Here is a 288,358-nt window from a genome sequence, read left to right on the forward strand (position 1 = left end):
CACCTATTTCATTTAATATATTTGGGGATGAAACTCCACATAACTGGTACAACACCAACCTTCTGAGGGAAGACAGCAGTCCATCTCAAAACAAAAACAAACAAGTGCACCCGAATTACCGGCCTGGATTTTAAGTGTCTGCGGGAAACTGAGGTACTGTCCTCTAATACTGCGGTCAGATTGGTGCGTAAAGTCTGGTTCAATCGTGAACTTAATTTGTTACGACTTGGATGCGAGGGTGTCCGACAACTAGCCAAAACATTCTGAGATCCAAAAGGATAAAAATGTACTAGAATATATGTGCCCCGCATATAATGAGTTCACAAACTCACTTTAAGATCCGGCTTCAGTCTCCATCGCAGCTGCTCTCCTTACTTCCTTAGTGTCATTTGAAACTCCACCCATCATCTCAACTTGTATCCAGTCCTCCAGTTCCTAGTGAGATGGTAAAAATTCACAATTCAATGCAGAAATTAAAAAAAAACGTGTGCAGTTTATTTTTAACAACAATGAATTCAATTTAATTAAATCTGGGTATATTACACTGCAGATGTATACACAATAAAAGTTTCTGTTTTTGTTTTAATTTAAATGTGTTTTAATTATTTTAATTATTTTTCTTTCCCCAAATGACAGGTAGCCATGTTATAAGTGGTATAAACCACTTCAGGCCGTGCGGTTCTGATGATATATACCACTTCTGGGGTGGTTAAAGACCCTTGGCTGATGCCTCGCCTATATATCATGGGAACTGCACGGCTCATCGTGGTTTATACCTTATATATAATATATATATATATATCTAATCGTGGTTTATACCTTATATATATATATATATATATATAGAACGTCTCTGCCAGTTTTCAGTCATGGTGATCTGCATACCTGTTTCATTTTATACCTCCAGTTTATTTTTAATTAATGAGTCATAAAATAAATTTGAAACAGTATTCACTACTAACGACATGACGCCCCACTAGTGACATTTGAAAAACAATTTGGGCAAGAGCAATAAAACACCAGCCAGGCATGAGGTATTTTGCTTTATTACAGCAGTGTAGATTCACTCGTGTACCAGTTCTCTGCGCATGGAAACCAAGTTTTCACAACATTTCACTAGTGATCTTCAAAAACAGCACAAGTATTTTACGCATAGCTGATTTACATACCAACCCCCACCTTTCCCATTTATTTGCATGACGTCGGGTGAAAAGCCCGGTTTACTTGAGTAAAATAAACTGAGTGAACGGACACCCAAAAAAGCATTTTGCACGAGACATTTTTCTGTGTAAGTGTCTCGAGTTAAAAAAAAAAAAACTTGCATGGAAACTCCCTTCTTCCAAACAAAGGATTTTCCCCTCCTTAAAGACCATGTGGCTGGAGCCAAGTTAACCATGGGTACTCCACGGGTATGTAAAACCAAATTACTAATATTACTTTTTCTTGGGATAAAGGATTTTTTTTTACAGATTTACTACATTATATTTCTTTCAAACTTTCTCTGCAAAGCTAACTTTTTGAAATGTATGTTCTGAAATAAAAATGTTGACCCTTTTTTAATAGTAAGTGTCCAAATTAGTGTTATGGACATGACTGGTAGTAAGCTTGATGGATTGCAAAGAAATCACATGTCTTATCATGCACAAGCACAATATTAATTGTAATCACTAAAGGGCACCATAGAACATTGTCATGCAACTGTATAAACAGATCACATTAAAGTGTTTTCTTTCATTTTGTGTATACTACTCGCGAGGTTTACTTTTAAACGTTCTATAATTTATTGATTTAAGATCAGCCAAATACACCTACCTTTAAACCGAAGTAACATCAGGGTGTTAGTTCAGTTACTTCATTAAAAGCACTTGGATTTCACTTTTCATCACGTTATTTTATAACAATTCAGGAAGCACATTTTTCTATGCCAGTTTACATGTTTTTATTTAATAACAAAGTTGTGTATCCATTTTTTACTACTTGCATGACTTGTCCACTTTGAATTTGTCTGCACAGATGCTAACAGACAATGAAGGGGAAATTGGCACGCTTGTAATCTGATTGACCGCAGTGTAAAAAGAAGAAAAAACTTTCCCTTCTGTTTTTTCTGCTTCATTAGAGGTATATTTAAATGTTATTGTTAATTATTAATATTAAAAAAAATAACATATTACTACATTCATATTTAAATCAGGTGTAATCATAATTTTACTTATATTTGTTGATATATATAAGACAAATGTCCATTTAAAGTATTTAAAAAAAAAACAAAAAACAAGATTGTAATTAATTTCTTGATTACAATTCAGACACCGTCATATCCATAATGCTGTGTCACATTGTGACAGACAGCCAATGAATCCTAGTCAACAACAGCCAGGATCTGGTACAGCACCTTCCTGTGGCAGGAAGCTGTCAAGGAAGCATTGTTAAGAAAGTCTCTCCGATGTTAAGTTCCCAGCCATGCTGCAACAAGAGCTTCAGGAAGTTCAAGCGATGGGGAGCATCCTGTTTTCCAAAGCATTTAACTATACATTGGAAGGAGAGGGTCCCACTGATTGTAGCAGAGAAAAAACAACAAGCACGCATTCATCAGATTTCAATGCAGTATATCTGCAGACAATAAAGTCTGTTCCTACAGTCTGTAACAGTATTATGGTGTGTGGAGAAATTAACTGTTTAAAGCACTTGGCAGACATATTGAAAGTTTAATGATCTCAGTAGTTAAATTCCTCCTCTGCATTGTAACAGGTTTGAATTGCTTTGTGGATAGAAGTTTAGGTAAAAAGTAGTCTCATATAACCAGTTGTTTTCTACACAGGTATAATAGATTAGATATTATTAATATATATTATAGTAATATATATATATATATATATATATATATATCTATATATATATATATATATATATATAATATATATAACATTAAATCTATGATAGTTTGTTTATTTTCTTTAATTCTCCATTGTTACTTATCATTATTAGTAGATCATTATTTACCATTCTTTGAGAGGTGAAGTGGTTTGACAGATGACCACAGGGGTATGCAGCAGTTGTACACCCCTATTGGTAATTTCTAAAAAGAAACAAAAAAAAAAATCACCTTAATTCAGTTTAATTGCAGAAGAGATAGTGGAATAGTTAGTAAGCAGGTGAACAATGATCTAAATAATGAGCTGTAACCCTAAAATTATTTTGGAGAGACCAGGACTGGCAAGTGCAAAGTAAACACATACTGAGTTTTTTTCTTATTTCTTTTTTTTTTTAATTAAAATCTCTATACTTTCCCTTTAAATAAATATTTTTTTATGACAGAGAGGGCAAGAGTACGGCTATATTCAAGGAAACTTCTAGGGCAAAACTTCTGTCTGGCATGAAACAGGAAGTGAAAAAGAAGAGGTGACACCTGTTTCAGTGAATAAATCTGAGCCCTTCAAAGGTGACGTAGATTCTGACTGTTATTGTATCATGCTCTATACTTTATTCATTTTTTCCCCTCAAATATACTGTACTATATATATATATATTTTTACTATTCTTCTCTATACTTCCGTACTTCTCTAATACTTTACTTGTATCTCTGTATTTTATTGATATCTACAAAACATTCAATCGTAAGATATGTAGCAGTACTAAACATGACAAGAATTCCTTGGGCCCAGTTAAAAACCAAATCTAGGCAATAGCCAGTTATTTAAATTAATTATTCATGATAGTATGTATGTTGTTATAAACCATAAAACCTTGGTGACAAAAAATGAAAAAAGTAAATAAGTTTTTTAGGAAATTCTGAAGATCAGGATCTTCATTCCCTTTAGCCTTGTTCGGGCAGTGTATGGAACACTACTGAATACTATACTGGAAACAACATATAATATACAGTAGGTTTTCAGTATCCTTGCTGTATACATTCCTTCAAACGTCTGTGTGTTTGGAATTGGATTAAACCTAACGTCCACAGACTCTTCACTTAAATAAATAATAAATGATAATAATAGCAATAAAATTGCTTTCTCTGTGCTGCTGTTATCCTCAGCATTGCACATTTAAGTAAGTGAATACTCTGGAAAAGTGCCAGACTTAGTCACTGGAAACGAACACCCTTTTCCTTCTTCAACATAATGGAGCTGAAGCTGAGCTAATGCTGTTGTTTACAAGGCAGGAAATATGCTGTGGAGACACCTGCTTAATATGGGCTTACATAGAACTGCATGCTGTTTAAAAATAGCTTATTCAGAAGGAACTAATTGAAAGGATTAATGCTCCATATTTTGAAGTAACTAATAGGCAGGTAAATGTTCTATTATCATTAAAGAGGTTGTAATATATAGGTAGACCTAAATAATAGTACTGTGTGTCATAAAAAAAAAAATAATTATTATATATATATATATATATATATATATTTGTAATACCCCTCAACATAAAGCGATAATACTATCGTTTGCAAGGTGATAAGTAGCAATAATGCACGATTCATTGTGACATACCTCCATATCACCAGGTCCCGGTGCCTTGTAAGTCCACAATTCAAGTGCCATATAGCTGTAATATCAGTTGTTGGGTGTAAGATAGAGTATTTAAAATACCCATTTTATAATATGTATTTTCTCTTTAACCCTATTGTCTTTATGTTCTTACTACACTTACATAGTTAATATACAATCAAGCTAAATTAATATATGACAGCGAAGGCATGCGTGAATGAGTAACAAATTACAATTAGTATTCATAAAAAGCTATGTTCTATACAGTAACGGATAGCAGTTTGAAAATAAAAATAGCAGTGGTCACAAATGTATTGATTTTAAAACATTCTGCCTTTTTCATCTGCCTGCCTACCTTCTGATACATCAAAATGAAAATCAACTCTACAGTCATGACTGTGTGATGCTGTCATGCTGTCATGCTGTCATGCAAATACATTGTGAAACATTGTGAAACAGCAAAAAGACGTCCTTGTGGCAGCGCAACTTTAAAGGCAGGGTCAATTGTTTTCTCACAATAAAAATAGCTGTAAACCAGAGCAGGAATCGCACTTGTGGCTCCTGAGATTTAAGCAGTCAAAACCCCATTCTTCTGACTTAATCTCACCTAATCTTCAACAAAAAGACTGTACAAAACACACACACACAAAATGCACATTTATGGACTACTTCAACACTAGAACTGCCGCGGTTATACTCATATTATACTCCTCACCGCCGATGGCCATCATTATCACAGTACATTTTAAACATCATCAATATTAAAATGAAAGACAGACTATCAGATACAACTCACAAGTTTTATTCAAGAACATCATATCTAACATCTGCACCATCTAAACACTGTATTTAAATTAACAAATAAACAGAAAATTTATTATTTTCTAACTTATCACATAAAGCACTTCTTCAAAAAATGAAAAACTATAATAAAATAAACATTTCAAAAGAAACTAGTGTGCAAACAGGTTTTAGTACATACAAAACTGTAGAAACAAAAGTAGTTTCTAATCTAAAATGAAAGTAACATGATTTCTCTTGCGTGTGTGTCACTCGCAGCACAGAACTTACCGTAACCCTGGTTCCCTGAAAAAGAAATGTCAACCATTGCAAGTTGAGAAATGACCCTCGTGTCACATGACCTGAGCACATATTTAAAAAGCTGCCTGATAGGCCTGTTGTGACCACATGTCTGTTGCATTCTGGAACAAAACACTACGTCACACAGCAACCTTCGCCATTTGATTCTGTGTGGCAATGAAGGCGAGATAGCTACCTTGCAAATTTAATGGTTGACATTTCTTTTTCAGGGAACCAGGGTTACAGTAAGTAACCTAATGTTCCTTTTCAATCTCAAAAATTCAACCATTACGAGTTGGGAAATGTATACCCAAGCTGGCGCAGTGAGCCAAAGCAGCTGGTGCGAGCCTAACTGGAACGTTGCTGCGCAAAAGGGCAAGCTGCATCAAGGACTCTGGACCCCACAGAAGGCGCCGCTGAAGTAGCCACATTCAGTTGGTAAAATCTTACAAACTTGTGCGGTGTGGTCCATGCCGCAGTGTTACATATGTCAGGTAGGGAGGGATGCCCCCTGAACCGCTGCCCAAGACGTTATAGTCCCTCTAGTGGAGTGAGCTGTAACATCACTTGGAGAAGGTAGGTTAGCCGGATCATAAGCCAGCTGGATTGTATCCACTATCCAATGCGACAAACGCTGCTTGGAAAGTGCCTGACCTTGAGAACGCATCCCATAACACACCAATAACTGGGTTGCTTGTCGCCATGATTGAGACCTATCAATGTAACACCTCAGCACCCTGACAGGGTAGAGTGTATTAAGTCTCTGATCTGCTTCAGAGGAGAAGGGAGGAGGGTGGAATGCCTTCAATTCCACTGACTGATTCAGGTGAAACTGTGAACCAACCTTAGGCAGGAAAGCCGGGTTAGTGCGTAAAGTAACGTTATCACTGCTGCTGGCAAAGCGCAAACAGGAACCCTCTATGGAAAGGGCCTGTAACTCACTGACACGTTTGGTGGATATGACGGCAAGGAGAAAGGCTGTCTTAAAAGACAAGTATTTAGGGTCCACTGAATGCAGAGGCTCAAAGGGAGTCTTCGTAAGAGCCTCTAGAACAGTGGTCCTCAAAGTAATTTGGGCACGGGCATAAATTGATCTTTGCGGGCACGCTGACTATTGCATAAGAACATAAGAAAGAACATAAGAATTTAAGAAAGTTTACAAACGAGAGGAGGCCATTTGACCCATCTTGCTCGTTTGGTTGTTAGTAGCTTATTGATCCCAGAATCTCATCAAGCAGCTTCTTGACGGATCCCAGGGTGGCAGCTTCAACAACATTAATGGGTAGTTGATTCCAGACCCTCACGATTCTCTGTGTAAAAAAGTGTCTCCTATTTTCTGTTCTGAATGCCCCTTTGTCTAATCTCCATTTGTGACTCCTGGTCCTTGTTTCTTTTTTCAGGCTGAAAAAGTCCCTTGGGTCGACACTGTCAATACCTTTTAGAATTTTGAATGCTTGAATTAGGTCGCCGCGTAGTCTTCTTTGTTCAAGACTGAACAGATTCAATTCTTTTAGCCTGTCTGCATATGACATGCCTTTTAAGCCCGGAATAATTCTGGTCGCTCTTCTTTGCACTCTTTCTAGAGCAGCAATATCTTTTTTATAGCGAGGTGACCAGAACTGCACACAATATTCAAGATGAGGTCTTACTAGTGCATTGTACAGTTTTAACATTACTTCCCTTGATTTAAATTCAACACTTTTCACAGTGTATCCAAGCATCTTGTTAGCCTTTTTTATAGCTTCCCCACATTGTCTAGATGAAGACATTTCTGAGTCAACAAAAACTCCTAGGTCTTTTTCATAGATTCCTTCTCCAAACCTAGTTTCCATAAGTTTGCATATAATAGAAGTCAGGCTTACTGGTCTGTAGTTACCTGGTTCAGTTTTGTTTCCCTTTTTGTGGATCGGTATTACGTTTGCAATTTTCCAGTCTGTCGGTACCACCCCTGTGTCAAGAGACTGCTGCATGATCTTGGTTAGCGGTTTGTAAATTACTTCTTTCATTTCTTTGAGTACTACTGGGAGGATCTCATCCGGCCCAGGGGATTTGTTTATTTTAAGAGCTCCTAGTCCCTTTAACACTTCTGCCTCAGTTATGCTAAAGTTATTTAAAACTGGATAGGAACTGGATGACATGTGGGGCATGTTGTCAGTATCTTCCTTTGTAAAAACTTGTGAAAAGTAATCATTTAATATATTTGCCATTTTTTTTCTTCCTCTACGATTTTGCCATTTGTATCTCTTAAACATTTCATCTCCTCTTTGAATGTTCTCTTGCTGTTGTAATATTGGAAAAACATTTTGGAATTGGTTTTAGCTCTGTGAGGCGAGAGTGTATTAAATGGAATGTCCAGACAGTAATTTATGTGTACAGAAATAAAATAATTTATTTTTATTATCTATACACAACAAAATAATTAAATAACAAAAGAAAACAAAATGGTGTGAGGGAAGGAGTGCAGGGGTAAAATCCAAAACAGACCGTGAGAACTCGTCTTTAATCGTCTTCGTGGCGAACCATATATAAACAAAAAAAGACAAAAGAAATGTTAGTGTTTTGTTTTTTTTATATCCCGCTGCACCAAACTAGTTTCTCCCTCCACCCGTTACTCCTCCTATTTTACTTTCGGACCAACCCCGAACACAGTAGTACGTTCCCTTTAGTATGTAATGTCCCGCCTCTGTAGTCAGTGGAACACCAATCCCCAACTGACAAGTGTCCTTATCCTTCACTTGACTCCAGTGGCTGGAATTTACATACTCGTACTTCCGCCCCTCACCAAGGTGCCGCCCCTCAAAAAGATGACTTTTGCCATGGTCACGAGATCTTGGTAAGGGAAGTCCCGAGTTGGTTTGATGCCATCTACTGTCGGGAGGCTGAATCACAGACCGAAATCCCTTTGACTCATCACAAGCTCCCTTAGCAATGTTCATTTCTATTTCTCTCTTGGCCTTTCTAACTTCCTTTTTGACTTGCGTTTGCAGTTCCGTGTACTCTTTCTGCGTACTTTCTTTTTGGTCCTTTTTTAATGCTCTATGAAGTGCCTTTTTTCGCTGAATATTTTTTTTTATTGATCTATTAAACCATTTTGGCAATTTAGTTTTACATTTAGATTTGTCTACTTTAGGGATGACATAGTTTTGCGCCTTTAGTACTACATTTTTGAAGAACAACCATCCTTCTTCTGTGGGTGTCTTCTCTATTTTACTCCAATCTACTTCTGTTAGTCTCTGTTTCATACCTTCATAGTTTGCTTTTCTAAAATTGTAAACCTTAGCTTTAGTCTTTACTTTTGGGGTTTTAAAAAACACTTCAAATGAGACCATGTTGTGGTCTGAGTTTGCCAGTGGTTCTCTGACCTCTGTTTTAGTTATTCTGTCTTCGTTATTTGAAAAGACTAAATCAAGGCATGCCTCCCCTCTAGTCGGTGCCTTTGACAAATTGTGTTAGGAAGCAGTCATTTGCCATTTCCACCATTTCAATTTCATCCTTCGTGCTACCCACTGGGTTTTCCCATTTTATATGGGGGAAGTTGAAATCCCCCATTAGTATGGCTTCTCCTTTGCTACACGCATTTCTAATGTCATTGTATAACAGATTATTTTGCTCACCTTCTGAATCTGGCGGTCTATAGCATGCTCCTATTATTATGCCCTTTGAATTTTTGTCCGTTATTCTGACCCATATTGATTCGGCTTTATTTTCTTTGTCCAGGTTTAACACCTGGGCTTCAAGACTGTTTCTTATGTATAGCACTACCCCTCCTCCTCTTCTGTCCTGCCTGTCTTTCCTATACAGTGTATACCCACAAATATTATATTCGTCTCCATCATTCTCAGACAACCAAGTTTCAGTAACACCTATCACATCATAGTTACTTGTTAGTGCAATAGTTTCAAGTTCTAGAATTTTGTTTCTGATACTTCTAGCATTTAGATAAATCCATTTAATGGTTGTCTTACCTGAGTTGTTGTTCTTGTTTTGATGCGGTCTCCCTTCTGTTTTTTTGTTGATTTCTCCCCCCTTCCTTTCTAGTTTAAATGCTTCTGAACCTGCTCGAGGATCTTTGCTCCAAGTAGACTGGTTCCCTTGTTATTTAAGTGCAGTCCGTCCCGTCTATACAGATAGTCCTCGTTGTAGAATGTGGCCCAATGATCAAGACAAGTGAAGCCTTCCCGTGTGCCGGTAGTATACCAGAAAATACCACAGTTTTGGTTTTCTCTTTTAATTTCCTTCCTAGCTCTCTGAATTTGTTTTGCAGGGATTTTGGTCTGTCTCTTCCAATGTTGTTTGTACCGATGTGGACGACTACTACCGGGTCATCTCCTGTTCGTTCTAGGAGCCTGTCCACGTTCTCAGTGATGTGCTTGACCGAGGCTCCCGGAAGGCAGCACACTGTTGTAGTAAGGGGGTCCAAACTGCGAATTGAACTTGCTGTGTTTCTCAATATGGAGTCCCCAACAATCATGACCTCCCTTCTTTTTGCTGTCTGATCACCACTGTCAATAGGGTCCTGGATGTTGTTCCTTTTATTCTCTTGTTGTTGGTTCTGCTCATCAAAATTCTGAAGTGACTCAGATCTGTTGGTTGTTTTGATTTCTGGTGGTTGTGTTTGACGAAGTTTCTTTTTTTTCCCTGCTTCTGCCTACCTGAACCCAGCTGTTCTGACCTTCTATCTCCCTGGTGGCTTTCAGTCTGTTAGGGGTGATGCAGACTTCCATGAATTGTGGGTGTGCCAGTTCCTCAAGATCCTGTTGCTGTCTCACTTCTTCCAACTCCATTTCTAGCATATTTACTAGTTTATGCAAATCCTGGATCGGGCGGCACTTTATGCACACTTGGTTTAACTCTGCTGGGTTTTCTCGGATTTCCCACATCAAGCAGGTGTCACAGATTACTGGCTTGAAGACCATGTTGAGGTGTTTTTTTTTTTTCTTTTTGAAGTTAAGTTTCTTCTGCAGCTGTCAACCTGCTTTCAAACTGCTTTTACACTCTCTGTCGCTTATCAGAGTGAGCCAAGAATAACCCCCTAAACTGTTAAAGAATATATATATATATATATATATATATATATATATATATATATATATATATATGAGAGAGAGAGAGAGAGAGAGAGAGAGAGAGAGAGAGAGAGGGCAGTGTGTTCTTTATCTTACACACTGCCTTCTCTCTCTCTCTCTCTCTCTCTCTCTCTCTCTCTCTCTCTCTCTCTCTCTCTATATATATATATATATATATATATATATATATATATATATATATATATATATATATATATATTCTTTAAGAGTTTTAGGGTTATTCTTGGCTCACTCTGATAAGGCCAAGTCTCAAAGAGTAGTTATTGTGCGTGCTGTGCTTATTCTTAAAATAATTTACATAAAATACGCAATGCGAATATTTGTGAATAGCATGTTTACACAGATACCCTTGAATAAATGTGTAGATAGTGTCTCGCTCTGTTTCAATTTGACAAATTTGACAATATTAATGTTTTAAAGAACACTCATCTCCAGTACAATTATTCAGAGAAAGTAGATTCGTAACTAAATCTACTATTGTGTTCCCCTTGTCTGGTGAAATGTTTTATTTTTCTCAATACCAGTTGGTGAAAATCAGTGCTTACCCAGCATATTAACACCCCGCCTCTGCTCATGAATGATTGGACAGCTGTCAGATCTTTCACTTTCCCATTGGCTACTCACTCGCCTTCAATTTTCATGCAAAATGTCGTGAACGGCCTCTGCTTGCTTATGATTGGACAGCTGCGTAAAACTTGGCAGTTATTTGACTCTTCTATTGGTTAAACTTACAGTCGGTAACTGCACCTGAAACAGACGCAGTTTATGTCCCAAAACGTTTTTAAAGCTTTCTTTATTTTCTCATGCTACGACCCTGCAGAAATGTGTTCACGACCCATAATATAAGAACAGCTATTGCGGGCACGATGGCCTGGCTTCGCGGGCACGAATTTGCCCGCAGGCAGGACTTTGAGGACCACTGCTCTAGAACCAAGTCCAGACGCCAGGAACGAACCATTGTTCTAAGGGGAGGGTGAAGCCGCCTAGCCCCTTTTAAAAACTGCACTACGGAAAAAAGAGCTCCAGGAGACACAGAGTCAATTTTGATGTGGCACACAGATATAGCAGCCAGGTATACCTTCAATGTAGAGGGGGATTTACCCTCCTCTAGGAGTTCCTGTAGAAACTGTAAAACAACCGACATGGGGCAGGAGGTGGGGGTCATGGTCTCTTGCCAAGAACGACTCCTGGAAAATCTTCCTTTTATAAGAATACTGAAAAGGCTCTAGCATTCTGTAGTGTGGCTATAACAGAGTCTGAGACTCCCATCTAGGGGCCAGACCCACAGCTGGACTGACCCAGGGTCCGGGTGCCACAGATGGCCTTTAGCCTGACTGAGAAGGTCCCTGCGTAGCGGGATCCGCCACGACTGTCCCTGAATGAGCTGGCTCAGAGCAGCAAACCATGTCCTCCTGAAGGACAGGATCAGTGCTAGAGGGGGAACGGCGTACAGCAAGCACTGAGGCCAGCTGTGGGCTAGGGCATCGATTCGCAGAGGGCCCCCACCTCTCTGAATCGAGAACCACAGAGGGTAATATGAGAACTCTTCTGAGGCAAACAGGTCGGCTGTCAAGTTGCCGAACCAGAGCCAAATCATGGCTACTACCTAGGGATGCAGGTGCCATTCCCAGCAGGTGGACTGCCCTGAGGGACAGAAAAAGCAGTTGTGCCCAGGAGAGAAACTGGAACGCCGCTTGGTGCAACCCCAGGGACCGTAGCCCCCCTGGCGATTGACATATGCCATGTCTGTGCTCACTAGTACATGCCTGCCCTGCAGCAGTGATTGAAAATGGTCTCAGTTCCACAGCATTGATGTGGGCGGACTGCCACCTGTCAATCCAGACCCAACAGGTCCCCCCGTCATTCCAAACTGCCCCCCAAGCGAGGTCAGCACCTCTCTCCAGTATTTTACACTCATAGTTACTCCTTTGATGAGGTGGTGAGGATTCTTCCACCAGCTGAGGGCACGCCAGCATGACCGAGACACTGTCAGCTAGCAGTGTCTGTCTCAAACTGGGTGAACTACTTGGGCATTGAGCCATGCCTGCAAGGGGCGCATATGGAGGAGACCGAGAGGAAGGACATAGGAGGCTGCGGCCAGCAGACCTAGCAACCGTTGGCACAGCAACACCAGCACAGACTGTCTGAGATGAAAAAGTGACAGACAGGCTTGCAATGCGCTTACCTTGTCCAGCCAGATCCCCAGGAAAACCGTCACTTGTGCCGGCTGCAGGGAGCTGTTCTCCAGATTGAGTGTGAGCCCCAGCCAGGTAAGATGCTCGGTTACTAGGGTCGTGTGAGATACGGCTTGCTCCCACGACTGGCCACAGATGGATGACCCAGTTGTCCAACTAATTGAGGACCCTGACCCCCCACAGCCGCAGGGGTGCCAGAACTGCATCCATGTACTTGGAGAAAGTCCTGGGAGCAAGAGACAGACTGAATGGCAGAACACAGAACTTGTACACGCTGCCCTGAAAGGCAAAGTGGAGGTACTTTCTGTTGCCAGGACGTATCGGGACATGGAAGTACGCGTCCCAGAAGTCCATGGTCGCAAACCAGTCACCTGGCTGGAAGGACTGAAGAATGTGATGGGTAGACAGCATCTTGAACTTCATCTCCTTCTGGAATATGTTCAGACCTCTGAGATCATCCTGCTTTGGTACCAGAAAATACCATGAGTAAAAACCCTCCTGTTGATAAGGGGGTTCTACAAGGCGGATTGCATGCTTTGTGAGTAAAGCATTCAATTTTTGCATGAGGACAGAGGCTTTTGCGGGGTCACGAGCCCCAGGAAGGGAGAAGGATTGGCTCGAAACTGGAGTGAGTAGCCAGAGTGGACGGTTGCAGTCACCCATGTGTTGGTAGTGAATTGCCTCCATGCCAGGTGGTGCTGGCTGAATGGGTGTAGGGCCTGAAACCGGAGCCCATCAGGGTTGCTGCTGCTTTTGCTGAGCCTGCTGGGCTGTGTTCGCCTGCTCCTGCCGAGGGTTGGTTGCGGGGGTACTGCCTGCTTGGCTCAGGTGGAGCAGCCACCGGGACAGTGCACACACTGGTCTATATAGCAGCAGCTCTGGGTCTCCATTGCTGTTACTCCTGATGCAGGGTATGTATGGGTTGCGGAAGCAGCTCTGTGAGCTGCTTTGATGACTCCCTCACACAGTGAGACCACTGCAGCATCTCTGGGCGCATTGAGCAGGTACACTTTGTCTGTGTCCGGGACCACCCTGGACTGGGAGAGCCAAAGCTGGCATTGCACAACCACAAGGGCTCCCAGGTTACGTCCAATAGCTTAGCCACTGTACTGAGCTATGCGGAGCAGCTGGTCATTCACCAGCCTCAGCTCATTAATAATATGAGGAGAAGGCTGGCCAGACAGGTCCTGCAGCAGCTGTGATTGGTACACAGTCATCAGATCAACGATGTTTGCTAGTCTTGCTGCCAGTGCCCCCGTGCTGTATGTCCTTTTTAAGTGAGTCTCAGTGACCCTTTCTGCTACCCTTTATTTGGGCAGCAGAAGTCACAAGACAGCGTTGAAATAGTCGCTGACTACACTAAGGCAGCCACCGCTGAATCAATGGGCGGGAAATGCTGGAGCCCCAGCTTCTCCGTGCCCTGGAGAGCATACAGTGCTTCCACCTGTCTGGAGCAAGTGGGCACTGAAGCTGGGCTGCCCCACGAAGACTGCCACTCCTCCACAAAATCTGGGAGGACCAGTAGGGGCTTACAGCACTGTGTAGTCGACACCGAGGTTTCAAAAACCAATTGGCGGACCTGGGTCTCCTCAGTCCAAGGGATCTGGACCCGGGCAGCAGCATCTGTGCTAACAAGGGGTGCTAGCTCGTCCGCCAGCAGACCGCTAGGAGATATACATCTCAGACGAGGAGCCCTCTAAACAGGAGGGGTCCTCCATTCCTCCTTCGAATTTGCCTTTCTCCATGGAGGCAGCCAGGAGCACCACATCATCCTGCTCCTCCTCAATCAGCTGAGACTGCGAGAGAGCAGGGACCAGTGCTGGATCTGAGGGGATCATCAGTAGTGAGTGCAGGGGGATCTGTCAAATTGACAAGACGCTCCAACAACGACTGCAACTGCTTGCTAACTAGCTCCGGAGAGAGAGACACAGACCGAGCACTGCGGCTTGCAGATGGCTCATGCGAGGGGCTCCTCGAGTGTGTCAAGAAAGGCCATGGAGAGCCAGAGGAGGTGGAACGACCTTCAGCACAGTCTGCCCTCTTAGCCCTGGACTTCTTTTGAAAGCTGGTGCACACCGGGCATGATCGGCACCCAGGCATTGGACGCACAAATTAGTGTTGGTGTGATTTATATGTGGAGATGGGTTTATTGTGTATCGTTTTGGATTTGTGTGATTGAATTATTGTTTAGAGACGGGTGTTCGATTGAGACTTTCTGCCTGCTAGGCTTGGTTGAGGGGAAAGGCAGCAAGTGATTGGGTATGCTGGTCCTCAATCAGCAGGTGGACGTGTTTGACCGAGTGTCCATCAGTTTAAAAAGATCCGTGGAAGATGGCTCGAGGCAATTGCAACGCCATGCTGCAGGGGGGAGCTGCATGTATTAGGGATGAGAGGGTCCGCTCTGCAGGAACGACAGCTACTCAACAATGAAACTGCAAGCAGTGCTCGTGAAGGCAATGCCCAGCCAAGGCAGTATGAAGCAGCAGGAGTCATCGTATGAATACCGGCTCATCAGTAGGTTAGTTTAGGGGATAGTGATCCCATGTAATGTATAGCTAGGGTTACGTAGTGTAGCAGGTTCCTGGAGCGGGACGCCTCGTTTATAAGGCTAGCGCTCACCCTGTGTGCCACCTTTTATTTGTAGTTTTTGTACTGTGTTTTGTTTTTGTTGTATGTGTCCTCTGCATTAAAATAGCTGGTAACGTCACGTGACCACCTTTACTTTCTTTTTATTTGTTACTAAATCCTGTGCATCTGTGTCAGCGTTTCAACCCCACCTCCAGTTGTTTCTCTGTATTGCTTAATCAGCGGTTACTCACACATGTGACACGAGCACCCTGTCACAGATGGATATATGCACCTGTACCGAGCACAGGGTAAGACACTGATGCTATGCACGGGAGTCCTACGTATCGAGGTGTACCGGGCACGGGGACACTGAGGAAGTGCACAGGAGTGTTATGTGTACCAGGGCTATGCACAGAGGAGCTATGCACTGGGTTAATCCAGATGAATGCACGGGGCACCGAGGTACAGCACTACCATGCATGGAGGTGCTGAGTGTACCGGGGCTATGCACAGGAATGCTGTGCAACGGGTAATGCACGGGGCATAAGGTACCGATGGATGTGTGGGGTACTATGGGGTACTAAGGTTTGACACAACACACGAATGCGGACCAGAAATCGAGATACAAAACAATTTGCGGAAGACAAAATCCAAAATGGACGAGGCTGGAAACAGCAGCTGTCGCTTCTTAGCTGCCAAAAAACACACAGCCGTGTGATTCAGACTAAAAAAGAACTACCATCGCATCCAAAAGAAGGGGCAAGCTTTTTTTTTTTTTTTTTTTTTTTTTTTTTTTTTTTACCAAAAATGTAGAGAAAGAGATTCTCATGAAAACGGAGCGAGTGAAGACACGTCTGTTGAGGTTGGAGTGAGGAATCAAATGATGAAGGTTGCTGTGTGACGTAGCGTCTTGTTCCAGAATGCAACAGACACGTGTTCACACCGGGCCTATCAGGCAACTTTTTAAATATGTGCTCAAGTCATGTGACACAAGGGTCATTTCCCAACTTGTAATGGTTGACATTTCGAGATTGAAAGGGAATCCAGATTGAAGCGCTATGTCCAGCTTCAAGATAAAATCTTTATTCAAACAAAAACATGTACTGTACTGTAAAAGGCGGTTCTGGTGTTAATAAAATGTAACTTATAGATGTTCCACAAACACACACATACATACAAATATAAATTGTGAGAAGTAAAACTGCACTTATTTGATATAATTGTCTGTGTGTGTGTGTGTGTGTGTGTGTGTGTGTGTTGCAAAGGTAACCAGACAAACAAGTAGCTAATGCACAGTGTAATTCAGAATGTGCGCAACAACATGTGAATTAATTTCTCTTGTTAAATGTTTTTATCTTCATGGCAGCGCATGAAGCTCTCCTCACGATATTCAGAGTCGTTCTTTTCCTACTTAGTAATCAGACACAGACATATTCCCTCCCCTCAATGACTATGAATTGAGTAATCTGCATTGATGCGGCCAATTTTTTTCCTAAATCAGAACTGCATAGCAACGCATTTCCTGGAAAGTACAGCAAACACGTCGTGAGGAATGCTGTCATGACTTGTGCATGTAAACACTGCCACTGTTGTTTGTTTCGGGGGCAACCATATTCTACCATTTCTGCACATCTTTTACAGGCCGCTTGCTCCATGTATTAACGCTGTTTACTGTCTCAGTAATTCTTTCCCATCCTTGGCGTTTGTACTGGTTTGTGCACTTATTAGACAATGTCCATAACAGTGTTACTTTTTCAACATCATATTCCTCTATCAGTCAGTGCATTCTAAATTACCCAGAATGCACTGTGGTTTTGGCTCATTAGACCGGTCTTAAGTAAGACACCTTTATGCAACAGGCTTAGCCATACTTTAGCAAGACTGCCTTAACATTAGACATAGTCTCAAATGTTAATCTATCTTTATGCAACTGACACCCCACTTGAGTAAAGCCAACAACGTGAAGTAATGGCTCTCTGGAGACTGGAGTTTGTCCAAAAGCAAGAGAATCCAAAGAGAATTGGACATTTGTCTACCTGTCAAAAATTGGTGAGTCACGGGCAATACAATCCATACCCACCACACAGCACACAGTATTATAGCAGACTTTAACTTTCAATTAAAAAAAACAAGACTGCTCTGAATACGAGCCCAGCACAATTAGAGGAATCCTGTGCAGTATAGCCAGACACTTAATAAAAAAACTACTCTGCCTCAATTTTCCAGAGTCCCTCCTCAGTGTTCAAGCAGACCCTAGATACCCTTATACTGCAGCTAAAGTACCTGAAAAAGATTAGCATGGGGAACAGACTTAGGCAAGCAGAGCCACTGTCAGATGAAGACATTCATTTGCTGTACACCAGTGGCACACTCGTAAGACGCATATTTTTCAGAGACTGAAAAAAACATATAATGGCTGGTTCAGTGTGTATAACCAGGGGTAATACCATCTCTACATTCTGGGGACAGGAACCTCTCAAGCTTCACTTTTAATGTTCCACTATCTTCAGAACCGCTCGATGGTATTGTTCCCTGGGAATACACACTGAGCGAGCCATTATTCTATTTATAACCACAATGTTATCCTCTGTTTCATAAAAATAATAGCTCACTGAGCCTAAGTGACACAGCCCTATTAGGTGACCAAACGTCCCTGCCTAGATGGGACAGTCCTGATTTTCCATCAAATGTCCCAGTGTCTCAACGTTTTTCTTAAAATCTTAAAGTCACAGTTTTCAGCAACTTCCTGTAGTGCGATACACTCTAACTGCCCATATAACTTTATAGCACCTGAGATATATATATTTTAAAAAGCCACAAGGGTAATCAAGAACATTATTTTTGATTAACATAAACATACGTGCTTATTCCTCAGTGCACCACGCACTTTCATTTAGTTTATATTCAACATGAATCTAATTATGTGTAATACAGTAATTTTGTAGCTGTTCAGTTCTGGTGGGATTAAGCAAAAGAAAAATGAAAAAAACATAAATGTGTTTTTAACCACAATCTACAGAATTTATTATATTATTATTATTATTATTCTTAGTATTATTAATGTTCTTAATAATAATAATAATAATAATAATAATAATAATAAGTGTAGCGTGCATGGGGAAGACAGCAGGGCTGGTAGGAGATGTAATCACATACGAAGACATAAGCCTGTGTGAAAGGGGTGTGGGTAATTCACTGACCAGGAGACAGACAGGTGTATTCGGGAAACACCACACAGGTGCCCAGTTTTATTTTAGACAAGTTATTATTTTTTTTCTTTCTCTCCGGCAGAGGGCACTGTTGACCGTGGGCTGCCTATCAACGATGATAGACAGCACCACGGAAATACCACAGCTGGTACACGAACCGCAAGCGCACTCGCAGGTGCTCAAAGAAATAATAATGAAAACAGAAGGCGAAAAGAACAAGGGAAAATAAAACAGTAATAAAACTACAAATAAAAGGTGCTGCACTCGGCAGCGTTATCCCGGTCGCCGCTACCCGCACGACCCGGATCACCGTCCTACTCTGTCGGCTATCTAGCCTGCTCTTTTACAATACGCCGGGGTCTGCCCAAGGGTTCCCCGCTCTCTCTCTCTGTCTCGCTGATTCCCGGTCCCGAATCCAAGTGTCCGCACCCTTAGCGCGTCTAAGTGGGCAGACCTGAGGAAACAACAGAGCGTTATTTTATAGGACCGACAATCACCCAAGACCCGCCTCTCGGCCATTCAGAGAGGGGGAAAGTCCACACACACACTTTCCCACCTCCCCGTGTCACTGCCATGACTCACAGGCGGTTGTTGGGCGACTGCCGCCCTCTTCCTGCAGCCCGTGAACACGCCAGCAGAGTCAGCACAGATCTCTCCCTGTTACATATCCTTCCCCTCAGAATGACACCACCGGTTCATTCGAAAATCTTACACCCCCATGCCTTCCCGAGAGAAAAAGTCTGCGTTTTGATGCAGCTTTCCTGCTCGGTGGACTACCCTGAAGGCATAGGGCTGCAAGGCCAAGTACCACCGTGTGATTCTGGCATTGCTATCTTTCATCCGGTGAAGCCATGCTAAGGGGGCATGATCTGTAACCAGGGTGAAGTGTCGCCCCAGGAGGTAGTACCGGAGTGACTCGACTGCCCATTTTACCGCGAGACACTCCTTCTCGATGGTGCTATAATTTTTCTCGCGGGGAAGGAGCTTCCTGCTGATATACAGGACTGGGTGCTCGCTTCCCCGAACCTCCTGCGACAACACTGCCCCGAGACCTGTCTCTGACGCATCCGTCTGCAGGGTGAACCTCTTACCAAAATCCGGGCTGCATAGTACTGGCTTACTACACAGCCTCCGCTTCAAGGCGAGAAAGGCCCTCTGGCACGACTCCGTCCACTGAACCGTATTTGGGGCAGCCTTCCGGGTGAGGTCTGTCAAGGGAGCAGCGAGCGTAGCGAAACTCGGGATGAACTTTCTATAATAGCCCGCTAGTCCCAAGAAAGAGCGCACCTGGGTTTTGGTTGTAGGAACCGGCCAGTCAGCCAAGGCTTTCACCTTAGCAACTAGCGGTCTGATCTGGCCGCCCCCTACTCGATACCCCAAATACTCCGACTCACTCTTCCCAATGGCACACTTCTTTGGGTTAGCAGTGAGCCCCGCCTCCCGCAAGGATTGCAGCACCGCCGCTACCTTACACAGATGACTCGGCCAATCCTCACTGTGGATAACCACGTCATCTATGTAAGCAGCGGCGTACTGCTGATGGGGCCGCAAGATGCGATCCATCATCCGCTGGAAAGTGGCGGGGGCTCCGTGCAACCCAAAGGGCATGGTCCTGAATTGGTACAACCCGAAGGGAGTCGAAAACGCCGTCCTCTCTCTAGATTCCGGAGTCAGGGGTATCTGCCAGTACCCCTTCGTTAAATCCAGTGTCGTCATAAAATGAGCCGTGCCTAGACGCTCCAGCAACTCATCTACCCGGGGCATCGGATAAGCGTCAAATTTCGATTTCTCATTGATTCGTCTGAAATCAATGCAAAATCGAGTTGACCCGTCTGGCTTATCGACTAAAACGATCGGACTGTTCCAGTCACTTTGGGACTCTTCTATTACCCCCAGTCTCAGCATTTCGTCAATTTCCGCTTTTATTACCTGTCTTTTACGCTCAGGTATACGGTACGGCCTCTGGCGAACTAGCGCCCCCGGCTCAATATCAATGTGATGATGGGCTACTCGAGTCTGCCCCGGGACTGAAGAGAACACGTCAGGAAACTCCGCCACCAGACCGCGAGCCTGACATTTCTGCGTTGGTGTCAGATTCTCAGCAATCTGTACCGATCCTTTTCTTGCCAACACAGAAAGATCAGGTCCCAGGTCCGTGACGTCATCTGCATGCGCCACTAACAACGCCTCTGGCTGTAACCAAGGCTTTAAAAGATTGATATGGTAAATGTGTTTCTCTGTCCGTCGCTCCGGCTGGCAGATCTCATAGTCCACCTTCCCAACCTGGCGTGTAACCTCAAAGGGTCCTTGCCACTTAGCCAAGAGTTTCGACTCAGAACTGGGTAATAAAAGAAGTACCTTATCCCCCGGCTGAAATGTGCGCAACCGGGCTCCTCGGTTATATTGTGTCTCCTGTCTGTGCTGCGCCTGCTGCAAATTGTCATGCGCCCATTTCCCAACAGACTCAAGACGTTTGCGCAGGTCCAACACATACCGGACGGTATTGGTCGAATTGTCCTGCTGCTCCTCCCACATCTCTCTGACCAGATCGAGCACGCCCCGGGGTCTCCGCCCATACAGCAGCTCGAATGGTGAAAACCCCGTGGAAGCCTGGGGAACCTCTCTGATCGCAAAGAGAAGGGGAGGAATCAGCTGGTCCCAGTAACGCACATCACTACGAATAAATCTGCGCAACATGTTCTTAAGGGTCTTATTAAAGCGTTCCACCAAACCGTCTGTCTGAGGATGAAACACAGAGGTCCTAATGGTCTTAATTCCCAAAAGCTTACATGTTCCGCGGATTAGCCGGGACATAAAATTGGTGCCTTGATCGGTTAGTATCTCTTTGGGAATCCCCACCCGGGAGAAAACCTTCACAAGCTCGTTGGCAACAGACTTAGCGGACATAGATCGGAGGGGAATTGCCTCTGGATAACGCGTAGCGTAATCCAGAATGACAAGTAGGTGGGTGTATCCTGCCGCACTCCTTTCTAGTGGCCCAACTATGTCCATCCCAATACGCTCAAACGGAGCTTCCACTAGGGGCAAAGGCACCAGAGGGGCTCGTGGAACGGCTCTAGGGCTGGCCTTCTGACATTCCCCACAACGCTCACAAAACCGCTTAACATCGCCATCCAGCCCCAGCCAGAAGAACCGTGACACAAGCCTTGCTTTAGTTTTATCCCTTCCCAAATGACCAGACAGGGGAATAGCGTGAGCCAGCTGCAACAAATCCTCCTTAAAGGGCTGAGGAATGAGCAACTGATGACGCACTTCACCGGTCTGGGGTAATTTATCAACACGGTACAGTAGGTCTCGATCAATTTCAAAGTGGGGGTACGTGGCGGCGCGTCTGGGCTCGACCACCCGACCATTAACCACCGCTGCTTGGTCAAAGAGCCTGCCCAGCACGTCGTCACGCCCTTGCTCGAGTCGGAAGTCACGGGAGCGAGCTAAGAAATCAGCTCCCATGGCTTCCAACTCGGGGTCAGGTCGGTCCCGAGCAGAGGCAGCCGAGCCAGACGCCTGCGCTGGCTCCGCGACCTCCCCCCCGGACTCTTCACCAACCGCCCCCACCTGGAACTTCTCCGACTCCCTCCATTGCCAGCCCTCATTCTTAGCGATCCGACGCTCCCGTTTAGTTTTACGGGGTTTAAATCTATGGCAAAACCATTCTGGATCGCGAAAGGGAAAAATCTCTCCAATTACTTCCTCTTTCTTAGCCAATAAAGAAGACGGGGCTGTCAGAGCAGCCAACCAATCTTTAAACTGCTCACAGTCCCGCCCCAGAACTACTGGTACCGGCAATCGAGGACATAATCCTACCTGCACCTGCGTCACCTGCTGGCCAATAGTCATACACACATTTATCTTGGGATAGGAGCGGACATCCCCATGAATACATTTAATATGCACCCGTCCCAATATACGTTTATGCCCCGGTGAGACTAGGCTCTCCTGTACTAGAGACTGACCACACCCTGAATCCAGGAGAGCCTGGGTTTTTGTACCATCCACTGTCACAGGAATAACAAAACCCGTGTGCTGAAGCGACTGAGGTAATTGAACGTGCTTACCTGGTCGGCTGAGGTCACACTCCATCACGGGGCAGTCCCGGGAGAGGTGGCCCACCTCCCTGCACGTCCAACACCTCGGTGGGCTGGTTTCTCTCCCCGAAGTTTTGGAAAGAGGGGAAAACACTGGAGCCATAAAAGGGGCCCGCCGATAGGGCGTCCGCGCGAGACCGCGGTCCGACACTGCAGCAGCCCGTGGGTATCCCCACCCTGCCCCAGTACCCGGGCCGGGAGCTCCCGCCGACACCCCCCGACCAAATCCTGGACTACCCCTTCCCCCCAGTCCCTTCGCCCTTTCCGGGGCCAGTTGAGGGGACGATCCAGCAGCCACACTCCTCCCGGGCAGTTTCGCAGGCGTTGGCTCCGCTGCCTGGTACTGCTCGGCAAGTTCGACCGCCCGGTCCAGCGTGTCTGGTGCCTGCCGCTGGACCCACAGCCGAGGTCCCGAGGCTAGACACTCCAGGAAGCGCTCCACCACGATCATCTCCACCACCCTGGCTTTGGTGTTCAGGTCAGGATTCAACCAACCCATGGCGTAATCCTTCAGACGGTGGGCGATGGCTCGTGGGTGCTCCCCTGCCGCAAACTGCTCCTCCCGGAATTTCTTCCGGTAGCCCTCCGGTGTGGCCCCCACACGGTTTAGGATGGCTGCCTTCAGCCGAGGGTAATCCAACATGTGCTCCGGGGACAGCGTCCTCGCAGCTGCTTGAGCCTCCCCAGTGAGTTGGGGCAACACATAGCTAGCCCACTGGGCTTGGGGCCATCCGGCCGAGATCGCCATAGCCTCGAACACCTCCAAGTAGGCGTCCGGTCGATCCTCGGCCGTCATTTTGGTGGGTCTCTGGATGGAGTGGTCTGGAGCTGCGGGTCTAGCCGCCCCCTGTACTGCCGCGGTGAGCGTCTGGCGCAGGAGGTCCATCATTGCGGCAAACTGAGTCGCATCCATCGCTAGTCTGCTCCTTCTCTAGCTGCACTGCTTGGGGCAGTGCCAGTGAATCCCACCTCTGACACCACGTGTGAAAGGGGTGTGGGTAATTCACTGACCAGGAGACAGACAGGTGTATTTGGGAAACACCACACAGGTGCCCAGTTTTATTTTAGACAAGACCTTGTTTTTTCTTTTCTCCGGTAGAGGGCACTGTTGACCGTGGGCTGCATATCAACGATGATAGACAGCACCACGGAAATACCACAGCTGGTACACGAACAGCAAACGCACTCGCAGGTGCTCAAAGAAATAATAATGAAAACAGAAGGCGAAAACAACAAGGGAAAATAAAACAGTAATAAAACTACAAATAAAAGGTGCTGCACTCGGCAGCGTTATCCCGGTCGCCGCTACCCGCACGACCCGGATCACCGTCCTACTCTGTCGGCTATCTAGCCTGCTCTTTTACAATACGCCGGGGTCTGCCCAAGGGTTCCCCGCTCTCTCTCTCTGTCTCGCTGATTCCCGGTCCCGAATCCAAGTGTCCGCACCCTTAGCGCGTCTAAGTGGGCAGACCTGAGGAAACAACAGAGCGTTATTTTATAGGACCGACAATCACCCAAGACCCGCCTCTCGGCCATTCAGAGAGGGGGAAAGTCCACACTCACACTTTCCCACCTCCCCGTGTCACTGCCATGACTCACAGGCGGTTGTTGGGCGACTGCCGCCCTCTTCCTGCAGCCCGTGAACACGCCAGCAGAGTCAGCACAGATCTCTCCCTGTTACAGCCTGATATACTCTCCTTCTCCTTCTTCTCTCCACAAAAGAAGATTTTGAAAGTTTTTTTTTCAAAAATGCATCAAGCGGCCATCTTGTTTAACACACAAATGTCATTTTTGAAAATGTAAGTTTTACCGACACAGGCAAGATGATTTTCATGTTTGGAGTTAATCAAGTGAACCATTTTTAAACTGAAGCAGTTTTAAATATAAGAAGAAAATGTAGGAGTGGCAGCCATATTGTTTCACAAAACATAACCATTTTAACATATTTGTATTCCGCTGTCACCGGAACAATGCCTACCAAGTTTGGAGTCTGCTGGTCAGACGGTTTTCAAATAAAAGCAGTCTGCTGTTAAGGGCACGTTTCTGTGAAATTTTCAGCAACCATTTTACTATTGAATTGTATCACAGCAACTTCTGCTTTGCAAGCAGGTTTGGATGCTGATAATATCTGCCAAGTGTCAGATCAATCACTTCAACGGTGGCAAAGAAGAACATTTCCGGAGGTTTCAAGAAGAAATGCGTCACACGGCCATTTCGGTTTAACACCAGTTTCTTAAATGCTTGTGAAGTTTTGAGTTAGTCAAGTAAACCGTTTGTCAACTAAGGCAGTTTTAAATTTCAGACGTAAACATACACCTGGCGGCTATCTTGTTTTATAAAACATAACCACTTTGACATATTTTTATCCCATTGTTACTGGGACAATAACTACCAAGTTTGGAGTTTGTTGGTCAAACGGTTTTCAAATAGCAGCAGTTTGCTGTTAAGGGCGTGTTTCCATAAGATTTGTGGCAGCCATTTTGACATTAAAATTTATCTCAGAAACTTCTGCTTCATAAACTTGATGCAACTTTGGATGTGATTGATATATACCATATGTCAGATCAATCGCTTTACCGGTTCCTAAGAAGATTTCGAAAGGTTTCTAAAAAATGCATCAAACGCCCATTTTCGTTTCTGGTCAACACAATTTTTTAAAAGTCAGTTGTATTGATACAGTTTCAGTGAAGATGCTTGTGAAGTTTAGAGTTAGTCAAATAAATTGTTTGTCAACTGACGCAGGTTTAAATTTCAAATGTAAACGTATAAGTGGCGGCCACTTTGTTTTAGAAAACATCACCATTTTCACACATTTGTATCCCATTGTTACTGGGATAATAACTACCAAGTTTGGAGTTTGTTAGACAAAAGGTTTTCAAACAACAGCAGTTTGCTGTTAAGGGCGCGTTTCAGTAAAATTTGTGGCAGCCATTTTTACATTAAAATTTATCATAGCAACTTCTGTTTCAGAAATTTGATGCGGGTTTGGACGCTGATGATATATGTCAAGTTTCAGATCAATTGCTTCACCGGTTCCCAAGAAGAAGATTTCAAAAGGTTTTATCAAAAAATGCATCACGGCGCCAATTGCAAGGACGCAGCAGCAAATATGTATTCAGCATCTGACAGTCAATGTATCCAGCTTGTTACCTGCCAAGTCAGAACCTGATCAGTCACACAGCTTCAAAGCAGCAGCAGTTTAAAGTTTTGGGAAGAAAAATAATAAAAATAATAATAATAATAATAATAATAATAATAATAATAATAATACAAATCTTAACAATAACAATAGGCTAGGGAAGCCTAATAACTAGAACTGCCAGGCAGTTTTACGGCTCCCAAGCCCCAGTATCAATACCCATCTAAGTTCTCAATGTGCTAAGTTTAAAATCAGCAACTTCAACTGTTCCACAGAAGAAGATTTTGAAAGTTTTTTTTTTCAAAAATGCGCCAGGCAGCCATCTTGTTTTTAACGCAAGTTTCTTAAAAGTCAGTTGTATTGTTACAGTGTCAAGGATGATGCTTTTGAGGTTTCGAATTAGTCAAGTAAACTGTTTGTCAACTGAGGCAGTTTTAAATTTCAGACATAAACATACACCTGGCGGCCATCTTGTTTTATAAAACATAACCATTTTGATATATTTGTATTCCATTGTTACTGAAACAAAAACTACTATATTTGGAGTTTATTGGTGAAACAGTTTTCAAACAGCAGCAGTTTGTTGTTAGGGGCGTGTCGATAACATTTGCGGCAGCCATTTTGACATTCAAATTTATCACAGCAACTTCTGCTTCTGGGTTTGGATGCTGATGATATATGCCAAGTTTCAGATCAATCACTTCACTGGTTCCCAAGAAGAAGATTTCGAAAGGTTTTATCGAAAAATGCGTCATGGTGCCAATTGCAAGGACGCAGCAGCACAATTTTTTCATCATCTGACAGCCAATGTATCCAGCTTGTTACCTGCCAAGTCAGAACCTGATCAGGCACACAGCTTCAAAGCAGCAGCAGTTTAAAGTTTTGGGAAGAAAAAATAAATAAAATAATAATAATCTTAACAATAACAATAAGCTTCCCAGCCTTTGGCTTGGAAGCCTAATAAAGTAGCAATAGGTATAAAACACAATATTGCAAGTTAAACTAATTAGCCACAAATTATACACCCAGAAGTGTAGTGAAATTAGCTAGCTGCTTAAAAAAAAAAAAAGAAAAAACAGAATACCAGGAGAGAGTGAGAGGATGGCTATTTAAATCTCAATTAAATAGCCTATATTTAAATGGTTTAATTAGTCTTATGAATGATTTAACAATGTGTCCCGGTTTTGAGGTTTAAAAATCTGGTCATCCTACCTTTTATTCAAAAGGGTTAAATTGGCACGGAACGGTGTGGAACGGTATTCCGCCTCTTCAGGATTCTCTATTAAAATCCCAATTTAACCACTGCTGCTACCTACTGTAAGCAAACCCCTGCACCCCAATATAGTGTAATCAGCTAGAGGCTGGAATACTATTATTTTGGAAGCATGGCACAGTGATGTATTAGGCTTTTTTTTCAAATTGTACTATCTCCTAATTCTCTCTTCTCAGTGCTATTCAGGGGTAATGCACAATAATAATATTAAAAAAAAAAAAATCTTTGAAGTAACTATTTCACTGTGATTATATAGAGGACAGTTCATGTAAATAATGTATTAAAAGTTGAAATATGTTTATTGTATTGGTTATTACGGGTCTTTAGTTAATATGTGTTACAGATAATGCTATTCCTTACCATGAGCTGAGGTAGAAATATGTGGCATAAGAACTATTAGCTACATGTATGGTTGTAATCGTAAGCACTAGCAGCTACACGCACAAAGGTTTCTCATCATTTCATGGAAATTATTTATTCCAAGCATTTCCTCCTTTCCCTCCTTACAACAAAACGGGACAAACTTCTTGGATTCTTCTGCCACTTCTCTTGCGTTAATTCAAATCACTTTGAGGCTGGGCAGGGGAACTGTTATGCACTCCTGTGCAAATAAGGAAAAATGCCGCTGCACAAACCAAGGCTCTGAAGCTTTTTCAAATACATTTCTGATGCTCTAAATAATAATTCACAATTAGATAAGCAGTTCGCTCTTTATAAAAACTTAAAGATGTAAGCGTAAACTGGAACATCCTCCTAATCATTCAGTTCATTATTCACTATAACTTGATTATATCAACACTGAATTAGAAATGAAATAACACCTGTACTGTAATTACTTTTGGATTCCCACCAACTAATGTTGTGGTGCAATCACTAATAATAATCAAATTGCACAAAGATGACATTGAGAGATGCTGCTGCTGACCTCACATTATGAGTACCAAGGGCATTTTAATTTATATTTTTTCATGGGCCAGCTTAACCAGCTTTTCAACCAGCACCAAGTCTCATGAAAACCAGCAAACCACCAGCTTTACCAACATACGAGGGTTCACCTGGCCTTTTTGGTTGATACACACACTAGATGAAGCTTGATCTTAAACATTTAAAAAATCCTAAACATGGTTTGGCCTTGTAAAATATGGACAGAACTGCAGTTTTCCTTTGTTTACTCATAATTCACATACAGCAGAGCTTGGTGGCACCAAAGTCTACAGTAAGCACAACAGCCAACAGCATCTCCATGCTTCTCCATTCTTCTTAACGGTTAACTGGCCTTATCCCGCCTCCGCGTGTTGAATACATTACCCAAATCCAAACAAGAGCAGGGCATTGGCCGGGATCGTATTTCACTCGCTGAGGCTCAATCACTCAGCTCTCGGGCAGAACAAACAGTGTACACCGTGTCTAATACAGAGGAGCATAAGGATACACAATACCCCTCAACACTGGAACCAAGGAGAGAAAAAGCGAGAGGTACCGTTATACGGCATAGAATAAGGAGTCAGAACAAGGGATTTAACTGAAAATCCACGTCCACCAGACGACAGGAATTAACAAAAAACCCGCATTCTGCAGAAAATAAAAGGACACCTGCGAATTATTTAAAATATTTCCCCTTATGTGTATTTTTTTTCTGGGTACCGGTAGTGGATGGATGTGTATAGAATGTAACCTCGTTATTGTCATTTCCACTCTGCATTTTGTGATTCTTCTACGACAAGGGAATTGCAAAGAAGATCTGCATACAAATAGGATTGGGGGTAATCGAGTAACAGACTCATACACACGGACACAAAAAGAGGCAAAACGCAAAGGAGAAAAGAGGGCAGATGAATGTAAGTAAACAGTCGAGATGATTTCCTTTAGATTGCTAAAATAATACATTTTTTATGTTTTAAAGGATAGGATAATTGTGAAGTGCAGAAACGTCTTTTTACCTCTACGGGTAATTAATGAATGTGTGTGTAGAGGACGGCAGCTCCTTAAGATTTTCAGTTATGCACACGCTTTTCCTCGCTATATCAGGTATCCTTACAAGAAACCCTGCATTGTGTGTCTGTGCGAGTGTTTGAAATGAATATCTATCGCACTCAAAATACGTTAGTGGAAATTGTTTATAATTACAGAGTGGATCTAGAGCCAGAAAATCGACTGGCACCAGCCTTTTGGATTTCCTTATTACCAGTACAAATTATACTGCCAGGCAGTATGAAACACCAAAGACTGCCGCCAGTTGTGCTTCAAATTTACTAATTATTTGCTTAGGTTAGCCATTTCTTTTAAAATAGAAGCTTAAAATTACATGGTGCATACAGTGTAAAAAATAAAAAAGTACAAAAATAAAATTAAAAAAAAAGATGCCTAACTACAAAAATACACATGTAGTCTCAATAATAATAATAATAATAATAATAATAATAATAATAATAATATAATACAAAATGTCTGGTTGAAGATCCATATGTGATTAGATGATACTCGAAGTCAATTTTGGGTGTTCATAAATAGCTTTAAAAGAAATGGCTGGCTTGAGTATAGCAAGGAAGGTTTTCCCGTTCAGGTTAAACATATATGTATTTAATATGAATATTAAACATATATGTTTTTAAAATACATGTTTGATGGTAAAGTTATTCATGTGATATTTAGTTTAATATACAAAGGTAGTCTGATGTAACAATGGTATTGAAGTCACTTATTTACTCTGAGTTAAAAAAAAAAAAAAAAGTACTGCACTGTAGATTATAGGTAACATAGACGACATTTGTAACATATTGGGATATGTTTTTTTAATATGCCCTGTTTAACAAGTTTGTTTTCATCAGTTACCAACAAATCTTGATGATTTTCTTTTTAATTTGTTATGCGGCACACCGTTACTGTACACATCATGAAAGTGAACACTAGCATTCTTCAACAATCGAGCAGTACATATGAACATGAAGTTGCTGACTGCAGTTGTTGGCACTGTATTCGTGTTTAAACTATAAATGGATTGTTTAATTGTTTTTGACCTATTATGTTTGGTGTTTTATGTCTATAGAGTAAAAAGGGAATTATCAATATAAATGTTTTTTTTTTTTTTTTTCTGTTTGTTTAAACAAGCGGTGTAGATGTACCAGTAGTTGTGTGTATGAGTTTGAGTGTTGGGAGGTAAGGTTTAGGGGGATGGGGGGTGGGGGGGTGGTGGAGGCAGATTCAGTTTCTGCTGGTGCTGTGAGGCATGCACTGGTTGAAAATCGACTCGAGTTTTAATAGGAACCATCTGGTGAAATTCTTGCTGAATTAAGGTGTTTCCATAGGCAGCTACTGAATGGGTTTATAAAAAAACAAAAAACATATTCCGAGTGTCGGTGTGGTTGTCACATCCAGAAGGTGTAATTTCCGTTGGCTCTAAAGGCATTTTTATCTTGCAACTTGAGACCAAATGATTTGTTGAGGACCTCTGCGATGTTACAGTCAGACAGAATTTTCAGTACTGTAGTTAGTTGTTTTATAGCCAGCAATATCAAAAATATCATTACTAGGATGTTAAGTCTAGAGCCAGCCAATGCAATAGAGAGGACCCAGAACGAAGGTACCCGAGAGACAGCAAATTCAATATACTGTACAGCAGAGAGCCCATTGTACTGGGAATGATCAACCTCTGCCAGGATTTTCCATAGAGAGCTCAGTTCTAGGAAACTTAAAGCCAGCACAGTCAATACAGAGAACTCAGTACTGACATATTGCTGAAATAATACATACATTGGAGGCAGTGAGAACTTGGGAGGAAGTGAGGCAGAATGGATTAAACTAAGGGGTTTAGAGGCACCATGCCTTACTGTCCACCACTATCTGATATTCTCAGTCTTCTACTGGGAAGCCCCAAAAACGTAATTCAGCCACTCCCATGGCCAGAGTGCAGATTGACTCTTGATCTTCTCCATGTTTGAGCAGTGGTATTAATTCTGTTGTCGTTGCCTCACACAGTTGCTGGAATTTTGTTCTGTGTTCTTTGTAAGATTCCAAATATCTGCTCCACATGGTCCACAAGTTAGAAAATATCCCCATCAATGCTTTTCTAGGAGCAAATACAACCTCAGATGTAAGTGTTGATCCTAATTAGTGGTCTTTTTGTGTTTTAATGTTTTAAGCAAACCTGATGGGCTTCCCTCTTAATGAAGTAATCTCAAGCAGCAATACATACCAGGTGGATGTTATTTCTCAACAAAACGTAAAAATAGGGATCTGTACAGAATTATTATTTTTTTAATTAAAATCATAATAGTACTGACTGGAACTGGATACTTGATATTTGTATCCAGTTCATCGGTTTCAAAGCAGGAACTGGGTACCCGGTTTCAAAGGAACTGGTTCGCACATCTCTAGATTAAACATTTTTATGCCGGTACTCCTGCAGTACCTCACGTAAAACTATATTAATTACTATGTTAATTATCTCTCGCATTCAATTGTTGTGGGAGGTGGGTTTGTCGGCAGTACAATCATCGATATTTATTCAAACGATCGTATTTTGTGTGTCCAATTAATCAATTGGTACTTGGATGCGTGACTGACAGTTAAGAGAAAGTGAGAGGAAGGGAGGAAAGAATTGTATGCCAGAACCATTTTTATTTGAGTCACAGGATTGAAAGACATTTGTGAAGTTTACACAGAAAACAATAGAATAAATGATGTCAAGTTTCTGGACATAGCTGAGCTCTAACTAGAAGGGCTTTATGACATTCCATGGGCTATATCATCAGCCCCACATCCCCATAGACCACTAATGATTTTTTTTTTTTCTAATAGTGCTTGTACACACAGTTTATGTGTGTTAGGGTTTGTTATTCCAGAGATGAATTAAGATGAATTGTAAAAATGAACCATGAAAATTAATAGTCTCAGATCTTTACACTACATACTTAGAGGTTTACTTAAATAGCTGTAAATTTACATATTTTTCACGGGTAGGTTGCGGCATAATATTAGGATTTTGCGGACCTGTTTAAACATTAAATAAACCTAAGTAGACAGTATTTCAGAACACTATAAAGCCTAAAAATAGTGGTACTTGGTTCCTTACTAAAACAGAGTGCTGTCATTTGTTAAAAGAAGGCATGCAGCATCCGCCTGCAGTTGACTTGCCCATACATTGAGACTGCACGTTCTGCATCCACTGAATTGGTTGGAAATGTAAGGCAAAGCTTTGCCAAGTTATACAGATCTGGAAAGAAGGGCATCTGACATACTTTAATAAATGCAATGTATGCAGCACGTTCGTTGTCGTGTTATTTGTCCCATACAATAATTTATTTTATTAGTACCGAGTCAAAACATAGAGAATGTGCCTATTCGGATCTAAAATTCCAACTAAGAAAAAGTAAGCAGCAGGTTGAGGCGGGGTGGCTGTGCTAGATCGTTGTAGTACTGATTTAACTTGCAGACAGGAATACTTTTTGTCTGGGCTGACTTTCCAGTTTGGTTTCTGAAAGCTGTTTATTTTACGTTCTGTTCAGCAGTCTCTGTAGTAGCCTTTTGTTTAATGTGTGATTCTGAAGCTAAATAGCGATCGATCGTATTTTTTCCAAAGACACATTAAGATATGCAAAACAATTATGTCAATCTGGGTGTACAGTTTCTTTGGGAAATATCTTGAAACAATCATTAGCCAAAATATACTTTGCTTTTTCTGTCCTCCATTTCTACTATTTTACCTCCAATGCTGAAAACTCGATTTTAGCACCTAAATGAAAACAGTGCAGCACCAACTTATGTCCCACCCCCTACTGCACAGTAGAGGTCATGGAAATTTCACGATTTCCGAATCGTGATTTAGGTAGACCCCTGTACATGCTGTGTCTTTGGTAGGCGAGTCTGAGAATGGCTTGAGCATTGTTCTTTCTCTATAATAATAATAATAATAATAATAATAATAATAATGAAAAAAATATATTGTTCCTAGAAAAAAACATGTCAGGGCATTTGTCTTGTGCAGTCTTGAAGTATTTTCGATTAGCATGTCTTATATTTCTAGGAATGTAATGTCAAAATATAAAACTATCCCCAGGGACACGTTTGAAAATAAACCCAGTGTTGTTATCTCAGTCAAACATAATGAGTATGCCTAAACCCCCAACCTTTAGGAGCAATCTACAGTTATTATTGCATAGTCCAAGTATCAAATTGCAAGTAAAAGTATCAAATTAATAGAATAGATATTACTTAACTATAATGGAAAATGGGAAAGTTATGGGGTACAACCTGATGGGAATGGATTTCAGCTGTAATTTAAAATCTTGAATCCATCAGTCAGGAATATCCATTCCAGTGCACTACCACATGATAAATGACTGTGAATCTTTCAGATACAATGCCTACAGTAGATAAACTGAAGGGAAGCAAAACATTTAACATGTAAATACACTTAAACATATAACGTGTTTAAAATAACAATAAAGGCACTGTGATCATAATAAAATAACGGTGTTCAGGCATTACCTTGATAGTTGACTTTGTCTCTCCTGTAAAGCCCTCACCTGCACCTTAGACTTTTACCTTCCCTACTTCATTTGGTAATACTCTTTAATCAGGGTTCTATTGCTTAATTAGCCCCTGCCCCCTAAAATCAAGTCAAATAGTACTGCAGACAACAGTAAGACTGAACAGCATGGCATATAGACCAAAACATATTTCAACATAGGTTGCACATGAATGTTCTAATACGTGACACCACAATTTTCATTTATAGAATTAATAATCCAGTTCTCTACTGGATGGTCCATATGTGGCGTGAAGTTTAAAGACCTTGGCTGTCAAATTTGTATACAGCCTGAAATCACAGTAGTGTTACGAAGAAATGGCAAACGGGTAGACCAAGCATCTTTACACCATTATTATACCAAATGAATCGTGATATAGTTTTTGATTTAAAATTTTGGGTGTTCAAATACACTGTACAGAGTCATGCAACTCTCTTTGTATTGCAAGTTTATCAATGTTCCAAAAACTTTAGTCTGTGTTTTACTAAACATGTTTAAACTTAATAAATAAACAATTACAATAACAAACATTATTGTAACACACAGTATATTCCTAATAAAGTGGAGTGCTTACCTGTTAACAACAGGAACACGTTTAAAGTCCGGAACTCACTGTCCGTAGCTTGGCGTTGTTTACATTATCGTATACAGTACACATGCGGTTTGAAACACTTTTAAGTGGCTGGAGCTGAAAGTAATTTTTCAAATCACACTTTTTTGTGCCAATACAGTACTGGTATAAATTTAAAAGCAAAAATGTTTAACGTATATATTTTCCTTTTGGAAAAACCTGCATTTCTAGAAATATAAGGGCAATTCTTATACCTGCCGAGGTGCAGGACCCATGCATCTTGGCGTTGGATTTCCTCCGCTACATGGCAGAACAATTAGACCTGCAGTCCAGGACATTGCATTTAAAGGGGGGCTCGAGCTTGGCCCTTTCGACTCTGGGCGGGTCCACCGTTCCCCTGGGGCATGGGGTCAGGAGCTGGGCACCCCTGTCCAGCAGGTACAGACGCCTCTTCTACCCCTGTTTTCTGATGTAACAGCCCCGGGGACCTCAGGCCTTCCCAGGGCTACCCCCTCACCTGAGCTGGAGTTGGCCAACGTGCCGTGGGAGAACCCCGCCGTCAGCCGCCACTGCCATCACCCGGGGACCTCAGCCTTCCCTGGGAACACCCCTGTCATGGCCACGATATCCATGGTCTAGCGCAAAAACTGTGAGGGTCTTTGCCTGTAGGAGCTGTTGTTCAAGTTTCCACATGGCTTCACCACTACTTCAGAGGATGTGGGGAGGACACACTTGGTGCAACATCAGATTGAGACTGGACAGCAAGTGGTATTTTTGCGTTGATTACAGGCAACTGAACGACTACACTGCTACGGACTCCTACCCTCTTCCCAGCATCGACGAGTTGCTGGACCTGGTCACAGGGTCGAGATGGTTCTCCTTGCTGGATCTCCGCAGCGGATATTGACCGCCAGGCAGAAGACGCAGACCTCCACCCAGTTCTCCAGTGACTGGAGTCACAGAGGAGGCCGCTGTGGGAGGAGGTAGACCCACTGTCACAGGCCAGTCCCAGTGGCCCGGACTGGCCCTCAGAGACGGAATCCTGCATCGTTGATGGCTCAAGCTGGCCACGGGGGAGTGGTTGTGGTTGTCCCAAAGGCTCTGCACCGGAAGTTTTGGCCTCCTGTCATGGGGGTCCAGGCATCGGCACTTTTTGGGTTCATCAAAACCCTGAGACGACTCCGCCAGGCTTTCTATTGGGGACAGTGCCAACGTGACATTGCCGACTTCTGCCTCCGTTGTGACGCCTGCACCGCCCGGAAAGGCCCCCAGGGTAGGCCCACACATTCCTCCAGCAGTACCAGGTTGGGGCGCCTATGGAGAAGGTCACCGTGGATGTATTAGGCCCCTTCCCTCACTTGCCAAAGTTCAACCATTTCATCCTGATGGCCCTCGACTACTTCCTGAAGTGGCCGGAAGCCTATGCACTCCCTGACCAGGAGGCAAAGACAGTTGCCGATGCTTTGCTGGAGGGGTTCTTCAGCCTCTTTGGGGTTCCCCAGGAGCTGCATACAGACCAGGGGCGGAACTTCGAGTCCAGAAGGTTCAGTGAGATGTGCCGGAATCTGGGTAACCAGAAGACACAGACCACTCTCCTGCACCCCCAAAGCGATGGGCTAGTGGAGCGGTTTAACCACACCTTGACCTTCCAACTGGCCCTCACCACCGCTGTGCACCAACGGAACCGGGACGTGTATCTGCCCGTAGCGCTGATGGCCTGCCGCATCGCAGTCCAGGAATCCACCGCCTACACACCTGCTCTCCTCATGTTCGGATGGGAGCTTCGTACTCCGACAGAGCTGATGTTTGGCGAGTCCCCAGACACCCTTGCTGCACCTCCAGGTCCGGAGTACATCCGACGACTGCAGGACCGCATGGAGACGGCTCACAAATTTTCGCGGGAGCAGCTGCAGGCTGCTGGGGTCCGGCAGAGGAGGAGTTACGGCCTCCGGGCACAGGGACACCACTTCATCGCTGAAGAGCAGGTGGGGGTGTACAGCCCCCAACGATAAAAGGGCCATTGCCCGAAGCTGGTGAGCGACTGGTTTGGACCTTGCGACATCCTGGAGCGTCTGGGAGAGTTGGTATATCAGTTCCATCTGCCACCTAGGGAAGAAAAGTGGTTCTGCACCAAGACCAGCTGGCACCAAGACCTACTTGGGGTGCCATTCCAGCCAGCCTGCGCCTGAGGTACCTGCCAGTGGTCCCCTGTTGCCCTTACCTTCCCTGCCCTCGTCCCAGCCTGCCAGTCCTGTCTCCTTGTTCCAGCCCGTATACATGCCCACTCCTGAGGCAGGCGGGAGCCCTCTAGGCCCTCGGGGGCAGCGGCCTGGAAGACAACATAGAGAGCCGGGTCGCTTCCGAGACCTTATGTTCCCTCGGGGATGAAAGAACTAAGGGGGGAAGGGCGGCGGGGCTGTGTAGCGACCCAGCCACCTGTGTGGAACTTGTTGGACTTGTGTATTTGCCCTGTTTGTGTGTCCTGTGCTTAGGTGTTTTGTGTATTGTTAGGGTTCAGATCACGCCACCAAGATATGGTGTGTGTGTGTGTGTGTGTGTGTGCATGCAAGGGGGAGCTGCGATTGGCCGGGCCGGACAAGAACGCGGGAACAGCAGGGGTATAAAGACCTGGGACATGTGAAACCGGGGGGAGAGGGAGTGGGCAAGATAGTGTGAGAGACAGATAATGATATTGTCTGACAGCGCAACAGAGTGAGTCTGAGGTTACATAACCTGTGATGTGGCAAATCAGAGAAGGAGATGCTGAGAGCTGTGTTTAGGTCGGAAACGTGTAAGGAATGGGGGGGAACTACAATTTAGTGAGTGACAGGGGAGTTTGTTATTTTGGTGGCGGGGTCCTGGCCCAAACAGGGACTTGGGACGGTATTGAGTTCTGTTCAAACGATAAATTACTGTCATTTAGCTGTGCACACCTTGTCTCCAGTGGCATCCATCCTGCTGAGAGCTCGTCACAGCATTATACTACACTTGCTCTAGCATTCAGAAAGAGCATGTGAAAATGAGATCTCAAACCTCCACTGGTAAAACGTGAAATATGCCCCTTGTTTTGGGTGATGTTCTTTTTTTTTTTGTTCTTGTTTCATTAAATATTTTTACTAGTACTGGGCCACCATATGTTGCAGTACTTTGCATATCATTGCATATGGAAGGAATTGGTGGTGGTTTATTCACTTTGTTTCATCGGATATTGGCAAAAGTCAAAATCTTCGGTTCCCAAACAAGTCCTGTGGCGCAAACATTCTGCAGCCCTGCTGTTAGCGAGTACCATATCCAAACACACATTTTCATTGCAGGAAATGGATACAGGTTACAGGCGAGAGATATATTCCGCAAATGATAATAAGCAGACTTCACTACAGTTGAAAGGTGATGCTGAAAACTAAGAGTAGAATCAAATAAGACTCCAAGACTTTTCACAGCTTCCGAAGAGCTGATGAGGGACTGCTAAATTTCATTGGTTGTGGGATTTTATTTAATGCTGTTTTAGAGCATATTAGAAGAAATTCTGTTTTATTTGCATTTAACTACAAAAAATGTTTTGACATTCAAGCCCATATTTTGCCAAGGCGAGTTGATAGTCTGGAGTTTAAGTTTACATCATCTGAACTCATTTTAAAATAAATCTGGGTGTCGTCGGCATAAGAGTGGGAATTAAAACCATGTTGTCTGATCACATTACCCAGCGGTAGCATACACAAATTAAAAAGTAAAGGACCAAGAACAGAGCCCTGTGGTACCCAGAAACAAGAGACTTAGCCGATATTGACCCTCCAAAGGACACACATTGATGTCGGGAGGTTAAGCAGGACCGCAGCCAGGAGAGTGCTGTGTCAGTAATGCCAAAAGTTTTCTCAAGGCGATCAAAAAGAATTGTGTGATCAGTGGTGTCAAACACAGCAGATATATGCAAAAGGACAATCCCTGATAACAGCCCCTCATCTGCATTCAGCAGGATGTCATTAACAACATTTGTGAGTGCAGACTCTGTACTATGTTGTTTACGAAAGCCAGATTGAAAATTTTCAAACAGATTATTAGCAGAGAGATGTGCAGACAACTGAGCAACAACAACCTTTTCCGAGACTTTTGCAAGGAAAGCTAAATTACAAATTGGACGATAATTAGACGAGACATCAGGATCCAATATTCAGTTATAAGCCAGTTTTGCATTTGACAAGGAGAAGTCAAAGGTCACAGTCATGGACTTTTTGGATAAATATATAGGTTACTGTTTGTTTTCCATAGAAACCATGACCCTTGGCGATTCTTGTTTATGTTCATGTGACAGAAAAATAATGAGTTCTGGTGATAAATCTCCCTCCCGACCTGTGAGGGCGCTAAAGAATGGAAGAAGAAGTATCTGGAAGGGCTAGCCTGACAGTTCTTTTCCGGGACTGGGAGGTCGGTCAGCCTGGAAAGAAGCGAGACACTGTTGTAAGACCGTATTGACCTGAAAGGTAAACGAGGGGCAGCTGCAAGTAATAAGGCAGCTGCAACCGTTTACCAAGATGTCATGCGGGATTTCATATAGGGGCCAGGGTAACGCTGATCTTTTCCTTCATTTGGGTAAAGCTCGTGGAGAGAAGGCCTGAGAGAGGAGCTCTCAATAACAAAAGGAAGACATGTTACATGTTTTGTGTTGTGTTTGTCTGTATTGTAATTGTCTGTGTTTTTGCATCACCAGACAGTTAAAGCACACATCCGGAGCTGACGCCGAGCATCAGCACTATCCAGCTCACCACTGCACCACCGTCACGAAAAATACCTGTGTTTGCACTCACCACCCACACGACTGCACTCACCCAGGAGTGGTGACCATGTGTTTGTTTTGTTTGGGACTGTGCCCAGTTTTTGTTATCCCCGTGCCTTACACATTGTTGTGTATTGCCAGGGATTTATTATTTTACGGTCACCAGACCTGGAATACAAATAAAGATCTTTTTCACCGGATTACAATTGTCTGCCTGTCACTCCTGCACCGCATCACCACTACACCTGTTCCCCCTTCACCAGCCACTTTGCCACAGTTCATTATAGAAAATGTCTGTTATATATATATATATATATATATATATATATATATATATATATATATATATATATATATATATATATATATATATATATATATATATATATATATATGTTAAACCAAACAAACTCATCATGTTTTTTGCGTGTTGTCTCAATTGGATGAAATGGGTCTTATCCAGACACTTGTAAGATTTTGTGAAAGGCAGTTCTTGATGGCGGCTGCGAAGCAAGTCCTCACACTGCAGTTCAATGAGTTCCAGCTTCAAGTTCTCAGGTGTTTGATCGTATTCACTGTGAAGGGGCAACATAAAATTTGAATGTCCTGTCAATCACTGAAGCATCTTTAAAGTGTTGGTTGATCATAAGAACATAAGAAAATAAGAAAGTTTACAAACGAGAGGAGGCCATTTGGCCCATCTTGCTCGTTTGGTTGTTAGTAGCTTATTGATCCCAGAATCTCATCAAGCAGCTTCTTGAAGGATCCCAGGGTGTCAGCTTCAACAACATTACTGGGGAGTTGATTCCAGACCTTCACGATTCTCTGTGTAAAAAAGTGTCTCCTATTTTCTGTTCTGAATGCCCCTTTGTCTAATCTCCATTTGTGACCCCTGGTCCTTGTTTCTTTTTTCAGGCTGAAAAAGTCCCTTGGGTCGACACTGTCAATACCTTTTAGAATTTTGAATGCTTGAATCAGGTCGCCACGTAGTCTTCTTTGTTCAAGACTGAACAGATTCAATTCTTTTAGCCTGTCTGCATATGACATGCCTTTTAAGCCCAGAATAATTCTGGTCACTCTTCTTTGCACTCTTTCTAGAGCAGCAATATCTTTTTTATAGCGAGGTGACCAGAACTGCACACAATATTCAAGATGAGGTCTTACTAGTGCATTGTACAGTTTTAACATTACTTCCCTTGATTTAAATTCAACACTTTTCACAATGTATCCAAGCATCTTGTTAGCCTTTTTTTGTAGCTTCCCCACATTGTCTAGATGAAGACATATACTCATCAACAAAAACTCGTAGGTCTTTTTCATAGATTCCTTCTCCAATTTCAGTATCTCCCATATGATATTTATAATGTACATTTTTATTTCCTGCTTGCAGTACCTTACACTTTTCTCTATTAAATGTCATTTGCCATGTGTCTGCCCAGTTCTGAATCTTGTCTAGATCATTTTGAATGACCTTTGCTGCTGCAACAGTGTTTGCCACTCCTCCTACTTTTGTGTCGTCTGCAAATTTAACAAGTTTGCTTACTATACCAGAATCTAAATCATTAATGTAGATTAGGAATAGCAGAGGACCTAATACTGATCCCTGTGGTACTCCACTGGTTACCACACTCCATTCTGAGGTTTTTCCTCTAATCAGTACTTTCTGTTTTCTACATGTTAACCACTCCCTAATCCATGTACATGTGTTTCCTTGAATCCCAACTGCGTTCAGTTTGAGAATTAATCTTTTGTGCGGGACTTTGTCAAAAGCTTTCTGGAAATCTAAATAAACCATGTCATATGCTTTGCAATTATCCATTATCGATGTTGCATCCTCAAAAAAATCAAGCAAGTTAGTTAGACACGATCTCCCTTTCCTAAAACCATGTTGACTGTCTCCCAGGACCCTGTTACCATATAGGTAATTTTCCATTTTAGATCTTATTATAGTTTCCATAAGTTTGCATATAATAGAAGTCAGGCTTACTGGTCTGTAGTTACCTGGTTCAGTTTTGTTTCCCTTTTTGTGGATCGGTATTACGTTTGCAATTTTCCAGTCTGTCGGTACCACCCCTGTGTCAAGAGACTGCTGCATGATCTTGGTTAGCGGTTTGTAAATTACTTCTTTCATTTCTTTGAGTACTACTGGGAGGATCTCATCCGGCCCAGGGGATTTGTTTATTTTAAGAGCTCCTAGTCCCTTTAACACTTCTGCCTCAGTTATGCTAAAGTTATTTAAAACTGGATAGGAACTGGATGACATGTGGGGCATGTTGTCAGTATCTTCCTTTGTAAAAACTTGTGAAAAGTAATCATTTAATATATTTGCTATTTTTTTTTCTTCATCTACGATTTTGCCATTTGTATCTCTTAAACATTTAATCTCCTCTTTGAATGTTCTCTTGCTGTTGTAATATTGGAAAAACATTTTGGAATTGGTTTTAGCTCCCTTAGCAATGTTCATTTCTATTTCTCTCTTGGCCTTTCTAACTTCCTTTTTGACTTGCGTTTACAGTTCTGTGTACTCTTTCTGCGTACTTTCTTTTTGGTCCTTTTTTAATGCTCTAGAAAGTGCCTTTTTTCGCTGAATATTTTTTTTTATTCATCTATTAAACCATTTTGGCAATTTAGTTTTACATTTAGATTTGTCTACTTTAGGGATGTAATTGTTTTGCGCCTCTAGTACTACATTTTTGAAGAACAACCATCCTTCTGTGGGTGTTTTCTCTATTTTTCTCCAATCTACTTCTGTTAGTCTCTGTTTCATACCTTCATAGTTTGTTTTCTAAAATTGTAAACCTTAGCATTAGTCTTTACTTTTGGGGTTTTAAAAAACACTTCAAATGAGACCATGTTGTGGTCTGAGTTTGCCAGTGGTTCTCTGACCTCTGTTTTAGTTATTCTGTCTTCGTTATTTGAAAAGACTAAATCAAGGCATGCCTCCCCTCTAGTCGGTGCCGTGACAAATTGTGTTAGGAAGCAGTCATTTGCCATTTCCACCATTTCAATTTCATCCTTCGTGCTACCCACTGGGTTTTCCCATTTTATATGGGGGAAGTTGAAATCCCCCATTAGTATGGCTTCTCCTTTGCTACACGCATTTCTAATGTCATTGTGTAACAGATTATTTTGCTCACCGTCTGAATCTGGCGGTCTATAGCATGCTCCTATTGTTATGCCCCATGACGGTGCAGTGGGTGTGGGTGTGGAGCAGACGTCACAGAGTCACTTCTGAATTTGCAAATACCCTACCACAATGGTAGGGTGAACTTTATTAACAAAAAAAAACACAGTTCAAAGCAACAAAAATATAAATCATAAGTCCCAACAGAGGAGTCCCTCTCAGCTCCTTGGGTGCACTCCTGGGGTGAAAAGTGCAGCTGCTCAGGTGCTTAAGTGTCCAGTTCTGTTGTCCGGGGTGTGTCGTGTCCAAGGTGAAAAGTGCTGGCAGTGGTGCAGCAGCTCCTTGGCGTCAGGGATCACTCTGACAATAAACACAAACACGTAGCACAAAAATAACCAAATAAACAAACACACAGCTCAGGAACCTAGCTCCAGTATTACCTCAACAAGCCTCGCACTTACAAAATGACAGCCCTTATATACCAGGGGACTCCACCCCATGATCAGCGCGACTCAGCACACCTGCCAGTTGTCTAATGCAACACAGCTGATTACAGTGATTTTGTCCCTTAATATGGTCATTCCGCCATGCACCAAGATGGCCGACTTACTTTTCTGCCCTTCTCTCCAAGCCGGCCCATCTCTGAACAGGCATGCAAGTACCTCTGCTTAGTGCCCTCTTGGGTCGGGAGGGAGATTTGCAGCTCAGATCCTCACGCTCCCTGTCACATGCCCTTTGAATTTTTGTCCGTTATTCTGACCCATATTGATTCGGCTTTATTTTTTTTGTCCAGGTTTAACACCTGGGCTTCAAGACTGTTTCTTATGTATAGCGCTACCCCTCCTCCTCTTCTGTCCTGCCTGTCTTTCCTATACAGTGTATACCCACAAATATTATATTCGTCTCCATCACTCTCAGACAACCAAGTTTCAGTAACACCTATCACATCATAGTTACTTGTTAGTGCAATAGCTTCAAGTTCTAGAATTTTGTTTCTGATACTTCTAGCATTTAGATAAATGCATTTAATGGTTGTCTTACCTGAGTTGTTGTTCTTGTTTTGATGCGGTCTCCCTTCTGTTTTTTTGTTGATTTCTCCCCCCTTCCTTTCTAGTTTAAATGCTTCTGAACCTGCTCGAGGATTTTTTCTCCAAGTAGACTGGTTCCCTTGTTATTTAAGTGTAGTCCGTCCCATCTATACAGATAGTCCTTGTTGTAGAATGTGGTCCAATGATCAAGATAGGTGAAGCCTTCCCGTGTGCACCACGTCTTCAGCCATGCATTTTGATTAATTATTTCCAGCTGGTCCATAATTTCCTTCCTAGCTCTCTGAATTTGTTTTGCAGGGATTTTACAGTGATGTGCTTGACCGAGGCTCTCGGAAGGCAGCACACTGTTGTAGTAAGGGGGTCCAAACTGCAAATTGAACTTGCTGTGTTTCTCAATATGGAGTCCCCAACAATCATGACCTCCCTTCTTTTTGCTGTCTGGTCACCACTGTCAATAGGGTCCTGGATGTTGTTCCTTTCATTCTCTTGTTGTTGGTTCTGCTCATCAAAATTCTGAAGTGACTCAAATCTGTTGGTTGTTTTGATTTCTGGTGGTTGTGTTTGACGAAGTTTCTTTTTTTCCCTGCTTCTGCCTACCTGAACCCAACTGTTCTGACCTTCTATCTCCCTGGTGGCTTTCAGTCTGTTAGGGGGGAGGCAAACTTCCATGAATTGTGGGTTTGCCAGTTCCTCAAGATCCTGTTGCTGTTGCACTTCTTCCAGCTCCATTTCTAGCATACTTACTAGTTTATGCAAATCCTGGATCGCGCGGCACTTTACGCACACTTGGTTTAGCTCCGCTGGGTTTTCTCGGATTTCCCACATCAAGCAGATGTCACAGATTACTGGCTTGAAGACCATGTTGAGGGTTTTTTTTTTTTTGAAGTTTAGTTTCTTCTGCAGCTGTCAGCCTGCTTTCAAACTGCTTCTAAACTGTTCTGTACTTTTCCACGCCTGTACTTCTCCGCAATTAAGGCTGATATTATCAACACATGTTTCCCCATTGATTCAGGGATAATTCCATTGGGACAACTGTCAATGACAGCTTTTAATGATGGGAAGATGTGGCAAAGTGGTTGATAGTGTGCAGTTGCAGGTGATTAAAGAACACAGACAATTGTAATCCAGGTGAAAAGGTTTGCTTTATTTATTTTTAAGTCCAGCGCCTAATGGCAAAACAAACAGCACATAATAATGGAGGTACAGTAAGAAATACAGAGGTATTTATTACTTATTTTATAGTCCCTGTGGTGCCCTGCAAATAATAATCCTGTTTTTATTATACACCCACACAAAATCCTGTTAATGCGTGTATTAGTGCTAGTGGTGCAAATACAGTTACCTTTGATATAAGTTAAGTGTTGTTTCGGGTTTGTGCTGGCCTCTGGTGAAAGCTATAACGTGTTAGCTGTCTAATGATAATACAACAACAATACAGGTCCTTCCGGGTTACTTAATACCAACCAAAGCGAAGGAACCGATAACATTGCTTCGACCCCTATTTACACCGTCACTCATGACTCCTTGGTAAACGATTGCTCCTGTAATCCACGGCTGCCACATTATTTACCTTCTGGGTCAATGAGTTAGTGTACTGAAGCTCTGTCTCTTTTCTACATGACGGACTTCCTTTTAACCCTCGGAACGAAGTGTTAGGCCAAGTAGTCCAGAGTATTCTGTTCCAGTTACTTAGTGCCCTCACAAGTCAGGAGGGAGATTTACCAACAAGAATCATTGTCTTTCTGTCACAGAAGAGCACAACATGCTTTGACAGTTGGGTGCATTTGTGAAATGATGGCGCTTTTCCCTTGGAGGCTGGTATTGAGTGCAGTAAGTTACGCAGTGTTATCAGCTAAAAAGCCAAGGTCTGCTAACCATGCAGGATCTATGAAGTCATTAAGAGGCTCTTATTTTTCTCGTAATAACTGCTCAATTTCTGATCTGATTGAAAAAAAGCTTTTCAGTACTGAACCTCGACTAAGCCAGTGTACATGGGAATGATACATTACGTCACCATATTATGAACCATACAGCTTTCACTTCAGTAGGAAATTCCTAAATTGCCTATGACTGAGTGCTCGCGACCAAGTAAAACTGATTGTCTTTACAACTGTAGTCATTACATTTCCCATTTTGATCACTCTTGCACACAGGACTTCATGATGAATGATGAAATGCAGCATGACCGCCAGCATCTGAGACTTTGTTGCAAGTGATCGCTGCCATTCCATTTCCTATTTCGCTCACCAGTCATGGCTGGGGCACCATCTGTTGTTACCCTGCATAACTTCTCCCAAGGCAAATCAAACAGCTGAAACTGCTTCAAACAGATCGGACCCCCTTGATGTTCCACAAAGGCTCTGGAGATCAAGGAGCTCCTCAGTGACACTGAAATTGTCATTAACCTCCCGTAAAAATTATAAGAAGCTGAGCAGTGTCGGTGGTGTCAGTGTGCATGTCACAACCAATTGAATCAAAGTCAAACAACACCCCTTTTCAGACAACTGCTCCTGTATGTTACTTGCCAAATCCCCGCCGTGCTACTGTATTCTTCGTTAGACTGACATTCAGAAAATCTTGTTTCTTTCCTGACATACAGTATCCACTATTTTGCAGGCATACACCTTTCTAAAATCACCTTTAGTGAAAGGTTTTCCATGCTGTGCAATCAGTTGTGCCATTTCGTAGATAGCTTGCGTAGCTTTCTCGAGTTTTGGAAACTCAAATGAAAAAAAAATGTTGCTTGCTAATAAATTTTCCTCCAACTCCTTTGCCTTTTGTAAGCTCTCTGTTCCAGTGTACTTCTTATACAAAGCTTCGTGCTTTGTTTAGTAGTGTCTTTTAACTACGACTGCTTCTTGGCAAATGAAACAAACACATTTCCCTTTCAGTGGTGGAGGAAGAGGAAGATGGGCCCCAGTGCAGGACCTTATTGTGGGCCCCCCTCCCCAAATGTTAATTTAACCCTTATTTATAAATATCAAACATGCCAAATCAAGTGTTCAATGCTGAACTATATTAAATTGTCAGAATGTTAGCATGTATGAAACAGTACGTAATAAGAACGTTTTCTACTCACCTACTTTATTTTGCCTACATCTTTACATCCAACACTACACTTTTTAAAATTATAAACTAACAGGTTTACCAATCACCAATCCTACCAGGATTCCCCAATTCTGCGACCACATATATGATTACAGAATTCTGCACAGACATTTGCAGAAGTTGTCTCACATAAGAAACTGTTTTTTTTTTTTTTATTACTATTTTTAATTAAAAAATACAGTCATGTTGCTTTGCTGTAGTTTATTTTGATGCCAACTGCAGCACCCAACAGCTTCAATCTAAACTACAGGATGAATCGTGCACACAGAATATAACTGCAAAAGTCTGTGCTGAATAGTACCCCAAAAGCTTCCATGAAGACGTGCCTCATACCAGCCTCCAGAGGGAAAAAGTTAGGATAATTAAGATGGAGGATAGAATCTGAATTACCAGCACCGCACACCAGCAGCTACAGTGATACAAATGTGTAACATCTGCAAATAAAAATGCAAAGGATATTATCATTGTTCAAAAATAAATAAATAAAAACTTTGGAACCCCTCCAGGACCCTCCGAGTGCACGGGCCTGGGTGTAGCTGCACCTGCTATTGCTCCACCACTGTTTCCTTTATGTTCTGTAAAAAAAAAAAAACACTCACCCAGCCACCCGGTCTTGGAACTGACAACATTCCCTGTACACTTTTCTCTTCTTTTTTACTTCTGACATTTTGACATAGTTAAGGAAGTTGGTCTGAGGGGAACTACTTTGTGATCATTTTTCCTTAGGTTTTAATTTATTTTCTTTTTTTGCCTGTTAATTCCTATTAAGCTGTCTCCTGCGATTGCTCAATAGGATTTGGTTTTATGTATAGGAGAGTGTCGCTTTTAATGGTAAAATTGCATTGCGCCAGAAGACAGCTTGCGGGCCATGTACTATGTATTAGTCAGTGATGTGTGACTGAATTTAGTAAAAATACCCAGAATATTTATTTTATTACCCTTTGTATTTTTTCAGTATGAAAGTTTGTTGTTTTTAAATTTGATTTTTTCACACCATTTTATTTTTCCAATGGAAAACTGACCTGTATTTTTTTTTTGTAACAATTAGTGTGTCAGAAAACACTGATTTGTGTTTGTTTGAATTCAAATTTAATCAGCATAAGAGGCTCTCTGTATTTCTTTTTAGTTGAGTATGAAAGCCCAATGAAGACAACATTGCCTTGCCCTTCAGGACCTTAACTTCATACCGGGTTCTGGATGATTCAAGATCGGGCAGTGATGTATTTGTTCATCTTTCCTCAGCAAAGTCATGTTGCTGACTCAAATTTAACCCTTTCCAGTCCGATGTCAAAAAGACGTCAAGCACAGGTCACTAGTTGATTTTTCTCTGGAAAAAGCTGAGAAAACCTTTCAATGGCCAAGTGAGACTGATAGAAGCCGAGAGAAGCCAAAAAAAGGGCGGCGTATCTGAGCAATACACAGAGGTCCTGCACCACAGAGATAACACGGACATAAAAAAACAAGATAGCTGCTTCCGCATCCAGCGCTCAAAGAATATCACAGACATTTACAAAGCTTTTTGAGATGTTATAGTAATAAAATAATGACTTGGATTGCATTATTGAGAGATTTTTTTTTTTTTAAATTGTGTCTTAAATTTGAAGGAATACAGTAATTTTCTTTCGTAAACTACTGTTGCTTTCTAAAACTGTTGTCCCGTGTTTAAAAGTATTTTTATTTTTTATTTTTAACATCAAATTTTTATTATTCTTCAAGATGGACATACAGAACCGAATAGTATACAGTATATTATATATCCCCTCCCTCCTCCCCCACAACTTCCCTGGACCCATAGATATAGCAAAATAAAAAAGTACAGCATACAACCAAAGCACATAGAGCTCATTCAAACAGTTGCAGAGTCCAACAGCATGGATACTTTAGCTGCTACTTTTTAACTATAGGATGAAATATTTACATAATACTTAAAAAATGCTGCTGCAACCATGATTCATTTAATATTAATAGTGTTTTAATTAAATTATGCATAATCACGTTTTTAATTACAATGTAGGGATTATTTTGTACAATTTAATTAAAACACTTAATAATAAATAAATAATGTTTATAGCAGCAGTTTTTAAGTACTGTATTCTGTAAACATTTAATCTAATAGTTAACATCATAATATACATCATATATAAACCAATGGAATACCGTGTGTGTGTGTGTGTGTGTGTGTGTGTGTACATGTGCTTGTATTAATAGAGAGAGAATGCATGCATGTCTGTCTCTAGTCATATGACTGAACATGGTGAACTCATTGATTGCTGAGTGACTGGGTATGACACACACTGCCTGATGCGAGGGATTCGCATCACATAATATTAAACACTAGAACTACCGGAGCTGTCTTTTTGGTGCATCATGTTTTTTAAAATGCATTTTTCTCCACTGATTTGGCAGCTAGGCATCTGTGCTTTTTTTAACTTTTCCTAAGTAGATATATTAAACATCTGAAACCACCAGTAGACCCAGGGTTGCAGAAACTTATGAAGAACGTTATACCTAGAACTACCGCAGCTGTCATTTTGACTGCCTTAGTAAAAACGTAAAAAAATATTACCATAACCCTGGTTCCCTGAAAGAGAATGACAACAATTACCGAACGGGAAAGAGCGTCTCTGACCCAATAATTGTTTGTTTGACTGTTTTATACAAGTGCTTTCTGTTTAGCCTTTTATTTTGTGGCTGAGTTCAACTCTGTTAGCTATTCAATGGTAATTTCCATCTCCAGTCTTGCAGTAGCTCGTTTGGTACACTGTTATTCAGTAACTTTTTTTTTTTCAATACAATCACACCTAAGACTTGCTGTGCAGTCCTGCGTTGTATTGGTCTATTCATTTTAACTAGAAAATACATATTTTAAAATAAAAAAAATAAGTATTTTTACAGCTGTTGATAGATAAATCACATCTGAAAATATCTCCTGTACCTACTCAAAACAAACGCGAAGTTCTCAAGTTCAGCAGCACTAAGCCAACCCACTGTTCCCTTTCAATTGAATGACAACCACTACCGAATGGGAAAGAGCCTCTCTAACCGTCAATCACTGAGCATATATAAAAAAGCTGCCCTATCAGGGCGCTGCTGTGAGGGGGAAGTCCCTCCCACCTCCTGTTGAAGATGGGTGTCCTCACAGTAGCACATCGCCATTTAGTTTCGAAAACAGAGGTCAGCTGGGGACACGACCACAAAGGGTAATGGTTGTCATTCTCTTTCATGGAACCAGGGTTATGGCAATAACCTAATGTTCCCTTTCAGTTGAATGACAACCATTACCGAATGGGAAACCTGTACCAAAGCTGTCATGGCTCCAGATTACCGACAGTACAGCCCCACGGCAATAGCCTCAGAGCCCATGTGACGCCTAAGGTCATGCCGTCTGCAACACCCTAGAGCCCAGAGATGGCCTCGCTCAGTTTGCAAAATCAAGGCGATAAAAACGCAACAAATGTCTGACTACCTGTCCATGTAGCAGCATTGCATAACTCATCTAAGGAGGCGCCATGAAGGAAAGCCCATGAAGTTGCCTGGCCCCTGGTAGAATGGGGCGTAATGTCCCCTGGTAATGGAGAGTCCTTCTGTTCATACGCCAAGCGTATCGCATCTGTCACCCAGTAGGGCTTGACCTGTAGAGCGGGACCCATAGCAGACAAACAGCTGGTTGGACTGTCTCCAGGATGTCGTCCTATCCAGACAACAGTGCAGAGCCCGAACTAGGCATAGTGTGTGTTGTCTACGGTCCTCCTCTGACTCGTGATGGGAGGTCTGAAAGTTTCCGAAACCATTGATTGGTTAATATGGAATGAGGATACCACCTTTGGCAAAAAGGATGGGTTTGTTCTTAATGTTACCCGCGAGTCATTTCCCATAAAAGCAATGCATGTGTCATCAATCGGCAGCTCATGGAAGATGTCTGGCAGACATAGTGGTTATTAAAAATGCCACCTTCAGTGAAACAGGGCGCAGTTCTGCTGACGCCATGGGCTTGAATGGGGGACCCATAAGTGCCCACAGTACCAGTTCTAGATCCCACTTGGGGACCATACTTTTCATGAGAGGACAAAGCCTCTGAGCCCCCTTAAGAAATTGCACTGCCAGGAAATGAGCCCCAGGGGACACAGAGTCAGTTTTGTCATGGCACACTGATATTGCTGCCAGGTATACCTTCAAAGTGGATGCTTATTTTCCTGCGTCAAACAAGTGTTGTAAGAAGGTTAATATCGTCTCAATAGGGCAGGTCACAGGATTGTGACCTTCAGCAAGGCACCAGTCTTGGAAAACTTTCCATTTATATGAGTACTGGGCTATAGTGCTCGGTGCCCTAGCAGACTGTAGTGTTTCTACTACTGCATCTGGCAAACCTCGTCTGAATAGACGGCTCTGTTTAACGGCCAGACCCAGAGTTGGAGCTGGGTTGTGTTCAGGTGCCATTATAGCCCCTCCGCTTGGTTTAGGAGGTCCTTGCGCAGCGGGAGATGCCATGGCTGACCCAACAACATGTCAGAGAGGAGAGCAAACCAGGGGCATCTCGGCCATCTGGGTGCAACAAGCAAAACCTGTGCTCTCTCCACCCTGATCCGCTCTAGTGTCAGGGGTAATAATGATAGCAGAGGGAACGCATACAATAGCCCCTGTGGCCAGGAGTGAGCTAGAGCGTGTACTCCCAGAGGGCCCCCATCTCTCTCCATGGATAACCACAGGGGGCAATGAGTGGACTCATTGTGGCAAAGAGGTTGACTCTTGCAGGTCGAAACCTCTCCCAAATCTGTTTCACCACTTGAGGATGCAGTCTCCACTCTGAGCTGTCTGGAGCTCTTTTGCTGCCTTGTTGTCCACACCGGGGAGGTGAACTGCCCTGATGGAACTCAAGTTTCTGTGCGTCCAGGACAGGAGTCTGTGCGCTGCGTGGTGAAGGCCTGGTGAGCGCAGGCCGCCTTGGGTGATTTATGTAGGTTACTACTGTGGTATTGTCCGTCCAGACCAACACATGTTTGTGCGCTAATTGTTGGCAAAAATAGGATTACGTCAGGCTCACTGCTTGCAGCTTTTGGGTATTTATGTGCGCTTGCTGCCAATGTCCCTTCCACTGACCTCTTATTCCTCTCCCATTCCAGACCGCTCCCCAGCCCAGGCTGGAGGCGTCCATAGTGATCACTTCCCTTCTTTGAGGGGATCCGAGAGGAGACCCGAGGCGTAGATTGCCAGGACGGAGCCACCAGTGTCTCCCAGCATTGTCTGGACACTCGCACCAGCCGGTACCGATCTCAGACTGGGTGCACCTTGAGCGTATTTACCCAGGCTTGAAGTGGGCGCATTCTCAGAAGCCCTAGTGGAAGGGTTCTTGAGGTGGCTGCCATCAGCCCCAACAATCTTTGATATACTTTGACCTGTAAGAGAGCGTCTGAATAGGGAGAGTGTGACCTCCAATGACCGAATCCTGTCTTCCAACAGTGAGGGAAGCATGCTCACAGAGTTCAGTTTGATCCCCAGGAACTCTGTGGACTGAAACGGTACGAAGTTGCTCTTCTGTTGATGTATTGAGAGCCCTAACTTCGTCACATGATCTATGACCTGTTTATTGTGCGACTCAGGTCCAGAATTGGTCTGAAACTGCTGTCCCTTTTGGGCACCAGGAAGTACCTGGAATAAAAGCTACTGAGGGCATCACTTGGACTTATCAGGATGTACAGCGTTCTTCTGTTGAAGATTGGCGATCTGCTGTTGAAGGAGTATCACTCTTGCTGGTTCGACGGTGGTGATGCGCACACCCTTGAAGGGTGGCGGACCTATGTGGAATTGTAGAGAGTATCCGTGTCTCATTGTCGATAGCACCCAGGAGTCCTGGGTGCAGCCTTGCCATGAGTTGCCGTTGGTCAGTCTGGTTGTTCCTCACCAATGGCTGTCTGGCTCTGCCTCTGCCTGCTTGTCTACTCTGGGGTGGAGGGGGGTTTTCAGACCGTTTTACCCCAGCAGGTTGAGAATGCCATCTTGGGCACCGACGGTAAGCTGGAAGGCGTGAAAACTTGGAGGCGACCTCCGTGGCCTTGTGGGACCTCTCAAGGCTCACATAAGTGGTCGCCCCAAATGTCTGCCCCTGTGTAATGGGGGCATCCAGTAACGCCACCTTCTCGGTCTCCATGACCTTGGCTTGCGTCAGCCACAAATACCCTCGAGCGGCCACCATCGGCGTCAGCGACTTCCCTGATGCCTGGCCTAACTCCCCCATTAGGTCAGTCATTGCCCTTGCTACCGCCTGAAGCTCCCCTGTGTCTGCTTATGTAGCCCTTTCCTGCAGTCTCTCTGCTAACTGGTTTTGGTAGAGCACCAGTATAGCCATGGCATTCGCTGCTCAGGCCGACAGCGCTGCCGATGTGTAAGCTTTTTTAAGCATCGCATCCGTTGTTATGCAAGGCTTGGATGGACAGGTTGGGTCCTTATCCCCCTTGGTGAAGGTGGAACCTTGCACCAAAATCATGACCGTGTCCCCAGTTTTGGTGGAATATGCCTCGGCCCGCTTCTTGGGCTTCTGCAGTATAAAGCAGAGATTCTGCTGTTCTGGAGACTGAGGGTGCAGACGCTGGGTTGCTCCAGGAGGAGTGCACCAATTCCAGGAATTCCTGGAATAAAGGGAGGGAATGCTGTGGATGCCCTTTCTGTTGGAGGAAGTGGTTCCCCTTTCCCTCCTGTTCTGTCGGTCAGGGAACGTCCGTGACTGCAGCTGCATGCTGCATGAGAGCCTGGAACTCTTCTTTCTGCGACACATGCGGCAAGGGTGGTAAGGAGCCCCCGGCCTTGGCCTGCCCGATGCAAGTGGCTGGATCTAAGTCGTCCAGTCTGGACACCGTGAAGGACAGCTCGCCTGGGCTAGGAGGTCTAGGTAGTGGGGATGGGGAACAAGACTGTGGGGGCTGGGACTGCCCGGTGGTAGGGGGCAGTCTGCCCTGCGATTTCAGTAGGGTCTTCAGCATGGTCTGCTGAACCCTTACAGTCTCTGCTAGCTCCGCGAAGCACCGCTTGGCTGAGCTTGGGTGCCTTTGAGGTGACTGACGGGGATCATCTGTGCCTGTGTGGGGAAGAGGAGCAGTGCCTATGCTATGACCGCCTGTCCCATGGCAAGCGTCCCCTTGAGCGGCACCGTCTTGGTGGTGACCATGTCTCCTCCCCTGAGAGGTGTCTGCGCCTCTGTACCAGTGGTGAGGTTCCTAGAGGACCTCTGCCTAAGCTGTTGGACCATGGACCTCATTCTTCCATGGCTCGAGGAGAGGGACTGCTGGGGATAGGGCTGCTCTCTGTTGCTTAGTTCTTCTCGAGTCCATCTCACCTGCCAGTGCTTTGGCCGTATGTTCTGGCCCTAGGCATCTGGTGCACGACCAGTACTCATCCTGCCTGGGCAGGTTCGCTGCGCACTGGTAACACTGGTGGAACCCAGCGGTGAATCCAGTCGACTGTACCCACATGGCTTCGCAGGCGAAGCTACTGCATTCGGTGCCGATAGTAGCATGGTCGGTGCCGGGCTGTAGATGCTTTAAAGCGATTCACGGGTGCTGAATCAGTCTGTACCAGAATCGGCGTCAAGGAGAGCGCTGTCGGTGCCGAGTGGTCGGTGCCGATGTGTAGTGTGTTTGGTGGTCGGCTGTAGAAGGCCCCGAAGCTATTCACCAGTGCCGAATCAGTCGGTTCCGGGAATAAGAAGAGCGCTGTCGGTGCAGAGTCAATCGGTGCCGAGGTTAGTGCCAATGTGAGCGTGGTTGGTGCCAGGCTGTAGACGGCTCTGAAGAGCTTCTCCGGTTCCGAATCAATCAGTGCCGGGAACGGCGCTGAGGAGAGCGCTGTCGAGGCCTAGTGGTCGATGCCGAGTCAATTGGTGCCGAGGTCGGTGCCGATGTGTAGTGCGGTCAGTGTCGGGCTGTAGACGGCTCCGAAGATGGTCAACCGGTGCCGAGTTTATCGGTGCCGGGATCGACATCGAGGAGAACGCTGTCGGTGCCGAACAGTCGGTGTCGAGTGGACCTTTTCCAAGGTCGATGTCGATGGTAGGCATGGTCGGTGCTGGGATGTGGGTTTCGCCAAAGATGTTTACACTGATGCCAAGTCAGTTGGGGCCAGGTAGGCGCTGTTTTTCTCAACCTCACAAGTCAGCGGGAAAACCATGTTCAATGCCGAGGTATGCAGCCGATTCAGTTGGCGTGGTCGCCGAGGGCAAGCGCAGCCGTGCTAGGAGAGCCTGAGGCTTGACAGGGGCACTAGACCCGAGCTGTCTTTTTTTTTTTTTCCTGGTCGCTGTGACCGATTAAATCGGCATAGAGGACAACGCCGTGAACCCGCGGAGTCTCCTTACAGCACCACAACAGCTCCCCACACGGTATATCAACTATACAAGGCCTTTTGTAGTGAAATAGAGTAATGGCCGATCGCCAATTTCGCAAGAGGAGACGAAAACAGCTCTAGTCAGTAAACTGACTTAAGAATTAGGCTAAAACATTCTTAATAATGCTCGAGAGCGTGATTTTACCATGGACTTAAATAAATTTGTAGGTAAAAACCAAGAAACCAGCCAAATTCGGTACAAAGAAAGCAAAAGCAATCTGTGACCTGTCTCAGTGAAGTGAGAGAGAAAATGGCGATGTGCTACTGTGAGGACGTCCCTCTTCAACATGAGTTGGGAGGGACTTTCCTCTAACAGCAGGGCCCTGATAGGGCAGCTTTTTTATATATGCTCAGTGATTGACGGTCAGAGAGGCTCTTTCCCATTCGATAATGGTTATCATTCAATTGATAGGGAACAGTAGGGTTGCAATCATAAGTCCCCTTCCAACACCACCCCCAAGTGGTGTTGTAACAGGTTTCCGCTCACATGTAACAAGCAGGCTGCAAAAACTGTGTCACAGACAATACCCTGAAAGAAAACAAACAATAACATCAAAACATCTGATTTGCAAAGAAATTACAGGAAAATACAAGTGAGGAAATCAGAATTAAAGGTAAGCACTATGTTCGGTATGTTAAAATAAACACGCTGTTATGACTGCATTTAATACAGAACAGTTTCGTAGCGCGGCGCGGCAGTAGTTTTATACGCATTTTAATATAACGTAAAAAAGACCACTGCGGTAGTTCTAGGTATGTATGCAGCCCAGTAGTTCTAGGTATGTATGCAGCCCGGTAGTTCTAGGTATTTATGCACGCCCAGTAGTTCTAGGTATGTATGCAGCCCGGTAGTTCTAGGAATGTATGCACGCCCGGTAGTTCTAGGTATGTATGCACGCCCAGTAGTTCTAGGTATGTATGCAGCCTGGTAGTTCTTGGTATGTATGTACACCCTGTAGTTCTAGTGTTAAACTTTGCGAGCCGCTTGAAATGGATTGGCCATTCTTGTAAAATCACATCACATCACAAAGCATAACACTGCACGATGCAACTGAAAAATCGCGTCACTATCGACTATCGAGTGTGTCCCTGGCTTAAGTGTAAATGACCTATAAGTAGCTGGGTACCAATGACATTTCTTCTACAAGTCTATCATGAATGTCTCAGTCTCAATACTATATTTTAAAACTCAAACTGCTTCTCACCATAGAGTTTAGTTTAACTGTGGAATGTTGTGATATTTACAAGAACTGTAAGGAAAGCTTTTTCTTTGAGAGGAATTGTATCATTTTTCAGAACCCTTAGAAAAGTAAGCTAAAGTGGACTGTGTATATACACATATTTATTTGTACGGTAAAATATTTTTTTCCAAATTTAAAAGCTTCTATATTCAAGTTTAGTAATCTTTACATTTTCAGTATAGTGTACATTTTGCATTGGAGTAAAGATTATTAAACCAGGCTACTGGTATTAGCCTACTAGGTTTGCTTTTAGACATTTTTTCACAGCACATTTTTTAAAATACTTTTTTGGTTATCTACCTGAAGATAGTAAAAAAAAAATCCATGATCTTTTAAAGCTTAATAATCTACACTACTGTGACAAACAATACTTAGTGATACTATATGGAAAATCTCCGTGGTATCCAAAGCTTCTACTTAACATGTTAAGGCCCTGGGTTCCAGTCTGGTGTAGTTATTAATGCACTATGCTGGGTAAGTCCAAATTGCTCCTATTCTATCCAAAGCGAGTCTAGAACTAGGGGCCTAGTTACCGACCCAGATTTAAGTGTGTGAACTGCTTAGCAACCAGACACTTGGCAATGCATCCCTCAATACACTTTGTCTGCACTTGTGTCAGGCTAACAGAGAGTGGAGGGGGATGCTGGTGTCAATAAAAGTCTAAGCTTTTAACTACCCCTTGTACCATGGAAAAATCTGAAACTGCCTTATATTCTGGGCTCAGCGGTAGCTTGTAAGCCATTAATTACTCCCTCCTGTTGAGGCCCATAAATATATTTCAAAGACTTTAGTAGCTATGACTCATTGCTTTGACGCTCGCAAAGGCTCGAGCCGAGATGCTTGTGGGATTGCTCTCTAAACCGCTTCCCTCCAAGCAGGAGGGGCCCTGTTTTGCTCCATTTGGGCTCGATTCCTCCTTGTTGTTTTTGCTTTTAGCAAATAGATTTTTGTTTCTGGTCGGTAGTTTTGACTATGTTGTAGTGTTGGATGTATTCTGGTCATTAGCGTTGGTTCAGGGCGTTTATGGAACAATAAGAAGAGCATTATTAGGCTTTGAGCCAACAGGGTATGGTCATTCTGAGCTTTAGAGACATTCTTGCATGGATATCAAGGGATCTATAGGGATAACCTATGCTAACTGCATGCACTCCAGCAGGGTGTTTTGGGGCACTGCTGTTTCAGAATGAACAGGACCTGCTCCAGCTAAAGTATTGTTTTGGTATCATGATTTTTGGTGAACATTCTGTCAGCTGGCACCCCAGGGTGTTGTGATGTGGGGAACATTTACTATCATAAACAGCTTTATAAAATGACTGCTCCAACAGACTAAAGGCTCTAGTGGCACATTCCAGAGATTTAATGTAACAGCTAGGTTCACAAAACAGGTACCTTTGGGTATATTAGACTCAGTGTATAAGTCTAAACCATCAAAATATTGGAACTGCCTCAACTTAATTAGAAGCAAATGTAGGAACTGAACTGCATGCACACAATGATTTGGAAAAGCAAAACAAGTCCAGCCTCAAGTCATGGGGGGCATGTGGTTACTGGTTGCTTCAAAGGAATGTAAGATTGATTAATTAGGTATTTGTAAGAAATGTATGCAAATGTTGTGTGTGAATGATATATTGCATGCTAAAGGGCAACAGGGTTAGTGTGTTAGGTTGTGATAAGTGGCTTTAGAAGTTTGTCCTTGGGAGACAGAACATCCTTTGTAATTGAGCTGTGGAACTGGCAGATGGATTGTCTATGTGCAAAATATGTGTATCTTACAATGGGGGATTGAATGAACAGTGCATACTCCTTGCAGCCATTCTCTCTCTTTATTACATAAATTACTCATGTTTACCCTAAATGTAAATATATTTGAGTGAGTGCAAAATCAGCAATACATAATAATTATGAAAACACACCGTGGGATAATAAACAGATACAAAAAATATGATTTAAAGGGTATACGGTTTTGTTAGGTGCATTGAAGTTGAGCCATAGTTAGGAGAGAGTGATCCTTTACTACATGGCACTGACTCTAATTTCTGTAGAGGCCTTTTATAGGTGCAGACCTAGCCTAGGTTACAGATGTTTATGATATCTGGCAACTAGAACTGATGAACCAGGTCAATGCACAGAGTAATAAGAACTGATTGCAAACAAGCTAAAAGGCAAAGGGATAGTAAAACATTGTATTTGAAAATGTAATTTGGAGGTACTTGTCTACTACAACTACTACAACTACGACTATTACAACTACAACTAGTACTACGACTACTGTTAATAATAATAATAATAATAATAATAATAATAATAATAATAATAATAATAATACATGTGTTCCATGTCTATTTCTTTCAGGATTAATGCAATCTGCCTACATGAGGATTGGTTCTCCGCTTATCGGATTGGGGGAGCTTGCAATGGAACGACTGAACAGACGAGGGACCTGGAACAAACGGGTGCTGCTTCTGTACGTGGCCTTTGGACTTATAACCGGTAACTCATCCACGGTGTTGGGAACCCTGGACCTACAGCTGGATGAGGAGCAGCCAGCTGGCACTATCGTGGGGGACATCAGTGCTGGGCTGCCCCCTGGAACCACTGCCTCCTTGTACTTCATCACAGACTTGGAAAGCACAGGGGTTGGCAGCGACTTGCACATTGACGAAACCACCGGCATTATTAAGACAGCCAAAGTCCTGGACCGGGAGACCAGGGACCGCTACAACTTTATTGCTGTCACCATGCAGGGGGTGACAGTGGAGGTAACAATTGTGGTCAATGACATCAATGACCATGCACCCAGCTTCCCTAAGAGCAGGGCCACTTTCAAGATCCCAGAACAAACAGCAATAGGGACTAGGTTTTCCTTAGAACCAGCATCTGATGCTGATAAAGGCCAGCTTAGTACACAGGGTTACCTAGTAAAAGATGGCAACATAGGACAAGCTTTCCGACTTCAGACCAAGAGAGGCTCCAATGAGGTCTTGTACTTGGATCTTGTGGTAAATGGGATCCTGGATCGAGAGCAGATATCTTCATATTCCTTGTACTTGGAAGCTTTTGATGGTGGCTCTCCAAGGAAGACAGGGCATATGATTCTGGATGTCTTGGTCCAAGATATTAATGACCATGCCCCTGTCTTTAATCAGAGCCGCTATCACACCCTGATCTCTGAAAACATGAAGCCTGGTAGCACGATCCTGCAGGTGTTTGCCTCAGATGCCGATGAGGGAGACAATGGACTAGTCATCTATGAAATTAACCGAAGGCAGAGTGACCCTGAGCGATACTTTCTTATTGACCCACACACAGGCATAATAACCCTCAGCAAGCCCCTTGACTATGAGATGAGAAAAGTGCATGAGCTGGTTGTCCAAGCTCGGGACAACGCCAGCCAGCCAGAGATCACCAATGCTTTTGTGTCCATCCATGTGCGTGATTACAATGATAACCAACCTACTATGACCATCATTTTCCTCAGTGAGGATGGGTCCCCACGGATCTCTGAGGGAGCGCAACCAGGCCAGTATGTTGCACGAATTTCGGTATCTGACCCAGATTATAGCGAATACTCAAATGTAAATGTCTCTTTGGAAGGGGGAGATGGCAAGTTTGGTCTAACCACTAAGGATAACATCATCTACCTCATTTGTGTTGACAAGATCTTAGACAGAGAAGAAAGAGATTCCTATGAACTGAGGGTGATGGCCACTGACTCAGGGACCCCTCCATTGAGGGCAGAGTCCTCCTTTACAATTCAGGTCACCGATGTCAATGACAATCCCCCTCTTTTTGACCAGCAGGTATACAAGCAAACTATCCCTGAGGTGGTCTACCCTGGCAGTTTTGTCCTTCAGGTGACAGCCAGGGATAAAGACCATGGTCCCAATGGGGACATCAAATATAGCATCCTGCAGGACCGTGGGACACATTCTGATTGGTTTACAATCGACCCAGTTACCGGGATCATCACCACTACAACAGAGCTGGATTATGAGACGGACCCCAAGCCAAGAATCACTGTGGTGGCCACAGATGGAGGCCGACCTGCTCTGTCTTCCACAGCTGTGGTCAATGTAGTCTTGCAGGATATAAATGACAATGAGCCTGTTTTCGATAGTAACTTCTACAACGTCTCAATCAAGGAAAACACAGCAGCTGGAACTTGCTTTCTTCAGGTAGGAACTGGTCCACCAGTTTTCTTTTTTAAAATATTGCTTTCATACACAATGGCACTATTGTATTTTGTACACATATCTGAAGAATTGCTTATCCAATTGTGCTGAAACATGGACAGTGTCAAAAGTGCACCAGAAGGTATGCACATATGTCACTTAAATTACCTTAGTTATACAGGGGGTGTAGATCACAGTGATCTTTTTTTCTTGATACAGATTTACAGACGTGGTTAGATTTATGCTATTAACATAATTGCTTCTTCCGTGGAACATACCTAAAGGAGTCTGATATATAATTTATATTCTTCTATGTAAAAAAAAAAATAGGTATGTTATTCTGAAAATTCCTGCCAGCGAAATATGAGTAATTTGATTGTAATTTGACCTTTTTAGTGAAGTTTGTTAAGCATTTGTGAAGTGTTTGTTAATAGTACTAATTGAGAATTCACCTGCTCTCTGAGAATTAAAGAGAGTTGTCTGCTATTGTCTGTCCTCTAGTTCATCACTGTAAAAGATTGCAATGCAAACTGAGAGCTTACAAATTTGTTCAGTGACCGGGGAGTAAAATCGAAAACCTTTTAAATTCATTGTTGACTTAAAATAGCTTCCATCCAAAGTCTGGTATTTTTATTGTTAGATCGTGTAAAGGTGAATCTATGTTGGCATTTTACTTCTCCTGCTCGTATTTGAATGGAAACAAAGTTTAATGGATGGGGCTAAATTAAAGAACAACTGAGGAGACCAAATCCCAGCCATACATTATTAAGAATTCCCATAAGGAATGTTTACATGAATCACACATGCTTCTGCTGGCATCTCTGGGACTATTTGTTTCACACATTTTAAAGAATGTAGGTATAATATACATCCTTGTGGAATTTGTTTTGCGTCCTTGAGCTCCTATTCAAGATGGCTACATGACAGCCATATTACAGTTTTTGCTCACAGTAATGGTATTTCCAAAATGTCAGAAATGATTACCTATATTAAATCCTGGAGACTGAATTGCTATTATGTTGTTTTACATGGTATATAGGAACAACATACAGTATTAATTACCTGCAGTGTTCACCTGTGTTTGTGTGCTCCAAATATGTGAAGTTCATAAGTAGTGACAGATGGACACTTATTAAGAAAGAAAGAATGAAAGGCAGTTTTTTTATCCAAAAGCAATTCTGATGTCAGAGTGGGCTTGTTCTGTGGGAAAATTGTCCAAAACGAGTGAGATAAATTAACACATCCTTCATCGTTACTGAATTTCCTCAGTAAAAGCCAGCAATGCTAACATGCTAAGAATACTTGGCAGACAGTAGCTTGGCCTTGTGGCTCTTTGTGGCAGTGTGCACAGGTCTATGTGGGGAATATTGCTTTGGCAGGGAGAGAGTTAAATTCCTCCCTGTCAAAAGATAGGTATGTTTAATGGTGGCAACGCTGGCAGCAGAAATACTGGCAGCAGCACGGGCCCCTCCTCTTTATCCTGAAATGGGCAGCACACCGTATAGTGTCCAGACTCCACCTTGGACCTCCAGAAGGTCTCTCTAAAGAGGGGGTTAACCCATGGGCAGTCCTCGAAGCCGTGCCCAAAGTCCCCACACTCCTTACAGAAAGGAGCCCATTCTGCCTCCAACCGGCGCTGCTGCTCCTCCAGACTTACCTTTTTCATCTTTATTTTTTTGTAAAACTGCAGTTCCTCTCTGTCTCTAGGGGTGCTATTCCACCCTGACACCACGTGTAGTAAGGATAGCATCATAGCCCAGGCCGTTGGAAACCAGGAAGGAGACCCAAAGAATGTTTAATAATAAATAATAGACAAAACAAATAAATAGACACAAGGGCCAAAACAAACAATTGCACAAAACAATACATATACTTTGGAATGCGGTGGTTTCAGGCCGAGCCACCACTTACACAGCAACATGGCTTCACAATTCTCAATATCGGAGCACCGGCAAAAACACCTTTTAAGCTTTTTGTCATTTTTTTTTTGTTTAGCTTTTATTTAAAATAGACACTCAGATACTGTGAAATGCATTTAGGTTTTCAAAACTGGTGCAAGCACAGTTTGAACTTCTGCATGCAGCGTGAAAATTTAGTAACTTTTAAACCAGTTTTTGAAATTGTTCCTAATGTGGAAGGAGGAGATTGTGGAATAAGAATCGTCTCTTTGTCTAATGGACTGCAGACTGGCAATGGGAGTAAAGGGAGAAGCTGGCTCACTGCTCCTGACAGGGAAATGAAACTCTGTCAGTCCCTAAGCGGGGTGAGAGGGTTTCCTTCCTTCTCTCTCATAAGGGCTACCCCACTCCTCCCTCTTATCTGATCCAACTTCAGACTTTATTAAACAAACCTGAACACAGAAGAAAACCTCAGCATCAATTACCTGCAAGTACACCAACAGAAAACAATTCTGTCTTAACAACAGTACCTAAAGTACTGGTAGAATAGTTTGTAACATAAAGCTATGTGTGTATGTTTTTTGTGCTGTAATGGTATTGCTCCACTAAAATTCACTCTAAACCATGGTGGTGCCCATCTTGGAAAATGTTGGGAACCACCCCACAGTAAAAGCATAACAAAACCTATTTAAGCATAGTGAAAGCATGGTAAATCATATTTAAGCATAGTGAAAGCATGGTAAATCATATTTAAGCATAGTGAAAGCATGATAAAGCATGATAAAGCATATGCAATCATTCTAAAGCCCAGAGATGTAATCATGGTAAGCTATGGTAAATGCATAGTATAACCATGATAAAAGCAAAGGAAAACTGCAAAAATACTGTGTACATTTACCAGGGTAAAGGTACACTGTATTATCTATTTGAAGTAGAATTCAGATATTTCGGATATAACCATGTTAAACCCTAAGCTGCTTGATGAGATTTTGGGATCCTACTAACAACCAAACGAGCAAGATGGGCATGGCCTCCTCTCGTTTGTAAACTTTCTTATGCTAGCTCAGCTGCTTGGTTCCATAGCTGATTTTGAAGACCTGTGGGCATCCCAACATTCTTTGAAGGCCAGTGTAAGTGAGAGTTGTACAGTGAAGTGTGAGATGGGTACAGGGCATATTGTACAGTGTTTTAGTTAGCTTTCCTTTAATCTAATCTAAAAGTCTCACCAACGCTGCCATCCCAAACAGGTGGTATTAATAGGTCTGCCTGTGTATCTAATGAATATTATCGTGCTGGTGCTGGCTGTTGGAAAACTGCCTTGTCTGGGCCATGAGGTCATATATTTCTGAATCCTCAAGGAAAGACTCATCATGTTTAATATTATTGAGGCTGGGCACACATCTGGAGGCACACTGGGTGTTTGTGCTGGAGGAAGCTGCCTGGGGCCTTTCCTGTAACACGATAGCAGGTTCCTTGCAAGCCGACTGACTCAGACCCCCTTTTGATAGGATAGGGAGCTTGATGTGGCCGGATTGATGGTCTTCTCACTATTAAAAGGAAACAAAGTGATTCATTTATTATATTTATAATTATCAGGGATGTTGGCTACCAGCATTCCCTCTAAGGCTAAAATGCGAACATTTTTCGCAGTAACTGGCAACAACCTTTGCACTCAGTTTACTAACTTTCGCAAGTTATTATCATAAATACCAACCTCAGTCAAGACTCCAGCCTCTCGAGGTAAAGCTATTATTTTGAGAGTATTCTTACAAAGCATTAACATAAGCATATTTGTGTCTGTCTTGCAGCTGATTCTCTGATTTCCCTCTGTAAAAATGCACGTCCCATTAGTGCAGAGCTCTCTCGGGCACTAGCGAATTAACTGGTACAGGGAGGGTGGGCGAAGCAGGCGTCTGGCGATTCTCTTGTGCTGCTTGCTGCTACTTATAAACTTTACAGTTTTTTGTGTAATGGAATACTAAAATCAGTGAAGCACAATCTTTATGCATTATTTAAAAAACGTCAATTTCAGAAATCATCTTAAGCGTTTTGAAACTGGTAAAAATGTAATATGCACATTAGTCTAAAATACACATTTGTGTATAGTAATTGTACATGTCCATTATTTTTATTTTTTTTGCGAGTTTATTCATCATGTGACTTGACTTCATGTCTCTGCTGAAGCTCAACATGGCGGCTGCACCAACGAAGAAAATAAGCAATGTTTCAGTAAGACAGAGCTAAAAGAAATCTGATTATCTAATGGAGGATGGTGCAATAGTATTCTTCAAGTTTTCATGTACGAGTCAATACCATTAAGAATAAGAAAGTAAATAAGACTGCAATAATGGCAAAGCACTGCATTCTATTCTGAAAAACTAAGACCCTAAGGTACTGTAATCAAGGCGGAGCCTTCCCGAAGTAAGAAGCTAAATTAATCGTTTATTTCATTATTGTTTAGTTTATTTGTTTCCACCCTACCTGCCTTTAATAAATTTTAAATTAAATTTTAAACCAGGGCCTTTTCTTAATTGAATTATATTTTCTGATGACAAAGAAGTGAGCTCAAAACTATTTTTCTAGCAATCCTTACAATCCTTAAATGGAACTGATCACTTTACTGTGTAAAGGCGCGATTTAAATTACAATCGGGTAATACATAGCAGTGAACCTGTTTTAGAGAAACGAGTCAGTCAACACGCCTTTATCAGTGTTTCATATTTTATCCTGGTTATTATTATAATGCCAGTAAAAACTGTTACGAAAATGTTCCATATTTTTTATTGTTATTGTAAATGAGAGCAATAAGCTAAACAGGTCTTTTCAAAACACCTTTATTTGTAGACTGAACTACTGTGTTAGTGGAAGATTGTAAATATTATTAATACGCTGATAAGTGGGAACAAATGGAATTGGCCATTTTAAAAAACGGAATTTGGTACAGTTAGTAGCTGTAGAGATGGTTGCAGTTGAAGGCAGTGCAGATGCCAGCGTTTTATGCAGTAGTGTAAAGCCATTTTATACAGGCCACCAGTTAAGCTTCACAGGATCAGGGGATGATTCAGAATCAGAGGCAGAGCCACAATAAATGTCTTGTTTAAAGTAAATTGCAAAATTGTTGAGATACTTGTGTTGGAATATAGTTTCAAAATTGTATAAGCAACAAAAATATATTAAAAGGGTTAATGCACATATTAAAAGGTTTCTCACTGATAACTGACCATTTCCCAGTCAAAATGGCAAGTTTCTCAGTATCTAAAAAGCTTTGAGGGAACGCTGTTGGCTACCCTGTAGTTAGAGCAGTATAGAAAGCTGTGAATTCGACTCACTCAGTAGCCACTATCAGCCCAGCTTTGAATAAGGTTGCTGAGGCCACTGACACAAGCACATCTAACAGTGCTTTCCCGAATGAGCCCGCATTTGATTTGAGAGGACTTCAGCCAAGTTCATGATCTTTACAGGGCCTGAGAAATTCACATCTGTTCAGTCTGTGGCTGTCAATTTAGTTTTTGTCCTGTTCAATCACTTTATCGCCTAATAATCCAATAACAGATTTTATTCTGCCTTTTCCCTGCCATGAGAGACCAGTTGTACCTCTTTATCCTGTCTTCTCACACTGATGAAAGACTAATTGAAATCCCTCCCCAGATACTCTGCATATTTGCTCTGAAATACATACCCAGATTAGAACAGCTACGGTATATAAAAAATATATATTTTGTGTGGCAGCATTGAAAACTTCAAATGTGAAACTGGTATATAATCATACTAAGAATTGCTGCTTGTGAAATGTTTAGTTCATACAATTTGCTAAAAAATGCTGTGTGTGTGTGTGTGTGGGGGGGGGCTTTACCACCAGTAATCTTGAGTCCCAGTGCAAATCAATTTTCCATAAACAGTCCCTGCAGCAAAATCGACTGACCTGCACTCATAGACTATGACCTTGCTACACACTATTTCACATAAAGTAGGCCACCCAGGTGATTGAGACCACTAAGCTTAACATTCCTGTTATAATCACGTACTTACAAGGTTTCACGGGAAAATATCTCGAGTCTCAAAAAATAGTAATTGCTTTTTAAATGTGGTTTTATTAACTTGAATTTAGCTAAATGAGTTAGATGAGGCTGTGTAGCCTAGAAATGAGATTAAGCTATCCTCGCTGATATAGTTAAATGAGAGTGTAATTTTTTTTTGCTGGTTATACATAAAGGTTGCAAACTGAATTGGGATAAACAGCAGCTGACTAATTTTATTCTCCTCAGCTGGTGTAGAATGAGTTTCATTTGGATGATGAGAACCGGGTTGGAGAGCTAAGTGCACCTCTGAGGACACAGATACTGCTTTCCCTGCCCTCTCAGCTCCCTGTCTCACCCAATTAAAAATAGCAGGTCAGGCTTTGTCTTATACAGGACAGCCATGTAGAAGAACATATTTTAGTTTGTGTGACAGGGAGTACCCTGTGTGCATGTGGGCCTTTATGGAAACAGCTGGGAAACAGTTGGGATGCGCAACAGAAGATGCGTTGTTAGGCAACTAACTGAGCAGGTAGGCTTACCTGGTACTGAGTTGATCAGGAGGTCTTGGTTAGCTGGTGTGCGCAGCTCAAAAAGTGCGCCACAGCTCGAGGCCATAGACATACAGACGGGCGCTGAACGAAAGCTTGCTGTGTTGACATCGAGGAGGAGAGCGTCCGCTCCATGGCCCAGCTGAGCATGTTCTATCAAGTTCATATCAAGTCTGATCTTTGGTAAGGCTGGCATCTGTTGTTTAACTTTTGATTTCTTACGTAGCATCTAGTTTGGGTGGGGATCTAAACTCAGACATGGTATCCTGAGGGATTTGAGTTTAATTAGATATTCCTCTCTCCCTTAATCTGACAATAAGTTCTGAACTGAAACCTTTCCCCATAGGAACCATTGCAGCGCAGAGAGGTTGTTGCCTAGACATAACAGCTGTTTGCAGCTGTGGAGCAGCAGAGAGCCCAGTAAAATAGTCTTTGTAAACAGATACCCAACTTTTTTTTACTTGTTAGTCGCATATCTCCTTCTTTCACTCCTTAATTAACCCTGTCTCTCCCTGTTTCTCCCATTGCTCTCTCCCTTAATCCCCCCCCCCCCCAAACATACACTCTGTGCTCTTGGTTTGCTTCATCCTGTCACATAATCTTGGAACTCATGAAGTGAGAAACACCATCAGACAGGTCTCAGGATGCACAGCTTCAGAATGGAACCGCATGGGTCATGATTAGCAGTGAAATGCACAACACTGATTGGCTGTCGCATTGGTTAAGATACAGTGATTGGAAAAACTGTATTGATAGAAAATGTATTTCTTCTCATTAACTCTGAACCTACAAAAGAAAACTCTTACTGTGGCAGCTGATAGCTCAGGTAAAAGAAATGTTACAGGGGTGTGCAGTTTTTGAAAAAAACTTGTTGTCCGAGGAACAAAGTGCTAGAAAAATCTATTTGTCCTTCTTAAAAATCTACTTGCCCCCTACCTATTAGGCAAAATAGTAGAATATGACTTGTAGGATTTTGGTTTTATTTAACAGTGAAAACAATCAATCAATCAATCAGTGATTAACAGGGGCGGGTCTAGCCTTGTAGCTTGACTGGTTCACTGTGACCCCACCTCAGCTCAACACATTTATAATACACATTAAGGAAATGTACCTTTCAGTGCAGTTTGAAACACATTTGCTAGTATATTTAAGGAACATACTAAGAGTACAACTATAGCAATACTTGGGAGTTATTCAAATATAAAAATAGCTTCTGCCTGGTTTTTTAACCATTTTCTCTATCAACTGAATCCAACTCCTGATGAGCAGGTGTTTTATTTTGTTGCATCACAGATACGAAATCCTTGCCTATTACTGCTGCATTGTGGAAATCTGATTTTGCTTGAAGTTTTCAGTTTTGTAACTGACGAACCTCAGATTTTTAAAGGGCTTTTGTTTAACCTGTTGAGTTTCTCTGCATTTTTTACTGTTTATTTTACCAAAATGCACACAATATTTACAATAGGCTTCATCAAATTCTGCAAAGACAAAATAGTTTTTTTCTTTTGTTTATTTCTATTATATACATTTTTTTTTTTTTTTTTTTTTTTTTTTTAAGTATACAACTAATTTAAAAGGATTAAATCTTGTCCCATGATTGGTACATGAACACTGCTGCTTGCACGACGGCGATCCGCTAGTTTCATTAATTATACATTTACACATTGCCATTAGATTTACAGTCTGTATTTTTATTAAAACAATAACTTATACAGATATGTCTATTAGAGTTATATATATATATATATATATATATATATATCTATATAGATATATATATATATATATATATATTTGTTTTAAACATCTCAACAAGTGAATTGACCAAGAAGTGTTATAAGAACAAGTGAATTGACCAAGAAGTGTTATAAATTATACAACATTATTTTTTTTTTCTAATCTACTAATACCTTAGCCACTATTTTTTTTTTTTTTTACTTTACTAGATTGCACCATTTAAATATCAGGTTCCTGTATTAAGAAAGCAGTATCACTTATTTGCTAATTTACAAAAAACATAAATAATACCATACATTTAAAAGAGTAGTCTGCATTGCCACGGGCTTCACAGCCATTTCTTGGTTTCTTTGTAACCAATGGAAGATCAACTTCTTCCACAGCTAGCCAATCAGAAGTGATAGAGGTGAGACATAAACACTTTTAAAAATATGTGTGTTTTGGTGCTAGACTTCCGCAATTCAGTTTTCAGAAACTTGTGTGGCTCTCTAGAAATATACCAGGAGTGTATTTCTAGCAACAGAACGAACATAGGACAACTAAATACTACTTGTCCGACAGACAAAGTATAATGGCAAAACTTGCTGTCCATCACACAAATCATGTTGCCCTGGGTGTCAAACGATACGACTTGCACACCTTAATTGCACACACTACTAAGGAACAGGTTTAAGTAAACTGTCAGATTTTAGCTCAGTATAGGCTGTTCTTTCATTTATGTTCTTGTCTAAGATCCTGTCTTTTCATACACTTGTTCTAGAGTGTCTCTCTCCAATAATTCTAGCTTTGCGTGTGCAAATGGCATTAATTATAGTGGAGGAATGCTAGTAAACACTAAGGAGGCACATCTTATGTTCTTATGTTCTAACTGTTACTGTTACTGTTAAGGGGATCAGCACAAGGCTTTAAACCATCTAATTAGTGGCAGTAGCTATGAGGTGCCTCTGCTCCTGTGATGTCAGGGAAACGCAATGGGTTTTTCAAGTCCACAAGCAGGAACGTGACTGACAAACAAAAACGTCACTGCCCATTCTCAAATCATCCATGACATCAGACAACCATCTTCAAAGAAGTGCCATTAGCTTCCTGAGGAATTCAAAGAGAATTTTACAATTTCAGCGTTTCATTATTAGGCTCCTTTCGAACACAGTACCAGCTTGAACAGATCAGAAATGCTGATCAGACCCCCCCCCCCCATTTTTCAACATGCAATTACCACAGTAATCACGACTGGAAATGAGAAGCAGCGTATAACTGTAATGCTCTGTGTGACAGCAGACAGACAAGAGACTTGTAAAAAAAATAACAGAGTTTTAGTTTAGATTATGCCAGCCCTAATTTAGGAATTCCTCAGATTTCGGCTTTATTAAATAAGCTATGCCTTTCCTGAAATACAAAAGAAATGCTGCAGGCAAAAACATTTTTTCTGATGGTAAATTTTACCACTTAGGAACTATGCAATAATAATTTAACAAATGTTTAAAATGTTGTTTTTCATAAGGGGAGCAAGAAGTGAAAACCTGATTGCCCAGTCCTGTTAATGTCAGTTGCCAGCTATTTCTCTTGCTGGGTACTGCTGCTCCAAAAATCAGAAGCCAAATAGGCAGTAGTTTTGATCTCTAGTATAATAACATGTGGTGTCACTCCGCAATTCAAACTAATCTAGACTGCCCGGCACCCAGTTAAATTCCAACTCCGTTACCACACACTTAAAATCTTTTGCTTTCTTCCTTGCTTGCTTTCCTGGTGGTCTGAGATAAACAGAATCCTGAGCATATTCATGACCTGTTTTACAGTAAAATCTGGGAGGATTGCATCATTTCTAGAGATGCCAAAATAGTTTGTGGTTAATCTGAAACATGGCAAAATGAGTAGATCCGCAATTATATGAAAGTACCATATTTCTTTGAATTTAAGACACACTTTCTTCTCAAAAACGGCTGTATCTTAAATTCGAGTATAGTGATGCGTGTATTAAAATCGCCAACAAAAGACGTGACTGTCCGAGTGCACGTGCCTGAGAAGAGACAAACAAAAACATCACTGCCCCTTCTGAAATCATCCATGACATACAGACAGCCATTTTCAAAGAAGCGTCTTGAAGAGAATTTTACAATTTCAGCGTTTCATGATTAGTTTCCATTCTAACAAAGAGTACCAGCTTGAACAGACCCCTGCATTTTTCGACATGCAATACCGCAGTTCACAAAAAGGAGAAAAACAGTCACAACTAAACAACTAATCACAACTAGAAATGAGAAGCAGCACATAAATGTAATGCTCTGTGTGACAGCAGACGGTCACAAACTGCCTCAATACATTGTTTACTCATATGTGTAATTGAGGTTGTATCTTTGTAAATGCATCTTTACTTGATGTTTTATTTTTTCCTATAATTGAGGGTGGGAAATTTGGGTTGCGTCTTTAATTCAAAGGAGTGCGGTCTATTACACTGGGGCAACGGATTTAGCCTGCTAAGTAATACAGAGTGTAGCACTAACTGCAAACAGTGCTTGGTGTATAATTCAGCTTTAGCAATGCTGAAGTTAATATTACAGTGCAGTTCAGATATTGGATATTGAATGTTTATAGTATAGTCTGTTTACTTCATGTTCATTACTTTGTTTCACATGGAAACTGTAAAAAAGACCAAACTATGAATTATGTTTGGTAGAAATTAAAACAATTGAATTTAAAAAGTAGACTTTAAACATTCTCCTTTTTTAATTTTTATGTCTGTTGACTTGTAAATATGAAAACATGTCAGCATAAAAGATTTCTCTTGTGAGATTTCTTCATTGTACACTATTATTATATTTCACAAATGGATAAAAGCTATTTGTTCAAACTGTACAGTTTGCATGATCAGAATGTTCCTTGTACTTACCTTTAAGTTTGTGTGTGTTATGTTCTAGATTATCTGTGGTAATTAGAAAAAGGTCATCAGAAAAAAAAAAGTAAAACATGAGGCATAATTATAATTAAAGTTGGTAAGTAATATCACTTTGTTTAGCATAAAGTATACAGTAGCAATGTCTGGAGTCAGAAGTACAGGAATTGATTCCTAAATGCTCCAATGGGAAACTAGCACCGGAAGCAGAAATATCAAGAAATGTACTGCATCAAAGCCCAGAGTCATACTTAGACAACAATGAAGCACTCTCTTCCAGTTGTCAGCAATTTCCCTTACAGGTCGTAAATTCAAGAGATTTAGAGGTGGCTGCCAGTTTTACAAGTGACAGCTTTCTTCACCAAATTTTACCAATTTTCAGCTTTTTTGGTTTGCTGCAATTGAAATAATGTATTGCTTCAGGTGAACAGTGCATAGCAAATGATTGTTGTTTCTCCATGTTCTTCCATTCCCTCTGTATGTTACGATGGCTTTGAATTCAAACACTGATGCAACAATTTAAAAAGTGTGACATTCAAAAAACGAAAGATGCACATCCCTAAAAACAATGCCAGCATTTTTGGAAGTGATGACAACAACAAAAAAGCTAAAAAAAAACCAATGACTACATTTTTGTAAATAATGACAACTCAGAAAAAACTATAAACACAGTGGAATGCGTACCAAAAAAGGATGGAGAAAAAATTGAGTGAAAATCATGGAAAGCTACCACAAACATCCAGGCTCACAAATGTCAGTTTTCAGTTTTCATGCTGGCACTCACATCTCAGTTAGACTCGTCAGTGATGGGTGGGAAATGAGCTATGGAGTTACAGTATGTGGGTAAAATTCACAGCATCTTTTAGTTGTGAAGTATGGTGGTCTGTGTCCTAGTGGTGGACACATTTTAAAGCTGGGGAAATAAAGTGTATGATTGCTTGTTTACACTCTCTGAGATAAGATGAGACGCTTTGATTAACTTGGCAAGAGGACATTATCAACTTGACAAAGCTGAGTTGAAACCCTGTGTTAGTGGTACTCAATTCTGGCCATTGAGATCTATTGCAGTCCTGGTCTTTATTGCAATCAGGTCCTAATAGTTAGTTGCCTCTTAGCAGGTTCGATTAACTATTTTAGAACCTGCTTGGAGTAAAAACCTGGACTGGACTAGATCTTGAGGGACAAAATTGGGTACCTCTGCCCTATGTTAAAGTAAAGTGTTGAATGTGTATTTGAAACCTTTCAATATACGTATGTTTCTGGTTTAACACTAGAAGCCCCACGGCGGTCATTTTGACTATTTTTGGTTTTAAAATGTAATTTTCTCCAGTCGTGTAACACGAAGGGATGAGCATTCATGTACTTTTCTGTCCATATGTATTAAATATTCTCACAAAGCATGAAACGCGGGAATGTTGAAATAAAGGAGATATATATCAGCCTTTTGAAGGCTGGCGCCTGCTAGCCAGCTCCGCTGCTTTGGTCAGCCGATTAGCATCAGGACTAGTGAAAATAAATACCAGAGACCGTGGAGTTTTACTATGCAAAAAATTATGGAGTTGATGTTTTGGATTAGATGGCACGGAAGTATTCTGTGAAAGCTGGCTCCCGATGGTGGTCTGTTCAGGTATTTTACAATGTATTTGACCTAGCAGCCATCAACTCCATAATACTTACAATATTGCACCAAGAAGAACTTACCAAGGAGAGAACTGTATATTTTACAGTTAGCACAAGAACGTCGCAAGAAGCATTTGGAACAGAGGGAGACTGCCAAGAGTGTACCCACAGCAGGACGTTAATCGCTACTGGGAGATCTCTCACATCCCCCTTGAGGTCCACCAGCCAGTCCCAAATCTGCCGTGAGGTCAGTTGCTCAGGCAGCACTAACGACATTTCTACCTCCGCTGGGGCTACCAATTCCATCTTCTGGCCTAGGGAGATGTACCATGGCTCACCCTCTAGGCAAAACACAGCAAACTTCACCCTGTTGCTGCTTCTTTCTCAAAGAAAAAAATAAATAAATAAGGCACCCGCAGTACTACTCCTGGCCTGAGTCCTCTGAGGTGCTGTTTGTTCCTACAATGACACCACGTGTGTCAGGATGGCTGATGTGGTGATGTGTGTGACATCAGGTTCCAGGAAAGTAGTACACCAAATGCAGAAATGCATGGCAAACCACAGCGTGGCTGCACAGTTTTTTTTTTTTTTTTTATTAAACAAAATAAAGACACTTAACAAAACATAAAACAGAGCTACAATACAGAAAATGAACAGAACAAATACCTCAACAAAACAAAGGTAGCAGTCATTTTCTCACAATGCTGTCTAGCTCCGCCACACGCCACACGCCGTGTTCCATCTCCTAAGTACAACCAAACCTAATGAGCCTGGAGCTAGGCTTATATAGTAGGTGGTTGGGAGTTAACTGCACAACTGACAACCAATAAACTCCTAACCACCTACACCTGAACAATTATCCGTGGATGGAAATTAACCCCATCTTAGACAAACACTAATACAACTGCATTTTAACTAATACATAGCCGGTTTTCAAACAGCAAAAATACAAAATACAAACAATAATAACAATCTATCATAATACTCCTCCATAGCTTTTTCACGTTATACTGATAGGAACTAAAAATGTAGTTTATTTTTATACTATATCAGGGCTCGCAAAATCGCTAGCCCTACGTTCCGGGACAACCAAAAAAATTTGTCGGACGACGTGTTTTTTTTGGCTGCTTGCCCGACGGGCAGTTAGGTTTTTTACTCTATAACAAGATAATGCTCTCTGCTTTAATCAAACTGAGCTGTTTCTCAATTGAGATTCCGCTCACAGATCATCTCGGCAAAACAGGTTTAGAGGGATCAATGTTTTTCATTGGTAATGCTTGAGTGATTTCTGGGGTGACGTACTGTACTGTGTTCTTCAGTGAATAGGATATAGCCAGAATATTGGGTGCAGCATGCCACAGATTTGGTACTTGTAATTCTAATTTTGTTTGCAATCTCTTTAGCTAATGCCTTTATCCAAGGTGACTTCCTTAACTTACTCCAGCAGCTTATATTGTTCATTTTGGATTGTCCTTTTACTATAACGAAGAAAAGGCTTTGGACCCAAACAGGGTTGTTATAGCAAGGGTGTACTGTATTTAGTATTTGACTTATATGCTTAATAGACAACACTTGCACATTTTAATATATAATGCATGCACATTTGTTATTTCATTTTTGTTATTTTTCACCTCCCATAGATTTCAAAATTTAACAGAGAGTATAAAGAAGTTTGGAAGAGAATCCAGTATCATCCCTTACTAAAAGTAATATACTGCAAGTATACTAGTGCCAGAATTGTCTGGTTTTAGTATACTATTGGTACCACTATACTATCCTATTTTGGCACAAGTATACTTGCAGTATACAACTCTGTATATTCTTTTTGTAAATAATGCAACGTAGTTCTCAAATGTTGGACATTTCTTAGATTGTATCTTACTTCTCTTTTGCATACCTGCATTGTCTCTTGCCAGATATGCACCTCCAGATTCTGACGAACACTTTTAGAAAACCAGGAGCAACTTCTGCTCTGTTAAAAAATCTCTGCGGCTGCCCGCCTATGTGGATAACTATCAAAAAACTAGTAGAAACTAACTAAACACAAGTCTGGTAAAAACAAAGGGAAATCTGAAAAAAGCATGGAATTTTGATGTTGAAAAAGTGTATGAACCCTGAGATACTGTACCTATATTGAATACAGTGTACATTGTACAAATCACAGTCCATAGGTCAATTATGGGCAACTTGATATTTTTTTGGACAACTAAATGTCTACAATAGACTGGCCAAAGGGCAAGTACCATTACCAAAATTTTGCGAGCCCTGTGTATTTGGAAGGGTGTGCGTGTGTGTGAGTGTATGCGTGTGTATGTGTTTAATTGTGAGTGACTGTGCGTGCATTTGAGTGTTGTGTCTGAGTGTTTTTTTAATTTACAAAGCAATTGTGCTGATTTGTTTCCAAAGGTTGGGCCTCTCTTCTTAGCTACTGGCTGGCAACAGGCCAGTGAGTTTCTCTCCTTCTGCCTCTCCAAGATGTTGAAGAGTGAAGTCACGAAACTCAAACCAAAACACACTTTACAAAACAACATTGGGCTTGTTTTGTTTCAAAATAAGACAGAAGGGCGCCTCTGTGTTGATGACAGCGTTTGAACTGTTTTGCACATGGTTTAAATGGACAAAGTGAAGGAGCATACAAGGGAATTTTACACAGATATCAGGGGAAAACTAGAGAGATAGAAGTGTAAGTTTGAAAAAGTAGCAAAGTTACTAAAATATATTTAAAATGTTTATTTTGTTCATATAAAAAAATACCCCTGACTTCTTTGAATTCCATCAAAATGAACATAATGCTCATAAAAACCATCAAAATAAAATGACACAGTGTTGCCAGAGTACACAGTTATGGTGACAATTGTGATTGAACATTTGAAAGCAGTTTACACTCTGGAGGTTTTATATTCTTCCCACAGACAGAAAGAATAGAGTACAAAACATTTCACTTAATCTTTTCCCCATATTGATAACTTTTTTTTTTTTTTTACTGTTTTTTTTTAGATAGCTCTTTTCCGTGGCCTATGACTTCATTGTGTGCCGTATAACTTATTTTCTTGCCACCAGTGTACAGGTGTATAGGTATTCATGAGAATAAGAAGTATGTATGTGAATCTGTTTGCGAGATCAATAGTGTACTCTGAACACACATTAGCTCATAACGCATATAGATTGTACTCAGATGGACCTGCTTAATTGTCATTAAACAATTTAGGAAATAAAGAAAGTGTATTTTTTGTTTATTTATATTGCTATTATGAGAAATAAAAAGTATACAGTCATGAATGTTTGTAAGAACAACAAAGAAAAATTAATTGGCACTCTTTCTTCATTGGAAGTTTCATAATTTTTTTGAGGGCTCCCTCTTTAGCACTTCTCATAGCAACCTAGCACAAACATACAAACAGTGATTAGATCATTTTAAAAGCACACAGACTGTTTTTGCCATGTGCTGTGTTCTGCTATTCAGATGTGTGCATATTTCACATCACAAAGTTTCTAAAGCGGTGACTGAGGTCAACAATGGCATGGTTAGAGCTACAGCAATAACTGCAGTTTAGCTGCATGACACTAACAGCAATAAGTATTGGGAAGTAAGTAGATGGAAGGCAATATTTCTTGAGAACAATAAACGTACTTGTTATTTATTATCCTTGTAATGTTAATTCTACTTCTCAGAAATGTTGCTTTCCAGCTCAATCAAAACAGATCCAATGAGATGAAATGCGATGGTACTGTATGCTTCTGACTGCAGCAGCTGAACACATCTGCAGTCAATGTAAAGGTTTGCTTTTAACTGCAGTTGTTTAGCAATGAATAAAAAACAACTACGTTATATAACCATGTGAGCTTATATCTGCATAAGTGAGAGAGATGTTCGCTGTTTTTCAATTAGTTTCAATTGTGCACAAGGCATGATTTGCTGCAAGGGCCTGCATGGGATCAGAGTTTTCATTAACACATTTTCTTTCTGTAATTAGCCCCTTCTTTTGCCAGTTAATTGTTTGCATCTGTATGGCAGCTCCCCTCATAAAGCCTTTTCTCCAGTTTAAATCAGGAGAAAATAAAGCTGCAGTATATTAGAACCAATTTCCTGTGAGGTAAATAAAATTGGTTTTATGGGATATTGTGCTTTTTGAAAAAATGTTATTCTACTTTTTCCTTTTTTTAATAAATGAAAACTGGTCCAAACCAGAATTGTTGAAATCCATTTCCTGAGCTGGTAGAAATAAAACGTGTAAAAGCAGCTTTCACTACTGGGAGAAACTAGGATATGGTTAACTGAGAGGCTGTTAAAATCGGCATGGTTAACAATGTTTTTGCACGCTGAGAGAAACAAACACACTCAATCTATATGCATAAATCACGGTGTTGTTTATTGTCAGACAAATGAGTTCCCGTTGCTGGGTTGTTGGGGTCCCAGTGTTTTTTGGAGCATGAAGTGTAAGTGTATTACAAGTAAAGGATTCATGCAGCATGTTTCCCAGTCTCTTTCTGTCTTGCGTATCCCACCTCCCACCCCCAGTTTTGCAGGGCGTTGATATCCATAGCAGTCTGCCAAGCATCTCTAATTGTTTTAGTTTAATTCCATCTCTTTTCGCTGGCTATGGATGCTGATCCAGACTCTGTGTGAACCTGATGAGAGTTTTTATATCCTTCCCAAGAGATAATCTGGGAAAGACAGCTGCTACTGCAGAGGGGTGAATTGGAAGAGAAGAGGCCAGCTGGAGATGACACTCTTAGACTGTACATCCTGCAAGTGCAATACTGCTGGAAAAGTATTACATTATTATTTTCAGTGGTAGTAGTTGTAATTGAGATCATGTAAAACAAAGGTTAAAATCCTGTGGACTTTTCCAGAAGTTTTGCTAAAGAAGCATTTATTGAAGATTGGACACAAATAAACACTACTGTAATTAAGGCCGTTTTAAATATTTAATCCAACAAATTGTTGATAATTTTTATTTATTTTTTTTGTCTTGGTTTTCCTAGTTCTTCTTTTTTTCAGTTCAGAAGTTTGCAAGTGAGCAGTTACAGTATGTGTGTCACTGCAAACAAAAGGGAAGAGACAGACAGGCACGGCATGATGTGCTAACGCTAGTCCACACCCGTGCACACATGAGAGGCATGCACTATGTGACTGACTTTACTGACAATATTGTTGAAAAATTAAATGGTACAGTACTGTAGTTGTCTGAATCACACTGTAGGCTATGTAGTTGAATATAATTTACATATATGGCCAATAGTTTATTTAACCATCATGCAATCAAAGAAACTACACAATGATATCACAATAGTAGTGCAGTATTTCGAGTTAGATTTTGAAATGTCAAATTTTTCAATTTTAGGGAAAACTACAAAGTAATATGTAATTCAATATGTTAACATAACATTCTAATTGTATAGGGTGTGATGCAAAACTTTTGGCTATAGCTATAACGTCCCCCATATAATTGACTAAAGAAAACACTGGTTTGTTTATCAAAGTTGTTTTTCTGTCATCTACATCCAGGTGTGCGGAAAAAAAAATAATAACATAAGAAAGTTTACAAACGAGAGGAGGCCATTCGGCCCATCTTGCTCATTTGGTTGTTAGTAGCTTATTGATCCCAGAATCTGATCAAGCAGCTTCTTGAAGGATCCCAGGGTGTCAGCTTCAACAACATTACTGGGGAGTTGATTCCAGACCCTCACAATTCTCTGTGTAAAAAAGTGCCTCCTATTTTCTGCTCTGAATGCTCCTTTATCTAATCTGCATTTGTGAACCCTGGTCCTTGTTTCTTTTTTCAGGTCGAAAAAGTCCCTCGGGTAACGTTGTCGATACCTTTTAGAATTTTGAATGCTCTAATCAGATCGCCGCATAGTCTTCTTTGTTCATGACTGAATAGATTCAATTCTTTTAGCCTGTCTGCATATGCCTTTTAAACCCAGAATAATTCTGGTCGGTCTTCTTTGCACTGTTTCTAGAGCAGCAATATCCTTTTTGTAATGAGGTGACCAGAACTGAACACAATATTCTAGTTGAGGTCTTAGTACTGCATTATAAAGTTTTAACATTACTTCCCTTGATTAAATTAAACACTTTTCATTACGCACAATAAGCTCATTTCTCTCAAATTTTGTGCACAAATTTGTTTACATCCCTGTTAGTGAGTGTGGCAGAGCACAGCTCTGCTCTTTAGAAATTGGCAGGGATGGGGTTAAATTCCCCTACCTGCCTGGGTTCATTGTGTTCAGGTGGCTGGGGTTGATTAGATGATTAGTTTAATTAACGATCAATCAGCACCCAGCCACCTGACATAAAAGGAGGCCTCTGCTGCTCATTTGGGAGGAGGGAGTTGAGGAAGCAGGTTGGTGTTTTGTTGTTTGTGTTTTTGAAAGTTGGATTCCAGTGAAGGCTTTGCCCAGCCTGGAAACCTTATTTTTTTTGTAAGTTTTGTTTTGTTGTCTTTCTATTTGTGTTTGAAGATTTTTTATTCTTCCCTTGCTCACTTTCATTTTTGTGTTTATTTATAATAAAAATTTTTTTACTTCAGACTGTCTCTGGGCCTCTGTCCACTCACCAGCCTGCCACAGTGAGCATTTCTCCTTTGCCAAGATAATCCATCCACCTGAGAGGTGTGGCATATCAAGAAGCTGATTAAGCAGCATGATCATTACACAGGTGCCCCTTGTGCTGAGGACAATAAAAGGCCACTCTAAAATGTGCATTTCTGTCACACAATACAGTGCCACAGATGTCTCAAGTTTTGAGGGAGCATGCAATTGGCATGCTGACTGCAGGAATATGCTCCAGAGCTGTTGCCAGAGAATTAAATGTTCATTTCTCTACCATAAGCCGCCTCGAACGTCGTTTTAGAGAATTTGGCAGTATGTCCAACCGGCCTCACAACCGCAGACCACATGTAACCACGCCTGCCCAGGATCTCCACATCGTCTGAGACCAGCGATTTTTTGCACAACTGAAGAATTTCTGCACAAACTGTCATAAACCAACTCAGGGAAGCTAATCTGCATGCTCATTGTCCTCACCAGGGTCTTGACCTGACTGCAGTTCGGCGTCGTAACTGACTTCAGTGGGCAAATGCTCACCTTCGATGGCCACTGGCACGCTGGAGAAATGTGCTCTTCATGGATGAATCCCGGTTTCAACTGTACCGGGCAGATGGCAGACAACGTGTATGGCGTCATGTGGGCGAGCGGTTTGCTGATGTCAACGTTGTGAACAGAGTGCCCCATGGTGGCAGTAGGGTTGTGGTATGGGCAGGCATAAGCTACAGACAACGAACACAATTGCATTTTATCGACGGCAATTTGAATGCACAGAGATACCGTGATGAGATCCTGAGGCCCATTGTCGTGCCATTCATCTGCTGCCATCACCTCATGTTTCAACAATTCCTGGAAGCTGAAAATGTCCCAGTTCTTCCATGGCCTGCATACTCATCAGTCACCCATTGCACATGTTTGAGATGCTCTGGATCAATGTGTACGACAGCGTGTTCCAGTTCCCCCCAATATCCAACAACTTTGCACAGCCATTGAAGAGGAGTGGGACAACATTCCACAGGCCACAATCAACAGCCTGACACAATCAACTCTATGCGAAGAAGATGTATGAGGCAAATGGTGGTCACACCAGATACTGACTGGTTTTCTGATCCACGCCCCTACCTTTTTTTTTAAGGTATCTGTGATCAACAGATGCATATCTGCATTCCCAGTCGTGTGAAATCCATAGATTAGGGCCTAATGAATTAATTTCAATTGACTGATTTCCTTATATGAGCTGTAACTCAGTAGAATCTTTGAAATTGTTGCATGTTGCGTTTATATTTTTGTTCAGTGTAATAAGGATAAACTTGTGAAGTACTGTGTTTTGTGTTTGTGTATTTGCTGCGCATACAAACGCCGATTGCTGCCTTCATGTTTTAATAATACCCTAAAGAAAAAAGAAAAAAAAGGTATGCACTGGGACTTGTGCAAGTATTCTAAAAACATGAAGTCAGTTTAACTACCGTGCTGACAGTATTAGGGAAGGTAGTATTTGGCATGACAACGTCAGCGTTTCCCTCTATGCTAAGTTTTTGTACAACCTTTTATTTTTAAAATGTACGTCACATTGGGTGTGTGTTTTTTTGATAATATTGTCATGGTGTAAATAGTTCTGTTTTAGATAAACGTGTGTTTTCCAACCATCATTTAATGGCATGGATTTGTGTTCAATTGTGATCCATAATGTATTTCTATGTACTGTAAGTTAAAAAACTATATATTTTTGATATGCTTATTATTCTAACATAAGTGTGCTTCTGTAGAATAGTTGTTAAGCAATATCAAAGGAACGTTAATGCTTTTGCCAGTACATTTCATTTCATATTACAGTTTAAAATGATAATAATAATAATAATCTTGATTTTGTAAAGTGCCTAAATGCACACATCTCAAAGCGCTGAACAAACACAAAAAACACAGAGAACCATATATACATGCAGCATATTAAGAGTATAAAAAGAGGTTACACAAATCAAAAACCAAATCATGATAAAAATGCCAGAATTTAAAAGTGTGTCTTTAACTGTTTTTTAAAAGCATCGGCAGTCTTAGTATCTCTGATAGATAGAGGAAGGTCGTTCCAAAGCTTAGGCCATAGCGGCAAAAAGCCCTATAGCTCATGGAGTGAAGCTTAGTTTTGGGTATTGCCAATAAACCTGAGGATGAAGAACGTAGATTACGAATGGGTGTGTAACATGTAAGCAATTCAGCAATGTAACATAGAGCTAAACCGTTCAGAGCTTTATAGGTTAACAGTATTTTAAAAACAATCCTGCTCTCAACCGGCAACCAGTGCAGAGAAGCAAGAACCGGTGCCAGTTAAGTTCTGAATATATTTTAGCCTGCTAATAGCAGCCTTGGAGACACCAGCAAACAATGTGTTGCAATAATCGAGCCAGGAAGAAACAAAGGCATGAACTAGCCTTTCTGCATCAGGCATAGACAACGGGCAATGTTACGAAGGTGAAAAAAGGACACCTTGCGTGACATTGCGGATATGTGTCTCGAAAGTAAGGCTAGGGTCAAAGACCACACCAAGATTCGTGACTACAGAGCTAGATTTAGCCCATCGATCGCTGTGCTAAAGAGTCAAAATTTCTAAGTTTTTTCTCGAGGAAAGCCAAGCAACATTACTTCAGTTTTATTGCTATTTAATTGTAGAAAGTTTTACCGCATCCAAGTTTTAATCTCAGTCAGACAATTATCAAGAGCTGAAACTAACAGATTTGTGTCAGGTGTAGTCCTAAAATATAATTGTGTGTCATCTGTATATGAGTGAAAGCTCACAGCATGATGACGCATGATCTGTCCAAGAGGCAGCATATAGATAGTAAAAAGTAAGGGTCCTAAAATAGAGCCCTGTGACAACCCTGTAGATATCAGGCTAGGGTCAGTTTTATAGCCACCCATAGAAACACACTGTCTACAATATGACAAGTATGATTGTTATTGAAGTTATGAAACAGTCCTTTCAAAATCTCATATACAGTTGGAAACCCAATTTAAAATCTGTACATGATCCTTACAATTTTTTCAAAACAGAAACCAGGTTATATCGAACACATAGAGCGATTGCACAATACAAGCTGAATCAAAAAATCTGTTAAAAAAAATCATTACCTGACTGATATAAGGATGCCATGCTAGGACAGCACATTGCCTAGCACCGGCCCTGAATGCAGACGACTCCAGTACATATCACAATGCGCTGTGGGTTCAAGGTGACTTTTTACACAATTACTGTTGATAAGGACCTCATAACTACTGGCTTCACTGGGTAGGGGAAGAAGCTGAAAGATGCTGGTCTGCTGCATACATCATAACTTTCATCTTTGTATCCAAAGATGTTCTCTTTCCTCAAGCAGGTTGCTGAGGGAATGAAGTTGTTTCCCCGTTGCTAACAAGATCCATTCCACCCCCCCACCCCTCCCCCACTACGGCAAACCCACGAGAACTATTCAATTAGAGTGCGACTGGGATATCAATGAGGCCGCTTCCATAGCAACCACTCCCAAACAGCCTCACCAGCTAGAGCACAGGGGGAAGGGAACCATCCACTGAATTTAATTAATTTAATTATTTAACCAAAAAAAGACCAAATGTAGTGAAAAGCAGAAAAAGAAAGAGACACGACACACCCCTGCTAGGACCTGCCTGTCTGTGTGGACTGCTTGTGGAGATATGAGTGTCAATTCATTGGTTATGAAAATCTAACATCTTACAGCTTTATATGCTGGTATTGAAATACAGCAGTGCTAACATTAGCAATGACAAGAATACATTTCTGATGTAGAACATCTCTTCTTTTAATAAATTATTAAAACAAGATGTTTCCCTTCAGAATATAGAAATGCAAATCACTTTTAATGTGTTGTTTTTCCTGTTTTGAGTCTTCCTCCATCTAATTTTACCATCAATAAGACTTTATTGTGGGACTGTCATTTTTCTTTAACCAATCCTAGATAAAATAAAACAAAACAAAAAGAAAACTAATAAAACAAAGTGAAAATTGTGTGCAGCGTTCCTCAAAATTCTTGTCTGACAATCCACTCACAGCCTCCACTTACTATAATTATTTTCCCTTTCCTTATCCTTATTAAATACTAACCCTGTTCGTAATTAAGAGCTCTATGTCTGCCTGTCTGATGCTTGCCCTCAAAACACCAATAGAACAGATCAGATGGTGGTCCAGTTAGAATAACACACCTCGGTTTTCTTAAAACTATAAAGAAACATATATGTAAGCTAACATCATTAATCTTTTTTCTTCCAAACAGTTTGATAGCCGAGTGACATTGAAAATGAGAGGTATCACTGGCTCCTTAAAAATTCATGCCTGATTCTCTTTTTCTTTTGTGATACCATAATCCTGTAGCTGAGCTTCACTAATAACATACCTAAAGGGGGGGGGGGGGGGGGGGGGGGAGGTTAAAGGAAAGCTTTTTCTTTAAAGATAGCCTTTACCTCTGTTGTGGAAAATGTATTGCAAATGAAATTTGCAAATGACATTTTTCTCTCCTGCTGACAGGATGCCTTATGAGTAATAGGAGAGAAGAATAGGAGAAAGCACAGATACAAACCAGAGCCACGCTACTGCAGGGGTAGGAGGGGGTAAAAGAGTTACAAATTAGCTAGACCTGATGCACTACAATTTCCTGACATACTGTATCCTGACACAAGTCATGATATGATGTTATGGTGCTGATGTACTACAGTGAATGGATATAATCAGCTATCTGTACCATATATAGCATCTGATATATTTTACCACAAAGAACTAGGTACATAACATAACAATCTGAAAAAGGGAAGAGAAGGTTCTTAGGACTGGTTCAGAGCATTCGTGCTGAATGAGCTACTGCAAGACCTTGTAACCCTGTGCCGTGCAGCAATGGATTGTCTTTTCATTACAGACAAGTGGAAGGGCTATTAAACTAGGGATGTACTATTCCCTTAGTATCTGGATTGTGACAGTGTTTGGTACTATCTCTTTTATGAACCTTGGCCGCTACCGTGGATGGGGATGTGCTATAAAGGTCACTTAACAGAATGAAGGCCCTAGGCAAATGCATTAGTGTTTAATTGCAGTAACAGGGTTTCTGTACCTGTTGTGGAGCTATTGTACAAGCAGTGACACAACAAACTGGATTTTTTATTACAGTGGCAGGATTCCTGTTAATGCAATGGCTGGTTATAAGTATTTCTATAGACTCCAGCAGGGCTCTAAGTTTAGATTTTTAACTACTGGCCCCTCGGGCCACTGAGCTAGTGTTTTTACTGGCCCGGGTGCAATTTGATCTGGCCCAATATATTTTTTCATGGTGGTTTTTATTTTCAGTATGTTTCTAACTGTGTTTGGTAACCAAAGAGAGCCCACGTCTCAAAAGAAAGTGGCTAAACAAAGCCTTTCAATATATGTTACTTCAGCCATTTAACATGTTTATAGCAAGTGCTATAAGAAGTAATCCAAACTTGGGTAACATTGAAATTAGAAAGGTAATTTAATGTTATGATGCATATAAAGACATGCTAAATGTTAAGCACAACAACACAGTGACCATAAGAAAAGGCAAGATACTTGGAGTTGGAAATTAGTCATTTTTTAACTCTGGACTGTAGTTCAATGTAAAACATCTACTTTTGACTTTCTGTGAATGGATGGAGTAACGACAACATTTGCACTGGCCATTAAAAGTACAACCAAGTAACCTTGTTTTGAATTTTTTTACAGGTTAATGAATAAACAAAGTAACTTGACTTAGATTCATCTGATGTCAGTACTTGATGGCTGGTTGTAATTAGTAGTGTTAAACTATTGTAATGTTGGAATGTATTTTCTATTTTGGCCATTTACAATATTTACACTAAGATTATTTTATAAATATTATTTGTTAGAATTAAACAGATGTAGAATATTTAGGTTGCTATATGATAGATGTGATTTTATTCTCAATACACTACATCAAAACTTATTTGGTGGTTTGCGCAATATTGTGTTACTGTTGCTTTAATTGGAAGAGGTACGCGCTGTGACGTTGCTGCTGCTCATTGAGTTCTGTATTTTAATTCAGTAAATAAAAGAAAAAACTTGTGCTTAAGGAAATAGGGTACAGAGGGAAGAAATCTCGTCTTGTACATTGTTGTACAACACTTTGAGAACCCGGCTAAACTTTACCGGCTTACAATGTTATGCTGTCTGCTTGTGCACACGCATTTGCCTTTTATTCTTGGTAGCGTAAGAGACCAGAGTTCAGGTAATCGAGTACACAAAAAGGTTGCACCCTGTGTATTCAAATAGGAAACTATTCGAAATTCCCACCCCTAATCCTAATAATAAACACTATTAAAACAATATTCATAATACAAAATAATAGCAATCCTATAGCGCTTTCGCTTGTGAAGCCTCTCCCAAGTCAGCGCCAGTCTTTTTGAGCGATTGATACCAGCGAGTCCTGGAAAGATTGTGAACGGCATTTTTGACCTGAACACATCGGATCCCAAATAAAAAGTTTGACAATTCGATCGCGTATCTGGGTATCCATCGGGACATCTTACTGTGAGACTGGATATGATATAAATGAAATGTTGAATTCACAACAAGTAAAGCTGCTGTTTTATCTGCAAGTCTGGGAAACTGACGCCAAACAAGGCTAAACGTTACTTTTTTTTCCTTTGTCATAATGAAGCCTCCACTCTAAATGTTCGTCTTCATTTTTTATGATTTATTGATTCATAAAAACGGAAGCCATGTGCACTATATATATATATATATATATATATATATATATATATATATATATATATATATATATATATATATATATATATTTATAGTTTAATGTTGCGACTCTCTACAGGCCCTGTGCCAACGGGCCATGGTTAATGTCGAACCCTGTCCAGGCAATTTAATAGTGGTATTATACAAGCAGTGCACTGGCAATTATATTTGCTGTGTAGTTAAAGTAACTTAACTTGGTCCCTGTTAATGCAATAGTGCCATGAAGGTTCCGATCATGGGAGTACCAGGAATCCTGTCTGAAAAATTATGATTTTGTGCTGGATAAAATGCAGTGGGTTGGAAAAAGACTCAAACTTATCCTCTGAATTATCGGACAGCCCACACTACTATCAAGGACAGTAGCAGTAAAGCATCCAGACAGGCTTTTTGGCAGCACTGCACACATTGAGCTGCTCAGACATTATGATGAGACACTGATGTGTATGTTATTGTCTATGTATGTGTGCATGAATGTGTGTATGTATGTGTCACAGGTAGGCTTGTGGGTGACATCAGGCCAGAAAGAGACCAGACACAGTACTGTGGTTGAATGTGCTGGTGCACGTTTATTGCGGGTACCTCGTCACACAGGTGCACAGCACACATGGCCTCAAAGGCCACCTGCCCCCTTAAAAACCCAACAGTCTCTGTCATAGTCTTGGGCCAGGAAAGGAGGCATCAATGGGCCCACGGGTGGCAGTGTCACCAGTGTCAGTGGAAATGCTGACAGCATACTGGTGGGCTCCTCCAGCCAGGGCACTCCTGGCAGCGGAAATGCTACCATTGGCAATGTTGGCAACGGCAGTGCTTACAGCGCCAAGGCTGGATCCTTCAGCAAAGGCAGTGGTGGTGGCTTGGGCAACGGTAATGCTGCCCTCAGCGTGGGACACTCCGGCAGTAGTTGAGCCTTGGGAGGCGACGGCAGGCGCTGACCCTCAGGAGGTAGCTTCAGCTCCTCTGGTGGTAGTGGTGGGAGCAACAGGTAGTCTCCCTCTGGTGGTGGAGGTAGGGGCAGCTCTTCAGCAGGTAGTCTCTGGAGACTGGTGTGGCTCTCCCTCAGTCACTGGAGAGTGGTGCGGCTCTCCCTCGGTCACTGGAGACTTGGGCTTCCCTTTCTTAGACTCTGGACACGCTTTCCCTTATTGGGCTGTGAATGCTCTGCCTCCCCCCTCTTGGGCACTGGAGATGCAGGCTTACCCCTCTTGGCCTGTGGCCTCTTGGGCTGCCCTCATCTTGGCGCTGGACACTCGGGCTCCTCCTTCTGGACGCTCAGGCTCCCCCCCTCTGGGCCCTGGATGCTCGGGCTCCTTAACTTGCCTGTTGCGGTGGAACCAGTCATCCCAGTTGTCCCTCTCTTCCCAGCGGACTAACTCGCAAAAAAGGGGGTCCTTGTATGGGCATTCCCCCTGAAGATGCCTAAACTCCCTGCACTTTTCACACTGGGGTACCACCTCATCCTCCTGTCGCATCTGATTATAGAACCAGGTCTGATATGTCTTTTTATTCTTCAGGAGACCCAGTTCAAAACAAAACAAAAAAAAATTGCCACTGCAATATTTCTCCTGGCCTGAGGTTTGGAGGTGTAGTGTGTAAGGTATATTTGTATTTGGACTAGTTTAAATTATAAGAATAACTTGTTTTGAATTCAAGTCATGTAGAACCCGCCCTTTATCGAAATAATCAGATGAGACAATGTTTCTAGTGAATACAAAGGAACAATTATATTAGAAATAAAACTAAATAAAGGAAAAATTAACCCTTAGTTGTCCATTTATTCAGTGCTTGTCAGGCGCATCAGGTCCAATTTCTTTTCACACATGCTGTTTAAAATATTTTTTAAACACAGGTTTAAAAGGCACTGAATCACAAAATTTCACTCAATACTGCATCTCCAGCCTAGCCCCACCCCTTGTTCACTGTATTTTTCACATACCTCTTTATAGACGTGCATACTGATAAATCCTCTACTGATCACTCGTTTTATCACGAAACTCCTCTTTAATGGGTTCCGAGTCATTATTTTATTACTATAATATCTCAAAAAGCTCTGCAAATGTCTGTGATATTCTTTGAGCGCTGGATGCAGAAGCAGCTATCTCCTTTGTTTATGTCCGTGTTATCTCTGTAGTGCATGGGTTTATCAGATACTCCCTTTTTTCCGGCTTCATTCGGCTCCTTTCCGTCTCACTTGGCCTTGAAAGGTTTTCTAGAGACCTGTGCTTTACATCTTTTTGATAATGTCGGACCTGGTCCAGCATGGGACCGCAAAGGGTTCAAGGTGCAACAACTAAACTAAAAGAAAGGAAGAAAATACAGAAAGGAAGAATTAACTAAACTAAACAGTACAGAAAATAAAATATAAACAATGACACCCCACTCCCGCTGGTTGATCAGCAATCCAACACAATTTATAGGAGATTCCCTTAATTTTACAGCTGCATTCCTGACAGCTGTTTAAGATGAAGGTTAGTCTTAACAGGGGTGTTGTTAGTAACACAAATATTTACTTTCGTTAATATCTGATAATCAAAGAATCGTTCAGTCTCATATGTGTAGTTTTTGTTCAGAAGGCAATTCTCACTCCTGCAAGATAAAGATGCTCTTTGCGTCCAGACAACCTATCGAGAATTATCTATTATCAAGACAGCTAAATTTGTATTCCAGCCTTAAACGCAGAATGATAATTGCCTTATGAAACCCACATCAATTTGTATAAATCATGTACAAACAAATACTTTAGTGTTCATTAACTCAAAGCATGAATTCAAAGCAATAATACTTTTCTTACATTCCACACAAAACAAAACATGAATTTTACTTTAAAGTCTGCTTATTCTCGAGTTCATAAGAGGGGATTAAAACACTACTCACTGAATACTGAATGGACGTGTGCTGCCTCCTCCAGCTGGTCCGTGTCTTCAGCAGTACAGGAGCTCGAAGGCTCTCCTGCTGGCAAGTTCAGGTTACGAAAGAAATGTCTTTGCAAAGAACAAGAGTCATTAACTATTTCGGTATTCCACTGAAACAGCAATTCCTCTAGCAATATGTGCACTCTTTGTCCGGCTTGCTCAATAAATTGATTTGATTTTATTGATTTATGTCGAACTCAAATGTACATCCAACTATTTCTCCAGTGATCAATCGGGATGAAGTTAGAACTTTGATTAAAGAACTTTAAGATTTTAGACGTCTTACGCAGCGGACTCCCACACCAAAGCAAACACTAGAATAGTTCTCTCGTATTAGAGTGTCTGAAAACGATATCTCTGTCCCAGCTGGTCGCAGGCTGGATCTCCAGACTGTCACAGTTCAAAGACTGGTTTATGTATCAGAACCTTGGATTTCGTGTTGGGAGCCCTGTTTTAGTGTCGCGTTCATACTTTTGTAATGCTCTCTTTACCCCTGTTGATTGGATAGTTTGGTTATTATGGGCAGTGCCTGTGTCCACGTGGTGTGTTTTTCATTGGTTGTTCTCGTTCCGATGCAACCCCTTGTTCTCAATTGGTCTGCTATTCTGTTCCCTGTCGGTTGCATTTTTGAGATGGACTATCCTGTCTTAGGTGTCAAAGCACCCAGAACTGTCTGGGATGAGGCACCAATGGAGTCATTCAGCGATCGTGAAGATAAGCAATTTGTTCAGCAGTTAGTTTATGACTCTTTTTAAAAGCTTTCTTTGTCAGTGGGGGAGTTTGTGACCAGAAACCAAGTAGACACAGAGAATGGCTTAAAATCCCCCTCTGTATATTTCAGTTATGTTACTTTCATACACAGAATGATATTATGACCCACTCTGATGCTACAGAGGCATTGTCAGTCCCATGCATGACACCATATGTGACAAGATGGTTTTGTGGTGATGTCAGAGCTGGAAGAAGTAGCACACACAGACAGCACTGATGTATGAATGAATATGCTGGTGTGTAGATTTATTGAAAAATAAAAGGTTTAAACAGAAACAGAACAAAACAGAAACAAACATTGAACTCATACATTTTAAATAATAATTCAACAAATATTATAATACACACAGGGGCGGGGTGTACCTTGTCACAAATACCAAAGAGTGACAGGGAATTAAATATGTACACATGAATACAAGCACACAGACAATATATATTTTAGCTATCTCTGTCTCTGTATTTATATGAGAAAAAGTTTAACTTGTTTTCCACGCTGGCAAGGAAATGACAAAGAAATATTGCTGTTTTGGCAAGTAGGGGTTCAAAATAAACCACAGGCTGTGTTCACTTTTTCATTTCCCCTTGTCACGCAAGGGCCCATCTGCCTCCTCCCTCTGTTAGTACAGAGAGCAAGCTGGAGTCAAAAATAGGGCCGGGACAGAGCCAGCGTCTCTGTGAGGCCGTCTGCTAACCACAGCGGCGCCATACTCACTCACTCACCCCGGCACTGCGAGCGGGAGGGGCCACACCGCAGATCCATCTGGCTGCCAACTCACCGCAGACTCAGACACAGCCACGGCAAGAGCAGCAGCTGCAGCAGCACACGTGGGGGCCAGCAGCATGCTACAGAGGGGAAGAGCCTGTCTGTCTCTGAGTTTATACTGTGAAACTGTGAGGATGAGTGCTGGAGACTAAGCTGTGGGGCAACGAGGCTGACAACACTCACAATCTATCACTGTTCAGATTTATTTATCTTTCTCTAGTTGTACAGTCAATTGGTCTGTGAGTGTAAGAAGTGTTATACATAGACTCAAGTGTTATCTAAGAGAGGCAGAAAAAGACCATCTAGAAGACTGGATGTGGCGCTCCTATGACGTAAACAAAGTGCTAGTAAATGTACAAAGTAACTTTTCAGTTTCTTCACTACTCTGCTTTCAATTTTTTATCACGCTATTCAATGTTCTTAATGTGCATTTACTATGCATTTACAGTGTTATTCTACACATTTATAAAATGATGTAGGAAAATATACATTAAGAAGAGTGCCAAAGATTGAGACATACTGGTATATTGCAATGAAAGAGAGGCAGTAATATCAGTAAAAGACAGAGCAAGCCAACATGTTTCACTTTCAACCTTACTAGGTTTCGAAAACCTATATGAAATTAAAAGTATTCTTATTAAATCCATCATGTTCTATTTAGATGTGTCAAAGACCCATACAAATAAAGAAAATAGATTTTTAAAGGCTATTCCACCTTCACAGTTCAAGTCTATCCAATGTATATTCACCTTCCCTAGTGTGCACAGAAGATCTCAGCTGTTGACATGCCTTTGTGTCCTAAATGGATTAGAGAGCAGCCCTTTGTGATGGCCGCTCGTTTCTTTAGGAGGCTGGGAGAAATTAGATGTCTGTAAATCTGCCCTCGTGTTTGCTGTGGAAATGCAGGCCTAAAAAAGAAAAAAGCCTAGACGGGCCGAACAGGCTCCTTCATCTGGAGTGCATTTCAAGGGAAAATATTTTCATAACTGTTTGAAAGTTTAGATTTTAAGTGGATTAAGGAGACTGTGTGCTAGTTTTTTCCCTCCAAAACGTTATGAAAAGCCCATCTGGTTTGTGTTATTGTTCTCTGAGTAGTGTTTCATTTCTCTGCATTTCTCATTGCAGCATTAGGTAACAATCTATATTTTTATTCTGATTTGTACAGCATGTTAAAATTTATGAAATTATAGTAACACTGAACTCAAATATCAATTACAGTACAATGCAAAGTAGTTTACATTTAAAAGTAATGTGCATTTTATGTAAGTGAACTTTTAAAATGCAAGCATTACAAATGAACTGCACTCCCATGGTTGACAAAGTTTGCAGAAATCTGCAGCAACATCTTTCTTTTTCTTGCACGTTTTTTGCGCTGGTCACTCATTTCTGCGTCATGGTAATGGAATTAATGCATGAGCACTAGGGCAACTCAAAATGCTACATAGAATCAGTTGTCCCAAAACAGCACTAAAGTACAGGGGAAGCTAATGTGGATGCTAGTTAATACGTTTCCTAATATCGTTTAGTCAGCTGTTCAAACTAGGGCAATTCATTTTATTCACATATTTTCTGAGGATTCCAGAATAATTTGCACAAACAGATTGTGTTTAGTGAATTTGTATTATTATAAGAAATAATTCACAATAAGTGTTTAATTTGTCTGGTACCATGTAGAACGTTCTTAATGAGAATTGACTGAACCTTATTACCATGGTTAATTTGCACAGTTTTTTTGGTGTTTTTCACATGATGGGTATATCATGTTTTTTGATATGCTTTACCATAATGACTGGCGAATGATACAACTGGGGGTCCCTATTTTAGGAACTGATCTAACTGTATTGAACCAACAAAAATCTATATATTAACTAGTTTAACTTTTTGAAATGTGTCCCTTTTATAATGAATGTGTTGCTTTTTCTTTGTCATCATTGCAACATTGAGGAAAGGATTGTTGAAAGTAAGAAAAGTAAGGGGACTATATGAGTTGACCTTACATGATGAGTCTCACTGGGATCATATTTACTTGTAGTAAAATAGTAAACAATGTCATCAGAAGGGGAAGTTTCAGTACAGTTATAGTGAGCTGCAGTTTAATTTTGATTTCCCTGCAGTCTAGCTACACTTTACAGTTTTAAGTACCATTACTGAGTTGTATTTGGTTGTAGCTGTTGGTTGCTCAATTTTCAATCAATCCCCAGAGGACTAGTTGACTAGTATAGTAATTGAAGAAAATATCAGAAACAGGTCATTAAACATTTAGGAAGTTTCTCTTTGTATGGTTCCTCAAGGACCCTCCATAAACTAACAGTGTGCCCCAGAGTTTAGAGCTGAGAGACTAGGGGGCTGTGTGGTTAACAGATTAAATCATTGTTTTCAAATACTAACAGCACAGCATCTCTAAGAAAAGGCTGTTAGGACATCTCTGTTGTAAGGCGGGTGTAATATAATACTGTCATACAGATATAGAAATTAATTTCCTCCCAGTTTCTTTTAGTGGAGATTAGAACGTCTTTCAGTGCCAGGCACCCAGTCAGAGTCGCAGCATTCCACACTTAATAACATATTCAGAATCCCCCTCCCCTTACAACTCGTTTAGGAAAATAACCAGTCTTTCCTCTTTGAACACCACTTCCCCTTTGTGCTTCTTTCTGCACTTCATCCCTTCCTCAAGTAGAGGTGCCTGTACAATATGTCATTCATGCATTTTGTGTTATATCATTAGTACCCCTCATCCACTTTTGATTAAAATTGGTATTCCAAGTTCTTGAGGTCTTAGTGACCTAGTATGTTGTTTCTCAATGGTTGGGTGAATGAAGATATCTTCAGAACTGCTATCCCAGATTGCAGTAACATTTAAACAGACATTTGTTGCAACAACTTATTACTCTACTGTGAATATAAATCAAGTTCACAGCACTGACACATTATTGTCAGGGTTATTGCAGGCTACAGTATAGTCGCATGCCAAATTTGATGAAACTTTGCATGGCCATGTGTAGGGTTGGGTATCAGCAGTGGCTTCACGCTACGATACGTAGCGTGATACGAGGGTGTAGCAAGGCGGTAGGAAAGCCCTGCTATTTAAATGTGTTTATTTATTTTTAGTATGGGGTCTCCCCCTCCGCCCCTGTGCTGTGTTATTTTGTATTTGTGTTTTATGATTTATTAGGTGTAAATATGATGGCAAAAGCCGTGTTAGTGTTTGTGTATTTTTAAATGACGGCGTAGCCGGTTTAGTTTTGTTATTGTTTTGTTTTTATTTATTCATGTTCTGGCAGAGGTGAGGGAGTAACTCATCCTCTGCCAGGAGTGATTAAAAACCTTGTGCAGAAGGTGGCCATCTCCCAAATTAATTGATTAATTTGTTATTAAATCGGGAGATGGTCATCTGTATATGTGATTATTTTTGTTCATCGTTTTCTTTTCTGTGCTCTTATTTTTGTTAAAACTTTTTATTTACTTTTTGTTCTTTAATAAACGTCGGACCACGCGCTTTTTGAACTGCAGTTACCTTGCCTTTGTTTTCTTCCTGCATTCCGGCCTGACGTCACCGCACAGTCATATCCTGTCACACATGGTGTCAGAGCGGGATCACCAGCACCTCCTGGACTCCAGAAAAGGTATTGCAGAAAGGGTACTGCAGCTTTTTTGTTTTGTTTTTTTTCATTTTTTTTATTATTATGTGTGGAGTGAGGAAGGATGGGGAAGAAGCAGCGGCAGAAGCAGCAGCAGTGAGGGGCCCGTCCTGCGCCTGAGTGGGAGGAGCCCGAATGTCCACAGCCCAAGAGGGGGGAGTCGGTGCGTCCACAGCCCAAAAGGGGGAAGGTCGAACGTCCACAGCCTAGGTACCCACCAGCAGAGGGAGAATACCTGCTGGTTCTACCTCCGCCACCATGGGTGGACTGCATGCACCTACCACCTCCACCAGCAGAGGGAGAATACCTGTTGGTTCCACCTCCATCACCCTGGGAGGACTGCTTGTTGCTCCCACCTTCACCAGCAGAGCGTTAATACCTGCTGGTTCCACCTCCCCCGCCATGGGAGGATTACTTGCCACTCCCATCTCCACCAGCAGAGGGTACATGCCTGCTTGTTCCCTCAGTGCAGCCAGAAGGGGAGGAGCCCCTGCCGCCTTCGCCAGGAGCAGAGCAGTAGGAGCTGCCTTTGTCTCCACCACCACCACCACCCAAGAGAGAGCAGCAGGAGCTGTTTCTCCATTTACGACAGGATGGACCAGGACAAGGCTGCCGGGCCTCAGCAGCCCCTGCATAGGTTGCTGAGGGGAGCATGGGGGAAAACCACTTGGCCACAGTGGCTGTGAAGAGGGCCAACCCCAGCACCACCACTTGTCCTGGCTTCCCTCCTGCAATTGCCTCCCAATGGTCCACTGTCGCCATTACCAGTGGATGCCTGCCTCACACCGCCCAAGAATGCCTGCCTTTCACCACCCAAGGAAGCCTGCCTTGGACTGCCCAAGGATGCCTGCCTTGCACGAGGGAATAACTTGTCCTCTGCCAGGAATGATTAAAAACCTCATGCAGAAGGTGGCCATCTCCCGAATTAATTAAGTGATTAATTTGTTACTAAATCCGGTGATGGTCACCTGTATATAAACCTGCAGCTCTCTGCACTCTGGGTGGGTGTTCAGAGGAGGAAAGAGAGCGAGCGAGGAGCGAGAGAGGAGTTTAAATAAAAATGCTTACAGGTTCCGTGAAGGCTACTGCCCAGCCGGACCGTAAGGGTTGTTTTGTGTTTGTGATTATTTTTGTTCAACGTTTTCTTTTCTGTGCTCGGTGAGCAAGTGTTTATTTTTGTAAAAACTTTTGTTAAAAAATCTATTTTTTGTTCTTTAATAAACGGCGCACCATGCTTCTTTTGAACTGCAGTTAGCTTACCTTTATTTTCTTCCTGCATTCCAGTTTGACATCACTGCAAAGCCATATCCTGTCACAGAGGGTCACAATACAGTACGTATCATGATACAGTAAATTAAACATGAAACATAAAAATCACACAATTGTCTCATTTGCTTGTGGAAGTGTTTGCAATAACACTGGTAAAGCACTTTTGGTCAAATAAGCTTGTTTTGCTTTTGTTTCCTGTTTATTCTTTAAAGTACATTTGTTTAAAACAAAATTACAAATCAGGGCTCCAGACAAAGTTTTTGCCTTAGGAGTAAATGGCTCAAGGTCAAAGAAAATTGGTCTCCAAATTCAATTGCTAGGTGCGACTTCAGGAGCAAGTTAGTTGCATTTGTATTCAATGAAATTGTTATTAATATTAGTGTATTTGTTACCTTTCTTGCACTTCAGTTTATTCAGTACACACACTGGACACTCATTAATGTATGGTCATGTTTATGTTAGCGGACCGTAAAAACACTATTGATTTGGGTCACGTATTGACAGTCGTCATCATATATATATATATATATATATATATATATATATATATATATATATATATATATATATATATATATATATATATATATCACAGTTCACCTAGCCATGTGTAATTAAGTGCTATTCAACATGCAGCAATATATTGCACTGACAGTGGGCATGTATAGCCTTTTTGGGGCTATAGAGTATGTTACAAACATACCCTGTTTCTCTTATTTTCTCTTTTTTTCTATATGTTTAGGTAGGTGAAATAGCTATGTGTCCATCACCTGAAATCACTAAATTGTAGGGAAATATGCAGGCTGGTGAATTAAACAACCTTCACTGCAGGGTTTCTCAGGGTTACATGACATCACAGCAAATCCGAAATCACATTACAGCGACTGCCCATAACAGCACTACGACATCACCGCGAAGGACATTACAGCGACTGCCCATAACAGCACTACGACATCACCACGAAGGACATTACAGTGCTGACCATAACAGCACTACAACATCAACGTGAAGGACTTTACAACGACTGCCCTTAACAGCACTATGACTTACCGCAAAGGACATTACAGCGACTGCTCATAACAGCACTACGACATCACCGCGAAGGACATTACAGCGACTGCCCATAACAGCACTACGACATCACCGCGAAGGACATTACAGCGCCGCACTACGACATTACAGCGACTGCTCATAACAGCACTACGACATCACCGCGAAGGACATTACAGCGACTGCCCATAACAGCACTACGACATCACCGCGAAGGACATTACAGCGACTGCCCATAACAGCACTACGACATCACCGCGAAGGACATTACAGCGACTGCCCATAACAGCACTACGACATCACCGCGAAGGACATTACAGCGACTGCCCATAACAGCACTACGACATCACCGCGAAGGACATTACAGCGACTGCCCATAACAGCACTACGACATCACCGCGAAGGACATTACAGTGCTGCCCATAACAGCACTACGACATCACCGCGAAGGACATTACAGCGACTGCCCATAACAGCACTACGACATCACCGCGAAGGACATTACAGCGACTGCCCATAACAGCACTACGACATCACCGCGAAGGACATTACAGCGACTGCCCATAACAGCACTACGACATCACCGCGAAGGACATTACAGCGACTGCCCATAACAGCACTACGACATCACCGCGAAGGACATTACAGCGACTGCCCATAACAGCACTACGACATCACCGCGAAGGACATTACAGCGACTGCCCATAACAGCACTACGACATCACCGCGAAGGACATTACAGCGACTGCCCATAACAGCACTACGACATCACCGCGAAGGACATTACAGCGACTGCCCATAACAGCACTACGACATCACCGCGAAGGACATTACAGCGACTGCCCATAACAGCACTACGACATCACCGCGAAGGACATTACAGCGACTGCCCATAACAGCACTACGACATCACCGCGAAGGACATTACAGCGACTGCCCATAACAGCACTACGACATCACCGCGAAGGACATTACAGCGACTGCCCATAACAGCACTACGACATCACCGCGAAGGACATTACAGCGACTGCCCATAACAGCACTACGACATCACCGCGAAGGACATTACAGCGCTGCCCATAACAGCACTACGACATCACCGCGAAGGACATTACAGCGACTGCCCATAACAGCACTACGACATCACCGCAAAGGACATTCAGCGACTGCCCATAACAGCACTACGACATCACCGCAAAGGACATTACAGCGACTGCCCATAACAGCACTACGACATACGACATCACCGCGACCGCGAAGGACATTACAGCGACTGCCCATAACACAGCGACTACCGACATCATCCGCAAAGGACATTACAGCGCCGACCATTACAGTGACGAACTACAATTCCCAGAAGACTCACAATTTGCGAAGTTCACAAAATCGTCACTTACCAGGAACTTAGACAGACAATGCAGTCAGAGCGGGGTTCACCACAGATTTTCAGACTGCAGAAACTAGTTTTATTTTTATTTTTTTAACTGTTCCTATACAACTCCATCATAACTAGATTGGTTAACACGATAAGTAAAACCTCCAGGCAATAAAAGCGTGTTTCCACAAGCATTTTTTATGTAGTTGGGCTGCATATCAATTTTCTTTTGTTTTTCACTTGTTGCAGAAGGATATTCAGCATGTGTTTTGTATATGATTACTCCTTCAGCACATGCTTTGTATATGATTACTCCTTCAGCACATGCTTTGTATATGATTACTCCTTCAGCACATGTTTTGTATGTGATTACTCCTTCAGCATGGGCTTTGATTACTCCTTCAGCACGTGCTTTGTATATGATTACTCCTTCAGCACGTGTTTTGTATGTGATTACTCCTTCAGCACGTGCTTTGTATATGATTACTCCAGCACGTGCTTTGTATATGATTACTCCTTCAGCACGTGTTTTGTATATGATTACTCCTTCAGCACGTGCTTTGTATATGATTACTCCTTCAGCACGTGTTTTGTATATGATTACTCCTCCAGCACGTGTTTTGTATATGATTACTCCTCCAGCACGTGTTTTGTATATGATTACTCCTTCAGCACGTGCTTTGTATATGATTACTCCTTCAGCACGTGCTTTGTATATGATTACTCCTTCAGCACGTGTTTTGTATATGATTACTCCTCCAGCACGTGTTTTGTATATGATTACTCCTTCAGCACGTGTTTTGTATATGATTACTCCTCCAGCACGTGTTTTGTATATGATTACTCCAGCACGTGTTTTGTATATGATTACTCCTTCAGCACGTGTTTTGTATATGATTACTCCAGCACCTGTTTTGTATATGATTACTCCTTCAGCACGTGTTTTGTATATGATTACTCCTCCAGCACATGTTTTGTATATGATTACTCCTTCAGCACGTGTTTTGTATATGATTACTCCTCCACAGGACATCTGGGATTGGGGATTGTTTTTTTTTTTAAATGTATATTTTGTACAGATTAGTTTTTTAAATAGAGTTTAACTTTATATTGCTGTCCTTGCTTCTCTGCCCTGTTGTATCGGTACTGAACCCAGCATGCTCTCTAGTATGATGCTTTTATCCAGGGTGAGTTCACGTTTGTTTGAAATAAAAATGTTGTCATGATCATTTCCCTTTATGTACTTGCTGGTCACGTAGTTTTATTATTATTATTATTATTATTATTATTATTATTATTTAGTAATATATTAATATATCATGATGACTATTAGCTCAGACAGAGTGATAAACACTATTTTCCCAAAGGGTCTTTTAAAAGATGTTTTATAGTGTCTCTATAAAGATAGGTGATTATCCACTAATATTTTTCATAGACTCAAGTTCCGACAAAGCTTTTTATTATTATTATTATTATTATTATTATTATTATTATTATTATTATTATTATTATTATTATTATTATTAAAATGTGCATTCAAATCTTTATTTGAGTGAGTCTTCCACCCTCAAGGTCTCAGTGTATATTGCAATTGGCCAATATCCCCAGTTGTTTGTCAAAGGTGTCCCAATGTATTCTTCTGTTACATGCACTAAATGGTATTTTCTTGTGTCTTTGGAAATATATTTATTCAGGGCTACAGGAGCACAACACAAACAAAGCAGCACATAACTGTAACAAGCTGAACAGACAGTTTTTTTTGTTTTGGAACTTTTTTTAATATTAGAAAACAGAAGAATAGGTGGATTTTAGGAATGTACCATCTACATATATTTACCATGAATAAATAGGGGTGTTTATAGGAATGTACTATGTACATGTATTCAACATTATTTGTAGGGTGTTACACTTTCATAAATTAGGGTTTGTAAACTTTGGACAGACCATTATATACGCACACACACACACGGTATAAATCTATTCTCCAGCAGCTTACAGGATTACATTTTTAGGTGTCCTGCCAAATGGGCAAGCAAACGTTTCTACTTATTGTGGCGACGGTGCACAAAAGAAAACACACCAAAGGTAGTTTTGGGTCCAAAACAGCAGAAACAACAACCACTGTTTATTTCTTCCTTGATAAATGGAATGGGGGGCTGCTAGTAAACAAAGAGAAAGCATACGCACGCCCAAAGTCTTTCAAGGTGCAGGGTAGAAAGATTTTAAAGTTAAACAAACATAGTACCCGCACACTTATATACTATCGTCCAAAGTGTTTATATTTTTTATTATACCCAAGATCAACGTTTCAATCTGCAAGGGATCATCACAAACCTGGAACGCAACTGCTTTGTAATTGTGCAATACAAGCTGCACTGATACTTCCTGGTAAGTGACGAGTTTGTGAACTTCGCAGTCTTTTGGGAATTGAATTGTAGTTTGGCGTGGCGATATCGTGGCGCAGTTATGGGCAGTCGTTGTAATGGTTGGCACTGTAATGTCTGTTGCGGTGATGTCATAGCGTGGTTATGGGCAGTCGCTATAATGGTTGGCGCTGTAGTGTCCGTCGCGGTAATGTCATAGCGTGGTTATGGGCAGTCGCTATAATGGTTGGCGCTGTAGTGTCCGTCGCGGTAATGTCATAGCGTGGTTATGGGCAGTCGCTGTAATGGTTGGCGCTGTAATGTGTCGCGGTGATGTCATAGCGTGGTTATGGGCAGTCGCTATAATGGTTGGCGCTGTAGTGTCCGTCGCGGTAATGTCATAGCGTGGTTATGGGCAGTCGCTGTAATGGTTGGCGCTGTAGTTTCCCTTGCTGTGATATCTGCAAGGTCTTGATAGAGTTTCTCAGGGTCCTGGGGGGTGTCTTGGCTCAAAACATTTGCTCTACAGCAATATTGCACCCACAAGGGGTTCATTTCATGGGCATAACACAACTCTTATTACCATCTGTCTATTCCAGGAAATATCTAAGAAAGAGAGCGAGAGAAGGGAAGCGAGGGAGTGTAGAGAAAAGAAAAACAGTGACTGTTGTCTTGAAGGGCAATAGGGGAGAGGTGATAAAACAAAATGCACACTCTGTCAAGGCCTCTTTCTGGCTGACTTTTCTTTTGAAATTTCTTTTTACACAAGCAAGAGCTCTCAGCCACAAGCTGAGTGCATCACGGCAGTAAAGATGAGGTTAGAGCAGGCCAGGCCCCAAGGGACTGGGATACTGCATGGCTGCTCTTGATTGTTAAGGGGAGGAAAAAAAAAACTGAAGTGGGATAAACAAAGATAGCCTTCCACAGTCCCTGTTCGAGTCAAAGGGTAAAGTTGGGACCTTCTCAATGTCAAGGGCACTCAAAGAAGAGAACTGGGAGCCCAAAAAGCTACTTCATGAGGATTGAAACTGTCCTGTGCAAAGTATTTTCTTTAAACCACTGCTGGAGGCTAGGATGCATAGTATTGTTCTGCGATACCTCATTTAGGGAGCATCTCTACAATACCATGCACAGTATCATGATATTCAATACTGTTGTGATACTTTAGCTCTTATGTCCAGTACATGTTAAATGGCTGCCTTTTTTTGCAGGTACATAAGAGGCTGATACACAGTTAATAATGCTTCAGAATGGTGGAATGCTTGCTGTTTATATATATATATATATATATATATATATATATATATATATATATATATATATATATATATATATATATAACATAGTTATTAAGCATCTCTTATATATTTATAAAACATTAGTAAGTAGCACCTTAATATAAACTGTTAGCGTTAAAAGTAGGATCGGGGATGAACAATTCACGTAATTTGTCAGTTCTGTTTGAAATAAGATTAAGAGGACCAGAATTGGGATCAGGCAAGATATGAAGGCAAAAACAAAGATTGTTTTGTAATTAACAGCTTTTTTCTGAGTTTAATTATCAAAACAGAATAAGCTCAATTTGTTTAAAGGGATGTCACCTTATTAAAAATAAAACCTGAAAACGTCCAGTTCTACTCGTGTGTGTTGGCATTTACTTTTTCCCAAATACTTGTTTTATTTCTTTTTAGCAATATGGACCTCTATTAATATGGAGCATAACAAATTATTTTAAAATAAAATTCATTGCATGGTGGGACACTGTTGTATTTAATAGTGTGTGTACACATTAAGTCTGACTAAACATGAAACGATACTTCAGTGTGGGCGCTTTGAGCTGGATTAATTTTTTGAGCACGGTTCTCAAGATCGGTTATGTAGTATGGACAGGGCCTTAGAAGTACCCTACAAATGTGAGCAAGGAATGAAAAAATGAAACACTTTACTTGATTTACACTTTTACTTCAAGAAATGGCTTGATGAGGTTCTTGCTTGGATCAAAAAATCAAATGAGCAAAATGGGCCAGTGATGTGTTGCATTAGGGAATACACACAAACATTTTATTCCTTCATTTTAAACACACATCAGCCTAATTTTCAAAAGTGGCAAAGTGAAAAACAGGTCGCAAAAACACCTTTTTTCAAAAGTCATATAAGTTAGTGGCACAGTGGAATTTTAGGCTTTTTTGACAATACACACGCATTACAGCTTCTTAAGTAATTGAAATTCCTAATTGGTTCCTAATAACACCTTTCCAAAAGGTACAAAACACCAAAATACACTCATTAATTAAGACATACCTTCTCTTGTGACAGGGCTACTGAGCTGTAATCGACAGTGGAGGATATTGAAACGCTTCAGTTTCTTTGACTGCAGCATGAGAGGGAAGAGAGCAGAAAACGACCCTACACTAAACGCAGACCAGTTCTTCCCCGTCAGATATTTCTAGATCTAACTATAAAACAAGTTCTGTGCAGATACAGATTGGATGCCTGGATACAGGTTGCATATAGGATCTATAACAGAGTATACTATTTCCAATTGGGGACGTGGAACAAACATGCTAGGTGTAATAGATTGCAAATATGTTGCAATATCTCCAGATTCAAGGAATGAAAACATCATCACTCTTTACCTGTGCAACTTTTATGTGATGCTCAGAGTATTATCACAACAGTGCCTTGTTCAGAAAATTCTACAGGGGCTTATAAGTGGAAGCTGGCTACGTTTAGAATATATTAAACACATAATTAACATATGACCATTTGAAAACATATGTAACAAATACATATTCATGTTTAACATTTTTATTATGATTTTTCACAAACAAACATTCAGATATTGCATGTAAAGAATATGAATACCAATATTGCATCAGAGAACACATTGTGATATTGAAATAAATTAAGATTTTTTTTTTCTATAGGCATGCTGTATTATTATTATTATTATTATTATTATTATTATTATTATTATTATTATTATTATTTAGTCATTTAGCAGATGCCTTTATCCAAAGCAACTTATAGAGACAAGGGGGTGATTCTCAACTTTAGGTACCAGAGTCCTTTTTTTAGCTTCTTTATTTGACCTTTTTACGGAAGAGGTTCCGTATTTTACATTTTTCAGTGGCTCCGGACCTAGTTTTAGTGCTAAAATATAATCAAGCAAAAACTCAACCTGGAGTTACATACTTTGAAAATCACCACTTCCAAATAATTTAATATAATTAGTTCAGCGGATAAAAAATACGTATTTCTGGCAAAGAGCTACATTAATACAAACAAAGTCAACAGTGAACAATTTAAAGTTAAACATTAGATTTAATCTTACATTTCTAAAACAAACATGCTACTAATGTAGATGCCTTCCTCTTATGTGCTGTTAGAACAGAAGTGTATTCAAGCCAAATGTCTCTGTCAAAACAACGTCCCAGTGTATCTTAAATAAGAATATGACATTTTACTAGCGAGAGGAGGCCATTCGGCCCATCATGTTTGTTTGGTTATTAAAAATCTTACAAAGAAAGTCAATTAGACAAAAGACAACCATGCTGGCTACTATAATAAACTGTAAGTGCTTTTTATTGCTTTCATGCTGAACCTGTAGTCGTGTGCATTGCAGTGTGACTTAAGCTTTAAAGGTCTTGTGCTTTCCTCTGCAGGTGAAGCACCACACCAATTCTGCTATCTGTAGGGCAACTGCTATGCCTGCAGTGAAGTCTATATTCACTCTGGTCTTTTCACCATTCATGCATGTAATCCAAAACAAGGGAGTTTCACAGCTATCATATTACATGCACATAAAATACGGATTAACACAAAATCCAAAGAATATAAAAACATTGTTTACATTTTTGACAAGCGGTAGAGTTCTAATGACACATGCCGGAAAATTATATTTTTTGCAGCTTCTAGCAAATGCACTGTAATGACAATAAACACATCAGTGAACTCCGTTCTGATCAGCTTCTTGATTTATTTGTTATCTTTGCTGTGCCTTTTTTTTATAGTAATACGCATTGGGGAGTCACTTAAACTAAAGAACTGAAGAAACTACAGTAAAAGAAAAATGTAAACTTTGTCAAAGAGATCGGGCTGGTGATCTAAAAGTAAATTAGTGGTGTTTTCTCCTTTGTTTTTCACTTTTTTAAAACATTTTCGATATTTTGACTGTCCGTTGTCATCTGGCAGAATGATAGCAGAAATTGATTGTTTCCAGTTTTAGTTTGAAAAAAAAAGATTTATAATTAATGGTAAATGTACCTCTTTTTGACAATATGAAAACACCCATCAGATCACAATTGATTGCACCTGTACCAAAACCTGACAGAAATCTGACAGCATACCACTTTCTCTCATTACACAGGCCAAGTTTTGGTATGTGTACCACATTCTGACAATGTACCACTTTCTAACACTACACCGGAATCCTAGGAAATAAGTTGATTGGGAAATAAGTTGATCAAGCTCTAGAATTTAAAGGGGAGGTGCCATTGTTTCTAATGTTTACGAGCTTAGGCTGGGAAATAAGTGGATCGAGCCTAGTAAATAAGTTGATCGGATATATTAACAAACAATAAATAATTTAAAATCAATTTTGTAAGTATAATTTATATTAATAAGTAGATCGGATATATTCGACAGTATGACGCTAGATAAGGGAATGTGAATATCGCTGTAATATATATTAGCAACAAATACATAATTTTAAATTAAATTTAAGTAGCCTGTGATATTAATGTGTATTTCTCTTTATGTAACAAATGTTAACTAGCAAAATGTGTTACATATTTAATGTTATTTTGCATTTCTGGAGGTGTTCTTGTTTTGGGAAGCACTACTGTATGGACAGGTATGCGAGTGAGTTTCCAAAAGTTAAGCATGAGTTTCAGTCATGGAAATAAACTGAGCTCCATGGTGCACATAAATCACATGATGTACTTGAAATTTTTTGCCTATACAGTATTATTATTATTATTCTGTATTATGCACTTTGTTGTTTAATTTATTTACAAACAGTACTTTTATAAATAGGACAGAAAACGATCAGGAGACTGGTTATCATCATGCATGCATTTCAATTACAAGTTTGGGAAGAAACAATACATTAATTAGTTATAAACTAAAGAATTAACATCTTTGCTAAACCATGGTAAATACCTGTAGCTCAATACCAACCAAGATAGCTATTGTAAGAAAGAGAGGTCATACCGTTTATGTAGGCTACTGTATATCAGCATGATTTTAAAAATGGTAAATTCATGTAGTGCAACAACCATGTAAGACATAACAAGCAATCAGATCTACCTAGGAATGCATTTTTAGGCATACTGTTGGAATATATTACTTAGATATAAATTAATTTTAGGTCCTAGAATGCAAAGATTAAGCTAGATTCTGGTTGAATTCCAACTTAAAGTGTACAAACTAGAAATAAAACAGGTTTTCTTGGGAAATTACAATTGATTTTATGAGGGTAATAGATAAACTGGATTGAACCAGATGCTTGGAAGCTTGGGTTAGGACAAATGGTCAATTAACCAAGTGAGAAGAGATGTGTCTTTCTGATTGGTTTAAGGAACAATCATGATGTCACTGAGAGACTGCATTTAAACTGAAAATACTGAATGTTCTTTGTATTGCTGTGATCCGTGCTTGGAAAGAGGATACCTGCAAACTGCTGTCACCATGTAACCTTTAACATGTCTGGATGTAACTTTGCAACTCAGAACTTTTATCTTCAATAAACTGTACTTATCTGAAAGCCAAAAGAAGAAGTTGCGACTTCTCTTTCCTTTTTTTTCTGTATGGCCTTAAATTTAACACATACGTTCTTATCCATTAGTAATACTAATATTACAGCAAGGACTACAATTGTCACGTTTAAAAAGAATATGGCATTTATGTTAATGTACGTGTGCAAACAACATGAGAGATTTTTTTTTAAATCCCAACATGAGAACACGAAACAATTCCTTTCAAAAAAAAACTTTCGTCTGGCTTGTGGTTAATTTTCTTCCCCCTATACTAATTTAAAAACCACAACCCTAAACCCATAACCTTTTTTTATATAAACATAATTGTATGTTTAACAATAAATGTTAATGCTTAAGACATGCAGACAAAACAATGTACTGTATATACTATTTTTTTTATTTTTTAATTGGCAGTGGTAGGCCTACGTTATGCCACGTCTAAACTGTAAGTTACAGTTATACTAATATTATCGTTTGAAAACACAGTGGCACGAACACACAGTAATATACAAATAAAACGGTCAGAGAAAAATAAAACGCCGTGCAGTGAACCTCCCCGTTAGTCAAACTGTTGCTCCACTTTACTTTTGCCTGCTTTTGCATTACTGTGCTTGTGCAATCAACTTATTTCCTACAACACCGGCTCTAGTCCAGATCATGGCTTCTATCAAAATGAACAACAATGTCCACAAACTTGAAGCTTACCAATAAACTTCAGGTACATTCAAACTGTATTCCATCCAAAAGAAAAGAAGATAGTGACATACAAGTTTAAAAAGGCATGCAAATAGAATAATCAATCTAGAAAAAATAAAACAATTTTTTGGGGTATTTTTATTTTTGATTATTTGTGCATTTTTCCTTTGGGATATCAGACCATGTCCGTTAGGTAAACTGTAAACTATTACCATTAGTTTAATGAAAATTGATTTGAGTTTGTTTCAAGGACTCAAACTTGGATTCGAGACTCGAAGTCAAGGACTTGTGACTCGGACTCGAATGATAGTCACTCATGTCTCAGACTCGAAGTCAAGGGCTCGTGACTCGGACTCGGATGATAGCGACTTGTGACTCGGACTCGAATCAGGGGTTTCACTGTTGCTCGTCACTGTCGTAATTTGTCGTAAATTATGTTTTTTAAAAGTGACGACAAAAAAAAATGTGGAATCATCACTAGTGACGATCGTTTCTGTTTGTACTATTTAAAAAAATCCCTTTTGTTAAAGTCACACACAACGTCTCTTTCTTCAAAAGAAGGGATTGCTAAACCATAGTCACTGCTTCTGATCAGATCGGCGCCTCAGCCTCTCGATTCATTGACTCTGCAACGTTCTCATAGCGTGGTAGGCAACGTAAATGCAGTCAGCGCCTCAGTTTCATGTTGCATGTCAGTTACCACGGTAACCCAGACCACTTTATGAGGCTGTACTAGGTGCTGCTGAAGTTTCCAGCCTCACATTATTCTTTGCAATCTGACAGCTTCTTAAATTGGCAACAAAAAGGGAAAGGCCAAACTGGCCTTCAGTTCAGTAAATTTGTAGAGGACACCAAGGCCACTAAACTTAAGTCAAGGTCAAAGTGTGGGGTGTGTAATTTTGCTTAGGATTCATATATAATTATTGGCCACAGAAGGAAAAACACTGTTTAAGTTAATAATACCTATTTATTTGTTCAGAAAATTCTGGGTTTTTTTGGTCAACCAGCAGCCTAGACAGGCCAATGGCTTAGGCCAAAAAAAAATTGGTCATTAAATTGCAACTGACTCAATGTCAACCACATTGTCCATTGTATGATGTTAATTTAACTTACAGTTTGAAATTGTATTGGGACTGTATGATTCTAACAATCTGACATAACTTTGATATCAGTGCCTACTGACTATATAATAATTATGGATTTTATGGATTTCTAGTCACAGGTGCTGGGTTTGTAAAATTTTTGGTTTTGCCCAAGGGTCAGGGGGCAGATTTCCCTATACTTGGGGTTAGGAGGAAACATTGAAATTAATCTTTTTTAAGCAACAACATCTAAAATTTTCAATAAACCTCAATCTCTATTGGATAAAAGGTCTACCTTAGGTACAATTATTGTCACTGTGTACTTACAATATCACATTTATGTGTATCTATACAATAAAATCAATAAATAATGTAAACATGCATAAATTACATTATACTGATTGACTGCAGCTGAAGTAAGACTTTCAGTCATGTTTTGTAATTTGAATTGTAAATTAAATCATTTCCCAAACTATAAGCACATTTAATAATAATAAAAAAAATAACATTTTATGAACAGTACCTTTGTTGTTGTGTATGTCATATGGACAGTGCGTGCAGCTCAGAGTTGCCAGGTCTGCGTTTTCCCGAGGAATTGGGCTACTTCAAAAACACAGCCGCAGAAAATATTAAAGTCGCGGGTTGATACTGTAATTAGATTGGTGGTATAACTTTGAAAGATTGAAACTGCTTTCATGTTTGCAATATTGTTTGGGATACAGTACCAACATTAGTATTTATTTCAATAAAGGGATCAGGCTGTAATTCAGTTGCTGGTATGGTATGAATGTTGATTTGACCCTTCAGAGCTTCCGTACGAATTTGTTCACAGTGACCTGTGGATGAGCTGTACTGGGGCTTGTAGTTTTTATCAAATTTATACATGCATAGGCCTGCGTGTTAATAATAATCTTGGTTTCAGTTAAAACAAATAATTGCGCTATTTTTGAAGTGACTTTGGGATATAAACTCTGCAGAAATCTGGGATATAAACTCTGCAGAAATCTGGCAACCCTGATGCAGCTGAACTTCTACACCAAAATAATTAAACCAGCAAAACAGGAGAATCTAAATTGGTGTATAATAAAGCATTTGTACTCTTCAACTTAATTATACACTCATGTTTATACAACGATAGAAGTAATTACTGATTAGTGCATATGGTCTAGGGCTTAGAACTTTCACTTTTAACAAGAGAGAAATGACGTTGATTTTCCTGTTAAACTAGTCTGATGTGAAATGTTATTTGATAGGCATGCTGTTTCTTGTGTATTTTACGATCATGAGGTGGAATTTTAAAAACATTGTGGATAAAGACATCATTCCCATTAAAAGGTATGTACATTTATTATATATGATCTCAAACATGGGTGGAGCTATGCCCACATTCCAGCATAGTATTGGTGGAGCATATAACCCGGCGCCTATGTTAACAGTGTGAGTTAAGGACTCAAAGCAGATACAGCGCAGAGGTATCCTAGAGTTTAATGTTGTGGGGAAAGAACAGCTCATATTTCAAGACTGTGAACCAATTGATGGCACCTGCTGCAAAAATGGAGGATGGGAGCAAGATAGAAATGCAAAAACTGCTTGATGATAAGGAAGGTATCCTTGGGTTGATTGTGATTGACTATGTTGTCTCAAATGTCATTATTTCAGCATAAAAATGTATTTTAAGTTCAAAGTTCTGCAGATAGGGCTCTGGACCACATAACGCTTATTTTTCAGCCGTTACCACCTTGGTTAGCATAAAAGACGTGTGTGTGCGTGTGCGTGTCTATATACATAACTTAAACATATATGAAATAAAGACATACCAAAAAATATTTAACATATAAAAAGGCTTTTTTGCCTACCAAATTTAGCTTTTTAAGCCCTGTCTGCCTTCAAACTTTCTTTATTAAAATTTGTAATGCATTTGTACAGAAATAATAACATTTAAAAGAAAACAAACATAATCCTAGTTAAATGACTGCGTTAAACTGGAGTGTTGATGTTTTATACGTTTAAACTGTCATCTTAAAAACAGAGCTTCCTAATATGGTCAGAGGATGCAGAGGGTTGGCACCTATGCAGCTGCGCTCAGTGCACTAAGTCCGACCGACAAAAATGTAGCGTGGTCATTTTTCAAGTCACGTGATGTCTTAAACAAATACATCGAAACCAAACTTAATGGCTTTTACAAAAGAGAATATATTATATTATTAGTAAAATAAAAAATACACCGTATCATTTTTTTTTTAAATATATAAGTTTAATTCACAAGCTCCACTAATTAAAATGTTACTTCAATGGTGATGGAAGAATAATATTTACCAAAACATAGTTTTTATAGGTCGCACTGGCGTAAAAGTTGCTCTCCCCTTTTTTGAGACTTCAATTTTAGAAAAACACCTTTTTGTGTTTAATAAACTTTTTTTTTTTACCTGGCATAAAAAATAAAAAAAAATACACAGGTTTAGTTTCTAAATAATCTTTTTTGCAACATGTTATTACATTAATAATTGTACAGTGTTGTGTTTGGTTAAACTGCTAGAAACTGTTCATTTTTAAAAATTTTAAAAGTAATAATTAACAGGAACGTAAAATCAAGTTATACATCGCACCACATCTGCAATAAAATACTGGTATTTTAGCTTATCAAGTACCCAAACAAGTTCAAGGACATATCTTCTTTGCTTTACTGAACATTTATTTCCAAAATCATACTTGGACAATAGTTCCCGCTGCATTGGCTTTTACAAATTCGTTGTATATTCAAATTTAAAAGAGAAGTATTAAATAGTGCTGCTTCCTCAATTAAAAAGCAAAAAAAAAAAAAAAAAACAATAAACTAAAACAGTGCACCATTTAATAACCAGTAAACAAAACATTTTAGTGTTGCATACAGTGCAGTACAATTGCATTCAATTTCCAGCTGTACAAATACATTCATTTTGTTTTGTTAATCAAAACCATAACACTGACATGTATGACAAGTTACAGTATGTATTCAAGTCATTCAGTGTACTCCATTCAAAGAAAATGTTTTCTACATCAGGCCATAAACAGATTCCTGCTCTATCAGCACGTTTTTCTTTGGCCGTTTTAAGTTTATTTTTGTTTCGTCTACAGTCACATACTGTTTTTTTTCAGCATTGCGATTAACCGCCGCAAAAATGCCTAGAAAATCACCTTTTTCAAAGTTTTTTTTTATAGTAAATAACAAAGATGTCTTGCAGAATATGCCAAAGGGCTTGTTTCCTTTGAACGTATGGTTGGATTTTTGGCCGATGGTTGTCACACTGAGTTAGTAGAGCAGGTTATATACTGTAGCTCAGACTAGACTGTGGAACAATATTTTTACAAGTTTGCTTGGAAGTGCAGAGCCGCAGTGTGAGAGGTTGTTGAGCTACTATACATTCCACACTCTGACCCACATTCATAAAACTTACATTCTCTTTATCGTGCCAGTAATAGTGCTTAGCATGACAGTATTTCATCGGGTGATGCATAAACACAATTTATTAGGATATTATTCATCTGATTAATAAATTAGTATTGTGCCGTTAATTGACCCTTACCAGCATCATAATGAACACGTGCCTCAGAGCAGGTGGAAAATGAGATGTGTCTTAAAAGTATAATTTCCTAGCATAATTCCTGTGTTTAGGAAAATGTATTTAAGCCAATAGTATCAATAAAAAGGTATGTTAAATTATCCAATAATTATGTAATTTAAGTATTTTGTTATTTGTAACATATACATTAAATTGCATTGTGTTATCGGTAGGCTATAGGACAAAGTAAAATTAAAGTGTGCTTCTGTGCTGTACCGCTATGGACAAATATTTACATCAGCTTGAATTTTAAGATTGAGACATAATTTAAAAAAAAAAAAGTTATGAACATAATTTTGATCTTTTATTCAACATTTGTAACCAATGAAATTACAAAATGACATTGCAAAAGTCTACCAGAAGCCATAATACACCACTCACTCGATATATCGCGGGTGTCAGGATCCAATATAAATCCACTATATATTGAGGGCTGCAGTATAGTGAAAGACCCATAGAAAAACAAATAGGCTAACAAATAAATACTGTACAACCACTCCCTTGTTTTAACGGGGGACGCCAGGTTCCAATATAAATCCTCTAGCACCTGCTTTTTCTAATTTTTTGTATAAAAAGCAGCATACCTTTTTAATTTGTACTGTAGGGGGCAATTGCTTCTCATCAGCTTAAGTCTCCAATTAATTTAATCAGTCTTCATCTCCTTTCTCAAATGCACAAACCCGCTGCATTGAAAGAATCTATTCCCAACATAGGAGGCTTGTTGCTAGGGAGCTGACATCACTGCCTTGTGGCTTTTGCTAGTGCATTGCTGCCACACGTGAACACCTCATTGGCTAAAATAAAAACCTCTTCAGCATGCAGATATTTAATTTGCTTTGTGTTATTGTGCAATGTTTGTGTATATGATGTTATTATGCAATGTTTGTGTGTATGATGTTATTGTGTAATGTGAGTGTATGATGTTATTGTGCAATTTGTGTGTGTGTATATGATAACAGTATATTAAATCTTTGTTTTTAATTGTTTTGTATATTTTTGTTTGTGATGTACAGTACAAAATAAAACTCAAACAGTAATTCTAAGTGAAATTGCCTGTGTAGATTGCAGCTAAGGCATGCACAGTTAGACTGTAAAAATGGGGAGCCAACAGGGCCGCAACGAATCCACAGAATAACGAGGGCCGGCATAATGAGGGGTGGGTGTAGTAGTACAGGATTTCATGTTCAATTTCAATGTCCATTTTTTAAATTTGTCGTTATTATATGGAAAACGAGAAAGAGGTGTGTAATATTCAGTGGGTTTCATTCCACTTTATGAAGCAAAATATGTTAATTCTACAGGGTGATTCAAAATAATGTTATTTCAGCGGAATGATTTAATACATTTAAAATAAACCGAGCACTATAAATGCATATCTGCGTGTGCGTCTGTGTGTGTGTGTGTGTGCGTACGTGTGCAATTTATTTGTACTTTTTAACCTGATATCTTGATATTTCGGACAACCTGTCTCTAGACATTTTCCGTAGCCATAACGTAAGTGTAAACAGACAGCTCATTTTCATAACTCTGACAATTAGTTAGATACAATCTCTCAGTTACAATCCATGACGGTAAATCACATCTAAAACCATTACTGCCCAGTAAAATAACCAGGCAGTAGTTTTATAAATTATGTGTTAAATACTGCCCAGTCATTTTTTTTAATGGCCGGAAATTACCGCCATCTTTTGTAATATGGCCCTCTGTCTAAAACTTTGTTTTCTAATACTGCATTTGATTTACTTCACAATTGACTTAAAGATTCTCTGATTTAGCCTGATATCCACCCACCGCCATTGCCAGCCTCGCTTGCTGGCCAGTCCAACTTACTGTAAGGTGGTATAATGCTGGTATTATTTTAAGAATGCTGCTTCTTCACTCTTAAGATTTTCTAAAATGTTGAATATAAGCCGTCAACCCAATCCAATTCACTCAAAGAAGCTATAAAGCTATCAATAATATTAGATTACACTCCCCACCCACCTTCATCCCTACCAAAACACTGTCTTTGTTGTAAAGCTGCTATCCACAGGAGACTGTGTAAACATTATTTTTTTTTATATAACACCATTGCCCACTCTACAACCATTTTGTTGAGGCTCTAACACTATATCATATTTCAAACCACCTCTGCAGCAGCAGCAGAACAGAGGCAGATGAACATTTTACTGATAATCAAATTTCTCTTTATTAGTTTTTTCTTTGGGTGGGCTTCCTCAGCAGCTGTTATGTCAAATTCAGCGGTCCCAGGTGGATGCCTGAGTCCATGAATCAATTTGGTAGGGCTAAGATCCAGTTTTTCCAGCACTTTCATTCACATGAGCTTTGTTGTTCATCGGTAAGACAAAACTGCCACCAACAGATGGACAAACAAACCAGAATCCTAGATCAAGAGGCGGCTAATCTCTCATGTGCCATCCCTGCATGTGGAGAGTCTGGAAAGTAATCCCGCAGTTGCCTCTCCAGTTAAAGGGGGATTTCCATCTCCCATCTGACTACACTGATAAGGAGTGTAACACCCACCCAACTTGATTCTGCATTATGTGAAATATTTAACTGCTTTGTAGGTTCCTAGCTCCTTTAAAACAGACCTTGACACAAGATTTGCAGTGTTTGAATAGCACTTACGTGCAGTTTTAATATTTACAGAAATAAAAGAAATGAAAACCAAAGCAAAAACAAAAACCTAACTCACACATAGAGTACTTAGTAAATTTTTCAAATTTCAGTCCCTGACTATCATCGGACGGCTAAGCCCTTCACCGATTAGAACAAAACGTTTATAAACACACTCAAAACACAAAGGTTCACACAGTACCTATTTCTAAAACCACACAGGTTTCTTCACCATGACAGCCTCGCTTCACACAGACACAAGACTGCCATGAACAAACATTTCTGTCCTGCTTTATACCTGCCTGCTGATTGCAGGCAGGTGCCCTTCATTGGTAATCAGAGCCAGGTGAAACCCATCCTGGATCACTTCCATGGCATTCTGGGGGATGTAGTCTATTGACCCGTCCTTGACTACATCTTCCTCCCCCTAGTCTGCCACAATTAATTGTTTTGATCTGATAAGTATAACCAGACTACAGCCCAGGCTGCCACCCACCGGTGAAAAGATAGTAATCAGCCCTCTAGTGTTCTCAACAATAGTTTACTAGTTTCAAGATAATGTAATGAACAAGATTCATATTAGTCCATCCTTGCTTTCCACTGTGGAATCAGGCTTGTTTCACAAAGTATTTACTTGCCTGTTATTTAAATAAAAGAGACAGCTGACGACTGACAGGCACACTTCAAAAATGATGAGTTCTAGCCTGTTTTTAACCCCCTACCCTAAACTATGTGTACCAATTTCTTTCTCAGCGATTAATGTTGTTCTGTAGCATGTTTAAGAGATGATGGATTTTAGTATATTAATTGCACTCAAGAACCATTACATCTTATGCTAGATTTGCTCAGAATATGTTATACAAGAGCTTGCTATGCATGGCTGCAAGAGGAGACCTCAGTGTCTTTGAAAGAGGGGTGATTGTTGGGGCGCATTTGGCAGGAGCTTCAGTGACCAAGACAGCTCAACTTGCTGATGTTTCAAGCAATGATGTCTACGGTGATGTTGGCATGGAACTCTGAGGGAAAGACATCATCAGCAAAGGGCAACAGTGGGCGGAAGCGTATATTCCAGGATCGTTATATCTGTGCATTAATTCGAAGTGCAAGACAAAACAGGTGAGCAACTGCAGATCAATTGACTGCAAATTTCAACCTGGGGTGCGAGCAGCCAGTTTCATCAAAAACAGTCCCCTGGAGCTCCACAGAGCAGGATACCATAGTCAGGTTGCAGCGCACAAGCCGCTCATCACACCTGGCAATGCACGTTTGCAAGTCCAGTGGTGCAAAGAGCACAGGCAATGGACTACCAAGCAGTGGTGAAATTTGATATGGTCAGATGAATCATCCTTCACCATGTTCTCGACAAAGGAACGAGTGCACTGTGTGGAGGCAACCTAAAGAACTCTACAGCCCTGAGTGTACTTGTTTTCAATAGTGAAGGGTTCTGGTGGTTCCATAATGTTGTGGGGAGCATTTTCCTGGCATGGTTTGGGTGCACTCATTCCCTTAGAAGGCAAGGTCAATGCTAATCGCTTAATGGTACTACGTGATCATCTACACCCCATGTTGCAGCATTTCTTTCATACCTGGAAGGGGGGGGGGATGGTCTTCAAGAATCACAGTGCCCCCATGTACAGAGCACGTGTGGTCGTCCAATGGTTTCATGATCATGACACTGATGTTATCCATGGGTCATGGCCTTCTCAATCACCAGATCTGAACCAAATTGAGTATATGTTATAATAATATTATTGAAGTTATGTTATAATACACATACATTTTATATATATATATATATATATATATATATATATATATATATATATATATATATATATATATATATGTATGTGTATTATAACATAACCAGTAATATTATTATAACATATAATATTATAACATAACATAACTTCATAACAGATCAAGAGTAAAAATAATATTACCATTTCTAGGAGCAACTGTTATACTAAAGTAGCTTAATTAGAAATACATCTTATAACGTCACCAGATCTGAACCCAATCGAGCATTTATGGGATATTCTGGAACGATGCCTGAGACAGCGTTTTCCACCTCCATCAACCAGGCGTGAGTTGATTGACTCTTATGGAAGAATGGTGCCGCATCTCTCCTGCAGAATTCCAGAGGCTGCTAGACTGTATGCCACGGCGCATACAGGGCGTACTGGTCGCACTTGGTGGCCCAACGCCCTATTAAGTAACTTTACACTGGTGTTTCCTACCTGTATGTGTCAGTCTGTTTTATTTATCTTGAATACTAGCATTTTCAGCATTGATAGTGGAACTCATCTCAGTGACCCTCATTTAGCAATGCATAATGTCTTCTATTTTTTTCCAAAACCGATAGCCAGAGCTGAAACAAAGTAGAGACAAGTGTTGTGACTCCCATCATGCACCTTGGGTAAAATGTCAGCTGTGTAACTCCCCTCTTAGTAAAATAAACACACATGCTGTCATAAATAAAGCTCGCTGAGACTTAAACTAGTCTTCAAGCATTCATCAGAAAGAAAGAAAGATAGAAACAATACAGACATATACAGGAAGTTGTTCCTTGATTTCCTGTAGTAATAGATGCAGTGTGACACCCCTCAACCAGAGCCTGGGAATGGAGGTTGTAGGAACTGAAAGGCAGGGTAACATAGCTGAGAAATAGGCAGGGTAAGTAGCATGTTAAGAGAGAGGCAGTGTAAGTAACAGAGTTGAGAAAGAGGCAGGGTGAGTAACAGAGTTGAGCGAGGCCATGTAAGTAAGAGTTGAGAGGTAGGGTAAGAGAGGGTAAAAGAGGGAGAGAGAGACCTTGGTGTTTGTATTTTTCCCCACCGATTTGTTTCACAAAACTAATTTGTATGTGTATAAGTACATGTAGAAAGGAAAGTACTAACTTAATGAGATTCTTGGGCTTGAATCTTCACTACCAGGTCAGCAAGGAATGTTGTCATTTTGCACATTCTGAATGCTTTGCAGATAAATAGAGCCTCCATTTTGCATCAATTCTCCTTGGATCCAGTATGTGTAAAAACATGCTGGTCCCTGCAACCGTTACCTTATGTAGCAAATTAATCTATTTATTTCTAATGCAATTTATTGCACTCGCTAATCAGCAACTTCACTTGATGTACATATAAAACACACCAGAATACAAGGACGAGATGGGTGGGAAGCAATTTGAAAAATTAAAAATGATTGGAGAGTGTACAGGATGTTACTTACCACTTCTGGTGGACTGCGATATGTCAATTGAATGGGATGAGTGACAGTCAATGCAATTTATAGCATTTTGGTTATATGACAGCATCAGGAACACTGTACACATTATTTTCCATAAGTAGTGTTAATAATTCATTTTTGGCTTATAGTTGTGAGATACTAAACCTGGCTGAATAAACCCATATAACATGGAGCTGAAATCAATCATTCGCACTACAGTTCACAAGTCAAGCTACAAATATAGCCTCTTTGTTTCACATTAACTTCTGTTGCTATATGTAGGTAACCTCTACAAAAAACATATTGAAATAATGGTATATTCCTATACCTCTGACAACACTATTATGTTGTTGAAAATGAAAAGTACTAAAACTGTGGTTTTCATGCTTTCTTTTTAATAGAGTCAGATTAACCTATACGTAAATTAAGCTATAGCATAGGGCCCCAGCAGAATTGGGGCCCCTGCAAGGTCAGCATTTGTTTGGGATATTTTACAAAAACTGCATGCGTGCAGACAGGCCTACACACACACAGGAAGGTTAATGTTGTTCTTTTATGACGGTTAGACATTTCTTTCTTGATTACAGCATACCTGATCGGAGTCTCTCTTCCTGCTAATGCACAATACTAAAATGCCCCCCAAATACATGCTGGGAGCAATCCATACTATGTCAGAGGTATCACTCTACAGAATAAAATGTATGAATCAGACTCAATTTATATATTCATTTATTTCAGCTTTAGGTCCAATTTAAAAACCTGTCCTGTCTTAAATGAGCACAGTATATGTGACAGGCTGGCAAGTGGATAGAGGCCCAGAGACAGACTGCAGTTCAAAAAAGTAATACTTTTATTATAAATTAGCAGAAAACAAAAGGGCACAAGGGCCAGAACAAAGATATTTAAAACACAAAAACACAAAGCAAAACTTACAGAAATGGTTTCCAGCCTGGGCGATGCCTTCCTGGACCAGAAATTAAAAAAAACAACAAAAAAAAAAAACAGCAAACCAAAAACCAGCAAGCACAAACACCAGCTTGCTTCCTTAGCTCCCACCTTCTCTCTAATGGGAAGCTGATGCCTCCTTTTCTATCAGGTGGCTGGGTGCTGATTGATCGTTAATTACTCCAATCAGCCCCAGCCACCTGAACTCAATAAACCCAGGCAGGTAGGGGAATTTACCCCATCCCTGCCTATCTATAAAGGGAAGAGCTCTGCTCTGCCACACACCTCCTCCCCTACGCAAGCCGCAATCCGCCAACTCCCCCCTCCCCCTTTTTTTTAAACCCAAGCCCTCCCCCCAAGAGTCCCATTATGTCCGTCGGGTGGGCTGTTTCGGTGGGCGGTGGTGGGCGGGGTTGATATCGGAGTCCCCAAGCCTTCTTTGGTTGAGGGGCCCCGGATCTCCAAGGAAGTAAGGCGATGTTGTCATGGGACCTGGACCCTCCAGCAGATGCCGTGTTGGCGGGCAGGCAGCACCCCTGGATAGTGTGGGTGTGGCCTGCTCGGACGGTGTGGGTCCCCCTAGCAGTGTCAGACCCTCCGGTGGTGTCGGATCCTTTAGCGGCGGAGGCGGGACCAGCGGCAGGAACAGCGGGGACGGTGGCCCGGCTCCCTCTGGTGGCGGAAGTGGGAATGGCGGCTCGTCTCCCTCTGGTACAGCAGGTGGGACCTGCGAACTGCAGTTCAAAAAAGTAATACTTTTGGAATTTAACCCCATCCCTGCCAATCTATACAGCGCAGAGCTCTGCTCTGCCACAGTATGCCTTTTTTTGTTAAACTACATTGTTTTGATGCATTGAATACAATGTTCCGTAGAAAGAATTTACAAATAGGATCCAGTGCCATTTATTTTTAAAGAATAATCCTAGGCAATACACAGCAATGTATAAGGAGCCTTTAATGTCTAATGGTGTGTATATATATGTGATTTGAAGTTATATTCAAATGCAGTCAAACTTGTTTATAACTTGATTGTAACATGCTTATTTCCTTTCCACTGTCTCGGCTGTGGGACATATACGAATGAAATCATCTAAATGGTAGAGAAAGGGGCAGATAGAATAGAGCAATGTGATTCTATTGCAACCCTGAAAGATTTGAAGGAAATCAATATAAAGGCACTAATGTAGGTGAGGAGAATTCAAGAAGTGTGGTCTGTTGGCCCATGAAGGCTTTCAATTTGAAGTTTTGAGATTTCAGTACATAGAAATTATGTATTTTTATATGCATGGAAAAACAGATAAAGAGGCTATTTTTAAGCTGTTTTATTCCAACTTAACCTTTTTGTTGAATAGTAATTTAGACTATTTTTACAGTAGGTATTAGTATTTAGTGGATATGTGTTGTTCTTATGTTTCATTTTATTTTTATTTTTGTCCATTTATTTACTTGTAGAATCTGTTCTGTCAATTATTCTTTTACGTTTACTGTGAACTAAAATATCACCTAAATGAACTTCTCTTTTGAATGCTACAACTGGAGCTTTATGAAATTCTTTTTTCAATTTTTCTGAATTATGTAGAATCCGCAAGTGTTTCCAAACTATCTTACAAATATTGGGCAAAAGTTTAGAGTAAGTCGTTACTAATGGGACTCTTTTGGCCTTTTCATCTCTATTTTTATAATCTAGTAGATCATCTCTTTTTAGTTTATCCTCTTTTCTTAACCCCATCTCTATAACCCTTTCTTTGTATCCTCTTTTTTTAAAATTTGTTTTTAATACATTTCTTTGTTTTACATAGTCACTTTCTTTAGAGCATATTCTTCGTATTCTTATTCCTAGACCCTTTTAGTGTGTATTGGATGTCAGAGGACATGTGTAAATACTGGTACATGTCAGTAGGTTTACAGAAGAGGTCAGTCTCAATTGAACCTTCTTCAGGTTTTACTATGGTATCTAAAAATTATATTTCTTTTCTTGTCCATTGAAGGTTCACTTTAATATTACTGTGTATTTCATTTGCCATTTTGTGAAACTGGAAAAGAGATTCTTCTCTATGTGTCCAAACCCCAAAAATATCAACTGCAAACCGAATGTATTCTAAAGGTTCTCTTTCTGATTTGTAATGTGAAGTAATTGTTCTTCCCATTTCCCCATTTATCTACTGGCAAAATGCATTCCTAATTTAGGTCCTATTGCTGTACCATCATTTTGTTTGTAATTCTTATCAACAAATGTAAAATAGCTGTTTTCTAAAACTACATTGATCATGGGCAGCACTTCTGCTGTTGGTATTGATTTATCTAGTCTATTATCTAGTGCCTTTTGACAGGCTTCTAAAGTTTCTTTACGAGGGACACCTGGCTACAAGGATTTTGTTGTGCTTTAATCAATCAATCAATCTTTATTTTATAGCGCCTTTCATAGGGGACCACCCTCATAAAGTGCTTTACAGGATGCAGTAACAACAAGAAAATCCATAATACTTCAAATACAGAGAAATGCATAATACATTAAATACAGTGGAAAGTACATAATAAGTTATAGTAGCATAATACATGAAATAGTACATTAAATACAGTGGAAAGTGCATAATACATCATAGTAACATAATACGTGAAATAGTAGCTGCAAAACAGCAGCTAATAGCAGATAGTGATTCCAGTCTTCTTAAAATTTGTGTTGTATCTTTAACATAGCTTGGTAATTTCTCAACGTGTGACCGAAGTTGTTTTTCTGCTATTATATCTGTTGGATTATCAATCGTGCTGACTATCATTCACATAGGGTGATTTTCTTTGTGCATTTTTTAGGATTTCCTCTTTCTAGGCTTGTTCTTGCATGTATTTTTTTAAATTCTTTTGATATAATGCCTTTATTGTATAGTCTCTCTGCAATTTCCTTAACCTTTTTTTACAGATTTATTGATCTTATTGCTTTTAACTTCTTCATATGTATCCATATTATTTAATTCTCACACTACAGATTTCATATAGTTATCTGTGTTCATTATCACTATTCCTGAACCTTTATCTGTTGGTCTGATATCATCATCATTTAACAACTCAGTCATAGCTTGTTCTTCAATATTGGTTAAATTAAGTTTGCATTTTTTCTTTAGTCCTACTATAATTTCTTGTTTAACTATTTCATATCTAACCATTTATCTCTTCCATCCAGTAGAGTCCAAGTGCTTGTACTGTTAACCTTAATCCCATGCTCCCATGCTCTGAATCTGAGATACAGTATTTTAATTGAAAAAATATTCGCTAATCTCTTGGGTTTTTCGCACTCCTTTAATTCGGTGGCCAGTCTATTTTTATCGATGTTTCTTTTTAGTCAGTATGAACTTAAGTCCTTTACTCAATACTGCTTTTTAGGATGTGGTTAAAATTTTACTTGATAATTAAATACTATGTCTGCTGTCTTATCTTTAGTGTATTTGGTACCATTTCCATTTTTGGGTCTCCTATCTTTCTGTTTTGAATTCTCTGTCCTAGTCATGTAACGCAGATCGCCATTTCACGTGTAAATTGACCCACACGGAAACCACATTTTTGATGCCCTACTCCTTTGAAAGATGGCGATATTGTATTTTGCTAAGTCCAAGCGCAGAATCCACCAGGATGGTTCACTTATTCCTGGAGTCGTGAGAAGGTTCAGTGTGTGATTGGATTAGTCCTGCGAGCTGCAGGCTCTAATTGATAAAAAACGACCCGAGCATGCTGGAGGAAGCTATTGTCAAACAACTTTCTAAAAAGCAACATGATAAAGTTTCTTCTAGAGGCTGATTCTTTCACCAGATTTGATCTGTGCCATGCATTTCTATCTCATCTTCTGAGAATGTGTGAGTAGGAGATTTGAATTAGTGGTTACAACTCAAGACAAATATATGAACAGAAATTTGAAGACGATATTATTATAAGCCTGGAGATGCAACACTACAGATTATGTAATTATGTTGACTAGAAAACAATCTTATTTGCCTTTAATGCCATTAGATTGGTCTTGAACAGAAAGTTACTTCCCACAGAGAATAATCAAGCTATGGTCCCACCTCTATATGGGGAAAGGGTTTCTTAAAATAATGCTCTTTGCTAACTCTAGAATGGACATAGTGTTGCTATTCCCTGTTCTAAAATTAGGGGTTAAAGAGATTGCAATATAAAAAGACAACTTGTGTTAAGTACTTAACAGTTGAGCAGTTTGGCTGCAGGTCCAAAGTACATTGTAAGCTTTTTGAAAGCACTACAACAGAAACTGAGGTACAGAGTAGTTAATCTTCTATCTAAACATACTCCTTTGTTGTGATGTTGTTTGTACTAATTGATTACTGTCTAACTGTTTTTCACAAGGGGTTTTCATTGAGAATCATTTAGAGAAAGATGCCGACATTGCAACAGGAAAGGCCACTTGAAGCTCAGGATCATTCTGCATGTTAAAGAGGTGAGCCGTATGCTCTGGAAGTGATTACCTGGTATTAGCCCAAATCAGATCTGGTATCTAAAAGCAAGGTATTTCTGTGTGAGTGGTAAAAATAGCTGGAGGATAACTGGCCAGCTGTTGAGTGTTGAAATAACTGCACAACCCAACTTTTAAACCAGTAACCTATTTCATTTTATTGAAGTGGAAAAACTCCTGTTTTGATTGTTTCTACGGTTTGTTTCTAGGTAAAAGATTGTTTTTGGCCTGAAGTTAGTAAGAGCTGAGGCTAGGATTGAGATGATACAGGGTAATGTAAAGCGTTGTCACAACAAACTTAGGTAATTAAAACAACTATTTTAGAAAGGATTTAACCCCTGCTATCTCATTGGAATTAGTGTTGGGGTTCAGACCCTCAACTTCCTATAGTCGTCTGCTGTATTAGTTATCCCTTAACCATTTCAGATGGAACAGCTGATGTTCCAGTACTGAAATGCACTTGATGCACATTTTCTTTTTTGTTGCCTTAGTAAAGCAGAATGTTTGGAGGGGATTTTGCCACAAGCAGAAATTGACAATAATAAATAAATAAATAATGATAATAATTTTGGTTGGTATTTCCTTGAAACCTTTTGTATCTTCATTTGAGAGCACATTATTGTTTACATCTCAGCAACACATGCTGTTTTTGTTTCAGAAATGATTTTTGGTTAGGCTGAACCTTGTTTAACAGTTGGTGGGTCCTGCTAGTTTTCTTATTTTTTTTTATTCAGCAGTCAGTGTCACAGCTAGGATTTTGAACCAGCATCTCCTGGATTCAAGCACTGCAGCTCAAACAACAAGCTTGTCCATTAGCTCTAACCATTAGGTTATTGTCTCAGTCTTTAACCAATCTTAATATGACTCAATTTCTAGCTGATACAAACATTTCAGATGGCTGTACCTATCAATATTAGGGTCTACAAAGGATGGTATATAGGATGTGTAAGACGAAATCTGATTTTCACCCCATTCAAAGTCAGAGTGGCCCCTCGTGGATATCAACACATTGTATGTTATTCAGTATACATATTGATTCACTCCTTAATTTTTGTGAGTGTATGTTCGACCTATGGAGGTACTTTGTGCAGATGGGAGTACTGCCTGCGTAACACAAAGCTTTTTGATACAGATCAGGGGCTGCAAGGTTTGGGCAGCGTGCCCGGACTCCAAATGTGCCCAGGCGAGAGAGTGTGTGTTTGTGTGTGTGAGTGTGTGTGCGCTAAAATAGAAACATCTTGGAGCAATTAAAAAAAAAAAAAATCAGAAATCAGAGCTCATGAAAGCCTAGGCCGACGCTGGAATGCTGTGTCATTTTGCTTTGATTAAAAGAATGGAGGGAGAAATATTTATTTTTCTTTCTTCTCAAAGCTTTTGTGTGATGGGCCTTGTATAAATCCAGCTGCTAGGAGATAGGGGCAATAGGGAAATGCAAAAAACAGGAGAAACCAAGGGTGGGAATTAAATGTTTTGTTTTTAAGTATAATAAAAACGCAGTCAAGAGGTTATCATAAGAATCCTTGGCTCAAGGAGAACAGATGGAGGTTGTAAAGTAAGTCTTCCTTTACTCAGTGGGGAGACTGAAAAGACTAGACAAGTGCATGTAACCATAAACTTTACAAAAAAGAAAAATAACTACATTTAACTAGACAGAGATTATACTATGAATCAAAATGGCAATAAAGCAAATGAATAGTAGATAAATATTGCAAATACACCTCTGATTCTTGTACATGTTTTGTTTCACTCACAAACAAACATTCGGTCAATTTCACTCCCATATCATCACAGCCAGATTACTCCAACCCTAGAGTGTTTGCAATAAACTGGAGAGGTAAAAGAGGTAAAACTGGGGAATGGGTGAATAGGTGGTTTAAAGCAAAGCATTGAGTATCTCTCTGTCCCCTCCCTTGTCTCTTTGTTTGCTGAAGTAAGGTCTTTCAGTAACTCAAATAACTCAGTTAGTTTGAGGCAGGTTAAAACAATTATACTGCTTGTCCTTCGGTAGTCACTTTCTCTGACCCTCAGCACAATATCCCCATATTTGGACTCCAGACCAAGGGAGTCTTACTGTACGCTTGTGATGTCATTACCCCTCTTGCTCCTTTCAGTGTGGCAGGAAGCCAAAATGTCATATTGTTTATACCTATCCTAGCCCAGGCATTTAATGTTGTCAGTCTTTATTGTAAATATGTTTAGCTTTCTGCCATTTTACACCAAGACCTGATTTTTTTCCCTCAAACTTGTATTTACACAGTTTTGTCCTGTTATGTCTAAAATTCCTTTTTATCCAAACATCTCTGTATTTGATTATAGATGTCTGGAGAAGCCCTGCTAAAGCCATGCTTTCAGGGGCTGCAGAATGAGAGGGTTTGCATGTCTGTATATGTAGAAATGTTACATGTTGTATAAACTCCCTTGAAAAGAATAAGCATGTCCACTAAAGTGTATTTAAAATTACTCGTTTTATTAACAGGGTTAACCAATAGGTGTATTAGTTTACATACATTGTGAGAAGCATAGATAAGCAACACAAGATGATGTGTATTGGCAGGAGGACAGGGGTTGTTTAGCTACAGTCTCGCTATTACAGAGCACTGTTGCCTTGCAAAGCAGAGCCTGTTTATATTACAGCATCTGCAGGCAGAATTGAAGTGATTTTATGTTATTTTGATTTTATTTTAATATAACTGAACAATGTATGGCATGAACACAAAGCCGGTAGATTCACTGGGTGTGTTATGATTTCATTGGGTATATTGTGATTTTGTAGTCCACGGAGGGGGTGTAATGGCCGAAGGCCTAAAAACTACATTTACCAGAAGCCACTAAGGCTGAATAGGAAACACCTGGATGCATTTAAGGGAATGGTAAATTGATTTTTTGAGTGGTTGTAATTATTGGTATGTGCTCAGTTAGAGAGAGAGAGAGAGAGAGTATTGCTTGCTTGCAGGCAGACCAGCACAGTATTGGTTTCGTGTCAGTGTTTGAGATTACTTTTTATTTTGCTTACATGTTTGCAGTGCATATCTTTAACCAAAAAGCATGACATCACACACTGCTTGACATATTAAGATGTCAGTGCATTGCGGAGTGCTGAGGTAATGGAGAATAATTCTGAGTAAATAGCTACTGCCCAGGATATTTACTCTCTATTTGATCTGAAACATATGCTAGGTTGTGAGATATGGCTTATGCAACGGAACAAGACAGGTTTCCAGCACAAAACTGTTCTCTCTAACCTAGATGTCTCTAAAGATTCCCTTAGAATAACCCCACTCCTTCAATATATCGCCAAATTATCAGTGCTACAGTAGTATGTTTTTATTAATGGCAAAAATAACTCAGTATTACCAAATGAAAATTAATTGTGTGACCTTCAAGAGTAACACAGTTTACTACAATATTAGTGTCAATAACAACCTGTAGTATGTGGCACAATCTAAGAGCCTTTACAGCTACAACAGAAACACAGTAATAAAATAGGGTTTATGAATTTTCCCGGAGTCAGTTTTGAAGAACATCATAGAGAAAAGGATTTATAGCCCTGAAGGTAAAAATGTATTTTTCGGCTTATACGCTTTACTTCAGGAAATATTTGATAGCAATATAAGCCACTCTTTGCTACAAAGAATGGTTTAATTCAGTATATAACGGGCCAAGATTACGCAATCAGCAGTAAGTAGTGCTCAAAAGAATTACTACCACTTGTCTGTCAGTCCATAGTGGTGAACAAAATTTCACTGCCATGAGAGCTTATTGGATTGAGACTATCACAGCAGTCCAGACTACATGTTGAGTAGTGTCACATAGGTTGGAACTGGGTTCCTAAACTTTTACATTTACACAGTTTGGTCCCCTATGAAAACTAGTAAAGTACAACTTAAGTAAATGTAGGTTCCCTCGTGTTTAATGTGTGCTTGTTTGTGTTTTTAGTTTACCATATATAGTCTAATGTTGAAAAATTACTAAAAAAAAACCAAGGCATATCATTTTTCAAACCTATTTGTAACACTGATTTATTAAACAGATAATGGCATTTGTTTGTAAGCTTGACTTGAATTCCTTTTACCTCAGGGTACAGCCAGTGCAAAACTGGCACACTTTACATTTTTCCTTATTGTTGTGCTTCCAAAATATATTGTAATAATGGTTGATTTTCTTTTGTAATGGGTCAGCAACATGTTTGGATGCCCTAACCGTGATAAATATATTGTAAGAGTTGTAATTAATTCATGGATAACTTAGCATGCAAGGTAATAAGTCCATAAGTCACCCATTGGCACAGTAACTGCAGCATAGTGGAGTTGAAAAGCAGGAATATGTTTTGTTGAGTTCGGCAGCTGGTTTGAGTAACACTAAAGTCCGTGGTGTTGAATACACTATTGGTGGTTAATTATGTTCCCCCAGTCCAATACTAATAAAGATCTGCTTAATGTTCTTTTCTTGCTACAGTCCCAACCACTTTTCTCTTTTCTCCATAAGATTTAAACCTGTCATGTGACACCCAAAGCTTTACCCGATAAAATCAGCTTAAGTTTTACATAGAGGTGAGAGTTTAGGAGATCCCATGATTATTTGTCACTAATCCTTAGGCCAGCTTTTAATTTTCACAGAACACTTTTTTTTTCTTCTTAACACTTACACCCCATGTTGTTCAAAAAGTGTGAATATCGCATACCCGCTGGGTCTTCTGTACACTTCAGGGAACCACAAGGCAAGTTTCCTCATACAGTTGTTAATACTTCATTAAAGGTTAAACATTAATTTAAACAGCCACAAATATTGAGACCAGGGCAGTCACATATGGAAGACTTCCAGGTGGTTTTTACGGCAGTGTACAATTTTACTTTGGTTTTTGACAAAGCTGCCTGGACCAACATTTCTTATTTGCTGTGCTTTTACAATTAGCTATTTGGTGTTCTTTAGTTTCAGATTTAGCTTCCTTATTAGGTTTGTACCTGAAGGACTGCTTTCAAGTAAACAATGGGAGAAATTGCTGGGGAAAAAAGAAATCGAGGAATTTATAAACATGGCTTGATTTCTATTTTCCTCAAAAGTTTACATGAAGTCTGATTTTTAAAATGGCAGTTTAGATTCCCTAGATTCTTCCAAATGTCTTGTCCTACAATGATTGTTTCTATAGATTTCCAACATAATATCTGTCTGCTGTAACACAGATCTGTCTTCAAGTGTGTTCTGAGATTCTGCCCATTTTATTTAAAGTTTGCGTTCCAAATGGTTTAATACCTAAGACTTTATTGGAAACCTGGATTCAAATTGGGCTTAAACTACAGAAATGGGTCTGATGGCCTAATTTCACATAACCTAGAATTTATTTAAATGGAGACATAAATCAGTCTACAGGAGGTTATCAATCTTTTATAGGCACTAAACTTACTAACATCAAAATCTTATACTAGTAACTACATGGTGAGTTGTTGTTGTGTAGCTCTGGGTACACAAAGTTTGACACAACCTTTTAAGTTTGACTGGTCACCATAGTTTGGAAACCTGATATTGAGCCAGTAACATAAATTGTAGCAGTATTCCATAGACAAATGTACAAATATACAAAATATACAGTTAGTTAAACAAAATATTTGGTCAGGTGGCTGCAGCGGGGTTGAGTTTCGGCAGGAATATATGTAGCGTGACCACCTGGTTTTAGCTCCAACACCACCCTCTCTGCATTTTGTGACCTGCAACAGACTCGGTTCTGGAAAGTGTGTTTTTCTTGGCTCTTCTCTGGGTAAGGGTTTTTTTTAAGTTTGTAATTTATGACATTTTTTTCCACTAGCAGCTACCTCAGAGTTAAAGCAGTTGAATGCTTTCTCTTTAGTCTTCTTTCAGGCTTTCAGATCCTTCAGGTTTTCTGTTTGCTGATTCAAATGACCCTGTTTCAAACCCAATGATAGCTCAGTAAGGCAAAAAGGCTCTTCAAAAAGGCACATAGGGACCGAATAGCAGTGGGGCTTTGGTGGGCATACTGTCTGAATGCAGTAGTTTATTTAAGTGTTCAGAGAAGTGGACCTGCCTAATCTCAACAAATCTCTAATTGAAGCTAGAGAAAAACATACCAAATTGAAGCTGTTAGTTTGTAAGACTAGTAATATTATATAGGAAGGTGTTATGCTAATAGGTTCTGAATGTTGGCACATAGCCTAATTTATTTTTAAGAATCAGATTTCCGAGTTAGTGCAGGCAGAGTATGACATAATTTTACTGTACTTTCAGTTTAAAGGTTTAGTGCCTTTTAAAACTTTTTTTTTCTGTAAAATAATCTGCGGCAAATTCCTAAATGGTCACAGAGTGAATTTGTCCTTTAGGGAATGGAAACCAAACTGGACTGTCAACAAGGACTCCTTTCTGATAATGCATTATAATTTTATTTTATTTTAGTGACACATTGACACAAAATTCGCACACTTGTGAAATCTAACTGGTGATGTGTAAAAACTGCGCTATGAGTGAAACAGGGTCAGACATGGGGGGAACACTTTTCCTCACTCATCAACAATCTAGAATTGTCAGGCCTTGAATCAAGCACTACTAACCGTCTCTTGTGGGGTAACTTCATCGCCATGTGAGAATTTAAGAGATACCCCACTAGGAGGAAAGCATGGCAAACAAGAACTGCTTGTTGAAAGAAGGTGTGGATGTATTGGTGTTAATAGTCCTGTCTTATTCTGATTTCCCTTGCTCAAGAACCTGAAATCCCTCAAAAGCTAATTTATATTCCCCCCAGATTGACTTTTTGCAGTTGAGCATATCTCATGTTAGTTAATCTTTTCCTGGCAATCAAATGCTCATTTATAATTCTGTTCTATGTAAGAAAAGGACCAGCTTATAATTCACAGCAGAACTGGGATCAAAACTATTTATCAGCATTAGTGAATACCTTTATCCTAAAAATGTAGGGTCAACTAAAGTTCTACCAGATGAAAATAAACTGTTTATCTTTAAGACATGGCCAGGCCTTAGACACTTGATACACATATGCACACACATGCACATGCACATACAAACACACACACGTTTGTATTCCTATATTTGTGGGGACTTCTCATTTACTCTCACTATATTGTTATTTACTATTTCTGACTCCAGTCAAACAAAACTCCACACAGGGTGAAAGTCGAAAACAATCTAAATGTAAGAGGTTTCTTCCTATAAAATACAATAATTTTGTTCTTCCTCTCTCTTCCAATATCAGTTTTAATGACTGGGAGTGTTATTTTATTATCTCTTGATGTTAACCCATTTATCTAAAGATTTTTGACCTCATAACCTCTGACCAATGATCCCCTCCTACACATGGATGCACATACACAAACTCAAACATGTCCAGTGAGCCAGAGATGAAAGGACATAGGTCGATGGTGGCTAGAGATGGGGTCAGAGGTGACAGCAGCGCCATTTAGCCACTTTGTTTCTTGTAATCACATGTTAGATTAACACTTCTTTGTTCTGGAGGCTGTTGTATCTCAACACAAGACATCCTAACTCTACATAACAAACACTTGAAAGACATAAAATACAACCACAGCTACATTTTCTAAATACGCCCTTGCTTTAGGCCAGGTAATGTAACTGGTACTCCATAAACAACAGACAAAATATATCTACAGCAATATACATACATGATAGAGTGTATTGAGCAGATAATCTGTCCCTAATCTGCCACTTTATATCCAACATGAGTCACTACAAAATCTGTTTATATATATATATATATATATATATATATATATATATATATATATATATATACACACACACACACACACACACACACACACACACACACACACACACACACACACACACACACACACACACAGTCACCTACCTGGACAAGCTTTATTTCAAATGAAGTTGTTAGTTTCACAACCCAGGTTTACCTTAGCAGAAGCATAGCAAAGTGTATACTAAAGCACAGTGAAAGCATGGTCAAACTTTTTAAAGCACAGGGGTATGGTAAACCATGGTAAACTGTGGTAAATGTGCAAATTTACCTTGGTAAACTATAATGGGAAACACCCAAAGATTATTCATAAGACAGGTGTGATAGAAAAAAAAAAACTATATGAATCACCTCTTTTTTAAAGAAAAAGAAAAATAACACTGATCCATAGTGTCAAATAATGAATAAACTGCTTGTGCATGTTGTAGCCAGAGATATATTACAGGGTACACTTCAACGTGCTGCACTGGGATGTGTGCAGTTTCTACATCACACATGATCTGTGATGAATTGGAATGTCATACCTACAAGACACGGGAGTTGTGCACTGCTGTGTTGCTTTTATAAATGACTGCAATTACTTCACGGACACATGGATAAAAATAGAAAATACTTATGATGACCTTAGGTCATTAAACAAAAAAACTGATTTTGTTACCACATGTGAAGAAAGTTGTAGGTGAGAAAGCATTCCCACAGTGCTCTTTCATGTTGCAGTTTCCAGAAGAATTGAGGATCTCAAATCATTAATCATTTTCAATGGGTTTTACTAGCATATCTATATAAAGTTTACCATAGTAAATATGCATTTACCATCTTTGGTGGTCCGTGGTTTCTTTATTACATAATTATATAATCATTTTGCCAGTACAAAACACCATCTCCATTGTAGTCTGTCTAAGTGCTGCCAACAGACCAGATAACAGGTTATTTTGCATATGCAGGACCACAATGTTGACAACTTCTGTACCACAGTCTCTATTTCATATAGATTCTTGTGAGTGTTTTTTTTTTCTGAAAAAAGGTAACCCCACCAGCAGTAATCATGAAGATATGACAGTAACTAATCAAATTACAGGGTTTAACCTAAGCATAATGGATTACAGTTAATGACATTCAGTAATGTGATTATTTAGCCTCCTTGAAATCTGTTGCTCCTCAACACTGATTTTATTATGGGTTATCAAAAGACACATTTTAATCATTAATCATTTTGGATTCCTTTAATCTAATTTGACTTACAGTACCATAAATAGTATGCTTCATGCAAGCCAAGTTATCATTACATAATGACATGGTAATGAAAACGTGTGTTTTCCAATTATGTTTATTAATAAAACGGCATTTTCTTTACACATATTTTAAAAAAATCCTCCTCTAAACCTCATTGCAAAGATATTCTTAGTGCTGTCCCTGCTGTGGCAGAAATGTAATTGAACCGGCTCCATCTAGCAGTACAAAAACGTTATGGCAAGCTGTGAAAAACAAAGACAAGTTGTTATGTTGTGCATGATGGTTAGGATTTGAAGACAGTTTGGTAATAGTTTTTAAGTTTATGTGTCTGATATCCAGTGCTACAAGTGGTACCTGACAGCTCCTTTGTCTGTCCTGAGAAACGCATTGCGCAAGTACTGTGCTGTGGCACAAATCTTGATTTACATCCCCTGCAGTTTACAATGAAATAACCAGGCAACTGCAGTGCAATTTTACCATACAAAGAGGTTTTCATGATAACATCACAAAGTACTGTACAGAGTCCAAGAGCAACATAAGAATACGCCAAAATATTAAAATATGTTTTGAGGCCTTGATTTTAAAACTTTGACGGTAGACATTCTTGGCTGTGAGTGCATATCTGCTGTCAATGTCAAGCAGATGCAGAGTCTTTCAACATTTAAAATGCCTCATTCCCCGCCCTTTAGGATATTGAAATGACATGGTATTTGTTAAGAAAGAGAACTGGAGGACTCTACAGGTACACATGTTTCTGTTGCCGCTGTGAGTGTCAGAGCACATGTACTGTAGGTACATTTTTTATTGCATCATGTAAATACATAAGCATCACCTTAGATTGTTGGTCAACCCTGGCATGGTCATGACCTATCAGTGTCCTCTTCTTTAGTCCAACCTCAAGAGAAACTGAAGCTCGAAATTAGAGGGCACGTAATGGAGGAGAAAGTTATCATATTAAAACAGTTTGTTTTCTACCCTTTGGAGATAATGAAGACTGGTACAGAACCTGAAAACATGATCACCCTCAAATAAATGAAGCATTTGGAAGACTGGTGACACTGTGTTTAATCCAACAATAATAACATCTGCTTTCTCTATTGTCTGTTCTCTTTTGTTCCAACCCATACATAATGTGCTGCATTAAATGAGGCATATCTAAACTGATATACAGCTACACAGTGAGGACTGATTTGAGCTGCTCCTCAGCACACATTTTAAAACAGCACTGTAATAGCTGTAACAATTTAGCTTTAAGATTGTTTAGGTTTGGGATAAGGTCTAATCAGGGCACTTCATCATCAGACACATTCTTCCAATAGATTTGAATGTTTATAGGAAAAATGGTTTAGAAAAAAAGGGACACTGACATAAGTGCCTCCCTAAAGCTTTAGGACAGCACTGAAAACTACGGACACAAAATGTATCTTTGACATGCAAGGCCAAGAGGAGGTATGAGCTAGGAAAATAAAGAAGTAGTGAAAGAACTGAAATTACTATCATTTGTGGTTGGCCTACATTTTTGGGGTTTCCATGCTTGCTCTTCTCTCTCTGACCCTACATATATAAATAATATTCTATGTTGTGTGTATATAGATAGTTATAGCCAAAGTAAACTTTTTTGAGTCAATGTGAAAGGAAAATGTTTAATTATAATAATAATTATTATTTAAGTTCTTGCTCAGGCTAGCAGACGGGTTACTCTGACCTGACAAAATATAAGCATGTGCCCTTCCCTTCTAAATATTAGCTTGTGGTCACCTGACTGTTGGTCAAGATGTTGTGCCCATCATAATGGTGTCACACTTCATGAGAATAGTACCTAATCTTACCAGATCAATTAAAAACAAAACAACAACAACAACGCATTGTAGTCAGAACCAATAGATCACAATCCAATTCAAGGCCAATGAGTTATGTATCTGGAAAGTGACCCAACCTTTACAGTAAACTACACAGTAATTTTGACAAGAAATGTTGTTTGATTAACTCCACTTTCCCTGCAGTTCAGTGGGAATTGTATTTCATACGGGACATCTAGAGTTTAAACCAATATTGCTTCTCTAAGTAATGACAACAATCGTTTACGCAGTAAGACTGCAGCAGTGTGTTGCTGTCTCTTTAACCACAAAGTCAGTGAGATGCTAATCAAACTATGTTTAGTTTAAATGGTCCCTGCGTCCCAACCCAACAATAAAACGGCTAGTAATTGCTTGCTTTTCGTGCGTCAAGGCTACAGCCCTACTGGCCAAGAGGATTTCTAACTATCCACCTGGTTGAATCCAGTGTCCAGGGAATGGTGCCGACCCATTGAGAGAGAAAGATCAGGGCAAGCCAACTCAATTGTGGTGTGTTAACTTCATAACTGTCTGGAAATGAAGGAATAGAGAACATCAAATTACAAAACACATTTATGTGTATATGCTTGTACAGTGGTTAAAGTATCTGATGTATTAAGCCATAGAATTTTTTTTTAATTCTGATTGGTGTAAATTAAACACGTGATCACCATCAAAAGAAAAAGGTTTGCAACTAATATTTGTTTTGTGTCTGTTTATTATCACTAATCATATTAAGTCTCAACTTATAAAAGATCTTAAATGACTAAATGTTTATTTGGTTATTTTATCTTGAACTGTTGTTAAAGCTGAACATTGAACAATTGAGATACTGAGTTTGAGGCAAGTAACAGCTGAAAGAGTCTAAGTCATTACTGCTTCTGCATCTCTTGGCTATCCATTGTAACTACACTGTCTTTCGATTGTTGTATTGCAACCTAATCTTTTCAGTTCAACTAGCCTATCGTCTAAACATTTCCTTGGTATGTGTTGATCACAAAACAATAATTACTTTTTCACTATGTCCTGGTACAGTATGCATTTTCAGCTGTATAAAACAAATTAGTGCTCATTCATACTTTAACTAAAATGCTGTAGTACTGTATAATGAACAGAGCCTTATTTATTTATTTATTTATTTTTACAAACTTACTTTGAATGATGTTGGTTTGATCCATAACTACCTCATCACATTTAACAGTACACTATGTAACACAATTTGTGTTCCTGGGTAGTAAGTGTTATTTCCTAATTGCTTATACCTCAAAAGTATAGAAAATGGCTATTATTCCCCACAAACTTTGCTTTTGTGACCAGGACAGTGATATTTCAAAATATCACTATTTCCAATGGGAAAACGGGCAAATGTGTGTCTTTTTGTTACATAAAGTCAGAAAAAAACAACATATGAATCCAAATTAACATGTATTTATACTAAAGTAATATAAAAATGACTACAAAAGATTTAGAAGTGAGTAGTTTTTCGAGATTTATGATTATACTGTATTTATAGTATAATTGTAAATCTCGAAAATATTTGGATTCATATGTTGTTTTTTTCTGACTTTATGTAACAAAAAGACACACATTTGCCCGTTTTCCCATTGGAAATAGTGATATTTTGAAATATCACTGTCCTGGTCACAAAAGCAAAGTTTGTGGGGAATAATAGCCATTTTCTATACTTTTGAGGCATAAGCAATTAGGAAATAATACTTACTACGCAGGAAAAAAAAAAAAAAAAAAAAATGTGTTACACGGTGTTATGTTAGTTTTAATTTGAATACTACAACATGACCTTTGGAAATAAGCATGCTTAAGAGGAATTATATTAAGTAAACCAGCTAAAAGGAAGAAAATGTTATTTATATGAGCATCCTTAAGGTTAATAATGTGCGGGTGGCTCAGAGTAGAAGTGGCGACCCCATCTCAAATTTAGGCTTGTTAGCATGAAAGTGACCCCTTGGTGTGATCTTGTGAAACTGTAAACCAGCTCCCCTCCCACTTTGCTTCCTCAAATTGGTTATTATCATGGCTTTTAACACATGCTAATTAAATGTTTTAAATATTTAACAATTTGCCAAAAAGGAAGCAGGCTGTCAGTCATCTAAATACAAATGGTTGCCCCTGGGGTATTACCAGTTAGATAGTGTTATAGATATATATATATATATATATATATATATATATATATATATATATATATATATATATATATATATATACAGGGCCTTGCAAAAGTATCCAGACCCCCTGACCAATTCTGTCATATTACTGAATTACAAATGGTACATTGAAATTTCGTTCTGTTCGATATTTTATTTTAAAACACTTAAACTCAAAATCAATTATTGTAAGGTGACATTGGTTTTATGTTGGGAAATATTTTTAAGAAAAATAAAGAACTGAAATATCTTGCTTGCATAAATATTCAACCCCCACACATTAATATTTGGTAGAGCCACCTTTCGCTGCAATAACAGCTTTAAGTCTTTTGGGGTAAGTATGTACCAACTTTGCACACAGTGTTGGAATGATTTTGGCCCATTCTTCTTGGCAGATTTGCTCCAGGTTGTTCAGGTTGGTTGGATGACGCTTGTGGACTGCAATTTTCAAATAGTGCCACAGATTTCGAAGGTGAATTTCCTCCCAAGCTTCAGTTTTTTAGCAGACTGAAGCAGATTCTCTTGCAGTATTTTCCTGTATTTTGCTCCATTCATTCTTCCTTCAATTGTAACAAGATGCCCAGTCCCTGCAGCATGATGCTGCCACCACCATACTTCACTGTAGGGATGGTGTGTCTTGAGGCATGGGCAGTGTTAGGTTTGTGCCACACATAGCGCTTTGAGTTTTGGCCAAAAAGCTCTATCTTGGTCTCATCTGACCACAAAACCTTTTCCCACGTTGCAGCTGGGTAACTCTTATGCTTTCTGGCAAACTCCAGATGTGCTTTCAGATGGTACTTTTTGAGTAACGGCTTCTTTCTTGCCACCCTCCCATACAGGCCAGTGTTATGCAGAGCTGTTGATATGGTTGACTGGTACACCATTACTCCACTCCCAGCCACTGAACTCTGTAGCTCCTTCAAAGTGATTGTTAGCCTCTCTGTGGCTTCTCTCACAAGTGTCCTCCTTGTTTGAGCGCTGAGTTTTGAGGGACAGCCTTTTCTTGGCAGTGCCTGGGTGGTGTGATACAGCTTCCACTTCCTGATTATTGATTCAACTGTGCTCACTGGGATATCCAAACTCTTGGATATTATTTTGTACCCTTTCCCAAATCTATGCATTTGTATTACTTTATCTCTAACTTCTGTAGAATGCTCTTTGGTCTTCATTTTCCTTCAGATTCACAGCCTTACCAATGATCCTTCAACAGTGGGGTTTTTATCCAGAAAATGTGACAGCAACTTTAGTGGTTCAATGGTAAGGTAATTGTGTCCTCGTTAGGGCAATTTCTTTCATCGGTGCAAACTGGGAGCTTCCACAGCACAAGGGGTTGAGTACTTATGCAAGCAAGATGTTTCAGTTTTTTATTTTTCTTAAAAATATTTCCCAACATAAAACCAATGTCACCTTACAATAATTGATTCTAAGTTTCAGTGTTTAAAAATAAAATATCAAACAGAACGAATATATATATATATATATATATATATATATATATATATATATATATATATATGAGAGAGAGAGAGAGAGAGAGAGAGAGAGAGAGTTAGTTGAAAAGCTTTGTCTATGCTTCGATCGTTTGTCTATGCTTCGTTTATAATGAAGAACAATTTACAAAATTTAAGGCATTGCCTCCAACACTTCCAAAATGCGTATGTAGTTTGTATATAAGTATATAATATAATAATGAAATGGTCATAGTGATCATGGTACTGTATGTTACACTGATGTTTGACTGTTCTAAGGAGAATAATTTTCCACTTCAATAAAATAAAATCCACTTATTATTCACAAAAATATTTTTGTCCCTTAAAATCTGTCTTGTCTAAAATAACTATCACTTTATAAGAGTGGACTGAAGTATACAGCAGTTACATTTGAGCAGTAAGAATACTATAAGAGTCAGCCTTCTAAAGTTTAGAATTGTAGGGCCTTATTTGTTGGTTATGCTTTGGATACACCTGTTACAATCAAAAAGGTTTTTGTAACATTAATCACAAAATTAGTGTCACAAAAGCTAGTAATTCTGAGCCTTAATACTATAGTTACAAGGCAAATGTGGGTGAATGAAAATCATTCAACTTTCCAACTATTTCTAATTATGTTTGAAACTCCAAAATTAAGTATTAAAATTATGTAACCAGTTTAGAAAAGCATTAAAAAAACACACTTGATTTATCACAAAGAGAAATTACATCAGTCAGCTAAACAGGATAAGTGTCAAGATTAATAACTTATACCACATGTGAAATTTGATAAGCTGCTGAATAACACAAATGTTACAGAAACACTTTGAAACATATCTAGACTTTAATAAATCATAATAAATGCAAAAAAAAAAATGTGTTTTAAAATCCCAGCACCTACATGTGTAAGTCAATCAGTTAGTCAAATAGAACCCACACTTAATTTCTTAGTCTCTCTCAGTGGTGTAGTGCTATATGTAGAAGCGAGGGGTCACTATTGTCTATCACCCCCCCCACCACCACCCCCCACCCGCTCTCACAACTCTACCATGCCGCCTGCTGTGACAGGGGTATTGCTGCAGAACGCAGACTCGCACAGAGTAGCTCACACAGGGTAGTGCTGTATGCGCAACTTGTAATAGATGTCATCATTATATGCTACAGCCCGATCACATCAGGGTGATGAATTTACGTACTAAAACCAAGTTTATTTCATAACAGTAACCCTAAACCTAAATCTAAGGTTCGTGGGGTATTGGCCATAACTTTAAATACACACAACATTACCTAACCCTAGAGCTACACTGTGTGAGCTACTCTCTGAGAGCTACGCTGTGTGAGCTACCCTCCGAGAACTACGCTGTGTGAGCTACCCTCCGAGAACTACGCTGTGTGAGCTACCCTCCGAGAACTACACTGTGTGAGCTACCCTCCGAGAACTACGCTGTGTGAGCTACCCTCTGAGAACTACACTGTGTGAGCTACCTTCTGAGAGCTGTGCTGTGTGAGCTACCCTCCGAGAACTACGCTGTGTGAGCTTTAACATTGGAGGAACTTTACCCTCACACACTCCCTCATTTCAGTGTTGACTAAACCTCTCTCCCCTTCTTACCTTTCTCCATTTCCCTTTTCCTTCTCGTCTCATTGCCCCTGCCTCTTTTCTTCGCTCTCTCTTTCCCCCTCTAACCCCATCCCTCTTTTTCATTCCTCCCCTGCCTCTCTCTCCTCCCACCCTCTCTTCTTGTAAAATGGTTTGATGTTTTAATAACATCCAGCTGTGGAATTAGAGAGCGAGAGAGACAAGGAGAGTGAATGAAAACAAAAAAGATGAACTCTGAACCCGTCTGTAGCCTGTTGCCTAGAGGATATAGGACTAGACTTTCCAAACGTTTCTTATTTATTAGGTAAGTAACAAACTGCTATAGTGGAGTAGGAGCTTTATAAATCTTCCTCATAGGAAAATACTGCAACATGGCTAAGAAATCAGGTGAATAAGCGACACACTTTATTTCTCTTTGTCATCCAGTTACTTAAGTCTAACTACAATTTTAAATGGTTATTGTAGTGCAGATGGTCTGTGCAGGATCCCTGTATAGTGAAAGACCATGTTGGAATATGATTCTGGTGCAGCCCAGCTGTTTGTTTCATGTTACTTAAAACAGCAGAACACTATCCTGTCTCATTAAGAAAGCTGAAGGACATTTTTCTTCCCAGCAAGTAAGCTGATAGCAGAAAGTGATTTTAAAAGTGTAATAATGTCACTCAGCCTAAATTAAAGCATGATTAAAACATAGTAAAAACACGATAATGCCTCCACACAAGCATTAGACCAGCATAGTACTGGTATGGTGAAGTGGATAAAATTACCATGATAAACTTACGAAGGCACAGGTTCCTTGGTATTTTTATACATCCCATTCTGGTCAGAGTGGTCCCTATTCCCTTTCACTATGCGAACAGATATAAACGTACTGCTGTTTTTTCAATCTGCTGCAAGGAGCCACTGATGGATGCAGTTGTCTTCCTGCCGTGCCTGTGAGGATGGTGCACCAAGCTCTACTCCGATCTGCGTTTCTCATGAGAGTGAGGGCAGGGGGAGCAGCTGGGAACTCACTTGACTCTTATCGCTGAGCGAAGCACAAAATTCCAGGCTCTTTCATCTCTCTCATCAGAGAGACAGCACTGGTCCCTATTTCTAAAGCTTTTGCTACAGGGCAAATTTGGTCCAATTTTTTTCTGGCAGTTATCAACAACTTGAACTTAAACACATTTTGCACTGAATAAATAGCCTCAATATATGCTCCACAGTGAACAACTGGCACTTTGGGTAACCTTCCAGAGATGTAAGTGCTTTCTCTCTAATGTCCAAATTAAGCCCACAATAAATCTGGTGTCAAAACATAGACCTCTTACCATGGCACAAACATGAACACATGTTGGAATCACTGAGTGCCTGTTTAGTCACCTCATTTGATTTTTTCTCACTGTTCTCCAATTTTTGTACAGGTCAGAAAAATGAAGTCATACACAAACAATCTCAAACACTCACACATGCACATTAAAGTTATTTTCAAATCCTTTGTTAGCAGTGTGCACAGGCATGTGTTTTTTGTAATCATTAAAAGTTTAAAAACAACAACAATAATAATAATTATAATAATAACTTAGACATCTATGGTAAATGTGTGCATTTACAGTTTACAACCTCACCTGGTAGGCTAAATACACATACATATAATCTTCAATTAATGAATGCATACATACACATATTTATAAACACACACAGGCACATACACATAGACATCCACACTCCCACTCCCAAATGCACACATGCTGATCTACAATACCTTATGTTTGGCAGAGAAATCCTGGCTGGATGGTTTTACCCTGGCTGTTTAAGATCTGTTTGTTTGACTTAACAGTCCGATAAAACTGAAACTGATTAGGGAGTACCCTCCATTTCAGGGTCATGCTATCCATTGATGTTAAACTCCTTACCAAGGAATGACCTTCTGGGATTCTCCAGCTCTTTCCCAAAGGGGCGGCAGCTTGTAGCCAAGAGTCAGTCCACTGGACACTTTCATACAGGACAATGGTCAAACTACATTTTGAGGGAAACTGTTTAATAGAAGCATTGTTTTTAGTGTTCTGCGATACCTCATTTAGGGAGTATAGATACAATACCATGCACAGTAGGGGTGAGACAATTCATCATGTATCGATGCATCGTAATACTTCACAACACGATACGATACACCTTTGTTTATCGTGCATCACGACAGAAACTTGAAAAGAGTAGCTATTTATTAACTTGTAAATCATGAAAGAAAAGGTCTTGGTTGTATGAACGTAAACTCCACTTGATCCTAGACATATCCCATTATACAATGAGCCGGCCAGAATTTTCCTGAATTTAAGCGGGAGTACATGAAAGAAAGGTGTTTTTTTTTTTTTTTTTTTTGCTTTTTTTTTTTTTCTGTACTCCATTGCAAGCAAGCACAGAATACTGACCCTGAACTAAAGGTTTCAGAAAAATTTGCTGAAACGCTGCCGGGCCAATGGGAGTTGAGACCGTTGTGATTCTTGCCAATGGGAGTGTAGAGGAGGCGGGGACAACCTGCCTTGTTTGTTGTGGACAGAGAGAAACGAGGACGTGAGCGTTGTTTGTAAAAACTCTCTGCTGTGGTTAATTTTACTAAAGTTACTAGTTTCTGTATTCAAATACTATATATTGCCTCTTTGTGAGAGAGCATTTTATTTCCTATAAATAGATGTGTATTTCATTGTACCAGTTTTAATGTATTGCTCTCCTTTTAATGTTTCCTTATCATAATCCGGTGCAAATGATTTTATATATGGAAAGTGTCATTTGTAAGGGAGGATAAGCTATAATAATTTTTAAATATATCCGACTCAGCTTTTTTTGCGGAAAAGAACGTGTGTTTCCTGTAGAGCTATTTATTATAGTTTTATTTTAGATTTGTTCACCTTTCAGTGTGCCCTAACAGTGTTTTCATTTGGTTGAATGATCCTTAAACTTCGATTTGGTTGAATATTTAACTTTATTTAAAGAGATGTGTTAATCCTGATAAATTACTTATTAATACTAATTGTATCATTAATGTAAATCTAATAATTTTAATTATTTCTAACCACATTTAAAAACAGCACAGCATAGAATAGTATACAAAATAAAATGTATATACTCAACCTTAACTAGAAAAAATACAAATATTAGTGATAAAATGTATGGTATAATAATAATAATAATAATAATAATAATAATAATAATAATAATTGATGATTATTGTATCTAGTGTATTTAGTGTACTGTTTAATGTATTATGCTACTATCAAGTATTATGTACTTTCCACTGTATCTCAAGTATTATGTATTTCTCTGTATTTAAAGTATTATGGATTTTTTTGTCTTGTAAAGCACTTTGTGATGGTGGTCCACTATGAAAGCGCTATATAAAATAAAGATTGATTGATTGATTAAAGTTAAGCATGATGCAATCAAAAACGCTGATGTACATAAAAAAAAAAAAAAAAAAATCACAGCCTAATGCTGAATGACTTGATATGTATATTTTTCTAAAGGAACACATGAACAAAGTTTGTACTTTAATAGTTATTAAACACATGGCTTAGAATTTTTTCCTCTTTCAGAAATGTGGTAAGCAGATTTGGTTCAATAAGTTAAATCTGAAATCCCAGGAACTCTAGCTGATGTACTTCTTTGTCTTTAAACTCAAACAAGTGCTATACTACTTAGTGGTAAACAAATATAATTAATTTTCAACTGAATCTGTGTATAGATCTCAAGTATTTTCTAGTATGTCAAGCAGAGATGAGTTTTTCATAAGTATCATGAAACTAATTGTATCGTGTCTTGTGTATTGTGATATGTATCGTATCGTGATCTTGCTGTATCGTCTCTGGCCGAATGCACAGTGTCATGATATTCGAGACTATCATGATACTTTGGATCTTATGTCCATTACATGTTAAATGTTAAAAGGAGGCTAATACACAGTTAATAATGCTACAACATGGTGGAATGCTTGCTCTTTTATATATATATATATATATATATATATATATATATATATATATATATATATATATACACACACACACACACACACACACACACACACACACACACACTGCAGAAAATAAGTTCCAGTGTATTCAGATCTCATTGTCACTGACTATAAAATTCAAATAAAACTGGTAAGAAAGAGCAAGTGACACCATTTTCTTTACATATAAAGAGAACTCTGGTGTTTCAGCCAGCTTCAAATTCTCAAATTACAAGGAATCTCTTAATTCTTATGTATAACAAAATGACACAGAAATACTTTCCTTGAAGCAGACTTTTTATAACTAGGCCAGGTGTTTTACATACAGGGGTATCTTAGCAGTGCCCAAAAAACGTGAGCAAGGAATGAAAAAATGAAACACTGTTGTGGAAGCTGATTCACATGGGTACTTCATGAAATGGCTTGATGGGGTTCTTGGCTTGGATCAATAATCAACCAAATCAGTAAGATGGGCCAAATGGACCTCCTCATGTTTGTAACATTTCTTATGTTCTTAAAATGTAACATACAACATAACGCCTCCATGAACCTTTACTGTTCAAATCGTTTAGAAAGTAAAACAAGTAAAATGTATAATGCTAACTAGACTAGTTGAGCGATTCGTGTACACTGTAAAACATTTCTTTTTAAACAAACACAGTAATGTGTTACATTAGGGAATACACACAAACGTGTTTCTTAATTTTAAACACTGCATTTGCTTTACAATTTTATAGAGTTAGATATTTTGAAAATCACCACTTACAAATAATTTAATAAAATTAGTTCAGCAGGATAAAGAAAAAAACTATTTCTGGCAAACTGCGTTACTAAAAATGTTGCTAACATATGCAATTCAATAGTGAAAAATTAAACATTAAGCATTATATTTAAACGTTACATTTCCAAAACAAAACAATGGGCTACTAATGTAGATGCCTTCCTCTTACGTGCTATTACAGTAGAATTCTGTTTCAAACCATGTCTCCCTCAAAACAACGCTCCAGTGCACATTAAATAAGAACATCAGGCATTTTACTAGCGAGAGGAGGCCATTCGCCTATCATGCTGGTTAAAAATCTTGCAAAGAAAGTAAATTAGACAAAAGACTAACGCTATACTTGCTATAATAAACTGCAAGTACTTTTCTGTCATGCTGAACCTGTAGCTGTCTGCATGGTCAGACTTGTGTTGTGTGACTTGGAACCTCTGCAGGTGAGGCGTCAGATTGATCCTATTGAGGAAACTACATGCTGGCAATGAAGTCTATTCATTCTGGCCTTTCCAATGCTCATGCATGCAATTCAAAGCACAGGATTTGACATGCGGTAGAGTTTTAATTAACCATGTCGGCAAATGAATGTAAACTTCGGCAAAGAGATCGTTGGTCACTTCGCTAAAAGGAAATGAGTCAGATTTGTTCATATGGTTTTTAAAGCACACTAGGCCATTCCAGAACCTTGATTTTCTTCTTCTTTAACCATTCTGAAGTAGATTTTCTGTGTGTTTTGGATCGTCGTTGTGTTGGAACGTCCAGCTGCGCTTTAAACTGAGTTTTGTAGCGGAGGGTTTCAGATGATTGGTCAATATCTTTTGGTATGCTATGGAATCCATTTTACCATGAATTGGAACTAAATTTCCTGTGCCATTAGTAGAGGTTTTCAAACTGTGGGACGCGCCCCCCTGAGGGTGCCCGATGAGGTTATTAGGGCGTCAATACCTGACTGGAAAATACTTTTTTCTGATTTCTTGGTGATTGTAAAATCTCTGCAGTAAATGGCAGACTCGGTAGGCCTCCAGGATGATTGACTCAATAAACTACTCAGACAGGGATCATGTTAAATCTGACCAATCCCTACCTACAGAGCTTGTATCATTTCAGACCTATGGTAGCTCAGCGACTGAAAGTGCAGCGCCGGCGGGTTTTAATTAGTGCTCGGATAAACACAGGATTTTACATGTTCGGATATTTGTCATAATTTAAATATTCATTCAGATATTAGTTCGTTTTTCAAAAAGTAATACGAGCCATTATATTGCGCTGAACACAGACAGACAGCATAGCAGCAGGGGGGCGTAGCCTCTGTGTGTGCCTTTATTTTACAGCAAGACCTTACAACACGTAACACGTTAAAATAGAAAAATATATCAGGAGTAAAGAATACGTTGTGTAGGACTTACTTTACCCCATTGAATTAATTACAAAATAAATTATTTAAATTATCATTGTTTTGTTTATTCCCGAAATAAATAGTACATAAAAGTTGACAACGCATTTAATTTTTAAAATTTTTTTCCATTCCTTTACATTGCTGTTTCTTCACAGTAAACAGTGGCGATAGACACGTTTTCATAAAGTAATAACATGAGGTTTACTTGTGCCTTTTGTAGCTGAACAAGCAAACGAAAACTGAAATTAAATTTTAAACACTTCAAATAAAACAACGTGGAAATGGCATTTTAAAGTGAAGGGGAAAAAAACTCACCATTTGGTTCTCGTTTGTAACATTCCATATAACAAAGTCACAACAAAAAAAATATTATATATATATATATATATAAGATGCTTATATATAGTTATATATATATATATATATAATATATTTTATAATCGTAAGCTTACCAGTCACTTATTAAAATGTTGCACCCACGTTTTCATATTCTTTATTCTGCTTTTAGGACTTGGGGGATTTAAAAGCTCATTTAGTTTTTTCACAACAAAACACAGTGAATTAAACTGATTTTATTACTATTATTATTGTAGTATTGTTAATACAGTATACCTTATTTCACAAGCATAAACAAATTGAAACTTCAATGATCGTAGCACTAAGGGTGTTACTCCTAGTAAAACTAACTGATCTAAACATATTAAAGAATAAGTGACTGAATTGATGCCATATTGATTGCCACTGTCTCAGCTGCACTGTATCCTGGTAGAACCTACAGCACGCTCAATGCTACAATAGTGTAACGATCTGATGATTTCCATTGTTGCAGGACTTATTCACTGTCCTGTTTGTTTGTCTTTTATGTTTCTGTATTGCATAATGTTTTGCTGTGTCACGTCACTAGATAGTGGTTGGGTTGGTTGCCAGTCTGTCCATGTTCACCCATCCTGGACATGCATTTGTACCCCTAGAATCCTGGCGGGAGATTGGGTGCACGGGATTGGTCAATGGTTTAATGCGAAGAGATGAATAGGAGTGCGTGTCTGAGTGCAGTTGTGCAAGTGAGTGACAGTGGCTGTCTCAGTGAGAGCGAGAGGTAGACTGGAATTTAGCCAGAGAGATTTTTTTATTTTGTTTTTTTATTTTGTTTTGCATGGGTGTGGTCCTTAATCTGTCCTGTGCTAATAAACTGCTGAATTTAGCACAAAGCTACTGCCTTTGTGGAGCCTGCTTTCATTTTACATGCAACGTTACAATATGTTGTTTTAGCAAAATCATATTTTTCTAAATATTGTACTGTTTACTAGAAGTGGGGGGGGGGGGGGGGGGGGGGGGGGGGGGGGGGGGGGGGCGGGGGGGGGGCACAGGAAAAACAAAATCTCTGAAGGGGAAAACAGCCCTATAGAAGGATATTACCACCTCCATGCTTGACAGTAGGTATGGTGTTCTTTTCTTTATCTGCCTCACCAGACTGTCTCCAAACATAACGACTATCAACGTGACTAAATTGCTCGATTGTTGTCCAGCACTCCACAAAATCTTTGACCAGAAACCATATCCATCATTCAAATGCAAACTTGTGATGTTTTCCTAAGAGTGGCTTTTTCCTTGGCCCGTGACCATTGAGGCCTTCACCGTGCAATACTCGACCTGTGATTGAAATGGAAACCCTAGTCCCACTTGCAGACAATTCACTCTGAATATCTTTGGCAGTCAGTCTCAGATTGTTATTAACCTTCCTCTCTACTTGTTCTTGGTGAAAGAACCTTCTTTCTTCCAGACCGAGGGAGCATTGTAACAGTACCATGAGTGTTGTTCTTCTTGATAATAGAAACAATAGTTGAAATTGGGATACTCAAATGCTTGGAAATCTTCTTGTATCCTTCTCCAGCTTTATGACAATAAATAATGTTCTGCCTAAAGTGTTCAGATAGCTCTTTACTTTTTTCCCATATTGACGTATTGGTAATGGCAGCAGTCATCCTATGCCTAACCCTTTTATACTCTCTAAGGGCCCTATTCATTATTGCATTTTCACAGATAACGCTAGCGTCACAATACGCATTAGAAAATTAACGACTGAAAACGATTCATTGTTTGCTAATTTTTAACCTTAATTACCACAAACTCATCCACGCATTCTTAACGTATACCTATTAAACATAATTGACACGCCCACAGCCGACAGTTGCTGAGCGATTCATTAATTAAAATTGCGCTAATTAACTACTGTTATATGACCGATATATAACCTCTATGAAATCCACCACATATTTGCCGCTAAACGTCTTTTTTCGAGCATCAGTTTGTTTCATAGGGACAGCACATCGCCACTATTATGACTGGTCACGGCCAGCCAAGAAAAACACACTTCCGAGACAGATTCTATTATATGACACAGTTGAAGAAATAAAAAAGAGGTTCCGCTTGAGCCAAGGCAAAATAATGGAATTGTACAGGGATCTTGAGCCAGATATTCACTTTAAAACAAGGAGCCAATCCATTGCTCTGATTAATAGATTGCTAGCTGCATTGATGTTTTACAGTTCAGGATCATTCCAAAGAAACAACAGTGATGCATTTGGATTCAGTCCGTCCAGAATGAGTAGGGCTGTAGAACAAGTTACCAATGTATTACTATCTGGAATATCTACTTCTATCTCCTTCCCGCTTACTGCAAGGAAACACAATTCTATAAAGCAGGGATTCTACGATATTGGAGGCAAGCCTAATGTTTTAGGGGCAATCGATTGCTCTCATATAGCCATAAGGGCACCATCTAATAATGGTAACGTGTTCATTAATAGAAAGGAAGCCTCTTTTTTTTAATTGCACAGTTTTTTTTTATTTTTTTAATGGTGCCTCTCAAGTCTTGCCAGTGCTTTTGTACATTGGTGGCACTGCGATGGTACACACTAAGGGCGCACATATTATTTGTTATGGAATTCCAGATTGTTTTTCTTCCTACAGGTGATAGAGATTTTGGTCCAAATAAAACGGAATAGTGTTTTACTACCTCCTCTATCAAAACGTCATTTTCATTTGACCTGTTGGTTTTCTAGTTATAGTTTTAGTTGTTTTTGGGTCACTGTCAGACTCATTTGTCTCCATCACGAACAGGTTCTTTCGGGAGTGTTTCCTTTAATTAGGCGTGTGGTTTCTTTAAATAGAGCTGCTTCCATGTTTACTTCCAGGACAACCTTGTACTTGGCTTGATTCATGCCAAAGCTGCCCGATTCCAGCCTTGCTGAAGCACCCCCAGGTCATCACCGATCCTCCACCACATTTCACAGTGGGTGCGAGACACTGTGCCTTGTAGGCCTCTCCAGGTCTCCGTCTAACCATTAGACGACCAGGTGTTGGGCAAAGCTGAAAACTGGACTCATCTGGGGGTGCTTCAGCAAGGCTGGAATCAGGCAGATTTGTCTTTGTGAAGGGTGCATGAATCAAGCCACGTACAAGGTTGTCCTGGAAGAAAACTTGCTTCCTTCTGCTCTGACAATGTTCCCCAACTCTGAGGATTGGTTTTTCCAGCAGGACAATGCTCCATGCCACACAGCCAGGTCAATCAAGGTGTGGATGGAGGACCACCAGATCAAGACCCTGTCATGGCCAGCCCAATCTCCAGACCTGAACCCCATTGAATACCTCTGGAATGTGATCAAGAGGAAGATGGATGGTCACAAGCCATCAAACAAAGCCGAGCTGCTTGAATTTTTGCGCCAGGAGTGGCATAAAGTCACCCAACATCAATATGAAAGACTGGTGGAGAGCATGCCAAGACGCATGAAAGCTGTGCTTGAAAATCAGGGTTATTCCACCAAATATTGATTTCTGAACTCTTCCTAAGTTAAAGCATTAGTATTGTGTTGTTTAAAAATGAATCGTAACATATTTTCTTTGCATTATTTGAGGTCTGACAACACTGCATCTTTTTTGTTATTTTGACCAGTTGTCATTTTCTGCAAATAAATGCTCTAAATGACAATATTTTTATTTGGAATTTGGGAGAAATGTTGTCAGTAGTTTATAGAGTAAAACAAAAATGTTCATTTTACCCAAACACATACCTATAAATAGTAAAACTAGAGAAACTGATAATTTTCCAGTGGTCTCTTAATTTTTTCTAGAGTTGTATATAGTGTATACAGTTGTCGTCAAAAGTTTACATACCCTCTATTTGCAACAGTGAACAGTGTTATTTACCAATATATTAAGTGTTATAAATATTGTTTGATACACTATATTTACACGGCAGTGATACATCTTTATGAATTATCTCCATACATATTGGTACCCTGTGCCTTAACTCAGTTAATTCACCAGATTTTTAACTACCACTTCGTAAGACAAATGAGTGTTCAGCACACTCAAAAGAGGCATCATTGCTGTGTGAGTATAGTGTATCAAACAATATTTATAACACTTAATACATTGGGAAATAGCATTGTTGCAAATAGAGGGTGGGTATGTAAACTTTGACTTTTGACGACAACTATATATATATATATATATATATATATATATATATATATATATATATATATATATATATATACATGTATGTTAGTCATGCAAAATAGCCTAGTGCTTTGACTGCAAGGTTTTGGGTGTGATTCATAGAACCCATAGAATTCAACAGAAAACAAGTTCTGTATGTTGCAGGCTGTGTATCCAAAGCTTTAAAAAGCACTACTCTCCTGTTGCAGAAAGAAGATACACTAGCAATTTAAATCTAGTATTTGACCCTCTGTTTTTGAAATTTTTGGAAAAAAAAAAATCATTGAAGTGAATGTAAATAAAATAAAGGTAAAATGATTTTCTATCAACAATACTAGTTAGAAGAGTTGAACCTCCTAAATAAACCCTATTGAAAATCACAGCAGGAAGAATCTCTTAGTCCTTGGACAGAAGACCATCAATATGAGCACAGTGCAGGGTTAGTACTGCTAAGAAGACTGCTAGACTGCAGCAGCTATAAAGACCTACAGACACTGTTGTAATCTTGCTGCGCTCATACTGGAAGAGAAAGTATTACCGTCCCAAGTTAAACTGTCCGTTGCACAGTAGCTCAAAATAATCTTGAAGCAGACAGTCTTGCGCAGACATTTTCAGTTTGTTCTGGGTGTCCCCCTGTGGTTTGAGGTAATGAGACATCCACTGAGTATCAAAAGAAACGTATCCCTTATATTTAAACAACAAAAGAAACTTCACTTATATTTGGATAAAAATGACTCTGTTTTAGAGCAGGTGCAGTGACTTAACAGTTGACATCACGAAGATGCTGCAAAATGATCTGTCAATCTTGGGCAGGTGTTGTCGCACTTGGTCTCCCAGTTCGTGCCCGTTGTTATACCATCTCGCCAGTTTTGAAATTACTGGCTGTGAGCACCCAAGACGGCGAGCCATGGTACACTGCCCTAGTCCAGCCTCCAACAAGCCGTTTGCACGAAGGCGCTGCTCTCTTGACAGACGTGGTATATTGTGTTTTTTTTCTGTGATTTTCTTTATTGCTTTTATTCAATCTTGCAATTCAACAGCTGAAATCCCTCCATATCCAGTGTCCAATAAACTGTCTCACTAATTAGGTGATTAAGTGCATCTGCTTCAGTCATAGTCACTCAAGCGTGTCACGGTCAAGGATGAATGATCGAGTGATTAAAAATAAACCAAAAACATTTTGTCAATGTCCATCATTTATAGACCTTTTTTTTTTAAATAAATGTGTTATGATAGTGCTAAGTTTCTTTTGATGCTTGGTGTAGAGCTGAGGGATGGAAATGTTGCTGTCAACATGTCATAGACATTGGAAATGATTACTAGGAAGATCAAATTGAAAAGATCTTAGTGGGAGTGATTGTAATGACTCAGAGTTACTGCTTTAGGACACTGATCAGGATGATCAGGAAAGTGATCACTTTCACACAGATCAATACTTTCGGCAACTGTCCTCCTACAGCAATTACTGGCACTTACAGTTTATTTATAGTAGTTTTATTTAAACTACAAAAGCTTGTCAACCGTGATTAGATTGCAAACTTAATTTATGGGGAAATTGTGTGAGCTGAGATTGACAGCTTAGCTCATTCGAGAGATAACACCCCTACAGGGAGTGTAGTAGTCCACGTTTTGCGCAACATGACTAGAGTTCTGTTCAGGTCTTGGACAATTTAAATTGGGCCAGACAAACAACCTTGTTCAGTAGCAGAATTAAGCAAAGCCCTGCCTACAGCTTACAGGAATTGAGAGTTAAAATGAAACAGTAGCTTTTGTGAAAGGTGCCCCAGCAGATCAACGTCATAGCCGCACCTGTTTTTCTTGGAGCCAGCAGTGAAACAGACTCAGTTTTCTGTCTTAATATTTCTATTGAAGGCTTATTCGATGTCAAATTTAAATGGCAACAAAGGAGGTGTGATTGTACTGCACTCAAGATGAACTCACTCATAAACAGATGCCAAAGATTTGTCTACAGGCCTGTAGCCTGGAATTTCATTATAACACTTCAGCTGATCTTCCAAATTCTCCCTTAATCTGTACCCCTCAGTGTAACAGAACTCCCATCTCCAGAAAAATTTGTACCGCTCTATACTTTATCCCACTGTAATGGAACCCCCAACATTCTCCCAACCTTTCCCCTCTGTAGCTCACTGTAAAATAGCCCCCATATTTGAAACCCACTCACTCAGCTCCCTGATGTCATCCCTGCTCAGCTCTGTTTCACCTGTGCTGTGGACAGACTGATAGGCAGGTTTCAGTCTCTAGTACAGACATGCCTTTACCAGAATTTCATACACTCTAAATCCATCCCAAGATATTTCTTGTACATTTTTAACTTTCAGATAAATATATAATATATTTAATATATATGTTGTCCGGGTGCCAATGTTTTTTGAAAGCTGCGTGCCCAGAAAAATAAACATTTCATTCCTTTTTGTAGCTAAAATGGAAAGTTATTTAGATTTTTATTTCAATTGAAAAGGCTTTTATGCAGGGCTGTTCTGGACTGCTGTTTCTGTGCCATTGATTGAGATGAAATAGAGACTGTTCGCTTTCAATCTAGTTCTGCTGAACCCGATGAGACTCCACAGTTGCCTGTTTTTAAGTTGTCCAGCTTTCGTGGAGCATATATTCAATGTTATGGTGTCTTTGACCTACAGGGTCTGTTTTACTCAAGGGTTATGGACATGACCGAATGTTCCTCAAAACTATACGGTAGATTAATTAGAAAAATACAGAGCTGCATTATCCGATTTTCAGGAGGGGTGGTAAGCAATATATTTGTATTGAATTAAGGGCCTTATTGAAATTTGATTGAATGGAGAAAAAATGCTGCTGCCTCCTAAATCAGCTTTGTATTTTTTGACTGAATCATTGTTTATCAAGACAAATCAAATGCATCATTGTTCCTCTGATCAGCCATCAGTGGCTGTCTCGATTATGACCAATACCATGTACTGTTAACCACCTTTTAGACCTTCAATAACCAGTTTTGATGTATTTTATTTGTTATAGTACATAGCATTGTGTAGCAGGATAGCATCATGGCCCCTGGCTGTTACCAGCAGGAAGGTGACTCAGAGGCTGAAAGGCTGTAGTGAAAGTGCTAATATGCATGTGTGGCAGAGCAAAGCTCTGCCCTTTATAAATTGGCAGGGATGGGGTTAAATTCCCCTATGTGCCTGGGTTTATTGTGTTGAGGTGGCTGGGGTTGATTAGTTGATTAGGTTAATTAACGATCGATCAGCGCCCAGCCACCTGACATAAAAGGAGGCCTCTGCTTCCCATTAAGGGGAGGGAGCTAAGGAAGCAGGTTGGTGTTGGCATTGGTGTTGGTGTTGGCGTTGGTGTTGGTGTTGGTTGATTTTGATTTTCTGAATTTTCTCACCCAATGAAGGCATCGCCCAGCCTGGAAATCTTTATTTTTGTAAGTTTTGCTTTTTGTTTGGTTATTTGTGTTTTTCAATATCTTTATTTTCACCCTTGTGCCCTTTTTATTTTGTGTTTTTGGAATAAAAGTATTATTTTTTTTGAACTGCTGTTTTCTCTGGGCCTCTATCCACTCGCTAGCCTGTCACAGCACGTTTATTTACAAGTAACAAAACACAATAACAAATAAACAAAGGCACAAATAAAAAGTTAAACACAACAAGTCACGCACCACAACACTACTCTTTCACCATCAGACTAAGCATTCGCCTTCACTGGCTTACCCCCCAGAACCTAATCAATTATTCCACTGCAGGCTTCTGCCCTGCCACACATGGCAACAGAATATTCTGACCCATTTTTGCATCTCACTAGAAGAATGGAATTTGCTAACAAGTATTGAGTGCTTCATGGATTTATTTGGTTTAATTGATTTCTCTGAGGCTAGTGCAGTAGGTTGCTTCTCGATCAATTTCTCAGTGATTTGATTTTAAAATATAACAATAATAATTATATAATTATTTTGTAACCGTTTCTCTGTAGTGTCTTTTCCTTTCTAGGCCATGGTCAAAAGAAGGCTTCAGGTAAAGTAGGTCTTAAACAAACTCCCAGCTTCCAAGCGCTCTCACTCATAGCCATTGAACTTACAGCAAACTAGTTTCCCATTTGTCCAATCTTGGGAGATACCTTGTTCTAGTATACTGTTTAAGGTACAGTCAACTGCTGTTTTGTTAGACTGCATTTTAATTGCACACTGCAATGAGGCGGACTGCACCTCAACTACTTGGAGTCACAAGGTTAGAATTCTTACTGCAGTTACACTGTTGTGCAATCACAGGTCATTCCAGTTCTCTGTGGTTTTATTTTTTGGATGTGAAAACGACAAAAAGGTGGCTAGTGGGAAGGAAGGGGTTAAATAGAGAAGATTCTGTGTGTCATCCCCCCCCCCCCCCCCCCCCAAATCCATCCAACATCTAAATGATTATCTCACAGTTTCCAGCATCCCGTCCTGATTGGTTTATTTGCATTCTCTCGCCTGGGACCAGTTGTAATTGAGTTCATTTGTCGACTGACGTCTGCGGAGCCAAGGATCCCTGGAAATGTATTCCAGCGGCTGCAAGCTCTGAAACAGGAGAGAAGTGCAACCATCACTAATATATTAAACACACCCATCCATAAACATCTATCGTCTTGTCACTCGTTCTCGTAAACACACTCCGCTTAATGCAATCTAACTGGCAGCCCTCCTGCTGCTACAAACCCAGGTGGCCCAGGTGGTTCAGTGGATTTGGCAGTATTTCATAGACAAACAAAATTTAATTTAAAATAGAATCTGAGCTTAACATTGGAGATTTGTTCTGTCATGTGAAATATGATTATCTAGGGCCCTATTAAATTTGTTTTATTTATTTGTATTTTCTGATTTATTTTTTATTGATTTGTTTTTTTAATCTTTATTCAGTATTGGACTGCAATAGCAAAAATTATGATTCGACAGAAAAGACACCAACTATTTTAGCAAAACATTCTGCAATTATGTAAAATTAACACTTTTTTGTTTCTCACTTTTTTCAAGTAGTACACAGTAAGTGTGTCCAATAAGATAACACGACCACAGAGTCTCTTACTGTGAAGAGTCTCACTGCAGAATTTTAACACTTGAATAGTAAAAGAATAATTAACAGAAAATAATCAATCCTTGCAGAAGTGCTGCAGTTTTCTGCTCACTTATTAAATCTAAGCTTCTTAGGTGAGGATTCTCCAGTTGTAAAGGGACTTTTTAACATTCCAAAAGGCTGTTACTAGTGAGGTAACTTGGCCTGCACTGTAGTGGAAAAAATCCCTGCTCTGCTCTGCGTCTTTTAGCAACAACTAGCAATGTAGTTAATGTCCACCCTGCAGCACGGCAGCTACGACTACCTGTCCTGTATATAATAAGGTATCGTTTTTCTCCTCATCTGCCTTTGTCTGACTTTGAGCTGGTCTGGAGAATCCTAAGTGCTAGGAATGAACAACCTTCCATAATCCATTCAAATCATAATAGACAGAGTGAAAAAAGATTTATTTTAGATGGCACTGTCATCACTAATTGTTACCTAAGAGTACTCCTATGGAGTATTTAAAAGTTTCTGTTAAGTTCAAGTACAGATATTATATTAAGATATACATAGTTATAGTGCTTTTGAAAAAATAAAATTATGAGAGGTTGTGTTTTAAATAAACTTCTAAGGCCTGGACACACCAGCATGTTGCGTTGCTTCAGCTAGCGTCAGTTTTTGATATAATGGATTTCTATGTACTGTCCCACTCAGCGCAAAGGAATATCCTCTAGAAAGTGTCCATAGGGATGAATCGAGGGCATTTGCCATTTACTCCCACCTTTCACTTGCAGAGCTCTGCAACTCTACAAAATCAAACCACCCTGACTCTGACCCTAACCCAACCCTAACCTTATGCAACCCCTGCCCTAACCTAACCTCAAACCCAATACCTAACCCTAAACTTAACCATTAAGAATCTGATGCCCGCAGAACACTTTCTAGGGGATATTTAATGAATAAGTATTCAGTAACAAAAACTTTGTAAAATAATGGTAAGGTTGCAGTTAAAAATCACAAAAATCAGGAAATGGGACATTAAGGTTGCATGCAACTCACCCGTATTATGCCTATGCATCGCATCAGATATGACATCAGTAATGGCATCAGCAATGACATCAGCAATGACTGATCACATGACAAATGCTCCACCAAGACTGCCCAGAAGGACATTACCTGGGTGTGTTCATTGGTATGCAGAATATAGTGCCGCGAGCTATTCTTAGGAACTCATATGACAATAACGAGACAAATAAGCACAGTTTGGTTCTCATTCTCCATGGCACTGTTCTAGGAAAAAAAACCAAAACAAAACTAAAAATATTCCTTTTGCTGACTGAGATACATATTCAAATGCATTTGGTAAACCAATGGTCTTGGATAGATGTGTGACAATGCCATATTGCATAGTGGCAAGTGTGCCAACTTTTGCATTGGAAGTATCAGTAGTAATTATGCAACACCTATATCACATCTATAGACAATAATGCAAACAGTACCTGAGTGACAGTGAGCACAATGAAAGTGTTGTTTTGTCTATGATTGTGTCTATTTTGGCACGTACGCCAAGAAGCATGATAGCTACAGTCCAGCACAGAGAATTTTTTTTCCATCCATTTTTTCCTTCCAATGTCCATCTGGGCAGTCTTGGTGGAGCATTTGTTATGTGATTAGTTATGTGAACATTCATGTTAAAATTAATTACAAAAACAAAACATTTCTCTAGACATTACCTGTGACCTAAGCAAAGACATCTTTATATTGTCTTTTTTTTTCTAACATACACTAATATCCAGATATTATAAAAAATAAAAGATGCACTTCAGTGAGTTACAGGTTCTGTGACTGTAAACTAATGGTCTCTTAGTTTTTGATGACATCACAGAAACTCTCCAAAGGTTACTATTTTGGTAGTGTCATTCTGGGCAGTCTTGGTGGAGCATGTATCATGTGATTAGTCATTGCTGATGTCATTACTGATGTGATGTATGACATCATGTCTGATGCGATGCATAGGCATAACAGAGGTGAGTTAAGGTGTGCAACCTTAATGTCCCGTTAACTGACTTTTGTGATTTTGAACTGCAACCTTAATGTTATTTTAACAAAGTTTTTGTTACTGAATGTCTATTTATTTATTTATTTATTTTACTTGAATCTACTACAGTATTAATTTCTAAGTCCTACACACATGGAAGGGAATATGTTGTGCAGCAACCCATGGTGGAGACCACACAAAAAAAGCAACCAGCCAGGTATAATGCAGGTGAAACAGGACTGTTCTAAGAGATCTTAAAACACTGTAAAACACTGCATACCAACACATTTTTAGTTTTTCAGTCTCCACTTCATGGGTTGCTGCACAACATATTCCCTTCCATGTGTGTAGGACTTAGAAATTAATACTGTAGTAGATTCAAGTAAAATAAATAAATCTGAATCTATGAAAAAGACCTAGGAATTTTTGTTGAGTAAGAAATGTCTTCATCTAGACAATGTGGGGAAGCTATAAAAAAGGCTAACAAGATGCTCAGATAAATTGTGAAAAGTGTTGAATTTAAATCAAGGGAAGTAATGTTAAAACTGTCCAATGCACTAGTAAGACCTCATCTTGAATATTGTGTGCAGTTCTGGTCACCTCGCTATAAAAAAGATATTGCTGCGCTAGAAAGAGTGCAAAGAAGAGCGACCAGATTTATTCTGGGCTTAAAAGGCATGTCATATGCAAACAGGCTAAAAGAATTGAATCTGTTCAGTCTTGAACAAAGAAGACTACGTGGCGACCTAATTCAAGCATTCAAAATTCTAAAAGGTATTGACAGTGTCGACCCAAGGGACTTTTTCAGCCTGAAAAAAGAAACAAGGACCAGGGGTCACAAATGGAGTTTAGACAAAGGGGCATTCAGAACAGAAAATAGGAGACACTTTTTTACACAGAGAATTGTGAGGGTCTGGAATCAACTCCCCAGTAATGTTGTTGAAGCTGCCACCCTGGGATCCTTCAAGAAGCTGCTTGATGAGATTTTGGGATCAATAAGCTACTAACAACCAAATGAGCAAGATGGGCCGAATGGCCTCCTCTCGTTTGTAAACTTTCTTATGTTCTTATGTTCTTATAAAAATGTGAGATCAGCTACTGAATTGTGTCAACTGGCATATTACAGTCTTTATGAAACAACCTGTCCCTATACACAAAAACATGCTAGTTATCATCTATTACTGAAACATATATAATACTCCATTCAGCATACCGTGTACACAGTATCATGAACATGAGACATAAATGTAGCCTATAGTATAAATATTACAATTGATTGCAAATGTTAAACTTATTTAAGCATTTGAACCCGAAGTTGCGCTACTAGAATATGGATCCGTTAAAAAATTAAAAATAAATAGTTTTTATCTTGATTTTATGAAGAACTAGTTTGTGTTGCTAAGCATTTACCTAAGTATTCCATGAGTAATGCGGTATTCTCAGAAAACATCCATGGTCGTTCAGGTTTACCAAGTGGACCGTGTAGTCTATATAAATAGTAACTTTACACAGTACCGTATTTAATTTAAATATTATATTGACATGCAGCTGTTCGTACCCAGTTTTGTGAAGGTTTTTTTTTTTCTTTTTTTTAAGGGTTTGAGTGCACATATATTTGTGCAGCCAGCTTTTTTAAAACTGTTTTTGGTAATCATGCTGTTTGTTGTGTTCATAAAGTTTATTTAAAATGCTGTCAGGTGATCTGTTGCTGGTGATCGCTTAAATAAAGTTTGCATTCATTTTTTTTTTTTTTTTTTTTACAACTTGTGATTAAACCATAGTTAAACCATATTTTGTGAGCCGCAGATGGAAAAAAAACACAGAATCTATCACGTCCGCACTTTCCTGTCTGCACTGTGAAGGCGCGATTTCGATTGAATGGATTTTCTGTTAGGGTGTGTGAAGCAGAAGTCTTGGCGATTGTGCCTTTGGAGAGCGTTTTGCTGCTCAAGATCTTTGCTGTTTTCAACTTGTCTTATCAGTGAACCACAATGTTTTTGCATTTTTTAAAAGTATATATACTCCGGTAAACATAAATAATAATCACGGCAGCATTTTAGTGGTTGAAAGTGATACATTTCTTGCAAAAGGGAAACGAAGGATGAAAACACAAGAGTCTAAAGAAAGTGCAAAGAGACAGAAAGTTTATCATAGTAGTTTTATCTTGAGGTTAATGTTTCTGATGTTGAAAACATTAAATGGCACACATAATTATGCTGAGATGGGAAGTAAATGGTAACGTCATAAATATTTACAGTGCAGACTATTTTGTATTATTTATAATAAGTTTGCCGAATCGAAATTGAATACCAGTGTTTCCAAAGATATTCCTAAATGATGTCTTTTAATTATGTGCATTTGTGGCAATTTGGTTGACAGTGTGCTGGTGCAGGTGATTAAAGATCAGACAGACAATTGTAATCCAGGTGAAAATGTTTGTTTTATTTATTTTTATGTCCAGTGCCTGACGGCAAAACAAACAGTAAATAATAATGCTGGTAAGTAATACAGCGGCGTGTATTACTTACATTTATAATCCCTGGTTGGTCCCGAAATAATAGTCCCGTTATTGCATCCCCACAAAACACATACACAAGTCCGTTTAGCGCGTGAATTAGTGATTGTGGTACAATACAGTTTAAAGTGATACAAGTGAAGTGCTGTTCTGGGTTTGTGCTGGGCTCTGGTGACAGCTCCGGAACGTGTTAGCCATCTAGTGATTTACAAACACAGACGATTACTAACACAGATAAAATAAAACACTCAGGAATATTCTTAAAACACAGGTTTATTTTAGCAGTGGTTTCTGCGTCTCTCAAGGTCCTTCAAGTTCACAAACCAAACAAAGGAACAGATTACGATTGTCCGCCCCCCTTTACGTGCTGACACGCATGACCCCTTGGTAAACAAATGCAGCTGCCTTTACAATCTGCGGCTGACCTTCCAGGTCGATACGTTCTTGCCTTTTTCCAGACTGACCGACTTTCCGACCCAGGAAAGAACTGTCAAGTCAGCACATCCAAAGAACTCTGTCCTTGGTTAGCGCTCACAGGTCGGGAGGGAGATTTACAACCAAGGTTCATTATATTACTGTCACAGCATCCAAAGACATGTAATTAAGTTTTATGATATGATATATTAAGTAAATGAGGAGAAAAATGTGTGAATCAGATTATTCTGCCTTTTATTATAACTGTGGTACCATTTAGTAGAGCAAACATTATAAAGGGTACTTTAGCTAAACCTCCCGACAGAATGGGGTACAGTTTCAAAAAAAGGTTGAAAACCCCTCCTTAGAGTATAACATTTACCAGTTATAAAATGTCATAATAACATTAATACAGCAGAAGATTTTTTTTTGATCAGGTGACGGCAACAGATGCAGATGGAGGATCTTTTGGCACCATATTCTACTCCATAGGCTCTGGGATCGGCAGCGTGATCCCCACCCAGTTCACCATCGGGAAAGAGACGGGTCAGATATGTACCAGGTTTACCCTGGACCGGGACCGGGGGCCCTCCAGCTACGACTTCACTGTCACTGCTGTGGATGGGGTAAGCTTTTGAGCTGATAATACCCATGTATTCTTTCATTCAATATTACTATACATTATCATTTTACATAGTCTTTATTTTTTCAATTTCCAAAAAAGATACTGACAGAACATACAATCACTATACTGTAACTGCAAATACTACAATTGTAATTATCATCTGTGGTTGCACTGCTTTAATTCTGCAGTGTTCTTGAATTACTTTTTGGTTTCTCAGCAGTTTTACTGTACCCAGTCATGTCTGTGGCTATCACATGGTCAATGCAGCAAAGTTAGCTCTTTTTTTATCCCAACAGGGGGGGCTCAACTCCATGGCCTATGTGAAAGTGTTCCTGGTTGATATAAATGATAATAGTCCAGTTTTCTACCCGATCCACTATGCAGTCAGCCTCAGCACGCAGAGTGCACCTGGAACCTCTGTCATTAAGGTGACTGCCCACGATCAGGACGAGGGGCAGAATGGGAGGGTGACATACAGCACAGCCCCTGGAGGCAGCTCCCCATACTTCACACTCAACAAAGACACAGGTGAGCAGATTTACTATATGACCCAACAACTGAGAACTAGTGTGGTCTTGTGGTTGAACAGGAGGGACTGGTAGGCAGTATGGTCTCGTGGTTGAACAGGAGGGACTGGTAGGCAGTGTGGTCTCGTGGTTGAACAGGAGGGATGCAAGGTATACATCGCATAGTGGTTAGAATGGCTGCAATATTGTGTATGTGCTGTAAATATGTAAATGATACAGTGGCAAAGTTATTACACATTGCCAAATTTTACCTATGAAGGATAAGATGAACTGTCAGGAGATGATGAACAAGCAAGTAGGTAGAATAGGCAAGAGTACACCACTATATAAAGAGCAACAACATTTCCATTACCAGTGTCCACATTTTGTTTTTTTTATGTTTTTATTTAATTCTTTTTATTTTCCCTTTTAAGTACAATAAATCTGCCTATATCATCAAAAATCATATAGCATTGTAAAACAGGGCCACAAATATCCCACTGTATCTTGTGATTGATTATTTAAAGTTTAGGCTTAAAGAAAGACAGGCAGACAAACAGACAGACGGATAAGCAGATAGAGAGCATGATTCTGTGAGTGACACAGGTGCCATGTGACCTTTCCCAGGTTGTCTGGAGACAGCAATATTTTTGGGGATAGGTGTTTTTAGTCTGGGACCCCCTGTTTAGCATTCAAGCAGGAAGTAAAGCCCTATTCCATGGTGGTTGCCTTGGAAACCAGCCTTATAGATAAGCCCCTCTGTTATTTTTGGATGGGGAATCTTGTGATTTTCTCACTGTTTTGTTGTTTCAGCGCTGCAGGAGCCGGCTGTGCATTTTGAGTCTCTCGGCATGTAAAAGAAAAGCAGGATTGTGCAGTCCAAACTGGGAATTATTATATTGAAAGAAATAACCCTTATAAAAAAACTACCACACAGCTTTATCAGAGTTGAGAAACTGATACAAATTCTACCTCAAATTGAATCAGCTATAGCTGTGCTCTTACCCAGCAAATAGAGCGGGCCTGTTTCACAAATTTTTGGAAATAAGGTTTTTGAATTGCTGTATCTGAGACATTACAGATAAGAAATTAAACCTCTCTCTCTTTCTTTATAGGAGTCATCTCGCTGTCTCGCTCTCTCCATGGGAAGGCGAACTCTGTAATCCAGCTGGTAATCTCGGCACAGGACGGGGGTGGACTAACAGCAAAGGTCAACGCCCAGGTCAACATCAGTGTTGTTGCAGGCTCAGTGGTGCCTCCAGTGTTTGAACAAGCACACTACTTCTTCACTGTGTCCGAGGATGTCCTGAGGGGGACACAAGTAGGCATAGTGCGAGCAAGCAGTGGACACGGTCAGTGCTTCATCATTTACAATTATAAACATCTAGTCTTGCCCTTTATTTAACTAGTCTTGCCCTTTTAGTATATATATATATATATATATATATATATATATATATATATATATATATATATATATATATATATATATTGTGAGGCGAGAGTGTATTAAATGGAATGTCCAGACAGTAATTTATGTGTACAGAAATAAAATAATTTATTTTTATTATCTATACACAACAAAATAATTAAATAACAAAAGAAAACAAAATGGTGTGAGGGAAGGAGTGCAGGGGTGAAATCCAAAACAAACCGTGATGACTCGTCTTTAATCGTCTTCGTGGCGAACCATACATAAACAAAAAAAGACAAAAGAAATGTTAGTGTTTTTTTTGTTTTAAAAATCCCGCTGCACCAAACCAGTCTCTCCCTCCACCCGTTACTCCTCCTATTTTACTTTCGGACCAACCCCGAACACAGTAGTACGTTCCCTTTAGTATGTAATGTCCCGCCTCTGTAGTCAGTGGAACACCAATCCCCAACTGACAAGTGTCCTTATCCTTCACTTGACTCCAGTGGCTGGAATTTACATACTCGTACTTCCGCCCCTCACCAAGGTGCCGCCCCTCAAAAAGATGACTTTTGCCATGGTCACGAGATCTTGGTAAGGGAAGTCCCGAGTTGGTTTGATGCCATCTACTGTCGGGAGGCTGAATCACAGACCGAAATCCCTTTGACTCATCACATATATATATATATATATATATATATATATATATATATATATATATATATATATATATATATATATATATATATATATATATATATATATATATACAGTGGCTTGCGAAAGTATTGACCCCCCTTGGCATTTTTCCTATTTTGTTACCTTACAACCTGTAATTAAAATTGATTTTTTGGGGGTTTGTATCATTTGATTTACACAACATGCCTACCACTTTGAAGATGCAAAATATTTTTTATTGTGAAACAAACAAGAAATAAGACAAAAAAACAGAAAACTTGAGCGTGCATAAGTATTCACCCCCCCCAAAGTCAATACTTTGTAGAGCCACCTTTTGCAGCAATTACAGCTGCAAGTCTCTTGGCGTATGTATCTATAAGCTTGGCACATCTAGCCACTGGGATTTTTGCCCATTCTTCAATGCAAAACTGCTCCAGCTCCTTCAAGTTGGATGGGTTCCGCTGGTGTACAGCAATCTTTAAGTCATACCACAGATTCTCAATTGGATTGAGGTCTGGGCTTTGACTAGGCCACTCCAAGACATTTAAATGTTTCCCCTTAAAGCACTCGAGTGTTGCTTTAGCAGTATGCTTAGGGTCATTGTCCTGCTGGAAGGTGAACCTCCGTCCCAGTCTCAAATCTCTGGAAGACTGAAACAGGTTTCCCTCAAGAATTTCCCTGTATTTAGCGCCATCCATCATTCCTTCAATTCCCAGTCCCTGCCGATGAAAAACATCCCCACAGCGTGATGCTGCCACCACCATGCTTCACTGTGGGGATGGTGTTCTCGGGGTGATGAGAGGTGTTGGGTTTGTGCCAGACATAACGTTTTCCTTGATGGCCAAAGAGCTCAATTTTAGTCTCATCTGACCAGAGTACCTTCTTCCATATGTTTGGGGAGTCTCCCACATGCCTTTTGGCGAACACCAAACGTGTTTGCTTATTTTTTTCTTTAAGCAATGGCTTTTTTCTGGCCACTCTTCCGTAAAGCCCAGCTCTGTGGAGTGTACGGCTTAAAGTGGTCCTATGGACAGATACTCCAATCTCCGCTGTGGAGCTTTGCAGCTCCTTCAGGGTTATCTTTGGTCTCTTTGTTGCCTCTCTGATTAATGCCCTCCTTGCCTGGTCCGTGAGTTTTGGTGGGCGGCCCTCTCTTGCCAGGTTTGTTGTGGTGCCATATTCTTTCCATTTTTTTAATAATGGCTTTAATGGTGCTCCATGGGATGTTCAAAGTTTCGGATATTTTTTTATAACCCAACCCTGATCTGTACTTCTCCACAACTTTGTCCCTGACCTGTTTGGAGAGCTCCTTGGTCTTCATGGTGCCGCTTGCTTGGTGGTGCCCCTTGCTTAGTGGTGTTGCAGACTCTGGGGCCTTTCAGAACAGGTGTATATATACTGAGATCATGTGACAGATCATGTGACACTTAGATTGCACACAGGTGGACTTTATTTAACTAATTATGTGACTTCTGAAGGTAATTGGTTGCACCAGATCTTATTTAGAGGCTTAATAGCAAAGGGGGTGAATACATATGCACGCACCACTTTTCCGTTATTTATTTTTTAGAATTTTTTGAAACAAGTTATTTTTTTCATTTCACTTCACCAATTTGGACTATTTTGTGTATGTCCATTACATGAAATCCAAGTAAAAATCCATTTTAATTCCAGGTTGTAAGGCAACAAAATAGGAAAATTTCCAAGGGGGGTGAATACTTTCGCAAGTCACTATATATATATATATATATATATATATATATATATATATATATATATATATATATATATATAGTCCTGAATTACAAGCCTCTCTGTCTAACATTCTTATTGCCTCCTTCTCGTAGGCCATTCGGAGGGAGTTTACTACACTATATCTTCTGGAGACTCTGATGGTTACTTCACTGTTGACTCAGAGACAGGTGCCCTTCGAACCAGCCGCCCACTGGACCACGAAGCCCAGCCCTCTTTGGATTTAGAGGTACAGGCCCGGAGTGGGTCACCACCAGCATTTGGACAAACACAAGTCCGAATTACCATTGCAGACATCAATGACAATGCTCCCTCCTTCCTGCCCTCGTCCTCTGAGTCCTTGCTGTTGCCAGAGGCCACTAGTGTGGGCACATTGGTGTATCATGTGAGGGCAGAGGACCGTGACTCAGGCCCCAATGGGCAGCTGCACTTTGACCTACTCTCCAGCGGGGGGCAGCGCACCTTTGGAATTGAGCGCAACACAGGGGATATCCGGCTTATTGGTGGCTTGAGCTACGAAACTACGCCCCGTTACGACCTCAAAGTGGTGGCCAAGGACAGTGGGGTCCCCCAGCTGAGCACCACCTTCACACTGGTTGTACATGTGCAGGCAGAGAATGACCAAGGCCCTGTTTTTGACACTCTCACCTACCGCGTGGAGCTGAAAGAAGGGACCCCGCTCAACACTCATTTTCTCCAGGTAAGGGCGTTGAATCGCGAGACCACTACTACCAGCAGCACTACAGGGTCCTCTTCCACCATACTGGCATATCATCTCCGCCCAGATGGAGACGCAGCTGGATTTGGGATTGCCTCTGACAGTGGATGGCTATTTGTTAAGAGTGTACTAGACAGGGAAACTAAGGACCTTTACCTGCTGACTGTCCTGGCCACCTCGGGTACTGGGCAGCTGAAGAAAACGGGCAGCGCCACTGTGCGTATTTCAGTGACAGACGAGAATGACAACTCTCCTCGGCTCACCCAGGAGCGTGCTTTCTTGGCCGTGCGAGAGAACCTGCCCCCAGGGACTGGGTTTGGGAGGGTGGCTGCCACTGATCGGGATGCAGGTCTCAACAGTCGTCTAACCTTCAGACTCCTGCATCCTGACCGAAATTTTCAGGTGAACTCCCAGACAGGTAAGGCCTTTTTTATTTAATCAAATATTAACCTTGTTTGCAATCTGTGTTACTTTTCGCAAACTTTTTTTTATTTATTTTTTTTTATTATTATTTAGTCAAACAATCATTGTTTTATACAATAAGCATTTCTAAGAAGGATATAAAATCTCTTTTCATAAATCATAGAACATTCACCATCAGAATGCAACCACGGAAGGTCCAATTGCCAAATGAGGACTATATCTGCATTGACTAAATATTTTAGGTAACCTATAAGAGACCTCAGAATTCTGCAGCAATTTGGTGACATTTACAGCTTCCTCTTCCATTAATCCATCAGAGTACATATGTGAGCATGTGTGGGATGTGCAGGGCATAATACACAAAGAGCATTATCCTTGGACATGACTAGGTAGCTTCTTCTGAAGCTTCATCAGGATTGATAGAATAACCTCTTCACCTACACACATCTTCCCAATCATCATGAACTTGACATATTACCACAGGGGAATCAATGAGTCATAAGCAGTAAGAATAGCAATGTACTAGGCCAACTGGACTGACAATTTTTGTTCCTAGGTGAGATCAGCACTCGGATGGCCCTGGACCGTGAGCACCAGTCCAGTTTCCAGCTGGTTGTGGTGGTCCAGGATGGGGGCACCCCTCCACGTAGTGCCACAGGCACCGCACACATTACTGTACTGGATGAGAACGACAATGCTCCTGCCTTCACACACGCACCCCCTGGGAGGGAGCTGGTACTGCAGGTGAGAGAGATAGGACAGGACCGAACACAATTCATGAGTTAATACTGAAAACAATTAAGGCACTACTAAATCCTTTAAAAAAAATACAGCTCACTTGCAACCAAAGCATGAAAAATCACAGAAATGTAGTTTTAGTCCCTTAATTATTAATGTTCTTGGTTCTTAAAAATACTGATCTGAAAATGGCAAACGTGAAAAAACTAGCTTTTTTTAATGGCAATTTTATATACATGTATAAGTAGTAGGGATGCATCGAATTCAAGCTTTTCAGATTCGGCCGAATACCTCACCTCCACAATAGAAACGTCAAAATACAGAACTGTTTACTTTCCCTTTACAAGAAAGGAGAGCTGCATCTTTGCAATAACACACTATTTTTTTTAATGATGTTTCAACCTTTGTCACCTGATCTGAGAGTAGGGTTGCCAACAGGTTCCAGAATCTCGGGACACTTTAAGGAAAGTTAGGTTTTGTAACTCACCTCTCTAAACTGCAACGTATTCAGTAAAATTAGTGTGAATTGGCGAACTGTCGCATTAATTGAATTGTTTTACGTATTTGTTACCAAAAGCACACACATGCCTGTGAGAATCGTTTCCATCAATCAGATCTATACAGCAGCTGATTGGCTTTCTGAGTCTCTGGGACTGTGTGAAGCAAGAAATATTAAACAAATAGAAACTTTACCTGCTGTCACAATGTTAAATGAAAGAGTGCAGGTGAGTGCAAAGTTATCTATAATAATTGTGTTGCACCATTTTGATAGATATTGTTTATTGATATTGTATAAAAAAATTACTGTGATGAGTAACCTGACTTTCCCGCACCTCCAGTATGGAGTTGAGAGCCGCGACAGAGTTATTCAAACGTGTTCTTATTATTAAATACAAAAATTATTTAAAGAAGAACCGCACACATTGGAGGGATATATTAAAATCGTTATGCGTCTGGGTGGATATAGGATTCGGATTCTGTTCACCGAATCCTAAGTATTCAGCCGAATCTGAACCCTGTTCAAAAAGTAGATAAATACTGTACAATCTTTAATGGTAATGGGATAGTGTGAACGAGTGGCTTGCAGTGCGCAGATGTAGTGATGATGCAATGCTTCGGAACATACACACAGAAGACAGTTCACAGTTAACAGCTCTTTATTTCCTGCTAGATTGTGTGTCAACAACACTTTAAATAATAAGCACAGGCTGTACACATCAATGTGTATTGCGCAGTGCACAATGAGGGTGTGGCAAAGTGGTTAACAGTGTGCAGGTTCAGGTGATCAATAAACAGACAGATATTATAATCCAGGTGCAATGTTATTTAACCCTTTACAGTCCATTAATTCACCACTTCAGATCCAATTTATTTTCACACACGCTGCTTATTTTACACGTGCTGTTTAATTTTTTATTTTAATTTTTTTCAGAGTAAAACAGGTTTAAAAGGCATTGAATTACAAAAGGACACTCCACCCCTTGTTCACTGTATTTTTCACATACCTCTTTATAGACGTGCATACTGATAAATCCTCTCCTGATCACTCATTTTATCACCAAACTCCTCAATAACCTGATCCAAGTCATTATTTCATTGCTATAACATCTCAAAAAGCTCTGCAAATGTCTGTGATAGTCTTTGAGCGCCATCTCCTTTGTTTATGTCTGTGTTATCTCTGTAGTGCACAGGGCTACGAGATACACCCTTTTTTTTTGGCTTTGTTTGGCCACTGAAAGGTTTTCTTGGCTTTTTCCTTAGAAAAAACGACTAGAGACCTGTGCTTTACGTCTTTTTGGTGATGTCACACAGGGTCCGACATCGGACTGGAAAGGGAAAATTGTGATGTCGGACCTGGTCCAACATAGGACCGCAAAGGGTTAATGGTTGTATTTTGTAATCCTGATGGCGAACAACAGTAAATGATAACAAAGTCAATGAGAAAAAGGGCAGATTTACGACCGGGGCACGTGTCCCGGGGACCCCAAGCCTTGAGTGGCCCCCAAGAACTCTGTGGCGACAACAGTCCTTTCGTAGATAATATGAAAACATGAGTTGATTCAAATAAAAACATGTTTAACATGTTTTATTTGGTGTGTGTGTTTTATATACAACTGCTTTGCACTAGAAATCCCCATCATGGTCACTGGACCATACTGTCAATTTTTTATTTTAAACACATGCAAACCACAGTTATTTTCCCAGCGGTAACTAGCTCATCCCCCCATAACCCATTTTAGGCTTACAATCTTTTGAGTATTAACTGTGCATGAAATGTCCTGTGAAATATTTTGCATAAACCTGCCCAACCTAATTATACGCGATGTCAATTCGCTACTGAGCAAAATTAGAGTGCCATCACTCAGTGACGCATACATGCAACTTCGTTTTTACAAAACATCCCGTCAATAAAAGCTTTTTTTAAAATGAGAGTACAACACTGACAGCAAATGCAACGATATTAATGTTGATGCTGCAGCTAGTTCATCTTGCTACGTAGCACCAGATGCAGAGCTAGCTATGATAATCGGTGCTAATCGACAGGTTACTGTCTTGTCTCAGTAGCCGACTGGGTGCCTATGGGGAACTAAACGATTGCTTTGGGGTTCTCTTTGAAAACGGCGTGTCTGACCTCGGTGACACACGCAAACGGGCAGCAGAGCTTGCTACTGTTTACATCGAATGACCTTAACCACAACTTCGCTGATGAACTTATCCAGTTCAAATTCTTCATTCAAGAAGAGCCAAACAAATATCCTACTCAACTGCTTCAAATTCTGCGGCAAAGGGGACTCCATTCAACATTTCCCAACGTGTTCATTGCACAAGACTTTTTCAGACCCTGCCCTTTACGAACTGTGAGGGGGTACACGCATTTTCATTGATGGCAAGAGTGAAAAATGAGCTGAGATCAACAATGTGCCAAAGACGGCTTAATGCGATATCGGAACTGTTAAAAATAATGGACTTTGGGGACATCATAACAGAGTTCGTCCAGAGGAAATCGAGGAGGAAGGTGTCGGCCTAAAAGGTAAGGCAGTGGTACTTTTTCCCCATTTGCTGTTGATGCGCAACTATAAAAACAACATCTGAAACAACTTGAATGCAATGCACAATTGGCTACTATTTTGGTGTGATTCTTGTCTTAGAGTTTGGGTTGTGCAGGTTATATGCGTGAACTTGAGCAAACCCTATGAACATGCCTTGTTACCATAATTTCTGTTATGAAATTAAATTTTAGCTTTGAAAACGTGCGCTAGAGTGCCGTCATGTCGTTTTATAGATAACAGTGCACCGTCATCACTTTGGGTGATATCGCTGCTTGTTGCAGACTCTGGTTTGGTGTGTTTGTGATTGTTGCACTGAGGGCAAATAGTGTTGTGTGTGTGTGTGTGTGTGTGTGTGTGTGTGTGTGTTATTGTTTAGCAGATTTAGGGTCCTATGAAATCTATGTTATTATTTTGCATTTTTCCTGACTTCTATTTTAAAAATAACCGATTTCAGATTTCCCCATAAAATTAAGCACACACTGAAAACCTGATACATAATCAAAACAAAATGCCTAATATGTGGAAAGGTTACACAAGGAGGCAAAAGCCCTGGGAGCAGTCAAATTGGTAGCCACACAGAAAAGAATTGTATTGTGATTATACAGAACGGTATTCTACTTTATTATTTTTATTTACTACTCTGCAATGTGCTTAGCTGTAATTAGATTAGTTTCTACTCTCTGCCTGAGTGAATGACTGACAGTCTTGTTTTTCAGTGAGCCTTTTCAAAGGCTGGTGCCTGCTTGCCAGCTCTGCTGTTTTGGTCAGTCAATTATTTAGCATCAGGACTAGTGAAAATAAATACCAGACACTGTGGAGTTTTACAATGCAAGAAAATAGTTGATGTTTTCGATCAGATGGCATGGAAGTAAAAACCTGGCTCCTGACGGTGGCCTTTTCGGATGTTTTACAATATATTGATTTCCATTACATGAGAGTAGATGTTAAACTTCATGCTGATTTGAACTCGGCTCTCCCCAAGATAAGCACCAACTAAGACGTGGCTTTACAGTAAACTAATGTGATCCATCTGCATCTCCATCCATTTGCGTTGTTTTCCATCTGATGATGTAGATATCCTTCAGTTGGTGTTGATTGCTGAAGTGTAATGCTGGCTCTAGGGATCAGCTTATTCTGCCTCCCCAGCGCATCAGCACACACAACGGGTGGGATGCTGGCTCCGGCGATCAACCCAGCGCATGACAACCGTCTGAATTGAGCTAAGTAGTGTAGATCTCTAGGGTCTTCAAATGGGCACCTTCTGTCCTTGGTGTTTCGTCGACTAGCCCACAACACCTCAAGAGGGTTCGACAGTAATTCTGGCAATCCAGCATCACCCTCCTCCATCCCCCACTCAACTCAGCCCAGCTTACTTACCTGTACATCAGCGTTGCTTTCTTCCTATTGTTCTTCAGATCCCCATCCAGAATCTTTCCGTCTCAACCAGAGACCAGTTGCTGGTCCTTTCTACTGCTTCAGATAAGTTCTTCACTGTGCAACACAACTCTTGGCCACTGAACCCGACATCTCTGAGAAACCGGGTAGAGTGTGCCACAAATCCTCGACAACCCACCTCCACTGGGTAAACTCAGACTCTCCATCCTCGCTGTTCCCTGGTCAGCAGCCCGTTGAGCATACCAAAGTTTCTTCCTCTCATTTGCGTCATCCACAGCATCCTCCCATGGCACTCTTAACTCTACCAGGTGAACAAGGCATGCTGAACCAGACCACAAGACAATGTCTGGTCAAAGGTTAGTGGTGGCAATCTCAGGTAGAAAAATAAGCCGTTGACCAACATCTGCCACAACTTCCAGTCTCTTGCAGCGTCTAGTTGTCCTGGGCGAGGCTTGGTTTTAACACCTTTTCTCGGTGGTTGTTCTCCTGGACGGAGGAATATTGTCTTTTGTGTGTAATGCTTTGATGGCAACTTATTGGTCAGGTTACACTTGTCTTCCAATGCTAAGGCCAAACATCGCAGCACCTGGTCATGGTGCCTTACATCCTGTCAAAATGTGCATAATGTTGCAGGTGATGAACACAAAGGACATGAGGGATCCTCACCCACCCAGAGGATTAGGTTCTGTGGTGATGGGAGAACATCATATGTTGATCTGATGAGGAAACTGATCCTGCTCTTTTCCATTGTCCATAGGTCTTGCCAGCCGATCTTGCGTTGTTCCACACTCTCCCATCTCATCCATTCTCCCTGCTTGGCCTGGGAAACGCCCTTTACACACCTGATGCTCTCCTCCTGCTTTTCCAACTTGTTGACTACCAGCTTCCTCCATTGAGCTGGGGTTGTCTTGTGCCATGTAGGAGGAGCTGAACTGAGACCAAGACCTCCTTTTCCATGCTGAACTTGCCCCATAATATCTCTGATTTGAAGGGCAGCCTTAGCATCTTCACAGCTTTCTTTGCCGCCCATTTTCTTCCAGTTTTCAACACAGGTGCTGCCTCCCTCACTCATTTGTCGCGTGAATCTACTAATGTCATTTCCAGTCGGACTTTAGCACACTTAAACTCCTCTTTTAGAGCAGAGATTGGTAGTTGCAGTATTCCTTTACCATAAAGAACCACTGCTGAGGCAGCGTGGAACTCCCAACCATTTCTTGACATATGAACTGATTAAAGCTTCCAGCTTCTCAACTGTTGTCAAGGAAACCTCGTACACAGTCAGTGGCCACAGCAGTCTTGGCAGTAGACCAAACTGAAAGCACCAGAGTTTCAGTTTGCCCGGTAAAGCGCTGCTTTCTATGCTCTTCAACCCTTCCACTGCTTGTTGTCTAACTTCTCCCACACAAACTGTGTCCTTTAGATCCCCATTGTACCATCTCCCTAGATTTTTCACTGGCTTCTCGGACACTGTTAGTATTGCCTCACCGTTAATGTAGAACCTTTTATCTTCTACTTTACCTTTAATTATAGAGGTGCTCCTTGATTTAGTGGGCTTGAACTGCATTCGTGCCCATTCAATGTTTTTGGTTAATTTGCCCAATAACCGATAGTGCAGGCTACTGTTTTAGTCATTGTGGTCATGTCATCCATGTATGCTCGATTGGTGGTAGTTGCATTCCAGAAGCCAAGCGCTCTCCTCCCACTACCCATTTTGATGCCTTAATAATTACTTCCATTGCCATGGTAAAAGCCAGTGGAAAAATGGTACATCCTGCCATTATTCCAACTTCTAGGCATTGCCAGGTAGTGCTGAATTCTGAAGTTGTCATTGGTACGTTAAAAAAAATCAAATGCTGCCCAAAGAAGTTCATGTGGCACTGAACCATATGCATTAGCCAAATCCAGGAATGTCACATGGAGCTCCTTCCTCTCCTTTTTTGCTGATTGAATTTGTTACCAGATTACTGATGTGTTCTAAGCATCCTGGGAAACCTGGAATGCCTGCTTTTTGTACTGAAGTGTCAGTGAAGCAGTTCTTTAATTAGGTAGGTTGACAATCTCTGAGCAATTATGCTGAAGAAAATCTTACCTTCTATGTTTAATAGGGAAATAGGACGAAACTGACTGATGCTTGTAGAATCTTTTTCTTTTGTTAAAAAGACTCCACCTGCTTGGCACCATGCTCTTGGTACAAGCTGATTTTCCCATGCCACTTTCATCAATTTCCACAGGATTCGTAGAACTCCAGTAGCACTCTTGTACACTCTGTATGGAACTCCATTAGGCCCTGGAGATGATGATGCCCTTGCTTTTTACAGCTTGCTCTACTTCTTTCCACTTAGGTGCACAGTCCTCCATTTGTAGTGTTTCCGTAGGCGCTCAGCTCTGCGCAATGTTGCAAGCTTATTTTTTGACCTTTTGTAACAGATTGAGTCACTCCTGACTTTGTTCTGCTTTTCTCCATTGCTTCCTCAACTGCCTCCTTTCTCTAACTAAGCATTCAATCTCCTGCTGCTGTCTAGACTTTCCGAGAATAGTTTATACTTTTTCCTTCCTTTTTTCAATTCCAAACCTCTCACTTCCATATGCGTAGATGATGTCCCCAAATTTATCCAGCATCTTTTCAACTGTTCCATTTAACCTTTCCAAAGTAAAACAGAGCTCCATGTTTACTGTGTCCCACGCAGTTTTCTCACAAGCTCTTGGCCATTTAACTCCAGGCTTGTGCCCGTTGAGGTTCTTTTCTCTCTTACGCTGGTTCGTCTGACCGGGTTCGCAAGGATCATTAGCTTCCTCACTAGTTGTATTCATGCAAGTCCTCCTCACATCTATGACAGGAGTGCTGATATCCTGCGAACTGTGGTTTGCTTCCTGTCACCGGATTTCATTCGACTGACTTGACTGACTTTGTAAGAAGTACTGATCAGTGCGAGGCCCTTGTCCCTTCTCCCTCAAGCATTTCATTCTCCCTTGATGAATCTTCAAACCCCTGACCGTTGTCGCCTTGCTCCAGCCGCAGACACAGACCTGGAGTTCCATGTCTTTGCTAACTGCAGATCTTGAACTAGTCTTTTGTGAAGTACATCGGAAGAAGCATTTGGAACAAAGGGAGACTGCTAAACCTGTACCCATAGCTGAAGCTGGCAACCCCGCTGAGAGACACAAGAGTGTCACACAACACCAATGCCAGGTTGGCAAGTGCAATAAAAATAAAACTTCGGGCAGCAGTGCCCTGTGCAGAAAGGCAGCGTGGAGAAGCGCATTATCTGTATTGATTGTGAACAGCCTTAGACTCAAGGTAAAGGAACACCATTTTATCAAAAAAATTTAAAACTGTCAGATGTGCAAGACTGTGACTTTTAAACACAGGGGGACCACAGGAATCCACAGCCCAAGGGACTGCTTTTTCCACCTCCACCAGCAGACAAAGAATACCTCCTGTTTCCACCTCCACCAACAGAGGAAGAATGCCTGCTCTCCCCATCTCCACCAGCAGGGGAAGAATGCCTGCTGGTTTCGCCCCCAGAGCGAGAGGGAGAGCTGTACCAGTCCCCTGCAAGTGAGGGAAAGCAGCATCAGTCCCTTGCAAGTGAGAGAGCCGCACCAGTCCCCTGTAACAAGGGTAGACTACACGCTGATTCTACCTCCGTCGCCAGGAGACTACACGCTGCTCCCACCTCCACCGCTTCCACCGCCCAGAGCAGAGCAGCAGGAGCTGTCTCTGCCTTTGCCACCTCCACTGGCAGGAGCAGAGCAGCAGGAGCTGCCTCTACCTTCGCCACCTCCACCGGCAGGAGCAGAGCAGCAGGAGCTGCCTCTGCTTCCACCACCTCCACCACGAGGAACAGAGCAGCAGGAGCTGCCTCTGCCTCTGCCACCTCCACCAGCAGAGGGTGAATGCCTGTTGGGTCCCTATCCACCAGCAGAGGGTGAATACCTGCTGGGTCCCTTTCCACCAGCAGAGGGTGAATGTCTGCCGGGTCCCTTTCCACCAGCAGAGGATGAATGCCTGCTGTACCACTTCCCCCACCATCACAAGGAGAGGAGCTGGAGCTGACTCTGCCTCCATCACCATCAGGGGGAGAGGAGCAGGAGCTGCCTCTCCCTTCACCAGAAGGACCCGGACTTGATGCTGGCGGTCATCAGCAGCCCTTCCATAGGCTGCTGAGGGAAGCACGGAGAAGAACCGCCTGGCCGCAGTGGCCAAGAAGAGGGCCAAAACCCGCACACCTGCTGTTCCTGACTCCCTGCCTCGCTTCACCCAAGGATGTCTGCCTCGCTTCGGCCAAGAATGCCTGCCTGGCATCACCTGGGGTTGCCTGCTGCTCCGTACTGCCTGGGGCTGCCTTTGTCTCCACATTGCCTGTGGAGCCACCGGTGGCAGGGTATGAGGGAGAAGCGGAGCTCCCGCTGCTGCCGCTATGGCCAGTGGTTCCCCTCCCGAGTTCTTCTTCCGAGGGTCCGTTGCTGCCTTCGCCTGGGGCTGCTGTCAGCTCTGCTTGGCTGCAGGGGTCAGTGTGGCCGGAGCCCCACCAGAGTGAGGTGCCGGCTGTGAAGAAGTGGGGAGAGGTCAGGAGACCACCTTCCTCAGCAGCCTTTCCGCTGCAAGGACTGCCCCGGCTGAATGAGTCAGCCTGGAAGCTGTTAGCAGGTCTTCTGACAGCATTGACGCTGGCAGTTGTTCCGCTGCCAGGGGTGCAACGGGACAGAGCAGCTTTTCCGCTGCGGGAGTGGACTGTGCCACTATCAGCAGGGAAGCTGACAGCATTTTCAGCCATGGACCCGTTGAAGCCTCCATTCCCCGCCCAAGAATTTGATCTGGACTGCTGGGTTTTTAAGGGGGTAGGTGGCCATTAAGGCCAGGTGTGCTTTGCACAAGGGGGATTATATGTGACAAAGTGACCCGCCCCTGGGCTATTTATTTGTGTTGTATGTTATGTCTAGTGTGTTAATGTTGGTGTATAGTCATTGGTACACGGGATATAAATGGGTCGGTGTAACACGAGTGTTTAAAATGTATATTTGTATTTAGGCATGAGGATTGCACAGCATTTCACGTGCAGGTAAAATTTAATAATATGTGAGCACGGGGAATTGCACTTTTATTAATTCACGTGCAGTTGTACCGAGACTCCAATTGAATGATTGATTAACAATCGAGTCTCGGTACAGCTGCATAAAAGCAGCATGTTTTCACTCACTCGGGGTTGTGTTTTCTGGAGTGGAGAACGGGAGAGAGAGAGGAGAAACGTAAACAATAAGATCAGTTGCTATGAGTGCTGGAAGGATCAGCACCGTACTTGTTTTGTGTAGTGTTCGTCCACCCTGTTTTGGGTTATGGCCAGTGGTGTAGTCCTAAATCTTAAAAAAAAAAACTTGTATTTGGTGCATCCCTAATATACAGTGGCTTGCAAAAGTATTCAGACCCCTGACCAATTCTCTTATATTACTGAATTACAAGTGGTATGTTGAAATTTCGTTCTGTTCAATATTTTATTTTATAACACTTAAACTCAAAATCAATTATTGTAAGGTGACATTGGTTTTATGTTGGGAAATATTTTTAAGAAAAATAAAAAACAGAAATATCTTGCTTGCATAAGTATTCAAGCCCCACATATTAATATTTGGTAGCGCCACCTTTCGCTGCAATAACAGCTTTAAGTCTTTTGGGGTAAGTATGTACCAGCTTTGCACACAGTGTCGGAGTGATTTTGGCCCATTCTTCTTGGCAGATTTGCTCCAGGTTGTTCAGGTTGGTTGGACGACGCTTGTGGACCGCAATTTTCAAATACTGCCACAGATTCTCAATGGGATTGAGATCAGTACTTTGACTGGGCCACTGTAGGACATTCACCTTTTTGTTCTTGAGTCATTCCAGTGTTGCTTTGGCCTTGTGCTTGGGATCATTGTCCTGCTGAAAGGTGAATTTCCTCTCAAGCTTCAGTTTTTTAGCGGGCTGGAGCAGATTCTCTTGCAGTATTTTCTTGTATTTTGCTCCATCCATTCTTCCTTCAATTGTAACAAGATGCCCAGTCTCTGCTGATGAGAAGCATCCCCACAGCATGATGCTGCCACTACCGTACTTGTAGGGATGGTATGTCTTGAGGCATGGGCAGTGTTAGGTTTGCGCCACATATAGTGCTTTGAGTTTTGGCCAAGAAGCTCTATCTTGGTCTCATCTGACCACAAAATCTTTTCCCACATCACAGCTGGGTCACTCTCATGCTTTCTGACAAACTCCAGATGTGCTTTCAGATGGCACTTTTTGAGTAACGGCTTCTTTCTTGCCACCCTCCCATACAGGCCAGTGTTATGCAGAGCTGTTGATATGGTTGACTGGTACACCATTACTCCACTCCCAGCCACTGAACTCTGTAGCTCCTTCAAAGTGATTGTTAGCCTCTCTGTGGCTTCTCTCACAAGTCTCCTTGTTTGAGCGCTGAGTTTTGAGGGACAGTCTTTTCTTGGCAGTGCCTGGGTGGTGTTATGCAGCTTCCACTTCCTGATTATTGATCCAGCTGTGCTCACTGGGATATCCAAACATTTGGATATTATTTTGTACCCTTTCCCTAATCTATGCATTTGTGTTACTTTATCTCTAACTTCTGTAGAATGCTCTTTGGTCTTCATTTTCCTTCAGATTCACAGCCTTACCAATGATCCTTCAACAGTGGGGTTTTTATCCAGAAAATGTGACAGCAACTTTAGTGGTTCAATGGTAAGGTAATTGTGTCCTCGTTAGGGCAGTTTCTTTCATCGGTGCAAACTGGGAGCTTCCACAGCACAGGGGTTGAATACTTATGCAAGCAAGATGTTTCAGTTTTTTTATTTTTCTTAAAACTATTTCCCAACATAAAACCATGTCACCTTAAATTAATTGATTCTGAGTTTCAGTGTTTAAAAATAAAATATCAAACAGAACGAAATTTCAATGTACCATTTGTAATTCGGTAATATGAGAGAATTGGTCAGGGGTCTGAATACTTTTGCAAGGCACTGTATATGCTTCGGTTTTCAGGTGTAACATACTCAGTAAAAAAAAAAAAAAAAAAAACTAATACATCCGACTGTTTCTCCTTTCGTTATACTATTTACAGTGTTTTGAATATAGCCGTCACAAAGACTGCTGCGGGGGGCTTCTAGGTATGAGTATATCTCCAGTCCTTCTAATGTTAATGCCCTTTCTAAATGACCGATTTCTTTTTATCTCTACGATTGAAGTTTCAGGCCAAACAGTCCATGGTACTCTGTTCCCATTAGTTAGTGCCTTCACAGGTCGGAATGGAGATTTACTGTCACAGAAGGTTACAGTCCCAAAATAGTAAGACACATTTTAAACACACAATACACAGACTCAGACATGTCTCCTTCACAGTGGGTGCTCCAGTGAGTGGTGAAAGACATACACAGAGGTAACAGTAGGTCAGTGTAGTCTGGGGTTTGGTGCTGGCTGCAGAGACAGCTCTTAGTTCATGTTAGCCGTCTAGCGGAACAGCCATTGATAATTAGCTGACAAACGAACAAAACACGAAACACTAACGGTACTTTTATTTCTTCTGTCCTTATTGTCCTCATAGTTTAACCATCAAACCAAGGAACATATAGCTGGGCCACTTCCCCTAAATACCCTCTGCCACACCCTCTCTTGGTGGCACGGCCAATCACGTATCCTCCAATCCGTGACTGACACATCACCTACCGCATTAAGGCAATGACTTCTGCTATCGTGGCCACTTCCTGGATGGCCGGCTTCTGACTGACCCTGCAATGAACTGCCGAACCATCCGTTTCGGGGTACTCTTCTCCAGTTATACAGCACCCTCACAGGTCAGGAGGGAAATTGTTGATAAGGGTTCTTTCACTCTCTGGTCACAGGTAGACATTAAAAAAGAGCCCTCCATTTTAACTGCAATGTTACTTGGAACTGCTGTACAACCACATGTGTTCTACAAGATTCTTTATCGGCTCAGAGCATTTTTTTGAGGTATCACAATGACTCTGCAAATTAATTACGTTACTTATATTTTAACATTACTTTCTTAAACTCAGTGAACATGTTCAAACTTCAAAATAAAACCATACAGATAAGCAAAATAAGGAAATGCATTAACACTAGAACCGCCGAGATTTCAGACTACATACAACCGCCGCACCTGCAAAATGTGCGGCTCCATTTTAAAATGGCTTTGATATGAAAATGAAAAACAAACAATCAGATACAACTTAATATTTGTATTTGTGAACATCATACATAACTGTGACCGGCTGGCAAGTGGATAGAGGCCCAGAGAGACTGCAGTTCAAAAAAATAATACTTTTATTAACAATTTAACACAAAATAAAAGGGCACAAGGGCCAAAACAAAGGTATTTAAGCACAAAATAGAAAGACACAGAACAAGACTTATAAAAATAAAGGTTTCCAGGCTGGGCGATGCCTTCACTGGATCCAAAAATACAAAAATAACACAAAACAGTAAACCAAAAACCCCAGCAAACACCAACTTGCTTCCTCAGCTCCCTCCCCCCCTGATGGGAAGCTGAGGCCTCCTTTTATGTCAGGTGGCTGGGTGCTGATTGATCGTTAATTACTTTAATCAACCCCATCCACCTGAACACAATAAACCCAGGCAGGTAGGGGAATTTAACCCCATCCCTGCCAATTTATAAAGGGCAGAGCTCTGCTCTGCCACAATAACATTTTCAAAGTCTGTATTTTCTGTATTTTTCAAAAAGAGCACATATACATAAACATGAAAAACTGTAATAAAATAGACTTTACGCAATAAACTTGTGTAAACAGGTGTAGAAAGCTGTATGCACATATAACATTATAAAACATTAATAACTAGTTATACAAATAGCATAAAACTAAAATATAACATAACTTATACAATGTGAAAGCACTTTGAGTGAAACAGATTTCAAAGACTCTGTTTGTCTGTTCAGAGTTCTGTGACAGCTTTCTCAGTACAATCAACGCAGAAAACACGCTTTTCAACTGTATTAGTGCATTTTCCAAAGACTGCCTTTTCACAACAGGTGTAGACATCAAACGTTCTGTTTTTATTGCATTTAGCAACCTGGCATTGTCTTTTATTCTGTTTGCCAGTGGGCGCAGCACTGGCTGAAGGTTGAGGGGCATTTGCCAGCCACCTTTCGTGTCTCTTATCAAAATGTTTCTGCCGTAGCTCCAGAGCTAGCTGCAAAATGAAGTCCCTCTGAGTCATTGTATTGCCGGTGCACTCCTTGTACAAAACCAAAGCGCTGATGGCTGCCAGGTCCAAAACATTATTAAAAAAACAGCCACAGGCCACTGCGAGTACCACCTTCGACAGAATACAGCCGTGCTATTTGATCCAGTATATACACACTGTACTTCGTTACGTTGTAAAATGAAACAGTCTTTTTTTTAGCATCTTTCCCGATGGTCACTGATTTGTGCATAGAGCTTAGAAAACTTTTTTTTTTTACTCCTGTACGCACTCAGAGTGACACAGTCCTTCTGTCGAAGGAGTGTAGTGGAGTGTAGGGGGGCTCACACGGCTTGAGCTGTTGGTGGTAACTATTCAGAGGACAGACAGACAAGAAAAAAGTAGTGTAGTTATATCACACTGTATTGTGATTCAATGTGTATATTTTGTGACAACTGCTAATTAAATAATAATAATAATAATAATAATAATAATAAATAATAATAATAATAATAATAGATGTGTAGAATGGCTTTCATTAGTGTTTCAGCACTCGACAGGAGTATATAATACATTCTTTCACAGTGGCTTTGATTTTATAACAAAGCCCAGAATAAATTGTTATATTGTATTGATTTAAACTGCGGGTCTGGTGGTTGAAGTGCTTATAACTTATTCATTTTTAAGATTCTGCAGCTGAAACACCGTATGGGTATTTAATTCAAATATTTGGTAACGGACATGCATGAGATATTCACACACGCAGAGATATTTCAATTTCAATTGCAAAAGCCATTCAAAAAGAGGCTATGGCGGTGCTAGGGTTAATAAGTAAAAAAAAAACTGTTCATTTAATATTATCACCTTATTTTAGTGGTTGCCTCTGGCGATGCTTCCAGTTGGATTTGTAGCTGGACTGAGGTGTTTACGCTTCAACGTGTGTAGCTTCAAATTTTTCTAATTCTTACTGTGATTGGCTGCAAAGACAACAGGGCTAGCCAGAGATTGGATAATGTTTGTTGGTGTAAGGTTCTTCTTGTGTACAGTTTCCTAGTAACTGAAGACATTGTGTTCTGGGAGATGTAATTGTTAGTGGAAGTTTTAGGGGAGGAGGGAGGGGAGGCAGGCACAAGCTGTGCAGCAAAATTGCTAGGCATATTTTTATGCATTAAATTTTAATCTTGTGCGTATTTTGAATTTTTTAATGTGTAAAAACAGCAAGTACGCAGCTTGTCTGGACCGCTGCCTGTATAGTTACAGTTTACAGGCATTACATTGAATCCTCTGCGGTGCTAATTTTCCCTTTCCAGTCAGATGTCAGACCCTGTCCGACATCATCATGAACAATCAAGCACAGGTCTCTAGTGGTTTTTTCTCCGGAAAAATAAGATAAAACCTTTACATGGTCGAGTGAGTCGGATAGGAGTTGAGAGAAGCCAAAAATAAAAGGGGACGGATCTGGGCAATAAACATAACCCCTGCACCACAGAGATAACACTGACATAAACAAAGAAGATAGCTGCAAGGAAGATCCAGTGTTCAAAGAATATCACGGACATTTGCAGTAATAAAATAATGACTTGGATTGTGTTATTGAGGAGTTTGATGATAAATCAAGTGATCAGGAAAGGATTTATCAGTATGCAAGACTATGAAGTGATATGTGAAAAATACAGCGAACAAGGGCTTTTCTGGAGATGCAGTGCTGAATGTCCTTTTGATATGCAGTGCCTTATAAACTTGTTTTACTGTGAAAAAAAATAATTTAAACAGCGCATGTAAAATAAACAGCGTGTGACAAGCTTGACAAGCACTGAATAAATGGACTGAATAAAGTTTATTCTGAGTAATCAGTCTGCATCCAGTTGTTTGAGTTCTACAGCCCTGTTGGGCTGACTGTATTGCCACTGACATTGGCAGACAACATTCAGAGGACTAGAACGGAGATTTTCTTTCATGAAGCAGAAAAAGGTCAGATACATACAACAATACTGGATTTACATATTTTTCAGGTTAAAGGAAATCTCTGATCCATTTTCTAATATACAGATATACCTCTTACATGCCTTAAAGAGACAGGGGGGGGGGGGGGGGGGGGGGGGGGGGGGGTCTATATTCCTCCCCCCAATGGGGGGGGGGGGGGGGTGGGGGGGGGGGGGGGGGGGGGGGGGGGGGGGGTCCACGGGGGGGTCGGGGGTGCCCTCTCCCGACATGGTTCTGCTGATTCTTTGTATTCAACATAAGAACATAAGAACATAAGAAAGTTTACAAACGAGAGGAGGCCATTCGGCCCATCTTGCTCGTTTGGTTGTTAGTAGCTTATTGATCCCAAAATCTCATCAAGCAGCTTCTTGAAGGATCCCAGGGTGTCAGCTTCAACAACATTACTGGGGAGTTGATTCCAGACCCTCACAATTCTCTGTGTAAAAAAGTGCCTCCTATTTTCTGTTCTGAATGCCCCTTTGTCTAAACTCCATTTGTGACCCCTGGTCCTTGTTTCTTTTTTCAGGCTGAAAAAGTCCCTTGGGTCGACACTGTCAATACCTTTTAGAATTCTGAATGCTTGAATTAGGTCGCCACGTAGTCTTCTTTGTTCAAGACTGAACAGATTCAATTCTTTTAGCCTGTCTGCATATGACATGCCTTTTAAGCCCGGAATAATTCTGGTCGCTCTTCTTTGCACTCTTTCTAGAGCAGCAATATCTTTTTTATAGCGAGGTGACCAGAACTGCACACAATATTCAAGATGAGGTCTTACTAGTGCATTGTACAGTTTTAACATTACTTCCCTTGATTTAAATTCAACACTTTTCACAATGTATCCGAGCATCTTGTTAGCCTTTTTTATAGCTTCCCCACATTGTCTAGATGAAGACATTTCTTAGTCAACAAAAACTCCTAGGTCTTTTTCATAGATTCCTTCTCCAATTTCAATATCTCCCATATGATATTTATAATGTACATTTTTATTTCCTGCGTGCAGTACCTTACACTTTTCTCTATTAAATGTCATTTGCCATGTGTCTGCTCAGTTCTGAATCTTGTCTAGATCATTTTGAATGACCTTTGCTGCTGCAACAGTGTTTGCCACTCCTCCTACTTTTGTGTCGTCTGCAAATTTAACAAGTTTGCTTACTATACCAGAAATTAAATCATTAATGTAGATTAGGAATAGCAGAGGACCTAATACTGATCCCTGTGGTACACCACTGGTTACCACACTCCATTCTGAGGTTTTTCCTCTAATCAGTACTTTCTGTTTTCTACATGTTAACCACTCCCTAATCCATGTACATGTGTTTCCTTGAATCCCAACTGCGTTCAGTTTGAGAATTAATCTTTTGTGCGGGACTTTCTCAAAAGCTTTCTGGAAATCTAAATAAACCATATCATATGCTTTGCAATTATCCATTATCAATGTTGCATCCTCAAAAAAATCAAGCAAGTTAGTTAGACACGATCTCCCTTTCCTAAAACCATGTTGACTGTCTCCCAGGACCCTGTTACCATATAGGTAATTTTCCATTTTGGATCTTATTATAGCTTCCATAAGTTTGCATATAATAGAAGTCAGGCTTACTGGTCTGTAGTTACCTGGTTCAGTTTTGTTTCCCTTTTTGTGGATCGGTATTACGTTTGCAATTTTCCAGTCTGTCGGTACCACCCCTGTGTCAAGAGACTGCTGCATGATCTTGGTTAGCGGTTTGTAAATTACTTCTTTCATTTCTTTGAGTACTACTGGGAGGATCTCATCCAGCCCAGGGGATTTGTTTATTTTAAGAGCTCCTAGTCCCTTTAACACTTCTGCCTCAGTTATGCTAAAGTTATTTAAAACTGGATAGGAACTGGATGAGATGTGGGGCATGTTGTCAGTATCTTCCTTTGTAAAAACTTGTGAAAAGTAATCATTTAATATATTTACTATTTTTTTTTCTTCCTCTACGATTTTGCCATTTGTATCTCTTAAACATTTAATCTCCTCTTTGAATGTTCGCTTGCTGTTGTAATATTGGAAAAACATTTTGGAATTGGTTTTAGCTCCCTTAGCAATGTTAATTTCTATTTCTCTCTTGGCCTTTCTAACTTCCTTTTTGACTTGCGTTTGCAGTTCTGTGTACTCTTTCTGCGTACTTTCTTTTTGGTCCTTTTTTAATGCTCTGTAAAGTGCCTTTTTTCGCTGAATATTTTTTTTATTGATCTATTAAACCATTTTGGCAATTTAGTTTTACATTTAGATTTGTCTACTTTAGGGATGTAATTGTTTTTCGCCTCTAGTACTACATTTTTGAAGAACAACCATCCTTCTTCTGTGGGTGTTTTCTCTATTTTACTCCAATCTACTTCTGTTAGTCTCTGTTTCATACCTTCATAGTTTGCTTTTCTAAAATTGTAAACCTTAGCTTTAGTCATTACTTTTGGGGTTTTAAAAAACACTTCAAATGAGACCATGTTGTGGTCTGAGTTTGCCAGTGGTTCTCTGACCTCTGTTTTAGTTATTCTGTCTTCGTTATTTGAAAAGACTAAATCAAGGCATGCCTCCCCTCTAGTCGGTGCCTTGACAAATTGTATTAGGAGGCAGTCATTTGTCATTTCCACCATTTCTATTTCATCCTTCGTGCTACTCACCGGGTTTTCCCATTTTATTTGGGGGAAGTTGAAATCCCCCATTAGTATGACTTTTCCTTTGCTACACGCATTTCTAATGTCATTGTATAACAGATTATGGATAGGACCGTCTGTCAGCTTGATCATAGTTATCATCTCAGAAGATGTCATCAGTTTCCCCTTATCCAGAGGATGTAAATGGTTTTCTTTAAACAAGAAGACAAACACCTAACATCGAACATTTGAACAAGATGAGTAAACACAAAATCAATTTTACCTTACACTGATTGTAGCACTGTCACTACAATCACTTCCTTCAATAATATGAACATGAAACATGACAAAGCTGTACTGATTTACTTATATCACACTGCAGTGTGTATACAGAGGTCAAATCAATGATTTATATAAACCAGGGCAATCAGGCTGGTGTAATTGCCACACATTTCTGCTAGGGTGCACTCCTGTCATCACCTCACATTTGTGGCTCTTGCTCAAAGTGCTGTGATCCAGGGATGGTTGAGATCCCCCCACTCTTAGTTATACTATACCTGGCACAAGGAGGCCCTGTCCAAAGCATAGCCTCAGTGCCGAAAATAAATACATCAGCGGCAACATTTATCGAGCAAGACGGTAATCAATCAAGTTATATCAAATTACTCAGTACTTTAAGTATTAATAGCTTCAAATTAGTAACAAAAACCTATTAACCCTTTGCGGTCCTATGTTGGACCAGGTCCAAAATTACAATTTTCCCTTTCCACTCCGATGTCGGACCCTGTCCGAAAATCAAAAAGACATTACACACATGTCTCTAGTCATTTTTTCTCCGGAAAAAACAGAGGAAACCTTTCAATGGCCTCTATAAAGAGGTATGTGAAAAATACAGCGAACAAGGGGGGGGGCTTTGATAGTGATACAGTACTGAACTTGAAGGACTACACGGCAGACATTAACTGATTCAGACTTGTCTCGCTCTACATCCTGCCTACAGAGAGGCAATCTATTAACTCTGATTTGCGCATTTCTGTTTTAAAGTGGGGTTAAAAAAAAAGAGAAAAACAAATGGACACACGGCTGAGCCCCCCCAAAGACTATGTCCGGGTGCAGTTACGTCCCTTTAACCCCCCCTTATACCGGCACTGCATAGCACTCTTTGTGTCTGGCCATGAATGACAGACTCTGTGTGTTCCTCCACAGGTGTTGGAAGGCAAACCCTCTGGAACCTTGGTCGGCTCAGTTCAAGCCAAAGATCCTGATGAAGGTGAAAATGGGACAATCTACTACTTGCTATCTGGTAAGACAGCACTCAGGATTTAGATGCACAGTTTGATATGCCAGGTTGATATAAAAAGCAGCACATTAAGACAACTTTCTATCAGTCCCTTTCAGTTTGGAGACAGTCCTTAAAAAACATTTGGTACTGATATTGATATTTTACTTTTGTTACAGTTATACAGCACGGTTTCTCTGAAAAGACACATTCATTAAACATGCACAGGCTTTACAGATCCAGTTCTTCACTGAGTTACACAATGTCATTCCATTTTCACTAGATACAGTATGTTGCAGCAAAAGTAGACCACAGTCATTACACTGCAGAAATGTCTTATTTTTTTGTTGTGCTTTTTCTCTGTGTAACGGTTATGTGCTGTGTGTCTCCAGGCCCCAGGGCAGAGCGTTTTTCCCTAAATCCAAACACTGGAGAGCTACGGTTAGCTGCCCCCCTGACCCACACCGACAGGGCTGACTATACCTTCACCGTGACAGCTACAGACAGGGGTGCATCTCCACAGAGCACCTCTGCAGCCCTGCGCATACAGGTGAGAGGGTTCAACTTCACAGGGCACCTCTGCAGCCCTGGACATACAGGTGAGGGGGTTCATCTCCACAGAGAACCTCTGCTGGCCTGCTCATACAGGTGAGGGGGTTCATCTCCACAGAGCACCTCTGCAGCCGTGCGTATACAGGTGAGGGGGTTCTTCTCCACAGAGAACCTCTGCAGCCCTGCGCATACAGGTGAGAGACACACACACAGAAACAGGATATACTCTCCAACAATGGCACAAAATATAAATAGGTAAATACAGTAATCCCTCACCAACCGCAGGGGTTATATTCATAACACATGTATGAAAAACTAATTAACTTTACTCATGAGTAATTGAAATCATGTATTTTTATGTCTGTTGTGAATGTAAGGGGTTTCCTAAAATATAGGTATTGGTGTTGTAATGTTGATGGGTTTGCACGTACCTGCTGGTTTGCAGGAGCCCCTTACCAAGTGTCCCCGCTGTCACTGCAGGGGGTTTCATCAGCCTGGGGTGATTCATTGTCTTGATGGCTTGTTTGGTGCCTCCAGGGGAAAGAAGGTTCCCCACCCGACTCTTCATTGGATGGAAGGGGGTGCACCCAAATAAAATATTCTGGGGGATATCTGTAACTGTGCCACATGCTAATAGCCTCACTGTATGACAGGTTTACTAATTGAATGTGCACCATAACACATGGATGAAAATGAACAATTAACTAGTATTTATTTTTCTTTCAAACTGACAAACTGAATAATAATGCAACAATAGTAATATGAATTATGCAAGACTATGTGTGAAATCAAGCTTAGTAATTCATATTATTTACATTGATTTCAAACATTCATACATGATCACACTTATAACTAAACACTATTATTTACAGTCTCTGTTTATTCTCTCTGTGTGCTCTTGCGTCTAAACCCACACACAAACACAGTTCATGTTTTAGTCTTTCGAACCTGTTATTTTCTATAGTTCTCAATACCCGTGTTTATTTTTACTGATGCGTTTGGAGTTTCACAAAGCAAGACCTTTTCTTTATTTTTGAGTTATATTTCTTTAAACTCACGTAGCCTCTGTCTTTGCTGTGGTACTCTGATTTTTCAAACAGCAGAAAAAATTCTACATTAGGACAGAAAATAACAAACTCTTCCAGAGTCTGTCTCGCTGTGTTATTATAATTTCTTAAACTCAGAGAAACAATGGTTTGCATAACTAGGCAGGCCTTGGGGTCTGGCTTAGACACAAGGAAACATATTCCGTCTCCAGAGATCTGCAGCTGACAGTTGAGAGAGAGAGAGAGAGAGAGAGAGAGAGAGAGAGAGAGAGAGAGAGAGAATAATAGATGGGCTTCAGTGAGTTACAGGAAAATAATTCCATCTAGGGTTTATGTGATGTCATAAACTACGAGACCATTGGGTCAAGCAGTTTATAAACTGTAACAGAAACCTGAGATGGAATTATTTTCCTTTAAACTCACTGAAGCCCATCTATTATTTTTTTGAATGCATGGATATTAGTATCTGTAATAAAAAAAAGACAATAAACGGGTTCAAATTGCAAGTTAATTTAATGAATAATAATAATGTAAATTAGGCAAATACAGTAATCCCTCGCCAACCGCGGGGGTTACATTCTTGACATCCCCCGCAGTTGGCAAAACCGCGGTAGGTAAATACTAGATCTTATGGGAAATAGAGGGTTAGGTTCTCCATGGCCGTGGTTACAATTATCAAAGCCTATCTAAGTTGCATGTTCCTACACTAAACACAAATGAAAAACACAGTAACATAAAAACAATGCAAATACTGTAAAATACTAGGTAATGTAACATGTAAAAAGTAATACAATTACAACACAATGAAAAGTAATGTTTTATTTACCTTGAATCCTTAGAGTTGAAGGCCAGGGTGTTGTTGACTGGTGACAGTTACGCTAAGTTAACACGGAGCAAAGAGATCACATGCGCATACTACTGTGACTAGTACACGAGACAAAGCGAGAGACGATGCTGGTACTGGTAGGGGGAGATGCTGGTGAGATGGGAGCGCGCAAGAATACACACAACGGCGCGGAAGCGTCATATGTTTCCGTGCAAAACCGCATATACACAAATCTATATGCCGCGGTTGGGAAATTGGCATACAAAGGAAAACCGTGTATTTGGCAACGAGGGATTACTTTGTTAAAAAATCTTAAATATTATTTTCTTTTTGATAACACTGTGTAACAATTTTTTTGTTTTGTTTTTGTTCCTGGGTAGTAAGTGTTATTTCCTAATTGCTTATGCCTCAAAAGTATAGAAAATGGCTATTATTCCCCACAGACTTTGCTTTTGTGACCAGGACAGTGATATTTCAAAATATCACTATTTCCAATGGGAAAATGGGCAATGTGTGTCTTTTCATTCACATAAAGTCAGAAAAAAACAACATATGAATCCAAATTAACATGTATTTATACTAAAGTAATACAAAGATGACTACAAAAGATTTAGAAGTGAGTAGTTTTTCGAGATTTACAATTATACTGTATTTACAAAAAAGTAAATTTTGTATTTACACAAAAGCAAAGTTTGTGGGGAATAATAGCCATTTTCTATACTTTTGAGGCATAAGCAATTAGGAAATAACACTTACTACCCAGGAACAAAAATTGTGTTACATAGTGTAATTCAGGAACGATGAATTAAACTGGGTAGATCATGAACTGCAAAAAATAACGTATTTTTAAGGAAAAGGTGTTTCAATGGGTTTGCTTTTCATTTATTCTTAGTTGCTGTTAGAGTTGAAGATTACACCGTGTAACAAATGTTTTTTTTTTTTTTGTTGTTCCTGGGTAGTAAGTGTTATTTCCTAATTGCTTATGCCTCAAAAGTGTAGAAAATGGCTATTATTCCCCACAAACTTTGCTTTTGTGACCAGGACAGGTACATTTCAAAATATCACTATTTCTAATGAGAAAACGGGTGAATTTGTGTATTTAGTTCACATAAAGTCAGAAAAAAAACATATGAATCCAAATTAACATGTATTTGTACTAAAGTAATACAAAAATGACTACAAAAGATTTAGAAGTGAGTAGTTTTTCGAGATTTACAATTATACTGTTAATTTACAGTATAATCGTAAATCTCAAAAAACTACTCACTTCTAAATCTTTTGTAGTCATTTTTGTATTACTTTAGTATAAATACATGTTAATTTGGATTCATATGTTGTTTTTTTCTGACTTTATGTGAACGAAAAGACACAAATTTGCCCGTTTTCTCATTGGAAATAGGTAAATTTCAAAATATCACTGTCCTGGTCACAAAAGCAAAGTTTGTGGGGAATAATAGCCATTTTCTATACTTTTGAGGCATAAGCAATTAGGAAATAACACTTACTACCCAGGAACAAAAATTGTGTTACATAGTGAATTATTTGTCTTTCTCGCTTGTTTGGTACTCCCATTGGTAGAGGATGACTGTAAATCTTCAAAGAGACCGAAAACCGCCGAAAAAACATGAATTGTGGGTGTTGTCGAGTGATTGAAAACAAGATATTCTGTGTTTGAAAGTGGTCTCAGGGTGCACAGGAATCAAATATGAGTCAAAGGTCAAGTATAATCTTCTAGCAGAATATGCCATTTTGACGTCACTACTGCAGTATTATACCTTTTTTCGAATGGCTCAGGATGCAAATATAGTCTTCATCCGTGTATATTTGTGTGTGTGTGTGTGTGTGTGTGTGTGTATATATATATATATATATATATATATATATATATATATATATATATATATATATACATACACACATTGAAATTCCGATACAATGTACTGCTTTGGGACCATAAAAACAATATGTTATAACCGAGGTATGTAATAACCAGATACATGCACATACCCGCCAAATCAGCACAAAAATCAAAACCTAGTACAGGACTAGTTCATTAATGTACATATACAATGTCTGTATTATAAAGGCTTATTACAGAAGAAACAATATAAAGCAATGTAACATGTAACCAGTACTGTACATTACTATACAGTATGTTCTGTATTTCTATTATTTAATACAGTAATTCTATGTTGCCTTGGATAAAGATGGTCAGCTAAACGAATTATAAAAAATAACAAAAAAAACATGTAACTAATGTACTGAATAATACTGTACTGTAATTAGTAAAATAAACTAATAAGAAAATACAGTACAGTAATAATACATTATAGAAATAAAACACTGTTGGGCTAGGGTTCAGGTAAATCGGACTTGAACTTGGTTGTCGATTTTTTTGCTCTAATGAGGTCTGGGCCTTAGACGACTGCCTCAGCGACTGCTGCTATTTAAATGTTAGCTCTTTCTTAAACCATGAGAAAAAGGGTTTACATAGCTAGACAGGCCTTGGGTCCTGGCTTAGACATGGGGGAAACATGTTCCGTCTCCGGAGCTCTACAGTTGACAGTACTCTGATCCTCACTCTGTCTCTGCGCGCAGAACTCTTCTGAGGAATTTCTGAGGGCAGCTCCTATTTATTGAGTTTCTCTAGGAACCTTTTATGCGCTATGCTGTTTCCTCACGGACAATCAAACCTAGCACGTCAGTCTGTTTACATCCTGTCTGGTGGTTCCTGCAATAAAATACATGGGGAACTCTAGCGCTACACTCCATCAAGTGCATAATTACTTCTAAAACAAACAAATATCAACCTGTGTTTTATTAATACAAGCATCTTTACTAATGTTTGCTTTGTGATCGTCCAATATTTCATGTATATAGCACTGTGGCAAAGTGGTAAGTGGTACGTGCAAGTGCAGTGTGGTAATCCAGTAATGAAGAGACAAACAACAAAGTACGGGTATGTGGCAAAGTGCCCGCCCCTGTGTGTATTTTGTGTTATAAGTAAGTTGTATGTTAATGTTGGTGTATAGTCATTGGTACACAGGATATAAACGGGTCTGTGTAAAACGAGTGTTTAAAATGTATATTTGTATTTAGGCACGAGGATTGCACAGCACTTCACGTGCAAGTAAAAAGTAATAATATGTGAGCACAGGGAATTGCACTTTATTAATTCATGTGCAGTTGTACCGAGACTCCAACTGAATGATTGATTAGCATTTGAGTCTCGGTACAGCTGCATAAAAGCAGCATGTTTTCACTCACTCGGGTTTGTTGTGTGTTCGGTGAGTGGAGAATGGGTGTGCAGACAGAGGTAATAATAATAAAATAATAACGTAAAGTAAAATATCAGCTCACTGTGTTGTTTAGTGTTAGTCCGTTTTGCTTGTCTGTTTATTTTGTCTACCAATGCCGTGTCCTGTGTTTTTGTTTGTTACAACCTTTTATTTACTCTTCTGTTAATTCATTAAATGCTGAGCACAAGCAAGTGCTCAGCTTCCCCAAAAATCCACCTCTCTGTTTATTTCCTGGTTCCTGTTTCTGGTCTGACGTCCCCCACTCCGGCTGTCTTTGTAATGGTAGAACTGGGTTCTGTTTATTTTAAATCCAGGGGTCTGATGACCAAATAGAAAACAAACCAGTGATATATGTCTGTGTCTCTTGGTTATAAATATCCATTCCGACATGTGAGGGTGCAGTGTAAAGGGAATAGAGTGCCCTGGACTGGAAGGCCTGACAATTCATTCCCAGGGATAGGTGGAAGTTGGCTATCTAGAAAGGGGGCCGAGCTATGGTACACCAAGTCATCATGCAGAAGAGAAGCGATTTGACAGCCTTGGATTGGAGGGGAAACAGTTGCACTTGTTAACCAAGGGGGCGTGACTGACGTTATGTAAGGGGACAGAGCAAGGTAATCTGTTCCTTTGTTATGGTTAAGCTGAACCGGAAGGAGTACTGTGAATTACCATGAGTGTTTTGTTTGTTTTGTCGTGTCAGTATACTTGTTTGTTATTATTAGACGGCTAACAAGATCCGGAGCTTTCACTTAATGCCAGCACTAAACCCGATAACACTGCACCATTGTACAGGGATAAATTTATTACACCACAAGCACTATAGCACTCACTGTGGACTTGTGAACGTGTGTGTCTTTGTATGTGTTCTGCTGTTTTTATAATTTACGAACTGTTATTTCTGGACTGCATACACATTGCTGTGTATTGCCTGGGATTATTCTTTGTGGTCACCAGACCAGGATTATAAAAATAAAACCTGTCTTCTGTTTCATAATCACAGCACCACTACACCTGCACACTGCAAACCACTTTGTCACAGTATGTTATACATTTGTTGAGGTGGGGAGGGATCACGGGTTTTGTGTATGTTGAAGAATTTAATGACGCAGTCAAGCTGCAGTGCTATATCTGCCCCTGCGTGGAGTTCATGTTTTGCCATATTTTTCACAACAGGAGCAAGGGCTCAGAGCAGTAGAATTAATGTATATTCACCTCGCTGAGGTGAGACATCTATCGACCTCCAATGCTGGGAATCAAGCTTTTTTTTTCCGTCAAGGGGAAAATGAAGAGGATAGAGAATACATTTGAGAAGACTAGAAGTTGCCCCGACTAACAAGGAATGCCTGCTCTTCGGGAGATCGGCAAGGCCGACCTCCGAGACAGTGTCACATGGGCGACGGAAATTCTGAAACAAAATTAAATGAACATGCAAAAGGGCCAAAAAGGAACAATGGCATAGTTGAAGCAAGTTGTTAGTGAAGAATACAGGGTTTACCCCTCACTCAGGGAGCATGCATGCTGGCCCCAGGGGGAACAAGCATAGTTGGGCAGTATTGAAAATACAATAATTAAAATACTTATTTTCATTACATTTGTATTTTGTAATTTGTAATACAAATACCAATTTAGAAGTATTTTGTATTTTGTATCGAAAATACATTTCCTGAGTATTTTGTAATTTCAACATATTCAAAATACGTTGTCAGTAATAGTTTAAATATTAAACTGCAGCTGTATAAAATGTAATTGTAGTGATTGCATATTCGCCAAAAAAAAAAAATAAATGCACACCCATGCACCAGTTTGTCTTGGGAGTAACTTTAAATCTACAGTGATGTGCTGGATACCACACTGTCTTTCTGGAGACACCAGAAGATTCCATCAACTAATGCTTCAGGCTGCTGAAGAGCTGGGTCTTGTATCAGAATCTTCTAGTGGAAGACCCCTTGAAGAGGAAGAAGATGACGTCTTTTTTTTTTTTTTTTTATGGATAGCGAAGATGTTTCCCAGATAAGTACCCCCTCAACAACAAGCAACAAAGTTGAGCTGGAGATCCTTAATTTTCTTGAAGATACAGTAGCAGTAGAATTAATGTATATTCACCTCGCTGAGGTGAGACATCTATCGACCTCCAATGCTGGGAATCAAGCTTTTTTTTTCCGTCAAGGGGAAAATGAAGAGGATAGAGAATACATTTGAGAAGACTAGAAGTTGCCCCGACTAACAAGGAATGCCTGCTCTTCGGGAGATCGGCAAGGCCGACCTCCGAGACAGTGTCACATGGGCGACGGAAATTCTGAAACAAAATTAAATGAACATGCAAAAGGGCCAAAAGTGCTTTTCCTGAGTATTTCCAATTATAATCTTTCAGTTTTGTATTTTTAATATATATATATATAAGATATATTATATATATATATATAAGGAGCAGGGTTGCCCTGCACCAGTTTGTCTTGGGAGTAACTTTAAATCTACAGTGATGTGCTGTATACCACACTGTCTTTATATGTATTTTGTATTTTGTATTTTGTATTGAAAATACATTTCCTGAGTATTTTGCCCAACATAGAGAGACACCAGAAGCCTCCAAGGCTGGGGAGCGTGTATGCTGCCTCTCAGGGGGAACCTAGAATGACATAGAGATTGTTAAGATTTGGTTGGAGGTCCACTCTGGCTCTAGGAGATCCTCCCTCTCATAGGTCGAGGCCAGCTTGGCTGGGCTTAAGGTTGGGAAGCGACATCGCTTGCCCCCAAAAGAGGACCCCTTGCATAACTGACCACCAAAATCTGAAAGTGGAGAATTTCACTCTTGGGACAAGGGAGACCCCTAGTGACAGAATCGGCAACTGCTCAATTTGTGACAGTGAGCTTGATTTGAGACAGTGAGTTTATAGCTTAAGACTTCACCTGGGGGTTTATGGCCGCTGCTGAAGAAGACAAAGAATCATCTAGTCGAGCTGCAGCAGCTTGCATAGGGAGGTATTATAAGATAGAACGTGATGGCATGAGCGTGAAATATTAGCAGTTGCAGCCAGGCGAGCGCATGGGACCGTCAATCCCATGATTCAATGCACCTATACATACAGGCGCCATTACTGGGACCCACTCAGATGGGTGTAACAAAGCATTTCCACTCCATAATTCATGTAAACAGAACAATAGTCGTGAGCGTAGGGGTGCAGCTGTAATTAAATATTTTAGTATGAATGAATGCATTGCTACAGGGTTGAACAAACAAGTACACTCATAAGCACACAGCAAGCAGGATAGGACAAACAATCCCATAATTCAATGTGTACGCACCATCATCACTGGAGCCCACCCAGAAGCTGGAGGTAAATAAGCATTTAGACAGACAGCAGAAATTGATTGACCTTTTAACATTTTAACAGAAACAGACCTTTTAATTTTGACATTGAAAGACAACCCACTACAAAATTTGCACAGGGAATCACGAAGCCAGAACGAGAAGGAGTGGTGAATACATACTGCCACAATTACTGTAGACAGAACCAACGTAGTTGTGACGATAATGTACACAGATCCAAACAAACACATATAAATTAAAACAAACCATGGGAACTGGTGCAAGAAAATATTTTCACAACCAAAGCACAAAAAAACAAACAATGTAAACAAAAAACGAAACGCAAAGCACAGAAAATGTAACAATGCAAGCGAAATCTAGGTGACGCATAATGGAGCACGGATGCAGACATGAAAACAACTAGTGGGGTCTGCAGCACTCTGGGTCAATAAGAAAACGCAAACAAAAGCAGACAGAATGAGTGTTCGACCCAGGGCGTAAATATGGGGTTAATTGATAGATTGGTTAATTGAGATATTGCTTGGTTAATTAAGGAGAAGCTCTTGCACCTGCCCCCCGAACAACATGGTTACAGTAATAATGGTTACAGTAATAAACGCTGATAAATTCCTGGTAATAAAAGGGCTTTGTGTATTCTATGTCAATATTTAGATTATTTTCCTCTCTACAGGTCCTGAATCCCAGTAAGTTCCTGCCCCGCACAGACTCGCCCACTTTTACCCTGAATTCTTTAGAGGGTATCAAACCAGGATCAGTGGTGGGTTCTGTGGGCTCAAAAGACCTCCAGCGGCACCCAGAGGAGGGTCAAGTGACTTACACAGTAGTGGGCAGCACAGACCACAATGGCACATTTGTGGTGGACAGATTGACAGGTGATATCTATCTTGCACGAGAGCTAGATTACGAGCAAGGGGCACGTTATACCCTTCAGATTGAGGTGGACGACTTCTCCAGAGCCTACCCAACCAGCCGGATCATCCTAGTAGATATTGACGTGCAGGATAGCAATGACCATGTGCCGCAATTCCCAGAGGACCCGGTGACCATTGTCATTCCAGAAAACATGGTGGCTGGATCCTCCATCTATACCTTCCAGGCTGTGGACAAAGATGGAAGTGGCCCAAACAGTGACATTCACTATTCCATCCTCCAGCAGTGGCCCACTAAGGATCAGAACCTGGCACTAGACCCAGTGACTGGGGTTTTGACTCTGGGAAAGAGTCTGGACCGCGAGGTTACACCCTCCCTCCTCCTCATCGTGCAGACAACGGACCAAGCGCTTAACGTTAGCCAGCGGCGCTCCAGCTCTGTGACAGCACGAATCTTTGTGACCGATGAAAACGACAATGCACCTATCTTTAGCTCCCCAACCGCTGTCAGTGTCATGGAGGACCAGCCAATTGGCTTTGTTGTCCTCTATGTGATGGCCAGAGACTCTGATTTGGGGGAGAGCGGACGTGTGGCATATCGAATTCAATCAGGGAATGCTGGCGGCAGGTTCACTCTGAACCCCAACTCTGGTAGGTTATCTGCCCCTTTACTATAAGAAAAGATGCATGTATACTTATAAACGTCTGTGCAGGATAAAGAGCACCTACAGAAACAGAAACTTTCTTCTTGTATTAAGGGTTGTAGTTAAACTTATTTATTCACACAGCAGGTCCACTGAGACTAAAGGGAATAGACACATTACAGCAGTGAGACAAGCAGAAAGAGTACAGTTTAAAAAGTTAACAATTGCAATCATGGTAGAGCTTTTATAGTGGTTTGTTTAAAATAATCTTAATATTTATATGACCAATGACAAGCTGTTCCTGGCAGTTGATTCTACTTAAGTAAAACTTACAGAATGAAAGCACAGTGTGTTTTATGATTAAGATTATAGTGATGGTTTCTGCATTACATGACATGAGTTATAAGTTCAATTAATGTGTACATGATAAGGGACTGTATACTGGCTGGACCAGCACTGAAGAAGTGGGAGGTATATTCACCTACTGAGTTTGTAAATGGTCAGCTAGTGTGGTCTACTGGTTAGAACGGGAAAATATAGGAGTGTGGTTGGCCTAGTGAGCTCAGAGACTGGTTTCAGTTAAAGGACTGAGAGGCTGTGTGGTTGAGTTTTGGAAAGACAAATAGAAAAGTGACTTACAGTACTTTGTTATTAAGGTATTTTAATAACAAAAATAATTCTTATAATACAGCCCCCATCCCCCATACAGTACCCAAGTTTGTGTGCTACATACCACAGTACTTCTGCACAAATTAAAACAGCTAGGATTAAATTGAATCAATATGACCATAACCTTCGTGGTCCAGCCAATTAAATTATGATGTTAAACTGTTCTAGGGCACGGCAGGCTTTAGTCTTGCCTGTGTCTTTCTGTGCTTTGCTTATTGTTTCACTCGCTGAGTATTGCCTTGCCAATGGAAAACTAATTAAAGCAGACAAGCGTTTCTAGTTTAGAGTAAGGTAAGGGCTCTCAGGTAGGCAAAATAGAGCTTAACACGTGGGAACAGTGTTTGCAAAGGTTGGCGAGGGTTTAGAAAAATAAGAATAAACTCCAAACAGTTGAAGAAATCCTTATTACATCAGAACAGGCTTTAAAGCCACACAGTGCCCCCAAATCATTAGAGTTGGGTGATAGGCTGGAATACACTGTGGACTCATGGATAAAACTACAAGGATAAGAACAAAGTGTGTTCCAGTGGCCTACCAGAGGGCTGTGCAGCTGGGTGGTTTAGTGACCCAGTGGTATGTGACTCCATATGCCTCTTTCTTTCCCAACCTCTCACAGTTTTTTTTTTTAAACAGGTTCCCTCTCCATAGTGAAGGCTTTGGACCGGGAAGAGCAAGGACTCTACAACTTGACTGTTGTTGCAGAGGATCATGGTTCCCCCCAGCGCACTACCCTGCAGCTACTGTCTGTTCAGGTGATCGATGTAAATGATGAGGCCCCTCAATTCCAGGAAGCTGAATTTGAGGCACAAATCTCAGAGAACCAGCTTGCTGGCACCTCCGTACTGACAGTCACTGCTACAGACTGTGACCAAGGTAATCAAACTGGGGGGGGAATTGGTGAGAGGACTTCTTCATATTCTAACCAAACACAAACAGCTGAAGCTGTTTTGAATTGTATTGGTTACAGTAGTGTGGTTCACTTTTTCTGAGTCAGAAACACATAAAACAGGGATTATAAACTTTCACTCCAGAACCAGTTATTGAAGTAAACAAGTCATTGTTCCAGACTGTTAGTGCTGGAATCCAATCTGGTTTCCCAGAATTAGAATTAGTGCCGCTAAAGTTATTAAACTGTTTATGCCCAGATGACAACATAACATTATATTAGAGAATGGCTGAGCTAACATAGCAGCACCAGATGTTGACACTGATGCTGTTAATATGTAATTTTGATGACATTAACCAACATGCAAACAAGTTTAAAGAATATCAGTGTTAGGATGTATTGATGCGGCAAACTGTTAACACAAATGGGTATAAAATATGATGATTAGTGCAGTTCATTTGTTAAAAAAGTTGGCTAGCAAGATACTGAATACTCAGTTACTGGTTTGGCCCAACTTTGGTGTGTTTGAATTTTGATATCCCCCATTTGGTTGAATGGTAGTAATAAGCAACCAGGTGCCAGGACAGACATACTCCCAACAACATGTCTTTTGGGATTAGGTGCTTGAAAGTGGGGGACAAGGGAGTCCTGAATTTTATTTCTTGATATTTATAAGGTAACACCTGAAGCAGATAAACAAGAGTTTGAGGCTCCAAGAGATTGAAACAATTTACCATTACTGTTGAAAACAGTAGTTTGACTGTAGATAGACACAGTTTTAGCTCACATATTAAATGTCTAGTACTGAAAGTGATTAAATATTCTAATGAATAATAATATAAGTACAAGCGTATATTTTAAGTGACCTGGAAACAAAAGCACAACATTTCAATTTTCATTCATGGAATAACAGAAAAGGAAAGCAAGTTCCCTTTCAGGTACGAAATGTAACCATTACCTCATGGGATATATCTTTTATAGCCAGAATTGCCTGAACACACTTATTAAAGCTGCAACTTTAAGAGCCCTGTGTGCACCACACATTATCTCCGCCCCCAGGATGTTTAACAGTACATGCAGTTGTCAGTGGCTTTTTCAGATCTTCACCTGCATGCAACTTGTCCTGGTACCAGAGCTGGTACCTGTGACTCGCTCTGCCGGTACCAGTCGGTACCAGAGCTTGTACCAGTGGCCTGGTCACCACCAGAGCCGGTTCCTCGGGACCAGTTGGTACCAAAGTAAATACCAGTCAACTTTATTCTTTATTGGTACCAAGGTTGGTACCAGTCACCTGGTTCATACCAGAATCGGTACCAGTGGCCCAGTTCGGTTTGACACCAAGTCCGTTACCAGTGTTCCGTTTTTGTGTACCCTGTGTACACAACAGTTTTCAGAATCAGTTTACTGTCTGTTCTTGAGATGTTCAGGTCTGCACATGATAAGGCACTGTATATACACTGAACAAAAATATAAACGCAACATGCATTTCAAAGATTTCAAAGATTTTACTGAGTTACAGTTCATAGTTCATAGATTATGCCCTAATCTATGGATTTCACATGACTGGGAATACAGATATCAATCTGTTGGTCAGATACCTTAAAAAAAAGGTGGGGGCGTGGATCAGAAAACCAGTCAGTATCTGGTATGACCACCATTTGCCTCATGCAGCGCGACACATCTCCTTTGCATAGAGTTGATCAGGCTGTTGATTGTGGCCTGTGGAATGTTGTCCCACTCCTCTTCAATGGCTGTGCGAAGTTGCTGGATATTGGCAAGAACTGGAACACGCTGTCGTACACACGTCGATCCAGAGCATCCCAAACATGCTCAATGGGTAACACGTCTGCTGAGTATGCAGGCCATGGAAGAACTAGGACGTTTTCAGCTTCCAGGAATTTTGTACAGATCCTTGCGACATGGGGTGATGGCGGCGGATGAATGGCACGACAGTGAGCTTCAGGATCTCATCACGGTATCTTTGTGCATTCAAAATGCCATTGATAAAATGCAGTTGTGTTCATTGTCCGTGGCTTAGCCTATACCGTAACTCCACCGCCACCATTGGGGCTCTCTGTTCACAATGTTGACATCAGCAAACCGCTCGCCTACATGACGCCATACATGCTGTCTGCCATCTGCCCGGTACAGTTGAAACTGGGATTCATCCGTGAAGAGCACACTTCTCCAGCGTGCCAGTGGCCATCGAAGGTGAGCATTTGCCCACTGATGTCAGTTACGACGCCGAACTGCAGCCAGGTCAATACCCTGGTGAGGACAACAAGCACGCAGATGAGCTTCCCTGAGACAGTTTCTGACAGTTTGTGTAGAAATTCTTCAGTTGTGCAAACCACAGTTTGATCACCTGTCCAGGTGGTTGGTCTCAGATGATCCCGTAGGTGAAGAAGCCGGATGTGGAGGTCCTGGGCTGGTTACACGTGGTCGGCGGTTGTGAGGCCGGTTGGACATACTGCCAAAATCCCTAAAATGATGTTGGAGGCGGCTTATGGTAGAGAAATGAACATTCAATTCTCTGGCAGCAGCTCTGGTGGACATTCCTGCAGTCAGCATGCCAATTGCACGCTCCCTCAAAACTTGAGACATCTGTGGCATTGTATTGTGTGATAAAACTGCACATTTTAGAGTGGCCTTTTTTTGTCCCCAGCACAAGGTGCACCTGTGTAATGATCATGCTGCTTAATCAGCTTCTTGATATGCCACACCTGTCAGGTGGATGGATTATCTTGGCAAAGGAGAAATGCTCACTAACAGGGATGTAAACAAATTTGTGCATAAAATTTGAGAGAAATAAGCTTTTTATGTGTATGGAAAATTTCTGGGATCTTTTATTTCAGCTCATGAAACACGGGACCAACACTTTACATGTTGCGTTTATATTTTTGTTCAATGTAGATTTAAGTTGTTCGTGTTCTTGTGCTCATAAATTGCACGGATGAACTGTTTTTTCAACCTTGCACAATGCCTGGGTTTCACATTTGTGCTGGCTACAAGAAAAACATTCCAGCAGAGGATAAGCACGACAGGCGCATCCACTGCCTGGGAAGGGAGCATGCAGAGGGGGCAGTTAAAGACCACAGCTCTTGCGTGTCTTTTGCTCATTTTGCTCATAGGACATTGGAAAGCAGGCTGGTCTGCTGTTTCAGGGACCACTCTGCATCTCTGACAACGGCGCAGCATGACTCGCCCTATTCTTCCCCTGCAGTGTGGACAACAGCGTCCCCACTCCCTTTTAGCCCATAGATGGCCCAAGAGTGCTCTGTGCTTTTCCACAGTTGCCATTGCTTACACTGTGTTTGGAGAAGATCAGGCTCGGGTGCTTTTAGTAGCCCCAAGTGGCCCAGGAGGACCTGGCTCTCATCACTGGCACAGCTCCTGTACGGTCAGACATGGGAGCTGCCGACCCGTCGCACCCTGCTGAGTCAGGGGCTCTGAGTCAGGCACTCTGAGTCAGGCAGTCTGGGGCATCTAGAACTGATAGTTCTGCAGCTCTAGGTCTGGCCCTGAGCAGAGACATTTGAGCTGGCTTGGGTTATGTGACAGGGTCATGGACACCCTTCATAGTGCCTGGGCAACGTCTACCTGCTCCCAGTACGGCTACAGATGGGGAGCCTTCCAGACATGATGTTAGTTCCGTGCACTGGACTCCACGACTTGCCCCATGGCAGATATACTGCAATTTGGCAAGACCTGTTTGATGAAGGGAAATCTCACTCCACACTTTTAGATATGCAAACTTTCAGATTAGTTCCATGTAGCCTAACATTTGTATCCTCATTCAGGTTCAAATGGATTTGTGACATATGGAGGGATAGTGGAGGACGGGTTTACCATTGATCAAGCAACAGGAGTCGTAACAGCAACCCGAGCCCTTGATCGTGAAGTGCAAGACCGCTACACTGTCACAGGTAATAATTATTCTAGTACTGATCTATTGTTAACAATACGTGTCTTATTAATGGTATATACTGTACCTGATAGAAAGTTATTACTGTAGGCATAATTTAATGTATGTTATGCAGTTCTGATAAAATGGGAGGGATAATTGAAAAGGGATAGTCTGTGTGCCATTGACCAGTTTGTTACCCTGAGTTATGTTTCCATTCCTGGACAGTTCCATGTCAGCTATCATTTTTATTTATGTTCAAGATGGGTTTTAATCCATTGCTTCTTCTGTTTCAGTCTATGCTAAAGATGGTGGACTGCCTCCTAATTTTGCCACAGCGACAGTGAGGATTACAGTCTTGGATGAGAATGACAACTCGCCTGCTTTTGAGAAAGACCTGTACCACCTAGAGGTGCCAGAGAACCAGGAGCCTGTGGCCTTGTTCACCATGAAAGCCATGGACCGCGACGCTGGAGAGAATGGCAGGGTGGAGTACAAGATTGTTGGTGAGAGTTGTAGTTTGAAGTTATTTCAATAATCTGTCGCGTATCCGCCCGTCACATATCCGCCCTAACCATTTATCCGCCATGATCAATCTCTTCAGCAACGTATTATTGAACAGAGAAGAACAGAGATTGTAGATCATACCAAAACTCTGTTACACCGTGTTGTATGTGCTCCATACGTGACATGCTAGTGTTATGTGACAGGTTCAATGTGTTGATATATAAATAAATCCTGTTCACCTGTTTGGTGTATCAACTTCAACCTCCATATTTATTGTTCCTTCATTTTTCCTCCATGCTACCCCATGAATAACTGTCACAATTAAGCTTTAATATTATTCATACACAATAGAAGGTTGTTGCAGTGACAATGCTGTTACCGTGAATATACTGTATACCTTTCAGTACACATGCAATCAGTCCAAGAAAGACATGTTAAATTAATTAAAAGAGGGTTGCTGAAATAATAAAAATGCACTGAGTATACAAGCCCTGTGAAATCATTTTTATTTTTGATCATTGTTTGTTTTATTTTTCACAAATGTTGTTTTATTTTTCAAATTGCATTTTATTTTGTTTTATTATAGGTGCACATTAATAAGATGTCTATCAATAATAGTATTATACATCATGTTTTAACTTCATACATATTGTTTATTAAACATTATAAAATGGGTTGGGAGATATCTGCTTCCCAATTGGTTGATAGTCATTCCAAGCCATTGAGTTATTACTTTTTACAAACAGATATTACGCCAAGCATTTAAAAATGTTTAAAAAAAAAAAAAAATTGAATTGGCCGCCATTTCCCCCCCAATAAGAATTGAATAATAATGCAATGTCAGACTCCATGTACATTGTAACTTGTTTGTTGACTCCAGTGTCCACACATTCCTGAAGGATTTAGACCGCAGTTCAGCAACAGAACCAACAGTAATAAGTTTAAAAAAAGGTCATGAAAAAAATGAAACTGTGAGTACTACAAGACACCTCTCTCTCAGTACTGCTGTCATTAATACAATTGAAGCCAATAAAGAAGAGCGAAGTACTAAAATAGTAACTGCTTGGGCTGTGTCAGTTTTTAGTGATTGATCAGCACAAACACAAAATAATATGGACTGGAAAACTAAGACTGAAGATAAACACAGTTTTAGAAGTTTATTTGCTGAATTGATAACATCAGCTGGCACACAATATTCAGTTAGCTGCTACACAAGCTGCTGCGAGCCGGTCTGAATCGTTTTTTTAAATTCTCTCACAGTGGGACGATCTATAAACCTAATTTCAGATCCCCACTTTAAAACAGCAAGCAGCGTTTTTATTTACACGTGACAATAAAAAGACAAGTGACAACATCACCCTTACTATGCCTTGCTATGCCCCAGGGTGTGTGGTTATTCTAGCACAACCAACTCCCTGTCATGTCTTATTGCTTACTTATCCACTTTTAAAAAAAAACATTTTGACATAAACAGACCTCGCACAGAAAAATAATTTAGTTACCATAATTTCTCACTAGCGGCAGTAACGGTAACGTATAGTCCCCCACTCTTTTAATTAACTGCCTATTTACAGTAAATACTACCCGTGCCCTCTATAAAAATACAATAAGATAAAATATAAACTATATATTTACACTGCCCTACTATTGTGGGGGTGTCATAATAATTGCACACACAGTCTACCCATTGTATTCCAATCCCATTGCATTGAAGCAGGGCTGCAGAATACAAGCTTGGGGCTTCTTACTATTTAAAAAAATTCATTTTAAAATCATTCAAAACCAAATCATAATTTGCTCCAGTGCAAAGTTTGAATCACTTGAAATAAAACAAAGAATTAGCATACTAATACAAAGTATAAGCAAACAGCTATATTTTCCCTAAAAGTAATAAACAGCTAATGATGCTTAACGACAGTATCTTTCGATTTTTCGATCCAGCTGACAGTTGCAAAATCTGCAAATCATTATTTTGCCACCATCACCTGCTTACATCCCCTCATGCTCAAGTTAGGTGCAGCACTGTTTAATTGTTGTGCGCGGTTTAGGCATTTTAGAAACAAATGAATCTTCTCTTCCATCACAATTTGAATTCCCAAATGACTCGCTCCAAATTATACATCTGCGCAAGTGCTAGTCAGAGCTTCTGATTCCCTTCAGACTGTGTCCTGGTAATGGCTGAGCCTTGACAACTATGATTGCAAGTATTTATTTAAAGTGTTTTTGTATAAACCTCCCAATTAAAAAATGTCATTCTATGTTTGCTGTGTAATGAGTTTTTGTTTTATTTATCAGTAATGTAGATTTCTGACTCCAAATCCTGCCTAACACTAGTTTTACTAAAATAAATTTCAATACAGCTAGAAAAATCCTTGAATCAGTGGCATGAGAATTTTTACACTCCCACAATGAAGACAGATCCTACTTCAGCATCTCATCTGAAAGAATTGTTTATTTGATCCTTATTTGTTGAAATATATATAAAATATATTTCTGCTTATGTCCTTATGCTAGATTATTTACTTTATTGATAACATCATCTACAAAGTGCTTACTCTTCCTTTGATCTGTTCTAGCAGGGGACACAGCTGGTAATTTCCATATTGATGGCAACTCTGGTGTCCTCTCCACTTCCCAGCCCCTTGACAGAGAAAGGATTGCCAGCTATTATTTGACCATTGTAGCACGGGATCATGGGACACCCCAGCTGAGTAGCACAGCCAGCGTGGTTGTTACAGTCCTGGATGTCAATGACAACAACCCCGTATTCAAAGAAGGTGCTTACGCTATTGATATCTCTGAAGATGCCCCAATTGGTACTTTGGTGCTTGACATAACCGCCACAGATGCTGACGATGGAACTAATGGCATGGTCCTGTACTACCTGAGCAATGAATCACTAGGCATGTTCAACGTGAATCAGGAGACCGGGAAGATCACTACAGCTGGTCTTCTCGACCGGGAGAAGCGAGCAGCATACAGCTTCCTGGTGAATGCTGTGGACTCCTCCCCTGCTGAACCACGGAATGCAAGTGCAAGGGTGACAGTCAATATCAAAGATGTCAATGATAACTCGCCCTTTTTCATCCAGGACCCACTGATCATTAACATTTCCAGCAGCGTCTCAATCAACCAGGTGGTGGCCATCATGAGAGCAGAAGACAAAGACTTTGGGGCCAATGCATCCATTTTCTATCGCTTTGCCTCCCTGGTGGCTGGGTTTAGCATAAACTCTTTCACAGGTGAAATACAACTAGTAGCCCCGCTGTCCTCCATGACCCAAATGGAGAGGACCTTGTATGTGGTGGCCACGGACCAGGGCACACCTGCACAGTTATCCACAGGGGTGGTGGTCATTTACGTCAAGGAGGAGGACTACAGGGGAGTCCGCTTTCCACGCAGTGCCAGAGACGTCTCCCTGCAAGAAAATGCAGCCTCAGGTCAGTGCTTAACAAATCTACTCATGGCTTCTTTCTCACGGCTTTTACTACTTTAGCTAACCAAAGTATAAAGTGCTATGAAGGGCAAGCAATACAACTGTTGTATTGTATAGAATACAAAATATACACAGTCGTTAGCAATTTAAGTTAGTGATAAAATGGACTTTGCATTACATTCAATGTATCAATCAATAAATATTTTATATAGTGCCTTTCATAGTGGACCACTAGCACAACGCACTTTACAAGATTGTGACGAATAATGCATAGTACATTAAACACAGTGAAATACAGGGCATAGTACATTAAACACAAACAGTAAAAAAAAAAAAAAAAAACACTATGCAAATACATTAAATACAGGCATACCACATTAAATACAAGGCTAGGATGTGAATTCTAAACACTGTGGATGTGTGTGTCATACAGAATCATACGCATAATATGGAGTGAAAAACCTGAAATAGCAATTTAGACAGCAGCTAATAACAGATATCTAGCTGAAAGAGCATTGAAAGCAAGAGAGAGCAAGTGGGTCTTGAGAGTTGATTTGAAGCGAGCGACTGTGGAAACTACACACACTAAAGCTGGGAGAGAGTTCCAGAGAGTCCCGGCCATGAAGCTAAAAGAGTGTGGTGCACTTTTGCTTGAGTCAGAGACATATCGGGTCAGCAGGTTAGAGAGATACTGGTGATGAAAGGCCTTGTAGGCAAGCAGGAGAATTTTGAAAGTAATCCTGAACTTGAACGTGTAGCTCTTACACTGCCACAGCTCAGACTGCCCTTGAACATGTAGCCCTTACACTGCCACAGCTCAGACTGCCCTTGAACATGTAGCCCTTACACTGCCACAGCTCAGACTGCCCTTGAACGTGTAGCCCTTACACTGCCACAGCTCAGACTGCCCTTGAACGTGTAGCCCTTACACTGCCACAGCTCAGACTGCCCTTGAACGTGTAGCCCTTACACTGCCACAGCTCAGACTGCCCTTGAACGTGTAGCCCTTACACTGCCACAGCTCAGACTGCCCTTGAACGTGTAGCCCTTACACTGCCACAGCTCAGACTGCCCTTGAACGTGTAGCCCTTACACTGCCACAGCTCAGACTGCCCTTGAACATGTAGCCCTTACACTGCCACAGCTCAGACTGCCCTTGAACGTGTAGCCCTTACACTGCCACAGCTCAGACTGCCCTTGAACGTGTAGCCCTTACACTGCCACAGCTCAGACTGCCCTTGAACGTGTAGCCCTTACACTGCCACAGCTCAGACTGCCCTTGAACGTGTAGCCCTTACACTGCCACAGCTCAGACTGCCCTTGAACTTGTAGCCCTTACACTGCCACAGCTCAGACTGCCCTTGAACGTGTAGCCCTTACACTGCCACAGCTCAGACTGCCCTTGAACGTGTAGCCCTAACACTACCACAGCTCAGACTGCCCTTGAACGTGTAGCCCTTATACTGCCACAGCTCAGACTGCCCTCCACGTTCAAGGGCAGCCTGAGCTGTGGCAGTGTAAGGGCTACACTGCCACAGCTCAGATTGTCCTTGGATGTGTGGCCCTTTGATGGCTGGCACTTAGAACAGCTGGCATTCTAAGACACTGTTTACCAAGCTATACTATCATGTAGGCCTAGAGTCATATACTTAAAACAAAATTCTAATCGACCTCACAATTCAACACAACCCAGCACAGTTAACAAACCTTAATTATAGTTATAAGTGCACATGTAGTTACCTCAGCAAACAATGATTTTAACTGTCAAATTCACTGCAATTCACTTACCTATTTAGATGCTGATTCAACCAGCAGCACAGATTTCAGCCAAATCTGTGTGCCAAGTGAATAACGGGGTTTATATCCTGCTTTATTGTCACACCTGGTTTTGAGATATAATGTAGGAGCTATGCTACACAATTTTCATTTCCACATGTGCAAAATGATCCAAGGGAAGTAATGTTAAAACTGTACAATGCATTAGTAAGACCTCATCTTGAATATTGTGTTCAGTTCTGGTCACCTCGCTACAATAAGGATATTGCTGCTCTTGAAATAATGCAAAGAAGAGCGACCAGAATTATTCCGGGTTTAAAAGGCATGTCATATGCAGACAGGCTAAAAGAATTGAATCTATTCAGTCTTGAACAAAGAAGACTACGTGGCGACCTAATTCAAGCATTCAAAATTCTAAAAGGTATTGACAATGTTGACCCAAGGGACTTTTTCGACCTGAAAAAAGAAACAAGGACCAGGGGTCACAAATGGAGATTAGACAAAGGGGCATTCAGAACAGAAAATAGGAGGCACTTTTTTACACAGAGAATCGTGAGGGTCTGGAATCAACTCCCCAGTAATGTTGTTGAAGCTGACACCCTGGGATCCTTCAAGAAGCTGCTTGATGAGATTCTGGGATCAATAAGCTACTAACAACCAAACGAGCAAGATGGGCCGAATGGCCTCCTGTCGTTTGTAAACTTTCTTATGTTCTCTATTTCCACTTTACAATGCGCAATCATCGCGTTATTAAAGCATTGTTGTGACCAGTCTTTTGTGAATGGGGTATTATTTTTAAACATGGGTGGATGATGGTTGGAATTGACATTCAAACCACGTAATTAAACTTTTAATTTAACACTTAGACCACAGATACGAGCTAGTTTGCACTCCATGTATTACAATTTTTTTTTTTAAATTTAACCCTGCATACCCTCAGTGCAACACAAAGACAAATTGATGCAAAACAAAGCAGATGCAGCACCACCTTAATGCCAAGAATGAAAATCAGACCCATCTTGTATTTTTTAAAAACTTCTAGAAGTAATATATACATACATTCAAAGGATTGAACCATGAACTCAGCAGCCAAGTGCATTTCAAGCAAAACACAGTGTAACAATACCATTGCAGTCTCTATGTAATGTATATGTATACTGCTGTACATGCAATATGCAACATACTGTGAAAAAGCCTACCTGGTCTGTCATTGCCTTTGCACTCCCTTCCAGGCACAGCAGTGGTTCAGATCCAGGCGCAGTACCATGATGGCTCCAGAAGAGGAATCAGCTATAGCATCTTCAGTGGAAATAAACTCAGTTCATTCAGTATCCGTCCCACAACAGGTAACAACCCAGATTATTATTATTATTATTATTATTATTATTATTTTTTTTTTTTTTTTATTTATTTTTTTTTTTTATTTTATTTTTTTATTACCCCCCCATCAGTTTAATCTGTTTATTTAAGAATATTTATTAAGTGTAGAGTACTGTTACTTACCTGCTTGTGTTCCCTGTTGCTAAATGCACCCAGGTGAGATCTGGGTACAGAACTCAGATGGCCTGGATTTTGAGAAGACTCCACGGCTCCGCTTAGTGGTGAAAGCAGACTCTGCATCCTCTCTCTCTTTCATGGCTGTCAATCTCAACCTCCAAGACGTCAACGACAACCTCCCACGATTCCAACTTCAGAACTACATCGCCTATATCTGGGAGGCACAGGGCTACGACTTCCCCATCATCCAGGTAACCATAGCCCACAAAGGAGCAGAGTAACTACTGTCATTTGTTAAATAAGAACTAACTGGAATTTTTTCTTCTCAGCTGTGCCCTTATAAAAGTTTACCACATTAAATTTGCACAATAATGTTCTGTATGTAATGTGGTATATAGGCAAATATTCTTTCCTTTCTCCTTCTTTCCAACAAAGGTCCCTCATCACAGGGGGGGCATGAGTGTAGAGCAGTGAAGAAACTGAAACATATTTTATAATATTAACTGTATTTTAAAAGGAATTTAACATTACTTGCTGCAAAATATAAAAAATTAAATAATTGCCACGTAAGAAAAAAAAATCTGAGTATAACAGATTTGGACATCATTCATTGTTTATTAATAAAAACAGAACATGATTTATTTTTTTCTTAGCAAAAAGATTGTCAGAGATTTACATGATTTGAAAAGTTATCATTTTTACTTCATAATAAATACACCTCTGTAAGAGTTAAATATGTTTACATTTCCTGTTAATTTTCTGATAATTCTCCTCACACCTTAAAACCAATCCAGTTAAGCCAATTACACAGAACAGCCAAATGCTACTTGATCTTGTACTCAGTAAATCAATATTCCCTGATAATCTTCTTTTTTGGCTAAAAACCCCTGATTTGAGCATGCTGTATGGCTGAATTGCCTAATGCACCTTCCTTCAAACAACTTTTGCATTGTTATTTTAGCACCCTGCCAAAAATATTGTTTTTAGAATTTAATTAATAAACAATAAAAAATACAGTTTAGCAAATTAGATGCATTGGTTGAATCAAATCATTTTTAACTTCCTAACTGGGGCAATGACATGCAAGGAAGGCTGTAGCGCAGTGACTCCTTAAGCGTTTTTGAAGGCAATAAAAGGGTCTCCTGTACGAGATCCAGAATTTCTCACGTTTTCCAAGGGATGTGCCAACTGGCTAGCACAGAGTTGTTTACATGTGTGTGAGGGATGGAGAGGGGATGCAGGTGGTATTGTGTTTTATTAAGACACTATCAGTCTAACCAGGAATTATTTTAAATAGCCAACTTCCCAAAATTCCAGCATTTGGAAAGTGTGTTTGAAAACAAACATTGGATGTATTTATAGGTTTTTGATGCCATGGTAACCACACATTTATTTCTCTTTAATCTAATGTCTTTGTGATGTCATTCACTATATAGCTAATGATGTAACAATCTACAGTTCCTTTCTATTTAAACCTTCAGGCATCATGGGGTCTAGTCTATTTATCCATGTATTTTATTTTATTCTTCTGTACTGTATATTAACAATTTATTTTATTTTTTTCTAAAACCACAAACTTTAGGTCATCCATGGCGTGTCTGTTTCTTTTAAAGCGTTGAACTACTAGTTCATTTACTTTTTTATTTCTTATATTTGATAGGTGGTTCTGTATTCTTTTATATAATGATGTACCTGTCTCTCCTGCATATTTTATTGTTACAGTTTACGCAAAATATACCACATACATGACTGCTATCCTTGACAATTTTTTTTAAGACTGAATATTTATTTTCTGTATTTCTTTCCCAATATGTTTGCACACTTTCTATGTGCTTTTACAGGTCTCAATGTCCCTTAATGTATCTATATAATTCCTTTCTCTGATTTTTTGTAGTAATTTTCACCACAACACATTATATTTATCCTCATACCCAGTCCTTTAGGAATTGCTCTTTTAGTATAGATAGGATAGTTTTAATAGATCTTTGATCAAGTTTAACCAAGGTGTCTAACAATTGTATTTCAGATTTTGTCCACCTTACATCCACCAAAATGTTAGGGTGGATATAATTTGCTAATTTATGAAACTGTACAAGAGATTCTTCTCCATGTGTCCATATTCCAAATATGTCATCCACACATCTCTTATGTATTGTAATGGTTTCTTGTCTAGTTTACTCAGTAATATTTCCTCCCATTTGCCCAGATGTGCTTGCAAAATGCATACCTAATTTTGAGCCTATTGCTGTGCTATCATTGCTGTCAGGGGCTCCCGAGTGGCGCATCCAGTAAAAGCGCTCTGCGTGAGTGCAGGATGCGCCCTACAGCCTGGACATCGCCGGTTTGAGTCTGGGCTGTTCCACAGCCAACCGTGGACGTGAGTTTTCAGGAGGCGGCGCTCAATTGGCTGAGGTTGGCCAGGGTGTCCTCCGTTCACTGTGCACCAGCGACCCCTGTAGTCTGGCCGGGCATCCGCAGGCTTGCCTGTTAGCTGCCCGGGAGCTGCATTGTCCTCCCATGCTGTAGCTACTGGGTGGCTGCATGGTGAATCCGCAGTGTGTAAAGAATCGGGCGGCTGACAGCACACGTTTCGGAGGACAGCATGTGTTCATCTTCACCGCTCCTGAGTCACTGCAGGGGTGGTAGCGGTGAGCTGAGCCTAAATAATAATTGTCCATCTCAAATTGGGAGAAAAAAAAAATAAAAAATTGACAATGACTTAATGAAAAAAAAAAAAATTTGTCTTGAGGCCAATCCTTTTCTTTTCGATCAAACATTTAACTGCAAGAGCTGTAGTGAGCATGCTCAGAACCAAAATTTCAACTCCCTATAACTCAGGAGCAGAAAAAAACACAAAGTAGCCCACATCAAGAGATCTAACCATAGGGACCACAAATCTATTGAATGGGGTCAAAGTTATTAAAGTACAGAAATTGCTGTTTAACATTAAACTGCCTACTGAACCCTAACTATAGTGGTGCCACCGTGCCACTATAATATATATATATATATTGGGAAAGAGGTGTGGGAAAAGAAAAGACAGACACAAAGTTCAATGATGAAATACCAGCACAGACGCCTAGATTTATTAGCCTGAGCTCAGTTGGCTTAGCCCCATTTTCATAAAACACACATGCAGAATAAGGAGAAGGCGAAATAAAAAAGGAAAACAAAATACTTTAAGGAAAAACTAGAAAATAACGTGTGCAGGTTTTTAACCCTTGGCTCATTGATCCCTGTAGCGGTGGAAGCCCCGAGAATCAGGCACTGCTCAATATCCTCTCTTGTGTACTGTGGGACAGCTCTACTCCGCTACGCTAACTATCTCAGATAGTGGAAAAGTAAACAACCGGTGCGTGGCTTGCTTGCACCACTGGTCTGTGGGTCTCACACTGGAGCTTATAATGGAACGTGAAACAAGCAATATGGTTGGTCGAGAAAGGTTCCAGCTGTCCATATATTGGATGGTATACGGACAGTTGGAATCTTGTCACAAATTCAAAATCACTGCGCTGCTTCACAGAATTTAAAGTAATGATAGCTATTGTGTTTACAGTTACATATGCACAGCTGTAACTATAAAACTGAGTGACCAATTACCAGCAAAAAAATCCCAAAAGTAGTAAGCAGACATGCTGATTTGGATGAAGAGCAATTAAATGCAAAACAGAAAAAATTTGCTGTCTTTAGTAATTACTCACCTCAACTTTGTCACTTCAAGTAATGTATTTTTAGTGGTTTGTAAACACTACAGTAAAACACAAAAAGGCACATGTACAGAGTATCCCCCCTCTCCAACACAGACCTTGAAAAAGTACTGAAATCTGAGATGTCGCTGAATTTATTTTTATTCCTCCCATCTGTTCTGCTCAGTGTGTGTCTGCACTGTCAAGCACAGGAAAAAAATCATAACTTGGTGCTATCTCAGCTCTGTCCCCTGGTGTATCTTTTCAATGGCAATGACCACAATATCAAAAATAAAGATGCACTTTCTTTTGCATGTTCCAATTGAATTAATTTACTCAGCTTAACTTAGTGTGCAGTTCAAAGTTATAAATGTGACTACTTTATTGGCGTAAGGATATTTAATAAAAAAAATAAAAATAACTACTTTTTGTCTTAAACATGGTTTATGATTTTTTTTCTACAAATCCACTGTTTTAACTGGATTATAAATGCAATAAGGCCCTTCTGGGTGTCTGTATAGGTTGAATGTATGGACTTCGCCCCAATAATATATACATTATTAGGGCTGTCACTTCATTTAAATTTTTGATCGGTTAATTTATGGGCATTAGTTGATTAATCGGTAGATTAATCTGTGCACATTTTTAATAAAGGTACGATCCTTTAATGGCTATCCTGCATAGTAATACAGCCGGCGCCGCCTAATCGGAATACTGATCATTGGGATTTCTGCTTAAATGGGATCAACTCTGGGAGACGGTTCTTCCCAATGCTATTTATGTTGTTTAATTGGGATACAATATTTTCAAATGGTGAAGAGAGATCGCTTTTCAAAGCAACACAGGCCGCATAGCACAGTGCAGTGAGTACGTGATCATGCTGTGACTTGAGTAAACCATGTTGAACTCTTGAAGGAGCTGCTGGAGTTTCCTGTATGGTTTCTCATGCTGCTTTTGCAAATAAAGTTGGTGTGTCACAACATCGCAGCTGTGATTAATTTTGTTTAGGAAGAAAAAAAAAAACAAACAAACAATGACTCGTATTTTAAATGATGTATTTAACATTTAATCATAATGTGATGTGATGTGATTTCATTCTTTTCCTTTTCATTAAGAATCCAAAAAGTGTAACTAAGGTCATCTCAACTGCCTGTCATTTAATTGGGACAGCCTCTTATTCAGGATAGTTTTCCTTCTCTTGAGGCGTCCCGATAAAGTGACGCTTACTGTACTTAAATCAATAAAATCGAAAAAAAATATATATTCCCAATGGGAATTTGGTCTTTTTAAAACCATTTTTGTTATGATTTTAGTAAATGTAGCAAATGTTACCTTTCCGTCCTAATAAAAAAGATTTAGAGACCTGATAACTCAAGCACCAGGGCCAGAGCAGCACAGTTACGCGTACTGTTTAACCACTCTGGGGTAACCCCTAAACAGCAAAATTATTAGCAATACATAAACACGGAAACAAAAAACACTCAGAGGTTTATAACTAAATCAACAGTTTATTATGTTATTTGGGATAAATGTGCCACTGGATTTTACCACAGCTGGTTACATGCATACGAGTAAATCATTTAAATCAACGTAGGTAAACATTCCAATCTGTATATACATCCGTAGCACACTATCAGCAATCCTTGTACAAAACACGACAACAATTCTGATTTTTACAAAACGCATGCATTTCTCTGTTTACCCAGAATGCATGATTCAATTGTTACTATAGTTACTGCTTTCTTCCACCCTAACTTGAAAGCTACTTCTTTTATATATAATGTTTTGAAACTGCCAACATATTTAGACACATTAGCTGTATTTGCTAAAACCACTTTTTAGGATCAATTAGGCCTACAATGGTTAGAGTTTTGAATCTCTTTCACAATCCACCAAATTGATCATAATGTGAAAACAGACGTGGCTATTGAATGAAAAAAAAATCAGACTTTACCATACGTACCTGCAGAATCTGTTCTTATCTCATGCCCATGAAAGATCTAAAGTAACACTTTCTTTCATTTTCACTTCTATTTTCAAAACGTTGATATGCAAAGACTTTTTTAAATGAATGAATTAATAGATTCCCTCAGAAGACTAGCTGGAAACACTTGTTGGAAACTCTTGATTTTTTTTTGGCAGGTATTGGCAGACGACCCAGACCAGGGCCAGAATGGTCAGGTGACCTATTCTATTAAGTCGTCTACAAAGAGCGGGCTCTTCAAAATCGACCCCCTGACAGGAAGTATAACAACAGCAGCCATAATGGACAGAGAAATCTGGACTCACACAAAGTGAGTTTTAGCTGTTTAATTCTTGAATATATGAGATATTTCCCATTATGTGGTCACACAGTGACAGTGGATAAACAGGTGAAAAGATATAACAATTGGACAACTGTACATCCTACAGTCGCCAAAAGTGCTAAAAACAAATAAGATAAACTCCAAAAACTTGTTGGTTCAGGAATTAAATTTGTTCAGTTACAGGATTAGTCTTGATTAATCAATTTTCTATATTACCAGGCTGGTTGTTACGGCGACAGACAGGGGAAGCCCAAAGTTAGCTGGCACAGCTACTCTCACCGTGGTCATCGTGGACCTGAATGACAACAGTCCTACAATCCCACTGCCACAAGAGCTTCGAGTGCCTGAGAGTGAGTACAGATGACTTATGTGCCTTTGTTTCTAACAATATGTTTATAAACCAGGACTGCACTGTTCAGTGTGACAAGTCTACAGTATTCTGCAACAAAAGCCAGGTGCTCTTTACTAAGTAGCGGGGTTCCAAAAAATATAACGTTACACATCCCTACGTGTTGCTACAACTGTTCCTTTCAACACAGACAGAAACTCTAAACAAAACACATTTAGCAAAACAAAAGGTACAAGGGCCAAAATAAAAGGTTTATAGTAAATTCATGAACATAAACAAACAGGGACAAACGGCACAACACAGAACACAAAAACACATGCCCTCTCTCTAACACCAACATTAACTCCAAAACCTAACCATTCTAACACCTGTGATCACCCTATTTATACACCTGTGGCCGGAACCTTAATTACTCATTTAATTATTTATTGAATTCCTGGCTTCAGCCACATTCTCACATATTTTTGCAGTTTTTGCAAAAACAATTATGTTGTTTCCACGAATTTGTTCAAAAAGACAAATTCTGGGCTTAACATCAACTTAACATCAGCGTAAGCAAAACTTACATAACAACGTTCCAGAAAGTGAATTACATCTACTGAGAAATGTGTTGAACTGGTATGGACTACCAGTATACCCAATAACAACAACAATAACAATAATTAATATAGAACCACATTCTTGCACTGTGCATGCGGAATTAGGATTCAGGTATGTATTTATTATTATTATTATTATTATTATTATTATTAGTGGGAAATGTGGGCGAGTAGGGTAGCCAATTGTAGATTTTGACTGGTTCATGTTTATATAAGTAACCTAAAGTGCTGCTATTTTAGCTCCATTCGTAGAGCACCATAAGGATCAGGTACTTCAACACAACCTAAAATCTTTGTTGGAACACAGATTAAGAAAGCTGCATGATATAAATCGTGCAAGGCAAAATTGGAACTCAGACAGAAACATTTAACATTTAGGGAGAATTTCTCTCCCTAAAAGAAAACTACATGGAAACCTAAATTACCTGAAAAGTACTACCAAAGTAGCATGAGACTTATTTTTATTTTTCCATGGAAACCCTGCCTATGATGTGGATTCTTGACATAAAAAGAGCAATACAAGTGCCAGTTACACTGTAATGTGTAATTTGTAATGTGCATTATTGCATTAAGTATTTCTTTGTTCTCCTTAGACACCTTAATTGGTACAGAGATCACCCAGGTTACAGGAAATGATGTGGACTCAGGCCCTGCCCTCTCATACACACTTCTGCTGGATGGCGGCTCCATTGGAAAGTTTGGAATCCATCGATATGGGGGTGTGATCTCACTGACTGCCCCGCTTGACTTTGAGGAGAGGAGCTGGCACACACTTACCATCTGGTCCTCTGACTCCAAACACAAAAGCGAGGCAAACCTGACCGTGCTTGTGGAAGATGTGAATGACAATGCACCTGCTTTCACCCAGGACCTCTACCAGGTGCATATCATCCTCTTCTACCCTGTGTCATACAGCTCTCACATTTACAAAACAGCTCTTTCAGCAACACAGAGCTCACCATCACTAAGTGGAGACACAAGTCAGCTTTGGTAAAGAGTATGGGCCTCTTTCACGTAACAGAGGTAAATGACCAGAATTAGCACGTGGCAGGGGGAAGCTACACCACGCGCAAAAATGAACCAGCGGTAGCTCTATTCACTAAGCTAATTATATGGACATAAAGCAAGCTAAATTATTCATTTGCAAGTATCACAACATGGAATTCAGCATGCAGAATTCTACATGCGGAACTATGCATGAGGCTTACACACAGGTGCTAAAGCATACAGTGCCTATAGAAAGTCTATACGCCCTTGAACTTTTTTCACATTTTGTGTCAGTGCCTCAGAGTTTCATGCATTTAAATGAAGATTTTTTCCATTTATCTACACACCATACTCCACACTGTTAAGGGGAAAAAAGTATATATATTAAAAATACAAAACTGAAAGATCATAATTGTCTCCACCCCCCGACTTAATACTTGGTGGAAGTGAGTCTGTTGGGGTTGGTCCAACTTTGCACACCTAGATTTGGCAATATTTGACCATTCTTCTTTACAAAACTGTTCAAGCTCTCTCAAGTTCCTTGGGGAACATAGATGGAAAGCAATCTTCAAGTCATGCCACACATTTTTGGTCAGGGCTCTGACTGGGACACTCAAGGACATTTACCTTTTTTGTTCCTTAGCCACTCCAGTGTAGCTTTGGCTGTGTGCTTTGGGTCATTTTCATGCTGAAAGCTGAACTTCTGTCCCAGTTTCAGGTTTCTTGCAGAGGGCAGCAGGTTTTCTTCAAGGACTTCTCTGTACTTTGCTCCATTCATTTTCCCTTCTATTCTGACAAGTGCGCCAATCCCTGCCAATGAGAAACATCCTCATAACATGATGCTGCCACTACCGTGCTTCACAGTAGGGATGGTGTTCTTTGGGTGATGCGCTGTGTTGGGTTTGCACCATACATAACACTTTGCATTTAGGCCAAAAAGTTCCATTTTAGTTTTGTCAGATTTCGTGCTTGGGATATTGTTGTCAAATGTACATTTTGACCAGTCTTGGGCATAAAAGCCTGTAGCTCTTTCAAGTTTGCTGTTGGCCTCTTGGTAGCCTCTCTGATCAATCTCCTTCTTGCTCGGTCATCCAGTTTGGAGGGACAGCCTGATCTAGGCAGTGTCTTGGTGGTGCCATACACCTTCCACTTCTTAATAATCGTCTTGACCGTGCTCTAAGGGATATTCAAGGCCTTTGATATTTTTTTTATACCCATCCCCTGATCTGTGCCTTTCAACAGCTTTGTCCCGGAGTTCTTTTGAAAGTGCTCATGGTTGAGTGTTTGCTTTGAAATGCACTACCCAGCAGAGGGAACCTACAGAACTGCTGAATTTATCCTGAAATCATGTGAATCACTGCAATTTAACACCGGTGGCCACTTAACTTGGTGTGTGATTTTTAAAGCGATTGGTTACACCTGAGCTAATTTAGGATCGCTATTACAAGGGGGGTGGACACTTATCCAACCAAGCTATTTCAGTTTTTATTTTTAATTCATTTTCTATAGATTTCTAGAATATTTTTTTCACTTGGAAGTTGTGGGGTAGGATGTGTAGATAAATAAAAAAATATATATTTCAATGCATTGTAATTCCAGGCTATAAGGCAACAAAAGGTGAACATTTTGAAAGGGGGGACTTTCTATAGGCACTGTGTGTATAAGGGCAGTGGAAAGAAAAGCTAAGTACAGTTCATTTTATTTTAAAGCCATTTTAAGCATAGCCTCCTTAAATATCACTAGTATATGGTGACAAAATATATTAACACAGCCAAAAGTGTTGCATATACACCTGCCTCCTAATCTTCATATATCCCGGACTGTCTGAAGATGTAAGAGTATATTTTAACATTGGAACTCAAGTCGCTGTTGAAAAATATGAAATCTTTAAAAATGAAACAAACTTGCTGGAAACTAGATGTTTAAAATGGTCTGTGTTGGTTGCAAAAAAAAGTAACAAGCAGACAAAACTGATTTTTTAAAAACAACGTTGGATGACATTCAGCAAGATTTTCGAGTTTTGTAAACCTTTAAAACTTATGTTGACACATTCATTACAGTGATGGTGTAATTCCCATAGACTGCCTTTAATCCCAAAATATTAAACACAGGAGAAATGTTAACTGCAAACCTGAAATGACAAAACCAAAGCTTTTGTGTTTTTCTTTATAAAAACAGAATTTATTTTTTATGAAGTTTTACAAACAGGTACCGTCAAAATATTAGTAAATAATATACTGGAGCCAATCAACCTACAAAAATAATAATAAAAAAAAACATATACATTTAAGCATAGACGTAAACAGCTAGTGCTTCTCCCTCTATTACATTGTCTGTTATTACAAAGGCAGACACACAATTGGAATCAATGCCATTCTCCACAAGTGTCTTAAAGATGCAGTGTATCTACTAACTAAGCAGTAAGTTCCTCTGAATTTGCAGTTGTAAAGCTCTGTGGGATGCAAATAATGTACGAAACACAGCTGCCTTGACCAAAAGTGGCCTCATTGCACACAACACAAACAGACTCAGAATCGTTCATTTTGCCATTTAAATATTCCCTGTGTGCTGCAGATACTCTCGTCTGAGTGAGTCACTGTTAGGCACGACTCTGCAATTGGGGATTTTTTTCATTAACAAATAATATTTTGTTGACCAGCTGTTGTGTATCGGTATGTTTGCTGCATTAAGGCTTCCACTAATTCAAACATGTTTTTCTGTGCTCTTTTTAAACAATCCGGTGATTGTGACCTGCTTGTTCAGTAATTGTTTAGCCTTATTTGCTTGTTTTTGTGTACTATGCTGTCAAGATGCTTGTCAATAGTATCTTTTCATCGGTGATCCAAAGACACTTTACAAGTTGAGCAAAACAGAATCCCACCATCTGAATGCAAAGTCCCCTTTTCGTAGGTCTGAACACAATCTTCTGTTGAACTTAATTGAGCTATTTAAACAACCATTTTAAACTTCCCGCCTCTGACTTGCATGTTACGTCATTGTATAGTATGAGGAATTTACCAATCATGAAGCCAGTGTTTGTTTGATCCTGTTGCCGTAGTAACCAAATGCATGGCATTGACACCGGACTGTGTACAGCTACTGTAGCGCTGCTTGTACTTGATAAAAGTTTGAAGTGAACAGGGAGGTTTAACAGTAGGACTAATGTAAAATACTGTAAGGAAAATAAAATGCATATTTTTCATGGTAAGCAGTCAAATACACGATTTCTGTGAAATTCGTGATATTGTGAATTTTCCGGGGACCTAAATATAAGGCTAGTATGATCTGTGCTGTATCTCGTTATTGCCTCCTCCTCACACAGCCCTAGTAATGTCTGCCTGGTCCGAAATACTCTCTTCCTAACTCTTCTTCTCGCTGTCCTGTGCAGCTCTTCTGCTGGTTCTGTGACACCTCCTCTTTTCAATAAGCAGTACACTTAACACACGCAGAGGCACTTGGTAAAGTTAGCACCTTTAAGTGAATATGATTTTATCAACCACTTCCCTCGTGGAATTAGGGGAAACAATTTAAATACATTTCCATAAATTAACATTATTAATTGTATTTAAATGACTCACAGGTGGTACCTCTATACGCAATTCATTGCGTGTGCAAGGTCATGTGCCACTGGTTAGTGAATACAGCAGGTGCACAAAGCACACAGTAAAGGGGCTTTCTGTGTGCAAAACACGTTACTGCTGTTTAGTGCATGAGGCCCAATGTCTGAAGCAATTCAGTAATTTTTTTTAGAGAGATTCTAAAAGAGACATAAAAAGTACATGCTAAGAACATCACTGACAATATGTAAAAAAAAAAAAAAAAAAAACATAATACACTAGTTACACAAGACCATTTTAAAAAGTAGCATTACCACATTTACAATACAGATTTTGAATATCCAGTAATACACATTTTTTTGTTTATTTTAATTTATATATACATATATTAAAATAAGAAATATATTAGACAGCATACTGTAAATCTACATTTTTCATACTGGAGCTGTTTTTGTTTTTTTGCAGTATTCTAGTGTTCCGCATTTTCATTTTTTATCTTAACAAATGTTTATTTAGTTTATTGGTTTATTTTACATAGATTTAACCCCATCTACGCCAATTACACTTTAAAGAGCATCTTTTCATCGGTCTCAAATAATAAATAATAATGATGTATGGTTCCTGTCCTCCCGTGCACAAACAACAACAACAATGATAATAATAATAATAATAGAAATAAAAACAATAGTCATGCATACAATAAATACACAAGGGGTGAGCACCCCATCACAGCATTACTGGGGAGTTGATTTCAGACCCTCATAATTCTCTTTGTGTAAAAAGGTGCCTTTTATTTTCTGTTCTGAATGCCCCTTTGTCTAATCTTCATTTGTGACCCCTGGTCCTTGTTTCTTTTTTCAGGTTGAAAAAGTCCCTTGGGTCGACATTGTCAATACCTTTTAGAATTTTGAATGCTGCATAGTCTTCTTTGTTCAAGACTGAATAGATTTAATTATTTTAGCCTGTCTGCATATGACATGCCTTTTAAACCCGGAATAATTCTGGTCGCTCTTCTTTGCACTCTTTCTAGAGCAGCAATATCCTGGTTTATTTAGATTTCCATAAAGCTTTTGACAAAGTCCCGCACAAAAGATTAATTCTCAAACTGAACGCAGTTGGGATTCAAGGAAACACATGTACATGGATTAGGGAGTGGTTAACATGTAGAAAACAGAAAGTACTGATTAGAGGAAAAACCTCAGAATGGAGTGTGGTAACCAGCGGTGTACCACAGGGATCAGTATTAGGTCCTCTGCTATTCCTAATCTACATTAATGATTTAGATTCTGGTATAGTAAGCAAACTTGTTAAATTTGCAGACGACACAAAAGTAGGAGGAGTGGCAAACACTGTTGCAGCAGCAAAGGTCATTCAAAATGATCTAGACAAGATTCAGAACTGGGCAGACACATGGCAAATGACATTTAATAGAGAAAAGTGTAAGGTACTGCACGCAGGAAATAAAAATGTACATTGTAAATATCATATGGGAGATATTGAAATTGGAGAACCAATCTATGAAAAAGACCTAGGAGTTTTTGTTGACTCAGAAATGTCTTCATCTAGGCAATGTGGGGAAGCTATAAAAAAGGCTAACAAGATGCTCGGATACATTGTGAAAAGTGTTGAATTTAAATCAAGGGAAGTAATGTTAAAACTGTACAATGCACTTGTAAGACCTCATCTTGAATATTGTGTGCAGTTCTGGTCACCTCGCTATAAAAAAGATATTGCTGCTCTAGAAAGAGTGCAAAGAAGAGCGACCAGAATTATTCCGGGCTTAAAAGGCATGTCATATGCAGACAGGCTAAAAGAATTGAATCTGTTCAGTCTTGAACAAAGAAGACTACGTGGCGACCTAATTCAAGCATTCAAAATTCTAAAAGGTATTGACAGTGTCGACCCAAGGGACTTTTTCAGCCTGAAAAAAGAAACAAGGACCAGGGGTCACAAATGGAGTTTAGAAAAAGGGGCATTCAGAACAGAAAATAGGAGACACTTTTTTACACAGAGAATTGTGAGGGTCTGGAATCAACTCCCCAGTAATGTTGTTGAAGCTGACACCCTGGGATCCTTCAAGAAGCTGCTTGATGAGATTTTGGGATCAATAAGCTACTAACAACCAAACGAGCAAGATGGGCCGAATGGCCTCCTCTCGTTTGTAAACTTTCTTATGTTCTTATGTTCTTATGTTCTTTTTGTAGCAAGGTGACCAGAACTGAACACAATATTCAAGATGAGGTCTTACTAATGCATTGTACTGTTTTAACATTACTTCCCTTGATTTAAATTCAACACTTTTCACAATGTATCCAAGCATCTTGTTGGCTTTTTTTTATAGCTTCCTCACATTGTCTAGATTTCTGAGTCAACAAAAACTCCTAGGTCTTTTTCATAGATTTCTTCTTTAATTTCAGTATCTCCCATATGATATTTATAATGCACATTTTTATTTTCTGCGTGCAGTACCTTACACTTTTCTCTATTGAATGTCATTTGCCATGTGTCTGCCCAGTTCTGAATCTTGTCTAGATAATTTCTAGATCATTTCAATGTGTTTCATAAGTTTACCAAGTACCAACTCAAGCATCATCATTTTCTGTTAAATATTTATGATTAAGATTGTCGGCGTTGTGTTAGCTAATGGACAGTACTGTCGCACAAAGTCACCGGTACATACGCCCAGCAGTAAACAGTGGCTGTCCAGCAAAGCAGCACTCTGACAAACTCATTTACACAGTTATTCTGAATTCTCTTTTATTAAAGCATGTGTAAAAGCCACAGAATGGATTGCTTGTCTCTCAGTTCACTTTCTTGTTTTAGTTTAATGTGTCGCTTACTTTCAGTATGTTATTTAATTCTGTCAGCGCGAACATGTACCTCAATGCAGCACACTTTGTAACGCTATGCATCCTCCTCCTTATTCGGCCCACTTCTGCTATATGGCTTTTTGTATACTTCAAAAAACTGTTTTCTTTTGAATATTCATAAACTGATTTATGTTTTCATCCACTAAAACTATTATATTTTCGTGTAAGTATTTCAATTTAGTTTTTGATCAAGCTAGTTACTATGCCCAGCACTTGCCACAATAATTAGACTTTAATTGGGCAACAGAATCAGGTGATAATGTGTTTGTGAAGCAACAGAGAACCAATCATGTGCGACGTTTAGATGGTATTTGATCCTCTGTCTAAAAATATGTGCAGTATTTTAGGATACAGTTATAGAGCTGCTGATTACAATGTAAAAATAAAACAGCATTTTAATCAAAATATTGTGTATTTTACTTGTTGACTAAAAATCGGGTATAAATCAGTAAAAACCGAGGTTCAGTTAAAAAAAAAATCCTGTAATTATTTGGTAAAATTTGGCAATAAACCGGAACTGTGGAACCCTAAATATACCAAACCTGGGTAAAGGGCACTTGCATCTGTGGCTTCTACCTGAGCTTTCAACTACACAGTACATCCAACCTGTAATATTGGCAGTCTTCTGTAATCTTCAATAACATGGATATGGTCCATCTACTGCACTTGCTCTTGTCTGATGGTGACATTAAATTGTATCTGTCAAAAAAAACTTTGGCAGCATTAATTAACAGAATGATAAAGATTTGAATTCTTATTATTTTCCCAGGTAACACTCCCTGAGCACTCGCCACCTGGCAGCTCAGTTGTCATGGTAACCGCTACTGACCGAGACTCTGGCGACAACGGGAAGATCACCTACAGGGTGATGTCATCAACCAGGGGCGGCTTTTACATAGACCCGAGTAATGGTATGGGCATTTATTTATTTATGCTGTCTCTTAAACATACTTGCCTTTTCCCTTCAAATGATAAATCTAGAACTTTCAGCTTTCAGCTCATTCACAAACTCCCTCACTTCCTGTTTTGAATTCACAAAGCTTTAACACTGTAATTTTCCTGTCAGTTCATCTTTAGACTGCAGTAAAAGAAGCCAACATCCATCTAGAGTAGTTTAAAGAACATCAAACCGCATTTGTCATACAAGACAAGAATATAGTTTTTAAAAAATAGACTCAGCATGCATTACTGAAACAATGAGACTCACATCCAGAAACATGAAAACTATTTTAATTAGGCCACAAGAGACATGTTGCTCATTAAAATGTTTGCCATTATTTGAAAATGAGATGACATTCTACTCAGGGATAACAATATAGACATTTATGAGTGTCATTTTACATTTTTTTAGTACTACTATACAGGAATACCATTGAATGCCCCACTCCTGTTGTAATGCATTTATTCAATACTTATTTGAGTGTAGCTGATGGGACCTTTATTTTATTTCAGGTACCTAATTTTACACAAATCATGTTCAAATCAATGTGATTGTTCTTGTCTTACCACATTTCTTCCCATTATTCTGCATCATGCATAAATATTCATACATATAAACAGCTTCACTTCTCCAACACAAAATGTCGACCAGATATGTTGTTGAAGGAGTGCCCTTTTTAACATGTTGTCTTGCCACTATTACTGTATTGAGATACCATGTAAATGAGCTCAAATGCATATATTTTTAGTTATGGTTGTCCATGTGTAATCAACACAGCGCCTAAAGTGGATATGTAATTAAAATCCATACAGGCTGTTCTGCCTTGCCATCTCTACCAGATCTTTCAGCCATGTTAATATACAAATGGTTGTCAGTACCCTTTCATTTGCAAATCATTTTGAAATCATAATAAAAATGATTTTTTTTTTTTTCCTGCAGGTACCCTGTTTATATCTCAGAGGGCAGAATTTGACCCTGAAAAGCCCTCAGTGAGTGTAGTGATCGAAGCACGGGATGGTGGAACACCAGCTCTGTCATCCAACACTACAGTTCAAGTGCAGGTTTCAGATGTCAATGACAATGCACCCCACTTCAAACAATCAGAGTACAAAGCCACCATCTCGGAGGACCTGTTGCCAGGCTCCACAATTCTGACAATTGAGGCAGTGGACAGCGACCTCTCACGGGAGAATTGTGGCTTTGACTTTGCCATTGCCAGCGGGAACCCTGGGAATGCCTTCCAGATTGAGAGCAGTGTCCGCTTCCTGGAGGGACAGGGTTTTCAGACAGTGGGGACACTCATACTGGTGGAGCATCTGGATTTCGAGACCACGTCAAGGTACAATTTGAGTATAGTAGCCTCAGACCGAGGGGTCCCCCAAAGAAGCTCAAGTGTGCCTGCTGTAATTACCATTACCGACTCTAATGACAACCCCCCCTCCTTTGGACATACAGAATACAACGTGGTGCTGAGCGAAGGAGCAGCAGCTGGTACCGAGCTCTTGCGATTATCTGCCAATGATCCAGACTCCGCTCCCAATGCTGTGATCCGCTATGTCATCAGCTCAGGGGATGAAGATGAGCTGTTTGGAATGGATGAGTGGACGGGAGCACTCAAGCTCCTGCGGCCACTGGATCGTGAAACCAAGGCTTCTCACATAGTTATTGTCCAAGCTTCAGATGGGCAGGGGCAGTTTGCCCTGGCTCCAGTGAGTGTGGAAGTCAAAGACATTAACGACAACAAGCCCTACTTCCCCTTGGAGACACTGACAGCCAGCATTAGAGAAAACCAGCCACTTGATTCTCTGGTCACTGTCCTGCATGCTATTGATTTCGACACTGGTGTCTATGGCCAGGTACGCTACTACATGGTCGACCAAACCGGGCAGGCAAAAGACTCCTTTTCAGTGAACCAGGCCTCAGGTGAGGTGCGAGCCAAGCTGACCTTTGATTTCGAGAAGGCCAACGCCTTCCAGTTCATGGCACTGGCTTTGGACACTGGCAACTATTCAGCCACTGTGACTGTACAAGTGCTGGTGACTGGAGAGGATGAATATGATCCCGTTTTTGTCTCACAAGCTTACTCATTTGAAGTGCCGGAGGGAGCCACAAAAGGCCAGAGCATTGGGCAAGTGTTAGCTAAAGATGAAGATGCTGGTGCAGATGGAATTGTGCTCTACACTGTTGCGAATGGCTCACCTTATTTTGGTGTCAATGAAACCACAGGGGTGATCTACCTGAAGATGGACAGTCAAAGCCGCCATAATGGGGGACGATCAAAGAGAGATGCGCGGCAGATGAACCTTGAAGTAGATGCCCATAGCCCGTTACCAACTTCTCGCATTACCACTGCCCAAGTCAATATTGATGTCACACACACTTCTTTCGGGCTGCCCCCTGAGTTCAACTTTTTGCTGGTCATTGTCATAGCATCTTCCCTTGCAGCCATAGTGATCCTAGCAGTGATTGCTGTGGCCTTGTTTGTGGTAAGATCCAGGCGAAAGAAAAAGGAGGAAAATGACAATACCAACATTGCCTCATCAGGCACTGCCATGCAGAAACTTGATGGAGCCCACTTAACAGGCGGAGAGAGGATCTACCATGAGGCTCTACCCGGATATACAGGCGAGCAAACCTCAGGCATGGGTGGCACAGGTGGAGGAGCATACACAAGGGGAGGATCCCTTGATCCCTCACACTCCAGTGGTCGTGGCTCGGCAGAGGCAGAAGCTGCTGAGGATGATGAAATACGAATGATCAACGAGTACCCACGGGTATCTAGCATATCCTCCTCCATGCAGGACCACCTCTCAACACGGGGACCTGATTCTGGGATCCAGCAGGATGCAGACCAGCTCTCGGACATCTCCTGTGAACCAGGAATGGAGGCAGGACAGTGGTTCAAGGGGAAGAAAATTGGCAACCTCAGTGGAACACTGTTACCTGGACAGCATCCCATTTACAGAGATGAGGGTGGGGGGTACCTGGGGGTTGGGCGGGGGTTAAATATCTCACACCCTAAGGATTATGCCTTCCCTGAGGATGGCAAGCCTTCGGTGGATGGGTCACTCACAGCTATTGTGGCCAGTGACGAAGAGCTTAGGGGCAGCTACAACTGGGACTACCTGCTGGACTGGTGCCCGCAGTTCCAACCCCTGGCCAGTGTCTTTACAGAGATAGCTCGGCTCAAGGATGAAACTGCTCCCCCCAACCCCAGAAGACCCTTTCAGCCCAAAGCAAAGACAGATCCCAAACCAAGAATAGATCCGCCACCTCTTATCACTTCTGTGGCACACCCGGGGGCCAAATCGGTGCCTCCAAAACCAGCCATTGGACGGACCTTTCCTCACCTGGCTTCTCTCCGCCGTTCCCCCATCAGCCACGAGGGCTCCATATCATCAGCAGCCATGTCCCCTAGCTTCTCCCCCTCCCTCTCCCCACTGGCAGCCCGATCACCTGCTGTTTCCCCCTTCGGTGTTACACAAGGGCCCTCAGCCTCCATGATTAGTACCACTGAACACTCTCTAGACCACCCAGGTGAAGCAGAGATGAGAATTTAACTCACTGAACACAGCTGCTGCTTGAGGGGGAACCGTCCGTGAAATGCATCTGTTTTTGAGTGTACATTGAAACTGCTCGATAAGAAGAGCATACTTTAATTTGTAGGCCTTTAGATACAAAAAAAAAAACAACAATTGAAAACCTTAGTAGTATTGTAACTCAATATGTAAATATTGTTTGGCGTTGAGGAGTCAGACATTCAGATATTCTGTGATCAGTTTCCCATTAATATTAAGGATCCTTTTGTAAGGGTATACTAGTCTTTCTTTGAACAAGACTGTGTAATGTATTTCTCTGGATTTCTCCTCCAGTTCCTTTTGCCTCACCAATATTGACCAGCACTGGGCAATATATTCTCTAAGCCAGTACACCCAAAAACAAAAAGGATTCATAAATGACTGGTTTGGTGAGTGTTCTGCGCCTGCCAAATATTTTGTTAGGGACAAAGGTTGTTAAATGGCCCATGTCTGCCAGCCAGCACTTCGAACGAGAGTCATGCCTGCCAGTGTTTAATTGACCTGTAATTCAGTTGGGTTTCAGTGAAGATTTTGAAAAACTCTTTAAACAATACTTCTATAAACTATTGTTTTAGTTGCGCTCAATTGTAGGAAGTATTGTGTAATGGTATTTGTTTTAATGCTTGGTCCCCTGGACCTCCTGAAAGTGTGAATGTTATTATATGTCAAACAACTAGACCTTTTAACTGTGACTGACATACTTAGTAGATTTTACTTATTGATTAAACTCAAACTGTCTCTTAGAGGTGCCTCTAGGTTTATGGTGCTTCCCATTGTAGATACCTTCCAAGCTTACCCTGAAACTGATCTGTATCCCTGGATATAAGCTGTTTGTGAGGTATAGTTTGTGTGTTCCTCACTGGCTGGCCAGGAGGCTGAGAGTATGTGGTTCTTAGTAGAGGCTGGGAGGTCAGAACATTTTAAGCTTTAATGCTGTTATGGAGAACTTAATGGCTCTCCATACCTCATTTTGTTTTACAACATCGCAGTTTAGAAGAAGAGCTGTGCTACAGAGGCCAGAAGATATCAGAAGCTATCAAACACCAAGCAGCGCCTAAAAACTAAATAATCTTTTGTATTAGTATTAATTTTTTAAAAGACGTTTGTTTCAGACTACAGTGTGGCATCACCTTTTGTCAAGGGAGGCCATTGCTTTGTTCCAGTATAAAGGTATGAATGTATTGTACAGCCAGAATAACCATTTGTGCGTATGTTTAATTCAGACTGTTGTTGTATGTGTCTGTGGATGATTAGAAAACTCATTTTTGTTGTTACACTAATAAATATTTATAAAATACTGCTCGCTAAACCTGAATGGACAAATGGAATTATTGAGATATGGAAATATGAGGAATATCTTGTCTCTTCAGAGACAATGTTTTGATTATTTACCCCTGATAATCCAAAGACAGCCTGGATATGAAAGGGGCAGCGGTACTAGAAGAGGAAATGACATTCTGGTCCTGACTTCAGGTTCAATAATGTCTGTCAGCAGTGCTGACCATACTTAATTTATGGACTGTTTCTTACTAAATAATTGTATGTATGGTTTTTGGTTAGTTTCTTTTTTTTGTTGCAATACAACATTACAGTGGGGTATGTTTGATTTATGAAATATCCTGCACAGTATTTATAGGGATTTAGCTTTTTTATGATGGTCTCTCCTTTCACCTTTTGATTTTTATCATGTACTCTCTACTCCAGGCTTTGACTATCGTTAACTGTCAAAAAAGAAGAATGGAAAATATAGTTTTATTCTCATACGTGGAAGCAAAAACCTCAAAACTTTCTAACTTGTTCCTGAATATGTGGTTTGAAGAGAACACTCTTTCCCCTGCAATATGGTTGTAATATGAGGGAAAAGGTCAGCTGCTTGTTTTTAAAGATCGACCTTCTTTCTCTGCACTTCCATAATTACCAGACTTCACAGAAATTTACATAGACCATGGGCCATGGAGTGAGTTAGTAACTGAATTGGGATACAAATACAGGTTATCCTGTCTTAAAGAATGTTCTTGTACCAATAGACCAAACATCCCAGATCAGATTGATAAAAACATATTTTACCATATTGAAAAAAGTGGATAGAATTTATAACATATGAAATTAGCAATTAAAAGCAGTGCTTAAAACTTTAATAAGATAAAAATCAAGCACACATGTACAGTATACAAAGAAACTGGAAGATGCCTTAACTGATGGACAGCGCTCAGTGGTGGGTAATGTTTTGTGCACTTAATATGTACAATTACCCTTGTATGATGAAGCACTGCGCTAGAGTTTTTAAGCAACTGATAGGTCCGTGATGCCTTTTGGTCTCTTCCCTTTGGAGAGGGCTAAGCAATAAGTTTTCTAATAACATAATCGATAATAAAAAATAATAATCAGGGTTGTGGAACCACAAGGAGGTCATGCGACTCTTGTTTAAAAAACACACCCCTCTAGATCTGTGTGAGAATTGAAATAGCCCTGCTTATAGGATCCATATGTTACAGGAAAAGTCAGAATCGGGTCAGTCTGAAATTTTACCGGTAAATATCAGCATTTACCAAATGAGGTGGTAAATGTCTGAGATTATGAAGAATTAAAGCTTTTTGGACATTTACCAGTTAATCTTATGTTTTTCCGAAGCGTATTGGTATTGCTTATAAAACAATTCACAATGGTGTTGAAGGTGTTCTCCAAATACATAGTCGTTTGATGAAAAATAACATTCCGTTAAATGCAAATTAAATCATTTAGGACCTTAATTTTGTCAACAGAAAATTACACTTTGCTTATGACACACAATGCGACAAATACAGACACTGAATAGATAGATAGATATATTTACTTACTTATTGCAGCATGGTACACTCTTGTGTCACTTTGTAGTTACACAAGACTCCTGAAGCCTTACAATGCATGAAAGAGAAACATTGCTCATTAGTCAAAGACACTTGATATTCTTGAGATTTACCAGCAAATGTCCAAAGTAAAGTGTTATCATGTTTATTTTGTAAAGACATTCGGTCATAACATAACAGAGGTAGAAGTGTTAAAGGGGCTAGGAAATCTTAAAATAAACAAATCCCCTGGGCCAGATGAGATTCTCCCAGTAGTACTCAAAGAAATGAAAGAAGTTATTTACAAACTGCTGACTAAGATCATGCAACAGTCTCTTGACACAGGGGTTGTACCGACAGACAGGAGAAATGAAAACCTAATACTGATCCACAAAAAGAGAACCAGGTAACTACAGACCAATAAACCTGACTTCTGTTATATGTGAACCTATGGAAACTATAATAAGATCTAAAATGGAAAATTACCTATATGGTAACAGTATCCCGGGAAGCATGGTTTTAGGAAAGGGAGATCATGTTTAACTAACCTGCTTGATTTGTTTGAGGATGCAACATTGACAATGGATAATTGCAAAGCATATGATTTCCAGAAAGCTTTTCACAAAGTCCCACATAAAACTGAATGTAGTAGGGATTCAAGGAAATGCATGCACATGGATTAGGGAGTGGCTAACATGTAGAAAACAGAAAGTACTGATTAGAGGAGAAACCTCAGAATGGAGTGAGGTAACCCGTGGAGTACCACAGGGATCAGTATTAGGTCCTCTGCTATTCCTAATCTACATTAATGACTTAGATTCTGGTATCGTAAGCAAACTTCTTAAATTTGCAGACAACACAAAAACAGGAGGAGTTAAAAACACAGTTGCAGCAAGGTCATTCAAAACGATGCAGACAGCATTCAAAACTGGGCAGACACATGGCAAAAGTGATAACAAATGGAGATTAGATAAAGGGGCATTCAGAACAGAAAATATGGAAACAACTCCCCAGTAATGTTGTTGAAGCTGACACCCTGGGATCCTTCAGTAAGCTGCTTGATGAGATTCTGGATCAGTAACCTACTAACAACCAAACGAGCAAGATGGGCCAAATGGTCTCCTCTAGTTTATAACTTTTCTTATGGTCTAACGTTCTTATTCTTGAGATTTACCAGTAAATTTTATAAATAAAGTGCTATCCTGTCTATTTCGGACATTTACAGTTTTGCTTGGTAAATGTCGATATTTACCAGTAAATCTTCATATTTGCCAGTATTCTGACTTTTACCATAACACATACATTAACATAAACATTTTTTTTTCACACCCTAAGTTTTTAATAATAATAATAATAAAGGTATTAACCATATATCATCTGATGTGGAAAATTGGGATTTCTTAACTGCTCCTCATGCTAGACTGCATCCAATTCAATTGAGTCACCAGGACCAGGCTGCCTTGAATTAACTCTCATTTCCCATCTTAAATATGGGCTGCCACATCTGCCAAGTTCCCAGCTTTGTTCACATCATAGCCATTCTTCTAGTCCCTCAGTGTTACCGCTGGGACAGTCTACCTCCTCTTATTTAGGGTATATTTTATAGTGTTGGCAAATGGTTTGGGTTGACTGATACTTCTCCAATTTGAAATTTGCTCTTGATCAGTCTCATATGGATAACCAAAATAAAAAGACCCTTTTTTATTTTTTTTTACCCTTTTTACCAAGATATTAGCTACCATTGACACTGAAACGGCAGATAGTTATTACTTAATAAAGTAAAATAAAATAAAGTATGTAATTATCATTGTACCTAATTCATCAAAAACACCAGACCTTTGGAATGAAAAGTTTATTTAAATTAAATGCTGATTTGTTAGTTTGGAGTTAAGCAGACTGAAATGCTTAATTGTATTAATTAAACAAGTCACATGCCTTAAGTCTGTAAAATCCTGAAATAACATTTAAAATAAAACACAAGATTGCATTCTCATTGGCTTTGGTATAAAATTGATATTGTCAAGTTTGAATCAATGGAAATCAGAGCCCAATGTACAGTACATGATGAACAACTTTTCACTGAACACAATTATAATTCCTGAAAGATTTGAACTGCCCGTGAACATTTGTAACTCAAGCCATGAAGTAAATAATTTGGGTTATACAATGTCACGCAAAGCTTGAATAGAATTGTTTATGGTGTAATTTAGCATTTTCATAAAACTAACCAGTTAAAATGAATAACTCATGGCCTTTAGAGGTCTGTGCAAAGATTTTATCTTTTAAGCACTTTAGCTCATGTTAAATTCTTAGAGGGCACATTGTGGTATGGCAGAAATGGGGAAGAGGAGGCATAGAGACGACAAACTAAAAACAGGAAAATAATTTTGTTTAGCAGGGAAATGACATTGGTGCAGACAACATGTAGTTATTATGACAAGAATTTACAGTTTCTTATACTGTAGATTATGTAAATACAAATTAAAAACTGTTTACAGGAAGCTCACATTATAACCCAAGCCCACTGAAACAGTAACAGTCATACAGTGATTATATACACTGTATAAATATTTTTTTTATATAAAGAATCAAATATGTTGCTGTCCTAATCTGGTCGTAGTCTCACAGCTACTATGCTTACCCAATGTAGAGGCTTTTGGGTACATCAACCTCTTGCTCAAAGCACATGTGCTAAGCACCAGACCATGTGGTTGGTAACTGAACACTAAGGTAAAGCAAATAAAAATAATTTAGAGCTGACTTAAAGCTGTTTCATATAAAAGACTTGTCTTTACAACTTAGTTGCTGCACTGACCTTTATTTACAAATTAGCAGGACAGCCTTGCTTTCTATTTATAAGACCATCATATTCAATGTGCAGACAATGGAAAATGTATCCCATGTTTGATTACCTAGATTCTGCGTTAGAGATTGAGTTCCAGCTATGCCTGTTTATACACCTAAAGGTTTAATAAAACTACAATATACAGTTGTTGTTGGCTTGAAATGAGTTAAAATTCAGTTTAATGATGTGATCCTGGACCCTAGCCAGTACAGATCTTCCTCCCCTCCTAGGTTACAAGGACTTTTACATGTATTCTCTAAATTTTGTATGATTTCTTGAAGTTGCATGTGTACTTGGACATTTTTTATGTAGCCATGTGTTTTCTGGCAGAGATACTCAGAGACTCTGCCTGTGGACTTTATACTTGAGCACAAAAGTGCCAATGTTTCTTTTTGGTGCCAATTTTTGTAACAAATTCTTTAATAAACTTAATGGAAGTGTTTGTATAAAAAACATGGTCTGTTCTTTTTTGTATATCTAGTGAGACCCAGTAGTCAGAGTACATAAACTCACTTTTTTACTGCTGTATCATAGAAAACACCAGTCAAAACATTTAAAAGGATAACAGTGAAACAACATGCAATGTATCTGACACTGAACAAAAGCAAGATATTACAGAATATGCAAATAAACACAGATAGACAAATCAATATGAGGTAACAGTCATTTTTCTGTGCTATGGGTTTAATTTTAGGAGGGCACATGTATGTGAAATACTTTTGTATAAAATTCTTTATCTCACTATAACATAATATTTAAAATAGAATGTGGATTGGACTGGTCTCCAAACAAGTAAACTCTTACTTGGGTAAATTAAGCAATAGTGACTGTTGATGATGACTGTATCGTCTGGTAGATTACATTTAAAACCTGGATTTATATTCAGGGACCCTTCCAGCAATAACATAAATAGTCATGACAAGTTTAATAATTAAAAAAAAACTAAAACATTGTGGCAATTTCAATGGATAAAGAAAAATAAGTCTCACCTTTTTCTCAGTAAATAAAAAAACAGTGCTTCACTTCTTTGAATCAGTCTTACATTCAATGTACTTGTACATAACACTTCAGTACCACTGTCAGATGTGTTTTGTAGAGGGATGTTATATACAGTGTAAAACCTGGAAAAATACTCATTTTAAATAAAAATTTGAAGTGCAATATATGTACGTGTATTGCTGTTTTTGTAAACATCTGAACTCCCATTAATACAAACCATTACTAATTTCCTCCTCCAGCTGTTGGGATGAACGGGCTTTTATTGTATGTTATTCTTAGTTCATTTTTAACTGTTGTTGAAATGATGTAGTGCATTCTGGCACTTTATTTTTTGGGGGGGCTCGTGCACTGATATTGTAAAGTTGTCATGTTTAGGAAGTAATACTCAGGGAGACGGTGTTGAATTCTCAAAATGTTTGTTTTATTTGAAACTACAGAGAATTGCTGTCAGGGGCCGAAATTCACGGCACCAAACTAATAACCCTATGTCTTTGTCTTGGTACTTTCACTGCATATTTAAAGTAAAAATATATGAAAGCATGACAACCTTTATTTACAAAAATATTCATTCATATACAATTGAACAAGAATTGTTGAGTATTTTTGTTTCATATAGTATTAAATGGCAGTGTTTATTTATATCTGATAGTGAAAAATAAATAAATAAATATCAAGATGGATAAAGAAATAAAAGTCTATGTGTTGATTTATGTATTAATTCATTTCAATATTTATCAATGTATTTATTTATTTATTTATGTTTTACTATTACCAAATATATAGGCTATCCTTTGGCATAGCTAATTCTCAGAAATTAACGTTCCTTTTTGTCAAGCTGGGACTACAAATAGCATTACCGTCATCAACCAGTATCGAGAAGACCCGTACTTCCTTATGCCAATAGGGACCACAATGAGCATTACACTGAGAGGAAACCAACATTGTTCTAAGCTCAAGATCAGAATCTCAGAATATGAATATGAATGATGACACGAAAAATCTCCAAAATATAACAAAGTCCCGAGAATTCTCAGATGGCTGACTTCATCTTTCAAAATACTGCTTGTCTCAACTAATCGTGTAGCACTGATGATGACAGTAACACAACACACTTGCAAACTGAAGGTTATAGATTCAAACCTTTGGCAACTTATTTCTCTTATTGTATGGCAGGTTGTGACACAGTGGCTGAGTGGCAACAGGTGCATGAGTGGTGCAGTGTGTGAAAGAAGCAGACAGACATAACTGTAATCCAGTTTTGGAAATGTTTTTATTGGATTTTTTCAGTCTGGTGACCAAACAATATTCCCTGGCAATACACACCAATGTGTACAGCATGGGGTAAATAACAAACAATATTCGCCCCACAATGATACTAACACGGTCACCAGTCCTGGGTGTGTGCAGTAGTGCTCGTGGTGGGTGATACAAGTTTATATTTGTAACAATGGTGAAATGTTGTCCGGTTTAGTGCTGACCCTTGGCGACAACTCCTGAACTGTACTAGCTGTCTAGTAACGTACAATACAAGATGAGACAATTGCAAACAAACAAAACACAACACTCACAATTCAGTTTCTGGTTATGGTTTTACAGTCCTTCTCGGTTCTATTCACAACAAACCAAATCTGAAGGAACAGATTACGATTCGCTGTCCCCTTTTATGCTGTCAGAAATGACCCCTTGGTAAATGAGTGCAACCGCCTCTCCAATCTGCGGCTGCCACGTAGTTTCCTTTCCAGGTAAAAATAATCCACATTTTTATGGTCTTTCCCCACACGGTGTACCATGTGGTACATGAAGGGTTGCAACTCCAGATACCACTGAGTTATCCGGGCATTGCTTCATTGTGGTTAACCACTTGAGTGGGGCGTGGTCTGTGACAAAATCAAATGAATGTCCCAGCAGGTAATATTGTAAAAAGTGAGTAGCCCATTTAATGGCCAAACACTCCAGAGGTAGCATCTTTTACTGAGATACAGTATCGGATGTTCTACTCTGTCTACCTTTTGGGACAAGACAGCACCCAAACCTATGTCCAACACATCAGTTTGGAGGATGAATCTCATATTCAGCGAAAAAAGGCACTTCATAGAGCATTAAAAAAGGACCAAAAAGAAAGTACGCAGAAAGAGTACACGGAACTGCAAACGCAAGTCAAAAAGGAAGTTAGAAAGGCCAAGAGAGAAATAGAAATTAACATTGCTAAGGGAGCTAAAACCAATTCCAAAATGTTTTTCCAATATTACAACAGCAAGAGAACATTCAAAGAGGAGATTAAATGTTTAAGAGATACAAATGGCAAAATCGTAGATGAAGAAAAAAATAGCAAATATATTAAATGATTACTTTTCACAAGTTTTTACAAAGGAAGATACTGACAACATGCCCCACATGTCATCCAGTTCCTATCCAGTTTTAAATAACTTTAGCATAACTGAGGCAGAAGTGTTAAAGGGACTAGGAGCTCTTAAAATAAACAAATCCCCTGGGCTGGATGAGATCCTCCCAGTAGTACTCAAAGAAATGAAAGAAGTAATTTACAAACCGCTAACCAAGATCATGCAGCAGTCTCTTGACACAGGGGTGGTACCGACAGACTGGAAAATTGCAAACGTAATACCGATCCACAAAAAGGGAAACAAAACTGAACCAGGTAACTTTTATTATATGCAAACTTATGGAAACTATAATAAGATCCAAAATGGAAAATTACCTATATGGGAACAGGGTCCTGGGAGACAGTCAACATGGTTTTAGGAAAGGATCGTGTCTAACTAACTTGCTTGATTTTTTTGAGGATGCAACATCGATAAAGGATAATTGCAAAGCATATGACATGGTTTATTTAGATTTCCAGAAAGCTTTTGACAAAGTCCCGCACAAAAGATTAATTCTCAAACTGAACGCAGTAGGGATTCAAGGAAACACATGTACATGGATTAGGGAGTAGTTAACATGTAGAAAACAGAAAGTACTGATTAGAGGAAAAACCTCAGAATGGAGTGTGGTAACCAGTGGTGTACCACAGGGATCAATATTAGGTCCTCTGCTATTCCTAATCTACATTAATGATTTAGATTCTGGTATAGTAAGCAAACTTGTTAAATTTGCAGACGACACAAAAATAGCAGGAGTGGCAAACATTGTTGCAGCAGCAAAGGTCATTCAAAATGATCTAGACAAGATTCAGAACTGGGCAGACACATGGCAAATGACATTTAATAGAGAAAAGTGTAAGGTACTGCACGCAGGAAATAAAAATGTACATTATAAATATCATATGGGAGATACTGAAATTGGAGAAGGAATCTATGAAAAAGACCTAGGAGTTTTTGTTGACTCAGAAATGTCTTCATCTAGACAATGAGGGGAAGCTATAAAAAAGGCTAACAAGACGCTCGGATACATTGTGAAAAGTGTTGAATTTAAATCAAGGGAAGTAATGTTAAAACTGTACGATGCACTAGTAAGACCTCATCTTGAATATTGTGTTCAGTTCTGGTCACCTCGCTATAAAAAATATATTGCTGCTCTAGAAAGAGTGCAAAGAAGAGTGACCAGAATTATTCCGGGCTTAAAAGGCATGTCATATGCAGACAGGCTAAAAGAATTGAATCTGTTCAGTCTTGAACAAAGAAGACTACGTGGCGACCTAATTCAAGCATTCAAAATTCTAAAAGGTATTGACAATGTCGACCCAAGGAACTTTTTCGACCTGAAAAAAGAAACAAGGACCAGGGGTCACAAATGGAGATTAGACAAAGGGGCATTCAGAACAGAAAATAGGAGGCACTTTTTTACACAGAGAATTGTGAGGGTCTGGAATCAACTCCCCAGTAATTGTTGAAGCTGACACCCTGGGATCCTTCAAGAAGCTGCTTGATGAGATTCTGGGATCAATAAGCTACTAACAACCAAACGAGCAAGATGGGCCGAATGGCTTCCTCTCGTTTGTAAACTTTCTTATGTTCTATGCCTGCTCGAGATCTCTTCTCACTACTATCCTTACTCTCCTTAGTTACTTGTCTCCCAGACTCTCCTCCCGGTGGTGGTGGTGGTGGGGGGGGTCCTGCTGGGGAGATACCTTGAAAAGAGGGATAGGGGACTTAATACTTGACGGGTGAGTGGACTGACTGCGCTGAATTGATCTGTCATGGAGGTATGCAGCTAAGTGATGGAGTAAGCATGGAAGGTGGCCGAGAGGCAGCTGATTTCCTTGGGTACATCCTTGTAGGGGAAGAAGCAGCTTTTCTGAAGAGTGGAAATTAGCAAATGGAGAATGTATGTTGATACAGACAGACAGGATGGTGAGGCAGGGGGAAAGCGCTTAAGAATCCCACAGAGGGTCAGGCAGAATGCTGGTATAGAGAGACTGGAGGGAGATGGAGAGAATCCCTAGCACAGATGATGAGAGCCAGGACCCAGTTTTGATTGAAGGGCTATGATTATTCGATTCTGGGTGCAGAAGATTGAAGACACTGAGCAGGCTGTAGAATAGGAGCTCTTGAACAAGGTGGAGGGCTGCAGACATGTAATGCTGAGCAGACTGAAGGAGGTTACTGAGAGTAGGATTCAGTCAAATAGCATCTGGAGAAGCTGAGGATTCTGGATGGGGGTTGTGGAAGCAGATGGGACCAGCTGACTGAACTTAGATACCAAAAGTAGAGGCAGAAGGAGAGCTGGAACTGAGGGATGAGGTGGCAGCTGGACTGAACGAACATATGAAATCGGCTACTGGGGAAGCTTGGCTCCTTTGTGCCCCATATTCTAGAATCGAGGGCAGAGAGATGAAATGCTGCCTTTCTATGTGTTAGTTAATACAGGATCGAGCAGCGGTTTGCTACTATCATGTCTGCTTGAAATGGAAAAGCTAAACTCACATTCAGAGATTTGGGTTTCGCAACGCCAGTTATTCTCTTAATAGTGGAAATCCTTAGCTCATAATCAAGACAGATTTCCAGTCTCGTACCACATCTCAAATCAAGTATTAATGCTGTAACATTTGAGAGGATGAGCGGAGATATCAATAGGATTGCTGAGAAGTGCCCCGTATTTTGATTAGATGGGGATTAGCGTTAGCCTTGATTGTGGGAATGCTGCCACAATCTACATATTGGAGGAAGGCTGGAGCATTGGAGGCTCTGGAGAAGTGCAGTTGCAGATTTAAACAGTTAACTAGAGCAACTTTTGCAGCTGCAGTAGTGAGCTGATCTGAAGAGGGAGTGGAGATCTGCTGTAGTGAGGAGCGATTAACAGTAGAGGGCGGGATCTGCTGAACAGAGCAGAGGTCTGAGGAAGAAAACAATGGAGTGCTGTCTCTAGTGTGCAGAGGCCCAGCTGTAGAAGCAGAGATCTGCAATAGAGAATGGAGGACTACCATCAGTAGAGTGCGGTGGTCTGCTGCAGAGTAGGGATCTGCTGAATGCAGTCGATATTGGTCTTTCAGTGATAAGGCAGATTTAGATGGAGCCAGAGATGGGACTGCTTTTGGGAGAGGTGAAAAATGCGGAGATCTGAGACAGCTGCAAAACCCAAGATGATGAAGAATGTGTTGCTCCGAGACGTCTGCAAAACCTATTGATTGGTCTGGAGCAGTTTATGAGAGTATTTTCTATTGGGGGTAGGAGAACTTTGACTGGAAAATTGATAATCGTAAGAAATGGATTCCGTGACTGACTGGCAGCTTGCGTTGATGAAATGATGACTTTGAAAGTTGAACAAGGTGCCTTGAAGCTGGTCGGATTGGAGGAGTAGCGCCAGATGAGGAAACACAAATCTGGGAATAAGTCGAAGGAATGGATGCAAACTGTATGGTAGATAATGAGCATCTCAAAAACAGCTGATTAAGGTTGCTTCATAACCAGGTCCTTGAAGAGGGGAAGAGTTGAACAGGAATGTATAGAAAAACTGGAGCTTGTGAGCTTCACAGTGATAGCAAACCAGCTTAAAGACACTATAGAATTTGTGGTGTTATACTGCCATCTAGCGGTTATAATTGGAATCAACCATTGGCTTGAGTGAAGCCCGGTAGCATATATTTGGTTATTCTGATTAAAATGCTTGTCAGTGTAGAACAACTGCGTATTCTTTTAGATTTGAATATCTTTGTTTTAGGACAGTTAGTCATGTATATAAATACGTTAACACATTCTTTAGCCGTCACAATTCGACGAGTTGAACGAGCCCTCACAGATTGTGAAAGCGCAGCAGCAGCAAGCCAGAAGATTGCAGTACTGAGGCACGGAGCTCGCCGTGCTGGATGAAGCTGCCTGGTCACCATGGCGACTTACCACTCTGCGCAGTCACTCAATGAGGGCATTGCCGTGGTAGCCATCGACTGAGAGGCGACGGTGGAAAAGTTAAGGAACAACAGTGTTGTTGGAGTATGTTGTGGCCAGTCGAAAAAGCACAAGCTGCCACAGGTTGAAATGGAGTATGAAAGTGACTGGATAGGTCTTTAAATCTTTGAACATAGCTAATAGAAATCCAGGGTAGGATCTAATGAAGGAACGGTGAATTGTGCTGGCTCTGGGAGCGAAGAGTAAAGAAAGATTCAGCTGACATAGCTTTGTGGTGGATTTAAATAGAGGAGCTATGGCAAGGCAAACGCTGACGAGAATGTCGATGTCTTGAAGGAACTTTGGAGGTTTTAGTGGCGGGCCAGTCTGTCTAATAAAGATGTGGACAAGTTGAGTAATGAAGCTGTGGTTTGGACGGTGCTGTTGCTGGGCTGGAAGCTGGATGGAGCGGGAAAGACAAACACTGGAGCTCCTGCAGCCGAATGGAGAAGCTGAATGATGAGAAGCAGCACCATAGTAGGTAGGAAAATTGATAATATCTTGGGTGCGCTGTGCAGAGAATTAACCTCCAGTGAAAGGCAATTAAGTGTAGATTAGCAGTGAAGGACGAAAAGACGACGTCTGAGCGTTTGCTACAAAAATGAAACACTAGACAGCGAAGGTGCAAGTGATCAGGGCTTAAATAGAGAATAGGTACTAATTGACAGGAAATTGGAAGCCCCCTGCTGCACGACCTCTGAACTACACAAGCTAATATTTAAAGAAAATATGATCGATCGCTAGAACTTCAGAAACCCACATTAAACAAAAGGCTACTACATAGGCTGCTGAACAGAACGTATAACTAACAGCTTTCAGAAAACAAACTGGGAAGTCAACGCAGACAAAAAAGTATTCCTGTGTTGGTTGTACCGAAGTTAAATCAGCATTACAGGTACAATCAAGCATAACTACCACGGTTCAAACAACCTGCTGTTTACTTTTTAAACAAAGTTAGAATTTTTTAGACCCGAATATAGGCAGGTTTTCTTTTACAATAAATATATAGATACAATAAATTTCTGGATGGGACAAATAACATGACAATGAATGTGCTGCATATATGGACTTTATTAAACAATGCCAGATACTTTTGGATAGCCGAGTAGTGGGCCTGTTTCTAATTGATTTCCACATCTGTATAACTTGGCAAAGTGCTGCCTTACACTTCCAACCAATTCTGTGGATGCAGAAGTGCCGTCTCAATGTATAGGCAAATCCACACTAGACAGAAAATGTCAGCAGCAACTGTTGGGATGTTGCATGCTTGACTTTTAACAAATGACAGCACTCTGTTTTAGTAAGGAAGCAGGTACCACTATTTTTAGGCTTTTATAGTGCTCTGAAATATTATCTAGGTGTATTTAATGTTTAAACAGGTCTGTGAAATGTCAATGAAGTCCTTATTATAACCCTAACAGGATGATTTGGCCGTGCGCATGACATCCTTTTTGCTGATGCCATAACTGCAGAACTCCTTGCAGCTCTTGCTGAAATTCATTTTTACTTTTAAGCTTTGGTAACTCGCGCGAGCTCAATTCACAGTCACAACAATAATAACAATAATAACTAAAACTGCCAGGCAGTTTTACAGCTTCAAAGCCCCAGTATCAGTACCCGTCTAAGCGTGTTTATTTCTCAATGTGCCAAGTTTAAAATCAGCAACTTCAACTGTTCCACAGAAGAAGATTTTGAAAGTTTTTTTTCAAAAATGCATCAGGCAGCCATCTTGTTTAATGCAAGTTTCTTAAAAGTCTTATACAAATTTATATTGCTACAGTGTCATGGATGATGCTTGTGAAGTTTCTAGCTAGTCAAGTAAACCGTTTGTCAACTGAGGCAGTTTTAAATTTCAGATGAAAACATACACCTGGCGGCCGTCTTGTTTTATAAAACATCACCATTTTCACATATTTGTATCCCATTGTTACTGGGACAATAACTACCAAGTTTAGAGTTTGTTGGACAAACGGTTTTCAAACAGCAGCAGTTTGTTGTTAGGGGCGCGTTTCGATAAGATTTGTGGCAGCCATTTTGACATTAAAATGAATCACAGCAACTTCTGCTTCACAAACTTGAAAGGTTTTATCGAAAAATGCGTCACAGCGCCAATTGCAAGGAGGCAGCAGCAAATTTTTTCAGCATCTGACAACCAATGTATCCAGCTTGTTACCTGCCAAGTCAGAACCTGATCAGGCACACAGCCTTGAAGCAGCAGCAATTTAAAGTTTTGGGAATCAAAAAAAAATCAAAACTATAATAGGCTTCCCAGCCATTGGTTTGGAAGCCTAATAATAATAATGTTGTATCCCACAGACTTTTGAGGAACTATCGTTCCTCTCAATCTGTGCACTGGAGGCTGTGAGTACTGAGGAACTGTGGACATCTGCCTCTTTATACCTGAACTACCCTCTGGTGGCCAAAATGTGTCACAGAGTGTTTGTTAGACATTTCTGTTTTGCATATCATCCTCTATGCATCGTCTACTTTTCATGACGCTCCAACAATGTTGCACGAATTATGAATCACTCTGTATCTTTCATCTTAGTTGGGTGATCATGTACAGGTCATTAAATTACATCTTAAATGAGAAATCATGCTATATTTTTTGCCATAATATCTGTAAAGCCTGAAAACTGCATTTTCAGTGTGAGTCGTCTTTGTTCTCTTCTGGTTCAGAGCTGTCTAGAAGTTACTGGCAGCAGTGGCGTTACAGAAGAACTCCAGTGTGACATCTGCACCACTGAAGCTGAGGATGAGGCTGGATAGTTTAGTATTGCTTTCCCATCTAGGTGATCTAAAATGCTTTTGATCACCTTTTATCAATTACTTTGCCATGAAACAATAAAGATAAGAGGGCCATATTCAACTAGTGAGCTTTTTAAAAGTGAATATCAAACTGTGTTTTATTCATTAAAATAGTATGAAATCATTTCTTTAGTTTTCCCATAATTGGGGGTTAAAGTGTAAATCTTACATTGGGATTCAATTTAAATTGCTATAGGGTCTTATGTGAAGTCCATATCCATGACTTAGATGTTGTAACATTTGTCCAGAACCTGAACTTGAAAGACCTTAGGGCTGCCCTGTTCCTTACAGCAATGAATACAATGCATATAGATCCTTTCCCAGTAATAGAAACTACTTAAGATTTAAAAAAACAAACAGAAAAACCTTTCCAAACCTGTGCAGGGGTCCAGTTTCAAAACTGAATAAATCCAAAACTGTTTCTCATTTCTTTGTTGAATTTATTTTACATGTTTGTGTAAAAGGGGTCTGTCAAAGAGAAATGTTGCAGATGGAAAGACGAGGCTGAAAGAAAACAAAAAGCAGTGATTTGTAATATAAGCAGCTGTCCCGCTAATGAGAAGCAGGTTTGAACGGTTGCTAAGTGACAGGACCTCAGGAGCCAGGATTCTGCAATCCCCTTCGCTCAGCAAACACACCTCCCCAGTACAGTAAATACCTCAGTCAATCTGCAGTCCAACGGCTCTGGTTTGGAAAGCATGAGTGTAAATGAGAAACAGACTCTGCTTCCCTGATGTGTGTTTTGTTTTTTTCTTATTTTTTAAGAAAAAAAAACGAACTCCAAAAATAGTTTTGGGGATTGCGTGCCAGTGGGTTTAGAATTTTTTAAATTTTTTTCTCCTAGTCACGCAATCAGCCTAGCAGGGCCCTGGAGAGACAACTCCTCCCATAACTACACTGCCATCAAAAGGCAGAAACCTTCTCCTTGTGACCTCTCCACGTTTTTTTGAAATTGGGACTTACTGCAGTCAGGCTACTTAGACTGCAGTTTAACTGTAATGGCAGATAATAAAAGAGTTGTTGAGGTTACTGTGGCATTTGAGGGATGTAAAATTGTTTAACTTTAGGGCTGGTCAAGTGTACGAGGAAATAAACTGACTTTGAAGTGGATAAATGCCTGAAACCTTGACGAGGGATGTTTATACTAGTGAGTGAGGGCACCTGTCAACAATAGAACCTTCAACTTTTGGATTTAAAAAATTGGAGCAGGAAAATATTTCAATACGTTTACAATACCACATCTTTACACTAGCAAATGCCCGAGCCGAGCCAGAAACAAGCCGTGAAACAATTATGGATGTAACCCCGGTTCCCTGAAAGAGAAGTTGACCAGCAATGATACTTTTGGAATATGCCTGCTTGTCAGGTATTCACTGAGTATTTTATATCAAAGCTGCCGATAGGCCCCTCCGCAGAGTGACGTCCTCAGTCCCGCCTCACCGAGGTAATAAATAGTCACTGTGCGGAGATGAGAGTCTCTTTTGCAGCTGAACCCGCAAATGCGAGTGATGCGACCTCACAAGGTTGGCGTTGATCTTCTCTTTAATGGAACTGGGGTTACATCTGTAACCTGTCGTTCCCTTTCAATTCAAAGATGACCGCCAGTGATACTTTTGAGGAAGTATACCAAATCATGAGGGAGAATGAGCAGACAGCAAATGAGGGACATCTTGCTACCACCATCTAGTGTTAGTGGTGTGAACATGCAACCTCAAGGACCCTAGTGCTTATTGAAGGCATAGAAGGATCCACAACATTAAGTCAGTAGAACCTGGTAAATGTATGCAAAGTAGCCCAGCTAGCCGCAGTACAGGTATCGGTCAACGAGGCACCTCTAAAGAGGGCCCATGATGTAGCCACACCTCTGGTAGAGTGCACAGCCACCCTCCCAGGTGGGGGTAGGCAGGCATTGGTATACGCAGTCATGTCCACAATACAATGGGACAGTCGTTGCTTAGAGAGGGCTTGACCTTGGGTCCGTTCACCATGACAAACGAAGAGCTGGTCAGACTGACACAGCGCTCTCGTTCAATCCACATAGCATCTCAATGTCCGAACAGAGCAGAGGGAATTTAATCTTATATCCGATTCCTCTGCAAAGGGAGGCAGTTGGAAAGCCTTTAGTTTCACTGACTGATTCAAGTGAAAAGCTGTAATCACCTAAGCAGAGTTTGTGCACAATGACACCCTGTTTCCATTGTCCCAAATACACATACAGGAACTGTGGATGGACAATGTCTGTAGCTCACTGACCCCACTTAGAGGAGGTGATAGCTAATAGAAAGAATGTCTTCATAGAGAGACACTTCAGCTCTATGGCATGAAATGCTCAAACGTGACCTTGGTGAGAGCCTCCAGTACCACATCTAGACTCCATTTGGGGAGGATGTCTTTTATAGGAGGACATAAATCACAGAGCACCCTTTAGAAAATGGGTCACCAGGATATGAGCACCCGGGGATACTGAGTTGATGGGAACATGGCATGCAGATATGGCTGCAAGGTACACTTTTAATGTTGGGGCCACAAGGAGAACTGTCGACTCGTCTCTCCTGACCCTCTCAAGAAAGGCAAGGAACAGCACTATAGGCGGAAAGTGTATGAAAGTGCTTTGGGTCATTTGTGGGTAGGGAGGCAATGTCTAGTGGACCTCTGCAGCTGCAGAGGGAGAACCACAGGGGGCAATGGGTCTTCTCTGCCATGGCAAAAACCTGGGCCTCACCAAAACGTTCCCAAATGCGCTGCACAACCTGAGGGTGCAGTAGTCACGATTCTGACGGGTGAGGACCCTCCTTCGAAAAGGAGGTCTGCCACCCAGTTCACCACTCCCAGGAGATGTACAGACCGGAGGGACAGGAAGTGCCTCTGCCCCGATCAACAGCCGAAAGGCTATGCGGTGTAACCCTGGGACCGAAACCCTCCCTGGTGGTTCAGGTACGCAACTACGGACATGTTTGTTGCAGAGCACAGGGAGGAAATGTTGCAGCACTAGGTGAACTGCTTTCAGCTCTAGCAAGTTTATGTGCAGGGATGTCCAGTGGCCTGACCAGGATCCGTGGACTCTGCTTACCCAGATTGCCCCCCAACCAGAGTTGGATGCGTCTGTCGTCACCACTTGTCGGTTGTAAATCATTCCCATCCTTAAGCCTTCGCTCTGATGAGGGACTTGCCTAGGTGAGACACTGTCGCGCTTGAGGTGTAGCCAAAAGGCACTGAGCCACGCTTGAAGCAGGCGCATGTGAAGCATCCCCAGTTGGACGGCTGACGCAGCTGCGGCCATCAGACCCAGTAATTTTTGGCACAACACCAATTGTACTGTGGACCCAGGGCCAGACAGTTGCGAATGGCAGCTACTCTGACAAGTAGGCTTGCAATGTAAGGGAATCCAGCCGGAGACCCAAGTAGACCATATTCTGCCCCAGTATTAACTGGCTTTTTGCATTGTTGAGAATGAGACCCAGAGCATGAGACAGATGCATCGTCACAATCGCTGTGTGGGGCACAAATCGGTGGACTGGGAACAAATAAATCAATCAATTTTTATTTTATATAGTGCCTTTGATAGTGGACCACCATCATAAAGCGCTTTAACAAGTAACAAGAAAATCCATCTGTAGCAGGGCAGGAGCCCTGCACATGAAGAGTGGGATTTGTGTGTAAATATTGTAAATAAGTGTGTAAATTGTTGTAATTAATTTAAGGAAGTACCTGATGCTCCTGGGATAGCCTGCCTGCTGTGTGTGATTGCCAGCTGTGGATAATCAGCAGGTAGGTGTGCTCCAGCACGGCATCGGGTATAAAGAGGTCCTGTTTGTTCACCTCGGGGCTGCTGCAAAGCCACGGACAACGGGCAAAAGATCATCCACGCTACCCGGACATGGAGATCTGGCTGCGTAATCCTGATCGCCATGAGAGTGACCCGGGATCAGAAGTGAAACCGCCGACGGCCCTGCTAGTAGTCGGAAGTCGGGGTTTGTTTATGATTGAAAAGAAAAGATTAGTTCAGGGATTGTAAATCCATCATTTGTATATTTGAGCGAGTGTGGTCTTGAGCGGGACCCTCCATGCCTGCAGCCCTGTTCCCCGCGCTGTTCAGTACTTTGACAACCGCCTGTTCACAGTGCTGCAGGAAGAGGGCGGCAGTCGTCAAACAACCGCCTGTGAGTCATGACAGTGACACGGGGAGGTGGGAAAGTGGGTGTGTGGACTTTTCCCCTCTCTGAATGGCTGAGAGGAGCGTCTTGAATTAACGCTCCGTTGTTTTCTCAGGTCTGCCCACTTAGACGCAACGAGAGTGCGGAAGCTCTGATCCAGGACCGGGAATCAGGCGAAACAAAGAATTTCATAGTGAGACAGAGAGAGCGGGGAACCCTTGGGCAGACCCCGGCGTATTGTGAAAGAACAGGCTAGTTAGCCTACAGAGTAGGACGGTGATCTGTGTCGTGCGGCTAGCGACGACTGGGATAACGCTGCCGAGTGCAGCACCTTTTATTTGTAGTTTTATTACTGTTTTATTTTCCATTGTTCTTTTCGCCTTCTGTTTTCATTATTATTTCTTTGAGCACCTGCGAGTGCACTTGCTGTTCACGTACCAGCTGTGGTATTTCCGTGGTGCTGTCTATCATCGTTGATAGGCAGCCCACGGTCAACAGTGCCCTCTGCCGGAAAAAGCAAGAACTGTTTGCAAATAAAACTGAGCACCTGTGTGGTGTTTTCAAGTACACCTGTCTGTCTCCTAGTCAGTGAATTACCCACACCCCTTCCACACGGCGTTTCAACTTCAACCCCTGTCTTGATCTCCTGCCTGTCACTCAGCAACGAATGCACACACCCAGAAGCAAGACCCTGTTAGATATGATGGCAGCGGTGGGATTCGCTGCGTTTTGCCGAGGCAAGTCGGGACATCAGGAGGAGATCGTGATTCCAGGGGGGAGGACCCTGGGGAAAGAGCTGATGCCCCAAACCCCTGAAATTTTTTTCGGGGGGGACAAGGGCAAGCCCACAGGTGACGCTCAGCAGCCACTGGAGGTGCTGCTGAGGGAGCCAGAGAGGGGAGCCAACTGAGATGTGGGTGAAAAGCCACAGAGGGAGGAGCTAGAGCCCTGAAAGCTAGAGGGGGAGGAGCTACCGTCCTCCAAGGCCAAAGTAGGAGGAGCTGCTGTCCTCAAAGGCCAGAATAGGAGTGGCTGCCTGCCTGTCTGAAGAGCCAGAGGAGGCGCTACAGTCCAAGAAGGAGTAGCTGCCATCCCGAGGGCCAAGGAAGGAGGAGCTACCGTCCTGACAGCCTGAGGAGGAGGTGCTGCCATCCCCGACAGTGAGGAGAGAGAGAAGCGATGGGTTTCTATGGTGGAGGAGTCAAGGAGAAAAAAGATATTGCTGCTCTAGAAAGAGTGCAAAGAAGAGCGACCAGAATTATTCCGGGCTTAAAAGGCATGTCATATGCAGACAGGCTAAAAGAATTGAATCTGTTCAGTCTTGAACAAAGAAGACTACGTGGCGACCTAATTCAAGTATTCAAAATTCTAAAAGGTATTGACAGTGTCGACCCAAGGGACTTTTTCAGCCTGAAAAAAGAAACAAGGACCAGGGGTCACAAATGGAGTTTAGAAAAAGGGGCATTCAGAACAGAAAATAGGAGACACTTTTTTACACAGAGAATTGTGAGGGTCTGGAATCAACTCCCCAGTAATGTTGTTGAAGCTGACACCCTGGGATCCTTCAAGAAGCTGCTTGATGAGATTTTGGGATCAATAAGCTACTAACAACCAAACGAGCAAGATGGGCCGAATGGCCTCCTCTCGTTTGTAAACTTTCTTATGTTCTTATGTTCTTATGTTCTTATGTTCTTATGTTCTTACCATCATTGGTAACATCACTTGACCATTTGTATTTACTTTTACTTTCTGTTTGTATGTGAATAAATCCTGCACGCCTGTGCCGGCTTTTCAACTTCAACCCCTGTCTTGATCTCCTGCCTGTCACTCAGCAGCGAATGCACACACCCAGAAGCAAGACCCTGTTACACCATCATACTTGAAATACAGAGAAATGCATAACACATGACGTACAGTTAAAAAAACAACAATGCATAAATACAAGCCTTTTCTCGTTTCATGATACTATCATAATATTACGAACTTTAATATCGTTGTTGTGTCGTCGAGCAGCTCTAACAGATAGGATCCTTTAAGAGCACTGAAAGCTGTCTCTCTTTGTGGGTTTGAAACTTGATTTTAAATTTACTCGCGGTGGGATCTAGTGATCATGTTTTTTTACATGTGGTAAGGATTGTGGCAGCGGAATTCTGCCAGCTGCAGTCAGTTTATGGTGCATGCCGAAAGAGTTGCAGCAATCAAGTCGAAAGGAGACAAATGCATGAAGAAGTACCTCCGCATCCGGGAGGGAAAGATAGGGATGGACTTTGGAGATGTTTTGCAGATGGTGGAAGGAATATTTGACCACGGAGGAGATGTGGGCATCAAACGAGAGGTTGCTGTCTGGAGTACACCAAGGCTTCGTACTGTGGGGGAAGGCAGTATCTGACAGTTTCCGAGGTTCAGGGCATCTATATTGAGATTCTTAAGTTGAGTTTTAGATCCTACTAGAAGGAGTTCAGATTTGCTAGTGTTCAGCTGAAGAAAATTGGCAGACATCCAGTTTTAAGTAGAGCTGGGTGTCGTCAGCATAGGAGTGAAACATGAGGCTGTGTTGGTAGATGAGGTGACCTAAGGGAAGCATGTAGATATTGAAGAGAAGGGTCCCAAGAACAGATCCTTGTGGGACACCACAAGTGACTGGGGTTATGACACTACTGCATCCAGCATAGAACACAGACTGCATGCGTCCAGATAGGTAAGAGGACTTCCAAGAGAGACAGGTTCCAGAGATCCCAGCATACTTTTGAAGGCAGTCAAGAGGAATGCCATGCTCTATGGTGTCAGGCTGTTAGGTCAAGGAAGACAAGCACAGAGGGAGCAGTAGAATCAGCATTGAGCAGGAGATCATTCACAATCCACAGCAGAGCAGTTTCAGTACTGTGATGCGGCCTGAAGCCAGACTGCAGAGATTTAAGCAGATTGTTGTCCGTGAGATGTTTCATCAACTGACTGGCTACAGCCCTTTCGAGAGTTTTGGAGAGAAAGGGAAATTGGAGATGGGACGGAAGTCAACCAGGTCGAGGGAAGTTTTTTTGAGTACCAGTCATCCAGGTAATTCATCACTCTGATTCCTTGCAGGAATGGTCAGGGGAGGTAGGGGCTGTTTCTGAAGGAAGGAGCTACCTTCCCATGATGCCACGATCAAAATCACATTATGGTCCGCGTCAGCAATGCTGACATCCGGTTCTGCGACCACCGGTGCAGGTGGGTTCAGCTCCAGGACCATGCTAGCATGGAACTTTGTGCAGGACATGCAAGCATGGAATTTAGCCATGCTTGATGTATGCACAGCCCCAGTGACATTGTTTAAACACAGGAGGGTGTAGACCTGTGTATTGAAGTACTCAGGCACCAAGGCTGCAGAAGCGCCAAGGACACTGAGGCCCAAATTTATAAAGGGGAAAAACCGACCACAAAAAGTTGTAATGTGTGTGTTCAGTACGGCAGCACTCGTCGTCAAAATAACGACCTATTTTCTAAGACTAATTAGGTAAAGCAGGCGATTCCACAATCAACCACTTTAAATACCTCTCACCGCAATTAGCAGTGGAGAATTACGCATCTCTCACAATAAATAGTGGGTTTGGGTCAACCCTGTGTGTGTAGGTACACATTCCAAAACAAAATGAATGGCACACAAAGACCTCAGCCTGGAACTAGCTATGGTGATGAGGGTGTTCAGAAGCGAAAAGTGAAGTTTACCAATGTGGAATTGGAGATTTTGGTACAAGCAGTACTTGTAACACAATAAGATTTTTATTACAAGGTTGAAATACATCACCAGGACAAATGAATAAAATATGGAATGTGTGGGGGCTTTTTAATAAACAGATGTACCACTTCAGTGTTTGTAGCAGGTTGCTTATACATTACGATGCATGATCCAGTTACTCTGCTTCACATATTACTTCAACTTCTCATTTCATATAGAATAATTCCAGGAGTATAGACTTTTCAAACTTCAGAAACAATAAGTTTTATTTACTTATGTCCATGACAATCAATAATGTTTAATAATGCCTACACTCTAAGAAGTAAAGGTTCTCGTTAGAACCTTGCTTTGCCACTGTGGGGAGACCTTTTTAGGTGCTTCTAATAACCCTTTTTTTACATGGATTCTATATTCTCTATTTGCAGACTTTGTGTTTTGTCATGTAAGCTACGAAACATTGAAAATTGGAGTTTGCAAAAAATACGGTACCGGTGTTATAAACTGTAATATACAAACTGACTTGATCAGAAGGGTTAAACAATTAGCTCTTTGCAAAATGTTATTAAATATTTTTGTCCTTAAACGATGTCTCCTTCTTGCTGCACACAACTCTCCAACATCACCTTGCCTTTTATATAGCCTATTGTCTGACTTCGACAAATTAACACCTGCTTTTCAGAGTTTGTAACCCTTTGAGTAGTACGAATGTACTTTAAACTTGAGTTACTGAGCCTACAAAACCCCTTATCACACAATATTGTAACACAAGGTTTCTGTAACACCTTGTATTGGTCCCTTGCAACCTCTGCCAGATATTGACTGAATTACATAGACTTATCCCAGTCACAAAAATGTCAACAGTGTTTGTAAACTGCCGAAAATCGCTAGTGAGAAAGAAGTATTAGTAATAATATTGAATTCAGATTCCGATTTGAATTCAAATACATACAATTCTTCCACTGAATTAGATGTCAGCGAGTGTGTCAGTGAAGACATAAACGAAGAATATTTACCATCAACATCAAGAGACAGCGAAGAGGTGATGCCAAGCTCTGTGCGTTGCTCCATGCTTCAAGGAGAATAATACGCTGAAGCATTAGACACTGTCACTCCCTCCACCCCCACGGCCTGTTTGTAGGGAGGTCAATCGTAATTTTATATTTTAATAAAATAAAGAATGAACTGGCTTTTGCAAACAGTTTTCATTTAACTTAAACATATCTAAAATGAAAACACTCCAAAAAATGTTTTTAAATGTTTAAAAAGGCTTTTTAACGCACCAGAATTAGCTTTTTGTTTGGCAGGTCACCATCTTGTTTTTTTTTTTTAAGCACCTGTCAGTCCTAAGCTTTGATAATAAAGATTGCCCATTTAGTTTTATTAAATCAGTTACACATTTAAAAAAAAAAAATCTTTACTCCGAAGTGATTGGAGTTTAAAATGGGAGGATCTAAGTTTCATGCAAAGAAGCAGTCCTCCTAAAAACCAGGCACCTCCGTGTCTGACATGTGGGGTCATTCTGTAGGCGTGGCACCGATGCAGCAGCAGATGAGCCACATCAGCTGTGTACTAAGTCTGCCCAGCAAATAGCAAAGACTGAATAAAAACTGCCAGGCAGCAGTGAAAACATCCGCGCGTCACCCCTCTATCTCCATGGCCACAAAATGTTGGTTAATAATTCAAAAACATATATTTACATGACACCCAGACCTACCAATTGTGTGATTTTTGTGTTGTTTGTAGGTGGTTATGGTGTTAAAAAAATCACCCCAAATATTTAAATTGAGTTTTTTTTAATGTTCTGATTGGGGGATTTCTTCCGGACAAAGGGGATTAAAAGGTCAAAGGGTACTGTGTACTTTTTAAAAAGTTTTGAGTGTGTACTATATTGTTCCTTTTGTGGTCAGTTCAAAAATAAAGAGCGTACCCCCCCCCCCAGTGCCACAGAATATGACAGTGGCTAAGACTAAATGGCACTGTAAAAAAAAATCTTTTTAGAAAAATCACCTATTATATAATAAAATCGATTGTGTTTTTATGGGTGTTTGTGTGCAGTTTGTAATCAAGACTGATAAAATAAAAAAATCTTATTTCATGGGGTTGGTTTTATGTTTTAAGAAAGTATGATATTTTTTAATATGGCACATTTCCTTGTGTTGCAATTTTAGACCTCAGTAAAACAAAATCAACTCAAACATATGTAAATATTTTGATATGCACTTGTAGTTGATATAATTGTTTATACATATATAGTTATATATTTTGATTCATGATAACTGATAATCTTACAAGGATTTAAAAATGGCTGCATTCGTGATGCGCACTCCTATAGGATCCAAAGTCGCCCACACTGTGTTTGCCGGCCCTACTGTTTGCCCAGATATGATTTATTCATGTCTCTCGCTCTTGATCTCTCTCTAGTTCAGCCTTTTTTTTGTTAGGACGTGGTTATTCAACATGGACGTTGTGGTTATTCCACCCCGTTGTTTATTGTTTATTGTCTACATGTTATTTTTTTAGTCAAAACCTTTTCTTATGACTAAATGAAAATATATAATTATTGGTTTTAATTATTTACGATAAAAATTATTTGTCTGTATTTTGTCAGTATTCATTACAAACATATAAAAAACATATAGCGTTCAGCTGGTTTGTATACAGTACTCGTAATAATCAAGCGCATGCAATCGACAGAAAAAAAACAAACAAAAAAAACAACTCACTCCCGCAGGACTGGCTGTGCATTTTAGAACTCACTACTCAAAGGGTTAAACTACTAGGCCCGCAATTACTGGCAGCTTTAATAAATTAGAAGGAATATTTAATAGACCTAATTTGCAAAATCCCCTCCCAATTTTAGAAACGCCCCAGAATTACATATGCATATACAGAATTACATATGCATCAAGAGCTAAAGCACACAGAGCCATTGCTCCTGCAAATCACGTCTTAATTGTGTGTTTATGCCATTGCGTGTGTTTTATAAATCCCATCCAGAGGGTACCAAGGGCGTCAAGGCCGAGACATTGGGTGCCGAAGTACGGAGGTAGTGAGTTGCGTGTCTGTGTCTGTGTCAGGGCTGCTTGCAGTCACACAAGCAGTAACAGTAAGTAGCGTACAACAGTGTGGAGCACCTAAGTCAACTGCAGTGGGGTTGTACAACCTGCAGACTTGGAGAAGGAAAAAAAGGTACAGAAACAAGGAAAAAACACTTTTTTTTACCTACTCACTGCTTTATGGGTGAGTGGAGCAATGTGCTTTTCTTACCTGACAATCAGCCAGATCAGGCCATATTTATATAACCGCAAGGCAGCAGTACACACAGCACTCGACAGTAAACTGGAGTGAGAGGATTTATTTTTTATTTATTTTTTTTTTTTACTGAGAGCAGTTATAAAAAAACAACAGTAACTGGCCGTCTGTAAGGGCACTAGGCCGCGCACCACGGATGGGTGTGCCAAGGTCTTCCAGAGCCCTCAAGTCGACAGCGCTAGCAGAGCGGGGCTGGAATTGCACATTTAGATTCTGGTATAGTAAGCAAACTTGTTAAATTTGCAGACGACACAAAAATAGGAGGAGTGGCAAACACTGTTGCAGCAGCAAAGGTCATTCAAAATGATCTAGACAAGATTCAGAACTGGGCAGACACATGGCAAATGACATTTAATAGAGAAAAGTGTAAGGTACTGCACGCAGGAAATAAAAATGTACATTATAAATATCATATGGGAGATATTGAAATTGGAGAAGGAATCTATGAAAAAGACCTAGGAGTTTTTGTTGACTCAGAAATGTCTTCATCTAGACAATGTGGGGAAGCTATAAAAAAGGCTAACAAGATACTCGGATACATTGTGAAAAGTGTTGAATTTAAATCAAGGGAAGTAATGTTAAAACTGTACAATGCACTTGTAAGACCTCATCTTGAATATTGTGTGCAGTTCTGGTCACCTCGCTATAAAAAAGATATTGCTGCTCTAGAAAGAGTGCAAAGAAGAGCGACCAGAATTATTCCCGGGTTAAAAGGCATGTCATATGCAGACAGGCTAAAAGAATTGAATCTGTTCAGTCTTGAACAAAGAAGACTACGTGGCGACCTAATTCAAGCATTCAAAATTCTAAAAGGTATTGACAGTGTCGACGCAAGGGACTTTTTCAGCCTGAAAAAAGAAACAAGGACCAGGGGTCACAAATGGAGATTAGAAAAAGGGGCATTCAGAACAGAAAATAGGAGACACTTTTTTACACAGAGAATTGTGAGGGTCTGGAATCAACTCCCCAGTAATGTTGTTGAAGCTGACACCCTGGGATCCTTCAAGAAGCTGCTTGATGAGATTCTGGGATCAATAAGCTACTAACAACCAAACGAGCAAGATGGGCCGAATGGCCTCCTCTCGTTTGTAAACTTTCTTATGTTCTTATGTTCTTTAAGCAAAAGTATCATTGGCAGTCATCTTCGAATTGAAAGGGAACTCCAGCCCTCCAGCCCTTTTTCTTTTTTCCATTTCTTTTGCGTTACTTTCATTTCTATTTTATTTATTTTTATTATCCCGGGGTGCGTGTCATAAGCAGTGCGTATCACAGCATACTTCCATTTCTAATATTTTCACCTGATAGTTAAACAAAAGAAATGTGTCACCTAACCCTCTATATCACAAGCTTTTTTTATACCCAGATAAAACAAAACAAACTATAGAGACGGGAAGACAGCTGAACTTTTCCAAACCAGAGCAAAAGAGTTCCGAAGCCTCAACTTTCCACGACTCTTTGGCTGAATGAAGTAACGATTGACGGGGTAGAAGATGCTTAGGCCCAGGGTGTAACAAACTTCACATCGCCAGTCTCGACTCCTATCAAATGGCCAAAAGGAACAAAACTGAGGTAACTCCAGAGATTTCTAATGAAGTAATACTTACTGCCTGAAGTAATACTTAGTCCTTCTCAAAGAAATTCGACAAACAAGCAATTTGTTTGAACTCGTTTGATAAACGCATGAGAGACAGTAATTCTCTCTCCTGTAGTAAATATTACCGAAGCAGTAGAGTTCAATGCATCCGACATAAATAAAAGTAAAGATAGCATCGTTAAGCTGAAAAAACAAATAAACTCTCTGCTCAAAGAAAATGCAGAGCTTAAAGATTTAGAACATGATTGATACAAGAGACGTTGGAGTCTGAGGTCTGAGTTACTGAAAACCTGGATAAAATATCAAGGAGGCCGTCATTGAAATAATTTCTAAAATAATATTTTACCCGGTTTCAAAACTGAAAGACATAAGAACATAAGAACATAAAAAAGTTTACAAACGAGAGGAGGCCATTCGGCCCATCTTGCTCGTTTGGTTGTTAGTAGCTTATTGATCCCAAAATCTCATCAAGCAGCTTCTTGAAGGATCCCAGGGTGTCAGCTTCAACAACATTACTGGGGAGTTGATTCCAGACCCTCACAATTCTCTGTGTAAAAAAGTGTCTCCTATTTTCTGTTCTGAATGCCCCTTTTTCTAAACTCCATTTGTGACCCCTGGTCCTTGTTTCTTTTTTCAGGCTGAAAAAGTCCCTTGGGTCGACACTGTCAATACCTTTTAGAATTTTGAATGCTTGAATTAGGTCGCCACGTAGTCTTCTTTGTTCAAGACTGAACAGATTCAATTCTTTTAGCCTGTCTGCATATGACATGCCTTTTAAGCCCGGAATAATTCTGGTCGCTCTTCTTTGCACTCTTTCTAGAGCAGCAATATCTTTTTTATAGCGAGGTGACCAGAACTGAACACAATATTCAAGATGAGTTCTTACTAGTGCATTGTACAGTTTTAACATTACTTCCCTTGATTTAAATTCAACACTTTTCACAATGTATCCGAGCATCTTGTTAGCCTTTTTTATAGCTTCCCCACATTGTCTAGATGAAGACATTTCTGAGTCAACAAAAACTCCTAGGTCTTTTTCATAGATTCCTTCTCCAATTTCAATATCTCCCATATGATATTTATAATGTACATTTTTATTTCCTGCGTGCAGTACCTTACACTTTTCTCTATTAAATGTCATTTGCCATGTGTCTGCCCAGTTCTGAATCTTGTCTAGATCATTTTGAATGACCTTTGCTGCTGCAACAGTGTTTGCCACTCCTCCTACTTTTGTGTCGTCTGCAAATTTAACAAGTTTGCTTACTATACCAGAATCTAAATCATTAATGTAGATTAGGAATAGCAGAGGACCTAATACTGATCCCTGTGGTACACCGCTGGTTACCACACTCCATTCTGAGGTTTTTCCTCTAATCAGTACTTTCTGTTTTCTACATGTTAACCACTCCCTAATCCATGTACATGTGTTTCCTTGAATCCCAACTGCGTTCAGTTTGAGAATTAATCTTTTGTGCGGGACTTTGTCAAAAGCTTTCTGGAAATCTAAATAAACCATGTCATATGCTTTGCAATTATCCATTATCGATGTTGCATCCTCAAAAAAATCAAGCAAGTTAGTTAGACACGATCTCCCTTTCCTAAAACCATGTTGACTGTCTCCCAGGACCCTGTTACCATATAGGTAATTTTCCATTTTGGATCTTATTATAGTTTCCATAAGTTTGCATATAATAGAAGTCAGGCTTACTGGTCTGTAGTTACCTGGTTCAGTTTTGTTTCCCTTTTTGTGGATCGGTATTACGTTTGCAATTTTCCAGTCTGTCGGTACCACCCCTGTGTCAAGAGACTGCTGCATGATCTTGGTTAGCGGTTTGTAAATTACTTCTTTCATTTCTTTGAGTACTACTGGGAGGATCTCATCCAGCCCAGGGGATTTGTTTATTTTAAGAGCTCCTAGTCCCTTTAACACTTCTGCCTCAGTTATGCTAAAGTTATTTAAAACTGGACAGGAACTGGATGACATGTGGGGCATGTTGTCAGTATCTTCCTTTGTAAAAACTTGTGAAAAGTAATCATTTAACATATTTGCTATTTTTTTTTCTTCATCTACGATTTTGCCATTTGTATCTCTTAAACATTTAATCTCCTCTTTGAATGTTCTCTTGCTGTTGTAATATTGGAAAAACATTTTGGAATTGGTTTTAGCTCCCTTAGCAATGTTCATTTCTATTTCTCTCTTGGCCTTTCTAACTTCCTTTTTGACTTGCGTTTGCAGTTCTGTGTACTCTTTCTGCGTACTTTCTTTTTGGTCCTTTTTTAATGCTCTGTAAAGTGCCTTTTTTCGCTGAATATTTTTTTAATTGATCTATTAAACCATTTTGGCAATTTAGTTTTACATTTAGATTTGTCTACTTTAGGGATGTAATTGTTTTGTGCCTCTAGTACTACATTTTTGAAGAACAACCATCCTTCTTCTGTGGGTGTTTTCTCTATTTTACTCCAATCTACTTCTGTTAGTCTCTGTTTCATACCTTCATAGTTTGCTTTTCTAAAATTGTAAACCTTAGCTTTAGTCATTACTTTTGGGGTTTTAAAAAACACTTCAAATGAGACCATGTTGTGGTCTGAGTTTGCCAGTGGTTCTCTGACCTCTGTTTTAGTTATTCTATCTTCGTTATTTGAAAAGACTAAATCAAGGCATGCCTCCCCTCTAGTGGGTGCCTTCACAAATTGTGTTAGGAAGCAGTCATTTGTCATTTCCACCATTTCTATTTCATCCTTCGCGCTACCCACCGGGTTTTCCCATTTTATTTGGGGGAAGTTGAAATCCCCCATTAGTATGGCTTCTCCTTTGCTACACACATTTCTAATGTCATTGTATAACAGATTATTGTGCTCACCGTCTGAATCTGGCGGTCTATAGCATGCTCCTATTATTATGCCTTTTGAATTTTTGTCTGTTATTCTGACCCATATTGATTCGGTTTTATTTTCTTTGTCCAGGTTTAACACCTGGGCTTCAAGACTGTTTCTTATGTATAGCGCTACCCCTCCTCCTCTTCTGTCCTGCCTGTCTTTCCTATACAGTGTATACCCACAAATATTAAATTCGTCCCCATCACTCTCAGACAACCACGTTTCTGTAACACCTATCACATCATAGTTACCTGTTAGTGCAGTAGCTTCAAGTTCTAGAATTTTGTTTCTGATACTTCTAGCATTTAGATAAATACATTTAATGGTTGTCTTACCTGAGTTGTTGTTCTTGTTTTGATGCGGTCTCCCTTCTGTTTTTTTGTTGATTTCTCCCCCCTTCCTTTCTAGTTTAAATGCTTCCGAACCTGCTCGAGGATCTTTTCTCCGAGTAGACTAGTTCCCTTGTTATTTAAATGCAGTCCATCCCGTCTATACAGATAGTCCTCGTTGTAGAATGTGGTCCAATGATCAAGATAGGTGAAGCCTTCCCGTGTGCACCACGTCTTCAGCCATGCGTTTTGATTAATTATTTCCAGCTGTCCATATGGTCCTTTGCAAGGTGCGGGTAGTATACCAGAAAATACCACAGTTTTGGTTTTCTCTTTTAATTTCCTTCCTAGCTCTCTGAATTTGTTTTGCAGGGATTTTGGTCTGTCTCTTCCAATGTTTTTTGTACCAATGTGGACGACTACTACCGGGTCGTCTCCTGTTCGTTCCAGGAGCCTGTCCACGTTCTCAGTGATGTGCTTGACCGAGGCTCCCGGAAGGCAGCACACTGTTGTAGTAAGGGGGTCCAAACTGCGAATTGAACTTGCTGTGTTTCTCAATATGGAGTCCCCAACAATCATGACCTCCCTTCTTTTTGCTGTCTGGTCACCACTGTCAATAGGGTCCTGGATGTTGTTCCTTTCATTCTTTTGTTGTTGGTTCTGCTCATCAAAATTCTGAAGTGACTCAAATCTGTTGCTTGTTTTGATTTCTGGTGGATGTGTTTGACGAAGTTTCTTTTTTTCCCTGCTTCTGCCTACCTGAACCCAGCTGTTCTGACCTTCTATCTCCCTGGTGGCTTTCAGTCTGTTAGGGGTGATGCAGACTTCCATGAATTGTGGGTGTGCCAGTTCCTCAAGATCCTGTTGCTGTCTCACTTCTTCCAGCTCCATTTCTAGCATACTTACTAGTTTATGCAAATCCTGGATGGCGCGGCACTTTACGCACACTTGGTTTAGCTCCGCTGGGTTTTCTCGGATTGACTCTGTGCATAGACTGGGTGTAAAATCCATCGGAGACAAGAGACCTCTGCAAATTATAATACAATTTGCTATGCGAGTCTTTCGAGATGAAGTTTGGAGAATCCGGACATTTGCAGGGAATTAGGCATTTCTTTTGCTGAAGATCTATGTAAGGCAGATAAAAAGGCGCAAGCCAGACTTTGGCCACGGATTGCTGAAGCCAGGAAGAAGGGTCAAAAAAACTTTATTCATGGAGGCTGCGGATATATTAAGGGTCGAAGAATTACAACTGATGATCATTAGATAACATCCTCCGGTAAGGTTCAACATTGAAGAACTCAGAAATAAGATTTAAGAACTTTGAACTTCAAGTTTTTTTGTTTGTTTCATAGGTTACTTCAAAATGTTAAAAAAAAAATTACTGCTTTGATTTAAAAAGAAAGCAAAAGATACGGTATAATATATTATATATATATATCTATATATATATATATATATATATATATATATATTGTCAAACAGGAAAAAAAACAAGTTAGAAAAATGCAACAGCCGTTTAAAGTGGTCATATCAAACACAAAAGCCCAAGTTAGGAGAAGCAATTGGGGCAACCTGGTCAAACATCAAGCAAATAGGCACATTAGAAAGGAGCTGGGGCTCAACATTCACTCAGTTGTTGCTTTTAAATTGGCTTGTTTTTTTATTGCTCCGCTTTACACTGAAGTGCTCTTTTTACTCAGGCACAGGATGTTCAGGCTCCTCCCTCTTTGGCTGTGGACGCATCGACTCCTCCCCCTTGTCTCCTCTCCAGCAACTGTAATTCCACTCTTTGGGGAGGGGGCAATTAACTGGGAAATGTCCACACTCCCCACAGATGCAGCAACAGTAGGTCTTGCCTATGTTGTGGAGGAGGGCTTCCCAGCTCAGTGGTGACGTCAGGCCAGATGCCAGAAGAAAAACAAAGGGTACTGCAGGGCAAAAGACATGCTGTGCGCCTTTCATTTAAACAAAAAATAAATAAAAGTTTTTAACAAAAATAAACGCTTACAGAGCACAGAAAATAAAAGTGTGAACAGAAACAAATCACAAACACGAATAGGTCAGGCTGGGTAATTGCATTCACTGTTCCTATATGTTTTTACTTTTAAAATTTCTCTCCTCTCGCTCTCTCATTCTCCACTTCCGAACATCCACCACAAACATGGAGAGCTGCAGTCTTTTTATACCATGGCAGAGGGGATTGTAATTATTCTATTACCCCCCTCAGTTGCAATCTGCACGAGTTTATTAATTATGTGTGACTGCCAGCAAGTTTAACAGTGTACTAACCGACAGCCACACATTACCACAAGGTCTAAACAAAAACAAAACAAAACACACAGCGCTTCACCATCATATATAAATGCAATAAAAAATAAAGAAACAAACACAAAATAACACAGGGGCTGTGGAGGATACCCCATTCTAAAAATAAACAAATACATAATATACAGGGCTCCTCGCCTTATCACATACCCCACCCCCTCCCCTTGTGCAACACACACATAGGCCCCAACGGCCACCTCCCCCCTCAGCCTCAAAGTCCTGGAAGAGGGGAAGCATGGTGTCCATGGGGGTGGCCATGGTGGGAGGTCCTTCACCCCACATTTCTTCATGGCTGGCAGCTCCTTCTTCAGGGGTTCCCTCCGCAAAATTGCTGCAGGGGGAGTGGGTCTCCTGACCCCCACCCCCTTCTTCATAACTGGCAGCTCCACCTTACGAGGCTCCGGCCACAGTACTTCCTGCTTCCTGGCAGGACTGGCAGCTCCCCCTTACGGGGCTCCGGCCACAGTACTTCCTGTGCCTGGCAGGACTGGCAGCAACCCCAGGTGACGCAGAGCCTTCAGTGACCCCTGGCGAAGCAGAACCGCCAGTAACCCTAGGACAAGCAAAGGAGTCACAGGCAGCCCCAGGCGATGCGGGACCTTCAACAACTGGCCCTCTTCGCAGCCACTGCGACCTAGCAGTTTTCCCCCATGTTCCCCTCAGCAACCTATGTAGGGGCTGCTGAGGACTGGCAGCATCCTTTCCTGGTCCCACCAGTGATGAAGGGAGTGGCAGCTTCTGCTTTTCACCCTCTGGCAGTGGTGGAGACAGAGGCAGGTCCTGCAGCCCTGCTCCAAGTGGTGATGGTGGTGGTGGAGACACAGGCTTCTCCTGGTGAAGGCGGCAGGGGATCCTCCCCTTCTGGCAGCAAAGGGACTGGGGCTCCTCCCCTACTGGTGGCGAAGGTGGAACCAGCAGGCATGCTCCCTTTGATGGTGGAGTTGGGAGTGGCAAGCAGTCCTCACATGGTGGTGGAGACAGAACCAGCAGGTATTCTCCCTCTGCTGGTAGGTACCAGGGCTGTGGATGCTCCAACTCCCCCCTCTTGGACTGTGGGCGCACCGACTCCCACCTCTTGGGCTGTGGATGCACCAACTCCCCCCTCTTGGGCTGTGGATGCACCGACTCCCCCCTCTTGGAATGTGGATGCACCAACTCCCCCCTCTTGGGCTGTGGATGCACCAACTCCCCCCCTCTTGGGCTGTGGATGCACCGACTCCCCTTTCTTGGGCTGTGGATGCACTGAATCTCCCCTCTTGGGCTGTGGACATTCGGGCTCCTCCCACTCAGACGCAGGACTTTCGGGCTCCTCCCACTCAGGCGCAGGACATTCTGGCTCAGCTGTAAGACAACTCTTCTTCGGGGAGGGGGAAATTAACTGGGAAATGCTCCCACTCCCCACAGATGCAGCAACAGTAGATCTTGCTTATGCTGTGGAGGAGGGCTTCCCAGCTGATCTCCTGTGCCTGCTATTGCTGCTGCAGCTGTCTCCTTCCCATCCTCTTCTTTCCTCCCATCAAAAAGTTATAATAAAAAAATGTGAAAAAAAAACTGCAGTACCCTCTCTTTGGCCTGAGTCGGAGCTGTGGTCGATGACGTTGAGTGGTGACGTCAGGCCAGAAGCAGGAACTGAAAACACACAGGCACTGCAGTTGCAAAAGATGCATGGTGTGCTGGTTATTAAAGAACACAAAAATAAAATATTTAAACAAAAAACACTTGCTCACAGAGCACAACTAATTGAACAAAACAAATCACAAACACAAAATAAACACTAAGGTCAGGCTGAGCAACTACCTTCACTGATCCTTAGTTCTTTTCTTTTGATTGAATTTATTTTCTCTCCTTGCTCACTCTTGTTCGGTCTCTCGAATACCCCACCAAAGTGCAGAGGGCTGCAGGTTTAAATGTAGGTGGCTATCTCCCGATTTAGCAACAAATTAATCACCTTCTGCACAAGGTTTTTAATGTGAATAGGGCTTCCCATCCACACTGCAACACAAATACAATATTTGGTGTGACCACCCATTGCCTTCAAAACAGCATCAATTCTTCTAGGTACACTTGCACAAAGTTTTCGAAGGAACTCGGCAGGTAGGGGCCCAAACATCTTGGAGAACTAACCACAGTTTTTCTGTGGATTTAGGCAGCCAAAGTTGTTTCTCTCTCTTCATGTAATCCCAGACAGACTCGATGATGTTGAGATCAGGGCTCTGTGGGGGCCATACCATCACTTCCAGGACTCCTTGTTCTTCTTTATGCTGAAGATAGTTCTTAATGACTTTCGCTGTATGTTTGGGGTCGTTGTCATGCTGCAGAATAAATTTGGGGCCAATCAGATGTCTCCCTGATGGTATTGAATGATGGATAAGTATCTGCCTGTACTTCTCAGCATTGAGGAGACCATTAATTCTGACCAAATCCCCAACTCCATTTGCAGAAATGCAGCCCCAAACTTGCAAGAAACCTCCACCATGCTTCACTGTTGCCTGCAGACACTCATTCGTGTACAGCTCTCCAGCCCTTCGACGAACAAACGGCCTTCTGCTACAGCCAAATATTTCAAATTTTGACTCGTCAGTCCAGAGCACCTACTGCCATTTCTGCACCCCAGTTCCTGTGTTTTCGTGCATAGTTGAGTTGCTTGGCCTTGTTTCAACATCGGAGGTATGGCTTTTTGGCCGCAAGTCTTCCATGAAGGCCACTTCTGACCAGACTTCTCTGGACAGTAGATGGGTGTACCAGGGTCCCACTGTTTTCTACCAATTCTGAGCTGATGGCATTGCGGGACATCTTCTGATTGTGAAGGGAAGTAAGCATGATGTGTCTTTTATCTGCTGCAGCAAGTTTCCTTGGCCGACCACTCAGTCAACGGTCCTCAACATTGCCTGTTTCTTTGTGCTTCTTCAAAAGAGTTTGGACAGCACATCTGGAAACCCCTGCCTGCCTTGAAATTTCTGCCTGGGAGAGACCTTGCTGATGCCAGTAAACTTTTGACAGTAAACTGTCTTCAACAACCTCACCTTGTTAGCTGAGTTTGGCTGTTCCTCACCCAGTTTTTTTCCTCCTACACAGCTGTTTCTGTTTCAGTTAATGATTGTGTTTCAACCTACATATTGATTTGATGATCATTAGCACCTGTTTGGTATAATTGTTTAATCATACACCTGACTATATGCCTACAAAATCCCTGACTTTGTGCAAGTGTACCTAAAAGAATTGATGCTGTTTTGAAGGAATCGGTGGTCACACCAAATATTGATTTGATGTAGATTTTTCTTCTGTTCACTCACTTTGCATTTTGTTAATTGATAAATATATATTGATAAATATATGCCATTCGCATCAAAACTGAGCTAAAAGCAGGATCATTCATCTCATAGTGCCTACTTTCTGATGTCAAATGTCATTTGTCCTCAAAATATGATATACACCACGTTAAATACAACTCAAGTGATCATTTCTTTCCATAACGCGCTATATGCCAGGCTTCTAATTTAGCAAAATACATATCCACTGAGCCAATCAGCGTACAATATCACAATCATGTGACCCTATTGGCAGTGCCCAAGAGGTATAGTAGTGTATTTAACTTGTAAATTTATATTTTATGATTAAATGAGGAATAATTTTAAACAAAATGCAACAAAGTCAATTTTCTAATGGGGTGTAGCAATGGTGAATAAGCATTCACAAATAAGGCTTAGAAAACTGTTACTCGATCGGAACTGTGAAACCTCCCTTCATCTCCCTTGCAATGCCAACCCCACCTAATGGTGTTTTACGTTTGTGTTCTCCCTCTGCATGGGATGCAAAGTTTATTGTTTTAATTTATTGAAATGCGTTGCATCTTTAGAAGTACGTGTAAAGTCATTTTACAAAAATGTGGAGATTTATACTTGGTTACAACCCTGACTGAAGATGTCATTAGCAAAGGGGGCTGGTTGTACTAATGAGGTCAAACAATAGGTCACATCTTACTAAACATTTTAAAACTAATAAACAAACAATTACCATAATGAACACTATCTTTGTGTGTTACTAAAAACATAATAACACAATATTCATAATAAAGCTGAGTTCTTATCTATAAACAATAACTCGTTTAAAGCTTGGAACTCGCTGTCTGTAGATTGGTGTTGTTTACATTACTGTCAGCATATTTGATGTGGTTGAAACCTGAAATTACTTTTTTAAAAACACACTTTTCTTAAACCAATGCAGTATTGGTGAGTGATAATCAGTTTGTTTGAAAACCAGGCTTTAATCACTGATAGTAGGTGCACAGGCAATGATTCTATGAGTGCTCTGGGGCTCAAGCACCAATGGGAAAATAAGGTTCTGCACAGTGCAAATAAATCACCTGTTCTGTCTAATTATAGTGTGGATGCTTCACAAGTAGAACTGTTATTGCAGTGTTTAAAAATATAAAATCCATTTGTACAAAGACTCGCAGCTTTCTTGAAAAGATCTGCGGCTCCCTTGTTTTTCTTCTGTATTTGTTTTGCTCTCATTAGTATCTATAGTAGATACTCAATCATATATATATATATATATATTATATATATATATATATATATATATATATATATCATATATTAATAAAGTGCCACGGTTCAATCACATTGAATATAAAAGAAAATAAAAGTTTTTTTTTTTTTTTTTTAGTTTTTTTTTAAATGCAATTCTCAAGTCTGCAAAACATAAAAGTGCCTAATTGTAGTTTGAAACTGGAAAATGAATGGTTACCATGCACAAGCATGATGGAAAATACTGTAAAGTGATTGCATCTGTATTTGTCACCTTTTTTTATAACTCTTTTGTCCAAAATCCATAGCCAAACATATATTTAAGAAAAATAAAACCATGCTCAGTTCTTCTCAGTGCTGTAAAGGAGCGGGCCGGAAATGTCCGCTCAAGGAACTACACCGCTCTGCTCCCCCGCTTCATATACAATTGGCTCACTCTGCTAAGCTCACACTCTGGGTGTTCCTGCGTGTGAGACTGACAGCTGAGACCTTAGTCAGAACTGTTGCGTGAGCAGAGGGGAGTGACCACTGGTCAGCATGTTCTTTGCATGTGTGTGTGTGTCTCTTCTTACTGTGGGTGCTACTGGAAAATGGGTGCATACAAAGGGTGCACTCATTGAAGTGAAACCACAGCCAAGAAAGGCAAAGGACATGGATATGGCCTTTTATGAAGAGATTGAATGCTTTACAAATGCCTTACATTGACCTAAGTTCATAACATACCTCTGTTCCTCCTCCCAGGAGGATGTTTTTTTCAGCATTAAAATGTGTTTTTTATAATACCCTATAAGCAACTGACATGCATGCAGATGTCCCATTTTAACCATTTGTAACATTGGAGTTTTGTATCTACTATAATATCAATATATTAATACCAACCAATATAGACAATATTGTTTTCCACCACGTCAGTTGATGTACATTTGCAACTAAAAAGAATACAATGTTTACACTTTCAATACTACAATACTGCCCCCATCTACCATTACTTTTACTTTCAATCTTTTCTCATTTCATTTACTCTACTTATTACTCCTTGTCTGTCTGTCTGTTTTACATAGACATTCTCAATAGCTTTCCCTCGCTTTATTCATTATTTGTCAATCAAAAAAAGAAGTAATCTATAACAAAAACCTGTCAATGTGTCAAAAAACAGTGTTAGTAAAATGGCACAGCCGTTTAAGTGGCGATATCAGACACAAAAGCCCAAGTTAGGAAAGCAATTGGTGCAGCCTTGTCAAGCATCAAGCAAATACAGTGGTCTCATCAAGCAAATACAGCTGGCTCTCCAAGTATTCACTCCCCTTTTTCATAGTCCCCTTGGACTTTTCCCACGTTTAATTGTTTTACAACATTGGATCAAATGGATTTAATTAGGAGTTTTTGCCACTGATCAACACAAAAAAAGTCCATAATGTCAAAGTGAAAAATAAAAATCTACAAATTGTTCTAAATTAATTACAAATAAAAAACAGAAAATAATTGATTGCATAAGTATTCACCCTCTTGAGTCAATATTTGGTAGAGGCACCTTTGGCAGCAATTACAGCCATGAGTCTATTTGGATAAGTCTCTACCAGCTTTGCACATCTGGACACTGCAATTTTTGCCCATTCTTCTTTGCAAAATTGCTCAAGCTCCGTCAAGTTGGATGGGGACCTTTGGTGAACAGCAATTTTCAACTCTTTCCACATATTCTCAATTGGATTGAGGTCCGGGCTTTGACTGGGCCACTCCAGGACATTGACCTTTTTGTTTTTAAGCCACTCCAGTGTGGCTTTGGCTGTATGTTTGGGGTCATTGTCCTGCTGGAAGATGAATCTTCTCCCAAGTCCCAGGTCTTGCAGACTTCAGCAGGTTTTCCTCCAGGATTTCTCTGTACTTTGCTGCATCCATTTTGCCCTCTATCTTCACAAGCTTTTCCAGGCCCTGACACAGAGAAGCATCCCCATAGCATGATGCTGCCACCATCATGCATCACAGTAAGAATGGTGTTCGCAGGATGATGTGCGGTGTTAGGCTTGCGTCAAACATATCGCTTAACGTTTAGGCCAAAAGGCTCTATTTTGGTCTCATCAAACCATAGAATCTTCTACTTAGTTTCAGAGTCTCCAACATGCCTTCTGGCAAACTCTAGCCAAGACTTAATGTGAGTTTTTTTTTCAACACTGGCTTTCTTTTTGCCACACACCCATAAAGGTCAGTTTTGTGAAGCACCCGGGCTATTGTTGCCGTATGCTCAGCCGTGATAGACTGTTAACTCCTTTAGAGTTGCCATAGGCTTCTTGGTGGCCTCCCTGACTAGTGCCCTTCTCGCCCGGATACTTTTTGAGGATGGGCTGTTCTAGATATATTCTCTCCGGGGGATATTCAGTGCCCTGGAAATGTTCTTATATCCTCCCCCTGATTGGTGCTTTTGAAATACCTTATTCTGGATTTGCTTTGAATATTCCGTCTTCTTCATGATGTAGTTTTTGTTAGGAAATGTACTAACCAAGTGTGGGACCTCCCAAAGCCAGGTCTATTTAACGTGAAATCATGTGAAACACCTTAATTGCACACAGGTGGACTCTATTCAACCAATTATGTGACTTCTAAAGACAATTGCTTGCACCTGAGCTTATTTAGGTGTGTTCTAGCAAAGGGAGTGAATACTTATGCAATCAATTATTTTCTGTTTTATATTTGTAATTAATTTGTAGATTTTATTTTTCACTTTGACATTATGGACTTTTTTGTGTTGATCAGTGTCAAAAACTCCTAATTAAATCCATTTTGATTCCATGTTGTAACACAACAAAATGTGGAAAAGTCCAAGGGGCAGTGAATACTTTTGAGAGCCACTGTAGACACAATTGGAAAGATGCTGGGGCCCAACATTCTCACAATTGTTGCTTCTAACTTGGCTTCTTATTTTCTTCGTTCCACTTTACATTGAAATACTCTTCGTACAACTTGAAGGGGATTGTAACCATTCCCTTATCAGCTCAAAAGTCACACAAGTCTGCAACAAAAAACATCGACAATGCACAACCAAAAAAAAATGCTCAAACACCCCAGCCCTGGATTTGCAATGCCTGCCCCATCAACTGTCACTTCCCATACACTTACCTTGCATTCTCATTATCCCTTGCACTCGTTGCCATTATTGGTCTTGTTCATCATCTTCATTGTTGGATGTGTATATATATATATATATATATATATATATATATATATATATATATATATATATATATATATATATATATTGCTTCATGCTCTTTCAGATATTCTTGTATGTATGGGCTAAATGTCTGTCCATGTGTGCCCTCATCTACCTGTGCCTTACCTGTACGTTGTCCGGGTGTCTTCCCAAAGCATGCGCCTATGATGACAAATCATGATAAATTTTGCCTATTTACTTGCCCAATTGCTTCTCCTAACTAGGGCTTTTGTGTTTGATATCACCATTTTAAATGGCTGTTGCGTTTTATTTCTAACTTGTTTTTTTACATTGACAATGGTTTTGTTTTAGATTATGAATCACCCTGCATGTCTTGTAGTTTGTGTTTGTTGGGGTGGAGGTATTCATTTATTTTCAAACAATTTCCAGTACCACAAAGGTTGTGGAAATACAACAAAAAGTTATAACAGATGAATGGTATCTTTTTAATGTGATCAATTTCACACCTTCAGGAAGCATACCTTGTTCCAGATCCTTTAGTTTCTACCCAGCCAGTGGTACACTGGAGGTTACTCAGCTGTAAAAGTGAAATGGTGCTTTTGGATGATTTACTTTTGCTGCACCACACTGTTAGGCAGTTTGACAGATCAAGTATTCAACCCAGGATCATGCAAACAATCATTTTACACTAACAATGATAGTTTGTGTTTAATTAAACACATTTTTTTTTTAATGCTGTACTGACACATTGTGTAGATTTGACTACCTCCCCATCTCAATTTTTCTTGTTTGTAAAACAATACAATTTTGTCAACTATTGCTCCCCTGCATAGTTAAGACAAAACACAGCTTAATAATGCCTGTTACGAGTGGCTCAGTTTAACAGCTGGCTCCACCCAACCCCAGCCAGACTGTCTTAGATCTCCATAACAGATTTGTCTCCAGCACTGACTCAAACAGTGGTAGCCACAACCAGCTATAAAAATGTCAAAATGTGTCACTGAACTAACAGGTTTGCTACAAAATAAGTTTAACATGTTATTCAATTTTAATGTAAATGCAAATATCATATTTTACACATGTACCATATAGCATATTGACAGTTTGTTTAGAATACCCTAATTTAATATAATGGAGCAAACACTCCATTTATAATAAGCTGATAAGCAGACAAATTAATAATGTGACTAAATGAATCCATGGAGCCAGGTATGCATTCTTTTTTGTCCTACCAAAGAAATAAAACCAAATAAATCATCACTTCGACCTAGCAGTAAGCAAATGCATAAAATACTAGACCCTACTATTGCCCCAATTTAAAATCATGTTTATAACAGTAAATATATATATTTCTAGGAAAGTATACAGAGTCTCTAGCTATGGCCATAATATATCAAGAATGTGACAAAAATAAACATTTAATATACACCAGGCCTACTACAGTATATATACAATTATAAACCTGCTTGGAAAAATCCTGCACCCTGATTGGTTAGCTGTGTTCTCTCAGCCATACATTAATCCCACACTGCCTTTCAAGAGACATAAGAACATAAGAAAGTTTACAAACGAGAGGAGGCCATTCGGCCCATCTTGCTCGTTTGGCTGTTAGTAGCTTATTGATCCCAAAATCTCATCAAGCAGCTTCTTGAAGGATCCCAGGGTGTCAGCTTCAACAACATTACTGGGGAGTTGATTCCAGACCCTCACAATTCTCTGTGTAAAAAAGTGTCTCCTATTTTCTGTTCTGAATGCCCCTTTTTCTAAACTCCATTTGTGACCCCTGGTCCTTGTTTCTTTTTTCAGGCTGAAAAAGTCCCTTGGGTCGACACTGTCAATACCTTTTAGAATTTTGAATGCTTGAATTAGGTCGCCACGTAGTCTTCTTTGTTCAAGACTGAACAGATTCAATTCTTTTAGCCTGTCTGCATATGACATGCCTTTTAAGCCCGGAATAATTCTGGTCGCTCTTCTTTGCACTCTTTCTACAGCAGCAATATCTTTTTTATAGCGAGGTGACCAGAACTGCACACAATATTCAAGATGAGGTCTTACTAGTGCATTGTACAGTTTTAACATTACTTCCCTTGATTTAAATTCAACACTTTTCACAATGTATCCGAGCATCTTGTTAGCCTTTTTTATAGCTTCCCCACATTGCCTAGATGAAGACATTTCTGAGTCAACAAAAACTCCTAGGTCTTTTTCATAGATTCCTTCTCCAATTTCAATATCTCCCATATGATATTTATAATGTACATTTTTATTTCCTGCGTGCAGTACCTTACACTTTTCTCTATTAAATGTCATTTGCCATGTGTCTGCCCAGTTCTGAATCTTGTCTAGATCATTTTGAATGACCTTTGCTGCTGCAACAGTGTTTGCCACTCCTCCTACTTTTGTGTCGTCTGCAAATTTAACAAGTTTGCTTACTATACCAGAATCTAAATCATTAATGTAGATTAGGAATAGCAGAGGACCTAATACTGATCCCTGTGGTACACCGCTGGTTACCACACTCCATTCTGAGGTTTTTCCTCTAATCAGTACTTTCTGTTTTCTACATGTTAACCACTCCCTAATCCATGTACATGTGTTTCCTTGAATCCCAACTGCGTTCAGTTTGAGAATTAATCTTTTGTGCGGGACTTTGTCAAAAGCTTTCTGGAAATCTAAATAAACCATGTCATATGCTTTGCAATTATCCATTATCGATGTTGCATCCTCAAAAAAATCAAGCAAGTTAGTTAGGCACGATCTCCCTTTCCTAAAACCATGTTGACTGTCTCCCAGTACCCTGTTACCATATAGGTAATTTTCCATTTTGGATCTTATTATAGTTTCCATAAGTTTGCATATAATAGAAGTCAGGCTTACTGGTCTGTAGTTACCTGGTTCAGTTTTGTTTCCCTTTTTGTGGATCGGTATTACGTTTGCAATTTTCCAGTCTGTCGGTACCACCCCTGTGTCAAGAGACTGCTGCATGATCTTGGTTAGCGGTTTGTAAATTACTTCTTTCATTTCTTTGAGTACTACTGGGAGGATCTCATCCGGCCCAGGGGATTTGTTTATTTTAAGAGCTCCTAGTCCCTTTAACACTTCTGCCTCAGTTATGCTAAAGTTATTTAAAACTGGATAGGAACTGGATGACATGTGGGGCATGTTGTCAGTATCTTCCTTTGTAAAAACTTGTGAAAAGTAATCATTTAACATATTTGCTATTTTTTTTTTCTTCCTCTACGATTTTGCCATTTGTATCTCTTAAACATTTAATCTCCTCTTTGAATGTTCTCTTGCTGTTGTAATATTGGAAAAACATTTTGGAATTGGTTTTAGCTCCCTTAGCAATGTTCATTTCTATTTCTCTCTTGGCCTTTCTAACTTCCTTTTTGACTTGCGTTTGCAGTTCTGTGTACTCTTTCTGCGTACTTTCTTTTTGGTCCTTTTTTAATGCTCTGTAAAGTGCCTTTTTTTTCGCTGAATATTTTTTTTTAATTGATCTATTAAACCATTTTGGCAATTTAGTTTTACATTTAGATTTGTCTACTTTAGGGATGTAATTGTTTTGCGCCTCTAGTACTACATTTTTGAAGAACAACCATCCTTCTTCTGTGGGTGTTTTCTCTATTTTACTCCAATCTACTTCTGTTAGTCTCTGTTTCATACCTTCATAGTTTGCTTTTCTAAAATTGTAAACCTTAACTTTAGTCTTTACTTTTGGGGATTTAAAAAACACTTCAAATGAGACCATGTTGTGGTCTGAGTTTGCCAGTGGTTCTCTGACCTCTGTTTTAGTTATTCTATCTTCGTTATTTGAAAAGACTAAATCAAGGCATGCCTCCCCTCTAGTGGGTGCCTTGACAAATTGTGTTAGGAAGCAGTCATTTGTCATTTCCACCATTTCTATTTCATCCTTCGCGCTACCCACCGGGTTTTCCCATTTTATTTGGGGGAAGTTGAAATCCCCCATTAGTATGGCTTCTCCTTTGCTACACACATTTCTAATGTCATTGTATAACAGATTATTGTGCTCACCGTCTGAATCTGGCGGTCTATAGCATGCTCCTATTATTATGCCTTTTGAATTTTTGTCTGTTATTCTGACCCATATTGATTCGGTTTTATTTTCTTTGTCCAGGTTTAACACCTGGGCTTCAAGACTGTTTCTTATGTATAGCGCTACCCCTCCTCCTCTTCTGTCCTGCCTGTCTTTCCTATACAGTGTATACCCACAAATATTATATTCGTCCCCATCACTCTCAGACAACCACGTTTCTGTAACACCTATCACATCATAGTTACCTGTTAGTGCAGTAGCTTCAAGTTCTAGAATTTTGTTTCTGATACTTCTAGCATTTAGATAAATACATTTAATGGTTGTCTTACCTGAGTTGTTGTTCTTGTTTTGATGCGGTCTCCCTTCTGTTTTTTTGTTGATTTCTCCCCCCTTCCTTTCTAGTTTAAATGCTTCCGAACCTGCTCGAGGATCTTTTCTCCGAGTAGACTAGTTCCCTTGTTATTTAAATGCAGTCCATCCCGTCTATACAGATAGTCCTCGTTGTAGAATGTGGTCCAATGATCAAGATAGGTGAAGCCTTCCCGTGTGCACCACATCTTCAGCCATGCGTTTTGATTAATTATTTCCAGCTGTCCATATGGTCCTTTGCAAGGTGCGGGTAGTATACTTCAACTTACTCACTTATTGGAGGTACTGCCACACTGATCTGTTGTCCTGTTTTTTTGGCATCTACTCCAGTTCTCTACTACATAGAAAGACGATGGCCTGCCTTAAACCATGACCTCAAAAAGGGCCTCGGGTTGAACTGCTCAAGCAGGGGTGTGTTGATGTCCAGAGAAGGGATCACACTTAAGCTTTGTTCCCTTAACCGGTTTCGGGCCTTGTTGTCAATAGCACTGAGAGCAAAGAAGCCTCTCTCGCATTCTGCTGATGTGGGAAGGAATGTTTTACCCGCAACGATGAGCCTCTTCAGTGTTTCTCCACCATCATTCCCCTGCAATTTCCAGTCGCAGTATTCATTAATGGCTTCTCTTGTTGGTGCACCGAGCACCATGGCCAGGTTACGAACCTCTTGCTCTCCAAATAACACCAAGTCACTGCGCGCATCTGGCCAGTAGTGTTTGTCAAGTGGTTTGAGCCTTTCCACTAGCTCTGAATCAGGCAGGCGTTTTAACAGGTTGTCAGTTACTGCTTGGTGGAATTGCAACCTGTTGATTTTCCCCCAGCCATCCATCAGTTCAACATCTTTGAATGCACCAACTGAGATGCACTGTTCAGCTGTTTTGGGTAGATTTTCCACCTTTATCTTTCATGGACTGTAACACTTCTATGGTTTGCACGACTTGACTCTGTCAAGGCAATATCCTCCGCTGTAGCTTTTTGGAGAGGGCCTGGAGCTTCCGCAGGATGTCCTTTATGCAGACCATGTCACCTACAAAGCCTTTGCTTGCCACCTGTTTTTGCAGTCCAGCGTGATGCCTCCTGTCAGCGTTGGTGCGGGCTGGGTCTTCGCTCGCTTCTTTTTCGCTAATGCTGAGAAGTTGTGCCACACTGCTTTGACTGTCTTGTAACTACTGGCCACCCAGCGAATGGTGAACACCTGGCCGATTTTAAGGAGTGTTATGTTCAGTTCCTCTGCTGCACCTCTAAGGAACCTTGCTGTCTTTGGGCACTAGTGGCAGATGGCATAGAGCTTAGAATTGAAAAACTCAAAGTGATTGCATCCCGACACAGCCTTCAGGAAGTCATGCACGGCCAGCTCAAGATGACTGGCTAAGCAGTATACTGCTTGAACAGTGGGGAAGTCGCTTTGTAGCCTGGTAATTAATCCTGTTACTCTCCTAGTGAGGACAGAGGCCCCATCAGTTGCAATAGCAATTAGATGCGTTTTCAGCCACTCGTTGTCCAAACCAGCGTTTAATAGGCTTTCTCTCAATGAGCCATAGATAGATGCAGCATCAGTACAATGTTTCAGTTCTACCAAGTCCAAAAACAAGTTTTACATTTCACCATTACCACTGATATCACAGCTGAGATAGATGATCAGGTAACTAATGCCATGTGTTGTACTTTCGTCTATACATATGCTGATTTGAGAGTTCACCTCTTTACCTTGGAAATCAAGTTTCATTTCGTCAGCTATGTGAACTGCAAGGGTAGCATATGAGTGGTAGGACCTGTGTACCTGCCTGTCACAAAAATGACTGTAGTGGGTGACTTCAGACCAGAACCAGGAACCATCACATAATAAACAGAGAAACGTGGAGTTTGGTGAAACTGAGCGCTTGGTTGTGCTCAGCATTTAATAGGTAAACAGACAGCAAATAAAAAGGTTGTAACAAAACACTGACACCTAAACAGGACAAGGCACTTGCGGCCAAAATAAATAGACAAACAAACGAGTAGAAACTAACAAAAGACGGTGGACAAACGCTAAAGAAAACAAGTATGGTTCTGGTCCTTCGAGCACTCATAGCAATTGTTATTATAGTTTTTGTTTCTCCTCTCTCTCTCTCCCGTTCTCTACTCCCAAACACACAACCCCGAGTGAGTGTAAACATGCTGATTTTATGCAGCTGTACCGAGACTCTGTTGCTAATCAATCATTCAATTGGAGTCTCGGTACAACTGCACGTGAATTAATAAAGTGCAGTTCCCCGTGCTCGCATATTATTACATTTTACCTGCATGTGAAATGCTGTGCAATCCTCGTGCCTAAATACAAATATACATTTCAAACACTCGTGTTACACAGACCCATTTATATCCCGTGTACCAATGACTATACACCAACATTAACACACTAGACATAACATACAACACAAATAAATAGCCCAGGGGCGGGGAACTTTGCCACATATACCCCCTCTTGTGCGGAACACACCTGGCCTCAACGGCCACCTCACCTTAAAAACCCATCATTCCAGGTCAGTCTTGGGCCAGGAAGGGAGGCTTCACTGGGCCCATGGCTGAAAATGCTCTCAGCTCCCCTGCCGGTAGTGGCACGGTTGACAGCATGGTGGTCCACTCCTGCAGCGGAAAGGCTGAACTTTCCCCCCTTCCCCCTCTCCTGACCTTTCCCCTCTTCTCAGCTGGCAGCTCCCTCCTGTGGTACTCCAGCCACAAGAACTCCTGCAGCGAAATTGCTGTGAGGGGAGGTGGTCTCCTGACCTCTTCCCCCTTCTTCATAAGAACATAAGAACATAAGAAAGTTTACAAACAAGAGGAGGCCATTCGGCCCATCTTGCTCGTTTGGTTGTTAGTAGCTTATTGGTCCCAAAATCTCATCAAGCAGCTTCTTGAAGGATCCCAGGGTGTCAGCTTCAACAACATTACTGGGGAGTTGATTCCAGACCCACAAACAATTCTCTGTGTAAAAAAGTGCCTCCTATTTTCTGTTCTGAATGCCCCATTGTCTAAACTCCATTTGTGACACCTGGTCCTTGTTTCTTTTTTCAGGCTGAAAAAGTCCCTTGGGTCGACACTGTAGCTGGCAGCTCTCTCTGGTGGGGCTCCGGCCACACTGACCCCTGCGGCTGAGCAAAGGTGATGGCGACCCCTGGCGAAGCAGTTCTGGCAACCCCAGACGAAGGCAGCAGCGGACTTTCAGGAGGCGAACTCGGGAGGGGAGCCCCTGGCCATAGAGGCAGCAGTGGGAGCTCTGCTTCTCCCTCGTACCCTGCAACCGGTGGCTCCACAGGCAATGCCAGGCAGGCACCCCCAAGCGATAACGTGAAGGCATCCCTGAGCGATGATGTGCGGGGAGTCAGGATAAGCTGGGTTTTGGCCCTCTTCTCGACCACTGTGGCCGGGCGGTTCTATACAAGGGCTGCTGAGGACCGCCAGCATCTAGTCCTGGTCCTTCTGGTGAAGGGAGAAGCTGCTCCTGCTCCTCTCCCCCTGATGGTGATGGAGGCAGAGGCAACTCCAGCTCATCTCCTTGTGATGGTGGGGGTGATACCAGTAGGCATTCATCAAGTGATACTAGTAGGCATTCATCCTCTGCTGGTGGAAAGGGACCCAGCAGACATTCACCCTCTGCTAGTGGACGGGGACCCAGCAGGCATTCACCCTCTGCTGGTGGATAGGGACCCAACAGGCATTCACCCTCTGCTGGTGGAGGTGGCAGAGGCAGAGGCAGCTCCTGCTGCTCTGCTCCTGGTGGTGGAGGTAGCAGAGGCAGCGTGTAGTCTCCTGGCGACGGAGGTGGGAGCGACGCGTAGTCTACCCGTGTTACAGGGGACTGGTGGTGCTCTCACTCACTTGCAGGGGACTGGTGCAACTCTCCCTCTCACTCTGGGGCGAAACCAGCAGGAGTTTTTCCTCTGCTGGTGGAGATGGGGACAGCAGACATTCTTCATCTGCTGGTGGAGATGGGGACAGCAGGCATTCTTCCTCTGCTGGTGGAGGTGGGAAGGCACCCCTGGACAATCCATCATTAGTCAATGGGCAGTCTCCCTCAATCGGACTCCAGACCGGCCCATGACTTCTCTCTGGAAACTCTGCTAACTGAGCTGCAGTTCCCTTTATCACTGCCTTCAAGTAGCAGAGGACCAACTCCACACCTTCCTCCAGGGTTTTGGGTGTGTGCTCTCGCTCCCAGGCCTCCCATCGCTTCCTGTCCATCAGCCACAGGACCCGGATAGCTATGGGCATGGACTGGGCCTCCAGCCCTGCATTCTCCTGGATCCATTCCCACAGCCTGAGGGTGTCTTCTGCAATTTTTTTTTTTAACAAAAACTGTGGTTCCTGCTCTGGTCTGCATCTAGGAGGTGCTGGTAATCCCATGATGACACCACGTGTCACAAAAACAGCAGTAGTGGGTGACGTCAGACCAGAACCAGGAACTATCACAGAATAAACAGAGAGGCGTGTAAATAAAATTTGGGACTATATTAGAATGCGTATATATACACATTAAAAGTTTCTGGTTTTGTCTTCATTTAAATGTATTTTAATTATTTGTTATTTTTCTTCCCACAAATGACAGGTAGCCATGTTATAAGCGGTATAAACCAATTTGGGCTGTGCAGTTCAGATGATATAGACCCCTTCTGGAGTGGTTAAAGGTTATCACCACCCCAGGAGTGGTATATATCATGGGAACTGCACGGCCCGTCGTGGTTTATACCTTACGTATATAATGAGGAATGGAATTGATCCAAAAATACATTTTTTATTTAATCGTAGCAGCTCTAGTACGCACCGATGATTTTACCCTTATTTGTCGAGAAAAGCATCTATTCTGCTACCAGTCAAGTTTAGTGAGTTTAGTGACTATCGTTTTCTACGATTATCGAATAATTAAAAATGTTAACGACATGATTATCACGAATATTCCTAATCACGATATATCGTACGATTGAAAAATCGTTTTATCCCTAGTGTAAAGTGACTTTCATTAGTGTTTCAGCACTCGATGGGAGTGTGTAATACGTTCCTTCACAATGACTTAGATTTTATTACAAAGCCCAAACTAAATAGTCGACCATATTGTATTGATTTCAATATGTTGCATAAACTGTGGGTCTGGCAGTTGCAGAAACAAGTGCTTATAACTTATTCATTTTTACAATTCTGCAGCTGAAACACCGTATGGGTATTTAATTCAAATATTTAGTAACACTTAAGAACGGACATGCACAAGATATTCACACACGCAGAGATATTTAAATTTGAGTTGCAAAAGCCGTTCAAAAAGCGGCTATGGCTGTGCTAGTGTTAACCCTTTGCGGTCTTATGTCGGACCTGGTCCGACATTACAATTTTACCTTTTCAGTCCGATATCATCAAAAAGACGTAAAGCACAAGTCTCTAGTCATTTTTTCTCCGGAGAGAGACGAGAAAAACTTTCAGTGGCCGAGTGAGACTGATAGGAGCCAAAAGGTGTGCATCTAATAGACCCAGGCACCACAGAATAACATGGACATAAACAAAGGACATAGCTGCTTCTGCATCCATCGCTCAAAGAATATCACTGACTTTTTTGAGATGTTACAGTAATAAAATAATGACCTGTATCGCATTATTGAGGATTTTGATGATAAAACGGGTGCTCACGAGAGGATTTATCAATATGCATAGTCTACAAAGAGGTTAAAAAATTACATTACATTGAACAAATGTTGGGGCTTGGCTGGAGATACAGTACTGAGTGTCCTTTTGCGATGTAATGCCTTTTAAACCTGTTTTACTCTGGAAAAAAAATTAACAGCTCGTGCAAAATAAATTGTACCTGAGGCTCCTGACAAGCTCTGAATAAACAGACTGATAAATCTTAATATTGTAATCCAGGTCTGGTGACCTCAAACAATAATCCCAGACCATACACAGCAATGTGTATTGTCAAACATCTGCCCCGCATTCCCCCCCCCCCCCCAGCCCAGCTGCCCCTCACACTAACTCAACAACACCCCAAAAAAGCCATAGATTTTTGTTTCGTTGCCGATCGCATTGAGCATGAGACTAGCGCATTTGGCCCTATTCTTACACTCACATGCATTAGTAAAAAAAATTCTCACTCAGTTTTCTAAATTCTGGGCAGTTCTTGGTCGGTTTGTAATCGATGTATAGTTTAGAATAAGTAGCGTGATTTATTGACTGGCTGGATACAACAAATGTTAGGCCAATCATAGTGCGCCTCCATTTTTGGCGCTCCATGTGGCTGCTGTCAGGGCAACATAGTCTACACTATTTGAAGCAAGCTGTGGTGGTGCGAGTTGGACTGCATTAACTGAGGTAAGTTTTATGAATTTTTACTATAAAATGTGTTTTTTTTTAAATAAATCAAACAACCAAGTCGAGGTGGGCATGATTTAGGGAATGGCTAGAGACACTTTTATCGGATTCTGCCGAGTCAACGCCAGTGTTGTTCTTAAAATGTCTAATAACGAAAACAAATGAAACTCCTTAACAATAATTGACAAAACTGCAATGAAAAATAAATATGGTAACTTAAATTATTTAGTTATCACTGATCTGTTTGGTAAAATTGACATTTGATTCCATTTACCCTTTGTAGGGTCACCTTGTCGGTTTGTTTACAAGAGCGTATGCTTTTTATATTCAGTATTGAATAGTCAGTTGAAAGTAAGTGTTATATGTACATTCGTTAATTTGGCGTGTGTGGGAATCTGTTTAATACAATCTCTGTAGAGTGGGGCCTGCTCAGTGTATGATTGTATTCGTTTCAAGTACTGTTACTCAGACACCACTTGTTGCTAATGCGGTAATAATTTAAAAGAAAAACAAACTTTTCCAGTAAGAGCTGTGATAATTCATGCTGTGTGGATAGTTCATAATATTGTGCTGTCATATGATTTATTTAATTTATTTGTTTATTGCCATCAGAGTGAAGTAAAATAGCAGAGAATATGAGCTAATTGATTTGTCTTTTCCAAAAACGTGGTGTTCAGCACAGGAAACAGTTGTGTTAACTGTGGGATAGTCAACAAACTCGCACAAGTAAGGACAACTGGGGCAATGCGTGTACTGTATACTGTTGACAAGGCCAGTTTACAGGAGGCTAGTTCAGCAGAAACGATGAACACAAATGGAACTATTTTCCCTGACATAGTTCAGTTTCCATATTACACTATGGAAACAGAATTAAGTTTTTTTTGTTTTGTTTTATTGTATGTCACAAAGATGGCCGGAGTGGGGGATGTCAGACCAGAAACAGAAACCTGGAAATAAACAAAGAGAGAGGTGGAGTTTGGTAGAGCTGAGCGAACGGTCTCACTCAGCATTTAATAGTGCACAGACAGAAAATAAACAGTTGTAACAAACAAAAACACAGGACACGGCACTGGCAGCCAAAACAAAAAGACAAACAAAACTGACTATACAGACAAAACACGATGAGCAGATATTTATCTATGATTATTATTATTATCACGATTATTACCTCCATCTCCAATCCCATTCTCCACTCACCGAACACACAACCCCGAGTGGGTGAAAACATGTAGCTTTTATGCAGCTGTTCCAAGACTCGATTGCTAATCAATCATTCAATTGGAGTCACGGTACAACTGCACGTGAATTAATAAAGTGCAATTCCCCGTGCTTACCTATTATTACGTTTTACTTGCACGTGAAGTTCTGCGCAATCCTCGTGCCTAAATACAAATATACATTTTAAACACTCGTGTTACACAGACACTTTATATCCCGTGTACCAATGACTATACACCAACATTAACACACAACACAAAATACACACAAGGGCGGGCACTTTGCCACATGTATTAATGTTTAATGTCTTAAGTATACAAAACTAATATAAAAGATAATAAATTATACAGTATCACAATCCAACATATTACATTCTGATGTAAAAGTGTCTCGTCTTCCCCCTCCTTGCTTAAAAACTGTGCGCCCAATCACAGCAGCCGCAGCCTCTCCGTTTTTATCCAATCTCTCAGTTGAAACATGTCTCTTCAGGAATACTGGTAAGAAAAAAAAAATTACACAGGTGGAACACATGTGTAACACAGTAGTGTAAAATCAGAGACGGTCTAAAAATGAATCGATCCCTTTTTTTAATTAGTAAGTGTTGTATGCTGTCTCAAGGATATGCATATTTATTTTAATAGAAACACTACTGTAAAAACCAAATCGGCTTTGTGTTTTTTGGCCCCCCTGTGTCTTGTGCTCAGGTTCATTGCACCCTCTGAATTCATAATTCCCCATTCCCCCCCCCCCCCCCACCCCCCCCCCCCCCCCCCCCCCCCCCCCCCCCCCCCCCAAAATAAAATGCTTTTCCCTTACGAGAAGGGGAAAAACCGGGGCCCCCCCCTGCCCCCCCAAATGTATCACATCAATGCGGTGACTGTGCTTGATGAAACATCCTTTGTCTGAATTGTTTTTGCTCGCTGTTAGTAGAGGCTTTGTAAATAAATACAGCTTTGTGCAGTGAAACAAACAGTCTACTAACATAAGTGAGTGCAGGAGCTGTCTTGGAGCAAGCACATACATTTGTACTCTGCATTTTGTTTGAACAATACATATTAGTATAACCAAATGGAAATAAAAAACGAAATTAGACCCGTGTATATTGTGTGTGTGGAATTTGGAGTTAGCATGCACGCAAAGCTTTACTTTGACTCTTCTGTCCAGTTGGTCCCATGCAAGTTCTATGGGATTGACGTCTGAAAACTGGGCAGGCCAGGTCATTAGATTGAGATGTCCTTCATTTTCCTTCTTCGCCAGATAGTTCTTGCACAACTTTGAGGTGTGTTTCGGGTCATTATCTTGCTGCAGAATGAAGGACTGCCCAACTAGTCGTAATCCTGATGGAATGGCATGCCTCTGAAGTATGCTATGATAGCCATGCTGGTTGAGCTTGCCATGGACTTGGTAAAGATCACCAACTCTGTCACCAGCAAAGCAACCCCAGACCATGACACTGCTTCCTCCATGCTTGACAGTGGGAACCACACATGCAGAACTCATGCGCTCACCCTTTCTGCGTCTTAGAAATACTCGGTGGTTGGACCCAAATATTTCAAATGTTGACTCATCAGTCCATAAGACTGACTTCCACTCCTCAAACGTCCAGTTTCTGTGTTTTTTGGCCCAGGCAAGTCTCTTCCTCTTATTCTGCACTCTTAACAATGGTTTCTTTGCAGCAATTCTTCCCGTTAGGCCAGCTTCACGCAATCTCCTCTGAACAGTTGATGTTGAAACATCTGTACTTCTAGTAGCATTTAGCTGAGCTTATTTCAGGGGCAGTTAATCGCCGGTTTCGCAGACTTATGACTCGAATGAACTTGTTTTCTGATTCGGAGGTCACCCTTGGCCTGCCTGACCTTGTTCAGTCCTCATGAGTGCCAGTTTCTTCAAATCGTTTGATGGACTTGGCCACAGCAGTTACAGACACTTTCAAAGTTCTTGCGATTTGTCTTAAAGATTGACCTTCATTTCTTAAAGTAATTACAGACTGTTTTTTTTCTTTGCTTAACTGAGCATATTTTGCCATTTTCTACTCCCTTACATTCAGGAATGACAAACTTGTGCCTATGCGCTACCTATATTTATAGTAATCATGGACCATCACATGTTAACAATAATTGGTGACAAAAGGTTAATTAGGTAACATGCTAGTTAACTGCCAGAGAACATCTAACAAAGACACTTTGATACTTAGGCCAGTGTTGTAACACTGTGTTATACACATTTCACACTTTTTAACTGACTTGGGCTTCAGACTGAAATCCCCTTGCTTTGGTTGACCATTTTGTTGAAATTGACAAGATTTACATTTTCATTTAAAAATTAAATTTTTGAATGCAATTCACTTATGATTATCAGCTTATGTAAGTACACGTATCATATAATGAAATATTAAGTGTTTATAGACAAGTTTATAAAGTTAAAAGCACAGATAATCATGAAAAACCTGGTTTCAAGCAAGTGTACTCAAACTTTTGACTGGTACTATATATATATATATATATATATATATATATATATATATATATATATATATATATATATATATAGCTAGCTAAGCTGGCGGAGTGGAGGCGGACGAGCCTCGAGGGGTGGATCGGTGTAGGCTAGCTAACAGTACCAGAGAGGACGTTACACTCCCGTGGGAAAGCCTGGCTGTAGTAGCCTACAGTACCACTTGCAGTGTGGCAAGTATTTCTTCATCGTACAGCTTCATTAAAATGATAAAACTCTCTCTCTCTCTCTCTCTCTCTCTCTCTCTCTCTCTCTCTCTCTCTCTAAATAGATTTATGTGTGTGTAAAGTCTAACATCGATTCTGACATTTAGAGTTATAACTATTTATTACGTATGCTGCAACGTATAAGTCAGGATATAATAATAATAATATAATAATAATAATAATAATAATAATAATAATAATAAGTGTTGCAAAAAATAAGATTGCCTTATTTATGTTTGCAAATTTCCCAGCTCAATCTCTTATGTTTACTTCCGGGAATGCGATGTTTACGTCACTGTTTACATTCCCGACAAGCACTTCACCGCAATTTAGGCTTCCTTTTCAGCCACACATGTGAACGCACTAAAACCTCAACTGTTAACGGAAATTTGAGGCGAACCAGTGGTGGCCCAAGGCCAGCTTAGTAAATTTGAACGGGGTCATGATTAGTCTAACCCTTTTTATACGGTTGAAATGACAAATTTAAAAAAAATATATTTTTAGTGAATTGAAATAATTGAGAATATATTTAAAGCCGTACAGTAATTATGTATTACCCACATGGAATGGAATTGCAATATTTAATATACAAGTAATATATTTAAGTTATATATACTTGTGTGAAAGTATGCTTTTAGTAGCCAATGCTACATATTAGTAGGCTGTAGCATGCATGGGTTAGGGGTCAGGACTGGTAGGTGATGCAACACAAGATTATAGCTCATTTGCTCTTCATGTTTAACTTCAGCCTAGTTTTGACAGCAAGGGTATTCTCAAACAGCTGCTTTAATACTATAACAAGGGCAAAACGCAGTTCTTGGTAAGTGGTTTTATACAAAACAGTAAACTCACAAGACACATACAACATGACAGTCCAGACAGAGCAAAAAAACAATAATAAAAAAAAGCAGCCCGCATTATCATTAAGGTGAACTACAACACCATAAAAGAGCTCTCCAGCCACAACTTTCTGCCGTCTTGGAATCCAGAGTAACAACTGACTTGCGCCCTGCTATATTTATAGTTAAACACACTCCTTAACATTTACACGTCAAATGTGGGTTTCCATGAGAAACTGGGCGTGGATTTTCCTGCATGTTTCGCCTTTCACACGATTAAATGAGATTTACCCTATCCCTCTCTTTGGACGATTTTTCGGCCACAAACCTGATTTACCAGAGTTATTCTCCCAAACGTGCACGCGCATCGCCATTTCACATGTAAATTGACCTGCATGGAAACCGCATGAATGAAACATAAAATGGCAAAGCAGAAAAGGAAATAAATTAGTAACTCCAGCATAAGGGCTGTACTCACATAGCTGCGCCCCCTTTGTACTGCCAAACTTTTGCCTGTGATCAGCCCGGCATTGCAGTCTATCCAATCACTGCAGTCTAATCCATCACTGCAGTCTATCCAATCACTGCACGCCCCACAGCTCATCACAATCAATTTGTTTAGAAGCTACACTCTTTTCACTACACTACATTTCTTTTCTCTCTGTCACAGCAATATAACAAATAAATTAATAAACACACGTGGGACCCAAATCTAACAGAAAGTTTAAATCAGGCTAAAATAATAAAATATATAATTAAAAATGCCAGGAGTATAGAAAAAATACCGCGAAGAGTAGAGGCACAGAGCTTGTTACAATCTACAATACATAATTAACCAGTGGATTTGGCCAGAATCCAACTCCATGTGTATACCTGAGATAGTAATAATCTGTGCAAATAATTAAAGCAGACTGAAAAACTTAAAAATTTCCCACAAACTGCTGCCTGCAGGGATTATAAAAGCTAAAGCACATGAGCGCAGCAAACAGGGCATAGTCCCGAACAAAAACAAATGGTCACCAGTCCTGGGTGAGTGCAGTCGTGCTGGTGGTCAGTGGAAACACAGGTAGTGTGGTGATCACGACAGTGCTGACCTATGTCAACAGCTCCGAAGGTGTGCTTTAACTGTCTAAAAGTGAAAACAGACAATTAACAGGACAGACACAATAACACACAACACATATTTATTTTTACACACTGAGAGCTCCTCTCTCAATTCTTCTCTCTCCAACCGTTTACCCAAACGAAGGAAAAAATCAACGTTACCCTGGCCCCTATATGTAATCCCGCATGACATCTTGGTAAACGGTTATTACTTGCAGCTGCCCCTCGTTTACTTTTCAGGTCAATACAGTCTTACAACAGAGTCTCGCTTCTTTCCAGGCTGACCGACTTTCTGGTTCCGGAAACGAACTGTCAGGCCAGCCCTTCCAAATAGTTCTCCTCCCATTCTTTAGCCCCCTCACAGGTCGGGAGGGATATTTATCACTAGAACTCATTACATTTTTGTCACAATATATAATAGTTGTCTGTGGATTCGTGAATCAACAATCCTACCCTGAACTCCCCTTCTCTTCAAAGCCACACAGCCTCTTCAGTTAGAAGATTCATAGGAGTAATCAATCAAAGGGTGATGTTACAGAAATGTTCCAATTAACAGTCCGGAGGGTAGCTGACATTGGACTGCCATGCTGTCTGCTTTATTATTATTATTACTACTACAATGATTACTTAAATTGCATATGAGGGGTTGTGACAAAGACAATGATTCTTGGTGGTAAATCTCCCTCCCGACCTGTGAGGGCACTAAGTAACGGGAACAGAGTACTCTGGACTGCTGGCCTGACACTTTGTTCCTAGGGTTAAAGGCAAGTCGGTCATGTAGAAAAGAGACAGAGCTTTGGTACACTAACTCATTGACTCAGAAGGTAAATAATGTGGCAGCAGCAGATTACAGGAATGACGGTATAAATAGGGGTTGAAGCGATGTATCTGTTCCTTCGTTCTGGTTTTAAAACATTTTGAACTGTAAGGACTGTGAGAGACCCTGTGAGGAATAAGAACATTTGTGATTGTTTTGTTTGTCTGTAGTGTTGTGGTATATATTACTAGACGGCTAAACACCATTCCGGAGCGGTCACCAGAGGCCAGCACAAACCCAGAACAGCACTGCACTGTATCACAATAAACTGCATTTGCACCACTAGCATTAATTCACGCACTAACGGACTTCTATTCACCTGGATTACAACTGTCTGTCTGTTCTTTAATCACCTGCACACTATTAACCACTTTGCCACAGGAGTGCAGAGATTGTAAAGCTTGCATTAGTCGAGTTTCCGAATTTTGTATCTGTCGGACTGGGTGCTGTCTTCAGAACCACAAAACAGAGTTTGGGAAAGTGATAATTTATTTATTTTTTTCTCTGGAAGGATAAACATTTAGGAAAACTGCCATAATGATAATTCATGTTGGTATGTAATGCATGGGTCACTTTTGTCTTTACCCACTCCCAAAAATACTTTCGATAACTATAATTGACACATTCACAAGAAAAAACATTCACTTAGCTACAGACTATATATTTGCATTTTGTTGTAGTTGTTTTGGACTACTGACTGATCGCAGCTGTGATGAGTTTAGTTTGACATATTTTTTGCTCTGTGATTTTTGTGGTATTTCTAATGGTTTTCATGCTGACATAGACCTATATTGTGTATAAGATGCCACCCCTCCTCCCCCTCACACGTTGACATAGAAGAAATTAAACACAGCAGCCCTGAATGTCAAAGCTTTGCCGACTGTCGGGGAGGGCTTTTGTGGTGGAGTTTTAACTTTCCGACTGTTTTTCATGTTCCGAGCCAAAATCTAAAATGGACAGGAAGGATGAGAACAGTCACGAAACCTCAATTCCAACAATATGAGGAATGTTATCCAAATTAAGTGGGTACCTAATTAGCATACCCCTGTGCACAAATAAAAAGGGTTAATGTGGTCGGATTGAATATTTTCCGTCTAAAATGGTTTCGCCTGTTTGAAAGAGATGGGAACCTATTTCAAACAGGCTCTGTCTAAAATAAACCACCTGTTTGGACCTTACAGAAGAGCAAGTGCTACAAAGATATCAAATGCAGAAGGCTACGATATTTAGAGTCAAGCACCCTGAGGGCTCATGCCAGTATCAC

The 288,358-nt window shown here is 40.3% G+C and overlaps 1 protein-coding gene across 2 annotated transcripts; it reads left to right on the forward strand.

Annotated features, from left to right (window-relative positions):
* The first annotated feature begins 28,496 nt into the window (after positions 1–28,496).
* Positions 28,497–230,918, forward strand: LOC121320421 (protocadherin-16-like). 2 transcript variants are annotated; one of them, XM_041258742.1, is made up of 21 exons: positions 28,497–28,982; positions 58,261–60,083; positions 159,778–159,966; positions 160,262–160,493; positions 161,587–161,823; positions 164,408–165,448; positions 166,010–166,197; positions 185,638–185,734; positions 186,103–186,260; positions 195,432–196,281; positions 197,577–197,816; positions 201,630–201,755; positions 202,030–202,239; positions 204,817–205,680; positions 208,685–208,798; positions 208,989–209,200; positions 214,778–214,929; positions 215,161–215,291; positions 216,483–216,769; positions 224,073–224,214; positions 225,183–230,918. In XM_041258742.1, the coding sequence occupies exons 2-21, from the start codon at positions 58,266–58,268 to the stop codon at positions 227,801–227,803; spliced, it is 9,909 nt and encodes a 3,302-aa protein (XP_041114676.1). In that variant the 5' UTR covers positions 28,497–28,982; positions 58,261–58,265; the 3' UTR covers positions 227,804–230,918. The 2 variants fall into 2 exon arrangements, with proteins under 2 accessions (XP_041114676.1, XP_041114677.1); XM_041258743.1 differs by having other exon boundaries at positions 204,820–205,680.
* Positions 230,919–288,358: the final 57,440 nt, after the last annotated feature.

The sequence above is a fragment of the Polyodon spathula genome, chromosome 9, assembly GCF_017654505.1.
Source record: "Polyodon spathula isolate WHYD16114869_AA chromosome 9, ASM1765450v1, whole genome shotgun sequence".
Classification (NCBI taxonomy): Eukaryota; Metazoa; Chordata; class Actinopteri; order Acipenseriformes; family Polyodontidae; genus Polyodon; species Polyodon spathula.

What these genes read in the sequence shown, in the direction of transcription:
- LOC121320421 (XM_041258742.1), top strand. Translation starts at nt 58,266, where the DNA reads ATGCAATCTGCCTACATGAGGATTGGTTCTCCGCTTATCGGATTGGGG. An exon ending in TCAGGTGAACTCCCAGACAG is followed by an intron (nt 165,449 to 166,009) that starts GTAAGGCCTTTT and finishes TTTTGTTCCTAG; the next exon opens with GTGAGATCAGCACTCGGATG. An exon ending in AATCTACTACTTGCTATCTG is followed by an intron (nt 185,735 to 186,102) that starts GTAAGACAGCAC and finishes GTGTGTCTCCAG; the next exon opens with GCCCCAGGGCAGAGCGTTTT.